This window comes from Acanthopagrus latus, chromosome 1, assembly GCF_904848185.1.
Source record: "Acanthopagrus latus isolate v.2019 chromosome 1, fAcaLat1.1, whole genome shotgun sequence".
NCBI classification, from domain to species: domain Eukaryota; kingdom Metazoa; phylum Chordata; class Actinopteri; order Spariformes; family Sparidae; genus Acanthopagrus; species Acanthopagrus latus.
Window position 1 is genome coordinate 1,198,506 of NC_051039.1, and position 277,526 is coordinate 1,476,031.

General features: G+C 43.8%; 25 protein-coding genes, 2 long non-coding RNA genes and 7 other non-coding genes across 59 annotated transcripts in view; 18 read left to right on the plus strand and 16 right to left on the minus strand.

The window, feature by feature from the left end:
* Positions 1-314: 314 nt before the first annotated feature.
* map1lc3c (microtubule-associated protein 1 light chain 3 gamma) lies at positions 315-3,667 on the minus strand. Its single transcript, XM_037106777.1, has 4 exons — positions 3,511-3,667; positions 3,370-3,425; positions 3,174-3,280; positions 315-614 (listed from the first exon to the last, which is right to left on the minus strand). Exons 1-4 carry the CDS (start codon positions 3,566-3,568, stop codon positions 452-454), a joined length of 384 nt encoding a protein of 127 aa, XP_036962672.1. The 5' UTR covers positions 3,569-3,667; the 3' UTR covers positions 315-451.
* Positions 3,668-4,138: 471 nt separating this feature from the next.
* On the plus strand, positions 4,139-37,799 carry strn (striatin, calmodulin binding protein). 3 transcript variants are annotated; one of them, XM_037105794.1, is made up of 19 exons: positions 4,139-4,260; positions 4,933-5,389; positions 22,946-23,049; positions 24,917-24,990; positions 25,399-25,483; positions 27,090-27,260; positions 27,553-27,688; positions 27,842-28,007; positions 30,804-30,917; positions 33,210-33,353; positions 33,482-33,618; positions 33,735-33,910; positions 34,011-34,058; positions 34,152-34,273; positions 34,364-34,531; positions 34,636-34,776; positions 35,493-35,594; positions 36,233-36,319; positions 36,850-37,797. In XM_037105794.1, exons 2-19 carry the CDS (start codon positions 5,174-5,176, stop codon positions 37,017-37,019), a joined length of 2,361 nt encoding a protein of 786 aa, XP_036961689.1. In that variant the 5' UTR covers positions 4,139-4,260; positions 4,933-5,173; the 3' UTR covers positions 37,020-37,797. The 3 variants fall into 3 exon arrangements, with proteins under 3 accessions (XP_036961689.1, XP_036961696.1, XP_036961703.1); XM_037105801.1 differs by lacking the exon at positions 30,804-30,917 and having other exon boundaries at positions 36,850-37,798; XM_037105808.1 differs by lacking the exons at positions 4,139-4,260; positions 4,933-5,389 and adding an exon at positions 5,796-5,825 and having other exon boundaries at positions 36,850-37,799.
* A 4,969-nt stretch (positions 37,800-42,768) lies between these two features.
* Positions 42,769-48,574, plus strand: LOC119023932 (BTB/POZ domain-containing protein 3-like). 2 transcript variants are annotated; one of them, XM_037106242.1, is made up of 5 exons: positions 42,769-42,907; positions 43,260-43,501; positions 45,078-45,168; positions 45,643-45,761; positions 45,942-48,574. In XM_037106242.1, exons 2-5 carry the CDS (start codon positions 43,335-43,337, stop codon positions 46,972-46,974), a joined length of 1,410 nt encoding a protein of 469 aa, XP_036962137.1. In that variant the 5' UTR covers positions 42,769-42,907; positions 43,260-43,334; the 3' UTR covers positions 46,975-48,574. The 2 variants fall into 2 exon arrangements, with proteins under 2 accessions (XP_036962137.1, XP_036962147.1); XM_037106252.1 differs by having other exon boundaries at positions 42,776-42,907; positions 43,249-43,501.
* Positions 47,707-65,198, minus strand: LOC119023510 (NLR family CARD domain-containing protein 3-like). Of its 4 annotated transcripts, none has more exons than XR_005076284.1 (12): positions 64,951-65,198; positions 61,005-61,107; positions 60,737-60,892; positions 59,858-59,971; positions 57,352-57,418; positions 57,036-57,264; positions 55,161-56,958; positions 54,637-54,810; positions 52,875-53,048; positions 51,638-51,684; positions 49,624-51,403; positions 47,707-49,494 (listed from the first exon to the last, which is right to left on the minus strand). XR_005076284.1 is itself a non-coding variant. In XM_037105523.1 (12 exons), exons 3-12 carry the CDS (start codon positions 61,091-61,093, stop codon positions 50,862-50,864), a joined length of 3,390 nt encoding a protein of 1,129 aa, XP_036961418.1. In that variant the 5' UTR covers positions 61,094-61,107; positions 62,857-62,903; positions 64,951-65,197; the 3' UTR covers positions 47,707-50,861. The 4 variants fall into 4 exon arrangements, 3 of the variants coding, with proteins under 3 accessions (XP_036961418.1, XP_036961426.1, XP_036961404.1); XM_037105523.1 differs by adding an exon at positions 62,857-62,903 and having other exon boundaries at positions 47,707-51,403; positions 64,951-65,197; XM_037105531.1 differs by having other exon boundaries at positions 47,707-51,403; positions 54,637-54,738.
* A 3,148-nt stretch (positions 65,199-68,346) lies between these two features.
* LOC119023494 (NACHT, LRR and PYD domains-containing protein 3-like) lies at positions 68,347-84,441 on the minus strand. Its single transcript, XM_037105478.1, has 11 exons — positions 84,331-84,441; positions 83,146-83,431; positions 82,686-82,754; positions 78,643-80,497; positions 76,806-76,979; positions 76,463-76,636; positions 76,105-76,278; positions 75,034-75,207; positions 73,181-73,354; positions 69,150-69,196; positions 68,347-68,915 (listed from the first exon to the last, which is right to left on the minus strand). The coding sequence occupies exons 2-11, from the start codon at positions 83,417-83,419 to the stop codon at positions 68,374-68,376; spliced, it is 3,657 nt and encodes a 1,218-aa protein (XP_036961373.1). The 5' UTR covers positions 83,420-83,431; positions 84,331-84,441; the 3' UTR covers positions 68,347-68,373.
* A 988-nt stretch (positions 84,442-85,429) lies between these two features.
* LOC119024907 (BTB/POZ domain-containing protein 3-like) lies at positions 85,430-88,531 on the plus strand. Its single transcript, XM_037108165.1, has 3 exons — positions 85,430-85,543; positions 86,488-86,620; positions 86,680-88,531. The coding sequence occupies exons 1-3, from the start codon at positions 85,430-85,432 to the stop codon at positions 86,967-86,969; spliced, it is 537 nt and encodes a 178-aa protein (XP_036964060.1). The 3' UTR covers positions 86,970-88,531.
* Positions 88,532-89,279: 748 nt separating this feature from the next.
* LOC119024978 (NLR family CARD domain-containing protein 3-like) lies at positions 89,280-105,290 on the minus strand. The gene is made up of 12 exons (XM_037108272.1): positions 103,648-105,290; positions 103,202-103,270; positions 102,180-102,236; positions 101,996-102,049; positions 100,594-100,716; positions 100,405-100,458; positions 96,137-97,889; positions 95,858-96,031; positions 95,728-95,731; positions 93,412-93,536; positions 90,990-91,039; positions 89,280-90,755 (listed from the first exon to the last, which is right to left on the minus strand). Exons 1-12 carry the CDS (start codon positions 103,919-103,921, stop codon positions 90,196-90,198), a joined length of 3,297 nt encoding a protein of 1,098 aa, XP_036964167.1. The 5' UTR covers positions 103,922-105,290; the 3' UTR covers positions 89,280-90,195.
* A 4,221-nt stretch (positions 105,291-109,511) lies between these two features.
* trnap-ugg lies at positions 109,512-109,583 on the plus strand. The gene has a single exon. It is a non-coding gene; the product is annotated as a tRNA-Pro (tRNA).
* Positions 109,584-109,889: 306 nt separating this feature from the next.
* Positions 109,890-109,961, plus strand: trnap-cgg. The gene has a single exon. It is a non-coding gene; the product is annotated as a tRNA-Pro (tRNA).
* Positions 109,962-110,125: 164 nt separating this feature from the next.
* trnap-ugg lies at positions 110,126-110,197 on the plus strand. Its single transcript has one exon. It is a non-coding gene; the product is annotated as a tRNA-Pro (tRNA).
* A 170-nt stretch (positions 110,198-110,367) lies between these two features.
* trnap-agg lies at positions 110,368-110,439 on the plus strand. Its single transcript has one exon. It is a non-coding gene; the product is annotated as a tRNA-Pro (tRNA).
* A 959-nt stretch (positions 110,440-111,398) lies between these two features.
* trnap-agg lies at positions 111,399-111,470 on the minus strand. The gene has a single exon. It is a non-coding gene; the product is annotated as a tRNA-Pro (tRNA).
* Positions 111,471-112,075: 605 nt separating this feature from the next.
* trnap-agg lies at positions 112,076-112,147 on the minus strand. The gene has a single exon. It is a non-coding gene; the product is annotated as a tRNA-Pro (tRNA).
* Positions 112,148-112,638: 491 nt separating this feature from the next.
* trnap-cgg lies at positions 112,639-112,710 on the minus strand. Its single transcript has one exon. It is a non-coding gene; the product is annotated as a tRNA-Pro (tRNA).
* A 911-nt stretch (positions 112,711-113,621) lies between these two features.
* Positions 113,622-121,194, plus strand: acaa1 (acetyl-CoA acyltransferase 1). The gene is made up of 12 exons (XM_037106357.1): positions 113,622-113,909; positions 114,822-114,915; positions 115,449-115,506; positions 115,633-115,712; positions 115,793-115,835; positions 115,971-116,069; positions 117,084-117,164; positions 118,295-118,485; positions 118,558-118,737; positions 119,060-119,115; positions 119,664-119,809; positions 119,898-121,194. The coding sequence occupies exons 1-12, from the start codon at positions 113,745-113,747 to the stop codon at positions 119,971-119,973; spliced, it is 1,269 nt and encodes a 422-aa protein (XP_036962252.1). The 5' UTR covers positions 113,622-113,744; the 3' UTR covers positions 119,974-121,194.
* On the minus strand, positions 120,919-127,413 carry esf1 (ESF1, nucleolar pre-rRNA processing protein, homolog (S. cerevisiae)). 2 transcript variants are annotated; one of them, XM_037105761.1, is made up of 14 exons: positions 127,290-127,413; positions 125,838-126,256; positions 125,261-125,610; positions 125,064-125,177; positions 124,701-124,810; positions 124,343-124,495; positions 124,114-124,228; positions 123,544-123,733; positions 123,259-123,450; positions 122,773-122,900; positions 122,442-122,532; positions 122,112-122,203; positions 121,837-121,992; positions 120,919-121,695 (listed from the first exon to the last, which is right to left on the minus strand). In XM_037105761.1, the coding sequence occupies exons 2-14, from the start codon at positions 126,232-126,234 to the stop codon at positions 121,363-121,365; spliced, it is 2,421 nt and encodes an 806-aa protein (XP_036961656.1). In that variant the 5' UTR covers positions 126,235-126,256; positions 127,290-127,413; the 3' UTR covers positions 120,919-121,362. The 2 variants fall into 2 exon arrangements, with proteins under 2 accessions (XP_036961656.1, XP_036961664.1); XM_037105769.1 differs by lacking the exon at positions 127,290-127,413 and adding an exon at positions 126,412-126,517.
* A 368-nt stretch (positions 127,414-127,781) lies between these two features.
* On the plus strand, positions 127,782-132,121 carry ndufaf5 (NADH:ubiquinone oxidoreductase complex assembly factor 5). Its single transcript, XM_037106525.1, has 11 exons — positions 127,782-128,194; positions 128,615-128,655; positions 128,752-128,815; positions 128,919-128,966; positions 129,556-129,659; positions 129,957-129,996; positions 130,264-130,461; positions 130,748-130,808; positions 130,949-131,032; positions 131,587-131,669; positions 131,892-132,121. Exons 1-11 carry the CDS (start codon positions 127,934-127,936, stop codon positions 131,976-131,978), a joined length of 1,071 nt encoding a protein of 356 aa, XP_036962420.1. The 5' UTR covers positions 127,782-127,933; the 3' UTR covers positions 131,979-132,121.
* On the minus strand, positions 131,869-136,218 carry LOC119024264. Of its 2 annotated transcripts, none has more exons than XR_005076437.1 (2): positions 136,094-136,218; positions 131,869-132,928 (listed from the first exon to the last, which is right to left on the minus strand). It is a non-coding gene; the product is annotated as an uncharacterized LOC119024264 (long non-coding RNA). The 2 variants fall into 2 exon arrangements; XR_005076436.1 differs by lacking the exon at positions 136,094-136,218 and adding an exon at positions 135,671-135,721.
* Positions 132,808-134,750, plus strand: LOC119024130. The gene is made up of 2 exons (XM_037106620.1): positions 132,808-132,934; positions 133,665-134,750. The coding sequence occupies exons 1-2, from the start codon at positions 132,880-132,882 to the stop codon at positions 134,354-134,356; spliced, it is 747 nt and encodes a 248-aa protein (XP_036962515.1). The 5' UTR covers positions 132,808-132,879; the 3' UTR covers positions 134,357-134,750.
* On the plus strand, positions 134,924-139,706 carry LOC119023922 (dynein regulatory complex subunit 4-like). The gene is made up of 11 exons (XM_037106229.1): positions 134,924-135,078; positions 135,240-135,329; positions 136,132-136,329; positions 136,933-137,139; positions 137,236-137,290; positions 137,382-137,587; positions 138,293-138,460; positions 138,701-138,787; positions 138,864-139,073; positions 139,191-139,256; positions 139,329-139,706. Exons 1-11 carry the CDS (start codon positions 135,076-135,078, stop codon positions 139,473-139,475), a joined length of 1,437 nt encoding a protein of 478 aa, XP_036962124.1. The 5' UTR covers positions 134,924-135,075; the 3' UTR covers positions 139,476-139,706.
* A 663-nt stretch (positions 139,707-140,369) lies between these two features.
* Positions 140,370-159,807, minus strand: kif16ba (kinesin family member 16Ba). Of its 4 annotated transcripts, XM_037105216.1 has the most exons (27): positions 159,398-159,797; positions 156,919-156,988; positions 156,716-156,829; positions 155,555-155,671; positions 155,031-155,128; positions 154,831-154,940; positions 154,607-154,749; positions 154,353-154,521; positions 154,128-154,259; positions 153,868-154,043; positions 153,498-153,563; positions 153,313-153,372; positions 153,058-153,177; positions 152,685-152,736; positions 151,982-152,119; positions 151,772-151,854; positions 151,072-151,160; positions 150,294-150,347; positions 148,695-150,044; positions 148,456-148,605; positions 148,260-148,368; positions 147,650-147,697; positions 147,250-147,297; positions 142,824-142,946; positions 142,090-142,179; positions 141,811-141,894; positions 140,370-141,700 (listed from the first exon to the last, which is right to left on the minus strand). In XM_037105216.1, the coding sequence occupies exons 1-27, from the start codon at positions 159,442-159,444 to the stop codon at positions 141,539-141,541; spliced, it is 4,002 nt and encodes a 1,333-aa protein (XP_036961111.1). In that variant the 5' UTR covers positions 159,445-159,797; the 3' UTR covers positions 140,370-141,538. The 4 variants fall into 4 exon arrangements, with proteins under 4 accessions (XP_036961111.1, XP_036961120.1, XP_036961094.1 ...); XM_037105225.1 differs by lacking the exon at positions 147,650-147,697; XM_037105199.1 differs by lacking the exons at positions 140,370-141,700; positions 141,811-141,894; positions 142,090-142,179; positions 142,824-142,946 and adding an exon at positions 143,108-145,705 and having other exon boundaries at positions 159,398-159,807.
* Positions 159,808-161,161: 1,354 nt separating this feature from the next.
* Positions 161,162-164,254, plus strand: snrpb2 (small nuclear ribonucleoprotein polypeptide B2). Of its 2 annotated transcripts, none has more exons than XM_037106676.1 (7): positions 161,162-161,250; positions 161,695-161,765; positions 162,596-162,768; positions 162,850-162,984; positions 163,244-163,279; positions 163,709-163,797; positions 163,887-164,254. In XM_037106676.1, exons 2-7 carry the CDS (start codon positions 161,702-161,704, stop codon positions 164,044-164,046), a joined length of 657 nt encoding a protein of 218 aa, XP_036962571.1. In that variant the 5' UTR covers positions 161,162-161,250; positions 161,695-161,701; the 3' UTR covers positions 164,047-164,254. The 2 variants fall into 2 exon arrangements, with proteins under 2 accessions (XP_036962571.1, XP_036962580.1); XM_037106685.1 differs by lacking the exon at positions 161,162-161,250 and adding an exon at positions 161,292-161,363.
* Positions 164,255-164,387: 133 nt separating this feature from the next.
* Positions 164,388-175,770, plus strand: prokr1a (prokineticin receptor 1a). 6 transcript variants are annotated; one of them, XM_037106476.1, is made up of 3 exons: positions 164,388-165,105; positions 168,302-168,759; positions 170,666-171,786. In XM_037106476.1, exons 2-3 carry the CDS (start codon positions 168,332-168,334, stop codon positions 171,378-171,380), a joined length of 1,143 nt encoding a protein of 380 aa, XP_036962371.1. In that variant the 5' UTR covers positions 164,388-165,105; positions 168,302-168,331; the 3' UTR covers positions 171,381-171,786. The 6 variants fall into 6 exon arrangements, with proteins under 6 accessions (XP_036962371.1, XP_036962390.1, XP_036962398.1 ...); XM_037106495.1 differs by lacking the exon at positions 164,388-165,105 and adding an exon at positions 166,128-166,170; XM_037106503.1 differs by lacking the exon at positions 164,388-165,105 and adding an exon at positions 166,142-166,180.
* Positions 172,813-186,273, minus strand: aplf (aprataxin and PNKP like factor). Of its 3 annotated transcripts, none has more exons than XM_037106189.1 (12): positions 186,123-186,273; positions 185,764-185,898; positions 184,757-184,828; positions 181,281-181,444; positions 180,548-180,737; positions 179,365-179,500; positions 178,263-178,441; positions 177,626-177,775; positions 177,477-177,546; positions 176,495-176,620; positions 175,778-175,824; positions 172,813-174,187 (listed from the first exon to the last, which is right to left on the minus strand). In XM_037106189.1, the coding sequence occupies exons 2-12, from the start codon at positions 185,854-185,856 to the stop codon at positions 173,999-174,001; spliced, it is 1,416 nt and encodes a 471-aa protein (XP_036962084.1). In that variant the 5' UTR covers positions 185,857-185,898; positions 186,123-186,273; the 3' UTR covers positions 172,813-173,998. The 3 variants fall into 3 exon arrangements, with proteins under 3 accessions (XP_036962084.1, XP_036962074.1, XP_036962065.1); XM_037106179.1 differs by lacking the exon at positions 186,123-186,273 and adding exons at positions 185,003-185,083; positions 185,220-185,331 and having other exon boundaries at positions 177,477-177,775; positions 185,764-185,901; XM_037106170.1 differs by having other exon boundaries at positions 177,477-177,775; positions 186,123-186,272.
* Positions 186,274-186,407: 134 nt separating this feature from the next.
* On the plus strand, positions 186,408-189,322 carry LOC119024190 (F-box only protein 48). Of its 4 annotated transcripts, none has more exons than XM_037106736.1 (3): positions 186,408-186,560; positions 187,473-187,801; positions 188,879-189,322. In XM_037106736.1, exons 2-3 carry the CDS (start codon positions 187,502-187,504, stop codon positions 189,038-189,040), a joined length of 462 nt encoding a protein of 153 aa, XP_036962631.1. In that variant the 5' UTR covers positions 186,408-186,560; positions 187,473-187,501; the 3' UTR covers positions 189,041-189,322. The 4 variants fall into 4 exon arrangements, with proteins under 4 accessions (XP_036962631.1, XP_036962615.1, XP_036962618.1 ...); XM_037106720.1 differs by lacking the exon at positions 186,408-186,560 and adding an exon at positions 186,665-186,814; XM_037106723.1 differs by lacking the exon at positions 186,408-186,560 and adding an exon at positions 186,682-186,814 and having other exon boundaries at positions 187,476-187,801.
* Positions 189,323-190,146: 824 nt separating this feature from the next.
* cnrip1a (cannabinoid receptor interacting protein 1a) lies at positions 190,147-197,047 on the plus strand. The gene is made up of 3 exons (XM_037106707.1): positions 190,147-190,445; positions 193,614-193,758; positions 194,699-197,047. The coding sequence occupies exons 1-3, from the start codon at positions 190,267-190,269 to the stop codon at positions 194,861-194,863; spliced, it is 489 nt and encodes a 162-aa protein (XP_036962602.1). The 5' UTR covers positions 190,147-190,266; the 3' UTR covers positions 194,864-197,047.
* Positions 197,048-200,243: 3,196 nt separating this feature from the next.
* ppp3r1b (protein phosphatase 3 (formerly 2B), regulatory s1ubunit B, alpha isoform, b) lies at positions 200,244-230,021 on the plus strand. The gene is made up of 6 exons (XM_037106696.1): positions 200,244-200,540; positions 204,576-204,615; positions 224,942-225,118; positions 225,928-225,987; positions 226,220-226,404; positions 226,922-230,021. Exons 1-6 carry the CDS (start codon positions 200,538-200,540, stop codon positions 226,967-226,969), a joined length of 513 nt encoding a protein of 170 aa, XP_036962591.1. The 5' UTR covers positions 200,244-200,537; the 3' UTR covers positions 226,970-230,021.
* On the minus strand, positions 207,820-211,050 carry LOC119023862 (E3 ubiquitin-protein ligase TRIM39-like). The gene is made up of 2 exons (XM_037106111.1): positions 210,782-211,050; positions 207,820-210,161 (listed from the first exon to the last, which is right to left on the minus strand). Exon 2 carries the CDS (start codon positions 210,157-210,159, stop codon positions 208,519-208,521), a length of 1,641 nt encoding a protein of 546 aa, XP_036962006.1. The 5' UTR covers positions 210,160-210,161; positions 210,782-211,050; the 3' UTR covers positions 207,820-208,518.
* LOC119023857 (E3 ubiquitin-protein ligase TRIM39-like) lies at positions 213,146-217,023 on the minus strand. The gene is made up of 2 exons (XM_037106100.1): positions 216,578-217,023; positions 213,146-216,032 (listed from the first exon to the last, which is right to left on the minus strand). Exon 2 carries the CDS (start codon positions 216,028-216,030, stop codon positions 214,390-214,392), a length of 1,641 nt encoding a protein of 546 aa, XP_036961995.1. The 5' UTR covers positions 216,031-216,032; positions 216,578-217,023; the 3' UTR covers positions 213,146-214,389.
* LOC119023788 (E3 ubiquitin-protein ligase TRIM39-like) lies at positions 220,119-223,121 on the minus strand. The gene is made up of 2 exons (XM_037105946.1): positions 222,994-223,121; positions 220,119-222,349 (listed from the first exon to the last, which is right to left on the minus strand). The coding sequence occupies exon 2, from the start codon at positions 222,345-222,347 to the stop codon at positions 220,530-220,532; it is 1,818 nt and encodes a 605-aa protein (XP_036961841.1). The 5' UTR covers positions 222,348-222,349; positions 222,994-223,121; the 3' UTR covers positions 220,119-220,529.
* A 4,342-nt stretch (positions 230,022-234,363) lies between the features above and the next one.
* LOC119024270 lies at positions 234,364-236,475 on the plus strand. The gene is made up of 2 exons (XR_005076438.1): positions 234,364-234,603; positions 235,441-236,475. It is a non-coding gene; the product is annotated as an uncharacterized LOC119024270 (long non-coding RNA).
* On the minus strand, positions 235,574-242,214 carry etaa1 (ETAA1 activator of ATR kinase). Of its 2 annotated transcripts, none has more exons than XM_037105906.1 (6): positions 241,783-242,214; positions 240,964-241,095; positions 240,602-240,672; positions 240,351-240,463; positions 238,015-239,372; positions 235,574-236,853 (listed from the first exon to the last, which is right to left on the minus strand). In XM_037105906.1, the coding sequence occupies exons 1-6, from the start codon at positions 241,979-241,981 to the stop codon at positions 236,747-236,749; spliced, it is 1,980 nt and encodes a 659-aa protein (XP_036961801.1). In that variant the 5' UTR covers positions 241,982-242,214; the 3' UTR covers positions 235,574-236,746. The 2 variants fall into 2 exon arrangements, with proteins under 2 accessions (XP_036961801.1, XP_036961809.1); XM_037105914.1 differs by having other exon boundaries at positions 241,816-242,210.
* A 14,115-nt stretch (positions 242,215-256,329) lies between these two features.
* The window catches only part of meis1a (Meis homeobox 1 a), a 45,719-nt gene continuing 24,522 nt past the window's right edge, over positions 256,330-277,526 (minus strand). For all 3 annotated transcript variants that reach the window (XM_037106383.1, XM_037106401.1, XM_037106392.1), the window contains 5 exons: positions 275,535-275,611; positions 262,512-262,570; positions 259,954-260,043; positions 259,113-259,226; positions 256,330-257,107 (listed from right to left, as the gene is read on the minus strand). In XM_037106383.1, the coding sequence (XP_036962278.1) occupies positions 259,168-259,226; positions 259,954-260,043; positions 262,512-262,570; positions 275,535-275,611 (285 nt within the window). In that variant the 3' untranslated portion in view covers positions 256,330-257,107; positions 259,113-259,167. The remainder of the gene's footprint in view (positions 257,108-259,112; positions 259,227-259,953; positions 260,044-262,511; positions 262,571-275,534; positions 275,612-277,526) is intronic.
* LOC119023185 lies at positions 266,817-273,561 on the plus strand. Its single transcript, XM_037104927.1, has 2 exons — positions 266,817-268,629; positions 271,112-273,561. The coding sequence occupies exons 1-2, from the start codon at positions 266,959-266,961 to the stop codon at positions 272,876-272,878; spliced, it is 3,438 nt and encodes a 1,145-aa protein (XP_036960822.1). The 5' UTR covers positions 266,817-266,958; the 3' UTR covers positions 272,879-273,561.

Here is a 277,526-nt window from a genome sequence, read left to right on the forward strand (position 1 = left end):
TCTGCTGCCACCCAGTGTCCAGACTGAGGATCACATGAGTCCATCACACCAGAACCACAATGTGTCAGTGTCACAACACTAACATCACAGCTCCGAGCCGGGTCATTCTGGTGTCGTCACTCTTCAGAACCAGGTGAAGACGTCTGATCAGATTTTTGCTGTTGATGTTTTCAAATGTTTTTGGTGCTTCGAGCTCCACAAACCAAAGTTTCATCCAGTTATAAACAGACATGGAGAATATAAAGTGTTCATGTTTAAAATTACAGCTCCACCAGAACCGGACCGGACCCAGTCACCACTCAGTTCCACTGCAGATTTATTGGATCCACGTACTTTTATTAAAATCCTTCTGACACCAACGTTTACAACAAATATTACAATAAATACATGATATTTTCTATTTACAGCAGATTTGGAGGCCGGCAGTGAATAAAACTCTCGGCGCGTCGCGTCAGAGTCCGAACGTCTCCTGCGAGGCGTAGGTCATGTAGAGGAAGCCGTCCTCGTCCTGGTGGTCCTTGTACACCTGGGCCATGGTGAGAGACATGCTGGCCAGCCCGCTGTTGTTGATGAGCAGGTAGAAGGCCTGAGTGGGCAGCAGAGCCATCCTGTTCCTGAGGCGGGACAGAGACACGTTAACGATAACGAGGCGTCCTGCAACGTGACGAGAACAATGGTGGATCCTCGTGATCCGCACGCCGTCCGTTAGCCGCCTCAGACCTGCTGCAGTCATGAGGATCCACCATTGTTCTCTGCAGGAGGAGCTCCCCTCGCCTGCAGAGTCCACAGTCCAGTTATTATCACAAAACATGCTGAGAATGTGGTCGTCAGACTAGAGACCAACATGTGAAGATCAACACTGCATCAGTCTGATGGAAACTGTCCCACAGCGCAAGATGTGAAACAAAGAAGTCGACTGAAAGTGAAACAGCTTCTCCGCTCACTGAAACACTCAGAGTAAATAAAAGCATCTTTACATGTTCGTGTCCTGCTGAAGTCCTTCTCAGTGTTTGACCTGTGAACTCTGATAGAAACAAACTTTTCCTCCTCGAGCAGAAAACAAACTGCAGTGAATTCAAAGGCGAGCAGATCTGAGTGCAGACGGACTTTCAGTGCTTCATATTATTAATCTGGTGTCTTGTACAGTTTTCAGAGTCTTTTCACTCCAAAAAGAAAAGCTGCTTATAAATCATCTCTACAGTCCACATGGTGAACCGTCAGCGTGTGGCATTGATTTAGGACACAGCTCATGTCTCATTACATCATGTGGGTCTCTAACTGGACCAGGACCAGGACCTGATGTACTGCAGCCGTCTGACTCGGTCGGCCTGATGACGGAGGACTTCCTCGTTCCTCCTGAGCTGCTGTTAACGTTCTGCTGTGTCATCATGACTGAGACCAGCACGAGGAACCAAACCCAAAGATCAGCAAGACCTCAGTGTGACGAGATGGAAGAGAACCTCGGGCGGATCCAACCGGATCTTAAAGGATCAGTGCAGGTATTTAAAAAGTAGATTTCACACTGAAGAGTTAGTTCACTTCTGTTCAGGTGACAGTTTGTAATCCTATAATATATTAGTAATATTTATACAATAACCTCTGTCTTCAACTGCCTGACAAATCAAGACCGGTCCAGAGTCGGTACTGATCACCATCGGGCTGCTCCGACATCCCAGAACACAAACACACAGATATGAAGTCTTTATCCTCCAGGTGAAAACATCCCGACCGGAGACAGTCGTACACGTCACGGGCTGCAAACCAAAACACGTACCGACACCTCAACTAACAACCTGTCACATGACGTTTATGACCCGGCGACCAGGTGTTTGGACCAGAACATGATCTCTTCTGAACCCTAATCAAGCATTTTTTAATGCCTAAACCCAAACAGACCATACCAGTGTTGTCACAACAGAAGACCGAATCAAAGACAAAGTTGTACCATAAAAACGTACAGCGCCAACGTTTCTCTGGTGACTGGGTTGACAAAACGGGTCCCTGCCCTCCACTGACCCAGGGACAGGTTCTGGACACATGTTGCTGTTAAATCTTTATTTAAATGTCATTTCTTTAAGGCTAAAAAAAAGACTAAATTCAAGTCACGTCCACCGCCTGGACTCAAAGAAAGAAGACAGATGTCAAACCACATCTATCTGCAAAGCTCAGAGAGAAAGAGGCCCGACCCATTTCAGATCCGTGTGACATGTTCAGAGCCGGTCCAGAGCGGTCACAGATCATCTACTTCAAAAGGCTTCTGTATAAAATGTGTCTTTTAACGCAGATAACAAGGAGAAAATCTGAAGTGATGCATCTCATCAGCTGATCAGCAGCTTCACCACAGCCCGTTCATTAAGACCGACGGTCAGCGTCAGGACCCGAGACTGGAACCGTTCTGCTGGGTCATCAGGAACCAGAAGCATCTCAGGAATTTACGAAACAGTCGACTTTCAGGGTGCGGTCCAGACCCGCCTCCCAGCTGATGACCAACAGACTTCAGTCTCAACACCAGAACTTTCTGTCATGAAAGATTACAAAAAGACAAGAAATCTGACAAATATCCTGCTGATGATGTGGAGAGTCGTAGTCCACAGAACAGTTCTGGAGCCTCACGGTCAAACAGATACACACACAAAAACCCTCAAACTCCATTAAAATTTAGCAGAACTAGCTGTTAGCAGCGTACTTATGTTTGAACAGACAATCACTGGATCACTGCGGAACTGAAGAAAAGTTAAAAACGTGATATTTCTAAGGCAAGTTCTGCACATGACCGTCTGTTTCCTCAACAGTTCTGGAGCTTCACAGTAAAACAGAGTTGCAGCATTCTGCTTAAACAACTGAAGCAGCTGAGTCTTGATTTAAAAAACAGAAAAACAACCAAAAACAATAAATTCATGAAATCTCAGCCGAATCAGCTGTTAGCACTTCCTGTTAGCAGTGTACTTATGTTTGATCAGACAACCATAACTGGATCACTGCGGTACTGAAGAAAAGTTAAAAACGTGATATTTCTAAGGCAAGTTCTGAACATCAACGGGACCGTCTGTTTCCACAACACTTGTGGAGTTCATCTCACGTTGATATATTGGATATTTGGGGTTTGTGGTAGAAAATAACCGTTCAAACACTCAGAACTCTTCCTCAGGTGTGACGACTGAAGAGAACTCTACCTGATGATGGTGACGAACTGGGTCATGGTGAGCTCGTGCGGCACCAGGAACTTGGTTTTGTCCAGAGGAGGCAGGTACCTCTCCCGCTCGTAGCGCTCGATGATGACCTGAGACAAGTGAGGAAGAGGAGGCCAGGTGAGGAAGAGGAGGACAGGTGAGGACACCGACAGTCAGCACTCATTTCTCTAGGACTCACCGGGATCTTGTTGGAGAACTTGGTCCGGATCCCCGCCGCTTCTTGTTTCCTGGTCACTGCACGGAGAAAGAAAACAGGTGAGACTCTTCATGTGTGAACAGCTGATCTTCATCTTCATCATCATCGTGCCGCTGCTGTTACCGAAGCTCTTCCTCAGTTTGAACGGTTTGTTCGGCAGCTGCTTGTCAAACGGAGGCATGTTGTGTGTGTGAGAGTGTGTGTGTGTGTGTGTGTGATGGACCAGCGGTCTGAACCAGCAGCGTTAAATAGACGCGGCTGTGGCGCATCAGCTGATGAGCACATGGCTGCAGTCACAGCCAGTCAGCTGCGGGTTCAATCACGTTACACTGACTGAGCCGCGCACACAGACCCGCAGGGCCGGGCTGAGAGCTGCAGGGGCCCCAGACCTGAGAGCTGCAGGGGATGTCAGACCTGCAGGGGCCCCCTTGTGGTGAGCAGGGCCCAGACAAGTGCTCACAATGCCTGGCACTCCCCACCTGTCGCCCACCTAGCTGCACGGCTAACTGAGCTAACAGGCTAACAGTAGCTACAGTCATGGGTGTAGCCTCTGACCAGGACACAGTATCTTAAATTTACAAGTAAACATTAAAAGTGTTCTTTTCCCACCAACTCCTGAAATATTATATTAATCAGTAAAATGTCACGTTATTGTTGCTGTGATTCTTTTAAACTTATTTGTTTTGTTTTAAACAGTGACGATAAATGACAACTTTTAAAACTACATTTATTTATTTTTATTTATTTTATTATTTTGTGTATTTTTTTAACCAAACTTGAATTTTGTTTGTCATCAATTGGACCATTTTCTTGCCACTCACCTGAGCAGCACGGCGGTGGGCGGGGCAGAGAGGAGCTGATGTCACCGCACAGGTGAGTGAAGCTACTTCATGTGAGCCAACGTGATACAGGAAACGGAATGCTTCTGCCTTCAAATAAAAGTCTGATTAGACCGTCAGCGATATCAGATAAGATTAGACTGTACTTATTCCTCAATGGGGGAAACAAGATAGAGAAATAGAATAAAATGCAACTGTTAATAAGATAAATAAAGTCCACATACAGGGTCTTCACTTTGACCAAGGTGGACTGTTGCACATGATAACTGCACTTGTTATTGTAAATAAACACAAAGTCTGTAGAATATTACACCGAGTCAATACTGCAGACATCAGCTGAGACATGAGCTGCATCCAAATACCACTTTTTTTTTTTTTTTTTTTAAAGGATACTTAAACCGACATGTAAATATTCATGTTGACTCGTTGTAATACAGGAAAACACTCAAAATAAATTAGATTTAAATAGAATAATAATATAATAAGAACATATATAAATGAGATTTGGCTGTTGGCTAAAAAAATGAATAAATAAATAAAAATTCTACAGTATTCATATCACTATGAATGTTAATTATAAGTATTATTATATTTATTATTATTGTAAGTATCATCATCATCATCATCATTTTTTATCATAAATAGTATCATTATAAGAAATGTCTTATTCATTTTATTATAATATAATTATTATTATTATTTGAAGTGTTTTGCAGCGCATGAACGTCAACGTTTTATTGTGAAATTCCGGAGCGGAAGTGGTGTGCGTGGTTCCGTTCGGGGCTGGACGGTGTCTCCTCCGCTGACAGCTGGTTCAGACAGGAGCGCTGCTGCCCCGCAGAGAGGACCGTGGATGGACCGTGTTTCCCTCCGGAGGATTCCTCACTGACGCGGTTGAGAGAACCGGACGGAACCAGAAGCCCACATCGACCCGGTCCGGTCCGGCCATGGACGAGCAGGCGGGCCCCGGTGTGTTCTTCAACAACAGCTCGGGTTTACCCGGCGGAGGGAACATTAAAGCTCCGCAGCCTGGAGACTACGGCGGCGGAGAGGCGGCCAGAGCTCAGTACAACATCCCGGGGATTCTACACTTTCTCCAGCACGAGTGGGCCCGGTTCGAGGTGGAGCGGGCCCAGTGGGAGGTGGAGCGGGCCGAGCTGCAGGTGAGCGCAGGTCTCCGTCGTCTGACACTGACGTGTTTGCTAGCTTAAGCTCCGTCCTGATTGCTGAGAGCGATGCGCTGAACCGCGTAGGAAAATGTGCGAATTAGATGTTTTCTCACTCACCGCCGCGTACAAGTTACCACTGAGCTCATATTTATAACCAGGTCAGAGTGGAAATGATCTGCTTTTTCATTCGGCGCTGGTTTAATCCAGAAATAAAATCACTCTGTGGTCACATTTGTACTTTTATGGTCGCTGCCGCGCGCCTCGCTGCTGTGTGTTGGTGTGTCACGTTTACGTTACAGGCAGTGACGCACATTCTCTGTGAAATGTAAAGTTCTGCTGTTTAACGGGCCGCACTGCTGATCATCTGAGAGCCGAATTAAACGACAGGCCCGTGTGGGTCCAGAGGAGGTGCTGGATGTTGTGTAGTCAGGTTTGTGCGCTCATGTCAATGAAGAAGACGTACAATTGTGTGATATTCAGACGGGGGTTCGGCTCCATGCTGTCCTGACTGATCGTATATCCGCGCTTCTTGCTAACCAGGTTAGCTGTGTGTGTGTGTGTGTGTGTGTGTGTGTGTGTGTGTGTGTCACCATGACATCACCTGGGCCGACCTGCGTTGTTTATTTGTTGACGGCCATTTACCTGTGCGGCGCCGAAACCCCTGACCTCGACATCCATTATCGGACACTCTGCCGAACACGACCCGTTCTCTGGGTCCTTTAATCTCTCGTTCACCATCATCTGTTCACCTAAAACAAAACGAGTCAGAACCAGCCGGAGTTCTGATCGTGACCCGTGAGGTTTCGGCCCACCCGAACATGAGACTGCGTGTCCTGGTGGATCGTGTCCGATAATGGACGCATGGACGTCGCATTTCCGTGTGTGTGTGATTCAGTGGAGTCACGAAACGTTGCGTTGGTGTATCAGCTGCATGTTCATATGAGGAGCCTCTGCAGGACCCGTAGTCTGGTCCAGTTCTGCATGCTGGTCCGGTTCAGTACATGCAGCATGTCTGTTGAGTAATCTGACATAATATAGGTTCAGAAACTACAGACTGCTCCTTTAAACTCCTCCTGTGTTCCTGTGACATGATTTAAAACCAGCAGAGTTTGATTGTGCAGCTGCTTCACATCCTGAAACATCAGCCGACACAGAACCGGTCCATCACATCAGCCGACACAGAACCCGTCCATCGCTGCAGGACTGGGTCACTTCTGGTCGTGTTGATGAAGTCGCTGCACGTTTCCTCTGACGCGGCAGCAGAGTGTTCGCTCAGCGTCACGTCCTCCCACCTGAGCACCGTCCGCCACAGACCAGCTGATCTCAGGGCTGCTAGAGATTATTTTCATTGTCAGATTATTTTATTGTGAACTGATCTGAGTGGAACACGCGCATCCAAGATGGCGTCCTCGAGTGTCTTTGTTTGTGCACAACACAAAGACGTTCAGTTGACTGTGACAGACACAGAACGTGCTCACGTTCCAGAAGCTCAATCACAGAAATTCAACTTTTGTTCTTGAATTGATTGTGGATGAATTGATCAGTCGATGCTGCTCAGGCTGACACAGACCGACACCGGGCTCTGATTGGACCCGTGGTGCGAGCTCGGGGAGCACTTCCTGTCAGTTAATGGCGTCTTCATGTGACACTCTTTACCTCCCCTCCACCCTCCCAGCCAATCACACAGCAGTGTCCGCTCTGTGTCCTCGGGCTGTGTGATTGGCCGCGTGCTGAAGGGGACGGGACCACAGCGCCGTCTGATTTTTAATTTTCCTTCCCACTGAGCTGGGAGACGATCGGAGCGTGACGGGCCCGTCGGTCAGCCGGGGCCCGGAAACCAATTCCAGCCTGTTAATCCATTTGTTCTGCTGCCGTGTCGCTTTGAACGGACGGCGAGTCGTTTGTGTCTGAAGCTGAGGGCGTCTCTTCCTCTGAGGTCAACCCTCTGCAGGGAAGAGGAAGAGGAAGAGGAAGAGGAGGAAGCTGGCACACGAGATGGCAGAGATCACTGGGTTTAAAGAGAAGGTGTCGTGTGCAGGAAGTTTCTTTGAGAGAAGAATCTTTGTTTTTGTTAATAACATTTGATGGATCCTGTAAAGAACCGATCGTCCCTGTATTGATTACAGAACATCAGCACCTGTCGGCTCAGTGACACCAGGCAAACTGTGATGAGTCGGACTGAGATATTGTTCACTAGTTTTACCTGCAGGCTGACTGATGGAACCTTTTCAGAGGACAGTATAAGAACAATAGTTTGGAGCAGGAAGATTCTGATTAATGGGCCGATGTTAGAAACTCAGAATCAAACCAATAAATACAGAAATGAATACATAAATCTGCAGCTTAATATGAAAACGTCAGTGTGGGAGAGATTCTGTCAGCATCTCTGAGATCATCAACAAGGTGGAAACAAGTGAAAACTAAACCCAGAAGTTCTGATGTGAGCGTCAGGTCCTGGTTCTTGATGACAGTTGGTTCTGTCTTCCAATAGAAGCTCAGGATTATATTTTCTTTGTGCTTTAAAAAATGGCTCGCTGGCTTTACAGTGACATACAGAGCGGGCACTCCAAAAACAACAACAATAACATTCGCACAGATCAATACTGATTTGAGCGTTGGTTACTATGGCAACCGTCCAAGCCGCGATGCGGGTCGGCCTCAGAGTCCAGATCAATGGGCCTGATGGTGACGACAAACTAATGTGATTTGTGGGTCATTATTATGCCGTTAGTCACACTGGACCTTTAACTCTGAAGTGGAGTTCTAGTTTTACTCCAGCTGGTTCTGACTCCAGACTAACGGGCCGAGCTGCTCCGGGTTGAAGTTGTGTGTGTAACAGAGCTCGTTGGCTCGAGTGTCGGTGTGATGGTTCCTCTGACTCCTGCTGGGACGCCACATTCAGGTGAAGTCATGCGTGAAGCTCAGCGAGCGGGTTACACATTCAGCGCTCCGGCCCGGGAGGATGTTTGCCGCTTCGCTTCCTTCCTGTCCGACCGCGGCTAAAAATACACAGCAGAGAGGACACACACACACACACGCACACACACTTTCTCCTGGCATCTCTTTGCAGATTCGTTTTAAACAAGTTCAAATAATAATTCACCAAAACAAACAGCGAACTGGCTTCAGTGATCCAACAGGAACCAGAGAGACACTCAGAGTGAAACCTCTTCACAGACAAATCAATAACGGATCTCTGATAGAATTAAACCAGCATTTCTGACGGAGAAGAGTCAGGAAGTGACGCAGCAGGCTAATGCTAAGCTAGCTGGTTGGTTTTTGGATGTACTTTCTGTGCACAAGTTGGCGAATTAGATTTTTGTTTTTATCAGTAATTTTCACTGAAACCAAAGGTCAGAAACATGCAGCCCTGACCTTTGACCTCCTCACTGCAGCCTGACTGGTCCTCGATCATTCGGGCTATCAGGCAGTTAAAGATTCTGATGTTGATATGTCAGCTGACAGCGTCTCCTCCTCCTGATCCTCCGGTTCTGTTGGATCTGAAGCCTCCAGCCGTCGTTTGTCAGGACGTCCGTGTGGACGAGAGCGTCGGCTGACGTGATGGTGACGACACTCAGAGTGTTGGATGCTAACAGAGCGGAGCGAGGATCTCCTGCAGGCCAACACTTGATGAGAGAGCAGAAATAATTAAGAGCAGAAAAGTGTGAATTACATAAGATCACAGATGTCGTGGAGGATGAATTCTCGTGGCTGCGTGAACATGGCGAGCTGTCGAGGTGAAGGATGTGAAGTGCAGCGTCTCTGCTGGAGCGTCCACTGATTCTGTCTTATCTCTCCACTGATGTGATGCCTTCACTAATTAAATGATGTTTCACACACACACACACACACACACACACACACACACACTGACAGATGTGCTCTGCTGCTGTGTGTGTGTGTGTGTGTGTGTTACATCGTTCACATTCCTACACACCTTGTTTGTGCACGTCTGCAGCTCTGCACATGTTTCATACACATTATTCACACCGTGTGTTCTGAGGACGCTCAGCTGCAGTGTGTGTGTTCAGTCTGCTCCGGGTCGGCGTTTGTGTGTTGGTGTCAGGAACGTTTGTTACCGGAGCTCCACTCGTCCTGGAGCACCAGTTTAACTGTCCCTCCATAACAATGTGCTCTCTTCACCTTTTTGTCTAAAAGTTTGACCTCCACATTGTAAAGTGCTTCAGTAGAAAGACATCATGGGCTCGCTGACTCCTCCCATACTCCACCTCGCTGTCAGTGTGAAGGTATCAGAGGTGGGACGGCTCTGATCCGCCTCCGGAGGCAGAATCAGAACCGCAGAAGAAGCGAGATGACGTCTGTGTGAATGGACCACGCAGGAGCGTGACGGTCAAATAACCTTTAGATCACCTCGTCTGTTGTGTTGTAGTTTCTTCTCTGTGTCACTCGCAGGATGTTTGGTGGGTCAGGATCTCAATCACAACACGTTATAACAGCGTAATGTTGGCGCTGCTCGGTTCACTGTGAACAGACAGGCGGGTTAAAGGAGAGCCTTCATTGTGCCGATGGTGCAGAATCCCTCTGTTTATGAACAGCTAACAGCTAACGGCTAACAGCTAACAGCTCTCCTCCTGACGATGTCTCAGGAGGGTGCACCGTCGATGGCGACTCTTCTTGCATCCTTCCAGATGTGGAAGCGTCACTTTCTTCTTTGGCCTCGTGCCGACAGTATGTGACTGTATGTTACCGCAGTACCAACATGAGAGGACGCAGTCTGTCCAGGTAAAGACCCTGTTCATCCCAAACACACTTCCTGTGTAGTCTGGGTCCCGGTGTCTCAGTGATCACTGTCTCCATCAGCTGGTGCTGTGAGTGGTGTAGTCGTTATTTGAGGTGAAGTCTCGTTGTTACCTAATTATAACACAGAGGCTCTTTGTGTTTCAGCTTCCGACACTTGAAGTTTCCCCTGACGGAGCGCCGGTCCGTCTGTGTGTGGACTCTCATACCAGAGAGAGCTGACATGTCATTACGTACTCCGAGCCGCAGAAACCACCGCTCTGTATCTGAATAATGCAGCTGGAGGCTACAGGAGAAACTCAGAGTGTCTTATGTAAACCTGAACCACGTCAGACCTGCTTCCCTCTCTGCCTCTGCTCCAACACTCCTTCTTTCTTTCTTTCTTTATTTCCGTGTGTGTGTGTGTGTGTGTGTGCTGCCGTATAAGGAAAGGCATGCACACCTGCTTGTTTTTCAGATGGGCGTCTGCTGCCGGGGTGAATGCCACCCGAGCCACGCCTCAGCGCTGTAGCCAGGCTTTGTTTAACCAGGCCTGCAGCCAACAGCTCCTCTGACATGAACACACTCTCCCCTCAGCCCAACATGAACCGGGCCTGCACGCAGCCAGCACCGCTGCTCACAGACCTGTACAAACCTGCAGCCCGAAGCTGATGTTGACACAGAAAAAAGAAATCTGTGCTAGCAGGATGAAAACAAGGAAGTCTGCAGGAGGCTCTGTGTGTCGAAGATCTCTGAGAACATGGCGTCACCGGCAGGAGGTCGATCAAATAAAACTATGGACTGCAGACGTGTCGTTATCATGGTGAAGAACCTGAAGCCGTTCCTGATGCCTCTGTGGCCGTGAATCACTGCCTGTGTGTGTGTGTGTGTGTGTGTGTGTGTGTGTGTGTTGCGTGAGCTGTCGTACATCTCGCAGGACATCGTAAAAGCACAGCAGCCATGAGATGATGCTCTGATGGCTGACCGAGTCTGACTGGTGACCCGGTTCATGTTTGACCTCCTCTGACCAGAACAAACCCGACGCTGACCTGAACCGCAGCACTGATGCGGGTCAGTGTGGACGTGGAGGAAGAAGAGGGAGGAGGAGTCCTGAGGGCACGTCAAGGCGATTAATAGCGTGGAGTGTTTCTGTTGAACACATCCTGATGTGACAAGATAAGACGACACGAGACTAGAGGAGGAAGTGAGACTTGTAGCAGATATCAGCTGAATCCCAGCATCAGCCCGTCTGCACCGACCCGATTAGTAAACAGTGGACCGGCTTACATCTGTACCGTGTGTTTAGGTGATGTTGATCCACTGTCCACGGTCGTATGACGACCTTTGACCTCCCAGAGTTGACAGGAAGAAGATGAGAGTTCAGCTGATGTTGTGAGAGATGAAAACCTGATGTGTCACAGCTGTGATGGTGGACTGTGGTGCCGCCAGGTTCTGGTTCATGGGCTCATTATGTTCCACTCCGGAGCAGCTCAGTCTGGTACCACACCTGCTGGGGAAATCTGGTGCTACTGGACCGGTCCGATATTCAGCTTAGGATCAAACCGGTCTGAACATTTTCACATCAGCTAGTGTGCACACCTGACACAGTACACAGTACACCCACACAGAGACACACAAACACACACACACTTCACTCCACAGCAGTGAGTGAGGATTGGCAGGCTTTCTGTCACACACACACACACACACACACACACACACACACACACACACAGCATGGAGTTTATAAATGTCAGGTGTAGGTGGTATCTGGAGTGAGTGCAGAAACACAAACACACACAGTGAATTCTTCTGTACTGATAGAGTGTGTGTGTGTGTGTGTGTGTGTGTGTGTGTGTGTGTGTGTGTGTGTGTGTGTGTGTGTGTGTGTGTGAGCAGGGATCCCGGCCTGCCTCGGCCTCGGCGGATGATGTGCATACGCTGAAGTGCTTTAAATTAGATCCACTTAACGAGGGCGCTCATCAGCAGAGATGACGATGGATGATAACAGTCGCTGTTCTGCTCAAAGCCTCAAAGTCCAGGAGATAAATGTCAGAACCACTGAGACCGGATTGGTTCACATCAGCTGCCTGTTGCCGTGTCTGATGTTTTATAGACTGGATATTAATCACACAGTCATAAAAAGGTGTGTCATACCTTGTGACAACTGACGTGATGTCACTGGCCTGATTCTGGACCGAACCTCCACATTCATGTCACTGATATTATTGAAAAACTTCGGGATGATTGACTGAAATGAGCTTTCACTTTTAATTATTGAAATCAAAAGCAGGAAGGCTGCAGCTAGCTTAGCGTTAGCCTGCAGCGTCACTTCCAGATTCTTCTTCTGTGTGATGAAGACGACCTCGCTGACCGTCAGAGATCCTTCACTGATACGTTTGTGAGGAGGGATCACTCTGGACTCAGATTTGAGAGACTGAACGTTGTAACAAACTGAATTTCTCTCTTTGGCTGTTTGTTGTTGAGTCACTGAAGCTGCTGGTTGTTTATTTTTAGGTGAATATTATTTGAACCCTCACCTGCAAAGAGACTACAGGATACATCTATCTTGTAGAACGAGCCCAGCAGAAATATGTCGAGCAGTCGATATTATCAGCTGATTTCAGCCTGTCGCAGAGCTATCCTGTTGATGTGTTTGTGAGATTATGATGCAGAAAAGGATTTCACGTCATTGTTTCTTTCAGTCTTAAATATCAGGTATTAGATTGGGCTCTACCTTTTTAAAGAAGAGTTTTAAAACGATACTCTGACTGTTAACCAGCTGAACATCATCAAGCCGACAAACACTCTTGGAGCGAACATGATGATGGATGATGACGCTCTTCATCAGGCTTTACTGAACCTCTCGGACAAGCTTTTGTCTTTTGTGCCTCGCAGGACACGATGTCGAGTCGTCGGGCGCACGCTGACGAGTTCTCAGATCCTACGATGGGGTCATGAGCCAGTTGGGATTATTGTCGTTACTGTCTGGTTATGATAAAGGACGGTGGTGCTTCCTGTGCAGCTCCTGAAGATCTCTGCAGTAATTCTATGATGTGTTTGAGGCGAGACAGACCGGATGGCTGAAGAGTACTTTCTTTGTCCTCCTCCTCCTCCTCCTCCTCCTCCTGCCGCTCAGCTCTGCTCTTGAAGGCTTTATGTTGTTCTAATTAAAGTCTTGTCGGGTTTGGAGGAGCGCTCGTGTCGTTGGCACTCCCCAGGGCTATGAAGCGAGTGGGTAAGGGGCTTCGTCACGCCGTCACTCCTCCTCCTCCTCATCCCAAAGACTTCCCCTCCCCCTTCGCCTTAGTTTCTCCTGATCTCTGCTCCTCTGGGCATCATATCAGAAGACTTCCTCTCATCATCCTCGGCCTCATTTACGCCTCTCCTGCTTCTCTCCGTCTCTTCACCTCCATTGTCAAACCGGAGCTGCAGACTTTAGCGTGGTAGTGATGCCAGCAGCGCTCCGATGTGCCAAGACTCTTTTGCAAAATAGAATTAAAGAAGAAGGGAAGATTTGGGGGAATGTGAGCTCGTTACCGGAATGCGCTGAAGGCAGATTGTATTTAGGGAGATTTGTTTTCTGCCTGTCGACAATCCTGATTCTTTACGTCTCTGTTCCACCAACTATCTGAACCAACAAGATGGAGAATATCAATCAGTCATCCAGTCAGTTAACCACATGAGCAGAACCCACCGCTGCACTCACTTTGGAGTCCGTCAGCTTTAAAGCTTTCTCACTCCAGAACAGTTGATTCACCTTTGGGCTCGACTGAAGCCCACAGGCTGAAACGTCGATCTCAGGCTTCCCGTCATTGTTCCAGATGCCACCCAGCATCTGTGTAGACGAAGACGTTCTGTTGAACAGAACAAATTAACATGATGGTTTGGAGTCCGACCTTCACTCTCTCTTTTGGAAAGAAGAAGAGAAGGAAAGAAAATGATTTTTGCTTTTCCCTGCTGTCTGGAGACGGAGTTTATCAGCCCGACCTCCCCCCGACACCTCCACCTCCTCCACCCCCGCTCGCTCAGCAGCTTATCCTCCCGTCTCTTCACCTCCTCCTCTCCGGCTCCCTGGAAGAATAATCCCCTCACTGCTCCACATTTAAGCAGTGGGGAAATCCCTGTCTCCCACAGGGCTCTCCTTTGTGTCCCCAAATATTGCGGTTGTTTCTGGCGCAGCTTTAAAACGACTTCAGCGGCCCGTCATACGCAGTCATCAGGCGTGTTATGTCTGAATTATGAAGACGACTGTGTGACCTTGCTGCTTTATCTGTAGACTGAAGATTTAAAGTCCTCCTCAGTGTTTGTACAGGGTTTCAGCTCATTTACAGATTAATGTTGTTCTTTTCTTTCCATTCAGTTCAGAAACTTTCAGAGACTTTTTTTTGTTTGCATGTTAGATTTAGTTCAAACTGAAGACAGTAACACAAAGTCTGTGTTTGCTCTCTGGATCTTTGAGGTCGTGGTGCCGGTGTCGCTCCATCCAACAAGGTGTTTGTAGCCCCGCCCACACGCACGCAGGTTATCTTCAGAAACACTGTTTTCAACACAGCGTTTTTTTGGTTTGCCTGTCTCTTTTGTTTGGCAGATTATCTCTACGGTAGAGGTTATATCATCACCTGCTGCTTCAGCATGTGCTAGAGGAAACATATTTGCTGTATTTGTTTTGGAGGTTCTCCCCTGTTGACTGTGATTAAACTCTATCTGTGTTGACCTGAGACTGACTACAAACATTAGATCAGCTCAGTTATTTATTCTGATGCTCCTCACTTTGATTTGGCTCACTCGACGCTGCATCGAGGCCTCATGATGGGAGAGGAAACCCAGGAAAGGAACATCTATCGCCTCTTGAATTTTGTGGTTTGATTGCAGCTGACGGTCACATGAAGGGTTTTTGGTTGAATAAATGTCAAATATGTCCTGACAGACGTGACACTTGACCGAAACTTTAAGTATCTATGTTTTTAAACCAGTCACAACGTGCTCTCTTCAACTGAAACATCTTAAGATGGAGTCTTAAAATAAGGAGACTGAATCACATGCAGGAATTAAAACATCTGAACCAGAGACATGAATCCAGCGTTGGGTTTGTTTGCCATCACTCTGTGGTTTCAGAGTGTTTCTGGCTGTCATGGTATTAAAGTGTATTTTCATCTGAACCTCTCAGACGGGACGATTCAGCCCAGCAGTGAGCAGCGATGCCTCTACCTCCCTCACATCAGACCCATGTCACTACAGTCGTTCTGGAAGTGGTTCTGTTGGTGTGTTCTTGGTGAGGAGCTGCTCAGCTGTGTTTCCTCCCACGCTGCCGGTCCAGCACCGCGGAGCTGTTGCTTGTTTCTTGCAGTTCCTCTCCGAGGTGAAGATCCCAGCGGCAGCAGCAGCTCCTCGGAGGCTCGTGCTGCGTGGGAAGGCTCAGTAGTGGATATTGATTTTATACGGAAATTAAATCGGTTTCAGGAAAAACTGCTTACCACAAATATCTTGAAAAGTTGGAGTCTGTTTTTCTTACAACTCTCCCAGTCACCAGCTCGCAGAGTCAGTTTCTATTTCATCCAATAGGAGCGTCATAGATTCTTCTATCTCGAGGGTGAAAGTCACTGATCAGCACTGAGCGCGTGCAGCTCTCAGACGAGATGAGAGGCTGAGACAGCTCACCGCTCGCTGCAGGACGGATGATGAGTTTCATTATGTTTGACCTCAGGCCTGACGGTGTTTCACTTTCCCAGGGGAATCCTTATCATGAGCGCTGTGTGGTGGTCGAGGGGGCGGAGCTTGTCTGAGGTGTCAGCCCGACCCTGAAGTTTGTGTATACTCCGAAATAAATGTAGAACACAACTGTGCATGTTACATACTCACCTGTTGTTCATCTTCAAATGCTGATGAATGCAGACTGCAACATCTCAGTGTTTGGCGTGAGAGAGAGTGAACATGAGCTCAGAGTGGACGGTGAGATCTTTGTTGTAGTTCAGAGCTGATGTGTCGACTTCCTGTCTGGGTGGTGTTTCCTGTATTGAGGGCAGCCGAGAGCTGCCACAGTTTAATCTTCCTGTAATCCTGCTATCTTAAAGAAGACAAAGTAAGACTGTAGTCCAGCACATCGTCTGTGACAGCTGAGGATGAACCCCAGAGCCGCCAGGCGTGAAGCAGCAGATGATGAACCTTTGAGTTCAAGTTTCAACACTTTCCCTTTAGTATTATATAAACACAGTAAACATTTCAAACTGGCGGCATGAGAGGCGTGAGCACACGGGGGGTCGTTCTGTGGACCTGCAGAGGATTATCAGCTGGATCAGCAGCTCCTCCCGGCTTTACAGAGCTTTACAGCTCTCATGGTGTCGCAGCAGACAGGAGCTTCACACCTGCCTCATTGTGTTTATTAAATCGTTCCTCCTTCATTTTTGTGCTTCTGTTGTGGTTGAGTAGCCACGGAGTCACATCATTTCATTATTCGTCTATTTAAATTGTGTTTATTGTTAACACCTCCCACTTTGTTGTGCCGTAGAGCTCGAGATGGCACCAGGTGTCTTATTTTGAAAATCAGCCGGGTGTGCTATGCTGTTTTGCTGTCTGACCCGACAAAAATCGATGAATAATATCGAAAATATGGAATATTCATCAATACTGAATATTTCAGACTCTTTCAGTGCTTATTTTCCACAGTATGGATGCTGTTATCAGCTGTGACCACGTAGCTCTGCCTCCTGCCGCCACGTTAATGACCTTTTGACGAACAGTACATAAGATTGTTAAACTCCTCTTCGAGTACAAATTGAATATCAACATTTTTGAGGTATCTTGTTGAAGTTATCGTGACAACACCAATACTGAGAATTAAAAAATGTTGATACTGATTTTCAATAATAGGAGTTAAGGAGAACCAGTAAGCATGCAGTGTGATGAATGTGCCACGATCTATCAGTGCTGTTGATTGGCTTGTCGAGGCATGCAGGGACATAGCAGAGACCTAGATTGTTCAGGACCAGTTACCAAAGTCATGATACCGGTATCGGACATTCTTTTTAACGTTACGTAGCTCAGGTAAGAGACTAGCTGGGGAACATGGTCGAGCATTTAGCAGCTAAAGACACAGAGATTTCCCTCAGGAGGTGGTGGAGACCAAAAACAGAGCTAAAAAAGAGAGAATGGACTGAACAGCTGGAAGGAAACTGTTTTATCTCCTCTTTAAATCAGTAACACGACCACATGATGTCCTCACATTGGTGAAAGCCCAGAAGTATTGTTGAGTGATGTTTAGTCATCAGACATTAGCTCCGTGTGACGGTAACCACGTGTTTCTGCAGCTTCATACTCTGAAATAACAACCAGGACAAAGTGTGAAACAGAAGGAGATTTATTTCAGTTCTTAAAGTTATTAGAAGTTCTGCGGCCCGTTCTGGTCTGTCTGTGATCTGATGTGGGGCGCCGACTCATTTCTAAAAAAGACGTGAAGGCTGATGGGAATTTTTAACAAGTGGGTTACCCAGTTTGACTCCCGGTCAGGCAGCCATCTCAAAGTGCTTCGGTGAAGTTTGAGGATTTATTCTCGTATATTTTTAGTTTTGTCAGACGCACAGGATGTGATGGGATGTTTAGTTCTGGGTGGTTTTGAATGAATAGAAGAAGAACATATGATAAACTCCTGGTGTGGACCAAGATAAGAAGTCTCTCCGGCTCCTGGTAGTAGTTCTTCTTGTTGTTGTAACAGATTTGATTATTGGATGATCTGGTGTTTTACCTCAGAGATCTCTCTCTATCTCTCTCTCTGATGGGATTTCATATCCTGGGATTTAGATGTGAATACTCCGGGCAGAGAACATCAGGGAATTAGTTTACAGCAGAATGTGCTTTCCAACCTGTTTAACATATTCACTGCATCCGATGATGTTCAGCCTAGATGGAAACCAGAGTGGAAAACCAGCATGACTCAACCAGAGAAGAAGAGGTCATCGAAGTGCTTTTAATGGGAAATCGTTGGAAAAGACTCGTAATTGTCCCGAGTTTGTCACAGCGCGACCTCCAATATCAATTTGTTTTCACTGCTTTTACACTCGGCTCTGCTTGCCGTCGAGCACTTTCACTGGCTGCTGCTGAAACATGACATTCAGATGTGTCAGTGAAATCTATAATTATGAGCGAAGACGCCCCCGACGTGCAGCAGATGCCCTCCTACACAAAAGCCTCCTTAAACATCACCCAGCCCACGGAGTTCATCGTCATGCTTATGGCGCCATGGCAACAGACGCAGCAGTATCACGGGACGCAGGCGATGTAGTTGCCGCACGTCGAGCGATCTCAGCGAGTCTGAATGAACTCGATGAACTTGATTCAGTTAAAAGAAATTGTCTTGTTTCGAGACACATCATGAACCAGCATGATGTCGTCAGTAACACTCACTGCCGTCTGTAAAACTGTTTCAATTGGAAGTGATCAAATGGAACATAAATTCCATCTGTGGTCCATGAAAGATAAAGTTTGTACGATTTCTGCTTCAAAAAGGATTCAACCTTTGTTCTCCTTGTTGAGTTCTCTTCTCACGTTATCACAAATGTTTCCAACGATGTTCAAACCAGAGATGTTTCCTCGAGTCTGTCACTGTAACTTCAGTGAGGAAGAAAGTTGGAGAACGAGATGAAACATAATGTTCATGAAGTAAAGTCCATTTTCCCCCCAGGTCCAGTCAACAGAGCAGAACCTGGAGGTCCGCTCCGGATCACTGCTGCAATCAGGCTGATCAACAGGAGTGAAGACAATCTGAGTTCTGCTCCCATCGGATCAGAACAGAACCTGATGAGACTCCAAGTGTTTATTCCTCTAGGACTCTGATTCAGCTAACATGTTTTGATTGAGAGGCCACCATGACAGAGGAACTGAATGAAATAACAAACATGAAGAGGGAAGTGTTAATGTTCTTCGTCTACGAAGTTCTGTCACCTCGTCCTTTATTTATTTAAAACAGATCATCAACATGATGTCGATCATTTCTTGCGTTCAACAGTTTAACTCTTCACTCTCAGCAGCATTAATATTCCTACAGTCACGGAGACAAAACAGGAAAAGCTGTATGTCACAACATACAGTTTGTGTGTTTGTGTGTTGCTACAGTCAGAGCAGATCTTCTTCAGCTCTGTGTTCTCTGAGCGACTTGTAACTGTTTCCAAACAGTCTCAGTTTACTGTCATCATCTCAGAGACATGCAGATGCAGCCGCCTCCAGTGACGAGCGACCCACTTATAGAGTGTGTTCGACATGAATGAAGGGCCGAGTGTCCTACTTCCTCCAGTGTGTGTGTGTGTGTGTGTGTGTGTGTCTGTGTGTGTGTGTGTGTGTGTGTGTGTGTGTGTGTGTTTGTTTGTGTGTCTGTTTAGTTTGCAAACATGCCATCCGGTCAGTTTGTGTGTAAAATGTCCTGCAGCGCCAGTTCTGGTCCAATCAGAGCAATAAAAAATGTATTTATTCACAAACTGGTGCTTCAGTGTCTCAGACTTTTACCAGATCTAAAGGAGCGCTTCACCGTTCTGCCACGTTAAAAGTCCTCTCCACTAGTTTTCTTTGAGAGCTTCTAGGTCCAGAATCGGGTTTTTTAGGTCATGAGTTCTGATGTGTGACCCGTCAGATTGTGTTGTGGTGAAGACGGATGCTGTGTCAGAGCCAAAGTTCTGCATTCATCATTTGTTTTATCGGCAATCACACACAACAAACGAGCTGGATACAGATCATCAAAATGCTGAATATCGGTCCTGATCCAGTCCGTCAGTAGTTGCCTCAGCCGAGAAGGTTCTGTTGTCACTTGTGTTCCTCTGTTTATTCAGAGCATGGATGGAGGATGAGTTTCGACCTGGAACAGACCCCGTTAATGTTTCCAGATAAAGAGACAGATTGAAGAGTTTCTGTCTTTAACACTGAGATTGAGCATTTTCCAACATTTCCAATAATCTCTCACGGAATAACGGATCTTATTCTTATTCAGGTGCCTGGTATTGGTCCATAATGTATACACAGCACCTGTGGTCTCCTCTCCATCGTCAGTCATCAGACGACGTGTTTCCACAACAACTTGTTTTTCTTGTTAATGAAAAATGGAAATCAGACTGAAGTGCGAAACGACAAAGGAAGAACATTTTCAGATCTGTCAGGTGGGCAGTGCAGTAGTGGGACGTGTTCCTGGAATGAGTCTGAAGAGCAACACAAACTGCTGTGTTGTATTAACACGTGTTGAATGTGGCTGGACATGGTCGCATCTTGTCCTTAAAGGGCAGCACCACCATTTCCACCAGTGTGTTTGCATTTCTTTGGCAGTATGACTGTATATGTGGGGGAAAAAAGCAGTAAAAAGCTTTGTGTGTGGCTCCAGAGGAAGCTGCATGTTATCTGACTAACTGACCCCGGTGACGTCACTCAGTGGCTGTGTTGCATTGTGGGTAATGTAGGCACCAGGTTTTGAGAAGCAGTCCACTGGCACTGCATCTGCCTTATTTTAGGATTCTCTTTACTTTTTTAATGCTAAAAAAATGCTGTTTGAGTTCATTCACTGACGTTGCACATTTAAACATCTCCACATGTGACCATTGCGTACGTACACTCTGGCTCTGATGCATTGTGGGTAATGTATTGTGCAGTCCTGCTTTAGATTGAAGAGTCATGTGAGAAGATGGAACAACTGACCTGTTTTTTAAAGTGACACAAACACACAAATATCAGTGTGAGGAGGAAGAGGGAGGGTGAACCCAAAGGGAGCAGATGGGTGTGATGTCAGAGCTGATGTCATAGCTCCAGCTGGTTAACAGCTGCATACAGAACCTCTTGAACACACAATTAACTCAATGTCAAGGACAAGCGCTGTTATAGTTGCAATTATTATTTAGTGTTAAATCCTTTAACCAGGCAAGACGACAGCCCACCTCTCCTACAACCTCAGATACTTGTTTTAAAGTTTAGATACAGCTTCTTTACTCCTGTAAAAGTACTGATACAGCTTCTTTACTCCTGTAAAAGTTCATATACAGCTTCTTTACTCCTGTAAAAGTACTGATACAGCTTCTTTACTCCTGTAAAAGTTCATATACAGTTTCTTTACTCCTTTAAAAGTTCATATACAGCTTCTTTACTCCTGTAAAAGTACTGATACAGCTTCTTTACTCCTGTAAAAGTTCATATACAGCTTCTTTACTCCTGTAAAAGTAGAAGTACTGATCCAGCTTGTTTCCTCCAGTAAAGTGATAGAGTTCAGGCTCTGACATGGACTCAGAGTATCAGAGTAAAAAGTCTCCCTCTGAAGGACATTTGTGGTCCAAGCTAACTGAAGCTCACGTCATAGTAATAGAATTCAAAGACTATTAGTTAAAGGTAGAATCAGTAGGATTTGTCCCAGCTGTTCCTGAACGCACCACAAAGACAGTTGATTGTTGAGTCTCATTCCCAGAACGTCAAATAGACACATGTTGGGTTGGTAAAGCATCCCAAGCAGCAACAAAGAGAGAAAATCAGAAACTCTCTGCAGATACGAGACACTAACACGCCTTTTCTCCACATTCCAGTCTCGCTCTCTGTCTGCTTATGGCTTCTTACGTCTTTTACGTCTTTGTCTCGTCTCGCTGCGTCTGATTGGTCCACATCAGTCTGCTGATGTTGGGAAATAACAAGAATCCAGAATTCACCTCAGATACATCAAACTGAAGTAACGAGGCTGTTCTGAAGCTGAGAGGAGAAAGTTCAGATGTTTGTGTTCAGATGTAGAGAGGATCACAGATGTCACAGAGATACTCAGGTGACATCTAAATGCATCACACTGTCTGGTCATATGTTCAAAGTAAAGCGAGTATTTCATGGACGGCTCGGAGTTTCTGACCTCTGCTGGGTTCAGCTGACCTCGGCTCAGAGTTGGTCACATGTCGTCTGTTCCCGCGCCGCCTTGCGTCCGACCCGCTGCAGCTCTGAGTGCAGACGTTAAGACGGATCAGACGCAGATGTGTTAGATGGTCACAAGTTAGCGTTCCGTTCCTGTCACATTTCCCAGGAGGCTTTGTGAACCTCTTGAATACTGGTGGTCGAACGTAGGTTTTTCATGAAATGTGAAGATTTGCTGCTTTTTCACTGAAAGATTTAAATATGTTAGTTGAGAATCAGTGGATGAATGGAGGAAATAATCAACATAATATGCTAATGTCGCAGTACGTTCCTGTTCAGTTGCACTGGAGACTGTTGTTTGCTTTGCAATGGAGTTATTTTAGCCCTCACTCTCATCACAACACTTCCCCTCAGAGACATCACAAACGGTTTTCTAAAATCCACTAAAAGCAGCGCGCTGGCTGCTTCCCCGTTCAACCCTCGGCGGGGCAGCGGAGGAGCTGAGCACCACATAAGAGATTTAAACGAAAACAGAATTAGACTGAATGAAGGTTTAATGATCTCTGTGGGGGAATTAGATCGTCGGAGAAAATGAGTGCTCAGAGGATCGACGAGGTGAATAATTACAGCAACACAGATGAGAGCGGCTGAGAGGAAGAACGATCCTGTCAGATGGATCCAGACTCTGTTTCACTGTTTTGTTCATTCACCGAGTCTGTTTGAGTTTCTCATCGTATTTTAATGGAGATTAGATGTCTCATCGACCCCCTGAGGGTCTGCTTCATCTCGTCCACTGTCAGCACTCGCTTCTTCCATGTGTTGCTGTTTTTCAGCCTCGTGTGATCGACTGAACTTCGGTGTTTAATAGAAAACACAGCGGGGGTCGAATCATAACGACCGCATTCGTTAACAATTTGATAGGATAGAAGTGAAATGTGTTGTATTTCCTCTGTTGTCTTCCAGGCTCAGATCGCCTTCCTGCAGGGGGAGAGGCGAGGCCAGGAGAACCTGAAGAAAGACCTGGTGAGGCGGATCAAGATGCTGGAGTACGCCCTCAAACAGGAGAGGTGAGTTAAAGGAGCAGTCCGTCAGAGAAGGATACACTTTTGGTTTAAAACATTCAAAAACTGAAACATCATGATCAGAGGGTCAAGAAACATCAGTATTGACGTTCTGTCAGAGTTGTCTCAGTTCTGTGTTGCAGAGATGTCTGTTGGAGTTAGCATGCTAACAGCTAGCCTCCTCACAACCCTCTGTCTCTAAGGTGATAGTCTGACAGTCTGTAGTTTCAGCTGGAGATGTAAAAGCAGCCAGTTCACTTCTGAGTCTAATAAGTCAACAACATAAACTCATAAATGTGAAGAAAGGAAATATTTTGACTCCTATTTTCATTATAAACAGAAAAATCCAACCGTCCACTGTTTGAACTCAAGTTTCTGTCTCTGACTGACCTCAGACCAGTTTGATCTGCTCATTAACTCATCGTCAGACTCACTTCACTCAGACTGGAGTCAAACTGAGTCACCATAACAGTTCTGGTTTGTCTCCACAGTCTCCTCTGGTTCGGTCCAAATCAATCCTCAGTTCACAGTAACATGTGAAGATGTTCTGTCTCTCCATGCTGATGATGTCCGACTCTCTCTCTCTGTCCTCTCCTGATGTGTCTTCTCATCCTCGTAGTCACAGTCCTGGTCAGAGCTGCTGTAAATCACCTCTGTAGTGTAAATCACCTCTGTAGTGTAAATCACCTCTGTAGTTCAGTCCCAGTCTACAGTCCAGATGTCTTCACTGGCAGCTGATGAGCCGGTTGATCTGTGGTGACTCCTCCCATGATCCGATATCGCCGCCACAAAGCTAATTAGCTAACAGCAGCTTGTTGCAGCCAAAGATAGCTAGCAAAGAGCAGCTGTTGCTCTGGTGATCTGCTGCCCCCTGTAGGTTTGGAACCGCTTTCCAATTCTCTCTGTGGAAATCTCATATTCAAAGTCAAACCAACATGTTCGTCCGTCTCTCAAGACTTCCTGACATCCTGTCTGCGGCTCTCCGCTCTAAGCTGATTGGTTCCCACTGAAGACATAAATCTTCACAACACATCAGACATTTACATTTTATATTCTAACTTTAGACAAAGTTCCTCAAACTGCTGCTCACTGTAGTTTTTATCACATGAACAGGAGGATATGGTGCATTTGTGCAGGACTACTTTCAGCGGCGGATGAATCCACATTTGGTGCTCTGGTGCGTGTTTGTGGCAGCAGGTTGGTGTGTGTGTGTGTGTGTGTGTGTGTGTGTGTGTGTGTGTGTGTGTGTGTTCACTGATCTGAGGTCTGAACAGAGTCAAAGTGATGCTGATTGAAACTCGATCAGCCTGTCGGTGTGAAACTGATCCGTGCAGCTCACCGAGCAGCTGATCCTCTTATGGAGTTATTAGTAATAAATCACATAATCTGGCGGCGAGTTTCTCAGTTTGCTCGTCTGAGAGAGTTTTTGATCGGCAGGTCTGGATGCTTTTCACTGAAGCGGTCAGAAGAGGGGGGTTGTGGGAAAACTACAGCCGTTAAAATACTAAAATGCATCAATGTAACAGTCAGAGGACATTACATCACCAAAACAAGCTTTATTAAGGACATGACAGCAGCTCGATAAAGGATCAGACTGGTGTGTTTAATGCAGATAATTAATTAATTAGGAATCTTGAATCACTGCTGATCACTTTCTGAGTAATTTCATCTGTGTAAAGATTTATTTTCTTTCTCTCAGACGTTGGTTTGCTTCGTTTAAACCTTTAAACCTCATCCTGTGTGTCCCAGTCATGTTTTCCATCGTGTGACCTTCGACTGGAGCTCTTTCAACGATAAAACAAAGATTCAGACTTGATTTCTCGTGCAGATTTTCTTTACATTGTGTTTGTTGTGTGTGTTTGTTCGCCGTCAGGGCGAAGTACCACAAGCTGAAGTACGGGACAGAACTGAACCAGGGAGAGATTAAACCTCCGAACTACGACTCAGGTGAGACTGACGTGTCAATTCCTGTTTCTCAGCAGCTGTTACGCTCCATCAGCAGGAGCTTCTCTTCTTCATGCGACAGCAATGAACGTGAGGACGAGCCGGATGAGCAGGTTTGGTTCGGTTCTCTTCTCTCCTCACACCCCTCTGAGTGTGTGCTGAGGTGGTCCAGCCTCTGATCAGAACTGTCCAACTCTCTGTCGCCCCCCTGTGGTCGTTTTCCGGACCTGCAGGGGGGATTTCACATCCCATCTGGGGAGGAACGTCAGAATCCCCCTGAGGAGGATCAGCAGGATGTAACTGGGGAGGAGGATGTCTCTCACTGTGGGATTTAATGAATGAATGGATGAATAGAAACATGTTGACAATTCACTCTCTCCTCCTCCCCTCTCCTCCCTCTCTCTCTCTCAGATGAGGGGAATGACAGTGAGGCTCCCAGTCCTCCAAACAGCAGCCATCAGCTCAGCTGGAAACAAGGACGCCAGCTGCTCAGACAGTGAGTTTACACACACACACACACACACACACACACACACACACACTGCAGAAAGCAGCAGAGTCAGATCTTGTTAATGAGATTAACACTTAATGGGACTCCAGTTATTTTGGCTCCAAAAAGTGGAAAAAACTACAACAACCAGAATGCACTGCGCCCGATGACATCACATTAAAGCATGCTGGACTCTCTTCTTCTTCTTCACACTTAAAATCCAAATGTCTGCTGAACCCTGCGAGCGTCGTTGGACATCTTCTTCTTCTTCTTCTTCTTCTTCGTTGTGTCCGTTTCGCTAACGTGACCCTCGTACAAGTAGTGTGTGTGTGTGTGTGTGTATGTGCGTGTGTGTGTGTTGTGACAGTGAATGGAGGCTTGTGTGGAGGCGTCGATGCCTCCTGCGACTGGAGAGGCTGGTACAGCGAGAGAGAGAGAAAAGGGGAGGAGCCTCTCTCCCTCCCTCTGTGAACAAACACACTGGATGTTGTTCAGATTGAGCTCGCGGCTGGTTGAGTATTGAACCTCTGGTTAAACCTCTGGCTGCTCTCAGATCAGCAGCTGTTCTCTGCTGTCCCGGCTGAAGGTACAGTACACCGAGCTTCTTCTGATTGGCTTATTGGATATTGTGAGTTAAAGGATATTCTGCAAACTTAAAAACTTTAATGTCGTTGCCAAAGGACAGCAGAACACGCATCAGAGACGTCTGTTGGATTCAGTGGAGCATCGACTCCTCGGATGTGTCTCTTCTTACAGCAGTGTTCATTTCTAACAGATCTGAGACTAAAAGAATCAGTCTGAATACAAATGTTTATATATCTGTTCTCAGTTTTCTGTGAGTCCCGTCAAACACTGAGCGAACTGTTCAGACTCACAGTGGATCTGAACACCCCCCTGAACTTGGTGGCATTGCCCTTTAAGGATGCTGCTCCATTGATATAATTGTGGTGTTGTGCAGCTCAGCGGGTACAGCAAGGCACCGACAGCGAGGCGTTCAGGGCCGGCTGCTGTCGCTCAATAGACTGTATGTGTGACTGTTTACTGTCATGTAGACGAGTAAATGTACTCAATTACTGTACTTAACTTAATCTTTTCATGCCGCTTTTTACTTCTGCTCCTCTTCATTTATGTGACACCTTTAGTTACTAGTTACTTTACAGATATGCACACAAAACATACAAAGGTTCTGCAAAGTTATTCAGGGATCCAACCATTCACTACAGAAGAGAGAAATTCATCAGTTTCTCAGATCTGTCTGGAGTGAACCCTCTTCACGGACAAGTCAATAAAGGATCTCTGAAAAAGAAAGTAAACCAACATCAGATGCTGCACTCAGTTTCCAGTCGGCTGATCGTCTTCATCACACAGGAGAAGAGTCTGTAGGTGAAGCTGCAGGCTAATGCTAAGCTAGCCGCAGGCAAAGGCTAAGCTAGCTGTGTCATCCATGAGATGTTTTTCTTTTCTTTTGACAAGTGCATGTAGGAGCGGTGGAGAGAATAAAGTGCAGGAAGGATCTCCAGTTCTGCTTCGGATGTAAAGATCTAAATGATTTGTGGTTTCCTCTCCAGCCTCGTCTGACCTGCAGCCGGTCGTCTCTTGTCTCCACCCTCAGGTACCTGCAGGAGGTCGGATACACAGACACCATCCTGGATGTGAAGTCTCAGAGAGTCAGAGCGCTGCTCGGCCTGACCGGAGACTCAGGAGACAAACCGTCAGAGAAGAAAGCCGAACCGATGGTGAACGGCACCGAACCGTCGTCACTGAAGGACAGCGGCATGGTCAGGTACGACCTGAGACCCACCTGAGTTTGTCCTGTGTTTTTCCAGTTGCTTTCTCTTGGCAGTAAGCAGCTGGTTAAGGTTATTTGGACCTGAACTTAAATGTTGAAACACCAAAGTTGTACGATAACACAAACAGACTAACTGATCGAAGCAGCGACCAGCAACCCTGTGTCCTGCAAGCTAAAATGAGTGTTTTTGTCTATGGAGTCTGGTGGCTTTGATGACACCAAAATATGTGAAAACAGGGCTCACCTCTTCTCTTCTCTTCTCTTCTCTTCTCTTCTCTGTTTCCAGTAAACCCGACATGTCCGACTCGGCCACCGTGTTGGAGGCCTTCAAGTTCATCGAGAGCGCTGCAGCAGAGTTCAGTGACGAGGATGAAGAGGAGGACAGCGAAGGACGGGACAAGACCATCCTGGACCTGGCTGCAGTAAGACTCCAACACTCAACACATCCTCATCCTGCAATCGCTCGACACTCGGCGATCGTTGTTGCTTTTGGTATATGTGAGCACGTGTGATTTATATAAAGTCGGGAGCTGCAGTGTTTTTATGGCTCTTCCTGTCTTTGTGCCCTTTGACAGATGGTGAGGAAGAAGCAGTCGTCCACGCCGTCCTCCACGACCTCCGACCTCAGCGACGACCCCGACACAGAGGAGGCTCTGAAGGGTTTTGATTTCTTGGCGAGTCCGGACGAGCTGGATGGCTCGCCGCCTGAGTCCAGGAGTGGAGAGGACAGCGGAGAGTGGGGTGAGACTTTAGGATGAGGGGCTGATCAAACGTCTGCCAGTTTCAGTCAGTCAGAGGGAATTAAATCCAGAACTTGTGAAGAACTTGATCATTTGACTTTTCTTTTATGTTCGATACTCAGAAATGTTTTTCCTTCTCTGGTGATCAGGTGAGACTGCTGTATGTAGACTGAAGGCCTCAACGTACTGCAGGAGGATCGAGATAATCGTGATCGAAGGCTCGGCTTGCTCTTTGTTTCCCCTCGAAAACAAATTAGATCAGATGTGTTTAAAGACGACCGGCTGACGAGCTAACCACCAGCTACTCATCCTTTATCTGTGCAGGAGAATCCAAAATCCTGTTACTTTGGCTCGATGCAAGATGCAAGAGTGACTTATCAGAGTTACTGTTATTAAAATACATGCAGTGAAGGAACAAATAAAGTAGCTCAAAGTGTTTTTAAAGGTGCAGAATGTGAGAAATGTGTCTTCAGAGTCACCGCTAACTTCTGCTCACTGAAGCTGCGGTCTGATTGTTAGTTAGCTGTGCAGCTTCCCGTTCAGAACCAGGACCTCAGAGATGTTACATGTGACCCGAGTGGATATCTCAGCAACACAGTACAAAGACGTAAATGATGTAAAAACTGATGTTTCTTCTAATATCTGAAAGTTGTAAACTTAAACTCTTACATGTTGCACCTTTTAAACCATCGCTGGAATAATCGACCTCGTCCAGAAATAAAATTATTTCCTGTTTCATGATTTAATATTTGTGTTCTGTGTGAGAGTACTTGTCACAGGAACAATAATTCAAACGTCTTATTTTAAAGAGATTAAAGATGAATGTGGTTCTGATCGTCACAGCACACGGACACATTTCCTCTCCGTACGTATATAAACACTCTTGCTGCACAGTAAAGTTCTGGGCTGACCCGGCTGACCCGGCTGCCCCCGCACGTTACACAAACCTCTCTTTCCTTCTGTTACTTAGCAACGCATTCAGTGTCATTCGGCTGATGACAAAAAGCTTCCCCACGCAGTCTGTGACTCAACACTTCACAGTCCAGATAGTTGTAAAGGAGTGCTGACTCAGCGCCGCGCTGAGGCCTGAGAGCAAGAACAAAATAATCTGTTTTTCTCTTTTTAGATTTCTCTTTTGTTTCAAAGCTGCATCTTTTTATCTGGATCTGTGAAACAATCAGTCGGTGGAGAAAATAAACCGAGGACAGTTAAACTCGTCTGTTATGAAGCAGATTTGTCTCTTCTGAAGTCTTTTCAGAACCGATCCGATCCTCTGTGGGTCTCAGTTTGCAGCCAGTCCTGCAGACTCTCCTCAGAGTCTCTGCACGAGTCTCATCTTGTGGATCTGCTAGTGTTCACTTTGGTTTATTCACATCATCGCTTCAGCTGTCAGGAGCAGAATCTGGTTCCCTGATTTTAACATTCATGACACTTCAAGATAGGCGGGAACTTTTACTGCAGCTCAGTCCACGTCGGGTCAGCAGCTGCCCACCTGTGTCAGGTGGAACAGCAGCAGGTGGAACAGCAGCGCCCCCTGCAGGCCGTCAGTGGCACAGCAGCTGTTTTCTTTAGAATATTTGAGATTCACATTTAACCCTTTAACCCTCTGCAGGAGGCGACGTCTTTGTTCTTATATCATCAGGTGTGCACAGCTGCTGTTCCTCTCTTTACCTGTAGGGGGCCCCTGTTGGCCTGAAGCTGCAGGTGTGACTGTGTGTTACCACATCACGTCTCTTTGTAGGAAAGACATGTTGCTGCAGAGACTTCCTCCATCACTGTAGTGACGAGCTGTTCTGTGGCGTCGTCACATCAACATTTCACTCCCACGCCGGCAGAGAAACATCAGAGTGTGTTTGAATCTTCGTCTGGATTGCAGCCGCTTGGCTTCGATGTGTTTCCGCCTGCTCTGTGTTCATTTGTGTTTCCATATTCACCAGTTAAGTCACATGAACGTCATGTGACTTTGTTTTATGTGTTTCCTGTTTGTGTGTCCGGCTTCAGTGGTGTTGATGTTCCTCCTGTTTCTCTGTCGTCGTCCATGTTTCAGAAATGATTGATGAGCAGCTCAGTTGTTCATTAACATCAGCTCATTACGTGGCGTTCATTAACAGGAGCGCTGGTGTGATGTTATCAGTCCCACGGCACTTTATTTTGAAGGGCTGTGAGTTTGATGAGGGATTGTTTAATGTATGAGATCTTATTTTGTAGATCTGTTCTCAGGTTAAGCTGCAGGAGGATTGACAGTAAGGGGAAAAAAAGGTGATCGTTAAAGTGTTTCATGGAGGCCGCACCTAGTTAGCCTAGCTTAGCATGAATACAGGAAGCAGGAGGGAAACACAGCTGCTTCACTCCTCTTCCTGTCTGTGTGCTAAAGTTCAGACATATAGTGAATAAGCACGTTTAAGTTTTCATTAGTACTTAAATACACGCTTCATATTTCATGTGTTGTGACGCCTCGTGACTCATCTGTAAAGTCAAAGGAACAGTTCACCAGAGAGTGAAAGTTCTCCAGTCATCATCTCCTCCCTCCATGCTGGTGAAAGTCCAAGTTAAATACTGATTTATGGGTGAACTGTTCCTTTAAGTGGAGTCTCTGCAGCACCGACTGAAGGACCCGGTCGTTAGAGTAAACGTCCTCCTTCTCCTCCCGTCTGCCTCAGTAGGTTTGTCACAGTAAAGTTGGTGGATATGTGCTGTAGTGCATCCAGACACTTAACCCAGGTTTCTACCCCACCTTCCTCCTCCTCCTCCTCCTCCTCCTCCTCCTCCTCCTCCTCCTCCTCCTGCTGGCCTGTAGAGAAGGAAGAGCAGTCTCCTCTGGGTGAGCTGGCCTGGGACGTGGACCAGGGACTGATAGCGCAGCTCAAGGAGCAGTACAGGAAGGAACGCAAGGGCAAGAAGGGGGTAAAGAGTAAGTGGTGCTCCGGGCCTGCAGCTCATCCTCCCTCCTCTTTTGATTTTCATTCCTCCGACTCTCTCTTTGTTTTTGTGTTTCCTCTCCTCTCAGTCTGGTCAGGCTTCACTGGGTTACTAACATCAGCAAGTTCATCATGAACCCAGAGACCGTCACACAAATACCACTTGAAAAGTGTCTGATAACACCTCAGTTTGTTTGCCTACGTATGAAACTAAAGGCCATGTCCACACGTACCAAAATAGTCTTTTTTTCCCCCCGTTGGCATCCATTGTAAACCAATCAACATGCAGTAGTTCCAGGCCATGAAATTCACCAAAAACAGAGAAGTAGTGACACAGCATGCGCATAAATCAAACAGACAGAAACTGAACACAACAACAAGAAGATCAAATTGGCAAGTCGGTTGTCCATAATCCATTTTGCTCAGCGTCGTGGCAGAGCGGCAGAATATTTTGCCCTAGTAACCCTGATAGGCTCAATGTCTTCTGCAGCATGAACACAAGCATGTAGTCCATCACTGTTGTTGTTGTTATGAGAGGTCACGGGGCTCAGAGGTCGAGGGGCGGGGCCATGGCGTCATCGATGCCTGGATTCGCCACCCACATGAGAACAAGCAAGGGCAGCGTTTTAAAATGTTGGTTTCAAAAGAGTCTGTTTACAGGATCCATGTGGACGATCGGCCGAAACGATGCAAAACACCTGCGTTTACACACACAAGTGTTTCCATGTGGACGGCAGCGACAACATGTCGTCACGTAACGACTCATTTAGTCCGATCTGTGATGGCTGAAGCTACGAGTAGTTCAGGGATTTTGGGTGAATCAGTTTCCAGAGTCTCTCTGCACAGCAAACAGTCTCTACAGCAGTTGTTATGTAATCGCTCTGCACGCGTTTACTTTGGATTCCCTGGAAGGTTTTTAAGGGATTTTAATTAATGAGTACAAACGACTGATGTGGTCAGTTGTTGTGTAACATAACCAGCGAGTTATTGAATGGAGCTGGTTCCCACACGGTGATGATATAAACACATGATGTGCAGCTGATGCCTTCACTGTCCCTGTTTACAAGCTATGCATCAGTGTAAACACTGCAGGGCTGATATCATTAATACCACCGACCTGTCCACCTCCAGTCTGTATCTGTCTGTTGTCTTCATTAGCTAACGAGACAAACGTTAAAGCAGACACCTTCTGCTGCAGGTTCACGTGACTGGAGCCGCCCTCGTTAACGACGCCCTCGTTAACGACGCCCTCGTTGATTTTGCAGGTGTTTCTCCAAGACGCCAAACTACAGGAAGTCTGTTTTCATTCGCTGCATTTTGGTGCCAGTTTGACAAAGCTGAGCAGAGATGATGTAGATTCAGTGATTCTTCATCACACTGACTGCAGCTCGTGACATCAGCGTGTCAGGAAGCAGAGCAGCTCTTCAGTGTAGCTCACTAACGTCTTTACAGTCCGACCGGTCAGATTGTCGTGAACCTGTTGCGAGCGTCCACGTCTGAGAAGATATATCGATTTCTGTGCAGTTTAGTTTGGTGCGGTGTGAAATAAACCACCTCAGCGGTCGTTGACACGTTGTCCTGCTGCAGCAGAAGAAGTGAGTCGTGTTTCAGTTTCCTTCCTGTTGATCTCAGAGTCTCTTCCTGTCCTGAGGTTCAGTGTTGAAGCTGGTCGATGTGAGCTGATGTCGCTCTGCGGCTGCGTTTGTTTCATCTCTTCAGTTTCATCTTCATCATCTGTTCTCTCTCATCATCCACGTTATCTTTTCTTTATGTTTTAACGTCTGTAATCTCTTCACTAAAGCAATGCACTGACAGTAAACCGTCTGATCCTCCGCTCTCGTTTCATTCCATGTATCAGCTAAAGCCAACAGTAACCGACTGCAGGTTAATGGTGACGTTGCAGTCGTGCAGTTTTCTGATAGCGATGAATCTCGATAATATCCAGACTTGTTTCCATCCCGTTTGTTTCTTCACGTCTTCGTGTTGATGACTCGTGCAGCTCAAACAGCAGCTGCCACATTTTATCTGTTCTCTTCCATCTTGTTTCTGGTTGTTGTCACTTTGTGTCTCTGGTTTTATTTCCCTTCATGGTTTCTGTTCCATCTCCTGCAGAGCCGCCGCTGCTTCTTCTTCTTCAAACTCATTACATTCCCTTTTTTTCTCACTTCAGCTGTCTTCACTTTGCTAATGTCTGTTTTTTCATCTCCTTCTCCCAGAACTCTTTTCACATATAATCCCCCTCTGAGCTTCTTCTGACTCCATGTTTCTGCCTCCTCCTCCTCCAGGGCCGAACCGGTCTAAGCTCCAGGACATGCTGGCTAACCTGCGGGATGCTGAGGAGCTTCCCTCCATGCAGCCGCCCGTGACGCCCCCCTCCCGCCCTGCTGTACCCAGACTCAGTGAGCCTGAAGTGGGGCGGCCTGAAGACGGTAAGCTGCCCTCCGTCTCAGTTCATCAGTCTGTTCATCAACTTGTGTTTTCTGCACAAACAGAGCAAGATGTTCCTCATTTAAACACTTCAAACGCTGCATGAAGACACTTTCTTTTGTCTCCGTAGAGGCGATGACTTTCCTGCCGTCGTCTGGGAAGTCGTTCATCCTGGGCAGAGTGGACGAGGCAGTTTCTAACGAGCTCGGACTGGGAGAACTGGCCGGACTGACCGTGGCCAACGAGGCCGACAGCCTGGCGTACGACGTGAGTGAAACAGCCCGACAGTCTGACGGGTTACAGACGCACAGAACTCCAAACATCACATGAAAAGCTAAAAGAAGTGCCATCAGCATGTTAACTGAGAGCCCTCCCTCACTCAGATCACCAATAACAAAGACGCTCTGAGGAAGACCTGGAACCCCAAGTTCACCCTGCGGAGCCACTTTGACTCGGTCCGGAGTCTGGCCTTCCACCCGGTGGAGCCCGTCCTGGTCACGGCCTCCGAGGATCACACCCTCAAACTGTGGAACCTCCAGAAGACGGCGCCCGCCAAGAAGTGAGAGCTTAAAACTTCCCCGAGCTGCAGGCCGCTGTTAGAGACGGGCCTTTAGTTTTAGTTCTCTAACATGTCGTATTTTTCCTCTTCGATGTTCCAGATGTGCAGCTTTAGACGTGGAGCCCATCTACACCTTCAGAGCTCACAGGTGAGATGCTGTGAATTAAAAGTATAAAGACAGAAGTCTCACAGGTTCCGGGCCGTAGTGATACTGAGGTGGACTTGTCTTTTGGTTGTGTAGCGGAGCGGTTCTGTGCGTCACCATGAGCTCCAGCGGGGAGCAGTGCTTCAGCGGCGGGGTGGACGGAACCATCCAGAGCTGGAACACCCCCAACCCCAACGTGGACCCCTACGACTCATATGGTACGCTCCGGAGCTGACATAGTTTGATGGAGGTTTTGCAGGAGGTGTGTTTTTTGTTGTTCTCTGTGTTTCACCTCTCTTCTCTCTCAGAGCCGGTGGTCCTGCGGGGGGCACTGTGCGGCCACACGGACTCGGTGTGGGGTCTGGTCTACGGCCCCGCCCACCACCGCCTCCTCTCCTGCTCGGCTGACGGAACGGTCCGGCTGTGGAACGCCGCCGACACCTCGCCGTCTCTCGCTGTTTTCAACGAGAGAGGAGGTGAGTAAAGCCACGCTGGCTGACCGGCTCTGTGTGGGTTCTGGTTCCCTGGTTCACCTGTCGACAGCTTCTCACCTGATGGGTCTCTGCTGTCTGTGTGTCAGAGCTCGGCGTTCCCACCTCAGTGGACCTGGTGAGCAGCGAGCCGGCTCACATGGTGACGTCTTTCACCACCGGCCACATCGGACTCTTCAACATGGAGACGCAGCAGCTCGTCCTGAAGCTGGAGTCCGCCGGGCCGCCAGGTAAATCAACCGACCAATCACAGATCCACACAGAGGTGACATCACCACGAGTCACGGTAAAGATCTGTCGGATGAGTGGAGCTCCGTCTGAGGCTGAGACGACAAACCATCAGATCACACCGACAATATTCTCATTCCATCGTTGTTTTTGTCTTCAGATTGTTAGAAAATACATGAAGACGTTTGTTTCATTTAATACTGTCCAGACAAAACAAAAGGTCTCCATTTTCTCTCTAACACGACTGTAGAACCTCCTTAGAAGTCTGTGAAAATATTGAATTGATGCATTTTAATTGTTTTTTGTGGAAAATTCTTGATTTTTTTTGGAGTTACATTTTTGTCTTCAGTTCGTAAGATGAGATAAAATAAGATGAATATAAATAGAATCAAATGAAAAGTCATCGTCTTGACGAGGTCTCCTCTGGGCCTCCGTATTCGAACACAACAACACCTCCGTCCGTCTCTTATCACTGTCTGACTTCCTGTCAGCTCTTTGGTTCCTACTGAAGACGAGAATCTCACTGATGTGTTTTTAATAGTTCTTGTTCATCAGTGAAGCTCTGCAGCACCGAGCCAGACGATCAATCGGGCCGTGTGACACATAAAACATAAAGATCCTAAAACTCTCCTCGTCTGCTGCTGCTCTCAGTCCTGACAGACGGAGATTGTTGGTTTTAAATGTTAATGTCGTCCTTCTCACGTCCGCCTCCACACAGACGCTCCCTGCAAGATCAACAAAGTGCTGAGTCATCCCACGCTGCCAATCACCATCACAGCTCAGGAGGACCGACACATCCAGTTCTTCGACAACAACACAGGTAACAGAACCAGCAGCACCGCATGTGTTACAGGAACCTTCCTCCACATTTGGGTTTGCTGGTCAGAAATGTTCCCAGTCAGCCCGGGAAGAGTGTTGTGTAATCTCCTCTGAGGCTCACCAGGAGAGGAAACACCGGCGGTGATACCTGAGAGACGGAACACCTGAGGAGCAGGTGGAGGTGGGAGGTCAGGGAGGTGCTGCTCAGTTATCTTATGTTATCAAGTCTTTTTGTGCTTGACCTGCACTGGAAGTCCAAAATTTCTTGGACTCTGAAACTTATTAATGGAAGCAAAATACTGAACGACGGTGGCGTCTCTCTAACAGGTCGAGATGTTGACACAGTTAAAGGAAATAAGAGTTATTCAGCGCCAGATTCATCTGAACCTGAGCCAATCAGCGCTGTGCTGGATGGTGTTTCACTCCATCAGTGATCTAATGGAAACAGAATAACGACCCATTTCAAACCAACGCTGCTGTAAAATATGAAGTGTTTAACAGAAGTACCTCTGATTTGTACTTGAGTGAATGAACCTCACAGCACAGCGGACTGGATCAAGTGTCTCTGTGGTTTATTGTGTTAGATACTTTGAGTGAGACGAGATCAGAAGTAATCTGTTGTTCTGCTCTGAATCGAAGGTAAGCTGATCCACTCGATGGTCGCTCACCTGGACTCCGTCACGAGTCTCGCTGTGGATCCAAACGGACTGTACCTCATGTCTGGAAGTGAGTGTTCATACAGATAAACATTTAATAAACTTCACACGTTGGTTCTTTTCCTGTTCAGCTGGAAAAATAAAAGAAATGCAGAAGGTTTTTTTCATTTTATTTTTAAATATTCAAACACTTAATGGCGTCACATTTATGAAAATGTTTCCGCCTCCAAACTAACGTACGTAGATGAGATCAGAGACTGTTTCAAACCACATCTGTGAAGAGACGACTGTGATGTCACACAGCTCGCTAACACAATGTATACAAACCTTTCTGATGATATAAAGTCAGGTGAAGAGTCGTAGTCCACAGAACAGTTCTGGAGCTTCACAGTGAAACAGCGTTCTGCTGAACAGCTGCAGCAGCTGAGACTTGATTTAAAACATCAGATGTCTCCATCAGCTCGTCAAAACTGACTCTAAAAGTTGTTCTTTAAACTCTTTTTAAGCTGAAGTCTCTGTAGCTGCTCAGCTAACGGTGTTAGCATGTGTGCGTGCGCGACCTTCCTCCCTTCTCATTGGCTGTCTGTCTCTTCCCGCCAGGTCACGACTGCTCGATCCGTCTGTGGAACATGGAGAGCAAGACATGCATCCAGGAGTTCACCGCTCACCGTAAGAAGTTCGAGGAGTCGATACACGACGTGGCGTTCCACCCAACCAAGTGCTACATCGGCAGCGCCGGGGCCGACGCGCTCGCTAAGGTCTTCGTATGACCTGAAACCTCCTGCAGCCGCCCGGCGGGCTCAGAGGACGGGCGGAATCCGTCTCCGTCTCCGAGTCCGGATGAGGAAGCAGAAAACTGAACTGATCCTTAAAGATTTGTCGAATATTCGTCCCACTCCCCCCCCCGACCCCTCGGACTTAGGCTGGCCCGGGTCCCGAAACAAACACACCTCCGGATGAGACGATGACTGAAACAGGAAGTGGTGAAAAATAAAAGCAGGATCTCTCGGTACATTTAACTAAAGCTAGTACCGTTTTTCTTTGTGTCGCAGGTAAAACCGGAGCGTCGCTCTCACCACACTCTGCCGTGTTGTTCATGACGATGTGCCTTTTTTCTTCAGAACATTAATTCAACTAACAACCCAGTTTTTAAACGCAGATTCAGTCGGATCAGAATGTGTCTCGAGTCGTGACAACAGAGACCCAAACTCCACATCTCTGTGATCTCTGAATCTGCACAGGACTTTTAATTTGAAATCCATTTGGAGTGGTTTTATTATTTCCTGTTGTTGAAAGAAGATGTGATCAGAGTTTCATCAGAGTCCAGGAAGGAGGTGAGAGGTCGAAGGTTATGACCATGAGCCGCACTGGAATCGGTGCCTTGCTCATGGACAGTTGTTGTCGGGTGGACAGAGACTGTCAGCAGGTCGGAGGACATCTGAAGAGTTTCATTTCAAAAGAGACGGAGGAGGAGCAGGAGGAGGAGGAGCAGGAGGAGCAGCAGGAGCAGGAGGAGGAGCAGGAGGAGGAGCAGGAGGAGCAGGAGGAGGAGGAGGAGGAGGAGGAGGAGGAGCAGGAGGAGGAGGAGCAGGAGGAGGAGCAGCAGGAGGAGGAGGAGCAGGAGGAGGAGGAGCAGGAGGAGGAGCAGCAGGAGGAGGAGGAGCAGGAGGAGCAGCAGGAGGAGGAGGAGCAGGAGGAGCAGCAGGAGGAGGAGGAGTGACTGTGTGGTGATGAGGGATCAGTCAGAGACCGTTCCGTTTTTTATTAAGATCTTTTTTGTCTCGTTCTAGAAGTGTCACTCTGACGTCTCTGGAGAGGTGAGAGTTGATGCTTCGTCTCAGCTGTCAAAATAAGTTTGATATTCAGTCGCGACATGAATTAACTCCTCTCTGCAGCTCTGACTCACGTTTCCACCTGCGAGACAAAATCATCTCAGCTGAGTCAAAGGATCACGTTGTCGTCGTTGCAGTTGTGTCGCAGCTGTTTTTGAGTGTGAATCATTTACACACCAAACATCACAAATATAGAGCGCAGGCTTTAAAATACACTGTGAGTGTATGCTGGGGAAACAGAGTGGCACTCCCTCCCTCACAAGCAACCTTTGATTCAGAGAATTAACTGAGAGTTTCATTTTTTTTTAAATTTCTGCCCATTGAGCCGCAGTGACGACTGTACAACTGCACCGACTGTCCCGACTGTACCGACTGTACAACTGCACCGACTGTACCGACTGTACGTCTTCACTGACAGTACGACTGCACCGACTGTACCGACTGTACAACTGCACCGACTGTCCCGACTGTTCCGACTGTCCGACTGCACCGACTGTACCGACTGTCCGACTGTACCGACTGCACCAACTGTACGGACTGTCCCGACTGCACCGACTGTCCCGACTGTACCGACTGTCTGACTGTACGACTGCACCGACTGTACCGACTGCACCAACTGTACCGACTGTACCGACTGTACCGACTGTTCGACTGCACCGACTGCACCGACTGCACCAACTGTACCGACTGTACCGACTGTACCGACTGTTCGACTGCACCGACTGCACCGACTGTACCGACTGTACCGACTGTACCGACTGTTCGACTGCACCGACTGTACCGACTGCACCGACTGTTCCGACTGTAACTGGAAGAGGTAAATCTGTGGTGGCAGCAGCAGTGGAAACATCAATACATCAACTGTTGGAAACGTTTTTTAAATGTTCAGCTGTTTCAGAGCTGCAACATCAATGTTTTGGTTTGTGCGACACTGTTTCAGGTTCACTTGTGTTCTCCACGTTCACACCTGAGCAGCGACTCACCTGTTCTGGAGCGTACGATCCATCTTCTCCCTCCTACTGACAGATGCTCTCCTCATTCTGAAATGAAACCCTTCAGTGAGTCCGAACACGTTGTGAATGAATACTGTAATATACTGAACCGCCACCTGCACACACACCTGGTGTCATGTGACACTTTGATAGTCGTCGACCAGACGAAGTGAAATCTCACCTGAGGATCGAATCTCTCGTGATTCTGTAGTTTTGATCGACGTTGTGATGACAAGGCTGCTTGTTGTTGTGTATTTATATGCAGACAGCGAGAACAAACCTGCAGTGAAGCTTTTTCTCATTCGTTTGTTTTACTTTGATCATATTAATTATTTATTACGACTTTAAAAAAAAAAAAAAAAAAACGCCAAATTTAAAGCCAAAACATTTACCCGAGACGTCGAGATGCTTCCTACTGAATCCTGCTTTTGCTAATGCTAATTAGCTCGTTTTGTTGTAAAATTACACTTTAACCTGTTTCGCTCCCAAAACTGCACACGAGCTCCAGATTTGTACATGCTTTATATGCTGACTGCCTGAAAATACTGTATTTTGTGTAATTATAATTATTATTTGGAGCGATTACTAGTTTTTTAAACGACTCTTTGTGTTTGGTGACAGACTTGTAAGATACAGGTAGATATTTTTTGTAAACTTATTCTCTGTTTTACTTGAAAAGTGAAGTTGTTTTTCTTTGCGTTGGGGTTCTGCTGGTGTTATAAGACGTACGTATACATGACTTTACCTCTCAGCACTACATAACACTTTGTTTCTGCTTCTTACCAAACTCTCGTCTCCAACACGCAGCCGAGTCCCTCTGACGAGGAACTGTGGCTGGTTTTTAAAGTGAAACGGTGTAAAAGGGGGTGAACAGAGATCTGTACAGTTTTTAAGTATTAAAGCAGATCTATTTATAAACCTGGTGTTATTAAGGTAAATCGTGACCACAAAGTCTACGAGTCACTCAGCAGCTCGTAGGTGAGCTGGAATATTCAGTATCATCAGTCAGCAGCTGCAGTTTGAATTCAGCTTCCCTTTAAATTGATGTAGAAAATAAATGGAGTCTGGTTGTTGTGGTGCACAGAAATGTTTATTTTTGGGTGAACTGTTCCTTTAAAATGCCCGTTTCAATGTGACCACAAGATCGAAGTTTCTCATTAGCTGAACTGACATTTGTACAAACACCCGGCTAGATTTAAAGCCTTTGGTTCAGAGTCGGTCCAGGCTCGTCTGGTACGTCGGGTTCTGATGTCGTCCACACTGAGCCAGCTGATGAGTCCACAGATGTGATCGACCCGTGTTCGGTAACTTCGCTGCCTCGTGTTCCCCGGATCAGAAAGTTCCATTTTATCTTCGCTCTGCTGAGGCGACTCGACGTTCTCACAGAACCGTCAGACTAGTTCAAACATGTTTAGACGGATCGAGCTGGCAGAACCTTTCAACAGCAGCACCAGATTCTGCTCCGGTCCGTAAGCGCTGGACTGTTGTCTGTGTTTTAATGTTCTGCTTTTATTATTTGTTTGTTTGAACTCGACAGATTCTCTGATCTTCGCTTTTATGATGAAGTTTTATCTCTTCGGGCATCAAGAAACTATTGAACTATGTAACGAGATCAGTAGAGTGCATACCTCCGCCAAGGCCCAACAGTCCTCTTTAATCCAATCAAGCCTCATCGCATATCAGATTGGCCCGTAAAGAAAGTTATGTGGATCAGCACCAAACGTTAGTGGGTCTGTTCTTGGTGCTGGTGAAATCTGTTCAGCAGTTTCTGTGTAATTCTGCTGACAAACAAACGGACACCGGTGAGAACAGAACCTTGTCAGAGTAGGTTCTGAAACAGCTTGATAAAGATTGTGACTGTTTGGGTCGAACATCTGAACCTGCATCGAGTCACTTTAAAGTTCTGAATGATGACCAGCAACAGAAAACATTAAAGGGAAGCGGGAAACGGTCAGAACCACATCGGAGCGGTGCGTTCAGGATCTGTGAGGACTCTGATGGAGTCTGGTGTCACGCTGAGCTCAGTGAACTGAACCAGAATCGGTGAAGTGGACTAAACACCAGAATCCATTCACATCCGTCTACTTTGTGTCAGAGCAATACACTCCATACGTGTGCCAATGATTCCAGATGATTCAACACCTTGATTTTAAACCATCAGCACTGATTATAGTCGCTCACATCAGCAGGAACACTAGTCAGTGGTGACGCTGCACCGCCAGTCAAACTCTTCTCAGACTCATGTTTTGTCGTCCTCGGTGGCCAAAAGCAGAGCAGAACCTTTGAACTGAGACCCGAATGGAAAGTGTGGTCGGGTCCGGTTCGACTGTAGATTATTGTCGTCCTTTAATGTGTACAGTGAAACTATTACAGAGAGATTATAGACGCTAACCTGCCGTACGTGACGTACACACAGGTGTCATTGTTTTCAACATGAGAGATTTATCAGTAACAACAATAAAGGAATATGTTGTATATCAACACGTGTCTTTATTTAAACACGGACGCTCATCAGACACACAGCAACACACTCACTGCATCACCGTACAAACACAAGGTATTAATAAAGACATACAACTCAGCAATCAATCTGTGATGAAAAAACATCATGAAAGACAGAAATAATAAACACAAGAAAAAAAACATCTACTGACAAAAGGCACAAGATGAGAAGTTCATGTTTTAGGCTGAAAATCAGCTGTCAGTATGATTCAATCAACATCAGCAAATATAATCATTATTTCACTTTTTCTGAGGACATATTGTAGTTTTTATTCTGTGTTGTTCAGCAGCAGAGGCTAATGTGACGAGTCTGTGGGCTCATAACGTTTTAGTTAAGATGACATCAGTGTATTTATGTTTTAATCAGTAACACATTGGAACAACACACACAAACCATCCTTATTCAATATGTTCAGAGTTAATGAGTGTGAAGAATTTGTTACAATGGTAACAAAGTGTAATTATGATTACACTGTGAACATTAATACACTTTGGATAAAAGGAAAAGTTCACGAAACAATGTAACCTCAGTCCTCGTCTGCTGTGATCTCAGTCTGCAGAAGCCCAGAGATCACAAACTGATTTTGGGGGGAGATGATGACTTAATAAATCCACTCAGAAAGCAGAACCTGCCTTAGAAACATCATGTTTTTAAGTTTTCTTCAGTATCAAAGTGACCCAGTGACAGCTGTCTTTACATCCACAGGGACACTGCAAACAGGAAGTGCCAAACACTAATTTGGCTGTATTTTAATGGAGTTTTGGTTGTTTTTCTCCAGATACTTCAGTTGTTTACGAGAATGTTTCACTGTATTTTCCATCAGCATGTAGCGAGGAGATGATGACTGGATTTTACTTTTTTTTTTTTTACTTTTTAATTTATCTTTCAAATATGGATTCTTAACTGCATGTCACTCCGTCTGGTCACTTTCATCAGAGATTACTGTGGTTTAAAACAGTTAATACAAGTAATGATTAATTGTTTTATTTTTGCACCTGTGTTTTTTTTTTTTTTTTAAAAACATATCAAAATACAAAATAACAAAGCAGAATAAAGCCTTAAGAGTGAAATATGATTATTAAAAGACAGAAGTATTCAGGTAACATTAAATAAAATAAAGACAGATCATTATTGTGATGGAGGTGTAGTTACACTCTCCGGCCTGCGGGCGGCAGCAGCGCGCCTGCAGTGAGCTGAATCTGCCGCACTCGTTAGCAGAAGAAGCTAGCTAGCTACTGTAAACAAAGCTGAGCCGTCAGTGTGTTAAACTACTGAACAACTGTTCAATGTGGGCGAAGATATGATCAGAAACTCTTCTTCATAGCGGCAAAGTGAGTAGAAACGAGGCTACTCGCTAAATATCTCGACGCTGAACGAGAAGTTAACTCGCAAAAACGACCTTTTTGGTTAGTTTGTTAGCTAACCAACCAGCTAGCGTGAAGATGCTAAAGTGAAGAGCAGAGAGAGCGGCAGCTCCGGGGTTTGGACTCCCACCGGTCAGCTGCTGGTTCGAGACTTGTGTGTTCTGACTGTATATTAGCTCGGACTGTTCATGTGTTGTCATGGTTGACTGGTGTAAAGGACAATGGACTCTGCGTGGCTAGCTTGGCTAACGCGAAGCTAGCTTAAAACATGGTTTGGTTGTGTGTCGTCGGTGTGTGAATGTGAGCTGTGTTTCTCCAGACTCCGGGAGCTGCAGTTCGGTTCAGTCCGGCCCCGGATCTGCCATGACCCGGCCTGCTGTCTGACGAGAAGATAATGGCTGCAGAGCTGTTTCCCACCAAGAAGCTGGTCCCGTCCGCCTCAGCGAGCAGCAGCAGCACGTCCATCCAGCAGTACCAGCAGCAGAACCTGACCAACAACAACACCAGCACCGCGCAGGGCTGCTGCAACTGGCAGGGCCTGTTCCCGACCATCCGAGAGAGGTCAGTCCGAACCCCTGGCGGTCCAAATACTGATGGCACTCAGATACAGTCAGCTGTAATAAGGTCCAGTCATTCTGGTCCGGGCCTGTACAGACACTGGTTCTGTTCAGGTTGCCTTGAGTTTCTGTCTTGAACTCTCCACATTCTGTTAGGTTTCATTCAGTACAGAACTTTTCTGTGTTTGAAGTGTCCTTGTTAAAGTCTGAAGAACAGATCAGAGGAAACACACAATTCTTACACCTGAATCCTCCTGATGGATGGAGACAGAAAGACACTCGACTGTCAGACCGGGAAACTGAAACTCTCTCAAAATGCATCCAAGGCTTTTTTTATGAATGTATACGAGTCAAACCTTCGTGTAAAAGCATAATTACGATGAAAGAGGCACTTTTAAGACTTACTGTATTTTTGTTTTTGGGTCAAACTCATTTTCAATGGGAGTGCTACGGGCACTTTTACAATAGCATCAAAATCTCTATTTTTAAAACAGTAAGAAGTGTCGACACAACATGAAACTTTGCTGGTAGCATCACCAGGGTCTCTACACATGAACACCAGCATTGAGTCACTAAAAAGAAAGTTTTTGAATAACAACAATCTCAGAATGTGACGTAACCTGGAGGACAGTTAAGGTGGAACTGCTGTCTTCCAGCAACAACTATCCATGCGAGATCTCGTTTGACTTTTCTGACTTTTTATTTTAGTATTGTTTCTTATATGAGGCTCCTTTTCCAACTTCAAGGCCAACATTGTTTTTCACTAACAACAAAGCAACAAATTATCCACATTTATATGGAACTAAGCTTTAGTGCAGAAACACAACGAGATAAACAAAATATTAAACACAAGGGTACGTAAAATGTATCTTAACTTTACAGTGGCAGAGGACAGTGTACATTTGCAGGTTTCCCACGTGTTCTGGAAAATCTTTTGTTGTCCTGAAACATTATTTAAACTCCCCAAACCTCCATAACAGTGTGCACAGTACACATTAGTATCAAACTGTAAAGTATTACGAAACTGTGATGTGTTTTTTTGTTGTTGTTTTTTTTTTTTGTAAAATGAAACCGAGTCGTTCGTTTCAAGACACTTGTCTCATTTCTTCCTCTGTATAATTACTGTTGCTCTTCACGAAAGCAAAACTTCCAGCGAAAGTTCTCATGAAGTCCAATTTTCACTGAAATTAAAGAAAAATCAGTAATGAACTGGACTTTGTTAACAGCAGATCATCATAAGCATCACTGGAATTCATTCACAGCAGCAGAGAAGTAATATGATGATGATAATAATAATAATAATATAATGAATCAGGTCATTTTTATTCATAAATCCTAATATCAAGTTTGTCTCAGAGGACTTTCTTAACCTCATTAAAGCTTTTCAGACACATACATGTTAAAAAACTTGATTTAGTGCCGACAAAATTTTAAAAAAAGATTGTCACCATGATTTCAGCAGAAAAGTTAATTAATTTATTTATTTAAATTTCATTAATCATACAACCGTGAACCAAATATTTGTTGTTTTTCTAAATATATTCTCAGATAAAGTGTTAAAGACTCTTGTGCCTTTTTAGGAATTCAGTCATGTTCAACAATGAGATGATGGCAGATGTTCACTTCGTGGTCGGGCCGCCTGGCGGGACGCAGCGAGTGCCAGGACACAAGGTAAACATCTGATATGTGCAGATCTGGGATCAGAGTGGAAATGATGTTTGGTTTCCTGCAGAGAGTAACTCAGGTGCATTTGAAAGACACAGTGCTGTGTGGAGCCTTCAGGTTCGTTAGTTAGAGACGTCTGCTTGATTTTCCAACACTCGAGGCAACAAATCAGAGAATGATTTTACTTGTTCAGTTATTTTTCTTTTGATTCAAATATATTAAATAGGCTGAAATCTGGACACAGGAACAAAGCAAAAGTTGCAGGTGATCAACATCAGCAATAATTGTTGCTGAAAAAACAAAGTTGTAACAACAGATTGTTTGAAATAATAGTTAATTCACAGAAATTAGGCCAAGGACCAAAAATTGGAGTGAACTTTTAAAACGGTTATTGAGTGTGAGTCAGATGTTGCATTTGCATCTGTTATAATTGGAGGTTGTGTCTCTTACGGCATCCATGTTGTTGCTCTGCTCTGTCAGTACGTCCTGGCTGTTGGCAGCTCGGTGTTCCACGCCATGTTTTATGGAGAACTAGCTGAGGATCAGGACGAGATCAGGATCCCTGATGTGGAGCCTCCTTCGTTTCTGGCTATGTTGAAGTAAGTCAGCATAGCCTGATTCATTCTGTTTTATTGGACTGTGATTGGACCGTTCACATTTAGCTTTGTCTCTGTCTGCAAACATCAGACATACAACGAAAATGCTCAGCATGCTTATTGATATAAAAAAATACCAAAAACAACTGCTTAGTCCATGAAATGGCCCTCTGCTGTACCCAGGTATATCTACTGTGATGAGATCGACCTGTGTGCCGACACAGTGCTCGCCACGCTCTACGCTGCCAAAAAGTACATCGTGCCTCACTTGGCCCGGGCCTGCGTCAACTTCCTGGAGACCAGCCTGAGTGCCAAGAACGCCTGCGTGCTGCTGTCTCAGAGCTGCCTGTTCGAGGAGCCCGACCTGACGCAGCGCTGCTGGGAGGTGATCGATGCTCAGGCCGAGCTCGCTCTGCGCTCTGAAGGCTTCTGCGACATCGACACCCAGACGCTGGAGAGCATCCTGCGGCGGGAGACGCTCAACGCCAAAGAGATGGTGGTGTTCGAGGCGGCGCTGAACTGGGCTGAGGCTGAGTGTCAACGACAAGACCTGACGCCGACCATCGAAAACAAGCGTCTGATGCTGGGAAAGGCCATCTACCTGATCCGCATCCCCACCATGGCACTAGAGGACTTTGCCAACGGGGCGGCGCAGTCTGGTGTGCTCACACTGAACGAGACTAATGACATCTTCCTGTGGTACACCGCCGCCAACAAGCCTGAGCTCTTGTTCTGTACCAAACCTCGTAAAGGCCTGTCGCCGCAGCGCTGCCACCGCTTCCAGTCCTGCGCTTACAGGAGCAACCAGTGGCGGTACCGAGGTCGCTGTGACAGCATTCAGTTTGCTGTGGACAGACGAGTCTTCATCGCTGGCTTCGGCCTGTACGGCTCCAGCTGCGGTTCGGCAGAGTACAGCGCCAAGATCGAGCTGAAGCGCCAGGGTGTGCCAATGGCTCAGAGGATCATCAAGTACTTCTCAGATGGCTCCAGCAGCACCTTCCCCGTGTGGTTCGACTACCCCGTGCAGATCGAGCCAGACACCTTCTACACCGCCAGCGTGGTGCTGGATGGCAACGAGCTCAGCTACTTTGGCCAGGAGGGCATGACAGAGGTGCAGTGTGGGAAAGTGACCTTCCAGTTCCAGTGCTCCTCGGACAGCACCAACGGCACCGGAGTGCAGGGGGGCCAGATCCCTGAACTGATCTTTTACGCCTGAGCCAGACCGGAGGGAGGATGCCACAGAGATTCCCGCTTCACTGCCATGTAGACTTTTACTCTGAAAGTGTGGAGACGAGTTCTCAGGAAGCTGTTTTAGGAGGGAGGGACTCCTGGACGTGCTGTTGAGCCTTTGAGAGACAGATGAAGTGACAACTGAAGAAGACTGAATCCTTACATTCCTTCACACCTCTGTTGTTGTTTGGTTTCACAGCAGCTGTTGTTGAGTTTCAGGTTCTGTGTGTTGATGGTAGATCAAGAGTTAAATTCCTTTCAAAATAAACCTTTAACATCTCTGTGGAGACGAGCATATTGGAACATTAGGTGATACTGTAATATAGAATAGAAGTATCTGATATTAAGTTATATGTATATCATCTATGCATATATTCCAGTTCAGCCACAGTGCAGCCCTGAGCCTTGACTTACAACATTGTCCATAAAGTCTTAACGCACCCACAGATGTTAAAGGGAGTGTTGCCATGTAACAACAGTGTAGTCAGATCTCAGACAGTGAACCACACAGAGAGCAGCCATGACATGTCTCTGAATAATTACAAACACATTTTTATAATCACTTTTATTCTAATATTAATCTCTTTTATTGTTTTTTTTTACCATTAAGAGTTGAGAAGCCAACAGCCAGCAGTCCAAAACCTAAACATTCAAATTACTGACTTCAGTGTTTAATTAACTGATCATGTGAGCAACAAAGATAAAGTGGACGAGGCAGTTTCAGAGCACATTTTATTACAACTAAACTCACCAACAGTACCAAAATACACAGTAGTTAATTGATTAATGGCATTACTTAATCAAATTAATTAAATTCAACACACAATTAACACCTGACTGTTTCCATGTTCTGCCATTGACTTCAGGAGACACTCGGATGTTTCACGCTGCACAATGTGATGCTGACTCAGCTGAATTCGCCACTTTGTCACGTTCACACTTTGGTTTAATTTCGAAGATTTTAAAACATTCCTGCATTTAGTGAAGGATTTAATGAAGCACTACTTTCATTCTGTAACATGTGCAGGTGTTTTATATTTGTAACTTGACAAATCACACTCCTGTCTCTTATCGCATTTTTTATACACTATTTCAGACATACTGTAACCTTCCGAAGGTGCTATGTGCTGTTTCTGCCTCCTGGAGTTCTCTGTTGAAATGTGGCAATTTAAAGCAGCTTTTTGACCAGAAACCACCTGAAGTTCTACCTGTCCAATCTGCAGTGTAACAGATTAGCTGAAAGAGTTGTAACTGCAGATGTAGACCTGTGTGTGTTGTATTTACAGGACAGTGTTCCTCCAACATCACTCTAACAGATAAAAGTCTCGACATCATGTTTGTACCAAATCCTGATTTATTGTTCCGTTGATGTTGCAGTGGGTAAATATATCAGTAATTGTGTCCTGACGCACTTATTCATCTACTCTTTGTAAATGGAGGTAAAATGGTTTTATATGAATCCCTATTGAAGAAACATATTTTTGGATGTCTTTGTTTCCAGTTATGTGATTCCAACCACAGTGAGTTGGTGGCCTTATGAATGTGTTGCTGTGACTAATTTGGAAATTAAAGGTTTGGTCAGTTTGTCCAAGTTCTCTGTTAATCCAGTGCAACAATTCAACACTTGAATTTCCTCCGGGATCAATAAAGTATCTATCTATCTATCTATCTATCTATCTATCTAACAACAGCAGATACAGAATAACAAACATCATTTTTCCGATGTACCATTATGGCGAAAATGTTGGTTGTACAAGACAATAGCCAAGGAATAATGACACAGTGTATGTGGAGATATCTACTGTGCAAGGAAAACACAAGACGTTCATTTTGGCTGTTGATCTTCGGGTCTGATTCTCCCTCAGGATGCAAAAGGTCCTGAGTTCAAAACCTCAAGGAGTCTTGATTGGACAGATTAATGAACTACCAAGTTTCCTGCCCCATAGACTGGAAGCAGGGCAAAATGCTACCATTCATCCAAAAAGGAATGTATAGCGTGCCTTAACACCATCATAGTGTATTTCATTGGTTGTATTATTGATTTATATTTGAGTTTTTGGTTCTCACATGGTGTGCGAGAGGTCCTCAGTTCAAATCCACGAACCCTCTACACTTCATACCTATCTACCTTTCACAGATGTTCCATGAGTCTATATTAATGACATAACTAAGTCAGAAAACTACAGAACCTCCTCCTTGCCCAAAATAACCCTGTCTTGAAATCGCTCAACAGACTAGTTGCCTTGTTCTGCACTGGCCAATTGTTTCTGAACATTAGAGGTCAGCTGTTCTGATGTCTCTGTAGCTCCATTCACTCTGCCGTTTGGATGTGGGGATCCTGCTGCCATTCTCGGCCTCCCTCTCACTGTGACTTTCTCGGAGATGGTGAGGGGTTAAACTTGCTGCAGTATTGGTGAACTGAACCAGTGTGAATGGATAAGCCAGCTGCACGTATCAAGGCCGTGTCGACCTGACAGTGTGATAACTGCACAGGTCCTTCACTCAACTAAAAACAGAGAAATGTCCCACAAAGCAACATTACATGACCAAACAAAAGTAACGTAACTGTTACTGTCTTTGGCAACTTATATGAGGGAAAAGCACTGAGACAGCCCTGGTGAAAATCATAAATGACCTTTTGATGGCATCTGACTCTGGTTTACTCTCCATCCCGGTTCTCTCTCAGCACAGTCTTCAACACTGTCATCATGACATCCTCCCGGACAGGCTGGCCTCCACTGGAATCACTGACGTCCCTCTGGCTTGGCTGGAATCATATCTCACTGGTCGCACACAATTTGTTCAACTCGAGAACCTAAGATCCTGCTCCTCTCCAGTCTCCAGCGGTGTTCCCCAGGGCTCTGTCCTCTTGTTCACTATTTACCTTCTGCCCCTTGGACACATTCTCAGGAAATTCCATATTCAATTCCACAAGAGTAAAAAAACATAACTAATAAACATGTTCATATCTGTAGCTAGGCATTATATAACAGAGGAGCACATCTACAATAATACATGATCATACAAGTCAAATCATTAGTAAATCATACTGGTTACTATCAAATACACTCATGTTATACTGACATTATATCATTGTGTTAAAAGTTACTACCAAACTCATCAGAGTGGAATCCTGTAAATCATGATTACATGATCTGAAACACAAGATAAATATATTTATACATCAGTAGATAGAAAGAGACATTTCAGACTCTTGTGGTGAGGAAAGGAGAGGAGCAGGATGAAACACACTCCAACAGGAATGTTGCTCACCACACAGTTTACAGCCCTGGAGAGGTTAAATGGTTCATCTGTGTGGATGTAGTCTGTTTCTAAAGAGTGAACAAATCTGCTTCCATCCCCTAAACCTGAGATCCCAAATTGATTATGTCAATCAGGAGAGACACGTGAATGAGAAAGTCAAATGTTTATCCTGACAGATGATGTGAGATGATGAAGTGTTGACAGAAAGTCTTTGGCTCTTGGACTCTACAGGGAGATTTTGTAATGGAGGTCCGTCTGCACGTAGCAGCAGCTCTATCCACTCATAGAGACATATTTACAGATAATAACTCAAATAAGACAAATGACAAACTTTATAAATCATCATAATGATTATCTATATGCATGTGTGTGTGCAACCTGATTTCATTGTATATACAGACTGATTGTTGTGAGAAAACCTTCAGATCACAAAGTTCAGAAAACTGAAATCGGAACGTTCAAAACATATTTAAAGCGATTTAAAACCAACTGCGACAAAACAACTGGACCATTTCTGTTACTGTCATTTACAGAGAGTGTGTGTGTGTGTGTGTGTGTGTGTGTGTGTGTGTGTGTGTGTGTGTGTGTGTCTGAGTGTGTGTGTGTTTCCTACAGAGACACTGAGGAATCACGTCTGAACCTGAACCCAGGATAAAGAGGTTCAGTGAATGTGGTGTTGAAGGTGTGGAGGTGGATCAGTGAGTCAGAGACTCTGTAGAAGGACAGAGTGCCAGCAGGACAGTCCACATACACTGCTACTCTGTGAGAGACAGAGGAGGAGGAGGAGGAGGAGGAGGAGGAGGAGAGGACTGTTCTTATGTTATTGTGACAGGCAGAGTAACAACCTTCATAATCAGAGCACTCCAGAATCCAGGACTGATTATTCCGTCCAAACAAACAGTCATCAGTGTTTCCTCTCCTGCTGATTCCTCTGTAACTCACTGATATATTAACCTCTCCTCTCCACTCGACCTCCCAGTAACAGCGACCAGTCAGACCATTTCTACACAGCAGCTGAGTCCAGTACTCAAACCTCTCTGGATGATAAGGATATGGCTGCTGCTTTAACACCCATGTCACCTTCCTGTTGTTGTCAGACAGTTTGAGCTCTCTGTGTGTTGTGTTCGTGTCCACTGTGAGTTCACAGACATCTGATGGAGAGAACAAGACACAATACAGCAGCAGTTTATCATCCAACACAGCTGATGGTTTATTTCTTGCTTTATTAACAGACTGACTGTTAATTAGATCAAAACTTCACAATGACTCATCTTTCTGGATCTTCTTTCAAACTGACAGTTGAATGCAGATATACAAGCTTTAGATTTAAACTACTTTAACATGTTGCTGCCTTGTTTTCATTAATCAAGTGAACACACACTTACACTTCCTCACACCAGGTTTCATCCTCTGCTCTCCACAATGTTCCACCCTGGAGGAAGAAACAGAGTCAGAATGTTCCTTCAAAAGCTTCCTCATCAATGATCTTCATAAAGCTTCACTCAGATCACCATTAAGACAAAACAGCTGCATTTATAAAACACACTTCAAACACACACTCAAACTTTACATCAAACATTCACAAACGGCAAGTAAATAATTAAAGGTCAGACAAAAAGAAAATATCCCAACAATCAAGACAATAAAATAGTAATCAAATCATCAGATGACTCTCTTAATATTCAGACCCTCGGTTCTTTAATGAGAAGAAAAGGTAGAAACATCAGCATTGGCAACATCATTACGACTGTCAATGGACAAAACCGTCACACATGAAGTTCATTTTGATCTTTGATTGATCAGAATTGACATCATCTCATAATTTAAGACCATTCACAATTTTGTTAGGATCCATGGACAGACTGAAGATGTCAGAAATCTCCAGAACAACTTCTGTTTCCATGATGAAGAATCAACTTTAACACCTTTGCTTTCTGGTTAGTAAATAATGTGTTATGGTGTCATTAAATTACTGAAGTCCTTTACAAGAAGGGACAGAGCTGCCTCTATTTTCTGAGGAGGCTCCGCTCCTTTCACATCTGCCAGACTATGCTGAGGATGTTTTATGAGTCTGTGGTGGCCAGTGCTATTCTGTTCGCTGTTGTGTGCTGGATCAGTAGACTGAGAGTACCAGATGCCAACAGACTCAACAAGCTGATCAGAAAGGCCAGTGACATTGTGGGGGTGGAGCTGGACACTTTGACTTGGACTCATATAGCTATTTATAAAAACAAAACAAACTTAACTATAATCACTCATTCTCATTTCATTTATAACACTAACTATTAACTAACTATAACTATTTCACTGTATATTGTATATATTTATAGATTGTCTACTTTATTATTGTATTATTGTATTTTATTGTATTTCATTTTATTTTATTGTCTATTTTACTGTTTTATTTATATCTTTATCTTTAGCCCTTGTTTCCATTCATGCTGTATTTCTATTCTACCTTGCACGGAGCAATTCTTATGATTCTGATTCTGATTATATGACCAACAGCAGATGGTGCTGTGATGTGAGTCAGCAGGTCATTCTCAGTGTGGACAGGAACTCTCAGCACTCTCATCAGTTACAATCAGAAACAGTGTGTGAGCTCTTGTTGTCTGTTCATACTTTAGAGTGTCCAGTCTCCAGTCTGGATTCTCGAGTCCAACCGACAGCAGCTTCACTCCTGAGTCTCCTGGATGATTGTAACTCAGGTCCAGCTCTTTCAGATGGGAGGGGTTGGATCTTAGAGATGAGGCCAGAGAAGTACAGCCTTCCTCTGTGACCAGACAGCCTGACAGCCTGGACACACACACACAAAGGTGTTGATGACAGCAGAGAGACTAAATCAAAACAGTAAAGTTATGGGTCGTAAAAATCAATCAATCCAAAACCAAAATAATATATCACTATGTAATTCCAATCTCAATCATCTAAGTTGCTTATTCAGTGCTATGCCTTGTAGACTACAGCCAGATTTGAAATAGGTTATGAATTTATTTAACACCATCAAAACACAATATTTCATTAAAGATAATTCTTGTTTGGCACAATCTCTTCATCAATTATGGTGCTCATCTTAAACCTACATTACATTATTAAAAATACATCATCCAAAGAAGAGCCACAAGAAGGAACTTAGCCCCAGACTGCAACCATCACTAGAGACAGTAGCCCCATTCACACTGCCGTTTGCATGCGGGTATCCTGCACCAATTATCCGCAGCCACCTCTGTGTGAAAGTTTCAAATGCGGCGAGAGTTGAAATTTCGCTCTGGTGCTGATCTGCCTGTATAGGTAGTATCAGGGCTGCATTACTGGAGAACCGAACCAGTGTGAATGGCGGCACAGAGTGAGGGCGTGTCGCTCTGACTAGTCTAATAACTGCAGGTCTCTCACTCACTCACTCACTCAACTAAGTAAAGAGAAATGTCCCACAAAGCAATGTCATAACGTATTAACTGTAACTGTCTTTGGCAAATTATATGAGGAAAAAAATACCACAGCTGTACGTGGAGAAGCATCCGTCCTCCTATCTTTTATTCTGCCTGTCCTAACGACTCTTTGTCTCATTTCTGCCTGAAAAACAGCATCTGTCACCAGCAAAAAACTTTAACTCTCCGAGTGTTTGTGATGAAAATAAATCACTGCGACTGCCAGCCCTCCAGACTGAGACTTCAGGGAACTTTCCCGCAGCCTCTGTCCCCACGAGTGAGTCAGACAGCTTCCACTTTACTGATGGCGATTATGTAATTATGTCATTTATAGTGAAAAACGTAACTTGGTCACTTTCCAGTATGTTTGGTGGGTAAGGATCTCAATCACTACACATTATAACAGCATCCATATGATTATAAACTGTCCACGGGTTTAGATTGACACCTGGGAAACACCTTGAAAACATATTGACGTTATCATCATGACATGGACCGTGACACCTCTTTAGGAGCTCCAGCGCCAGCTTTCTGTGTGAATTACATGGCGGTATGGTGGAGATGCTTTGCTCTGTGTGAAACACCATTGGCGGCGAATTGGTGAACCACAGCTCCAGAGATGATGCAGAGACGCTGTGTCAAAAGGGCTAGTGCAACTAAACTAACTAAAAAACAAAACAAAAATTATAACTGTTAGACATCTACTGCATGTCTGTCCATCCTAGGAGAGTGATCCCTCCTCTGTGGCTGTTCCTGAGGTTTCTGTCATGTTTTCTACCCAATTAAAAGTTTTTTCTCTCAATATGGTGAGTTTTTCCTCAGTCAATCAAGTTTCACTGTACATATTGTGACACCCACTGAGAGAATATGATTGTGATCTGGGGATATATAAATACAATTTATTTGATTTCATATAACATTTAAAGTTCTCTCTTAAACAGAAACAGAAACCTCACCTGAGATTCTCCAGTTTGCAGTGTGGACTCTTAAGTCCAACAGACAGCAGCTTCACTCCTGAATCCTGCAGGTCATTGTTACTCAGGTCCAGCTCTCTCAGACTAGAGGAGGGGGAGTTGAGAACTGAGGACAGAGCTTCACAGCTTCTCTCTGACAGATTACAGCCACTCAGCCTGAAGAAAAGTTAGTGACAGAAACAAATACTGATACTGTTTCTGTCTTGTACAGTATAAAGCACATGTTTCTCAAGTATATTACTAGGATCTGAGAACAATTAATAAAATGTCCTAAGTAACATTTGTATCTCTGGGATTAGCCTGACAAACTTCAAAGTGACAGTTTTCTTCTATTTCATGGATGAATTCATCTGTGGAGGTACAGTAAGACTAAAGGAACAATATGCATGTTTTCAGTCATCAATCTGATGACTAAATCTTATGACGAATTTGATTGATATTTGATATTAGGAGATTCATTAGTGGAGAGAAACCCTACATGTATGCTACAGTATCTGTTAACTTACAGAGCTTTGTTGGAGGCTTTGACCACTGGCAGCAGCCTCAGAAGAACCTCCTCTGAAGCAGAGTATTTCTTCAGGTCAAACACATCCAGATCTTCTTCTGATGACAGTAAGATAAAGCCCAGAGCTGACCATTGAGCAGGAGACAGTTTATCTGTGGAGAGACTTCCTGATGTCAGGTACTGTTGGATCTCCTCCACTAGAGAACCATCATTCAGTTCATTCAGACAGTGGAACAGATTGATGCTTCTCTCTGGAGACAGATTCTCACTGATCTTCTTCTTGATGTACTCAACTGTTTCCTGATTGGTCTGTGAGATACTTGCCGTGTGTGTCATCAGACCTTGTAGGAGAGTCTGATTGGTCTGCAGTGAAAGACCCAGGAGGAAGCGGAGGAACAAATCAAGGTTTCCATTTGGACTCTGTAAGGCCTCATCAACAGCACTCTGGTAGAGATGTGTTGGTTCAGGTTGGTCTCTGAATAGTTTATACCACCGGGAGGTTTTTTTTCCTACTGCCAGCAGATTGACTCCAGAGTTCATGAATCTCACATGTACATGAAGAGCAGCCAGGAACTCCTGAACACTCAGATGGATGAAGCAGAACACCTTGTCCTGGTACAGTCCCCTCTCCTCTTTAAAGAGCTGTGTGAACACTCCTGAGTACACTGAGGCTGCTCTGATATTGATGCTACACTCTGTCAGGTCTGATTCATAGAAGATCAGGTTTCCTTTCTGCAGCTGATCAAAAGCCAGTTTTCCCAGAGACTCAATCATCTTCCTGCTCTCTGGAGTCCAGTGTGGATCTGTCTCAGCTCCTCCATCATACTTGACCTTCTTCACTTTGGACTGAACCACCAGGAAGTGGATGTACATCTCAGTGAGGGTCTTGGGCAGCTCTCCTCCCTCTCTGGTCTTCAACACATCCTCCAGAACTGTAGCAGTGATCCAGCAGAAGACTGGGATGTGGCACATGATGTGGAGGCTTCGTGATGTCTTGATGTGGGAGATGATTCTGCTGGCCTGCTCCTCATCTCTGAATCTCTTCCTGAAGTACTCCTCCTTCTGTGGGTCAGTGAACCCTCTGACCTCTGTCACCATGTCAACACACTCAGGAGGGATCTGATTGGCTGCTGCAGGTCGTGTGGTTATCCAGAGGCGAGCAGAGGGAAGCAGTTTCCCCCTGATGAGGTTTGTCAGCAGCACATCCACTGAGGTGGACTCTCTAACATCAGTCAGGATCTCAGTGTTGTGGAAGTCCAGAGGAAGTCGACACTCATCCAGACCGTCAAAGATGAACACAACCTGAAACTCTTCAAAGCTGCAGATTTCTTTGGTTTCAGTGAAGAAGTGATGAACAAGTTCCACCAAGCTGAACTTTTTCTCTTTCAGCATATTCAGCTCTCTGAAAGTGAATGGAAATGTGAACTGTATGTCCTGGTTGGCTTTGTCTTCAGCCCAGTCCAGAGTGAACTTCTGTGTTAAGACTGTTTTCCCGATGCCAGCCACTCCCTTTGTCATCACTCTTTTGATTGGTTCGTCTCTTCCAGGTGAGGCTTTAAAGATGTCTTCTTGTCTGATTCTTGTTTCTGGTCTGTGTGGTTTCCTGGATGCTGTTTCAATCTGTCTGACCTCATGTTCATCATTGACCTCTGCAGTCCCTCCCTCTGTGATGTAGAGCTCTGTGTAGATCTGATTCAGAGGGGTTGGGTTTCCCGCTTTAGCGATCCCCTCAAACACACACTGGAACCTCTTCTTAAGGTTAGATTTGAGTTGACGTCGACAAACTGCAGCAACAGTTCCTGAATGAAACACAACACATCAGTGAGTGGATGTTAGTGTGAAGAAGAAAAGAGTTTATTGAGGAAAATCCTCTTACTGCTCTGCAGACGGTCAGCCAGCTCCTCCTGCTTCATCCTCCTCAGGAAGTTCAGTGTGATCTTCAGAATTGCCTCTCTGCTGCTCCTCCTCTGCTCCTCCTCCTCACCGTGCAACACCTCCTCATCCTCACTCTGCCTCTCTAAGCATTCTGGGTAATCTGGACTCAGAATCTTCTGGAACTTTTTCAACTCGTTCTTCACAAAGGTGACAACGTTCTCCTTAAGATGCTGCAAAACAGTAAAACTTCAAATGTAAAGTGAGACATTTAATTTCATTTGCAGCTGAAGTAAAGCTGTTGTTGGACATTTACACACCTTAAATATGGAGTCCAGGTCTGTTGGCTGCTGCTGGAGAGACTGACCACTAAGAACCTGCTGAACTCTGCAGAGAACATAAAGTATGATGATTTCAGCTATCAGCACCTTCACATTTTTACATCATCTGTCTGCTTCTTGGGTCATTTGACAGATTAGGTGAAACTGTTTTCTGGTTTTAATGATGACGCCTTTATTTGAGTTCTAGTTGTCCGACCTAAAACATAGTGTAATATAGTAATAAAGAATGAAGGCTTCTACTGTGAACACAAATGAATTGTTTCTCGCTTTCTGAGAACAGGTGAGTCAAAAATTGTGTTAGTGAGCACTCCTCCTTTGCCAATGTATTCACCTGACAGCTATGGTTTGTCAGATGCTGATTAGAATAGTTTAGGTTAGATGGGCTTGATTTATCCCAAAATGGGGAAATCCACTTATAACAGCAGCTCAAGATGCAACAATTACAGGAAAAGGAATCAGGCAAATAAAATAAATGAAAAATGAATAGTAAAGTAGAAGTGAGTGGATAGTGATTGTTCAGGTAGTGCTTGAGTTAAACAGTCTAATGGCTGTGGTGATGAATGGTCTGCAGTAGCACTCCTTCTTGCACCGTGGGTGTCAGAGTCTGCTGCTAAAAGAGCTGCTCAAGGCTTCCACAGTCCGATGCAGGGGGTGAGAGGTGTTGTCCCTGATTGACGTCAGTTCAACATCTGCCTCTCACCCACCACCTCTATGAGGTCCAGTGGACAGTCCAGGACAGAGCTGGCCCTCCTAACCAGTTTGTTCAGTCTCTTCCTGTCCCTGCACAAGCTGCTACCTCCCCAGCAGACCACTGCATAAAGGAGTTGATGCCACCACAGTGTCATAAAATGTTAATGTATGTAATGTATGTAATATTCTCTGCACCCCAAAGGATCTCAGTCTCCTCAGCAGATGGAGGCAACTTTGGCACTTCTTGTACAGGGCATTCGTGTTGTCAGTCCAGTCCAGTTCATGGTGAACACACAGGTATTTATATTTTGCCACCATCTCTATGTAAAAACCCTGGATGTTCACTGGTGTGATCTCTGGTGTCTTCCTCTGGAAATTGATCACCATCTTCTTTGTTTTACTGGTGTTTACTGTAGCTTTTGGAGGTGAAAATTCATGGTGTTATGTGTGTAGAGGGTGAAAAGGAAGGGAGAGCGCACCGTACCCTGAGGAGCCCCCATACTGCATAATACCACATCTGAGACACAGACTCATTATGGCAAAAAATGTAATTAAGAGTCTTTGCCCAGTCTTGGGCTCCACTTGCTTGCTATCTCTCTCCACCTTTTCCATGACCAGATATTTTCTTCAGACATCACTGGTGTTGTTCTGCTCCAGCTGCTGCTCCAGTTTCCTTTTGTATGTATTCTGTGATGCAGTCTGTCAGGCTGCTGATGTCTTCCCCATGTGGACTGCAGAGTGCTTCCCAGTCTGTGGTAGCGAAGCAGTCCCTTACCCTGTGTTCCTCAAGGAATGTATTTTACTATTTTACTATTATTTTACTATTATCCCAAACCCAACTCTAATTATTGTGTATATATGTTTACTCACTTGGTGGATAGCTCACTTGACTGGAAAAAATGCTCACAAACCCTTTCAATCCTGTGAACAACTATGTTACACCCCTGCTTAAGTGGCCCTTTGGTATATTCTATTTCAAGCATAATGTCATCAACATCCTAAATATCAGAAGTTTAGCGTCTGTTGTTAACTCCACCACTTTTGTCTGCTCTGCGTAGTTCAATTTATTCTTTTACTCTTTTTATTGAAATCATCTCTTATATGTATTTTCTGAATTGCAGTGATATAGCAGCTCAATTCTAATTCTTAAGGTTAAAATGTGCTCCGTCCTTTAAAAAGCTATAACATGCATTTGTATCAGGATAAAAACAGGCTGCTTTATGAACTCATGCAAAACAACTATGTCTTAAAAGCATTTGACTGTCTTACTCTTATTCAGTGTGGGCATAGCTTTTGCTAATAATACTTTTATACTTTTTTTTACACATACATTATTAATGCTTAAGTTGCAGAGCTTTTGCTTATCATTTAGCAGTTTAAAAATCTGTTTTTAAAACATGTTTAACCACAGCATAGAAGGTTGCTACAAATTAAAACTACTATGTAGCCTTTCATCACACCTTTAACCTAAATATCTAAAATGCTATGATGCAGCCTAAAATGGACACTTGCTTCTCATCCAACACTTCTCAGCCTTGACCATTTGCTATTTTATCAGAATAAGGTGCTGTGGCTGCCAGATTTTGGGAAGTATGCAATACCAATTAATATTGATACTAATCAATTGCATTGCTCATCATTCTCATGTAATCAGAGTTCTCAACGGGCATGAAAATTACAACCCGACCCGGCCCTCAGGTTTTTAAGCCTGAACCCGATGCAGCCCGACACACCAGCATGAACTGTCTAGAAGGAAAGCTGCAGAACAACAAACTCTTCTGGTTTACATTCTTACCTTTCTTCAGCAGAGTGGTCTCCATCCTTGAAGTAAATCGGCCAACTCATGGACCGGTCACTCTTCATGGACACTCCGCTGGGTGCAGGAGAGTCTGATCTCTGCTGCTGAACTCTGATAGAAATAGACAGACAAATCAATGCACCTGTCAAACCTTCAACCAAAAATGCATATTCACATGTATCAAAATCTGAAGTTGATTTAAAGAGAAGAAGTCCAGAAAAACCATCAGTGTTGGATCATCCAGTTTGGGACAATAACCAGAATCAGAATCAGAAATCCTTTAATGTCTCGCAGGCGGGGAAATTTGTTTGTCACAGCAGCAGAATATTACAAGAACAAGAGCAATAGCAAAATAGACAATATATAATAGACAATATAATTAAAAAGGAAAAAAAAATAGAATTGAATTGACGTATATATATATATATATATATATATATATATATATATATATATATATATATATATATATATATATATATATATATATATATATGGTATAATGCAAGAATGGAAAGTATTTTTTATACACAGATTTGAATATTTATTTTGAATATGTATAATAAATATGGGTGATGAAATGAGTTTGTACAGAGTTCATATTATTAGTCAGATGAACTGGTTTAGTAATCGTGTCATGTTGCTGATTATTCCTTCAGTTTGAAGCTACAACCCTTTTTAAAATGTGACATGATGAGATAAGAGGAGGTGGACAACGTCACAAGAGACTTCTTTGAAAAGATAAACAGTAAAGTAAAACACTGTCTGAATGTTATAAATGAAACATTCCTCCAACAACAACATTGTTAGAACATGTAGAGAACATGACGAAATGTTACAGGAACGTTCCTGTTGGTTGGGACTATGTTGACTTACTGAGTCTGTGATGGAAGATTTACTTTAAATGCTATTGGGTGACTCATGGACCTGTCACTCTTGATGGACACACAGCTGGGTCCAGGTCCAGGTCCAGGTCCAGGTCCAGTTCCAGGTCCAGATCCAGGTCCAGGTCCTGGTCTCTGCTGCTCTGGGCTTCAACACAACACACACAGAGATTTGAGTGTGAATCCTGATGGTGCAGTGATTTGGGTGCTGAGCTGTGACATGGAGAAGAGTCATGGACAGTTAGAGATCCTCATCTCACCTCTGAGCTTTGGTCTGGCTGTCATGTTCCCCACACAGAGTGGTTTTAGAGGGAGGGACTCCCTCCTCTGTCTCCTCACACTGATTCATAGCAGAGCCCACACCTTCACACAAACACAACAACATGCTGTAACACAGGATTTATCAGCATTCCTCTCAGTCACATGACAAACATACAGAGTCTGACTGGCGGAAACTACTGAAGCTTTCTCACACCAAATGATAAAAACACAAATCTGACACTTTAGAATAAAGTTTAAAGTAAAGGCAGCTCAACTTTTAGTTCCTGAATGAAACTAAGTTGATAATGAAGATTATGGTCAGCAGAATCCTGAACTGAGAGAGAAGAAGCTTCTTATTGATCCATCAGGAAGAATCGGTTGAGTGGAACCTGCAGCCAGGAAGCCAATCACAGAGCAGCTGGTGTAGTTCTGCTGTCAGTCCACTAGATGTCCTCAGTCATCTGCAGTCAACTACAGAGCTGCTCAGTAAACAGATTCATGTAGGCAGGAGGAGAAACTCTGATCTCTGTAAAATCCACTGACAGAATGAGAGTGAAGATCTGGAGCTGAACTCACAGAGGTTTCTCATGTCACCGATCAGAGTGCTTCTTCACATTTATTCAGAAAGCTGCTGAGATACTTTGACTTAAGAAGTGAGGACAGAAGGGGCGGAGCCTGCTGTCATGGAAGACTGTGTATCTCTACTGTGATTGGATGACAGTCTGTGTCAGTGAATGTCCAGTAAAACATTAATCAACATGATAAACAGATGGAGAATTATATTTCATGACACGTGTGACGTGTGGAACAGATTTCATACAGAGAAATAAAATATTATTGACAAAATAAATCTTCATCCTCTGACCAGGTGATTCTATAAATCATCAAACTGGAGTCTGAGGAGCACATTGTTGGTTTGGCTGCAGCTTCATGTCTCAAACAGATCGATACTAAACAACTGATTATTTATTATCTATTATTATCTATTATCTACTGACAAATGAGCATCAATACTGCACAGTGTTCAAACTGATCATCAGTTTACATTCAATATGTGATCAATAGTCATCATGCTTCCATCTCGCATTAATGCAGAGCTGGAACTAAACAATGAGAGCTTGATGAATGTTGTCTTGTTTTAAAATGATGTGCGAGTTTATGTGCAGCTGTTGTCCATCGGCGATCATCAAACGTAGGCCTCATGAATACTATTCAGTGTTTCACTCTCACTGTCGTCAGGCACAAAGTCACAAAACAGCCATGGAAGCAGCTCACAGCGACACACGGGCAGATTATAGAGAGATGCACTGCAGGCGAGCACAGCAGCTAAACGTCAGGCTGCTGATGTCACCGTACTGACACTTTGAACTTGAAGACATACCTTGAAAAACACTGATGTTCAATACCACGGAGAAAAACTGACACAACTGTGAGGACGCAAAACTTTAGATTGCTATTGAAAAATAAACACAGTGAGGCTTGTGTGTGTGTGTCTACGTGCTGGTCGTTAGCAACATATTTATATCTATCAGATTAAAATGATATCGTCCCGAGCTCTGTGGGCCCACTGGGAAAATGGGCAGCGTGCCAGATGATCAGTCTGGCCCTGCCCTCATCACACTGTGTTCATTCAAATCAAACATTTATCTGAACTCAAACATGATCTGAAATAGAATTTTTACACTCATCAGCTTTTCTCTTCCTGCTCACAAAGACGTCTCTGACCTTCAGAGGAGGAAGTTTCCTCATTAAACTTGGGTTTGAACTGATTTTCAAACTCTCTGACACAGTCTGTCAAACCTCAAATAAATGATGATGTCACACAGGAACAGAAACTAGAGTTTCACTCACTTGACTTATTTCCACGAGTGTCCGTCAGTCCAGCAGCTCATTGTGTCCTGATCAGGTGTGTGTAGAAAGAAGATTAGACTGATCTCAGTGTGACCAGCGCCTTCAATACAAACCCCTCCCAGCAGCATTAAAACTCTACAAACCAGTGTGAAGCTGCTGTACAGGATAAAGTTCAGCTTTAACTCTTTTATTATCAGGAGATCAAATGATACCGTTAATGCCTGACGTCTCTTTATACCATCACAGTTCAGCTCTCTACTAAAGTCTTTGTGTCTCAGAGGGTTTCTTCACTGAATACACACAACTAAACTCTGCACACAAAGTGTGAAAACTCAAACCTGGTTGATCAAAATCAAACTGCAGACTGAACTCTGAACTCAATTCTACTGTTTTCACTCAATGAGGCAGACGAGGAGGAGGAAGATGATCAGCTGGTTATATTCCGTATTACTGTGTATTTTCATGTACAACTCATCATTCTTATGATTAATCACAAGTTCCTCTAAACTTTTAATTTAATTACCGAAGCCTTGTTAATTCCATCAATTACTTATGTTGTCTTTAGATTTGAATTCATGTTTGGCTTCTTTCACATCAGCCACACAAAACCTGATCTGCTGAAAAGATTGGCTGAATACAATTAGGACCCACCCCCATAGCATCACTACAAGTCCATGGCCAGACCAACCTGAACACTTTGAAAGCAACTTTACCTTATTTTTACCTTTCTTCAGCAGAGTGTTTAGCTCTGAAGTCTAAAGGTAAAATCAAAGACCGGTCACTCTTCATGGACACAGAGTCTGACTGGACACCAGATTCGCACAAACACTAATTACATCCAGATCTGACTTCAGTCTACATGACAGACATGTTGACAGTTTCAGCTGCAGTATGTAATATTTTCCTTTCAGACTCTGTTAAGATTTGAGTGGAATGGTGCCAGTAAAAAGCCGTCAGAATAACCAAGTTTAAACAACAAAAAATAATTTGGGATGACCTGAAACAGAGAAAATGTTCAGTTTGTTTTCATTTGTATCAAAATAAAAGTGTTTTTTCTCTTTAAAAAGAACTGTGAGGACTGAACTAGTTTACAGTAAAAACACCAAAACAAGAACCAGCCATGACCACAGTCATCTAGGGACTCCAACAAAGCTCAGATTATAACTCGACCCCTGGGTCCTCTGACTGAACTATCCATGACAGGCAATGGATCACTCATAAAAAGGTATGTATAACGTTAAGTACATTGTAATATCCCTTAACAAATACTTATTGAAGTATTTGCAAAAATTTCCTTTTATAACCTCTGCCCTGCTCATGAGCAGGGGAAGTCATGTGACGGAGGAGGACAGCACCACAGTTTAACACCAGAGGCAGCTGCTCACTTCCTGCTTCCTGCCAACAATTATATACATATAAAACATGACATATAAACATGACCATGTCCCTCACTAACCTCACTGTAACCATGACGATAAAGCTCTTCTGAATTTAACTCAGTCATGTGACCCTGAAACCCAGAATGTTCTCTGAGCTCTACGTGGTCTCTGATGTCGTCTTCCTGAGCTTGTTTGTACACTTTGCAACACATTGTAAAGCTGAAATATAAGTCACATTTATCTTATTCTTATTATTAAAGAAAGAATCAGAGTATCTGGATTGGAAGTTGATTTCTTTGTCACATTAAAGCTGAGCAGACTGTTAAAATACTTGTGACTGCAAAAAGAAATCCACCTGGAGTACAGCTTATTATTACAACCAGCTGTACTGAGATCAGTCTGTAAAATACTGACAAGAAATGATTATATACACAGATTGTTGGATCAACCGGCTCCTTTGAGCAGATTTTACCAATCAAAAGAAAGAGAAACAGAAAAGAGACAGAAACAAGCTGCTGACACACAGCTGGAGGATCTAAATCTCTTCTGATTTAACTTCAGTGGAACTCAGAAGCTCCAGCAGGTCATACTGAGAGGAAGCTGCAGCAGTGATTGAGTCAGACTAATGAAGACACAAACAGTCTGATAACATGAGTATTTACAGGAGAAAAGACACAAATCACATGAAAAAGTGACAATAAAAACACACATTTACCTTTTTGTCTGTAGGCAGAAATCATGTGAGTCTCACCATGACAGGAAGTGAAAGTTAAAGACGGACAGAGAAGCTGGTTTACTGTCAGGACTGTTTACAGGAAGCACAAGTTCTGTCTTGATAATCTGTTTAAGTTACTTAATTGTTTTGTTTCAGCTGTAAAAACATTCAGGAGAAATAACATGTTTTTCATTTGTAAATAATTGTTTTTTTCCACAAGATGTTTTTGTTGTGGATATAAAACTTGGTTTCACACACACACACACACACACACACACACACACACACACACACACACAAAAAAAAACCCAGATCAGAAAGATAATGGATCATCGTAAATTAAAAACATCTTCACTGACCCTCAGGGCTTCCGTACCTCGTTAGCTGTAGAGGAATTACCTGTGGAGCCCCTGCAGGTTTGAGGGGGAAACCCCTAAATCTGATGATCATATGATCAGCTGACACACGTCTCCTCCTGTTTATTGTAATGTGCTCAACTGGACACATGATGGAGACACACAACCACACATGGTTCCAACACAGGGTTGGATAATGACTGTCTGTAAACTCCTTCATGCTACACTGATGACACAACTTATATACAGTTATTAATGTAGAAATATACATAAACATGAAGAGCATCTTTTGAATCTGTCAGATATCAGATATATCAGAGTTAGCCCACTACAGTATGATCATGTATGTGTCTCACTGTGACCTGATACTTAATAAACATCATCTGTAGCTTCATGGACCCAAAGACTCAGACACAACAAGGTGGAGGAAGGTGGAGGGTTATTAATAGAAATCTGACGCAGACATCAGATGTGAGGCAGAAAAAGTATAAATCATTCTCATGTTATATTGATATTGATGCACTGTAGAAATTGTGTCCCACTGTTTGACAGCAGGAGCAGACTGAGTCATCTTGGGTCCAAATGCAAACAGACGTATCTCCACTTCCTGTTCCACCTTTTTAAATCCAGATGAACACCCACCTGTGACGTCGTCTCTTCCAGCTGCCGTCATGTCCGCACATCTGGAACTGGACCTCTGAAACAAACCCAACAGAACATCTGCATTTTAACAAAGACAACCACTGGAACATGTTGTGTTCAGAAACAATACGATGTGTGTCACAGGTTGTCATCACTTGATGTTCCAGCAGGTTCTCTGATAGAACACTGAGGATGGTTAAATACAGAGAACTCATGTCACTGTATCAGGTGAACTTGTATCACTGTATATGTGATCAATACGTTCATTTACCTTCACACAACTTCTCCAAACACACATTCATTTCCATCTGATGCAGCTGTACATTCCTCCTCCACCACACTGATCTGACAGCTTTAGTCACTGCTCTCACTCTGTTGGTTCATATCCTTCCTGTCCAGTGGAAACCTTGTATCTTCAAATGATGACGTTTGAATATGAATGTTTGTGATAAACTGAAGGATGATGAAGAAAATTCTCCTTCTTCGGCTAAATAAACCCTTTAAAAACCCTCTTGGATTAAAATGCATCATCACGCAGCTGAAAACATACGTGGTTCTCACAGGACAGCCAGGCTACAAACATATGATGATCTTATAGAATCTGAAGCTCTGCTGGAGATTCAACCAGCCAGCAGGATATAAAGGAGTTACAATGAGCTCCACCTGAAACATCTGCAGCAGTAAACTGACGCATACACATTAATGCAGGATATTAATCCACAAACATCAGATCGTAGCGTCCTCAACACATATATGACATATTACTAAGCACTCGTTAGAAGGAGAACCACCTCCAGTGATTTATGAAGAGGAAAATGAATCCAATCAAATGAATCAGTTTTACTTTTAAAAGCTGTGAATTCTGATTACATTGACCTCCATCTCTGTCGTAAAGGAAAACACAAATACAAATGACTTAATTCAAGATATTTATTGAACTCTTCAGGGACATGGAAGATGGATGAGCACCAATATATATATTCATATGTACATATATACAGTTAGAGTAGATACATGATAAGACAAGAATTAATTGTAAATTCAGTCATTAAACTGTTGTAGACAGGATGAATTAAATGATAATATCAGAAATTATTAAAAACTGAAAAAGGGGGAACACTTCACCACGATCAGTAAAAGCAACAATCATTTAAGAATGAGCTCCTCATCAACTCTCCAACAGAACACATGAAGATGGTTATTTCCTACTTTGGTGGTGGATGAGCTGATGATGAGGTGAACTTCTGGGAAAGTGCTGAGCCTGACAGGATCAGGCTAAGATCAGGTCTGTCTGAGGCCACGGAGGAGACACAGCATGTGTTCTTCTGTCTGCTTGTGTTCAGTGACAGGCTGCACAGTTGTCAAGGAATTTATCAAATAACACAGAGTAACAAAACATAACTAATAAACATGTTCATATCTGTAGCTAAGGATTATATAACAGAGGAGCACATCTTCAATAATACAAGATAACAGAAGTCAAATCATTAGTAAATCATACTGGTGACTATCAGATACACTCATGTCACACTGACATGATATCATTGTGTTATCACTGTGCTACTACCAAAACTCATCAGAGTGGAATCCTGTAAATCATGATTGCATGATCTGAAACACAAGATAAATATATTTATACATCAGTAGATAGAAAGAGACATTTCAGACTCTTGTGGTGAAGAAAGGAGAGGAGCAGGACGAAACACACTCCAACAGGAATGTTGCTCACCACACAGTTTACAGCCCTGGAGAGATTAAATGGTTCATCTGTGCGGATGTAGTCTGTTTCTAAAGAGTGAATCAAATCTGCTTCCATCCTCTAAACCTGAGATCCCAAACTGATTTGAAAATATGTTATTTCAATCAGAAGAGACATGTGAATGAGAATGTCAAATGTTTATTCTGACAGATGATGTGAGATGATGAAGTGTTGACAGAAAGTCTTTGGCTCTTGGACTCTACAGGGAGATTTTGTAATGGAGGTCCGTCTGCACGTAGCAGCAGCTCTATCCACTCATAGAGACATATTTACAGATAATAACTCAAATAAGACAAATGACAAACTTTATAAATCATCATAATGATTATCTATATGCATGTGTGTGTGCAGCCTGGTTTTATTGTATATACAGACTGATTGTTGTGAGAAAACCTTCAGATGACAAAGTTCAGAAAACTGAAATCCGAACGTTCAAAACATATTTAAAGAGATTTACAACCAACTGAACCAACTGCGACAAAACAACTGAACCATTTCTGTTACTGTCATTTACAATGTGTGTGTGTGTGTGTGTGTGTGTGTGTGTGTGTGTGTGTGTGAGAGTGTGTGTGTGTGTGTGTGTGTGTGTGTGTGTGTGTGTGTGTGTGTGTGTGTGTGTGAGTGTGTGTGTGTGTGTGTGTGTGTGTGTGTGTGTGAGTGTGTGTCCTACAGAGACACTGAGGAACGTAATGACCAGACCCCAAATCCAGGATAAAGAGGTTGAGTGAATGTGGTGTTGAAGGTGTGGAGGTGGATCAGAGAGTCAGAGACTCTGTAGAAGGACAGAGTGCCAGCAGGACAGTCCACATACACTGCTACTCTGTTAGAGACAGAGGAGGAGGAGGAGGAGGAGGAGGAGGAGGAGTGGAGGACTGTTCCTCCCTTATTGTGCCAGACAGAGTAACTGCCACCACCAGAGCAGCTCAGACTCCAGGACTGATTATTCCGTCCAAACAAACAGTCATCTCTGTTTCCTCTCCTGCTGATTCCTCTGTAACTCACTGATATATTAACCCCTCCTCTCCACTCGACCTCCCAGTAACAGCGACCAGTCAGACCAGTTCCACACAGCAGCTGAGGCCAGTCAAACCTCTCTGGATGATCAGGATATGGCTGCTCCTCTTCCACTACTGTCACCTTCCTGTTGTTGTCAGACAGTTTGAGGTTTCTGTTTACTGTGTTTGTGTCCACTGTGAGTTCACAGACATCTGATGGAGAGAACAAGACACAATACAGCAGCAGTTTATCATCTAACACAGCTGATGGTTTATTTCTTGCTTTATTAACAGACTGACTGTTAATTAGATCAAAACTTCACAATGACTCATCTTTCTGGATCTTCTTTCAAACTGACAGTTGAATGCAGATACACAAGCTTTAGATTTAAACCACTTTAACATGTGCTGCCTTGTTTTCATCAATCAAAGTGAACACACACTTACACTTCATCAGACCAGGTTTCAGCCACTGCTCTCCACCATGTTCCACCCTGGAGGAAGAAACAGAGTCAGAATGATCCTTCAGAAGCTTCCTCATCAACGATCTTCATAAAGCTTCACTCAGATCACCATGAAGACAAAACAGCTGCATTCATAACTCTTAAAACATAACAAACGAGACATCCTTGAAGTGTTCAGAAAAAAATCACAACAACTGGACAAACTCTGGATGAACAACTGGATGAATATCAGGTCAAATCAGGTATCTTAACACTTTCTGACATCAAACGTAATGCTTTCCAACATCTTTAAAGAACATCAAACAACATTAAATAACCTTTAAGAACTAATGAATCCATGTTGGAGCTGGTGGATATAAAACAATCTCGAAACGCTGTTGCAACAGCCCTCCACAGTGCTCTGAGCCACCTAGAGCAGCAGGGGAGCTATGCAAGACTGCTCTTTGTTTATTTCAGCTCTGCATTCAACACCATCCTCCCCCACAGACTGGTGCCCAAACTGACGGGGCTGAGACTGTCCTCCTCCATCTGCTACTGGATCCTGGACTACCTGACAAATCGCTCTCAGAGGGTGAAAGTAGGCTCCCACCTCTCAGCATCCATCAGCATCAGCATCAGCATCGGCTTCCCACAGGCCTGTGTGCTGAGCTCCCTACTCTACACCCTCTACACTCATGACTGTAGCCCTGCCCACTCCACGACACCACAGTAGTGGGACTCATTTCTGAGGGGGATGAGTCTGCCTATAGGACTGGAGTGGAGCAGTTGACTGGGTGGTGCAGGGAAAATAACCTGGTCCTTAACCCCACCAAGATGAAGGAGCTGATCGTGGACTTCTGGAGGAAGAAAACAGAAAGTATCCAACCACTGTTCATCAGCGGGGACTATGTGGAGAGGGTCTCTGCCTTCAGGTTCCTGGGCATCCAGATCAAGGAGGACCTGTCATGGAGTATTTTCTGAGACTCCTCAGAAAGAACCATCTGTCACAAAAACAGCTTGTGTCATGCTATCGCTGCTATAAAGAGAGTATGTTGACATACTGCGTGTGTGTGGTATGTCAGCTGTACAGCAGAAGAGAGGAAAGCATTCCAGAGGGTCATAAACACCGCCAAGAAGATCACTGGCTGCTATCTATCTATCTATCTATCTATCTATCTATCTATCTATCTATCTATCTATCTATCTATCTATCTATCTATCTATCTATCTATCTCATGTTAGCCTAAATGAACTGTGTTCTCCTGTTGTGTCAATCATGAAACAGAAACTAAATGTTGTAGCTTTCATTCACAGCTGGCTTCAAATAATTAACAGAAATGTGTAAATAATAACTCTACATGAAGAACAATATCACTTCAGAGCACTACAAGACGTTAAAGGTCCCATATCATAAAAAACACATTTCTCTGGTCTCTACATATATAAGCTGTTCCTGCCTGAGCCTGCAGCCCACCACTGGTACCACGGAGCTCCTACAGGCTGGTCAGATTCTGCTCCTGTCGTTATGTAACGAAAGGAGTCATTATCATAGTCCGACCTCCTCTGAGCGGAGACAGCAGATATCTGAGAGGAGGCGTTCATCCCCGAGGTGAAGTTCGGTGTGTCCAGCAGTGAGACAGCAGAGTTTCACAATGTCGTCACATCAGTGTCTATATTCTGTCCCAGCTACAGAACAACAGAAGAGACAGTGGTTGTGTTTCATATTTTAAGACAAGGTGCCAGCTGCAGTTCGTGTTAGCTTGTGTGTGTTTGCTAATCGCTTCAGATCAGACTGCTTCAGTAACGAGGGTCAGTACAAAGCTGGCTTTGCCTCGACACTGACCCTCGTAAAAGGATCAGTCCAAACCCTACAGGACCCAGCAAACTGCACCCGAGCCACCGAGAAGTGTCGCCACGGTTTGATAGTATTTATAGTTGCCTACGAGTCTGGTGAAGTCAGCTGGAAATTGGCTAACTAGTTAGCTTCGATTCGGTCCGCTATGCAATGGTGTTTGAAGCGAGTTTAAAGTTAATAATATTACGATGGAGCTTTGTTGTCACAGTAAAAAGTCTGGAAACATGCAGACTGGAGACAGAGACGATGTGAACAAGTGTCCAAGAGTTTGGGGACTGTTGGAGACAAATACAGCTTTCGCTATCCGTTAGCCATTAGCTTCATGGTAGCAAATGTAACAACACATTAGAGATAGACCAATATGTTTTTTCAGGGCTGATACTGATTATTAGTAGTCAAGGAGGCCGATAACCGATATTTGGCGCCGATATTCTCTTGCAGTAAAAGGGAAAATATTGGCGTCAACATTTTGAAGAATACAAACTCCAAGACTTAACTTTGAGTGTTTTTACACATAGACTTAAGTCTATCCATCTGCAATAAGGGTTTGAAAAAAAAGAGAGAGACTTAAAAGTGGGGCCACATGCTGACATATGTTCAACTCATCATTCTTCATTTACTGCAGCATTTTGGAAGCCTGTAGTTGATTTTATTATGTAAATGTTTTATTTTACCAACATATGATAGCAGGGACACTGTCATTCAAAACTAGGCTGCTACATTACTAACGATGAATGTAACTATAACTGAAAAAATAGTACAATAATGATAGAGACTATTCATCCCTGAACACCATGCAGTTCATGGAGGCTTTATGATGCAGCTGCATGATGTCTAAAGTCTTGAACAGCAATATTCTGCTCGTCTCTACAAGAAACTGTCAAAGACAGCTTCAGGACACATAACATGACAATATGTCATTTTCTGCTGCATGGAATCTCTCAGTCAACACAGAAAAAGATCAAGTAAAATAACTTGGTAGTTAAACAGCCATTATTGCCCTACAGTTTTCTCTCAGACGGTGTTTTGCTGTCAGTTTCTGCAGCTTCTCATGTGGATCACACACACACACACACACACACACACACACACACACTTCTTACTTTTATCACACTTTCCCTATCAATATGATCTGCAACCTTGTTTCAAGTGATTAAACTGTTAAAAACAGTAAATAGCCTACAGCATCTTCACTTTAATAATCTGTGTTTATCACAGGAACAGACAGCTGCCGCTGACGTATTGGGCCTCACAGTAACGTTAGTAGTCGTGAGTTGCACAGTTTCTACAGTCTGCTGAGCGTCTACAGCCAGAGAAGGAGAAAGAGGACCGGTGGGCTAACGTTACGCTAAAAGCTAATCAGCCTTCACCTCAACGTGCTTCCCTGCAATAAAACTGGACTGAATTGAGTTTATTAGGTTTTTACTCTCTCACTCACACACACAGACTATTTCCATGTTGATATTAGCGAGTGATTAACAGGCTCGTCTGGAGGGACTGCGAGTGAGCAGAGCTGCCGCTTATGTTTATATAACGTTAACGGGCTCACAGTAATGTTACTATACTAGTAGTTGTGAGTTGTAGAGGACTGGGATGTTTATTACAATTTCGGTAAAGTCTGCTGCCTTAGCTTAGCTCAGTCTCATTTCTACACTGAACTTTATAATCCTATTATCTCACAGTTAAATATGATAAAAGCTTCAAATCACTAATGACAAGATGCTGGTTTTAAACATCCAGGGTTCAGATATCATTACAAGTGGAGTCTTTGCTCTCTGTCCTATAGGAGGCAGTGCTTTTTATAATGTAGCTCTACGTTCAAACAAACTCTAGTAATTGTTTACCGTGTGCTACATGTTGGTATGTTCGTTGAGTTGAGCTGTTTTTCAACTTCTGTTTCCACAATCAAGAATCAAATTTAAACCTCTCGATGAGTTTTTATTCTGGTTAATTGACACAGGACTATATTTAACAGAGTTTGTGTTTAAGTGTCATTAAATGATCAACAGCAGATGGTGCTGTTTGTCAGGAAGTCAGTCTCAGTGTGGACAGGGACTCTCAGCACATCACTTACTGTCTTCAGTGTTATCAGCAATGCTGCTGGTTCAGACTGTGAACCAACAGTCCTCAGCTTGTCAATATGACAGAGAAACAGTGTGTGGGCCCTTGTCTGTTCATACCTGAGAGTGTTCAGTCTCCAGTTTGGATCCTTGAGTCCAGCCGACAGCAGCTTTACTCCTGAATCCCCTGCATGATTGTAGCTCAGGTCCAGCTCCCTCAGATGGGAGGGCTTGGATCTCAGAGCTGAGGCCAGAAAGATACAACCTTCCACTGTGATCAGACAGCCTGATAGTCTGGAGACACAGACAGACAGACACACACACACACACACACACACACACACACACACACACACACACACACACAGGAAAATGTATATTTATCAATGTGTAGAGACAGACATTCTGTGAACTGTGATTTTGTCATTGTGTACAAACAACATCTGCTTCTTATCTGTTGGTCCTGGGAAAAGGAACCTCCTCTTCCTGATGTTTTTCCCTGTTAAAGGTTTTTTTTCAATATGGGAAGTTTGCCTCATGGTCAAAAGACACAGGTTGTGCTCATGGTACAGACTGTAAAGCCCACTGAGGGCATATGAAAATTAATTAGGTCTTTATAAATAAAATTGACATCCAGAAAATCCAGTCAACTGCACTTGAAAAGCCCTGTAAAGTTGTGGAAAGTTAAAAAAACAAACAAAAAAAAAGGTCAGTTAGATGCAGGTCTGTTAGATGCAGTGATGCCGTTATTCTAATCTGTTTACTTTTTTCAGTAACGAGCCCATTATGTAATACTTCCAAACCAGTAATCAGATTAGAGTTACTTATTCAAGTCACTGTACCTTACTATTATTTTTGTCATTTTCCTCAGTAAAAATATATATTTTTGCTTACTTATTGCGTCTCAGGGAGTGATGACACGTACGCGACAAGTCATGTTTTTAGCACGAGGTCAAGTCACGTGTTACACCACGCAGCAACACAAACAATAATGGAGGGAGGAGAGAGATGCGCATTTTCTACCTGGAAATACAGTCATTATTTTGAGTTTGTGTCAGTTAAATATGAGAAAATGAAGGCTCATTGTAAATTCTGTGCTGGCGACAAAGAACTATCAAGCTTCAAAAACACAACGTTAAATTTGGAGTTGCAGCACAGTTAAGTTTACTGATCGAGTCCCACCAGGTGGTGTTAAGCAGAGAGCTGCGAGCAAAGTCACGGCCTCGACTTCTGCAGGAGGTCCCCCACCACCTAAACAACAAAAGCTGGACTTCGGTGCAAAACAAGTAAGTGGGGGAGAGTTGAAGAAGTTGGTCACGCAGTATGTTGTAGAGGAAATGCTGCACTTAAACACGGGTGATTTGCGTGCATTTTGTAAAATTAATAAACAAGATCCCTACAACTATCAATGCCATGCTGCTTCACAGAACATCTTCCTACCTGGAGAAGGAGTATACAGAGATGAAGAGAAATCTTAAGGCCGCAGGGGGGGTTATATCATTAGTTACATTCAGCCCCTACTGAATGTAACTAACTATGTAACTTGTAATCTAACTTAGTTACTTTTAAAAACAAGTAATTAGTAAAGTAACTAAGTTACTTTTTAAAGGAGTAATCAGTAATTGGATTACTTTTTCAAAGTAACTGTGGCAACACTGGTTAGATGCAACAAATCATAAAGCTGAGGGGCGAGTCATTTGATAAAACTGTCCTTGACACCTGTTGTATTAAACATTTCATGCACAATTGATGAAAAAAATAATAGGGATTAGAGCTGACACAGTGATTGATGAATATGGCTTTACTGTACATTAAAATAAATGTTGTATTCGCCAAAGGATATTGTATACCTTTTAAGAATAATACACAATGTCCAAAACTCACACAAATATTTCATATACAGTATCTTAAGATATTTTAACCAGATGCCCAGCAACATTTGAGTGGTCATTTAACAGAAACTTAAGTCAAACCTGAGAGTCTCCAGTTTACAGTGTGGACTCTTGAGTCCAACAGACAGCGACTTCACTCCTGAATCCTGCAGGTTGTTGTTACTCTGGTCCAGCTCTCTCAGACTAGAGGACTGGGAGCTGAGAACTAAGGACAGAGCTTGACAGCTTGTCTTTGACAGATTACTGCCACTCAGCCTGAAAAAAAGAAAAATGACTGACAGATGTGAAGACTTTTCTCTCTGTTTGATTTAACTTAGAATTGTTGTTTGATACACTCAGTAAGCAGTGTCTGAAAAGACAAATGATAAAATGACAAGAGAATAATGACAACATAAAGGAACAGTTATTGTTCACTCTGTATGTCTTTTTTAATTCTGACCTGAGAGTCTCCATTTTACAGTGTTGACTCTTCAGTCCAACAGACAGTGACTTCACTCCTGAATCCTGCAGGTTGTTGTTACTCAGGTCCAGCTCTCTCAGACTAGAGGACTGGGAACTGAGAACTAAGGACAGAGCTTCACAGCTTGTCTTTGACAGATTACTGCCACTCAACCTGAAAAAAAGAAAAATGACTGACAGATGTGAAGACTTTTCTCTCTGTTTGATTTAACTTAGAATTGTTGTTTGATACACTCAGTAAGCAGTGTCTGAAAAGACAAATGATAAAATGACAAGAGAATAATGACAACATAAAGGAACAGTTATTGTTCACTCTGTATGTCTTTTTAATTCTGACCTGAGAATCTCCATTTTACAGTGTTGACTCTTCAGTCCAACAGACAGTGACTTCACTCCTGAATCCTGCAGGTTGTTGTTACTCAGGTCCAGCTCTCTCAGACTAGAGGACTGGGAACTGAGAACTAAGGACAGAGCTTCACAGCTTTTCTCTGACAGATTACTGCCACTCAACCTGAAAAAAAAATAGAGTACAAATGTGAATACTTTTCTCTCTGTTTGATTTAACATCCAACTGTATTTTGATACAGTTTCAGAGCAGTTTCTGAAAGGAGAAGTGGTAAAATGACAGGATAACAATGACAACATAAAGGAACAGTTATTGTTCACTCTGTACACGTCTTTTTTAATCCTGACCTGAGAGTCTCCAGTTTGCAGTGTGGACTCTTCAGTCCAACAGACAATGACTTCACTCCTGAATCCTGCAGGTTGTTGTTACTCAGGTCCAGCTCTCTCAGACTAGAGGACTGGGAACTGAGAACTAAGGACAGAGCTTCACAGCTTGTCTCTGACAGATTACTGCCACTCAACCTGAAAAAAAGAAAAATGACTGACAGATGTGAAGACTTTTCTCTCTGTTTGATTTAACTTAGAATTGTTGTTTGATACACTCAGTAAGCAGTGTCTGAAAAGACAAATGATAAAATGACAAGAGAATAATGACAACATAAAGGAGCAGTTATTGTTCACTCTGTATGTCTTTTTTAATTCTGACCTGAGAGTCTCCATTTTACAGTGTTGACTCTTCAGTCCAACAGACAGTGACTTCACTCCTGAATCCTGCAGGTTGTTGTTACTCAGGTCCAGCTCTCTCAGACTAGAGGACTGGGAACTGAGAACTAAGGACAGAGCTTCACAGCTTGTCTCTGACAGATTACTGCCACTCAACCTGAAAAAAAAATTAGAGTACAAATGTGAATACTTTTCTCTTTGTTTGATTTAACATCCAACTGTATTTTGATACAGTTTCAGAGCAGTTTCTGAAAGGAAAAGTGGTAAAATGACAACATAAAGGAACAGTTATTGTTCACTCTGTACACGTCTTTTTTAATCCTGACCTGAGAGTCTCCAGTTTGCAGTGTGGACTCTTCAGTCCAACAGACAATGATTTCACTCCTGAATCCTGCAGGTTGTTGTTACTCAGGTTCAGCTCTCTCAGACTAGAGGACTGGGAACTGAGAACTGAGGACAGAGCTTCACAGCTTCTCTCTGACAGATTACAGCCACTCAGTCTGAAAAAAGATTAGAATACACATGTGAAGACTTTTCTCTCAGTTTGAGTTAACCTATAGTTGTATTTTGATACACTCAGTTTTAGAGCCATGTCTGAAAAAAGAACTGGTGAAATGACAGGAGAACAATGACAACATAAAGGAACAGTTATTGTTTACTCTGTACATGTCTTTTTTAATCCTGACCTGAGAGTCTTCAGTTTACAGTGTGGACTTATCAGTCCAACAGACAGCCAATCCACTCCTAAGTCCTGCATGTCATTGTTACTCAGGTCCAGCTCTCTCAGACTAGAGGACTGGGAGCTGAGAACTGAGGACAGAGCTCCGCAGCTTCTCTCTGACAGATTACAGCCACTCAGCCTGAAAGAGAGTTAGTGATAATGTTTCTGTCATCCACAATACAAAATATATCACATTTCTACAGAAACTGTTGTTGTGCTGATGAGTCGAACAATTGAGAGTCTCGGGTGATCAGTAGATGTTTAGACAATTAGTGTTTTTCATAGTAGCATTTCACATTTGTGAGAAGTTCAACTTTTCTATTTCTGTCGATTTCAGTGATTATATCCTCACATTCAACTTGCTGTCCATGTCATGTTTGTGTTTTGTGTGTCAGGCAGCATAAATAACTTGTCTATAGACAATCATCTTAGTTTGCCAAGATATTAAAAGTATGTACTGGAGAAAATGAGACATATGTATCTACAACTGAAAAGCTGACAGCAAATTCTCATACTGAAATCAGCAGTAACAACACATAACACTCTCTCAACTGCCTCCTGTAGGTAAAACTGCCAAAATGTCAAAGATAGGAAACTAACCCAAGGGTGCAATGATCAGGATTTTTGGGGCAGATCATCGATGACTAGAAGCAGTATTGACCGATACAGATCACTGATCAAAAGGTTTCTTTACCTGACTGTCGTCTATAGTTGTTAGTTATTAGTGGAATAAGAAAACCGCCATTAAAATTCTGACTAAATAATTAAATTTGTCTGACATTGACTTAAAGACAGAAATAGATTTAATACAAAATGAGCAGTTATCTAAACACTGTAGAAAAGAGAATTAAGACGAAGTAACACTGGACACAGAGTTTAGTGACAAAGAGAGAATTTAAGAGATCATCATCATCTTTGAGGTCTTTGTGTTCTGATGCTACTGCTCCACCTGGTCACTGCTGGTGTGGGGTTACTTTAATCTCTGTCAGAAGATTGATAAAATGTCCACTGATGTAAACTGTCTGTAACTCCAAACTCAAAGTACTTTTACCTCCAAACAGTACTCTGGTAAAATACTTAAGCACATTCATTTGTCTAAACATGTCGTCAAATTAAACTGCAGTTCAGTGTTGACCACTTAATGTTCCTCTGAACTCTCAGTACCACTATGTGTGTTCAGCTCCACTGTGAACTTTTAGCTCTGTCAACTGTTACCTCTGTTAGCTCTCGTGCTGTAGGGCTCGAAAAAAAAAACGGTGTGGCATTGTCCCCCCACTGGGGCTGACAGAAAATGACTTACACTACTTTGCAAGCTAGCTCAGTTGTTAGTAGCATTGCCTTGGCATTGTGCATCAGGAAATTTGTTTGCCTCTTTGTTCAATTATCAAGACACACACACATGATGTACAATAGTTCATATCTGCAGTTATCTGGTCACTTACAGAGCTTTGTTGGAGGCTTTGACCACTGGCAGCAGCCTCAGAAGAATCTCCTCTGAAGCAGAGTATTTCTTCAGGTCAAACACGTCCAGATCTTCTTCTGATGACAGTAAGATGAAGCCCAGAGCTGACCACTGAGCAGGAGACAGTTTATCTGTGGAGAGACTTCCTGATCTCAGGTACCGTTTGATCTCCTCCACTAGAGAACCATCATTCAGTTCATTCAGACAGTGGAACAGATTGATGCTTCTCTCTGGAGACAGATTCTCACTGATCTTCTTCTTGATGTACTCAACTGTTTCCTGATTGGTCTGTGAGCTTCTCTTCTTTTCCAGGAGGCCTTGAGGGAGGGTCTGATTGGTCTGCAGTGAAAGACCAAGGAGGAAGCGGAGGAACAAGTCCAGGTGTCCATTTGGACTCTGTAAGGCCTTGTCAATAGCAAATCTGTGGACCTTTGTCACAGACGTTTTGCTGAAAAACATTCTCACATGTTCACCAATAGTTTGAGCTAGCTTTGACATCACATTCTTGTTTTCGTTAATGAGTGACATCTCTACATACAAAGCTGCCAAAAACTCCTGAACACTGAGATGGACGAAGCTAAACATCTTGACTTCAGCATTCTTCCTCCGACGTTCTTCTTTAAAGATCTCTGTGAACACTCCTGAGAACATTGAGGCTCCTCTGACATCAATGCCACACTCTTCTAGATCTCTTTCATAGAAGATCAGGTTGCCCTTTTCCAGCTGCTGGAAAGCCAGTTTTGCTAATGTCTTAATGTACAGAATGCACATGCTTTGGTCAAACTTCTCATTTGTCTGATGATTCTGAAACTTCAGGAACTCTACATACATCTCGGTCAGGGTCGTGGGCAGCTCTCCTCCCTCTCTGGTCTTCAACACATCCTCCAGAACTGTAGCAGTGATCCAGCAGAAGACTGGGATGTGGCACATGATGTGGAGGCTTCGTGATGTCTTGATGTGGGAGATGATTCTGCTGGCCTGCTCCTCATCTCTGAATCTCTCCCTGAAGTACTCCTCCTTCTGTGGGTCAGTGAACCCTCTGACCTCTGTCACCACGTCAACAAAATCAGAATGAATCTGACTGGCTGCTGCAGGTCGTGTGGTTATCCAGAGGCGAGCAGAGGGAAGCAGATTTCTCTCGATGAGGTTTGACAGCAGCACATCCACTGAGGTGGACTGTGTCACATCAAAATCTCTTCCTTTGTTATTATTGGTCGAACAGTTCAGTTGAAGGCGGCTCTCATCCAGTCCATCCAAAACAAACACTAGTTTAAATTTACTTTTGTCATAGTTGGTGTTTCCTGATGACTGCAGAGTTGTAAAGATGTGATTAAGAGCTTCTTCATGAATGTCTTTGGTCTCTCTGATAGATTTATGGATCAGCTCGGTCAGACTTAACTTTTCATCCTTCCATAAGTTCAGCTGGCGGAAGGTAAAGGGGAATATGAGATGCACATCTTGATTGTGTTCTTTGTTAGTCCAGTCCAACAGAAACTTCTGGACAAGAAATGTTTTGCCAATTCCTGCGATTCCATTGGTCAGCACTGTTCTTATAGATCTTCCTTTACCAGAGGGGGGTTTGAACATGTCGCAGGGTTGAATTGATTCCTCTGTTGTTGGCTTCACCTCCATCTGAATGACCTCATGCTGTCTGTTGAGGTTAACGTCACCCCCAGCTGTGACGTACAGCTCTGTGTAGATATCAACCAGAGGTTGCTCATCCTTCCTCTGTGCCCACCCCTCTTGTGCACAATTAAACCGATCCTCAAGGTTTGACTGAAGCATTTTCTGGTAATATGAGATGGGTTGTGGCTTTGGTACTGGAACAATCTCATCTGAGTGACAAATAGAAACAAAAACAACTGAAATTCAGGATTTTAAGTGTACAGTTGGAGAAGATGTCTATGGAAACTATTGTAACAATATGATATCTGCAGTTGTGTTACAGTAAGCTATCTTAACATTAATATTTGATCACACGTTTCTCTCATGTACTCCAACAACATATAAACCTATCCGACAGGGAGCTGGTCAGTACAACCACAGCTCTGGACTGGTGACCACTGAGCAGCTGTTGGTGTTGCTGCCATCTTCTGGTCGAAATGTCACAAAGACGAATCCTGTAGCATCAGTTTTAAAATGAAACTCGCCAAAATGCAACTTAGGCTTTTTTTGTGAATGTATATGAGTCAAGACGCACTTTTTTTTTAAGAGGTTGCATTTTGGCGAGAGTTTCACTTTAATATTCTCCTTCTGTCTGTAGAGATATTTAGACTCAAGCTCTCTTGAAGGCCCAGAGCTGTGCATTCTTAACTTCTCTCACTCTGTCTTGTTTTAGTATCAGCTGATGATGTTTAAACACCATACTATCATTTAAACTACTTCCAATAAAGAAAAAACTAAACTGAGGATTGAACTGTGGATTCAAGCCTCATCTGAACCACAGGTGAGCTCAGCTAGCTTTCCACTGTCAGTCCACTCAGTCCTCACAGTTATCAACCACTTTGACTGCAGGGTCAGGTCGACTCCAGATCTCAATTGAAAACCATGAACAGATCTGAAATCAATTGTAGTTCATTCAGTTTGACAAATAGACACAAGGTGACAAAATTTCTTCAGAAATAATGTTTTCTTGGTCTCTGATCTCTTCTTCCTCTTCACTTGACTCCATCTCTGCTGTCTGACCTCTGGCCTGCTCGTACTACATAAGACCCACCCTCTCCAGAATAGAAGCCAATCAAAAATTACAATCAAAAAAAACACCTTCCAACTGTATGTGACGTAACTGGACTGTGAAGTGTGACTGCTGGGTTCAGACCTGCAGAGGAGCTACAGTTACATGAATAACATGTTTCTCATCCTCATACTTGACAACAACTCTGTTTCACTGTATATGAGCAAACTGAGTGATGTTTGACAGGAGGAGGAGCACTGCAGTGCGTCTCTTTGTGTGTATGTGGTGCACAGATCTCAGTCCTTGACCTAAGTACTATAATTTTGATGAATAGGGCTGTAAAAGTTAAATTTCAGCCAAAATACTCATATTAACATAATACCACGCTGCCATTGCTGATCACATTGTGGTCAAACTGGATATGCAGTCAAATCCTGTCATTAGGATTCACAAACTCTGCTGCCATCTAGCGGCTACAGTTATCTAGTGGAGCTCCCCACCCTACCGCTGCAGCTTCACAGAGGTGACCCATCATACCACAGCGGGTTAGGGTTACCAGCCTATTGTCCATGTGATTCTTTTGGTTTCTGAATAGATCTATTCTGAATTCGGAATAGATCTATTCAGAAACCAAACGCATCACATGAAGTACAAAATGATTTGATTTGAAAATCGTAAATAAATAGCTATGCTAGTAGCTTGGTTGCACTCCAACACTGACTGTAATTCATTTTTAGAAAAACTATAAAAACACCTTCCAATATGATACAATCAAATACTAAAATATAACAATGATGAGGAAATTCTGCATGACTAAAAACAACCTGAACACTTCAGCCTCAAAAAATTAGAGGAAGTTTGGACTGTATGTGACGTAACTGGACTGTGATCTGCGGTGATTTGCCCTGTACTGGCTGCAGCCAGAAGAGAAGCTGCTGTTCACGGGGTGTCTTCCATTTTCAAAGAGACAACTTATGCCACATGTTAAACTTTTGACATGAAAGCTTATCATTTAAAGGAGAGCTGACCAGGAAGTTAGAGTACGACTACCTGGACCTGATCTGAGAACTGAGGGAGAAGTTTTTATATGTTACATTATTTGCTTGTATTTTTGCATTCATTATTTTTTTTCACAAGCTCACATTCGGTGATACAGACACACAAACTGCATAATCATTTCTGAGCTTCTTTCCACAAACCGTTTGTTTTAGAGCTTTTTTTGTGACACTTTAATCAGAGCGACTCTTGTTAGACAGACAGACACAAGTTAGTCTGTCAGTCGATTCCACCAAAAACTAAACTTTGTCTTTCAGGGCTTCTGTACATACCAGAGAATACAGCAGCTTTACCTTCACTCTGAGAGGAAGAAGGTCCTCTGTTCTCTGGAGTCTCTCCAACATCACCGACACTCACTGACACTGAGAGAGGTGAAGACAGAGATTATGGCTGGGTGGCACCAACAAGGATTCATTTAATCTAAAATGTAATCTGAGTTTAGTAAAACTAGTTTAAAATGAGTTAATCTAGATATTAATTCAGGCAGAGCTCTGCTGCACCATTAAAATGAATCTCTGCTCAGTTAAACAAAGTTTATGTCTGTGAACCAGAGCACCATCAAACCTCCATCCTCTCCAGTAACAATTATTGATGCTTCAACCTTTTCTCCTCATTATGAAATCAGGCCTCTTTGTTTCTCTTTGCTGAAAACAATGAGCCTCTGAACTGAGAGATCTGTTCCTTTACAGGTATTGTGTGGTCGACTCACTCTCTTCTTCTGAAAATGATATTAAAATAAAGAATGTGACTGACCTTCTGGTCCTGAGCTGCTGGCTGACAGACTCTGCACCAGGTCATTCCTCTTGATCTTCTCTAAAATCTTCTTGGTCACCTTCAGAGCTCCATCAAGTGTAAAGGTGTTCACCATCAGATCCACTGTGTCCCGTCTTTCTGCTGTCTCCAGCCTGGACTGTTTGATGGGTTGGTAGCCTTCCAGGATGTCAGGCAGCTTCAGATACCATTTGAAATACTTGAATTCATCAACTTTTAGATCCTCCAGAGTGTTGAAAATGTCCTCTGGTGTCATCGTGGCTCCCTGCTAAAAACAGGCAGTGTTATCACCTGACGGAAAACCAGCCAGACTTCCATCAGCTGGGAAACATCAGGGAAGACCAGTCTGAACTGTTGAGAAGCTGCTGCACTGATGATCCGACACACTGCGACCTGTACTGACAACATACACAAACTGCTAACCTTTTTATTCTCTGCTCTGCTGGCAGAGATGATTCAAACACAGAAACATGACCCTGGTTGTACAGACTGACCAATCAGTGGTCAGCACTGTTTTAACTCCAACTGTTTTCAGACAATTCTTCAGAAATGTCACTGAGCTATTTTCATAACATAAGAGAAAGTTTCTAAACCAGACACCATGTTGGTCCAGTTTTAAATATACTCAGCTCACAAGTGGCATTCGTCCAATCAGGTGCAGCCAGTGAGTGTTTGCGTGGTTGTCAGATGGTGATTTGGTTGAGTGTTCAAAGATGGGAAGAGTCCTGTGCTCTTGTGTCAAATGAACCAAGACTGAACACAGTCTTTCAGTTTGCAGCCTGAACACATTTATAATCTACTAAAGTTTATTTCCAGGCTCAGTTGGACAATAAAATTGTACAGCAATGTTACAACATCGCTCTCTTATTGTGAGCTAACATTACTTTGACATGTTGGGACATGATGTGGTGATAAGAGTGATACAAACACACAGCAGGACCTGACACTCCCTCATCTCTCAGCAGTAAAGTCAGCTCAGATTAAAATCACTAAATTAAACAAAACATGAAAAGACTCATTTTGTTGAGAAAGTCACATTTCATAGAATAACTAGTGAGTTAATTCATGAACATTCAGAACCTTAAATCATCTTCATTCACTTCATCACTGCTCTCATCCACAAGTTGATGTTGTAGTTTGTTCATCAAAGGTGTGTCATGTTCTCACCTGTTAAAGTCCAGATGAGGTCAAAGAGTGGTTCTTCCTTCATCTACAGACTCTGACAGACGCTGCTGGTGTCTGTGTTCATCTGGCCGACAGCCGTCACATCCTCATACCTTCAAATACAAATCCCGACACGTCAATGACGTGAGAGCAGAAACCCAGTGTGAGCTGTAGTGCTGCCAGTCCTCATTCTGATCAAAATAATTTCTGGAGCTCAGAGTCGGACGAAAAACATGCTGATTGGAGGAAACTAACAGCTCTTTCAAACTGACCAAAAATTACAACTAAGATCAGTCAGCACTGAGTTTGAAAGAGCGACTGAAGTTAAAGAAAGTAACTGTTGTTTGTGTCTTCTGGGCCTGTCAGCTGCCTGAGGGGTAAAACTCATCTGCAACTCTCAACAGAGATCATAAAGGAACAAGATCTCTCACTCCTTAGTAACTTCTGTTATCAGCTCAGGGAAAGAACAACAACATGTGTAATTCAGAATGTTATTAAAACCTTTTAAAACAAGTTAAACATCTTATAGTCTGATGAAGTTTACGATCTTGTACTTTCTACTTTTTCCGGCGTGTTCATGATGAAAACAGTGAAAGTTGAACTCTGTCTTACTATTAACAACTACTTATTCAATGTTTGCTGTCACCTCAGGAGGCCATCAGTGAAAGCACTGACTATTTCTATACAGTAGTATTTAATCCCTGCCACTGGGTCAGATTCCTGCAAAAAAGATGAAGTCACTCAGGAATGTTTTTATCTTTAGCTTGTTATATTTACTATTGCTAAGCAACTGGATATGCTAGCTGTAGGCTAACATTTAAACTAGACAAAAAAACACATGTTACTTCATCACTATGCATCCTCTCAACAACAATAAAAGTTCTTCCTGCTGCTTTAGGTTTCAAGGAGAAGAAAACTGCTGTCTTCCTGTGAAGGAGGCTTAGTCGTCTATTATATCAAAGGTCACATCTCATCTTAAATGAAACAAAATCAAAGATTAAACTGATTCTTCTATCTATGGCGCGCACAGAGCACAAAGTCAGCCAGAGGCAGGAGAGATAAAAAAAGAGAAGAGTAATCCAACACCGCATGCATTGCCTCAATGATTGATAGCACGCAGCATCTGACCAATCAGCAGTCAGATGCGCTGACAGGCAGTTGGATGCAGGTGGAGCGATTTCCTCAAAACAAGAGGAGGCTCATGCTTCACCTGAAGGTGGGTATGTTCAGTGGTGTGCATGGGGGGGTTGCCCTATTGATTGGAAAAACACACTAAAGTGCCCCCTTGGCTGGTTAAAACATGATAAACTGCCCTCTTGGGAGCCAAAACGTGAGCTAAAGTGCCCGTCTGCCCTTCAAAAAGTCTGTGCATGCCACTTCCCTGGACCTCTCTTCAGAAGCACGGACCGGACCGGCTTGCCTTCTACGCTTCTACACCCCAACTACTCAATGCAGTACAGTTAAAATGTTTTTGCATTTGTTGTGTTTATGTTGAGTATCTTGCCTTCTGTGTTCATCACTGGTTAGTTTCACTTAACTGGTTTGTTGTAAATCAGAGAAAGAAGTGGGATTTTGCTGCATGCTTTTCCAAAATTTTGTATTTTGAGATGTGGAATATTTTTTTATCTCTTATACTCTGTCAACTGATATGTACGTCGGTGTGCTGAGTGTGTTTTCTTAACCTGTGTGTTCCGGCTAACTTTCCATTAAGTGATGTATCACAAAATGCTAGGTGTAGTTTGGTTTGTACAGCTGTGTCCTGAGTGTTACGGCTAACTTTTATGGAGTGGAATTTATGGAATGTATTACGAAATGATAAGTGAAGCTTGGGTACTTGTCATGCTCTGTATGGCTGAGGTCAGCCTGACGTTCACCAGGGGGATATATGTAACAGTCGGAGTTATTGAATGTAGTGCCACTAGGTGGTACCTCCTTCTGTTAAGTAAATAAATTAACCTGTACCTAGAAGATGAGTAGATGTACTTCCGCTCCACCATGCTAAGCAATGTGTGTCAGGGCATGTATGCGTGTGATAACTAGTGCCGTAAGAACCTGGCTTGGTATGGTCTGTAAATTAACAGTGGAATAAAAGTATGAGCGGAAATCCCACATGTTGCCTGCCGTGTCTTTTGAGCTAACCGGACCTACCACCACTGAAAGCGGACCATAACCTTCCCCCTCACCGACCACAGGAGCAACCAGTGGCGGTACCGAGGTCGCTGTGACAGCATCCAGTTTGCTGTGGACAGACGAGTCTTCATCGCTGGCTTCGGCCTGTACGGCTCCAGCTGCGGTTCGGCAGAGTACAGTGCCAAGATTGAGCTGAAGTGCCAGGGTGTGCCAATGGCTCAGATGGCTCCAGCAGCACCTTCCCTGTGTGGTTCGACTACCCCGTGCAGATCGAGCCAGACACCTTCTACACCGCCAGCGTGGTGCTGGATGGCAACGAGCTCAGCTACTTTGGCCAGGAGGGCATGACAGAGGTGCAGTGTGGGAAAGTGACCTTCCAGTTCCAGTGCTCCTCGGACAGCACCAACGGCACCGGAGTGCAGGGGGGAGATTTAGACTTTTACTCTGAAAGTGTGGAGACGAGTTCTCAGGAAGCTGTTTTAGGAGGGAGGGACTCCTGGACGTGCTGTTGAGCCTTTGAGAGACAGATGAAGTGACAACTGAAGAAGACTGAATCCTTACATTCCTTCACACCTCTGTTGTTGTTTGGTTTCACAGCAGCTGTTGTTGAGTTTCAGGTTCTGTGTGTTGATGGTAGATCAAGAGTTAAATTCCTTTCAAAATAAACCTTTAACATCTCTGTGGAGACAAGCATATTGGATCATTAGGAGTGGGTGATACTGTAATATTACACATAACTATAAATTATAATGCATAGAATACTTAGACAGAACAAAGTGCTGCACTGAAGTACAATAGAAGTATCTGATATTAAGTTATATGTACATCATCTATGCATATATTCCAGTTCAGCCACAGTGCAGCCCTGAGCCTCGACTTACAACATTGTCCATAAAGTCTTAACGCACCCACAGATGTTAAAGAGAGTGTTGCCATGTAACAACAGTGTAGTCAGATCTCAGACAGTGAACCACACAGAGAGCAGCCATGACATGTCTCTGAATAATTACAAACACATTTTTATGATCACTTTTATTCTATATTAATCTCTTTTGTTGTTTTTTTTTTGTTTTGTTTATCATTAAGAGTTGAGAAGCCAACAGCCAGCAGTCCAAAACCTAAACATTCAAATTACTGACTTCAGTGGTTAATTAACTGATCATGTGAGCAACAAAGATAAAGTGGACGAGGCAGTTTCAGAGCACATTTTATTACAGCTAAACTCACCAACAGTACCAAAATACACAATAGTTAATTGGTTGATGGAATTAATTAAATCAATGAAATTAATTAAATTCAACACACAATTAACACTTGACTGTTTCCATGTTCTGCCATTGACTTCAGGAGACACTCGGATGTTTCACGCTGCACAATGTGATGCTGACTCAGCTGAATTCGCCACTTTGTCACGTTCACACTTTGGTTTAATTTTGAAGATTTTAAAACATTCCTGCATTTAGTGAAGGATTTAATGAAGCACTACTTTCATTCTGTAACATGTGCAGGTGTTTTATATTTGTAACTTGACAAATCACACTCCTGTCTCTTATCGCATTTTTTATACACTATTTCAGACATACTGTAACCTTCCGAAGGTGCTATGTGCTGTTTCTGCCTCCTGGAGTTCTCTGTTGAAATGTGGCAATTTAAAGCAGCTTTTTGACCAGAAACCATCTGAAGTTCTACCTGTCCAATCTGCAGTGTAACAGATTAGCTGAAAGAGTTGTAACTGCAGATGTAGACCTGTGTGTGTTGTATTTACAGGACAGTGTTCCTCCAACATCAGTCTAACAGATAAAAGTCTCGACATCATGTTTGTACCAAATCCTGATTTATTGTTACGTTGATGTTGCAGTGGGTAAATATATCAGTAATTGTGTCCTGACGCACTTATTCACCTACTCTTTGTAAATGGAGGTAAAATGGTTTTATATGAATCCCTATTGAAGAAACATATTTTTGGATGTCTTTGTTTCCAGTTATGTGATTCCAACCAGAATGTACAGTGAGTTGGTGGCCTTATGAATGTGTTGCTGTGACTAATTTGGAAATTAAAGGTTTGGTCAGTTTGTCCAAGTTCTCTGTTAATCCAGTGCAACAACAGCAGATACAGAATAACAAACATCATTTTTCTGATGTACCATTATGGCGAAAATGTTGGTTGGGTTAGGGTTAGCTAACCTTATCTACTGTGCAAGGAAAACACAAGACGTTCATTTTGGCTGTTGATCTTCGGGTCTGATTCTCCCTCAGGATGCAAAAGGTCCTGGGTTCAAAACCACCAAGGAGTCTTGATTGGACAGATTAATGAACTACCAAGTTTCCTGCCCCATGAAGACTGGAAGCAGAGCAAAATGCTACCATTCATCCAAAAAGGAATGTATAGCATGCCTTAACACCATCATAGTGTATTTCATTGGTTGTATTATTGATTTATATTTGAGTTTTTGGTTCTCACATGGTGTGCGAGAGGTCCTCAGTTCAAATCCACGAACCCTCTACACTTCATACCTATCTACCTTTCACAGATGTTCCATGAGTCTATATTAATGACATAACTAAGTCAGAAAACTACAGAACCTCCTCCTTGCCCAAAATAACCCTGTCTTGAAATCGCTCAACAGACTAGTTGCCTTGTTCTGCACTGGCCAATTGTTTTTGAACATCAGCGGTCAGCTGTTCTGATGTCTCTGTAGCTCCATTCACTCTGCCGTTTGGATGTGGGGATCCTGCTGCCATTCTCGGCCTCCCTCTCACTGTGACTTTCTCAGAGACGGCGAGGGGTTAAACTTCGCTCCGGCGCTGATCCATCTCTGGAGGTAGTATCAGAGGTGCAGTATTGGTGAACTGAACCAGTGTGAATGGATAAGCCAGCTGCACGTATCAAGGCCGTGTCGACCTGACAGTGTGATAACTGCACAGGTCCTTCACTCAACTAAAAACAGAGAAATGTCCCACAAAGCAACATTACATGACCAAACAAAAGTAACGTAACTGTTACTGTCTTTGGCAACTTATATGAGGGAAAAGCACTGAGACAGCCCTGGTGAAAATCATAAATGACCTTTTGATGGCATCTGACTCTGGTTTACTCTCCATCCCGGTTCTCTCTCAGCACAGTCTTCAACACTGTCATCATGACATCCTCCCGGACAGGCTGGCCTCCACTGGAATCACTGACGTCCCTCTGGCTTGGCTGGAATCATATCTCACTGGTCGCACACAATTTGTTCAACTCGAGAACCTAAGATCCTGCTCCTCTCCAGTCTCCAGCGGTGTTCCCCAGGGCTCTGTCCTCTTGTTCACTATTTACCTTCTGCCCCTTGGACACATTCTCAGGAAATTCCATATTCAATTCCACAAGAGTAAAAAAACATAACTAATAAACATGTTCATATCTGTAGCTAGGCATTATATAACAGAGGAGCACATCTACAATAATACAAGATAAGAGAAGTCAAATCATTAGCAAATCATACTGGTTACTATCAGATACACTCATGTTATACTGACATTATATCATTGTGTTAAAAGTTACTACCAAACTCATCAGAGTGGAATCCTGTAAATCAGCAAGATTTAAGGTAGAGGTTCAAAACACATTTAAAGAGATTTAAAACCACTGATGTGCAGCACATTGACCGAGAAGAAACACAACAACTGTTTGTGTGTGTGTGTGTGTGTGTGTGTGTGTGTGTGTGTGTGTGTGTGTGTGTGTGGGTGTGTGGGTGTGTCCTACAGAGACACTGAGGAACCCAATGACCAGAACCAAAACCCAAATCCAGGATAAAGAGGTTGAGTGAATGTGGTGTTGAAGGTGTGGAGGTGGATCAGAGAGTCAGAGACTCTGTAGAAGGACAGAGAGCCAGCAGGACAGTCCATATACACTGCTACTCTGTTAGAGACAGAGGAGGAGGAGAAGAAGGAGGAGGAGGAGGAGGAGGAGGAGGGGAGGTCTGTTCTTTTGTTATTGTGCCAGACACAGTAACTGCCACCATCAGAGCACTCCAGACTCCAGGACTGATTATTCCCTCCAAACAAACAGTCATCTCTGTTTCCTTTCCTGCTGATTCCCCTGTAACTCACTGATATATCAACCCCTCCTCTCCACTCGACCTCCCAGTAACAGCGACCAGTCAGACCATTTCTGCACAGCAGCTGACAACAGTCCTCAAACCTCTCTGGATGATCAGGATATGGCTGCTCCTCTGACACATGTGTCACCTTCCTGTTGTTGTCAGACAGTTTGAGGTTTGTGTTTACTGTGTTTGTGTCCACTGTGAGTTCACAGACATCTGATGGAGAGAACAAGACACAATACAGCAGCAGTTTATCATCTAACACAGCTGATGGTTTATTTCTTGCTTTATTAACAGACTGACTGTTAATTAGATCAAAACTTCACAATGACTCATCTTTCTGGATCTTCTTTCAAACTGACAGTTGAATGCAGATACACAAGCTTTAGATTTAAACCACTTTAACATGTGCTGCCTTGTTTTCATCAATCAAAGTGAACACACACTTACACTTCATCAGACCACCAGGTTTCAGCCACTGCTCTCCACCATGTTCCACCCTGGAGGAAGAAACAGAGTCAGAATGATCCTTCCCGGTCTTTTCGAATAAGGACATTATCTCTTTGATTCCATGTTTCACAGTTGTCAGTTCAGCAACATTATCCAGCTCTCTTCCCTGATAAATGGTCAATTTAAAAGTATTCCTCATCATTACTATTGTCTGCACTGTCTGTTCTTTCACTGTCGAGCAGTTTGGTGAAAGTTTAAGTCATGTCATGTCCAATCTGCAGTGTAACAGATTAGCTGAAAGAGTTGTCACTGCAGATGTAGACCTGTGTGTGTTGTATTTACAGGACAGTGTTCCTCCAACATCAGTCTAACAGATAAAAGTCTCGACATCATGTCGACATCTTCCCATTACCTCATGGACATTGTAGATCAGAAGGTTGGAAAGTTAATTTCTCAATATTAAAGCTAGGGTCTGTAATGTTGTTCAGAAACACATTTTGTTATACTGGGTGAAATGGTCCTGCTATCCTGAGAGTAGTCAATACGTTATGTATTCAGATAAAGGAATGAAAATAAGACCTCTGTGGCAGCTGCAGGACTGAAAAAAAGCTGATCAATCTTAGCTATTCGGCCTGAATAGCACGGATTGGTCAGATGCCTTCATGTGTCGTTCTGCCTGCGCCCCCTCTGTCCCTCCCTCCTCCGCTCGTGCACACGTTACGTTTCACTGATACCAGAAATATTCAGCACACTCCTCTGCAGAAATACAGAGTTGCAGGAGAAGACGTTCATTTGGTTACAATGGCAGAGAAAATGCAGCTAGCGTTACTTGTAACAGCTCAACCCACTAATAAGGCAAGGAAAAGAAAGCCTGAGGCAGAAATGGCTGGGAAAAAAAAGGCTCTGGATAAAGAAAGAAGTCAGACCCAAGTCAACATTGGTGCAGCGTTTGAGTGGTGGAGACAACTGGGGCATGTGAAGGGCCTGAAAAGTGATGCAGAGGTTGCTCTCTTTCTGTTGGACAGGTAATGATTTGTTTTGTTTTAGGGGGATTTGTTATTTTCATGAAATACATAAGGTTTGCCGTCTTGGCTATGTTTGTAGCTCGTATTAGCACAATGCTAACGTTAGCTTCTTTGTGCGTTGTTTTTAGCCATGAGAATGGCTAATGAGTCGGCCCAATTTCCACTTGATACGGGTCCGCTGCGTTGCGGCTCTGATCCGGTTTTGCTCTGCCTTCTGGCACTCCCCACCGGTTGCGTTTTGAGTCCGCCATGGTGCAGTATGGTAGACAGCTGGCCTCGAGGCCGAGGAGTTCCCACGATAATCACATAGTAACTCGCCACTGCGGGGGGATGGAACTTAGACGAGGTGCCACTTTCAAATCTTGCTAGCTCTCCAGGATTGTAGACCCTAGCTTTAAGTTATTATACATAAGAAAGAGCAGCTCCTGAAGTGAATGTGTTCACCTGCTGTATGACTGATAATGACTTCTTATCCTATGATCAGAAAAACTCACTTTTCAGCCAAGAAGTGAGACCAATTTAAAGAAAACTCTTCAGATTTGTGTTAGTCCAGAGAACATTTCCAAAGGAAATTAAACATTTCAGTAGCACAAATGGGTTCAGTCTCAGAAAAATAATGGTCTTAAGAAAAAAACAAAAAAACAAGATTTGGAATAGACGGTGATGAACAGGATGAACACAGAGTCAGCAGGTGAACTTCTCTCAGCTCCTTTAAATACAGCAGACAGCGTCAACAAACCAGAGGAGAAGACACAAATACAACTGAACCAAAGAAATCTCCTTCTTACAGCTTCATTCATGTTTCAGGAAACTGTGACGCTTCATTTTTGTCTGCTGACATATTTAGTTATTGTTGACGTCAGTGGTTACAGATGTTCTGTTCGATTCAACTGATGGACTCTGTACAGATGAAACTGTTTTCAACTGGAGACAGATCTTTTTTTCTTTCCCTCATTCAGTTTCTGTCAAACACATCAGTTATTAACTGCAGGCAGCTTGTTTTGATAATATTGAGCAAAGAGAGGGAGAGAAAGAAAAAAGTGCACATGTAAACAACTGCCCATCGCGTGTTGTGTGTATTCTCTTCATATCTGTGACATATTCCACAGATAAAGACATTAAAACTGTAGTGAAACGATGATGACCATATGATTGTATACAGGTCGTTTTTAGGTCAATTTTTGTCCAAAATGGTGCATGTTGTGGTAAAATTAGGCGAGACTCAGAATCTCTACATGACGCACTGCTGCAGCCTCGCTTGACAAGTAAATGAGAAGTTCGGTCTGGTACTGTCTAATGTTATCAGCAGTGCTGCTGGTTCAGATTGTGAACCAACAGTTCTCAGCTTGTCAGTGTGACAGAGGAACAGTGTGTGAGCTCTTGTTGTCTGTTCATACCCGAGAGTGTTCAGTCTCCAATCTGGATCCTCGAGTCCCTCCAACAGCAGCTTCACTCCTGAGTATCCTGGATGATTGTAGCTCAGATCCAGCTCTCTCAGATGGGAGGGGTTGGATCTCAGAGCTGAGGCCAGAGAAGTACAGCCTTCTTCTGTGATCAGACAGCCTGACAGCCTGGACACACACACACACACATACACAGAATGATTGTTTTGATCTTCTTGTCATTGTCTGTGTGAATTTTGAGTTAAATCTGCAGTTATCTATTCTTGACCACTCAGGAGCAGCATGACAAGATGTAAAACATAACATTGACATATCAACACAACTGACTTTAAAGATAAGATCTACAAACCCAAATCTATCAGTATAACCCAAGTATTCACAAAGACTTTTATCTTAATGTTAGCAGTACTCCTAAATCGGACTAAAGTTTCTTTTGCAGGAGTCGTTTCTTAAAAGTAATTCACAGAGCCACTGAGACCTACTTTTAGTTATGAAAACATTGAACTCCTAAACTAGAAGTAACTCTCTGTTGCTATGGATGACCTCATTTTATAAGGAAGCACTTAGAAGTGGTGACAATGGTGATTGGTTGTTCAGTGACAGGGCAGCCCATTGAGAAGTCATTTAGGCTACGCAATGCATGAAGTAACAATAAGTAAGTTGCCTACAAGCCCATGACAAAGCCTATGAAAAGATATTGCATTAAGAATTAGATTTATGAGGAGAATTAAGCACACCCCCCAACAAAAACGCTTTGGACAAAAATTATATATTAAATGATTGCAATGAAAAACGTCAATTGCCAATAAAAGCAGCATTTGCTCAAAAAGCTGCCATTTCGCAACAATAGCCAGTAAATTGTAACATGGGTCCAAGACAATTTGTGTATTGATGGAATGCAACTTTTTTCTGATTGACAAAAGCCCTGTTCGCACGGGACTAGTATAACCTGGGGACCTCCAGTAATTTGTAATAATTGTGGAGGTCGTCTGTGATCTTAATCCCTTGCGAATCTGTAATGTTTGTAATTTGTAAAGTAAAAATTCCACCGCAAATGACCTACCATATTTCGCCAAACACAGAGGTCATGTGATAATATTAGTCCTGTGAATAGCCATCTCTCCGATTTGGGGTCGTTTTTTGTTTTTCTTAAGGTTTTTTGTGTTTTCCACACCTTTTTTCTGCCTTTTTCCTGGTGGAGAATTATGGAGGCTACGTTGGGAATTGTAAATGAAAGTTTTGACAGCGTGTTGGGGTCAGGAGGCTCATTAGAGGAATGAAATCTTGAAAGATGATTAGATGGATTACACATCTTTCCATCTTTCAACAGGCTCACCAGTTATTATATTAAAAATATCCATATCTAACAGTTGTGCTGCTCCAGCAAGGGCTCCAGTGCGATCGACCCGGGGGATAATGTCAGTAAATTTGAGTTAAAACACAGACTTCACTTAACCTGTGCGAATGTGCCGCACAAAACACAGACGTGGTGGGATAATTTCTAAATCACTTGAGGCCCCCAGGTAATACTAGTCCCATACGAAGAGCTGCATTTTCCCTGTAGCCAAATACCTGAGTGTTGCCAGACATTTTAACTCCGGCATTATTGGATTGTTTCGGTTGGTTGGGGACATTATTGCGTCCATCACCAACTCAACCACAACTTCAATCCCTTCGCGGTCCATCCGACATTGTTTTAATAATTCCCTGTCATTTAGCGTCTCCAATACATTCGGCTGTGACCAGGTCTTAGTGAGTTAGGAGTCCTCTGGACTACTTCTAAGGTCTCCCAGACTTAGGTGCTACTTTTAGGCCTAAAATGTTTTGTGAATAACTCTTATTTTCAAAAATTAGGAGTCCTAAAGTTACAACTGACACGCCCATTATTTTTAGGAGTTGCTGCTAAATTCACCTGTTATGAGCTACTTTTAGCATTAAGATTATTTGTGAATATGGTCCCAGACTGCTAATTCAATCCAGTTTACAGTTTCTAAGCTCACTACATGTGAATGTATTGTATTGCTTGTAATGACATGGTCAACGTCAGGCAGAATATAATAATAACATTAAAAAAACAAGCTCTTGAAGCTTTTTATAAGCATTCTGGCACAGTTTTTACATTCAAAGTACGTCTTAATCATTTTGGATATATTTTTGTTAATCTGTCTCTGTCCTCCATCAGCCCACAGACTGTGGTTCACCTGCTCACCTTATTGACCATCAGCTAGCCTTGTTGAGTGCATTCAAGTTAAGAACAGTTTTCACTATTGATGTGAGCTGAGTATAGGTGAGCAGGTGAACCACAGTCACATGGCTGATGGATGACAAAGGTAGATGTAAATTTGGCCAATGATATTATTACTATATTTATTTTTGATTCACTCTGAAGTGTCAAGTAACATTTAAATGCTCATCTGTTAAACAGAAGCAAAATCCTCACCTGAGAGTCTCCAGTTTACAGTGTGGATTCTTCAGTCCAACAGACAGCTTCTTCACTCCTGAATCCTGCAGGTCATTGTTACTCAGGTCAAGCTCTATCAAACTAGATGACTGGGAGCTGAGAGCTGATGAAATATGCTTACAACATCTGTCCGTGAGGTTACAGTTACTTAACCTATAGAGAAAAACAAAATGACAACATTTCCATACATTCTCTCCTATATTTAAACACAACCATGGAGTTTTAGAGCAGTTGGGTATCTTGAGGTTGAACACTTACAAAGCTGTCTTTGATACTTTGAGCACAGGCAGCAGCCTCTCCAGAACTTCATCTGATCTGGAGTATTTTTTCAGGTCAAAGACATCCAGGTCTTCATTGGAACTGAGCAGCAGAAATGCCATAGCTGACCAATGTGCAGGTGAGATTTCACCAACGTCTCCTGAGTTATGGTACTGTTGGACTTGCTCTACCAGAGACTGGTCACCCAACTCATTTAAACAGTGGAACAGATTGATGACCTTGTTATCACGGGACAGATTCTTGATTTCCCCGTGAATGTAGCTAATTGTCTTCTGGTCATTCCCTGGACATCTTGTAAATTTAAATTCTCTCTGAAGAAGCTCCTGATTCTTTTCCTGTGAAAGACCCAGCAGGAAGCGCAGGAACAAGTCCCATCGTCCATGTTCGTCGACCAAAGCCATATCCACTGCCTTCTTATGGAGGAAGGCAAGTTGACTCTCTGATGACCTACGCCACCAACTTGTCTTGCTGGAAAGCAGATTCTTTCTGCTATCTGTGAAGGTTTCTAACACATACAGAGCTGCAAGAAACTCCTGAACAGTTAAATGTATGAAAGAGTACATCACTTGTTTGTGAAGACCATATTCTGTTCTTGTGAGCTGTGTACAAACTCCTGAATAAACAGCAGCTTCTGTCAGGTCAATCTGACTTTTCAAGTCATCTTCATAGAGTACTACGTTGCCCCTCTGCAGCTGTTCAAATGCCAGCTTACCTAATTTCATGATCATATCTTTGTCTGTTTCATCGTTCTGATAATCCTTCTTATTTTTACGTTTGGTCTGGATGATCAGGAAGTGTGTGTACAGTTCAGTCACAGTCTTTGGCAACTCACTTTCAGGAGTTTCTGTGAGGAGACTCAGGAGCACAGTGGCTGAAATCCAACAGAAGATTGGGATGTGGCACATGATGTAAAGACTTCTTAACGCTTTTGACTGAAGATGATTGAGGATCTTCTGAGCCATACCCTTGTCATGGACTTTCTTCTGAAAGTAATCCTCCTTTTGCTCATCATTAAAGCCTTGAACCTCAGTCACCCTGTGGATGAACTCGGAGGGAATCTTAGTGGCTGCTGCTGGTCTACTTGTGATCCAGACTGAGGCGTTGTGGAGCAGTTTCCCTTTGATTAAGTTGGTGAGTAGGCAGTCTAATGTTGTAGTGTCTGTAATACTCCGGCACATCTCATTTTTAACAAAGTCCAGAGGCAATTTGCTTTCATCCAGACCATCAAGGATGAACAGAATATTTGAATTGTTGTAGTCTGAGGTTTCTAAATCCCTCACTTCCTCAAAATAGCAACATATTAACTCTTTAAGACTCATCTTATCTTTTATTAAATTTAACTCTCTGAACGTGAATGGAAATATGAAGTCAGTAGTCTGGTTGACTTTTCCAGTCGCCCAGTCATGAGTGAATTTCTGCACGGCAACAGTTTTTCCAATCCCAGCATTTCCCTTGGTCAGAACTCTCTTGGGAGGTTTTTCTTCGTTTGATAACGGTTTAAAAATGTCATTGAGGTCAATTTTCTTCTGCTCACTTGAACTCCTTTTACATTCAAATTCAACAACTTCGTGTTCACTATTAACCTCCCCACTGTCTCCCTCTGTGATGTAAAGCTCTGTATAGATCTTGTCTAAAGGAGTTGATGATCCATCTTCCTGTGTTCCTTGAAACAGATCCGGAGTTTGAGATTTAAGATAAGATTTTAGATCAGCTTGGCACTTTTGTATGTTTCCTGAAAGATAAATGAGATCATAGTTACATGAATAACATTTATTTCTCGTACTCTTCCAAGTTAGCAAGTACTATAGATGTTTCTCATTTCAGAGGACACCATTGCCATTGCTTTGAAGGTGAGTGCAGCACATTGAGGGGATGGCTAGAGAACAGCGTGTGTGTGTGTGTGTGTGTGTGTGTGTGTGTGTGTGTGTAAGCCACATGAGAAGCTGCAGAAACTGACAGCAAAGCACCGTATGAGAGAAAACTGTAGGGCAATAATGGCTGTTTAACTACCAAGTTATTTTACTTCATCTTTTTCTGTGTTGACTGAGGGAAGCTGTCTTTGACAGTTTCTTGTAGAGACAAGCAGAATATTGCTGTTCAAGACTTTAGACATCATGCAGCTGCATCATAAAGCCTCCATGAACTGCATGGTGTTCAGGGATGAATAGTCTCTACCGTTATTGTGCTTTTTTTTCAGTTATAGTTACATTCATCGTTAGTAATGTAGCAGCCTAGTTTTGAATGACAGTGTCCCTGCTATCACATGTTGGTAAAATAAAACATTTACATAATAAAACCAACTACAGGCTTCCCAAATGCTGTAGTAAATGAAGAATGATGAGTTGAACATATGTCAGCATGTGGCCTCACTTTTACGTCTCTCTTTTTTTCAAACCCTTATTGCAGATGGATAGACTTAAGTCTATGTGTAAAAACACTCAAAGTTAAGTCTTGGAGTTTGTATTCTTCAAACTATTGACGCCAATATTTTCCCTTTTCCTGCAAATGAATATCGGCTCCAAATATCGGTTATCGGCCTCCTTGATTACTAATAATCGGTATCAGCCCTGAAAAAACCATATCGGTTTATCTCTAGCACAGATATGTGCTAAACTTTCGGACAAACTCAAAGACATTCAACTTAATACTTAAAAGGGACAGTTAACCCCTAATTAAAAATAACATTTATTCCTCTGACCTGTCATATTTGTTATACGTCTAGATTGTTCTAGTTTGTCTTGCTGAGATACTGGCCTTAGAGATGTCTGTTGTCTTTCCGGAAATCATGGCCCACCTACTCAAAATAATCCACAGACCTTGTTGTGAGCAGTTTCATGAAAGAACTATTTTCTGCACACTATGACAGCACAGAAGGAAGTGTGCATCTAGTCAGGGTTTTAGATAAGTATGCGAAATTAGCTAGTTATCATTAAATCTAAGCATGGTCGATGCCATTTTTGTTTACATTCTGTGATGTCACGAATATGAACCTTTTGTCCAAGAACAGAGACAAGCTTTTGCGTGATGATTTGGTTGGCAGATGTACTTTGCTTGGCGCTTTGAGTGCAGTGAGCCATGATACAGCTTAGTTCACATACATTCCAGAGGAAAAACATCCCCATACCTTGATATATAACACTATAGGTAGGAGCAAAACATAATGGCAGACTAGCAAAACTCAGTTTAGCATCTATTCAGAAACCAAAAGAATCATACAATGTACAAAAGGGCAGATGACAGGGAAGAAAAGCTGTTGGCCAATAACTTTGCAGCATGGTAAAGTCGCATTTCCGTCATTGTGTCATCTCCATAATATACTAGGGCTGCACAATTAATCAAATTTTAATCACGATCACGATTTTGGCTGCCATGATTAAATTGAGATGATCATCACGATATTAACATTTAAAAAGTCGGTTATTTGTATTGTTACAATAGCTCCCCCTGCTCAAATCCACACTTTCCCCAATCCAAACAGGGAATAAAATAGCCATTGACAAGGGGCTCGTGTTCCTTGGGGAAACAAAATGATGTGGAACCAGGAAGTGAAAGTGAAAGTTATGACTGTCATTGGTGTTTGCGTGCACGATATATGGACAAACAGGATGGAATGAGTTAAGGAGCCAAATCGCCAGGTAACGCATCATTCGCTATGATGTTGGCAGAAGTTTGGTGAGTAACTGAAAGATGTGTAAAACAGAGATATGAATGAATTACACCGCAGTTACCGGCATAGCGTGTAATTACAAACATCCGAGGCTCCGTATGCGTGTAAGTGTGTGTGTTAAATAGAGTGTAGTCCATTTAAAGGCTGCAGGGAATGTCAGGCGAGTTGGGGGAAAAGAGGGCTAACTTTTCACGCTGTAGTATGTTCCTGTTTCTTGTAGTATGTGTCTTTTCTGCATAGGCTTCATTTTTTTCATTTGTTTGCACTTTGTGATTGCACTCTGCAATGGCATATTTACATTTTGCCCTTTGTCTTGGGTACATTTTATTTCATTATTCATAATTTATTATTATTTGAAGATTCAATTTGAAGCTTTGCTCACATACAGTTTGTTTAAAAAAGAAAGTGCAATAAAAAGATATGTTTTACCTAACATAATGAATAATTGTGATTAATAATCATGATTTCAGTATTGATCAAAAGAAGTAGTATGGTTAATGTTTATATCATTTGACTGTGAAAAGACTTGTTTAATATACAGGTATGTTGTTTGTTTTTGTGTGTTTAAACAGTTGAATACCTTTGGTTTTAGTAGAAACATCAGTGGTCTCATCTGTTCTGTTTGGAGGTCGGTCTGAAACAGAAACATACAACATCTTTTGAAAAATGCTAAATATTTAAAGGTATTTTAGTGGCTACATTTCAAGCAGGCACAAAATCAACTATAAAAGTTGTTAATTTAATGTATTAATTCAGGGGGAACATTTACCTGTGTTGTTAGTGGTGGTATTGGTGATAATGTCTCCTCCAGTGTTGACACCAGTCATATGAGGGTTGTAGATGACACTTCCAGTCTGTGCTGTGACTGTTGTGCTTCCCACTTGAGTTTCAGCTGTTACAAAATAGACAGAATAGTTACAACTCACCACTCAACCATAACTCACTTTCCTCTTGTTAATGTCTGAACTATGTTAAGGGGGTTCACAGATTCTATTTTGTTAGCGCAGACTGACCTGAAACATTAAGAACAAATAAAGTCTATTGACGCCTCTTGGTGAGGCCAGTTGTTGAATCTCAGACTCACATGGAATAATGCAGATTCTACTCTGGTCATGTCACAATGGACATTATATGGTACATGAATCTGAGTTTGTGTTGAAGCAACAGACATTTTATAGATTTTAGGAGAGGATAATACAGTCCTGTAGATTTGGTCCTGCTTCATGCTGTTTTAGAGGAAAGAAAGAAGGCTAATGGAAACACTTCATGATTTTGAAAATCTTAAATAAATTGCTATGCTAGTAGTTTGGTTGCTCCCCAACACTGACTGTAATTCATCTTAAGATGATGATGAAAAACGACAAAAACACCTTCCAACTGTATGTGACGTAACTGGACTGTGAAGTGTGACTGCTGGGTTCAGACCTGCAGAGGAGCTACAGTTACATGAATAACATGTTTCTCATCCTCATACTTGACAACAACTCTGTTTCACTGTATATGAGCAAACTGAGTGATGTTTGACAGGAGGAGGAGCACTGCACTGCGTCTCTTTGTGTGTATGTGGTGCACAGATCTCAGTCCTTGACCTAAGTACTATAATTTTGATGAATAGGGCTGTAAAAGTTAAATTTCAGCCAAAATACTCATATTAACATAATACCACGCTGCCATTGCTGATCACATTGTGGTCAAACTGGATATAAAGTCAAATCCTGTCATTAGGATTCACAAACTCTGCTGCCATCTAGCGGCTACAGTTATCTAGTGGAGCTCCCCACCCTACCACTGCAGCTTCACAGAGGTGACCCATCGTACCACAGCGGGTTAGGGTTACCAGCCTATTGTCCATGTGATTCTTTTGGTTTCTGAATAGATCTATTCTGAATTCGGAATAGATCTATTCAGAAACCAAACGCATCACATGAAGTACAAAATGGGCAGATGACAGAGTAGAAAAGCTGATGGCCAATAACTTCACAAGATGGTAAAGTAACTTTTGCGGCTTTAAGTGTGTCATCTCCGTAACACAACTGTGTGTTCATAATATTTGAATCTAGTCATGTTTCAATAGTAGAAGTATGGTGAACTTTTGTGTTGTCTGGCTGTGAAAAACCTTGTTTGATATACATGTATGTTGTAAGTTTTCATGTGTTTAAACAGCTGAATACCTTTGGTTTTAGTAGAAACATCAGTGGTCTCATCTGTTCTGTTTGGAGGTCGGTCTGAAACAGAAACATACAACATCTTTTGAAAAATGTTGAATATTTAAAGGCATTTTGGTGGTTACATTTCAAGCAAGCAGAAAGTATAAAAGTTGTTAATTTAATGTATTAATTCAGGGGAAACATTTACCTGTGATATTATTGGTGATATCTGTGTTGACGGCATTGTCCCTGCTCGGACTGTAACCTGTTTCACAAACAATAAAACTTGAATCACTACGGACATTAAGGCCATCCTAAATGAGAAGACGAGGGCGTCCAGGCGTTCTATAACCGTTCTATAACGGACAATTATTTTTTTGTTCTCACTTTTTGTACATTATTTAAACTGTACATTTGATCATAGATAGATAGATAGATAGATAGATAGATAGATAGATAGATAGATAGATAGATAGATAGATCCTTTTGATCCTGCTTCATGTTATTAAGAGGAAAGAAAGAAGACTAATGGAAACACTTCATGATTTGAAAATCATAAATAAATAGCTATGCTAGTAGCTTGGTTGGACTCCAACACTGACTGTAATTCATTTTTAGAAAAACTATAAAAACACCTTCCAATATGATACAATCAAATACTAAAATATAACAATGATGAGGAAATTCTGCATGACTAAAAACAACCTGAACACTTCAGCCTCAAAAAATTAGAGGAAGTTTGGACTGTATGTGACGTAACTGGACTGTGATCTGCGGTGATTTGCCCTGTACTGGCTGCAGCCAGAAGAGAAGCTGCTGTTCACGGGGTGTCTTCCATTTTCAAAGAGACAACTTATGCCACATGTTAAACTTTTGACATGAAAGCTTATCATTTAAAGGAGAGCTGACCATGAAGTTAGAGTACGACTACCTGGACCTGATCTGAGAACTGAGGGAGAAGTTTTTATATGTTACATTATTTACTTGTATTTCTGCATTCATTATTTTTTTTCACAAGCTCACATTCGGTGATACAGACACACAAACTGCATCATCATTTCTGAGCTTCTTTCCACAAACCGTTTGTTTTAGAGCTTTTTTTGTGACACTTTAATCAGAGCGACTCTTGTTAGACAGACAGACACAAGTTAGTCTGTCAGTCGATTCCACCAAAAACTAAACTTTGTCTTTCAGGGCTTCTGTACATACCAGAGAATACAGCAGCTTTACCTTCACTCTGAGAGGAAGAAGGTCCTCTGTTCTCTGGAGTCTCTCCAACATCACCGACACTCACTGACACTGAGAGAGGTGAAGACAGAGATTATGGCTGGGTGGCACCAACAAGGATTCATTTAATCTAAAATCAGATGTAATCTGAGTTTAGTAAAACTAGTTTAAAATGAGTTAGTCCAGATTTTAAATCAGGTAGAGCTCTGCTGCACCATTAAAATGAATCTCTGCTCAGTTAAACAAAGTTTATTCTGTGAACCAGAGCACCATCAAACCTCCATCCTCTCCAGTAACAATTATTGATGCTTCAACCTTTTCTCCTCATTATGAAATCAGGCCTCTTTGTTTGAGCCTCTGAACTGAGAGATCTGTTCCTTTACAGGTATTGTGTGGTCGACTCACTCTCTTCTTCTGAAAATGATATTAAAATAAAGAATGTGACTGACCTTCTGGTCCTGAGCTGTTGGCTGACAGACTCTGCACCAGGTCATTCCTCTTGATCTTCTCTAAAATCTTCTTGGTCACCATCAGAGCTCCATCAAGTGTAAAGGTGTTCACCATCAGGTCCACTGTGTCCCGTCTTTCTGCTGTCTCCAGCCTGGACTGTTTGATGGGTTGGTAGCCTTCCAGGATGTCAGGCAGCTTCAGATACCATTTGAAATCCTTGAATTCATCAACTTTTAGATCCTCCAGAGTGTTGAAAATGTCCTCTGGTGTCATCGTGGCTCCCTGCTAAAGACAGGCAGTGTTATCACCTGACGGAAAACCAGCCAGACTTCCATCAGCTGGGAAACATCAGGGAAGACCAGTCTGAACTGTTGAGAAGCTGCTGCACTGATGATCCGACACACTGCGACCTGTACTGACAACATACACAAACTGCTAACCTTTTTATTCTCTGCTCTGCTGGCAGAGATGATTCAAACACAGAAACATGACCCTGGTTGTACAGACTGACCAATCAGTGGTCAGCACTGTTTTAACTCCAACTGTTTTCAGACAATTCTTCAGAAATTTCACTGAGCTATTTTCATAACATAAGAGAAAGTTTTTAAACCAGACACCATGCTACTTGTGTGTAGAAAAAGGTGTCCCTCTGGTGCTCTTCCGTTTGGGGATCCAGTCAACTTCAGAAGAGCTCCAACCCTAAATGACAAACTTGTTAAAAGCCATCATCCCCCTAAGCAACAAAAAACCTGGCTCTCCACCAGAAAAGGCAACTACAAGTGTGGACATTGTAATCACTGCAATAATATGATAAACACCAACTACTTTACTGACATTACATCTGGTCGTAAGTTTGACATAAATTCATTTATCAATTGCAGTACCTCATATGTTGTTTATAGACTTGAATGTCCATGTGGTCATTTTTATATTGGGAGAACAAAGTGTAAATTGAAGGCAAGATTGGCTGAGCATAAGTATGCAATAAGTGGTGTGACCACAACAATCTCTCCCTGAACGTGGAGAAGACAAAGGAGATTGTTGTGGACTTCAGGAGGACACGCCCCCAGCATGCACCCCTGACCATCAACGGTGCTACGGTGGAGAGGGTGAGCAGCACCAAGTTCCTGGGTGTGCACGTCACTGAGGACCTCTCCTGGACCACCAACACCACATCACTGGCCAAGAAGGCAAACCAGCGCCTCTACTTCCTCCGGAAACTGAGGAAAGCGAGAGCCCCGGCCCCCATCCTGCGCACCTTCTACAGGGGAACAATCGAGAGTGTGCTGACCAGCGGCATCACCGTGTGGTAGGGCGCCTGCTCCGCCTCCTGTAGAAGGACCCTCCAGCGCACCGTGAAAGCAGCAGAGAGGATCATCGGTGCCTCTCTCCCCTCCATCCAAGACCTCTACACCTCTCGCCTCACCCGCAAAGCTCTCTGCATTGCGAGAGACCCCACCCACCCGTCACACAGTCTCTTCACCCTGCTGCCATCAGGGAGGAGGCTGCGGAGCCTGCAGGCCAGGACCAGCAGACTGAGGGACAGCTTTATCCACCAGGCTGTCAGGATGCTGAACTCTCTCCCTGCTCTGCCCCCCTTCCACACACACACCCTCCCTGGACTCTGACTCTCCACCTGCTGCCCCCCCTCCCCCCAATCCACACACACATATACACACACACACGGACTCTGAATGCCCCCCCTGCTGTGCACACACACACACACACCCCGCCCCTGGAAAACAACAATCAGACCTTCAGACACTTTTTTATCATCACCAGATAAATAAGCTCTCTTTATATATATATATAAAAATATATATATATATATATATACCGCGACCCTGCAGAGGATTAAGCGGCGTACATATAATGTGTACAGATGATGGATGGATGGATGGATATATATATATATATATATATATATATATATATATATATATATATATATATATATATATATATAAACCTATTCTCTCTTTTTGCACTACTGTTTACATTCACGTTTACACTTGCACTACTGTTACTTGCCTTGTCTATTTATGTCATTTATAATGTCAAACAGTTGTCTATTTATTTTTCTATTTTTCTATATATTTATACATGTTTATTCTTTTCTATATGTTAAGTCACTAAAGTTTGAGAGTAACGAAATTTCGATTCTCTGCTTGTCCTGTACATGCTGCAGAATTGACAATAAAGTTGACTTTGACTTTGACTTTGAGAACTCTCAGTCTTCTACCCAGCTCAATATGTATTACATGAATGTATATGATATGTATGTTTTTTGATTATTAGTTGAATCAATGATGTTTAATTGTGTGGTGCAGATTTCCTTTTGGTTGTACAGAGTCTGCAATATCCTTGTTTTTTTTCTGTCATTAGCAGGTTATCCTGATCATGTGACCACCTCTCTGCTCACACTGAGCAGCTGTTTCTGATCACCTATTTAGCAATGAGCAGAGCTGACTGACAAACACTGACGCCCTGACGAAGGCCTCTTAGGTTGAAACGTGTTGGCATGTTTTTATTAGACTAGCCATGTACCAATAAAGGCTTTTTATCATTACCTTCCTGCCTCAGATTTTTTTCTTCAAAGTTCTACCCTGTTGGTCCAGTTTTGAATATACACGGATCACGGGTGGCATTCGTCCAATCAGGTGCAGCCAGTGAATGTTTGCGTGGTTGTCGGACAGTGTCGCCTGTGTTGGTTGAGTGTTCAAAGCTGGGAAGCGTCATGTGCTCTTGTGTCAAATGAACCAAGACTGAACACAGTCGTTCAGTTTGCAGCCTGAACACATTTATAGTTCACTAATGTTTATTTCCAGGCTCAGTTGGGGGATAAATTTGTACAGCAACATTACAACATCACTCTCTTATTGTGAGCTAACATTACTTTGACATGTTGGGACATGATGTGGTGATAAGAGTGATTTCTTTGCTTGTGTTTTTTGATGTGTTTGTTGTTGTCTGTTTCAATGATGCCAGACATTTCTGTGAAAAGACTCTTTTAAAATGCGTCATGTCTGTATGTATGTAAGAAGCAGGCGGCTGACCGTGAGGAGATGAGTGTGATTAGAGATGACTGGATTTATAACCACTGAAAAGAAAAGGTTGTAAAAACAGAATAATGAAATGTGTGAAATGTAAATATATGTTTTAACAGCTGAATAAACATGAGGTTGAAAAAAAGAAAATGTGAAAAGAATGAAGAGTCATGTTGTTCTTCCTGATTTGCAGCATTTCAAACTGTCTAAACCACAAGATCCTGTCGACCAACAAGCTCGACAGCTCTCACACATTTCAACAGTTTCTACTGCGATGATTGAGTCAAACTAATGAAGACACAAACAGTCTGATAACACGAGTCTTTACAGGAGAAAAGACACAAATCACACATGAAAAAGTGACATTAAAAAGACAGGAAGTGAAGTTAGAGGCGGAGAGAGAAGCTGGTTTACTGTCAGGACGTTTACAGGAAGCACAAGTTCTGTATTCATAATCTTTTAACATTCCCAAAAAATGTTTATTATCTGTAAAAACATTCAGCAGGAAAAAAAAGTTTTCTCCTAGAATTTTTTTTACTATTTCACACATGATTTTTTTTCCTCCTGGAGATCTTTGTAAAGTTTTTACAGATGAAAAAAAGACTTTTACAGATTATCCTGTAACCCTTTTTTTTTTACCACCAGTTGTCAACTTATAATTTAGATCAGACAGAAAATGAATAATTAGAAATAAAAAAAATTGTCTTCACTGACCCCTCAGGGCTTCCGTACCTCTCAGCGTCTTCCAAACTCTCTATTCTCTCAGAGTGACAGAAACCATGTCAGTCTCTCTGAGCCGTCACACCTTTTCATCATCGTGTGTGTGTGTGTGTGTGTGTGTGTGTGTGTGTGTGTGTGTGTGTGTGTGTGTGTGTGTGTGTGTGTGTGTGTGTGTGTGTGATGGTCACGGATGTGGGTTAAGTACTGAAATGAGGTCACTAGTAACAGTTGTATCTCAGACTCCATTAACAAACTGCATGAGTTTACCAGTTGTTACCTCACGAGGAGAAACTTAATAAAGTTTGTGAAACAGCTGCAGCACATTTTAAATCTCTGGTGTCTTCTTATGAATTCAGCTTTAAATAAAATACATTAAGATGTTTCTGTACCTGTGAAACGTGTCATGACTGTAAGAGCCTGTCTGTTGTTCATGTTTAAAGAGCATCTGACCTCCCAGCAGCTGTTGAACTGATTTCATCTGTTACATGTGTTAAATGTAATGTAATGTACAGTAACTAATACAGGCTGCTGCTCTGGAGGGAGGAGAACGTGGAGAAAGTCACCAGACTCCCTTAAAAAAACACTCAGTTCTGAGCCTGGTTGTGTCAGGAGAAACTGCGTGAACTGTGTGAAACGCTCTACAACACATTCTGAACTATTTGGGCCGACTCATTCAGACGTTACACATGAAGATCTGTCTTTGTGTAATGAATACATTTCTTCAGTGATGTCTGTATATTTGGATATAGAACAGGAAGTGAGATCAGATCTCAGGTGGTCACAAGATGAAGGTCAAGACATGTTTAAGGTCGTGTGTGTGAAATGACGGGCTTGAAGCTGTTCACCGCTGATTGGATCACTGAGGACGGAGGGTAAAACCAACCAGTCTGTCCCTCAGGATGCACCTGCATCCTAACGCTGGTGAGGGTTAGTTCATCTAGAGACCCCAACAAAGCTCAGATTATAACTCCACCCCTGAGTCTGCGGACTGAACTATCCATGAGAGGCAATGGATTACTCATAAAGAGGTGCATTTTACCTTACATACGTTGCAATATTCCTTTAACAAATACTTATCGAAGTATTTTCAAAAAAATACTCTTTTAAAAACTCTGGCCTCTTTAAACTTCCCCTGCCCTGCTCATGAGCACAGGAAGTCATGTGACAAAAGAGGACAGCTGGAACCACCATTTTCACACCAGAGGCAGCTGCTCACTTCCTGCTTCCTGCCAACAGTTATATACATATAAAACATGACATATAAACATGACCACATCCCTCACTAACCTCACTGTAACCATGACGATAAAGCTTTTCTGAACTTTACTCAGTCATGTGACCTTGAAACCCCGAATGTTCTCTGAGCTCGACCAGACAACAAACCAATGATTCTCAATGGCATCTTTGAGCTAACACACGCTGAGTGTGAGTCAGTCAGATACTGAGCCATGCATGTGTTTAATGTTTGTTTCGATTCCCCAATGCACAAGACTTTGCATTGCTGTCTGCATACATTTTAATGGCTCGCTGGTCTAGGGGTATGCTTCTTGCTTTAGGTGTGAGAGGTCTGGGGTTCAAATCCCGGACGAGCCCTTTTTATAACAGCTGAGGGCACCCAGTGGTTGTTATTTGCCCCTTAACACAAAGGCTGGAAGTGGGGCTGCACCAATGTGTCTGATGTCTCTGTAATTCACTAGAGTCTTTCCCTCTGCGAGGGATCAAAAAAGGGTTCAAATCCCAAACAGGGTTCAAATCCCAACAGCTTGTAAGTAAGCTCTTTCTTTCACAAGATACATCTGCCAGAGTGCTGCAATGCCTGTTCCTTCCCAAAAGTCTTTGACCCTGAACAAGACACATTCTAACTCCTGAAGTTTCAAAGTTAGCGCACGGTTGTTATATGTTGATCTACGGTGATGATGGCGTGGTCATCAATTTCGGTGATGCGACGTTGTTTGTTCCTTTGTAAAGCAGCCATTGTGGTCGTCTGAAGCCAAGTGTAAATGATGGTGCTTAGAGTCGTAGAGTCGGTGCTTTTCTCTGTCTGATGGCTCTGTAATTCACTGGAGTCTTTCCCTCTACCAGAGTACGCTCGTCGTGGCTCGTTGGTCTAGGGGTATGATTCTCGCTTTGGGTGCGAGAGGTCCCGGGTTCAAATCCCGGACGAGCCCCTGTTAAGCGGCTGAGAGCATCCGAAGGTCTCTATTTACAGCTTTGCACCAAGCTTGGAAGCGGGGCAGTACAGCCCCACCAATGTGCCAAAAGGAGGACCGTCCACTTTTCTGTCTGATGTCCCTGTGAATCACTGGACTCTTTCTCTCTACCGACTCTAAACGACTCCCATCCAGAATATACTCATCGATGTCTGACGTAAGGCGTAAGCCCCCCTGGGTTGAGCCATGCGTGTGTTTAACGTTTGTTTCAATCCCCCAGTGCTTCTGTTTGCGACAGCAGCCTGCGTGGTGCTGGTTTTCAGTGGCTCGTTGGTCTAGGGGTATGATTCTCGCTTCGGGTGCGAGAGGTCCCGGGTTCAAATCCCGGACGAGCCCTGTTTAAACAGCTGAGAGCACCGGCTTATTGCTATCTGCTGCTTAGCACAAAGACTGGAACCGAGGCTGCACCAATGTGACGAAAGGAGGACCCTCCACTTTTCTCTGTCTGATGGCTCTGTAATTCACTGGAGTTTTTCCCTCTACCAGAGAGCGCTCGTCGTGGCTCGTTGGTCTAGGGGTATGATTCTCGCTTTGGGTGCGAGAGGTCCCGGGTTCAAATCCCGGACGAGCCCTGGTTAAGTGGCTAAGAGCACCCGAAGGTCTCTATTTGCAGCTTTGCACCAAGCTTGGAAGCGGGGCAGCACAGCCCCACCAATGTGCCAAAAGGAGGACCATCCACTTTTCTGTCTGATGTCCCTGTGAATCACTGGACTCTTTCTCTCTACCATGAAGCCCTCACTGTGGCTCGTTGGTCTAGGGGTATGATTCTCGCTTAGGGTGCGAGAGGTCCCGGGTTCAAATCCCGGACGAGCCCTCAGCCTCGTCACAATAGGTCTGTAAGGAAGCTCTTTCCTTCACAAGACACATGTGCCAAAGCCCTGCAATACCTGTTGCCTCCCAGAAGTGTTTGGGTCCGAACATGTTCTCAACAAGACACCTTCCAACTGCAGAAGATCGGCTTCAAAGTTAGCGCATGACCTTCCAACTTTTCTCTCGCCATGGCTCGTTGGTCAAGGGGTATGATTCTCGCTTCGGGAGCCCTCAACTTCAACAGCTCTGTAAGTAAGCTCTTTCTTTCACAAGACACATCTGCCAGAGCACTCCAATGCCTGTTCCAAAAGTCTTCTCACACCCGAAGCGAGAATCATACCCCTAGACCAACGAGCCACTGAAAACCAGCACCACGCAGGCTGCTGTCACAAACAGAAGCACTGGGGGATTGAAACAAACGTTAAACACACGCATGGCTCAACCCAGGGGGGCTTACGCCTTAGGTCAGACATCGATCAGTATATTCTGGATGGGAGTAGTTTACACATTCAAATGTGGCCTCACCGACAACTCTAACGACAATCGTTTACACCTGGCTTCAGGCCGCTTCAACGGCTGCCTAACAACATCCAGCAGCACAAACGAACAAGGTGGAATCAATGATTGATAACGACCCCCTTGTACTCCCTGCCAGTCATTTAGAACTCCCACTTGGATGAGACGTTAAATGTGTTCAAGTGTCTATAAGCAAGGACACTTGCCTGAGGCGTGACCATTCATGACCTGGATGACTAATAAACTTCACAAACATTCTACACCTGACGATGGCATACCAAGTATCCAGTATTGGTGTGTTTTGGATGGCAATTTTCAAAAACAACTGGCCAGTGCAGAACAAGTTAAAGTGCCTGCTGAGCAACCTCAAGACACAGGGGAGAGCCTGCAGTCACAGCAGGTATGGCAAAGACATGCCTGAGGAACTCGTGCGAAAGGTAAAGTGGAGGGCTCGTCCGGGATTTGAACCCGGGACCTCTCGCACCCTAAGCGAGAATCATACCCCTAGACCAACGAGCCCTGTAGGCGAAGGCGCCATAGCTTACATTGACTTACAGAAACAGGACAGTCTTTCAAGAATAACAATCTGTGTTTTCAGCATTGCAGTCGTTTACGCTCTGCAATTTTGCCTTGTCTACGACCCTAAGCACCATCATTTACACTTGGCTTCAGGCGACCACAATGGCTGCTTTACAAAGGAACAAACAATGTCACATCATTGAAATTGATGACCACGCCATCATCATCGTAGATCGACATATAGCAATCGTGCTCTAACTTTGAAGCTTCGGGAGTTAGAAGGTGTCTTGTTCAGGGCCAAAGACTTTTGGAACAGGCATTGGAGTGCTCTGGCAGATGTGTCTTGTGAAAGAAAGAGCTTACTTACAGAGCTGTAGAGTTGAGGGCTCCCGGAGCGAGAATCATACCCCTTGACCAACGAGCCATGGCGAGAGAAAAGTTGGAAGGTCATGCGCTAACTTTGAAGCTGATCTTCTGCAGTTGGAAGGTGTCTTGTTAAGAACATGTTTGGACCCAAACACTCCTGGGAGGCAACAGGTATTGCAGGGCTCTGGCACATGTGTCTAGGAAAGAGCTTCCTTACAGACCTATTGTGACGAGGCTGAGGGCTCGTCCGGGATTTGAACCCGGGACATCTCGCACCCTAAGCAAGAATCATACCCCTAGACCAACGAGCCACGGCGAGTGCTTCCCGGTAGAGAGAAAGAGTCCAGTGATTCACAGGGACATCAGACAGAAAAGTGGAAGGTCCTCCTTTTGGCACATTGGTGGGGCTGTGCTGCCCCGCTTCCAAGCTTGGTGCAAAGCTGCAAATAGAGACCTTCAGGTGCTCTCAGCCGCTTAACCGGGGCTCGTCCGGGATTTGAACCCGGGACGTCTCGCACCCAAAGCGAGAATCATACCCCTAGACCATCAGACCGAGAAAAGCACCCACTCTACGACTCCAGCTCTAAGCACCATCATTTACACTTGGCTTCAAAGGAACAAACAATGTCGCCTCACCGAAATTGATGACCACGCCATCATCACCGTAGATCAACATATAGCAATCGTGCTCTAACTTTGAAGCTTCGGGAGTTAGAAGGTGACTTTTGGAACAGGCATTGGAGTGCTCTGGCAGATGTGTTTTGTGAAAGAAAGAGCTTACTTACAGAGCTGTTGAAGCTGAGGGCTCGTCCGGCAGTTGAACCCGGGACCTCTCGCACCCGAAGCGAGAATCATACCCCTAGACCAACGAGCCACAGCAGTGATTCACAGTCAAGTGATTCACAGAGGGTTAGGGTCACAGAGACATCAGACAGAAAAGTGGACGGTCCTCCTTTTGGCACATTGGTGGGGCTGTGCTGCCCCACTTCCAAGTTTGGTGCAAAGCTGCAAATAGAGACCTTCGGGTGCTCTCAGCCGCTTAACCGGGGCTCATCCGGGATTTGAACCCGGGACCTCTCACACGGCCCTGTTATCCACATTGAGTAATGGAACTATCAGCATAACCATCATTGCTTCCTTCCGATTATGATTATGCATAATTTGTACATTTGAATAACTTTTCACCTTCCCCACCAAGACAAATTCTTCCTTGGTGTAAAATCCTTCTTGGCAATGAATCTGTTTCTGAGCCTGATTCTGATAAACCCTGCTTTCACTATACAGTTTTGTAGGTAATTCATCTCTTTATTATAGACTAAATGATTGAATAACCTCACATTTCTTTCTTTCTTATATGCAACTCTGAGAAAAATGGGAAATGATCCGGTTGTCTTTGCAACAGCAGTGCCAACAATAACACCACCTGGAAACGCTGGAGGGCGGTGTCGTGATTATTTCACTTTAATTGTCTGTTTTTAAATGAAGAACGCAAATTAAATAAAGCTATAAAATAAATCGAGATAAGCAGGGCATAAGCGAACTAAGTGGCTGCCAATCAAAAAAACGTTTTTTATTCTCTTTTTTTTTAAATATTCAATAAATTAAACAAGTGACATGAATGAATGAATGAATCAATGAATGAATGAAGAGAAGATGATTCTGATTTCATTATCAATATTCCTGCTGCGGGGCCCCCTAAAGACTCAGACCGGCACTGAGCAGTGTTTCTGTTGGTGAGGACAGAACAGCGCGGAGAGTCGCTCGGACTCTGTGTAGTTTGTCCCTCCGCGCTTTCCGTCCTGACGGAAACAACACGGAAGTGAACACATCGCTGTCAGTCCAGAGTTCGAGTTCGTACCTGACGGGCTGAATCCGGACGTGTAAACCTCGCAGAGTTTTATCGACACAATGCACAGATTACAAGTCATCTCGGGACACTTGTCTCCGGCCTACAGGCGGGACCTGGGACGGGCCGAGTGCGGAGCGGCGGCCCGGAGCAGCAGCCCGGAGGACGTGGTGGTGGTCCATGGACGGAGGACCGCGATCGGGAAAGCCAAGAGGGGAGCGTTTAAGGTGAGACACCTGAGCTGAGACACCTGGGCTGAAACACCTGGGCTGAGACACCTGGGCTGAAACACCTGAGCTGACAGAGTTCTCTATTTACATTAATGTCGTTGTATTCTTTCATACAATCCGTCACCTCTAACCTGTTAACATCAGAATACCACAGTACTGAAAAATGGAACCAAAGTGTACTGAAAGTACCCAAAGTTAAAGGATTCATCGTCACAATCAGATGTTAACTATATTAATATATAATATTTGATGTGTTCATCAGCAGCTCTTCTTTCTTTTTTAAACTTTAAATATAGTATTTTACTATATTACTATGCTGACTTTTGTATATTTAATATACAAATGTCAGTCATGCATGAGCTCCTCAGTATTATATGTAAGAACAGGACATTTCTAAATTTCCCCTCAGAACTGACATCTAACATCTTAACGGTATTTATCAGAAGCTTTTGTGCCACAAACACCTGATAAATAACAGGATTAATAAAGTGTTTGTCGGTCTGTATTTAGTGTCTTTTACACCGCTGCTTTCTTTTTAAATACAAAAAAACACATTATCATATGAAAAGACACTGTTAACTAAAACATGGAGGGTTCCCAACCTTTCCACTGGTGATAACATCAGTGTGAAGTGTTTCAGATGTCCAGACTTTACACCTGGTTTCATTTGAATAATCGTTGTTCAGAAGATTATCAAATATTTTACACACATATCAAAGACTCGTCAGGTGTTTGTGTCAGCGTCTTGTTTTTTCCTCCTGTTGACCCGTCAGAGTTCAGGATGATGCAACAGTACGAACAGTCTCAGTGTTTAACTTTAACCTGACTGCAGCGCTGGAGTGTGTGTTGGTGTTTTTAGTGACTGTGTGATGTTGTGTTGGTGTGATTTAACCCTCCACCTGCCTGCAGGACACCACACCTGACGAGCTGCTGAGCGCCGTGATGACAGCTGTGCTCACAGATGTTGGACTGCCAGCCGACAAGCTGGGAGACGTCTGTATGGGTGAGACCAGACTTTCATTTCTTCTCCCACGGCATCACATTAATGCAGTGACAAACACATTAAAGGAGCAGTCTGGTTTTGTCTGTCTAAACAAACTGAGACAACAAACTCTTTGTTTTCATGACTGAACAAACAAACTGACCTTTAAGGACGACACCATTCATACTGTTTTACTGTGTTTATATGTGGCGGACCCTGCCACCTTTCTAGCTTCAAACAGAGTTCTGAGACCCAATTTTCCTCTGAGAACAGCTGGTCTGTTCACTAATGGAGAAATATTTGTATTTGTACCTTGTTAACATTGTAAATGTTAGAATTCTCAGTTTCTTATCCACACTGACACACTGCTCCTTTAAGATAAATTCTATTAGCAGCCATATTTTATTATTTCTTACTTAAAAAGCAGAAACAAGTGTGACAACGGGACACAGAACTCCTCACGTTCTCTAAATATCTCTGAGTATGTAGTTTTATATTTGGATACGTCAGCACAGATGTTCTGTGTGTACTGAGCCACGTGTTGCTGCCTGCAGGTAACGTGCTGCAGCCTGGTGCCGGAGCTCTGTTGGCCCGGGTGGCCCACTTCCTCAGGTCAGACCGATCAGACGGATCACTCACTCTGTCATCCTCCATCATTCACTCATGTCTCACTTCATGTCTCACTTCATGTCTCACTTCATGTCTCACTTCATGTCTCACTGTCTGTCTTCCTCTCAGTGGGTTTCCAGAGACGGTCCCCGTCTACACGGTGAACAGACAGTGCTCCTCTGGACTGCAGGCGCTGTTCAACATCGCAGGTACAATCTGGACTTATCTCTTTATAACCTGAAGAAGTTAAAGACCCACGCTGACCCTGTTTTTAACCCCGACTGTGCAGGAGCCATCCGGAGCAGATCCATCGACCTGGGCCTCGCATGTGGGTGAGTGTACGAGTCTGTAACTGTGAATGAAGACAGGTAAAATTACATCTTGTTATTAAGTAGAGAATAAAACAAAGTGTGCGTGTGTGTGTGTGTGTGTGTGTGTGTGCGTGAGTGTGCGTGCGTGTGTGTCAGTGTGGAGAGCATGTCTCTGCGTTCAGTAGGTAATCCAGGAGATTTGAGCTCCAGGCTGATGGACAACGACAAGGCCAGAGACTGCATCATCCCGATGGGGTGAGACCACAGGGTCCAGTTTGTTCTGTAGCCCGGTCAGTCTGGACTGAAGGTTCTGATCCCACGTTTAAGACAGTACCAACAAAAAGTTATTCATCAACATCCCAAAATGTGTTACCTAATTTCTTTCATCTCAGAATTTTTTGCTGTAATTGCTGTAATCTCAAAATAGTTTCATCTGATCCCTAAATACATTATGGAGCTCCTGGTTTCTGGTTGTTATAATCACAATTAGATCCCAGTTCATATGTTGGTTGGCTGATGTTGGTCGATCACAGATGTGTCAGTGTCGGCGTCTTATTAGGAACGTTGGTTTTATATTCAACTGTAAAATATCTTGCTTGCACTCTTTATCGTTGTGTCTGAGGGATCAATGCAAAAATATGTGTGTATCAGCTGACAAATCCATATCTGAAGTTTTTAATAACCTCCCAGGATCGGCACCGATCCTCCAAATGACGATTATCTCACATTTTCTAATCTGGCTCGAAAAAGTATTCATACAAACCAAAAACATCCAAGTTAATCCTCCAAAGATCTGTGGGCACGCCCCCAACATCTGCTGAAACCAGGAAATGATTTTATTTCAGAAGTGGAAGATTAAATAGCTGTAAAGTTACAAATCATTTGTTGTAATCATGATTATTTTAAAGTCCCTAACATCTTCCCGTCCATCTTCATGCTCATGTCCGGGTCGGATGGTGGTGACAGCAGGTCAGAAATTTGAATTTCTGAAAATAGAAACTTGTTAAAATCCCATAATTATGTCACTATATTGTTTTAATAAAAACCCTCAAACTGTCTTGAATATTATCATAAGACCACATTTTTGTTAAAACTCCTCCTAAAAAAAACTTTCAGAATCCCAAAACATCTGCTGTTAACGTCTGTGATTATTCCAAAACTTGTGTGTTGTTTTCTTCCGACCCAGTCAGACAATCAGAATCAGAATCAGAACCGCTTGACTGGTCCTTCTTGCAGCAGTGAGATCAGTACATGTGTGTGTTTGTGCAGCATCACCTCGGAGAACGTCGCCGAGAGATTCGGAGTCTCCAGAGAGAAACAGGACGCCTTCGCTCTCAGTTCTCAGCTGAAGTGAGTCCAGTTCTGATCGAAAGAATCCTGAATGTTTATTACACTCCAGAACGTTCTGTTGCATATGTTTTCATTATTTAATAGGAGGAAAAATACACATTTTCTTAAAACTCCTTAATGATGTCAGATGTTTTCAGTAACGTCTGTGCTGACATTCAAACATTTACTAAATAATCCTTCAGTTATCTTCAATAATGATCCTGCTGACAGACGCAGAACTTATTATGTAAAAGGTTGTGATTCTATAGAGTAACAGTTTTCCTTCCTGTGATTAGAACTGGTGGAAAAAAAGTTTGGCACAATCATTCAAATTTGTTTCGTGAAACTTCTTCTTCTTAGTCATGTGTGAGAAAAAGAGAGTGAGTAAAAATCAGTTCAGGAGAAAAAGTTTGAGTGTGAAACGGAGTGAAAATGTTTGTAGTGGATTTATTTTTTCCAGGAGAAAAATAGTTTTTCATGCGTGAAACAAAGATTTTGTTTAGTTTTTCATGTGTGAAAGTTAAATAATGATAAAAGCTCTTAAAAATAATTCTTCCCCCTTAATTTCTTTTCTTCACTCGGTCTCACACATAAATAAACAAAACATATCGAAGCCTCTGTAAGAAAAGAAATCCACTCCAAATATTTTCCATCCGTTCAAACAAGTTTTATCCCAGCCGAAGCTTTATTTTCTTGGTCTCACACTTTTAGGGGAAAAAAATTCCTTTTGAGCAAAATACAATAAAAAATCAAGATAAAATTTGTACCTCTTGAAAAAGATTTTTTTCCCATCAGTGAAAAGAAAATATTTTTTTTACTTATGAAAATTCTATTTTTACATTTGGGAAAAACATTTCTTCCGAAATAAAAAGAAAAAAATCACATTATTTTCTGTGAAACACATGGAATTTTTTTTTTTTTTTCTCCTGGAATTTTTGTGCTTTTTATAAAATGGATTTCACACGTGGGAATTTTGTTTTAACTCTCCTGAAAAAGTCTTTTTCAGGAGGAACAATGAAAGTGATGTTTTTTATAGAATACGTCATTTCTGTCGAGCTCACTGCGATGAATCAGAATCACTTCACTGTAAACCATCTGCTCTCAGACTGAGAACAGTCTTTGTGTGTTGAGTCCTGCTTCTGTTCCCACAGAGCCGCCCGGGCGCAGATCTCGGGTCTGTTCCAGCAGGAGATTGTTCCCGTCAACACAAAGATCGTAGACGACGATGGAAAGGAGCGGCAGGTGACGGTCGTGAAGGACGACGGGATCAGAGCGGGAACAACTCTGGCGGGACTCGCTAAACTGCGGCCGGCCTTCAAACCTGACGGCAGCACCACAGCAGGTGAGTCGTCAGCTGCGCCCGGCCAGCGACCTGATCAGTCTCAGCAGGCACTAACCGGTCCTTCCCTCTCAGGTAACTCCAGCCAGGTGAGCGACGGAGCGGCGGCCGTGCTGATTGGTCGCAGGGCTGCGGTGGAGGCTCTGGGGCTGCCGGTCCTGGGGGTCCTGAGGGCCAGTGCGGTGGTGGGGGTCCCTCCTGATGTCATGGGCATTGGACCAGCGTACGCCATCCCTGCAGCTCTGGAGCAGGCTGGTACGATGTTACAGACGGTAGTCGTGGTTTTAAAGCAGTCTGTAGATCTGGTGAAGAGAAAGATCCTCACTGGCACAACAAGCAGCTCGTTTATTCACTGATGGAGAAAAGTTTCTAATATTACCTCATTAATATTGTAAATGTTAATCATCACAGTTTGAGTTTTGTTTGAATATTGTTATATGAAAATCAAACCAGCAGGTCAGCTGTACACAGGGTTACATGTTAGCATGTTAGCATGCTAACTGTGTGTCGAGTGCCTGAGGTCTGTCAGTCGTGTTGTCGTATTAATAGTTGATTATAAACCTGTTTCCTCTCTCAGGACTGACTGTGGATGATATCGACGTGTTTGAGATCAACGAGGCCTTTGCCAGTCAGGTGAGTTCAGACCGAGGGTATTATTATTATTATTATTAATATTATTATTTACTATTATTATCATCATTATGTTATCATCATCGTCAGATGAAGCCACTGGTCCCACAGTGTGAGAGATGTTTTACTGGTATGAAGCATTTTCAGATCGTGTTAAAATAAAGCCAGTTTTGAAACATGCCAGCTCGGCTCTGAGAAAACACTGATTGCTAACTCGTCATAATTAAAAGCCTGTGAACACTGAATAATCTGAATCTGCAGAGTAACTCGTAACTAAAAGTAGTGCTGAGAGTATAAAGTGGCAGAAAATGGAAATACTCAAGTAATAAAAACTACTTTGTACTGATGTTTATCAAGCTGCTCTCCTCTCTGAGACTATTATTACAGAGACAGAGAACCATAGGAAGGTTCTGTTCGGTACCGCACCGGTTCAAATGTCAGTGACAAACCTGAGAACAGGCAGACTTTCTGAAAGTTGCTGTATGCTTCATACAGAAATGTGTTTTTCCTCCTGCTCTGTGTGACTGGTTGCACTGCCTGCTGCTGCTCAGGCGGTGTACTGTGTGGAGAAGCTGGGCATCCCGCTGGAGAAGGTGAATCCTAACGGAGGAGCCATCGCTCTGGGTCACCCTCTGGGCTGCACCGGAGCTCGACAGGTGGTGACGCTGCTCAACGAGCTCAGACGCAGAGGGAAGAGGTTCGTCTCGGCTGCTGCACACACACACTCATGGTTTGTTGGCGACGACGCGACTCACTGTTCCTCTCTCGTGTTTTCCTGGCTGCAGGGCGTACGGCGTCGTGTCCATGTGCATTGGGACGGGGATGGGAGCCGCTGCTGTGTTTGAATACCCCGGACCGTAGCAGCAGATCAGGACCCCGTCATGGTGATTAAAGCCCCTTTCAGACAAGACGGATAATCTGCCCTCTTGAAACCTTGTTACACTTAATAAACCTCTGGGGGGGATTTGTGATTTTGCCAGTAATCACACAGACAAGATGTTTATGCAGCGCAGCGACCAGTAACAGAACAGAGCTGACACTCTGGATGCCCTCGCAGGCGGCCAGAGCTCTGCCCGCTGCACAAAACATGGGTGGAATTTGTTCTGCACCTTCCACTGAACATCCAAACTAAGGCTGTGTGACACGAGCAGCGTTACAGGCTCCAGAGAGATTTAATCAACCTTTACATTAAACTCCCACTCAACTAACGCTGCTGCTCTTTAGAAGATATTGATCAGGTTATCAAGTGCCTTTAATTAATCCTGCTTTAATCGTCCTGAGCCTCGCTGTTACCCTCACTGACCGTCCCAAACTAGCTGAAGTCTACATGACAGGAGGCTGTATTCTGTGCAGGGTGGAGAATACGGACCTGAGACTGTGTTCTCTAACAGTTGTCATCAAGGTAAAAACAACAACTTGACAGTCGTGCTGTATCACAGAAGGCTGGTGTGAACGGTACCGAGTCTCTTCACTGTGATTCTTTTGCTGCATTAATCAGGAGTTCATGTGTAAAGATCCTGGAAGTGTTTGTGAATGCTGTTCCGTCCTGTCAAGTCATTCTGCCTGCACATTTAGAGAATACAGTGCCAACACTGAACATTTCTGCCACATTACACTGCCGTCAGACGCACTGAAGTCTGTCAACAACGTCCATATTCCTCCACAGAAAAGCAGCTGAGACTGCAGCGCCTCGTTTCACGCCACTGATCAGTTGTTTGGGTCGGACCTTCAGAGTCCGTCTGACGGCAATCTAAAGTACCAAACATCTTCAAAATATAGCAGAACACAGTAGTGGGACTGTCTGGATGTTTTTAGTCCTCAATCTGAGTCCTTTAATTTTGCATATCTGTTATTAAATATCTTCACCTTACTTCTTTTTACAAGTCATTTGATCCAAAAATTCAGTGTCAAAAATGTGAAGCGCACAGAAGATCATAGTCGCTCGTTTGTACCACAGAAGAAGAACTCTGTTCTTGAATGAGGTCCAATCAAACTCCAATGACTGTAGCATCTTGTCAACTGAGCTGTGAGTGAATGTCTGTACTGATTTTCTCTGTGTAGAAATAAAACATTTCAACATGATCTGTGGCAGCAGGATTCAGTTTTTACAACAAATGTTCTTCACTCCTCGTCCGTCTGGACTTTTTCACGTACAAACGCATCAAACAGAACCCAGCGGTCCAGAACCTGCGTCACCAGGACCAACCCGGCAGACGAAGAGTCTCAGTCCATCAGTTTCTGTCTTCACACCTACTTGAGCTTCTGTTTCTTCCGAGCCTGAAACTGCTCCGTTTTGCTTTTTATCGACTTGATGAGCAGCGACAGATTCGGGTCCATCGATTTCTTCGAGGCGGCTTCGACCGTCGGAGCGTCTGAGTCATTTTCACGTTTCGTTCCCGCAGCTTCCTGTTTACCAGCAGCCGTGACCTCCGCCCGCCGCTGCTCCTCCTCCTCTCGGCGGCGCTGCTTCTCCGTCAGGATGCTCTGCGTGGCTTTCGTCTTCTTGTAGCTGGGGTGCGACGGGTCCAGGTTGAACAGGTGGGAGGTGAACATGGCCTGGAAACGAGGGTCTTTGACGTCGACCTGGACACACAGACAGCAAACACAGAAATCATTGAGGAGATGTCAGCTCAGCAGGATTTATTTCACTCAGTGTTGGTTTGTAAATTAAGTCTGAACTGGTTCACGTTTGGAGAAATGGTTTCCATCATCACTCAAACTGACCTGGAAGTCGTCGCCCTCCAGCGGCTCCTCGCCCTTCTTCAGCAGCTGCTTCTTCTTCTTCTTGCTCAGGTTCTGCTGCTCCACGATTTTGTCATAGTTGAAGTGTTTCTGTTTGGCGTCTTCTCCGTCGTCCTCCATCAGCAGCGCCATCTCCGCCTGTGAACACACACACACACACACACATTGAGCATGAGGCTGCTCTCTGATCTGATCTGATCTGATCTGATCTGATCCACGTGTTTGGTCGTTTATACGCGTCGGGATTCGACTCCGACCTTTTGTTTCTCCAGCTCCTCTTCCTCCTCAGCCGTCCGCTCCTCCTCCTCCTGCGTCTTCTTCTTCTTCCCCTTCTGTTTCTTCTTCATGTCTGCAGACACATCAGAGAACATTCATTACTGAACTGCCAATACACACACCATTTGCTTTAAACTATAATCATGAAGTCAACTCTGTTTCTGCTTCAAGTAAGATGTGTTGTTTCCAGTGAAGGTGACTGTTTTCAGTGCACTTTATCTCATACTCAGACTGTTCTCCTGTGTTAAATATGTCTGATCTGTGATGACATCACGCAGCTGACTGATTGATGATCTGACAGTATTGATCACCTGTAGCAGCGAGCTCCTCAGCGAAGAAAGGGTCACTGAGATCGACGTCTGAAGGAATATCTTCTTCACTGAGCTCCTCTTCTTCTTCTCCCTGATACGAGACAACAAATAAAACGGGTTAATGAAACCTCACAGCTTGAGGAAACTTAATGAGCTCAGTAAATGTGTCTAATGAGTCGTGTGACTGATGAGTTCTGCTGTTTGTGCTGAATGATGCAGGACTCAGATCAGATGGAGAGATTAAGATGTTCTGAGACTGAGTAGCGTCTCGATGAAGAACATCGTTCTGTATTCACCTGTGTGTACCTCCTGACTATGTCACTCTTCTCACCTGATTTCTTTGAGACTTCTTCTGCTTCTTTCGCTCTTTCTTCTTCTCCAGGAAGTCCTCCCAGGGCGTCAGCTGATCCTTCCCCTCCAACTTCTTCTTCACCAGCTGCTCCGTCGTCTCCTTCAGCCCTGCACACACATCAGAAATACATTTATTAAGCACTTGTCCAAATGTTTTCTAATATCAAGTTTTTTCTTTCTACATGTTGGTATTTGTATCTGGGAAACGATGATGTCATCACTGTCCAGAGTGAACCATCTTCACCAAAAAACTCAATAAAAGGATCTTTGATGAGGAAAATAAACCAACATCAGCTGCTCAGACTGTTTGTGATGGAAATGATGTCACTTGTGTTAAAATCAGAAAGGTGTGAAGCACAAAAATGTCAAGCACACCTGAGTGAGACCAGCTCTCCTAACTTCATCATGCCTTTGATAGAAAACGCCTCCCACTCAGACACCTGGAAGTGAAAAGGTGTGGTCGTACCTGGCACCCAGGAGATCTCCATCTCCATGGCTTTGTCCTCCTGCAGCTTCTTCTCTTTGTCCTGGATCCCTTTCAGCAGCTCTCTGTATTTGGAGATCTGCTCCTCACTTTTGTTCTTCTTCTGCTTCTTCTTGTCTTCCTCCCTCTGAGGTTTCTTCTGCAGCACCATGACGGGTTCTTCTGTCTGCGAAGCTACAACATCAACAAGACGTCACAACTCCTGAGTGCTGCTTCATCCCACTGCAGAATAAAAACAGTGATGCTGTGTCGACGATTCTGTCTCACCTCCGGCTGTGACGCCATCATCATCAGTCTCCTCTCCAAACTCAAACCCTCCTTCTTCTTCTTCGTCCTCTTCTTCGCTGGAGGAGGCCAGATAGGCGTTGAAGTCCATGTGCAGCAGCTCATCCTTGTTGAAATTCCTGTTCAGGGCGGTCACGCGCTCGTGGTCCGTCTCGTCCCACGTCAGCTGCACCTGATTGGTTGAAGACAGACTGACACACATCAGTCCTGCTGCTAGTTCTTACAAACAACATCATCTTGAAGTTGTGTCTTGCTGTCACATTTAAACCACAACTTTACACCCGAGTCTGTCACAGCTGTCATTAACTGTCTCATTCCAGTTGCCGTCACTGAAACTCAACACTTCCTGCAGCTGTTTTCAAACTAAATGTAACTTAAAATCTGCGGTGGAAGAAGTAAATTTACTTATAATCAGTCAGAAGCAGAAATGCCACAGTGCAGAGATACGGGAACACAAGTCCTGCGTTCAAAATTCAACTGCAGTAAAACTACACCATGACCTCCTCAGTGGACATAATGAAGGATTTGTGTGGACGGCGTCAGTATCTGCACCTTTGAGGTTGTTGTGGCAGACGAGGTGAACAGTTTGGGTGTGTAGGCTGAGAGGTTTACATCCGTCGCCACGTCTTTGGGCTCCTCATCAAACTTCTCATCATCAGGAATAAACCTGTTAAACAGAGACATGAAGCAAAAAGGAGAATCAGCAGCAGTTTAAATGAGATCAGTTTCATTTCAGAAGTTAAACTTGTATTCTCCGGTGCGCTCGTGTTTGAAATCGTACCGCAGGTCCAGGACGGAGCAGCTGCTCTCGTACTCGTAGCCGTCACACTCCTCGTAGATTTTGGCAGCAGTGTTGACTGAGTCACACTCCACCACGGCGTAGAAATACTTCAGACGCTTGAACTGGTAGTCGCGCATCTTCTCTCTGTAAACCCTGAGAACACACACACACACACACACACACACACACACACACACACACACACACACACACACGTCAGATCCAGAGGAAGAACACAATGAAGCTGTTTAAAATATATTTCAGGTGTTTATACTCGGTTAGGTTAAAGTTACAGTGAAACAAGTGTGTGTGTGTGTGTGTGTGTGTGTGTGTGTGTGTGTGTGTGTGTGTGTCTTACTTCTCCTCCTCGGTGTCGTCCTCCGAGTCGTCGGGCAGAGCTCTCAGCTCCAGCGGTCCCTGCGTCTGCTCTGCCGCCAACCTCTCCTTCCCAAACTCTGATGGATAGATCTGGACAATACCCAGCATGCACTGCTGTTAATCTCACTTACACACAACATTCTCTTGTCCCCCACTGGTGTAATATAATGTGATGTGATGTAACAACATGATTTTTACACAAGTACAACTGAAATGATGCGAATCAATTAATTGTATAAATAAAGCAACATTTATGTGGAAACTTCTGATGGTTCCAGATTTGTTGCTTTTCTTTTCAAACATCATGAATCATTCAAATGTCTGTAAAAAATTAGAGCTTTACTTTAACAGACAGCACAGCTCCTCCATTAGGTGTGAATGAGTTCAGCAGAGCCAGCAGGTCTTTGGCTTTCATCCGGTCCCAGTCCATGTTGCAGACGGCCAGTCGGGCAGAAACCTGACAAACATCCAGAAACCACAAACTCAGTAAGAGTTCAAATGTTTCCTGGTCAGGTGAACAGAGACCAGACGTCGCCTCACCTCCTCGCTGCGGGGAGCGTCTTTGCACAGCTCTCCCCAGTCGTGTTCAATCTCCTCTTCCTCCTTCCTGAGGATGGCATCCACGTCGTCTTCATCGTCTTCATCAGAGCTGGTCTCGATGTTTCCCTTCCCTCTGGCCAGATCCGGCCCGCTGTCGCTGTCCTCCTCAGAATCCAGACCAGACTCCTCTTCATCTGATCCGCTCGCCTCGTCACTCTCCTCTTCTTTTCCATCATCATCCTCCTCCTCATCATCCTCTTCATCCTCCTCACTGCCATCGGTGACACTGTCTCCCAGATCAACATCATCTTCCTCTGCAGAATGCTGCTCCTCCTCATCATCGTCCTCATCTGAGAACAATCATAAAACAGGTTACAGTCGCATGTTTCTGCAGTGACAGAAATCACAGAAACAAAAACCTGATTCACTACATTCAAGTTCAAAATGAAACAATGCTGCCCATCAGATTCGACTTGCAGAGACTCTGCAACAGCACAAATTCAACTGGTGGAGTCGAGGACGATCAGGATCCGGTGAAACACAAACAGAAACATGAGAATCAGAAAGACGGACTCACCCTCTTCAACCACTCGGACCCCTTGCTCAGGCTGCTCTGCTTTAGCATTAGCATCTCTGCTCTGCATTGGATTTTCCTTCTTCACCAGCTTCTCCTTCACTTTCTTCTTCTTCTTGCTTTCTGCCACCTTCTTGCTCTTGACGTCATCCTCATCCTCGTCGTCCTCAGAGTCAGAGATGTTGTAGAAGCGCTTCAGGTCCTCTGTGGACGTGTGGTTGATGGGACGTCCTCGCTTGTCCACCGTGTACTTCACCTTGAAGCGTTTGTCGTGAAACATGGACTTGAATCTCTTGTCAATCTTGACTTTGCGCTCTCTCTCGGGCATTTCCCAGAACCTGGGGTCCTTCTGCACCCGGAGGAAGCGCTCATCGCCGTCCTTGTTCTTCTTGGACGACATGTTGGCAAACTTCACGTGTCACCTGACAGAGAAAGCAGGAAACAGTATTAGCAACATGGACAGTGACCACAAAGCATCTTTCTCATATCATGAATGTGCAACTTTCTTTAAAGGTCACGAGACAATGTTTACTCAGCAACACATTATCTTTTCTCATACTATCAAATGCTGCAGCACCTCTATTCACCCTCTGGTTTAGTGCTTCTCTTTAAGGGCCCAGTCTGCTCTGATTGGTCAGCTCTCACAGGACTGAGCAGGCATGTTTTGAAGCAGCTCAGCTCTCCTATGGTCCTGTTGGGGTTGTGATTACGCTGTGACTGTTATTTGTGACATCACAGACTTAAGGAAGTCCTAACAGCTAGTTTAGAGGCAAAATTACAAACACGTATCAAACTTTCATAGTATTTATAGTAGAGCATAGTATTTATAACCCACCTAGTGCTGGTTTAGAACCACAGAAGACATGCAAGTGTCACTTTCCCTCATGTGGGACCTTTAAATGATCTGATCCTAGACTGTTTCCAGCCTCTGGTGGACTTTCTAACATACTTTACTTATACTGATGTTTGGTTAAATCTGCAGCAATCAGTGTTTATGTATTAACAGTGGATAAACTGACTGTACTTTGTAATGTGTGATACTACTAACTGCTCTTATATTTACACTTTGAAACCCGAATAATCACTTGACGAAGACGCAGGTCGGTGAACAACACCGGGTGTAGTTTACTACAGTTAGCTGCTCAGCTACTGAAACTCACTAGCATAGCATTTAATGACCGACAGACGTGCGGGTTTAACTCTGGGACATGTCTCAGCTCAGGTGTCTGGACTGCTGTCTTGTTGAACTCGTGTTGTGTCAGTGGTTCGTTAAAGTTCGGTTCAGCTCAGCAGCGCCGCGCTGTAAACAAAATGTCCGGACAGAGGAGACGGACTGTAACGGCGGGAAAACCCGGAACAACGAACAACAAGACAAACCTGAACAAAAACCTGTGAGAAGACATAAAGACTAGTTTAAAGGACTGTTTAACGGTGATAATAATCGTCAATCTTTACCTGAACCGCTCGGATCTTCAGCCACACGTGTTTTCCCAGCATGCAACTCTCCCGTGACCCCGCGCTCCTCCCGCCCCTTTTCTCAGTACGGCAGGCGAAGTGGGACAAACGGAGCGAAACGCGCATCGAGGCCGCAGGAAACTTCCAAAACACTTTCTAACTGACATAACTTCCAAAATATGACTTTAATATCCAAACTATTATCGAACATGTCACATTTAGTTCACAGTTACTCAAAACTATATTTTTGATGCATTTTAGGTCTTCCTTCTCTTTTTTTGTCATTTGATTGATAAATGATCAATAACAGATACACCAAAACGTCTGATCTTACAAACTGCTGTACCTACCCACTTTGAGCGCAACTGCTTTAAAATCAAATTAAATTAAAAGACAGTGGTTCGAGTAAATATAACAAGAGTTGGTGGGGAAATAGGTTTAATGTTTTTATTCCGGTTCCAGGTTGAAGTCCAGTTCCATAGTTTCCATTGAGCCGAGTAGAATCCAGTTCCGTGTTTTCTCCCCTGCTGTCCTCGGAGGTCATCGCTGTGGAGGACAGGAAGCATGTCAGGTTCTGTTGTCATGTGTGAAGAGGTTCTGCTTTAATTCACAGCTGATTCGTTGACTTTGGACACAGCAGCACCATGAGCACCGGAGTGAGCCGGACCGTCCTGCACAGGCTGCGGGCCGCCGGTTCTGCTCCGGCCGCCTCGTCAGGCAGCTGGAGCCGGCTCCCGTCCTCCTGCTGCAGACTCCCGGCCGGGCCGAGGTGTGAGGCCCGCAGAGCGCTGTCGGTACCGGGCCGGGGCACCATGAACGTGTTCAACAGGGAGATGAAGAAGAGGCAGAAGAACTGGGCCGCTTCACTGCAGGACGGACACCAGTACGACTACCTGAGGGACGAGGTACGAGCCCACAGACATAGTGACGTCACCAAGTACAAGTGCACACCTGAGGTACCGGTCCTGAGGTACTGGTACTGGACTGGCGTGTTTTCATGCTGTCTTCTCACAGAGCACATCTCAGAGGGAGATAAAGTACTTTTAACTTCTCCACATTTATCACAGACCGATCGATATATTGATTGATTGATGTTATTGGTTGATACTGGCAAATCATAGATACATGTAGTATCGGCCCATATGTTTTATATTTATAGACACAGAACACAGTCCAGATCAGCTCAGAAGTGACAGGATTAAGAGATGAGAGTAACACACGGTAAAATAAAATGTTAAAATGTGAGAGTGTAACATTGATCCTTAGAAGAGGAAGTGATCATGTCCGCAGACACAGTGCAGTAAGATCAGCTTGTTGTGCTGCAGGTGGGCAGTCGGGTGGCAGATCGGGTCTATGACATCACGAGGTGAGTTTATGACGTCACAGCTGGGTTCTTATTTCATGTTTGTTGTTGTTGTTGTCTTCTCTTTCTTATCGTCATTCCCTCTTCTCGTCCTCTCAGGACGTTTCCTCTCGCTCTGGACATCGGTGCTGGAAAAAGTCACATCGCAGAGCATTTAAGCAAGGTACAGTGAACACCTGGATCTGTCTGATGACATCACTGATCCAGGTAAACACCGCAGTACTGACACTGACTTTGTCCCGTCTGTGTGTCTGTCGGTGTTTCAGGATGTGGTGGAGCGTTTGTTCCTCACAGACGTCTCAGAGAAAACTCTGGTGAGTGTCCTCACATTAATATGTGCTCGTTATCTTTTAATACAGTCAGACTCATTGATTGTTGTTACAGTCACTCCTTTGGGACTGATGATGCAATATGAATTAAAGGAACAGTTCACCCAAAAAATGTACATCCAGTCCTCCTCTCCTCCTCCTGATGATATAAAGCCAAGTCAGGAGGGAGGAGAGGATGACTATGAACTCACTTAGAAATCCTAAATAAAAACACTCTCCTCACATGAGCAGAACCTGCCTCAGAAACATCACGTTTCTCAGTTCTCTTCAGTACCACGGTGATCCAGTGACAGCTGTCTGAACACCCACAGGTTCACTGCAAACAGGAAGTTCTGACAGATAATTCAGCAAAGATTTAATCAAGTTTGGGAGTTAATTTCTTCATTTTTTTTGGTTCTTTCTCCATTTTAAATCAAGTCTCCAGCTACTTCAGTAGTTTTACTGTGAAGCTGGCGTTCTGTCAGCATGGAGGGAGGAGAGGAGGGCTGGATCTTCATCTTTAGGTGAACTGTTCCTTTACTGAATGTTGGCACATGATGCTGATTAACATTCGTTTCACGGCTCTCGTCTCCAGAAACAGAGCCGGCAGAGTGAGATCCCGACTCATTGTGTTCTAGCTGACGAGGAGTTTCTGCCGTTTAAAGAAAACACCTTCGACCTGGTGGTGAGCAGCCTGAGGTGAAACAGTCTTTAAATATAATATTTTCTTTGTGCTGGTTCAGGTTTTCTCCACGTTAGGAGGATCTGATGGAGAATTTAACTGTAAACTCTAAATCTACGAGAACACAGACGTTGGTGTTTGTCTCACTTTCCTTTTTGTATTCTGTCACCATGTTTTCACATTATTTAGTGTATAAAACACCAGAACTGCTGCATCCATCGACTCTCACATGAGGAAACCGAGGAGGAGCAGCTGTGATGTTCACATGTTTGATGTTTGTATGTTCACTCTCACTTCCTGTTCTCCTCCTTCAGTCTGCACTGGATCAACGATCTGCCCGGAGCTCTCAGACAGGTGAGCATCGACTTCATGTTGCTCAACATCAGCTGCCTCGTGAAGATCTCCCAGCAGAGGTCGCAGTTCAGTCAGGAAACATTTTCCACTGTTTAGTTTTCTACTTGTGGTGAGAGAAAGTCCACATGAGCCTCTTCTTCATGTGTTGCAGAGTGTCTGTTCACTTCGAGCCCTTTTTAAATGTTTCAGTGGAGGTTTGGACCCGACTGATGTCTTGGTTGGTTGATATTATCAGCTGATATTAACCTGTCGTCCTCCTCCGCTCAGATCCACCAGGTGCTGAAGCCGGACGGGGTGTTCATCGGGGCGATGGTGGGCGGAGAGACGCTGTACGAGCTGCGCTGTTCCCTCCAGCTGGCCGAGACGGAGAGGGAGGGAGGATTTTCCCCCCACGTCTCCCCCTACACGGCCGTCACCGACCTGGGCAACCTGCTGGGCCAGGCCGGCTTCAGCATGCTCACTGTGGTGAGGAACAGAACCACCATCAGAACCAGACAGAGTCCAGGATCCATCAGAACTCCCTCTCAATACCAACACATCACTGAGCAGAGGGCAGATCTCCGCCTGAGTTATAGATACAAGAGAAAACTGTGAAATTATGAAAATAATATAAACATGTGACAATTATATATTCATACCAGATAAAATGAGCAATAATGAATGTATGTAACTTTACACATCTACAGTTAAACATTCAGGAGAATAAGAAGAAATGTGAACTCAGACTGAACCGTCTCTGTGTCTCTGTCAGGACATCGATGACGTTCAGGTTCACTATCCAGGAATCACTGAAGTCATGACGGACTTACAAGGTATCGACTATAATTCATCTCCAACATCAAACCGGCCTTAAAATAGAAGAATCTGAGATGTGCAGCTGCTGAACCTTTACACTTCTACAGGTATCTGACTTGTGTTGTCGTAGTTTTGATCTGACGATCATGTGTTTCAGGTATGGGTGAGAGTAACTGTGCCTGGAACAGAAGGTCGCTGCTGCACAGAGACACCATATTAGCAGCAGCAGCTATCTATAAAGGTGAGCGAGCCACCAGAACACCTGAGAAACACTCAGATAACTGAGCTCAGATCTGCCAACACACAGTTTCCTCCTCATGTCGGTGCAGCAGGTTTTCTTCCTGACACTTCTGCTTTCTCTGTTTTTCCACTGTTTCCTTTATTTAACCTGACCTGGTGCCTTTTACTCACCATGATCCACACTGACACACCACACCAGCTTAATATAGACACGCTTCTGTCGGCGTTGGCACTCTGTACATGCTCTAACTTCCTCTCTCTGAGGCTGCAGTGGTGAACACGCAGGTACAGGTCAGAGGGAGGTGACAGTGAGGGTGGTTTTCTTGAAAGTGACCACAAACTGGTGGAGGAACGTTGTGTTCTGTTTGTTTGATCAGCTGGTGAAGAAGCTTGATCTGCAGGATCACATGATGTCAGTTTTAATGATGGTCATTTGTACTCGTTAGCTCTCCGTCGCTGAAGATAAAAACCTGAAGGAAAGTTTAAACTTCTCCTGAACTCTTCCTTTAACTGCAGTGTAACGGTTTCACCTCACCATGTGTGTTTGTGTCTCAGAGATGTACGGTAACGAGGACGGGTCCGTCCCTGCCACCTTCGAGATCCTCTACATGATTGGCTGGAAGCCTCATGAGTCACAGGTGAGATGACACCTGGGGTCAGGTACAACTGTGAGTCTGCACAGAGGCAGATATAAGAGAACACCTCTTTGCCTCAGATAGATTCACCTGTACGTACGACTGAATCTGTTTCATCTCAGCCGCCAAGTTTATCCATCAGTGGACGTGATCGTTACATTGTGATGTCATAACGTGTTGTCTCATTTTTTGTTTTCAAATGTTTCTGTTTTTTGTCCCCATCAGGCCAAACCAGCGAAGCGAGGCTCAGGTACAGTGTCGTTCGGGGATTTATCAAAGATCGGCCAGCCAACCAACAATAAGACGACATAGAAGCATCTGAGCCCACAAACAGCTGACGTGCTGCAGATTGTAAATAAGATATTTTATTTAAAGTGCTGTGTTTTGTAGCCGGGTTAAAAGAAGAAGATGTGTCATCATGATGTTCTCTGGAATAAAGTTGAGCAATGATAAAAGTCATCGTGTTGTTTCCTCTCACAGGAAGTTTGACACAAACCGCCATCCAGAATTAAAAATAACAGTTGAGTCACAGTCCAGCTGAGAGACTTACTGCAGGGCGGCATCAGAACCAGCTGGACTCAACTACAGACACTCCACATATATTAACCATCTGAACGCCTCCAGTAGTCTCGTGTTTGACACCAACTACCGTCACACTGATTTGACAGCTCCAATAAATAAATAAACTTACAGTGAATTTACCAACAGTCCCAGTTTCAGGCACAGTGAGTGAATCTGACCTGCACAGTGTGAAGCAGCCTGATCTCTTCATCTACAGCCACAGAGCTGCGAGAGCACCGAGGAAACCGAGGACAGGAACAGTTCAACCAAAAAATATGATCATAAAGTCAGGTGGAGTGTGGAGGTCCACAGAACAGTTCTGGAGCTTCACAGTGAAACAGCTGCAGCATTCTGCTGAACAAGTGAAGCAGCTGAGATTTGATTTAAAACATCAGATGTCTCTGTGCAGCTGAAGAGACGTCACTTACACCCAGTTTAAAGCACAAAATCTTCACTGCAGCTGCTGAGCTGAAACATTAACGAGCTCAACTGCACAGCGAGGGTGAAAATTAAATAATCATGATCAAAACTATCAAAGTGAATCAGTTCTGAAGTGTACTGAGTTCCTGGTTTCTGGTTTCACAGCCTCGTTAGTCACGACTTCCCGTTAGATGGAGACAGTTTCAGTCAGCAGAGTCCAGCGGCTGCAGAGATGCTGCTTCTCCTCTCCGTCCTCCTCGCTGGACGCTTCTGTCTCAGCTCTGCTGGTAAGAACACATTCATTTATTCATCCATAAAGTAAAAAGGCACAAATCTCATCAAGCTTTCTGATTATTTCCTATTATTGGAGATGTGATCAAAAGACTTAAGTAAAAGTGAATGATCATCAACTACAAACACTTAAATATTAAAAAAAACAGTAAGACTGTGGAGGACAGATGTGATCTGGTGTCTTTGTCATTGATCATTAAATGAAGCCGTGTTAATCTAACTGCTGTGTGTACAAAGGACGGATTCTGGTTTTAGATGAAATATATTAGAAATTTTAAAACAGTCAAAGGTGAAATAAAATTAACAACCGAATGTGAAGAAATAAGACCTGCACAGCTCCGAGCTCCCAGTCCAGAGTATCATTAGCTCAAGTTCTTACAACCTGCATCAGCTCCTGGATGTAAATACAAATATTACAAATAAAAACTGTATTAAATGTTACAGTTGTTACAGGTCTTGAGGAGGATGACTGTGTATGTGAAAAAAGTAGCACGACAGAGGAAGCTGCATGAAATCTGATAAACTGCCTCCAGTGGCTGAGTTGCATTGTGGGAAATGTAGGCAGCATGTTTACTTACATTTCAACTAAGTCACATGTACAACTGAACTCCCAAAGGCCTGTGAACACAGTTAACATGAAGCGTCTGAATACTCGGTCCAGCAGCTGTGACCTCTGACACACACGTTTACCTGTAACACATTAATATCTGCCTTCTTACTTCACAGGTGTTCCTGAACGTGTGGCGCAGCAGAACACGCAGGTGACGCTGCCCTGTCCTCACAAGGTGGGAAATGTTCAGTGGAGCCGCTTCATAAATGGTGCAAAGGTCGTTATTGTCAGGATTGAAGACGGGATGGAGAAAATCCCTGACAAGCACTACGGCTCCCTGGCAGATAATTCACTGGTCATAAGAGATGTGAGACTGTCTGATTCCACTATGTATTTTTGTAATGACAGCAGAATATATCTGCAAGTGACAACAGATCCCAACGTGGTCACACAAAGAAACAATGGACTAAATGAGGGAACTGCAGCCGAGGACCCACAGAACCATCGGTCCTCCGGGTCCTGGAAACTAGCAGCCGGTGCCGTCGTGGGTGCTGCTCTGGTGACTCTGGTCGTCTTCCTGCTGAGGTTCTGCCCCAAAAACAGAGAAGAGACGAACAGCAACGTGAACGAGACCGTCACCGATGTGATTTACGAGGAGATTGAAGCTGGCGAGGAGCAGCTGAGCAGGGACTCTGATGTGGAGAGTCCGTACTACTGGACCAGCATCAGTGAGACGCTGAGCACCTCCACGCCACCCAATCACAATCTGTACAGCAGCGTGAACAAGCTGAAGACTGGAGGACACAGCGAGGAGGCCGTTTACTACCTCGCCCAGAACCCAGAACAGACAGGAAGTGTCAGCCTTTAACCTGTCACCTCTGACAGAACCTGGTCATACTGAAGACATGAGATGGAAGAATTCTGCAGTACATGATCTAAAAGCACCGTGTTGTAAAGTGTGAGGATGGAAACAGTCGCCTGACAGCTGTTCATGTTGTCACAGAGACCAAATTCATATTCATTCATCTGATCTTTTTTCTCTGTCTGAAAATGTACTAAAGAAAGTGTAAATGATGCTCTTGTAATAGCAGATTAAGGGGCACAACACGTTCTTACCTTTTAATTATATTGTCTATTTGTTGCTATTTTGTGTAATATTCTGTCCTTTTGCTGCTGTGGAAAACACATTCCCCTGTTTGTGAGGCAGTAAAGGAATATTGATTCTGATTCACTTCAGTGTCATTTTGAAATTAAAATAATAAATACCAAAAAAAATACATTTTATTCATGGATCTGTTTTTATTGACTTTGTTAAAATGTATGTTTTAAATATGTTATATCGCAAAGTCTCATATTTATTTATTGTCTTATTTTCTTTCTTTCTTTGTGTTTCCGTTTCCGGTCTCTGTCTGTCTGTTACACACAGTTTGTTCAATAAAGATTTATGTGAATGAAAAAATCCGCTGGTCGTTGCCATGGCAGCGCGTCGTGGTGACGCTAGCGGAGCTCCACAGCGCTTCTAGCTCTGCTAGCTAACAGTTTAACATTAAACCGACATTTTATCGCCACCGCGGACTTTATTTCACGATGGTGAGTAAACTCCTGTTGAACAGCTAACTGAAGTATTCACAGTGTTGTTGTTAGCATGTGTTGTTAGCATCAGCTAGTTAGAAAAGCAGCTTCGCGTGCAGACAGCTAGCTGGGTCAGCTAATGAGGAGCGAGTTTAATCATGGTGTGTTTTTATCTCCAGCCGCCCAAAGGTAAGAACAAGAAGGCCGGGAAGGGGAAGGCCTCGGCGGTGGTGGACGGTCTGCCCACCGAGGAGATGTCCAAGGACCAGGTCAGAGCTGCTGGGAGATGCTAACACGGCTAACATTAGCCTCCATACTATCAAACTGTGCTCAGCTGAAGGCTGAGTGACATTTAGTTTGTCCTCCCTGTGACTGCAGCACGGTGTGTTTGAAAGGAAACACTGACTGATCAGACCTTCAGCTTTAAATTGAGGATAATTATATAGAAAAAAAACCTTTTAAACTTAATAAAAGTACTCGAGTAAGTGCTAGCTACTTTCTACTTCATCCAGGACTTTAATTAAGTTCAGCTTTCATTAACATTGCTTCACCAAATCTGCAAACTAAATAATCAAACTCTTTGTCTTCATGACTGAATAAACAAACTGACCTTAAAGGGCAACACGATGTGTGGCGGACCCTGCCACCCTTCTAGCTTCAGCCAGTGTCCTGGAGCTTGTTTGTTCACTGAGATAGGAACGTTTGCATTATTACCTCATTGATCATTTAAATATCAGATTTAGTTTGAATTTCTTCTCTTTTTCTTTGTTCTTTAATATCCGCTTGTCTAAAACTAAAAACCCTGAGCGACCACCAGCTGCAGGATGTGATCCCATGTGGCCTCGCGGGAGGTAAAGCCTCCACACCACCATTCTCCACAAGAATGATACAAAACATTACGGAGAAACAGTGAAAGAAAATGTGTTGCAGGACACATTCTTACTCCATTAAACATTATTAGGCTGCAGATTTAATGGTTAGTTAAGTGTTTGCACGGTGCAGACATGATATGAGGACATGATGATCGGAGGACCTGATCTCCAGCTGACCCGACTGTGTGTGAACTTCCAGCTGGAGGATCACATCATCCGCCTCCGAGAGGAGCTGGACAGAGAGCGGGAGGAGAGGAGCTACTTCCAGCTGGAGAGGGACAGGATCCAGGCATTCTGGGAAATCTCCAAGAGGATCCTGGAGGAGGCGAAGGCCGAGCTGAGGAACAGGCAGAGGGAGAGGGAGGAGGCGGAGGAGCGCCACCGAGTGGAGATCACTGTGAGCTGCACACACACACAGTTCAGAGGGTTACTGTTATATTTAATCATTTAATGTTCAGCCAGTTATTCACAGACGTGTTTAATATTTCTCTGCCAGCGTTTAGATTTTAGACCATATGATTAGATAATGGCAGGAGACAGAGAGATTTAGAGAACCAAACAAAACAGAAGAAACATGTAAAGACTAAAAATCCTGAAAAACAATTTAATTTACAAACAGCACAACTTCATACTTCCTGTTTACTGCCTCTCACCTCTGTGCAGCCTGATGTGTCTGCTACAATCAAAAGGTTATATATTGTTTTGTATTTACATCCACTCTATTTGCTTCAACATCAAAGATATTGTCTGAATTCTTCTTTGCTGGAACTTCCTGTTCGGCTGAAGTATTGGAGCAAGATACATGATCGGATGAAGAGATGATGAACACGAAGGACGAAGACATAAAAACACAATGTTGCTGTATTCAGAGTAACTTTAGTCCAGAACATCTTCAGGTTCTTCACACACCTCGTTATGATTGAACACACTGAATGTCACCAACATGTTTCTGATGACGCTTCATTTCTCTTCTAAACGTCACCTGCTGGTCGGTGTTCAGGTGTACAAGCAGAAGCTGAAGCACGTCCTGTCCGAGCACCACAACGTGTCCTCTGAGATGAAGATGGACGGCGTGGCCTCGACCACGCTGATCCAGAACCAGCACACGGTGTCCGAGCTCGGGCTGCAGAGGGAGACCCGCGGGCTGCAGGCCGACCTCCAAGAGAAGAAGCTCCACAGCGAAACCTACATCAAGGAGCTGAAGCTGGTGAGGCTGGTTTTATTCTGACACCTGAGGTTTTGTTTCCTGCTTTATTTGGACATGCGAGCAGCTCTGCAGATCTGTCCTCCTGACTGTCAACAGAAACATCAGGTGGAGTTAATGGAAATGGCAAACAGCTACGACCAGAGAATCAGAGGTGAATAAGCCCGACCTCCACTTCTGAGTTCATTTAAAACTGCTGTAATAAACTCTGTCTGAACACTTTCCCCCGGCTGCTTTTTAAACAGAGATGGAGCTGAACTATCACGACAACATGCAGACGATGAGCGAAGCGGAGAGGAAAAGGTGGAACGCTGAGATCAACGAGCTGGAGGACAGAATGAAAAGTCGCGTTGTGAGTCTGGTGGAGGATAATGACCGAGCTCTCAGACATGCTGAGGAGCACTACGCTTCTATCCAACGTGAACTCTTATCAGATCGAAACCATCTGAAGGTGAGACCAGAAAACACCAACAGAACAGAAGAGACAGCAACACTGTTTCCACACAACAACCTGCCCGAATGATGTTGTTAGACTGTCACACCTGAATCAGTAAAGATCAGTTTTCAGATGTCCTTTACATCATTAAACTTAAAAAGATGGAGGTAATTTACAACAACAGCTCGACTCTGTCCTGTTGTCTCTGTGACGAGTTCAATAATAAAGAACTCAGCCTTCACTACTCCAACAACAAACTACAAGAGAGAAATTCAGTTTGTTACAACATTCAGTTTATCATATTTGTGCAGAGTGAACCCTCCTCACAGACAAATAATTAAAGGATCTCTGAAAAAGACAATAAACTAACACATTGATGCTGTCAGAGTTTCTTCCAGTCAGGGCTGAATGCTAAGCTAACTGTCGTCTCTGAAGTGTTTTTCTGTGGACGTGCCTGATATAGATGTTGTGGAGGGAACAGAAAGTACCCGGAGAATCTGATCCTGCTTGATTTAGAAACAAGATGGTGACTCATCCACTACATACAGACAATACATGTAGAACTGAGAAGCTGCATCTTACTGGAGGAAAGAAATACTCACAAGTATTTTGAATTTTGTTCACAAAGAACCTGAACATGTGTTGAAGATGTTTGGAGTGCAGAGTCACTCTTCAGGTGTTTTTGCTTCAATGAGCCGTGTTGTGTTCGTTGATTCCTAGTCAGAACTCGAGGAGGTGATGAAGCAGTATTCCAGAGTGGACAAAGAGCTGTCAGCAGCTCAGCAGGAGAACAAACAGATGAGTGAATCTCTGCAGGAGGCCCAACAAAAGCTGCCACAGCTGCAGAAACAGCTGGAGGAGTTCGAGCAGGCCAAGGCCATGATGGCGGTGCGTTCACTGCACACAAAGCACCACCACACTCTGCATTACAGTAACACGGATAATTAAGTGTTCGTTCCATGAAGGAAAATTAGATTTATTAAGTTGAGTCTATTTTTTTTATAGATTTGTCTGTTGTTCAGTTTCCAACACATGAAGATACAGTGACACTATTAGACATCAGAATGAAGCATCACCAGCACATTGACATGGATTATTAAAGTATTATCAATGCGATGTGTCCGACAGACGTGTCGAGCTGAGATGAAGCTGGTTGAGAAGGAGCTGAGAGACCTGATGGTGGAGAACGAGCTGCTGCGGCAGGCCTTTGGGAAGGTGAGCTGCTCACATCGCAGGTTTGACCTCCGCTCGGCCCGGCCGGCGCTCTCATGAATGTTTGGGTGTCCGGCAGGTTCAGCAGGAGCGCGACGAGCTGCTGAAGAAGCAGATGGAGCTCCTCCTGGACCTCCAGCAGAAGAGTGGGCTGAAGGAGCTGCTGCTGGAGAGGAAGCTGTCGGCGCTGACAGAAACTCTGGAGCAGAAGGAGGCTCAGCTCTGCGCCGCGCTCTCCGCCTCCAGCGTCGACCAGACTGCAGCCGGCAGCGCTGCAAACAAACTGGAGGTGCGATGTTGTGTCCACATGAGGGGACGCCACCAGGTTCTGAACCCTGGATCATTATGATATAATGTAATTTACACGTGTGTGAGCTTCTGTCTGAGAGTGTTTCCCTGCCTGTAGGAGATACTGGACTCCAAACGGGTCACCATCGATGCCTTACAGTGCGACTTGGCCCAAGATTCTGAGGTCAGTTAACGTCTCAGTGAACAGATGTTCTGTCAGATAACGTGCTGGTTAAAACATCCGTGTGACCTGCAGGTGTATGACACCATGCTGCACACCTGTAAGGAGAAGCTGAGGGCTCTGGGCGTCCCTCTGTACGACTTCCCCTTCAGGCCCTCGGAGCAGATCCTGGGCCGACTGACTCCGGGTCAGAACTCTCCTGGACCTGCGTCCAAACACTGAAGTCCTCCAGGTGTCAGGATGACTCACCTGCTCCACCTGGATGATACTTACCTTCTCTACCTCTGCCTCAGTCACATGCAGTGTACAGCTTTAGCGTTTTTACACAAATATAAGTGGGCTTTGTTCTGAGCGGGACCGGTCCGTCACCCTGGTGCTGCTGGTGACGACACGTTCACCAGGTAAACTGAATCACAAAGGTCACAACAATAAACATGTTTTCATTCTTCTTCAGTTCTTCTGTCGAGACATTTATCTTCACGCTTGATTTTCTCAGTGTGTGTTTTCATTTTTCTTTCACTGTGTTTGAACGTGTAATTTGTAAAATGAGGCCAGAGGAGACTGTGCAGACAAACCAGAACTGTTCTGGTGATTCTGACTCAGTTTGAGTCCAGTGTGAATGAAGTGAGTCTGACGATGAGATAACGAGGAAATTAAAACTGAGATGATCTGAGATCAGTCACAGACAGAAACGGTTGGATTTTTATGTTTATTATGTAATAATAATAAAATAATATTTCCTTTCTTAACATTAATGAGTTCATGTTGCTGATTATTAGACTCAGTAGTGAACTGAAGCTGCAGGCTGTCAGACTGAGAGACAGAGGGCTGTTAGCAGCTAGCTGTTAGCATGCTAACTCAACACTGTTCATGTTAGCTCAGCTTTAAATGTTTCAAAGTAAAACACATGACAGATGTTTCCTCTCATGTCTTTGCTGAATTAGAGTTCTTCCAGTTCTCAGAGTTAAATACGACGTTGTTGTTTTGTGTCATTTAGTGTTGATCCAGGTGCACAGAGCCAGGTGAGCTGTGTGCAGTCTTCATGCTAAGCTAAGCTAAACGTCTGCTGGCTGCAGCTTCTGATGTCGATTCACTCACAAAGAAAAACACAAGCAGTCTGAATGTTGTGGCACATTCCCTTTACTGACATTCAATGTCAATAGATTACATGGCATACAAGCATATCGTATAGAAAAACTATGCACATCCATATTTACAGTCTATATATACACAGTATGGCTTATGGAGCGAGCAGTCGGCGGTTTGCAGGCTAATTGAAATGAAAGTGTTTCCTGTGAGGCTGAGGAAGACTTCAGGATCGGATCCCGGCGGCTCGATGATGGAGGCTGATGTCACGACAGATTTAAAATTAGCTCTGGAAGATAAATTCAAGTGTGGAGCTGCCGAAGGAGCAAAATGTTCCCTCTGAATGAATTCATCGATTATTCTTCAGGTGTGTTTCTGCTGAATCGCTGTGAGGCTGCAGCTCTGAGCTCTCCTCGATTATTTTACAGGCCTGAAGAGGTTTTTTTACTCGTCACTAACAAAGTTCAAACTCATCTCGTGTGATTTAACTGATCATGCTGTTGTTTAAAAGAAAACATCCCTGTAATCAATTTGTGAGATCAATAATCAGCAGAGAGGAGCTGTGAAACGCTGCAGCCTCAAACTCCAAAATGTCTCAAGTCACATCGTATTTTTGGGAGTCGGTCATTTAAACTTGACGAGTTGAAACGTCTCAGATGTTTGTTTTTTGTTTTTTTTTTATACATTTTCTGAACATGTTAAGCGAAGCTCGTGGCGACAGCTGGTTTGCGCCTCCTGCGTTAATGTTTTGTTCTACTTCAGACTTGTGATAAATATCGTAGCTGTGAATATATTAGATATAAAGCTGTTTATTGCTAGAATGAGTCAAATAAAGTCTTTGCGTCCATCAACGATGTAAAAAACTCGGCACATGTTCGTACAAAGTCGGATCTTTATAGACGATGAAATTATATTTTTCTCTGGATATATAATGTAGAAATTAAACTCTTTAAACAGAGCGCTGATTTTCCTACTTGACCGTTGGAGATACAGTTTCCACAGGGAGCTGAGCAGCAGCAGGCTGGTTTGAGATGTTGACGTGAGGCTGGAGAGGAAACTGACCTGCAAGTTTCTCCTTCTTTGAGGCGGTTCTCCGAGCCGAGGCCCGGGGGAAAAGGCACCGAGCAGTTTTCTTTTTCTTTTGGTTTGGAGGAACCTTCAGCCCAACACGACGGCGGCTCAGGCGCTCGGCGGTGGAGTCAGCCGGTGCCGTGGCTGCTGTACTCGAAGACGCCCTTCTTGAAGAACGGCGAGAAATCACAGATGGCGTGTTTGGTGAGATGGAAGCCGCCGTCTGCGTCGGCTCGGAGAGGAGAGCTGGAGGACGACAGCATCACCCGGAACAAGTTCCTCAGATAACGCTGCAGAGAAACACGACGGCAACATGAAGTCAACTCAAACATTTCTACGACCACAGAGAGACGAGAGAATCGACTCTTTGTCTTTGAAGCCTTAGATGAAACCGTCTTACCTCCAAGTGATTCCGGCGCTCAGCGACCATCCGCTCGTCTCTGTTTCCAAACAGCTTCTTAGGAGGGAACTCGAGAGCTGCCAGCTGAAACAGGAAGACAGCAGACTTCATCAAACACACGATACAACAACCTGAAACTGACCAGTCACGGTGGGAAAAACACGTCTTCAACGACGTGAACCTGCAGATTTTAACCTCAACATGTTTTGCTTAAACTACCCGATGCACAGAAAACTGACCTGGAGACAGAAAACAACACGTGACGTCACACCGTCTCACCTCTGGGTATTTCAGCTTGAGGCTCTTGTGCATTTCCCGGAAGCGACTGTAGCGTCTGAACACCGTCCACGTCTCGTCCAGCACGGCGATCTGACGAAAGAGGGAGAAACGACGGACGTGGAGATAAAACATTTACAGTCGCGCTCACAGCGAACGGACTCAGACCCGATACAGAGTCACTGCCTGGTTCTGATGATTAACACAAGGCGTGATGACAAAACACATGAACCTCTGAGATCTGAGTCAAGGACTGAAAACATTTCACTTAAATCCAGAGTTCTGAAATGTTGTTGTTTGTTTTTTGAATTAAACTGCTGTTCTGCACTTCAAACACTAAAAATCTTACAAAGTATATTTGTTACATTTCCAGTCAAATGATCTCATTACACTTAATTTAAGACAAAATCACCCCGAGCATCATTTTCACATTTCATAGGCAGATTTTTTTTAAATGATATAAAACAAGAAACACCTTGTACTCTGTGTTTTATCTTATTTTGTCCTTATTTTTATTTGATACACTTCTAATTACTTTGCTTAACTTATCTGTACTTATTTCTGTACCGCTTCTGTAGAAACTGTATTTCTATAATTATTTAATTGCATCTCAGAAGAAGATGAATAAAAAAACAACCGGCCGGAGAGAGAGAGGGATGATGAAGGAGACGACACATGAGAAGATGAAGCAGTAAGAACACATGATGAAAAAGATGAACCCGGCTGAGGAAACTCACCTTCACCTCGAACTCAAAGTGCTCGTCCTTCCCCTGCCCGCGGAGGACGTGGCGAGGAATGCTAATTTTAACAGGCTCCTGAAGGACATCAGCGCTCGTCCCGAGAGGCCGACAGACCAGGTGCTGCACAGGAAGTCAGCGGGGGGGAGAAAGGAGAGAAGACGGGAGGAGAGAAGAAGAAGACGACAGGACGAGAGTGAAGTGTCGACTCAGCGATCAGATCAATTCATGAACACGACTGAGAATCATTTCTGATGATTAACAAATAAAAATCAGACGGTGAGAATCGTGCAAACTTCAAACTTTATTATTATTTATTATTCTAAACGTTCTCACTGCGTATCATCACACAAGAGACATTAAACATCAGTCCTCAAAATACACAATAATCATCTGTAGTCTGGTCACATGTTGACAAATCAAGTCATCAGATCTAAATCAATCTTTGCAAAGTGCAGAACGAACTTCAAGATTCTCCCTTTAAACCACATCAGACCAACAATCAAACAAGAAGCTGATTATCTTCATCGTTCATCTAAACTACAGATCACAGTTCATACAGGTCGACACGGTTCATCATCTCTAAACACAAAAACAGACAAAAATCACACATTCAATTATCAGACATTTTTAAAATGTTTAAAAATATCTTAAAATACTTTCAGATGCGTCGTTACTTCACACACGATGCCTCTGAACTCTTTCCCCAGTGAATGAAGTTTCTTAGTCCACAAAACATTTCTTCATCTACACACTTCACCCCAGGAGAGGATGACCGAGGTTACATTTGTGGGTGAACTTTCCCTTTAATAATCCTTAAATACACATAGAAAGTATCTGGCAGTCAACTTTTAATTTCACTTGAACACGTTGAGGTGAAACAGCCTGAATCAGTGAATCAGTCGTGTGTCTCAGGCACTCAGGTGGTTGATCAGGATCATGGCCTCTGCAGTGCATCCAAAAGATAAATTCCAGGAGTGGCACTGACTCCTGCGATGAGAGACGGACGGCACCTCCGCCGAGCCTCGTCTGGACTCCACCTTCCTCTCCGGCTTGTTGGTTGTAAACGTGATTTCTACCACCAGCCAGTCGTCACTCCGCCTCACGAGCAGACATCTGATCTCTGAACGCTTCCGGAGTTCCAGCCCTCGAAACTGGGGCTGTGACGGGACCAGACTGGTGCCCCGGGGCACCGGGTGAAACACGCCGTCCTCACGGAGAAGAGCTACGTGAGTGTCCGTCAGGAGGAACTGGACGATGGCGCTCTGATGCAGACGGGTCGAGTTCATGAGCTTGACGCTCGTGTAGAGCAGAGGACAGATGTTGGCCAGAGAGGGTTTCCCAGGACCGTCCATGTTCCCGTGGACGATGTAGAGGAGGTCTGCCAGGACCCGCTTAAATCTGGAGGTGATGTGAAGGCCGCTGTCCAGGACGATGTCGGGAACACTCGACGACCAATCCAGAGAGAGCGCCATGAGGTCACCGGAGAGCAGCGGGTGATCTTCAGCCCCTGCAGGGAGCTCTTCAGCAGTCAGGACCTTCAGTAAGGCCCTGCAGAACTCCTGGGTCAGATCTCTGCTGTGGGTAAAGACGGACAAGACCGCGTCCTCGGTGCCGCCGATGAGGCGGACGTGCTGCCCTGCCAAGCTGATCTGGACCTTCTTAATCTCCATGAGATTAAAATGGTGGAAGACAGCCAAGGTGTCGCCTGAACTGAATTTACTCGACAGCACCGTTATGTCCTGTTCTGATAAGAGCAAGCAGCCCGGCTGTGGGATCGGCTGCTCGCGGTTGGCGGTTTGGATCCAGAAGATACTCAGGAGGTTGTTGAGTTTGATTTGAGGAGCGAGAGATTCTAACTTTTCTAGAATTGTCTGGGATGAAAGTGACCGTAGCTGAGACAAGGCTGGTGGCATCTGGACCAGGTTCTGATGAAACACCTCGGGACAAGTGTTTCTGAGGGACGACACGGAGCCTTCGGGCCACCCGGAGACGCCCGGGATCACAGGCGTGCTGCAGGTCTGAGGAAGACTCAGGCTGCGATCCATCGACACATCGACTGAACTGACTTTGTTTTCTGGAAGGACACAAGGTTCTGGTTCCGGTTTCAGCTGCATTCGATGGATCAGCGGCAGCTCTTTGGACATCTTGGTCACATACTGTGAGAGAACAACCTTCATGTCACCAGCTCGAACATTCAGGATGACGTCCCGCGTACCCTGCAGCCTTCTTCCTGCGTCCTTGTACGCGTCGGACAGCCTCCCAGTAAAATATCCCAAATCGTAGCTCCAGTTGGCTGCGACTCTCTCAGCTCCTGCGTCTGTCACTTGTTTTATCTGCTCACGAATGGATTCCTTTAACTTCTGCGTGGACGGGATGTAGCCAAAGACCGAGTTCAGCAAATTTGAGGGTCTGTCATTGGAAGGTTCTTCATCTTTTACTGTTACTGTCCCTGCTGCTGTTCGGTGTTTGTCTTTTCCCTCTGAGTCAGAAGAAGAGCGATCATCCACCAGCAGCTCCTTCACTCCACCGTCAAGCTTTTTATCATCATCATCATCATCATCAGGAACACAGGAGGCAGAACTGCTCCGTTTCTTATCAGTGATATTCTCATTTTCATCAAATCTGTTGGTGGTTTTATCTGCTGAGTCGTCAGAACGATCTAGTTCAGATTCCGTCACTCTCCCTTCCCAACATTTGTTTTCGTCTCCGTCCCTGTAAGGCACTTCCTGTTTCTCCATCAGGGCTTCAGCTGTGGATTTGTCTCCTCTGTGAAGCTTCGAGAGGCTCGGCTCTCGTTCGTCCAGCATGTTTTCCTGGATGTGAAGGAGGGAGTTTTCCTCGAGCTCCGGTGGGAAGCTAGACCACAACCCGCCGACTCTCTGTGTGCACAAGGTGGAGGGAGAGTCCATGACTACATCGTCAAGAAGGACGTGAAGGTTCTTTGAATCATACTGAAGTCCTTAATCCACCCAGAATTACAGTTCCTCCATCACCAGGTGCACAGGTGAGTCGTAAGTGATTCAGAATTAACAGTGTTAGGAGAGACGGCATGCAAATTATTATGACAAGCGTAAAAACACTTTGAAACTCCAATCAAACAGGAAAAGCAGCGTTTGCAAATACTTCTTGGTTCTAATTATTTCCTTCTTGGTGACGAGATGGATTTTCTTAACAAATTTCTTCTGAAAACACTATTTCACCCACGTTTAAATCCAGGTTGTTTGAAAGTTAAATCTATGTTTTGTCTGTGTGTTCATCCTCAGGGCCCGGTCACACCGACCCGCAGGGAAGAACTCGACTGCTGCACGACCGCGTGACGCCTGCGTTTCAGCCAAATGTTGCACTTAAACACACCAACAAGAATAAAGCCGACAGCTACGAGCTTGTAGCTTCTGGCTTAGTACCAGGCGGATCTGATCTACATTCCTCCCTCAAAATAGGGAAACTGGAAGTTTAACGACTGGAGAGCCGCGGTCGGGCCCGTTCTGGTGAAACTTTATAGATAAAATATCGATCCAGGTTGAACCGGGCCATGAATCTCACACCTGATGTTTGTCAGTTTGTTGCAGTTTTGTGTTAAACCTCAGTGAACTACAACGTCTCATCAACACAGCACCAGAACCAGCAAGGAGGCAAGTGGGTCAGAAAAGGTTCTGAACGAGGCGAACGTCACAATAAATCTGCTCATACTGACGACTGCAGTTCTGTGAGAGGAGAGCTGGTTCTGGTTCTGTGAGCTGCTGATTTACAGGAGCAGCTCTACAGTGTTTAAGTTAGACCGTGTCACTAACGACGGTGTTTGTTCAAATAAGGTCCATGATGGGAACAGGAAGGGGCGGAGCCTCAACTCTCCCTCTCTTGTACTGGCGGAGGCGGAGAAAACACCCTAGTGGTGGAATCATTGATACTACAGCAACGTAGGTCCAGTTTTCACTTTGTCCTGGCCGTGTTAAACAGCCAATCAGAGCCCTTTCTGTCAGGGATGGACTCCGCCATCAGTCGGCTGTAAAGCCACCGACAACGGCCAGCGAGCAGGAAACACCATCAATACTTGGACCACAGACACTGACGGCGGACCGTCAGCCCGGCACGTCGGCACCCTGAGGGGGGGAAGCAGCTTCCTGGACCAACTGAAACACGAAGGGCCCGGGTCCACATGGCGGCGTTCTCTGAACACAAGGCTCTGGTGACGTCACCGTGATGCTTTTTATTATTGTTTGTGTCTCCTATGGATGATGTCATCACCCACATTTCAACCCTGAAGACTTCAAACTAAAATCAATCACATTTTCCTTTTTCTTTAATTCTATGGAGATTTAAGATGTTCAGATTTTAAGTTATGTCATTTTGTAATTTTGATTCTCAGTGATCGATTATTCAGTTGCCATAATCCCAAAACCCAGAATCAGATCCTGGTTCTTACCTCATATTTCAGCCTCCTTGGATTAATGTTCTGCTGCTTTTCATCATCCTGAAAAGATGAAACTGAACATCAACTCTCAGCATCACAAAATGTTAAATATCCACTGAAATATTCTTCATTTGGAAAAACAGCAGGCAAGATTTTAATTAATACTCTTTAAAGAAAAGTGTAATAAATTATTTCAAATGTCAAATCATACGTCACGATTCCAGGAAAAAAAAAAAGGGTCAAATCAAACAGAACCAGGAGAAATAAAAACCAGGCGGAGAAGAACCCAATTAAAAGAACTGCAAACCAAACTGACTGGAGTTGATCAATAACCGTATCGGGGAGATTCATGCAGATCACAGAGCAGGAGAGTCTCATCAGGACATTCAGAGCAGACGGATCCTGGTCTTACCTCGTCTGTTAATCTAACAGAGCTACTGTCGCTAACTTCCTCCTCCTCCTGCAGGGTTAAAGAGCTGAACATCAGTTCTACACAGGAACAGAAGCTTCCACCCGCAAACACTCAAAGTAAAACGTCTGTCCCGACTTTTATTACAGAATCTGAAGTCCGTTTTTGTCCGTAATTAAAAGTTGAATGTTCTCAGCTGTTCAGGATGTTGGCAAACCTCCAACTGAAGGATGTTTTCAACTAATGATAACTGTCAGTGATTCATCTGCCACATAATAAATTCATGTCACGATCTATTCAACATGTATAAAACTGAGTCAGTTTCTGTCCTGCTTTCAAGGAAAATGTACCGTTGCCTCGTTAACAGCCCTGATTAATCTGATGCACATGACACAAACTGGAAGTGAAAGTAAGTAAGTAAACAGTGAGTTCAGTAACACTGTCAGTATGGACGGAGGTTATTTCTGAACGCTCGTCTGGTTGTTTTTAAACTCTGTTCTCTAAATATACGAGTGACCACGTGGACGAGGACACCGTGTGACGGTCTGAGGTGTATAAAGTGAAGCAGCACCTTAATAAACTCTGCAGGTGAAGCGTGTGGATCAGTTCTCACCTTGAGGGATTCGCAGGACAGAGACAGATCCATGTTGCTGCTGCTGCCGTTCAGGAGGTTCATCTTGCGTAACCGTCGCTGGACTTCCTCTTCGATGTACGCGTTGATCCTGAGAATAATAACGAGGATGACAAACCAACGTGAGCGACAGCACGAACGTGTTTCTGGGACTGAAAGTGCAGAGCAGACGGCGTACCTGTCGTCTGACAGCGGCAGCAGCGTGTTGAGACTCTGGATGTGGCTGACGGGGGAGCTCGTCTTCTCCTCGCTGCTGATGGAGTGAGTCCTGTTGTTCTCCTCCCCTTCACTGATCCGCTGCCTCAGCTTCTGGATCTCCCGCTCCACTCTGCAGAGAAAACGACAGCGTGAGTTCTGGTTTCGCGGCCTGACTGAGGAGCTGGTGTGATCATGGACCGACTAACATCATGTTCTCACCTCTGCTGGTCCAGGTCGGCGCCCGTCCTCTGGTTCCGGGTGACCGAGCTCTTGTGTCTCTGCTCCTCGGCGTCGGGCTCCATGGAGACGCTGCGTCTCAGGGCCGAGTGCCTCCTCTCCAGCCGGGCCACCGCCTGCTCCATCGCCTCCCTCTGCTGCTTCTCCTTCGACTCCAGGATCTCCTTCTCCTTCCTCCTCACCTTCTCCTCCTGCCGCGCCACGTTGGCCGTGAACTCGTAGGTCTCCTGCAGCTGCTGGAGCTGCTGAGCGCTGTTCCAGTGGAGGTTCAGTTTCTCCTCCTTGTCCTCCAGCTCCTTCTCCACCTGGTACAGCGTGTTGTCGAGGCCCGGCGGACTGTCGCAGTTCCCGTTGCTCCCGCCGCCACTGCGCTCCAGCATCTCCACGGCTCTCTGCTTCTCCTCGGCCAGAGCCGGCAGGAGGCCGTCGGCCACCCGGGCCAGCTGACGCTCCTTGAACTGCAGCCTGTGCTCCGCCTGTTTGACCAGGTGCTCCTCCTGGCAGACGGCTGTCGCCTCCAGCGCTCCCTTCTCCTGCTCCTCTTTCAGCTGCTGCTGTCGTTCTTTGAGGCTGCGGGCGAGGAGCAGCAGTGTATTCTGCTCAGCAGCGACCTCCTTCTCCAGGCGCTCCCTCTGCTGCAGGAGTCCCTCCTCCAGCTGGCCCAGCTCCCTCACCTGCGCCTCCTTGAAGTCGGTGTATCGTGCCTTCGCAGATCTCGCCTCCTCGCTGGCATCCTCCACATCTGGCCGCTCTCCGGTTTCTTTAGCACGGAGGAGAGCTTCTCTGATCTCAGCCAGCGCTCGACGCTCCTCCTCCAGACGGCGGGCGTCCTCCCGGGTCAGCAGGGTGGTGGCCGCCTCGTGTTTCTCCCTCAGCTGCTCCTCCAGCCTCCCCACCAGGCTCAGCTGCTCCCGCTCCTGCTCCTCCAGCCGCCGCCGCTCAGTCTCCAGACGAACCTTCTGCTCTTCGCGCTCCCTCTTCAGCCTCTCCAGCTCGCGGTAGATCTCAGTCTGCTCTGCGGCCTCCTGAAGCCGCCGCTGCTCCTCGTCCTGCTCCTCCTCTGCATCACCCTCCTCCTGGTGGTGCCTCGGCTGGAGGCCCGCCCCCTGGATATCTAAGCGTCTCTCCTCCTCGAAGCGCTCCTTCTCGGCCAGGAAGTCTTTCAGGCGGCTCTCGATGTCCTGGCTGCGGCGGCGGAGGCTTTCCTCCTGACGGAGGATCCGCTGCTGCACCTCCTCAGACTCCTTACGCTGGCTCTCCACCTCCTGCTGCAGCCGCTCCAGCTCCGCCTTCTCACTCTGGTGCTTCGCCTCCATCTCCTTGATCAGCCTCCTGCAGCAACCACAGAAACAAGAGAGAGGCTGTTCAGATCTGACTCAGTGACGGTCTGTGATGTCACTTCCTGCTCTACATGTAAACAAACCCACTGAGACAAACAGACAAACAAGTTCATGTAGAACATTTGCAGAATTCACCAGAAGGTCCAAATACTGTAGAATTAGTCAGAGACAGAGTTTCACAGAGTTTATAAACGTCTTCTTCCATCACAGTTTCACATCAGTCGAGTCTCGACTCTTGTACCTTTTCAGCTCCAGCTTCTCCAGCTCTTCCCTCTGCTGCCTCTCAAACTCCAACCTGCCCACACAAAAACCTCCATCAGATTCTTTTACTCCCGTCAAAATAAAGAAGAGCGCACACACACACACACACACACACACACACACACACTCAACTCTACAGCTGGTGAAGTGCACTAAGTGAAAACAGCAGTCGACACTAAAAAATGAGGCTTCAAACTAAATGCCAGGCGATGCGTGAAAAGTAACGATGCATTCTCTACGGTCACACGTCAAGATGGAGACAGGAAGCAGCGGGGTGACAAGCAAAATAATAAATATACAAAAAAAAAAACCAGACAATGAGGGTTCAGATTCAGAGACTGGACGAGTCAACACATGTCTGTGTGTCAAAAACGGGACAAGTTAGACAGGAAGTGGACGACTGAGTCTACCTGAGGAAGACGGGGCCCTTCTCAGTGAAGAGACTGTCAACAAGACGGGTCAGACAGTTAATTCATCCGGCTTCAACCATCAAGTGTGTACAGACGAAACGTTGGATGTGAATACTTCAGGACTCTAAAGGTTGTTTCAAGTTTGAGATGTGAAATTTGTAATGAAGGCGTGAGCTCAGTGTTTCGGGTTTCATGGGACCAGAATCTGACAGCCTGTGTGTCTGTGTGGAGCAGATAAAGGAGCCTGAATGTGTCCTGAGGGGTTTGATGCAGAGGGCTGATGCACTGCAGGGAGTCTGAGCGGATCATCACATGCAGCTGCTGGTGTCGGTGTGTCGCTGCACTCACCCGGGGTTGTAGAGCATCACGGTGGACAAGTTCTCACAGGACTTGGACAGATCCGTCATAGAGAGGCTGAACGTGGACAGCAGGCCGCTCTGAGGAGGAGAAGTGGGTCAGAAACATCAACCACACTGAGCTGGTTCAGTCCAGAGACTCAGGACACCAACACACTTCTGGTTTAGTACCATTTGAACCCAAACAACAGGGGAGACTCTCTGAGTCTTACTGCACAATTACTATCCAGGTTTTCTATAAACTGATCAATGTCCAAGTTGTAAAGTCAGAGTTAGAACAGTGTGGAACTAAAGTGGCCTGTAAAGACGGACTAGTGAGTAGATGAGTCTCCGTGTTGCTGTGAGGACGTTTAATGTCCCCGACAACCTCTGTAGTCTCATTCAGACACTTGTTAGCAACCGCTAACTGTTGTTAGCACATGAAGAGCTTCAGGATTAAACTGTGGGACATTAATGATGAGTTATGTTCAAGAACAAAACACATTCAACAAACTCAGACTGTGAGACGAATTTCTGGGTTTTAGTACAACAACATTTGATAAACACACAGGACGATACCGAGCGGCTCATTTAGTCTCATCTAGAACTTTTGATAGTGGAAATACAGAAATAACAGTTTACTGCTTGGTGGAAACATGGTTTCAGATTCAGCTCTCAGCAGATAAAGTCTCCACACTTAAAGACTGTCTCACCTTTCGTTTCTCCCTCAGCTTGGCCGCCTCCTTCGGATGATTGAACCGGAACATGTTGGTCCTGCCGAGCAGAATCACAGCACCTGGACCGCAACACAACCGACAGAGACTGAAAACACTGCACACGACTCTGAAGACAACGATTATCACAGATGTTTTCACAGTGACGCAGCTGAAGAGAAGCGACTGATGAGGTTTGTGGCGTCTCACCCTGGTTGAGCTGCGACGGCTGCGTCACCTGGACTCCGTTCACTGAACACTGAGCGCCGCCGAGCGGCACCAGAGTCACTTTGCCGTTCTGGTTCTCAAACATGCAGTGTTCGCTCTCCAGGTCCAGACCGTGCAGGACTGCAGGAGGGAAGACGACACGGGAGACACATGGAGACTGTGAGCAGTCACACAAAACAAACTTCTGCACGACGACAACGATCTTTTACAGATCTTCTGTGTGAGACGGTCGAGTGAAAAAAGGTCATAAAGAGATAAAGACAGCTCCGATTTTAGGTGTTTAAAGTTTTCAGTTATGAATCATTTGAGGTAAAGATGAAAACACTGTTGAATCTGAACATGAAACTGATAACTGAGGTTTGTGTGATGCAACGATCAATCGATCAGATCAAGAAAGAAAAATCAAAATTCTGACTCTAGTTTCCTGAAATTAATACTTCTTGTTTGTTTCCTCCTGTGATGAAACAAGATATTTGATCATCTTGGACCTTAAGAAACACAGATCCACACGTTTCACCCCTTTCTGACATCAACAGCGAAATTATAAACATGTAATTTGTGTATTTATTCTATTTCCTTGTCTGTCTGAAGCTCTTCTGTGTTTCCCGCCTGTTTAAAGTCTGTCTCTGTTGTTTCTTTTCCCCTGGAGCTCATTACAGCAAACAGCTTCATGTAACAAACTCACTGATGTCCTGCTCGGTGGACGCGTCCTCTCTGCCCACGTACGTCCGTCCCTCCTGAGGAGAAAGCAGAAGAACAAAGACAGTCACTTCACAGAACAGGACACTTGACTCTGCTCAGGATTATTAAATGTTAGCTGGATGTCCTCCCCCCTCGTTCTCCTCTCTGCTGTGTAAAGAAGACGTTTTAATGTGTTTGTTTAATGAGGCTGCGACTGTTCCTGAAACTTCTTGAAGTTTAAATATCTCCTCAGTTCATCCAGATATTTGAGGGCTCCTGATGTTCACCAGCTCATCAGCAGTTACAGATACAAATCCAGCTTTAAAGATGAAGTCAGTCAGTCGATGGCGTCTCTGTGTTTCAGGTGTTTCTCTCACCTTTAAGTGATACAGGATGATGCCGGTGCTCAGCAGGTCGTCGTCGATGCCGATGAGGTGAGGCAGCTCCGAGTCCAGCACCACCCCGATGCCCTCCTTCCTCAGAGCCAGAGTCTCCTCCTGCAGACGCGTCCACACAGATCACATTTTAAAACCTGAGCAGTAATTTCACAAAACCCTGACGCTAGTTGACCGATGAATGTGAAACTGTAGAGCCGTCCGTCTTCTTCCACCGAAGCAAACACACATTCTTACCTTGAGGATGTTCTGAGTCTCGTTCCATTTGTTGGTCCACTCCTTCGTCAGCTCCAGAACCTGCAAACACCACAGAAACCTCCAAGTTACCACAAACCTCTGCAGCAGATCATCGCAGCTCACCTGCAGGTGTAAACACCTGGTCTGCAGCTGCAGTCAGCACAAACATCTGACTTCAGACTCACTCTGGCTTCGTTCTGGTGCAGCTTCTCCTCCATACTGAGCGCTGTGGGCGAATCCAGGAGGGCGATCTGACAACACCAACACCAACAGACAGAAACAGAGCGGGACATCAGTGACGTTCACACTGTAAATGTGTTGTTATCATTATAATAATCACTAAGATCAAGTTAGAGAAGGAACAATGCAAAAGCTCAATTATTCAAAATAAGATAATTTCATTGTCTTTCCCTAAACGTGCTCTTAAAGAAACAGTTCACCCAAAAAATGTAAACCCAGTCATCCTCTCCTCCTCCTGATGATGTAAAGTCAGGTGAAGTGTTAGGTCAGATTTCTGCATGAACTGTTCCTTTAGCTCCGCCCTCCTCTGGTCACCTGGTTGCCCTGAACCAGCAGCGCCTTCAGTCGGGCGATTTCGGCGCGCAGCTCTCTGATCAGCCGCACGTTGCCGTCCTCGTTGATGGTGGGCTTGTTGATGATGTTCTTGGCTCGGTTGGCGTATCGCAGTGTGCTGAGCGTCTCGCCGTAGTTCACGTCGGCGGGGGAGATCGCTGCGATGAGAATTCAAACATCAAACATTTCTGTTTTACAGGAGAGTTTAAATGTCGGCGTGTGGTTCGGTGTTTGCTGCTCACTGGCGATCATGATGGTCTTGGAGTTTCCACCCAGACTGTCTTTCAGCAGCCACGTCAGCACCGAGTCTCTGTAGGGGACGAACACCGACTTCTTCTTCAGGTTGGTGTTCACGCCGTCCTGCGACATGTCAGCTGGACACACACACAGGAAACGCATCAGTCAACACACACACACACACACATCCATGAGTGTTCCAAAGCTGACTGTCGTCCTGCGTCTCTCACCCAGAGACGAGATGACGTTGCCGAGGGTAACCAGCGACTTGTTGATGTTTCCTCCTTCTTTCAGTCGGACGCCGGTCGCTCCGGTGGCGTCGGCTCGCTCGCTGCCGGCCAGATCGACCAGGTGGATCTTACTGACCGTCTCACTGGGCATCTCTGCATCGAACTTAGCCTGACGGAGACGGAGACGTCACAGTGTGAATATTTAAGATGTGACACAAGGTTTCTCTCTCTGACATCGGCGAAGCGTTCCCAACCTGCGTGAAGTTGATGGTGAAGATGGCGTGCGAGCGGCTGCTGACGTCGTTCATGCCGGTGCTGGCGGTGGTGCGGTTGATGTTTCCAGCCTCCATCAGCTCCTCCACGTCGCTGTAGTTCTGCACCAGGTGTTTGGACAGATCTGGGATCAGGGAGGCAGGTTAGAGGAAGTCGACTCGTGAACAAAACACTGACAGGAAGTCTGATGCTTGGTGACACGTACCTTCTACGTACGGTCCGTCTTTCGGGTGCTCTCGGACTCTCAGGTTGTAGGTCTGAGTGGATTTCCTCCTCAGCAGGTCTCTCACACGCTCGTTGTAGATTTCCAAGTAGCTGAAGGCAAAAAAAATCAGTGGACAACATGTTTAAAATCCCGTCTGCGTCTCATCTCTGTGTGCAGCACAGCGTGAAGTCCGGTCTCACCTGACTTCTGTACGAAACGAGGCTTCGTCCCATCGGGTCGCGTCAGAGATTCTGCTGAACAAACTTTCACAGAACCTCGGGATCAGACCCGGATCTCCCTGAAACAACAAGAACAGACTCGGACCGTCAGCATGTCAGATCCTCACTGAGCGATTACTGTGTTCAATTCACGATAACAAATATTATAATACGCATCTTTTTCTTTGTTTACAGTGCATTTTGTCTCCAACAAATTAATAAGTTACACTCAAAATAGAAATATTGGGAGATGTAGAGAGTCTGTGATTATATCTGTATAAACAAAAGTTACTATCTGAATCTTTACTGGACTTCTGTCAGGACAAAACGAGCAGACGGAGGACAGAAACAATAATCAACAGATAAACCGACGCCCGGAGACGAGGAGGTCTTCAGTGATGACGTCACCCAGCAGACGGATCAATGATTCAATCTGTGAGTTTGAACTTTTTATCATTCTGGATAACAAAGTCTGGACTGTGACTGTTAAAAAAAAAAAGTCTCACTGGATTTCCCATCATGGTGTACGACTTCCCCGAGCCGGTCTGCCCGTAGGCGAAGACGCAGGCGTTGTAGCCCTCGAACGCAGCCTTCAGCACGTCGGAGCCCAAATCTTTAAAAACCTGCAGATCAAACAAACACACACAGAAAAAAAAGAGCTTTTATTTCTGCTCAGACGACTTTAAGGCCTCGGCTGATGTGACGTGTCGACCGGAGCTGCAGACTGCACAACAGATTTAAGCCTCACGTGACTCGCAGCCTCAGAGCTGTAACGTGATCCGTCAAACACGAGTCGGGTCAGAACAAACACAGCGCGCATCTGACGGCGGTTCTGTTAGAACCAATAACCCAAAACAACAGCAGGAGGTTTGAAAAGAAACTAGTGGAAGACTAGAAGCCAGAATAATCTGGGTTCGCTCACAGCTTCACTGCAGCCGGGAATCCGGATCAGAACTTCATTTAACAGTTCTGGAGCCAAATACTGAAGTTCTGACTCTAATACTTTACTGCAGCAGAGACAAAGTAACACATTGATAAAAAAAATTATAATTCAGATATTCAGGAAAATGCTGAATGTGGGATCATCACATTTTAATGTACACATAATTTACCTGTTTGTGTATTTTGGACTCTTATGTAGATTTAATATCAGATACTTGTAATACAGGCGGCTGTTCTGTGACTCTGGATTCATTCAGAGTTTCACTGTCGGCATTATTTCACCCTGACAGTCCAGGTGAGCCAGGTAAGGCGTGTTGATAACGTGTAAATCCTTCATCACATGTTGCTGCAGGTTTGATCAGCTGTGACATAAACTCAGACGTATGCAGGAACGGAGAAAAGATGACGTTCAAACTCAACGTTCTGCAAAACATCGGCCCAGAATATTTCCCTGCTCGGTCCCGGTCGGTTGACGCTGCAGCTTCATTTCTACCGTCGAGTGTTGCAGCTTCTTCTCTTCTCTGCGTGACTGGATGTTATTTTACACTCTTTTGTTGATACTGTGGATTCATCCAGATGAGTGTAGCACCGATACAAGAACAGACGACTTGATCCTGATCTGATTCTGGACTGAACACAGCTTCCAGACGCAACAAGACAAACAGAACCGGCAGTCTGACAGGACGGCATGGTCTTTACAAAGACTGGACCCGACGGACACTCACCTTCTCCTGGGAGACGAACGTGGAGCTCTTACTGTCCATGGAGTCGTAGGAGAAGTCGTACGTGAAGGTTTTGGTTCGATCCCTCGTCGACTCCCCTGCGATGCCTTCAGGGAGCTTTTAGGAAATCAGAGAACAAAATAATTAAAGAGGACACACGTTCAGCCTGAGTTACAGTCTGAGTGACGCGTGGAGGAGAGAAGTACCTTCAGGTTGGTGATGGAGGTTTTGTTCCCTTCCATCCTGATGATGCACTTTGCGGTCAAGTCCTTCTCCCTGTGAGAGATCAATAACCACGTACTGATTATGTTTTCTCCTAACATGGTGAACACCAGCATTAAAAACCTCTTCCAGGATTTGATCAGGCGAGTTTGATGGCTTCTGTCTGAACTTTAAAGGGAAACAATCCAACTTCTTCTTAATGTGAATTTGTTCTTCCCTTGTTTATGACAGAAAACTGAACATCTTTGGGGACAAAAAGAGACATTTGGGGACGTTTAATAGACGACTGATCAGCTGATTTAAAGAGCTGACAACAGAGACCGAAGACTGGAGCTTTACAAACTCCAGCACACTGTGTCTCTGGTGACAGATCACAGACGAACCTGCCTCTCGTCAATAAAACCACATGACTGCAGTTTAATTAGATCAGCAGGGCGACGGCGTGTTTGCTCAGTCACGTATGATCTTCTGCCTCCACCCCAGTTTGTTCTCAGCTCGTATTAACCTCCTTTATTACCCTACAAAGCTTTTAAAAACAGGTGCAGCCGGTTTGAGCTCCAACCAGGAAGAATCATCGCAGAGAGAATTCAAACAGAAACACTTGATTTCTGTGTCTGAACGCTTCGACTCTCAGACTTCCTGTCGGTTTGTAGGTCAACATCAGCTTCACGTCACGGGACATGAAGGTGTCCGTTATCTCAGCGACTGAACAACACGTTACGTAACACCGAGCGCTCTCGTTATGAGCTCATCACATAACGAAGGTTAACTCAGACACACGAGAGCGTTTAGACAAAGTGCTAAAGTTCGTCTGGAGTTTAGCTGACGGCTGCAGATCTCCAGGACGTTCGTTATTAATGTCACAACATATTTATTTCTTCAAGCTCGAGCTGATTTATTCAGTTTGTTTTGTACAACCAACAGTCCAGAGAGCTAGTACAGAAACAAGTAAATATTCACATTTAACAAACTCTCAACTGATTTTTCTGTTTTTTAACTTTCTGATTTGTTTCTGCTTTAATTCAGTTTGTGAACCACTAAAAGATAAACGACAAACATCAGTCAAGTTCAATGTTTCTGAGCTCTGACGACATTTTGAATAATAAAATATCCGGCCTCTGTTCTTTATCTTTGTGTTTCACAACAAGATTTAAAGAATCACAGAGAAAAATTAGGTAATAAACTCTTGTGATATTCACCAATATCGACCGCAGCAACAAAAATTAAATATCAGTCGAGCTCATGAAAGTTACAGGAGTCAAACAGGATAATAACTAAGAAATGCAACAACTGATCAATGCTTAAAATCATTGATCTTCCAGCTGTGAATAACTTTTGGGTCACTGTTTCTTTGCATATTCAACTTTAACACTGTTTAAACACAAACATCTGAAGTTGGTGTGAAACAGAACAAGTTGATTTATTTCAGTGTAAAGTTCTTCAACAGTCGTTTGGGTTCAGAAACTTTTTTAATTCGTCTTCACGCTGAGAAAAACTTCATTTAAACTCAATAACAATTAACTTGAATATAATCTTTAAATATTTATTTTGTCCCTTTTTTAAGTTACACTGTGCTTAATTATTGATGCTGCACTGCTTTAATGTATTTCACATATTATTTTACATGTTTGTTCTTAGAGAATATTATCTAATAACTGTTGTTTTCATGGTTTTAATCATCCACTGTTATAAACTTTGATTCCAGCCTGTTTATTCATGTGTTACTTCACGATTCTGCTGGATTAGATCAGTTTTATACATATTAACTAATCATAGACATAAAAAGTTACATGATAAGTTATTTAAAATAGAATCACGTGATTAACAGACATATTACTGAAGTTATAAAGGAGGAAAAACAGAAGGAAATAAATATGAGCCACAAAACATGTAGATGAAAATGTCTTAGTTTGGTTCTGGATCTGATTACAGGCTGGTTCTGTTGGTTCTGGATCTGATTACAGGCTGGTTCTGTTGGTTCTGGATCTGATTACAGGCTGGTTCTGTTGGTTCTGGATCTGATTACAGGCTGGTTCTGTTGGTTCTGGATCTGATTACAGGCTGGTTCTGTTGGGTACTGTCTGCTGGTACAACAGGAGTGAAACTGACTGAATATGAACCTGAATCACTCAGAACAGTCCGTGTTTCTGTAATAACCTGTGCAGGTGTTCAGCCTCTCAGGGACACACAGGTGAGGTCACACACCTGCACAAACCACCGAACCACCTGACTGGAGCTGAGCTGCAGCTCCAGAGGCTGCTAACACTCACTTTACCTCATCTTAACTCACCAGTACACGAACCTTAATGACGCCTGAATCTGTGACAGCAACATTTCTGAGCGGACTCGTGATTTGTACGCGGCTACATCTGGATGACCAGTTAGCTTAAAACACAAACTGCTGTTCTGATTTAAACATGTTAGTTTAGCATCAAACATAAGTGATAAGTGTCATTAACTCACCGCCTGTTCATGGGCCGGACCCGCACAGCCACCCGGACCGATGCCATCGCACATCCCGCTGCGGTCCGGTCCGGTCAGTTAGCTTCCACAGTGACCCGGCGCTGCTTTATAACAGCCAACTAGCTAACCGGCTAACGAGCTAGCATGAGACTCAGCGGGCAACTCTCCCCCACTGCGGGATAAGGAGGGCAAAAGTCGCACAGATAACCGACTGACTGCGCACAAAACGTCCACACCGGACTGATAGGGCCGGGGAGAGACGGTCGCCGCCGCCGACAGATGTTATCGCTGTCCGGTGACACCGCGTCGCCGTCCCGGCGCGAACCGGCTCACATCCATGGTCACTGTGGGGTAGCAGTTAGCCTGTTAGCCTGTTAGCCTGTTAGCTAGCTATCATCTGAGAAAAAGAAGCAGAGAAACATCAGCTGATGACAACACGGCGGAGTATGGAAGCCTGGAGAGGTCAAAACTAAATAAAATAAAATACAATAAAATAAAATGAATATATAATAACGGGAAAATGTCCCAAAATATATATTTCAACACAACAACAAAAATTAACATGTATATAAAAAATATTTATATAGCAGAGAAACATCAGCTGATGACAACACTGCTTAGTATGGAAGCCTGGGGAGGTCAATAAATAAATACATAAATAAAAATAATTTCGAAAATACATATATATTATAATAGACTGTCTGTGAGACAACAGGCAAGAAAAGAAAATAGTCCTGATGAATAAACTGTTCATTTATTATTGAGAGGTGTAAAATGTTTTCTAAGGAGGAGCAGAAGACCAAACATGAGTTTAAATACTGCTTTATGTTTGACCCACAGCAGAAACTGACACACTTGATGTCTGTGCAGATGTTCTGGAGTTTTAATAAAAGGGTTGAATAATTAATAACTATTAAAAACAAATGCATATATAGGCCTTGCTTTTGCACTTTCACAATGTAGGCCAGAATTACTACTTTTTCTTGCTTGTACTAAAGTAAATACTCGTTTCACCACAAGTAGAGAGATCTGAAAGGCCAACCACTGTAATGACTTAATTAATCATACATATTTGGAGAGAGCATAGACTGCTTAAAGGAGTAGTGTGTAGGTTTGAAGAAGAAATCCAAACTCCAAATTTAAATATTCACAATATTAATACAAACTCAGAAATATGTATTTCTCAGATTGTTTATTCAGTCATGAAAACAAAGAGAGTTGAAGATCTTTCTCTGCTCATTAAAATCTTCAAACATGTCAGCTGACAATATTTCTTCCATCCAACTAAAATGATTCTGACTGATTCCAAACTTAACTGATGTGTTTTATTGACATGTGCACAGGTGTCACACCTGCTGTGAAGCATCTAATAAATAGATGGATAACTTTATTAAGGGGAAGCTGAGTCATCATAGCAGATTCAGTGCAGATACAATAAAAACATCAGGGCAAATAAAGAGGCAATAAGAAACAATAAAGTACTCTATTCAATATGCAACAACAACAATAGAATAGAACATCCCTAACAACAGATGTAGAGCGATGTAGAATAAAATGCTTAGTAGTTATGAAATAAAATACACAAATAAAAATATTGAGGTAAACAATTTGAGGAAATTTGAGGAAATTTGATAATATGCTGTGAATAAGACAGGAAGTTTTTTCCCCTGACTTAAAAAAAATCATTAAATCATAACATTTCTTCTCAATTAAACAACATAATGCAGTTCTCCCCCCGGCCTGCAGTTCTCCTCCCGGCCTGCGGGGGGCGGTAGAGCATAAAGCCGCCGCCGGTGTTCTCGGCGCCAGCAGCGAGTGTTTCCTGTCGTACATGAGCGGTGCGAGTTGAGGAGGTGAGCTCCATATTTTATACTTTTCATACGGTTGTGTCCGTTTTCCTCACCTGTCTGTAGTTTTTCCGCCTCGCTTACACCTGTGTATGAATATATATTAACACCAGACGGCGGTGTGTTCCACCACACATACACACACACACACAACAAACAGTTAGCCGCACAGCTAACTGCTGCTAAGCTAACGTTATGAATGAATGTAGCCGACGTACAGACAACGCACGCTGCTAGCAGCTATAAACTGCGCAGCTAACGTGGGAAAACAGGATAAAAACACCTGAGCTGGGACATTAATGGATGAAATGTTTAGTTCTGATCGATATCTGCAGCAGCTAGCATCTTCTCATGACATCTTCATGTCTCTCAGCGGATATTAGCAGCTAGCCTGACACACAGATCTCCGCAGGTGAAGCGAGTTAAACTGCCTCTCTGTTGTTTGTGCAGACACATCATGGATATCCGACCAAACCACACAATCTACATCAACAACATCAATGACAAAGTCAAGAAGGAAGGTGAGTGTGTGTTTTATTCTCTCTGTGCGGCTTCATAACAAGCAGTCAACAGTGATGAGGATCATTTAATCAGACTATCTTTTTACAATCTCTTCTTCTGGTTTTACTTTCAATAGTTTTGTATTATTGGGAATTGATTAGCTGTGTTTACACTGTAGGCCTCACCTTGGATTGAATAGATAATTGTCACTATTTACTTGATTTTGAAATACTCACCAATTATCTAAGAAGTAACTGAGAGGGATGAAACACTATTAGTAATTTCTTTAATCAATTGTTGGCTGCCTTAACAATCAATATATATCATAATATATATCAAAATATATGTATTAAGCTAGATGTTTTCCCATCAGAGAACTGTTTATAGGCTGTGATTTTAAAGAACAGATAGCGTAAGTAAAGTTATTTGAATGATTCTAATGTAATGTCACAGTTCTCAACATTTATAGTTCAACGTCACTTTTTATTTTTTGGTCAAGGTTTTTGATGTAACCTTTTTTTTCCAGCACTGACGACGACACCATCGTTATATTATCAGGTCTCCATCTGTGAGGCAGGAGTCCAGACTGACTGAAAACACAACATTTAGAAGAGCCACTAATACTGACACACAATGCTTTACATTCATGATGCTGCTTTTTATTTAAATCATTGAAACTGAACGCTCACTTAGATGAACTTTAGATGAAGAACTGAAATCCTGACTACTCTGACATCTGTGCTGACGTCATGTGTTGGTCGTCTCAGCGGTGCAGAGTTGTGTAGGTGCAGTCGGACGTGACGTCTCAGACTTTGTGTTGATCTGTCTTCTTCTCTTCTTCCTCCTGCAGAGCTGAAGCGTTCGCTCTACGCGCTCTTCTCTCAGTTCGGTCAGATCGTCGACATCGTGGCCATGAAGACCATGAAGATGAGGGGACAGGCCTTCGTCGTCTTCAAAGAGCTCGCTGCCGCCACCAACGCGCTGAGGCAACTGCAGGGCTTCCCCTTCTACAACAAGCCCATGGTAGGCACAGAGTCATGATGTTCTGGTTGACTGCTTTCACCTCTGAACAGGACCGGGTTTTAACTGACTCGTGTGTTCCAGAGGATACAGTATGCAAAGACGGACTCCGAGGTCATCGCCAAGGTGAAGGGCACGTACGGCGACAAGGAGAAGAAGAAAGACAAGAAGAAGAAGGCTCAGGAGCTGCCGTCGAGCCTGACGAAGAAACCAGCAGTGGTGAGTGGAAAAGAGAAAGGAGGAGCGAAGGTGTGGTGACGTAGAGAGGAGGGAGGAGAAACGGACAGGAAGTTAGCTCAAACAACGATAACGCTAACAGCAGCTTTGAATATCTAACAACATGCAGAACAACTAAAATTCTCTTAATAAGGTCGATCACATGTTCTGTTGTAACTGTTAGAAATCAGCTGTCTGACTGCTTTAACTTTGACACGTCACTGTTGTTTTGTTCATCATCGTGTGTGTTTGTTGTTTGCAGGGATCAGCAGCACCTGTTCACTCCCCTGCAGTACAGGTGAGTTAACACCTCAGTTTAAACAGTTCTAAAAAAACAGGTAGATGATTTAAAGGGTCATTCTGTAGTTTTTGGAGAAGAAAGTCAGAATTTTATGTTTATAATATTAATGAGGTTGTTAACAAACCAGCTGCTCTCAGAGGAAAATCAGAGATAGAGAGGTGGCAGGGTCCGCCATATGTAGACAAAGTATAAATTGTGCTGTCCTTTAAGGTCAGTTTGTTCGTTTAGTTTATTCAGTCATGAAGACAAAGTATTGGTTTATTCGGTTTGTTTATCAGCCAATGAGGATCTTTCTCTGCTCATTAACATTTCTCCAACAAATCTACAGACTGAACCTTTAATCTACAGACTGAACCTTTAATCTACAGACTGAACCTTGTTGGGTGAACTGTTCCTTTAAGAGATTAACAGGTGTTTCCCTCTCAGGTGCCCGACAACCCGCCCAACTACATCCTGTTCCTGAACAACCTGCCTGAAGAGACCAATGAGATGATGCTGTCCATGCTGTTCAACCAGTGAGTTCAGGGTCCAGACTGTGTTCAGGTCCAGGTCTTCACAGGAACCAGATCGTGTGTGTTGACGACAGTGTTTGTGTCCTCGGCAGGTTTCCTGGGTTCAAAGAGGTCCGGCTCGTCCCGGGGAAACACGACATCGCCTTCGTGGAATTTGAGAGCGACACGCAGGCGGGCGTGGCCAAAGACGCGCTGCAGGGCTTCAGGATCACGGCGACCTGCGCCATGAAGATCACGTACGCCAAGAAGTAGTCTGATCCAGACACACAGAGACTGAGTGACTGACAGGGACCAGCCCTGGTCCAGATCCTTTCTGATTTTTGTAAATCCTACAGAGCTTTCTGAAGTTTTCCTTTTTCTTTTTGTTGAACTCGTCGGTGAACTCTGTGACGCTCTCGAGGTCGAGGAGGAAAACCTCTGACCTGCCTTTTGTTTTGTAAAATAAAAGACTTTTCCATAATTGTTGTCTTTAAAAAATGAATTCTTCAAATTCTGCAAATCAAAAACCTCCTCAGCGTCTAATTGTCTGCTGACCAGAGCTGCAGTGATCAATCGAATGAATCCACAGCTGTTCTGATAACTGATCGATCTGATCCAGTCATTTTTTTAACATCAGATTTCTGATTCCAGCTTCTTAAATGTGAATATATCCTGTTTCTTTCCTCCTGAACATCTGAGCTGTGGATGAAAGACAGTTTGAGGATGTCGACACCGATCAACTGATTTAATAGATCAAACAATGTATTGATTAATGGAGGCAATCGTCAACAAACTGAATTCTCAGTCATGTTTCTTCCTCCAGCGCTCGTTAATCTGAGTCGTTCCAGCACTTGGACTGCTCTCGCTCAGCTGAAGCGCAGTTCATCTTGTCACTGAGGATTGTTGTCATCTTGTGAGCACGACCGCAGGACAGTTATTGATCAGCAGGCAGCTGAACGAGGTCAGACAGACGCTTCATCACTGTGAGCTGTGATCAGATGACGGCGGGGGTTTACAGGCTGAGGAGTGATTGCAGAAGTGTTTCGTTCAGCCTGAAGTGATTGTAAAGAGAGCTGGTGACGGCTGAGCGTCTGATGAGGCCACACAGGTGAACGATCTGATCTCTGATCAGCTCACAATCATCGAGTTATCATCGCCTGGTTCTGTCTGAGAGCAGCACAGAAACACTCACACATGCTGCAGCTCAGTTCTCAGTAGATTCAGACTCACTAACAGGATTCATGTCTCCGGTCTGAGGTCCATCAGAGCAGAGACCCGGAGAACCCAACATGTCTCCTGTCCTGAAACCACAACACACTGATGACTCATCAGGTGATTTATATCAGGACACGTCTCCCTCCTGTATAAATACTAACTGATATAAGGATATAAATAAATTGCTATTCCACGACAGGTCACCACTTCAGACTGACCACCGACACGATCATCAGCACAACACAAAGAAAAAGAAGACGTAATCATAATTATAACTCCTGTTAACTAACTGTCCACCTGCCTGTAGCTTCAATGTGATTATGGTTATTACATTGTGTTAAATATGTGAGTTAATTTATGTTGAATAGTTTGTTGACTTCAGAAGTTCATCATCACATTGATCCGATTCATCAGTAAAGTCAGCAGACGTCAAGGCAAAAGAGTAAAAACACCACAAACTTTAATCAGCTTGAAACAAACTTAAGTTAATTATAAAAGATGAGTTAATGTGACTCATTTTAACTGTTGCACATTATTAATAACTCACCTGCCTCACACACCATCACACAAGAACATAAAAACTCAATAAATCCAGTGACATAATGAATGACACGAAATGAGTCTGGATAATAATAATAATAATAATAATAATAAACATAAACATTATTATTGTTATTAGTGATAATATGTATAATAATAATAATAACATTATTATATAATATATATATGATATGCATTATTATTATTATTATTATTATTAGTATTATTATTATTATTATTATTATTATTATAAGGTTATTAGTTATAATAATATTATTAGTTATAATAATATTAAATTATTATTATTAATAATAATAATAATCATAATCATAATAATAAGAATATTATTAATGATAATAATATTTTATAATTAATAACAATATTAATGATAATAATAATAACAGTATAATTATAATGATTATTATTATTATTGTTATTATTATTATTATTATTAGTAGTAGTAGTAGTAATAATAATAATAATAATAATAATAATAATAATAATAATAATAATAATAATAAAGCCATCGGAACCAGCTCCTCCTGCTCACTGGACCTTTACAGCTGCAGCAGCTGTCACGTGGACGCGCCTCGCGGTCTCGCGGTCAGTTGAGCGGAGCGCGCGGACAGACAGCAGCTTCAGGTCTGTGACGGTAAATATGATTATTAATTATCGATCTGAGCTCTGTGTTGTTTTATCTGATACAGTTAATAAGCGCACGTGCTGATTACTGAGGAGAGACTGTCGGTTATTGATCGACTGATTGGCTGATTGACTCTTCTTCTTCTTCTTCTTCTTCTCTGATCATCTCACTGTTTCTCTCTCACACTTCATGTCTTCATCACTGAGGTGTCCTCTCTTCTTCTTCTTCTTCTTCTCCTTCTTCTTCTTCTTCGCTTGTTTCTTTGATCTTAATGATCCCGGTGTTTGTCAATGTTCTGTCCGCGGACCGAACCGGTCCAGAAGTTCAGGATCAGTTCACGTTACATATGACTAGTTACTTTAATCTTAAAGTGATATATTATCTTTAAATATGACTGTCTGCATAATCTATTATTTATAAAACTACTTTTTAGTTACTTTCAAATGCAGTTGTTACATATTACTTTAATCTTAAAGTAATTTATTATGTTGAAACATTACTGTCTGCACAGTGTAATAGATTACTCATCACACTATGTTTAGTTACTTTAATTTCAAAGTAATGTATTATGAATACATGTTGAAATATTACTGTCTGTGTAGAGTGATAGAGTACTTATAAAACTGCTTTTTTGTTAATTTCAAAATGTTATTTTTCCATTACATATTACTAGTTACTGTAGGGTTTAAAGTAATCTGTTACCTTACAATATTACTGTCTGCATGGATTAATAGATTAATCAAAACAAATGTTTTGTTTCTTTAATTTTAAAGTAATGTGTTTAAATATTACTGTCTGTGTAATGTATTACTTATGAAACTACTTTTGTTACTTTCAAAATGCAATCATTACATATTACTAGTTACTTTAATCCAAAAGTAATCTATTACTTTACAATATTACTGTCTGTGCAGAGTAATAGATTACTCATCACACTCAAACATCAGAGAATACGTCTTCATAACGTCGTCTCCTGACTTGGACACTTTACATCAGCAGCTCACAGAACTGAACCAGAACCAGAACCATAGTCGTTAGTGTGAGCAGATTTATTGTGACGTTCATCTTGTTCAGAACCTTCTCTGACCCAGTTGGGTCCATATTGGTTCTGGTGCCGTGTTGATGATGATGAGGTTTGACTTAAATCACAACAAACTGACACTCTTTTGTTTTGTGGACTGTGAAACCTTCTGATGACTGGACCTACATCTGGTGGACTGCTCCTTTAATGAACAGAACCGTTAGCTGAGTGATGATTAACTGACCCGGCTCGTTATCTCAGACCCTCCTGCTGCTCGTGTCTTCAGTCCTGAGAGCAGACTGAGTGCGGCTCACTGCAGTTTGGCTCGGAGCTCCTCTGTCGGAGCAGCAGAACAGTTCTTCAGACGGCGGCGGCGCTCAGATGAGACATTCCCCAACATGTGGACGAATCTAACGGGTCGCCCTCGTCAACACTGTAACCTAGCAACCACGTCAGCAAATCTGTGCAGACGCAGTGTTTGAAAACTCAGATCCAACATTTCTGTAGGTCCACGAGCAGCCGGAGAGCTGACGAACCGTCAGCAGACAGTAAATCTAGAGTCCATATGTGTGTTTGTGTGAGAGGCCCGGAGACGGACCGCTGACCTGCTCACAGTGTCTCACACAATGCATGCTGGGATACATCAGCGCTCCTGGAACAGCACGGTGAAGCACAAACGGGGCAGTGTTGTTCTTTTTATGAAGTAATTCACTGAGAAGACCAAAACAACAACAGGAGAAGCTCTGAGTGGTTCTGGTTCTGGTTCTGGTTCTCTGTCTCCTAAAGTCCACTTCCCCTCCAGTTCCAGTCAGCAGAACAGAACCTGGAGGTCAGCTCCGGGTCACTGCTGCTGTCAGGCTGATCAACAGGAGTGAAGACCTATCACTTCTTTAATCCAGAAAGTTACAAATTAATCTGTGTTAACGGCTCCGGATCAGAACCTGATGAGACTCCAGGTGTTTACTCCTCCAGGAGAACTGGATCAGCACCGGCTCTGTTCACACTGAGCCCTGCAGTGGCAGAGGACACATATTCTTTATTCAACCAGAACAGTGTAGAAACTTCATGAAGTGTGTAACCGTGTTGTTTCCTGTTCTTCTCCCTCACAGACGCTTCTAAGCATGTTGACTTGATCCAAAATGGACGCCCCGCTGAACAGAACCGTGAGCCTGGCGGACTACTTCCTGGCGAGTGACGGCCTGGACTACGAGATTCCCCTGGACGAGATCCCGGACACCACGCAGGGCCGGGCCTTCTTCGTGGCCACCATCGTGATCGCGGTGGTCCTGGCGGGCATCATGTTGGTGTGCGGCGTGGGGAACTGCCTCTTCATCGCCAGCCTCGCTCGCTACAAGCAGCTCCGCAACCTCACCAACCTGCTGATCGCCAACCTGGCCGTGTCGGACGTGCTGGTGGCGGCGGTGTGCTGCCCCTTCCTGCTGGACTACTACGTGGTGAAGCAGCTGTCGTGGGATCACGGCCTGTTGCTCTGCGCCTCCACCAACTACCTGCGCACCGTCTCGCTCTACGTCTCCACCAACGCGCTGCTGGCCATCGCCGTGGACAGGTGGGTCGCCGAGGAGTCTGGGACCGATTAAGACCAATGTGTTGGCGAACAAGTTGCCACAGTGTGATCTAACTCCTGAGCAGCGAGTCGTCCAGACAAAGATATTCAGATATTAGAGCTTCATGTGATCACTGGCTGTCAGGGAGTGTTGTGGGCGGGGCTTACGTTGTATCAATGGCCATAACTGTTGAACACGTCGTACAACTGCGAACAGGTTCAGAACCACAGCTGGACCTGCTGACTGCAACACAATCGTTTAAATACAAAACTGTAACAGTAAACGAGTTTATTTAAGTGATTATAAAGCAACATTTCTATCTGCTTCCTCGCCTGTTTTGGAGACTAAATAAATGAATAATGTCGTCTTTGCAGCAGCAGCGTCACAACATCACCACAAGGAAACACAAGTCACAGACGTCACTCGGTGACAAATTATCCAGAAAGTAATAACCCTGAAAATAAACCTGTAAAATCACATATATTACATTATAGAGGCTGTGCAAAAGTCAAAACAAACCACAGACCATATTAATGCGGCAGCCATTTTTTTTCTGATGTCATGCTCAGATGCTGACGCTGCTGCATTCAGGTGCTCCTCGGATTTTCAGATTTCGGTGTTCGTTGCGTTCATGAGCGGCAAAAAGTTGTTACAAACGATAAAAGCGTTTGCTTTCATCCACCATCTTTCATTATAACAACACGTTCTCAGACTCTTGAGGAAAACATGATAGTTTGGACGCACGGTGATCTGAGGGGAAATCAGGAGGCAGGTCGAGGATCCGGGTCCTGACGCTCGCTCCTCATCCGACAGAGACCAGAACAGACCTCCGGACTCTGAGGAGGAGCCGACACATGAGTCACATTCTGCTGCGATAACAGCAGCTTCTGGGCTCCTGAAGCGAATCCATCATCAGCTGTAGCTGCTGGCACTCTGGGACCAGCAGCCCCCGAGTTTCATTTATCACGGCTGACATCCCTCTCGTGTATAATCTGCAGAGAGGGAAGATGGATCAGCTCCACAGATCCCAGAACGTCTGCGTGCTTCCAGTTTCCCTGTAAGTCCTCAGCCAAACATCTGGCGGTGTGCCTGGTCGAGTCCTGCTCTCCTCGGGATCAACGACACCACACTTCATCAACAGTCCGATTCAACGCGGGACTCGTTGCTGCTTCTCTGGTTGGCAGCAGTTTGTAACTCTCACGTCGAACAGCTTCCAGTCCTGATCATTCAAACAGCCACAGATCAGCTGAAACAGCTGAAACACCTGAAACACGCTGATCATCCTCAGAGACAGACCAGCCACAACACCAACCACAACACCACAAACACCACAAACACTACAAACACCAACCACAACACCACAAACACCACAAACACCAACCACAACACCACAAACACCACAAACACCACAAACACCACAAACACTACAAACACTACAAACACTACAAACACCAACCACAACACCACAAACACCACAAACACTACAAACACCAACCACAACACCACAAACACCACAAACACTACAAACACCAGCCACAAACACCACAAACACCACAAACACCACAAACACCAGCCACAAACACCACAAACACCACAAACACCAGCCACAAACACCACAAACACCACAAACACCAGCCACAAACACCACAAACACCACAAACACCAACCACTTAACTTTACGTGAAGTTAAATAAAGTGAAGTCGTGTTTTTAATCAGAATCTGACTTCATTGACGCCTGCAGTGAATCTGCTGGAAATAAGACCGAAAAGACCATCCATCCATCCAAAGATCCACCGAAGACGTTTTTTGAATATGTGAATTTTATCTTCTTCTTCTACTTCTCACAGAAACCCCACAGAGGTGTTTTGTCCCTAACGAGTCGGGCCTGTGGTTCTGTGTGTCTGCAGGTACATGGCCATCCTGCACCCTCTGCGGCCCCGGATGAAGCGGCAGACGGCGTACTGTGTGATCCTGACGGTTTGGATCGTCCCCATCTTCATCTCCATCCCCTCGGCCTACATGGCCTCCGAGACGACGTACCCGCATGTGGAAGGCGGCACCTACAAGACCTTCTGCGCTCAGATCTGGCCCGTGGACCAGCAGGTTTACTACCGGTCCTACTTCCTGCTCATCTTCGCTCTGGAGTTCATCGTCCCGGTGACCGTCATGGCCGTGTGCTACATCCAGATCTCCAGGGAGCTGTGGTTCAAGGACGTTCCTGGTTTCCAGACGGAGCAGATCCGGAAGAGGCTCCACAGGCGTCGGAGGACGGTGGTGGTGCTGATTCTGGTGCTGGTCGCCTACATCCTGTGCTGGGCGCCGTACTACGGCTTCGCCCTGCTGCGGGACTTCTACCCCACCCTCATCTCCAGGGACAGGAACTCCCTGGTGGCCTTCTACATCATCGAGTGCATCGCCATGAGCAACGGGGTCATCAACACGCTGTGCTTCATGAGCGTACGCAACAACAACAAGCGCCTGAAGAAGGACGCCAAGTTCCCGCTGAAGCTGGTGACGTTTGGCGAGGCCCGGACCTCCTCGCTCCGAGTGACGGAGGACGTGGACGGAGCTCGGAGGTCAAACCTCTGGCGGGCCGAGGACACTGGACGAACCTGGACTTAAACTTTGTTTTCTGAAGATCTCAGACCATCAGCTGGAGAACAGGTAAACATAATTTTACTCCAACAGTACGGAGCGAGAATACACTCTCAGCCAATCACATCACTGGACACGCTGCTCTAAAACAGCTGAGCCAATCATGAGGACGATAGGGCTCTGCAGTGAAGTGCAGCATCTCTGATTGGTGGAGCTCGTTACTGACTGAATCGACACCACCTGTTTCATTTATACGGTTTAGTGACCATTGACTCGTTGCTGTTGTGTCGTGTTAGTCGTGTTGCGTCACTCGTCAGTTTGTCTTTGTGTGTCTTTGTGTGTCTGCATGTAAACACGACTCGCTGCCGTTGAGTTGATGTTTGTGTGAGTCGAGAGCAGGAAGCTGAATAAACCTTCACATGATCAACAAACATTCTGACTGGACTGGCTGCATGTAATCTAAAGTTGCATTGTGGGTAATGCAGACATCTGAAGCTGTTTCATGCTGCATGAGTGGAGGATTTCCCTTCTCAGTGTGATCGTGTGTTAAACATGCGATTCACTGTTGAAATTCATGAGGCTGAGCGGCTGGTCGTCAGCATCAATGAACACTAAGTGTCGTCTGTGTGAGTCACAACACGCTACAGAACAAACCAGACTCTGGATCAGCTGTGTGTGGCGGCCTGCAGGTGGACAGGAGCGACTGCGTACAGTTTGAATCAAGCGCCAACATTAACCGCGAGGAGGACGATTATTCTGCACGATCTGAAAACACTGAGGTGAGAAAAATGTGATAACCGACTCTCAACTTCACCCTCCGTCATCTGGGATTGAACAAGCAACCCTTCGTTTACAGTCAGAGAGGATTTAGGTATTCAAAAAAACAAAAACAAAGGTCAAGTAGCTGTTAGCTAGCTCAAGTGAAGGTAGCATCAGTAGCTTCTGGTCAAAGTTGGCCGAGACAGAGAGCGAGAGAAGAAATGAGGAGTCGGAGCGAACGTTAGCGAGAACAAACAGTCAGAGAAATGCGTTACTTTCTGACTGTTTCACATCGGTTATAAAATAAAACCTTCCTACCGCCTGTCATTTACATCTCTGCTGTGTGTGTGTGCAGCTCAGCACCGCCCTCAGTCAGAACCAGAACCTCATGTTGTTATTGACCAGAAACATCCTGAACACAACAAAATACTGAGTAGATAATTAAATCAGGCAGAAAACAGGATCTGTGTCGATGCAGACGTCTCCACAGACTCGTGGTGCGAACATACGATATCTGACTCTGGAGTAAAAGTATCAGGCGACCTCAAGATTTTAGTGAAGTAAGAATCCTCCCACCACGATCTGCAGCTCACGTGACTCTTGCTGTGTGATGTTAGTGCTCAGCTGGTTTCACAAACAGCTGATTGTCCATCACTGTGTGTTTCATGCACATGTCTTGAAATAAGAGTTAAAACGCTGCTTTCTTTATTGCATTTTATTTGTTGACCTGTTCAGAATCTTCAACTTTTCAAAGTCAGAAAACCAGGAAAGAATTAATTACATGGAGATAAAATGTATTAAAAACATAATCTAACAGCTGATGAATGAAGAGATTAACCTGATATTCTGTGTGATATTGTGTTTTGGTGGACATAAAATCAAGACAAGGAGCTCCGTTTTCATTAGAAAGATATTATTTAAACAGCGTAAGAAAAAACTCCAACAAACAGAGTGAAGATTAACAGAGACTCACATATTTACACAGACGCGACTTCATCTGGCATAAAATCTAAACAAAAAAAAAAAAAATACAAGAAGAATGAAGATCAGTTTTCATTTCCTGCTACACTCTGGACACTGATCCAACACACATGTAGTGATTTACAAAAACACACGATTACTTGTTTTTATCCCAAAACGACAAACTCTCTTCTTCCATCTCCTGTAATCAGCCCGAGCCGCTGACAGCGCAGCGTTAATTAACTTCATTCAGAGGCACCTGCGTCCAATCAGCCTGAACTGTAACGCAGTGCTGTTCTTGGGTTCGACGTTGCCATGACGACACCTGCTAAGACACCTGACAGCTTTTTCCACGCACGTGCACACACGCGCGCACACACACACACACACAGAAATCTTTAAAACAGGTCGTGAGTAAACAGACGCGGCGATGACACTGAGGTGCCAAGAGCTCAGAGTGCTGCTGGTGTTTTACTTTGAAGTGTCCGATCATCACTTCCTGTTTGGAGATCTGACTAAACCAAAAAAAAAAATTAAAAAAAATCAGAGGCCTTTTCTGGCTCCCAGGTTCTGATTCTGGCCCTGAGAGCTCTGATTGGTTCTGCTTCACCTGAGATCTGTGACATGCAGCATCCTCTGGACAGAAGGAGGCTGTTTGTTGCTTCTCTCCATCGCAGCGCTGACTTTTCTTTGACTTAGATTACAAAGACTTCAAAACTTTAAGAACAGATTTTAACTGACACAACCTGTGGTGAACATTTCTGCTTGAATCTGGAACAGATCATCTATCTGAAGGATGGTTCTGAGCTCAGTTTGAAGAAGTTAATCCGTCCTGGAAGATTTCAGTGATTTAGTCTGTTAAACTGACGTGTGCACATAAAAACAGCCGCCTGACCGCGACAGACGCCGTGTCTACTTCCTCTTCTTCAGAAAGGCCTTCGTCTCCTTCTGCAGTCTTTTGACGTCCTCCTTCCCGCTGTCCTCTGAGTCAGGAGGGGCGTAGTCTGAGTCATCGCCTGCGTCCTCGCTGTCGTCATCGATGAAGCTGTCCTCGTATTCATCTTCATCTTCATCGTTAGCGGGGGTCTTTTTCTGGGTGGTACGTCTGGTGGAGGCTGCCGACAACAAACAGTGTTAACAGGTTTACATGACGAGACGCTTCCAACATCACCAGCTCTGCAGGAAGTGATTCACCAACTCCGTTTCACCTGCAGACACTGAGCTGATGTTTATAGGACTTTAGTCTTATGAAAGAAAACATTCATGTAGGTGTTTATTCAAGATCTGGACATTTATGCAAATGAGTGTAATATTAATCATGAGACTCATCTACATATATACATGTAAAAATAAGAGAATAACATTTAAAGACTCTTTTATGCATCATTTTTTCACAGCTTGAACGTTCAGAATAAAAAAATCTTTTTCCCTGGAAAACGTAATTATAATCATGAATTCATGATCATTAAAGGCGTCGGCGTCATAACATCAGTAATCCAGATGTTTGAGCTTCTTGTGCATCTTGTTCTCGTGTTCATCTGGACCTTTTCAACTGAGGGCAGCTGTTTCTTCTCTGAGTCTGAGAAGATTTATTTGCCAGAGGAGACAAAACAACACAGTAAACAAAGTTAAAGACAGATTTGATCGCTAGCATCGCTCGGCCACGACGATCATTTAGTTTGAATCTGTGAACAACATAATCTGGTTAATATAATAATCATATTTCTTTTCGTTGGTCATTTGTGTTTTCAGAGAATCAGTGTGGAATTAAATGAACATGATGTCTTCTTCATCTGTGTCGAGGCCGTTTGGTTTATAAAGTGACACGCACGGCGTCGTCTTCCCGTCAGTATGAGCGCCGCTCGAGTTGAGACGAGCAGAAAGTCTCAACTAAACGTCAGCCGAGGCGTCGAATCGCAAGTGTTGCAGGTGCGTCATAAAATGGTGCCGACGTCCCCGAGGGGCCCCGAGATCACGTTACACAAGCTGCTGATGAAGAAATCAATAGTCCTGTTTATAGATGGAGGCAAGTGTGTGTGTGTGTGTGTGTGTGTGTGTGTGTGTGTGTGTGTGTGTGTGTGCTCTCCTCAGGTGGATGAAGGTTTGTTGACTTTTAGAGATGGAATTTATTTTTATTTTTGCTTATCAATCATGATCAATAACATCATCCTGTAAGAACAATCAGGACAGACTGATGAAACCTGAAGCAGCAGTTTCTCACACGGAACCATCCAGAAACTGTTCAGACATTTTCAAAACAAACAAACCTGGCAGCTGATTGGACGATCCATCCGTCCATCACAAGCTAACTTTAACCAATCAGATCATCAGCAGGAGAGAACTTGTCTTGTTTACAGCTCTGACAGAACCGATGTTACAGCAGTTTCGCTAACTTGACGTCCAGCAGCTTGATGAAATTTCAGGTACGATTTGAGTCACAGTGTTATTTTCACATGTGCATCATGTTCAGTAATAAAAACCCTTTAAAGGTTGTGTTAAATGTGTGTAATGGACATGAGGGTTTGAGCTTTTCATGCATCTTAAAGAAGTTTCGGTCTCCTGAGATCAAGACCACATATTTATATTTGAACAGCATGATGTTTGTGGAGAGTAAACATGTTTCATTGGTTCACAAACAGCTTTAAAGTAACAAGCATAATAATTATGATAATGTTTCAACATCAAGACAAATAAAAACGTCCCACCTGGTTTCTCTGTGTGTTTGAATTCTTTCCTGTGAAGAGGATTTTTCCTGTGAGGGGAGAAAAAGACGAGTTTAGTCACAAAATTCAAAACAAAATTGAAGAACAAGTTTGATAAACAGTCATGCAGGAAACTATTATCAGTATTGTAACACCCCACAGAATCAGTCTGACACAGGACAGACAACACAAGTGGAGCTACAATACAGCGTCTGTTCTGAAGGAACAGCAGCAGCAGAGGGAATCTGAAAGGTTCATCCTCTGAGGAGCAGGAACATGATCAGGAACCTTCAGAAAATCTGCCTGTGGATCAGGAGAGATCTCAAATGCAAGCTTGAGGATTTTGGTCCCTAAGATGATCAGAGTTCATCATCATGAATATCCACAACGAACCATAGTGACGGCATGAACGCTCTCAGTAAACGTTTCACTAATCTGCTCATCAGACGGGAGACGATGGTCCCGATGTTGGCTATGAAGATCTGTGATGGTTAAATAAAGGACCATGAATATCCAGATAAAAAAACTCCAGGAACATCCCACTGATCACGGACTGAGTTAAAGTCTCCTGTGACGTGTGTTCACCCTGAAAACTCGCTTCACTACCAGAATAAATATTAATGTTCCGCTTCAGGTCATCAGTTGTTCGTAATCATTAGGATTCCCATCATGCCTTTCTCACTCTCTGGTGCTGATAATGGCGGTGCTGTGATGTCTGACCTGTAGCAGTCGGTGCCGTAGGGGCACTCGGGTCGGTCTGCCTCCTCTTCCTCCTCCTCCTCCTCCTCCTCCTCGTAGTCGGTGTCACCGGGGTGACAGCACTCCTGGAAATGGATCGGGTTCTTCCTGGAAACAACAAACATGGAGGTGATGAGAGCTCGTCAACATGTCAGAGCCTCAGAATGTTTCCCTGCTGCTGCTCCATCACAACGTTCCCTTCATCTAAAGGTCCAAACCACAAAACCACAGGAGCCAACTGTTCTTATAATAATCATAATAATAATAATAATAATATATAATAATATCTTCTAATACTTAAATAAAGGGTGCTGATATCAGCAACAGAATGGCAACATTTTGTGAGGAAGTCAAACAGGTGGAAGATAAAAATGATAAAACGTTTCACAGATCTGGATGTTAAAAAGAAATTCTGGTAGAAACACTTTTAGCGGCCGCAGCTTTGATTGGTGGGTTCTGTTTCCCAGAGACTTCTGTTGCAGCTGACGGGATCTACTGGACCGGAACCAGGACTTAAGTATGAATCATTTACACACCAGATCCTGTAAATACAGGACCAGGTTTAAACACACCTGAACCGCTGTGGTGAAATAAAACTGACCATGACAAACAAAGACAGATTTACATTCACATGTTCTAATCTAAGTTTAAACTGCTCAGTATTTTAACATGTTGTGTCAGTTTGGGGGATTCAGAGTTGAAGAACTGCGTTGTGATGAACTTCTTCTCTCCAGAGAGAAAAACTTGTTTAACTTGAACTTCCCTGAAATGATCCTCGTCTTTAATTAGAGCGGTGAAGTCTCTGACTGCAGGCAGCCCGATTCAAGCTCACTTCATCTCATCTTTGTTGGAAAATGAGCCACATCAAAGGAGAAACCCTCCAGCAGGACTTCACAGAACCTCCTTCATCATCCTCCAGCTTTTCTTATTTAACTCTGAAGGACTCAGTCTGAGGTGAACGTACCTGTAGCAGTCCTTCCCGTACGGACACGGCGTTCTGAGTCGAGGTTTGGACAGAGCGGGTCCAGACGAGGAGCCACCGTTCGACCCGACAGACTCCACTTGTCCGGTGGTTTGTCGTCCGTTTTTCACCTTCTTGTCGTGATTCTCAGGTTGACAGGCTTCATGCGTCCGTGTCGAGGCGTTGACGGCAGCTGTAGATGACTCTCCACCGCTTCTCTCCTCGCCCACCTCCATCGTCTCAGACTCGTCGCTCACATCACACCTGCTGGATTTACTCTGCAGCCGGACTGAAGGAACATCCTGGAAGTTAAATCAACAGACACACAAAGGTCCACTTCAGTTTGATGAAGACACTCAGCAGATGATACAGGTGGTTCTGACTTGTTCTGCTTGAAAAAGTCACTAAACTGTAACTGTTTTCATGCTGGAGTGTCGGGGATGAATTAAGGAGTGAAGCTGCTGTCGTCTGATGAACCGTTATTATTCTTACAGCGATCTTCAAGAATCCAAACACACAAACAAACTACATCAAGTGCAACTCACATCAAAGCTAAAGCAGCAGATTAATGAATTAATTCATCTGATCAGCTAACAGAGAAAAGAAAAATGATGCTTCTGATCATCGAGAAAATGTTGAATATTGGATCTGATAATCTAGCAGGCGGGTAATCAATCGACTAATACATGTATTATAATATTGGTATCATTTACTTTTCCTTTCAAAGTGTATTTTAACATCTTTACTTTTACTCAAATATGACTTTAAGGTACTTTTTCCAACACGGACCGTTTTAGATGGAGCTGCATCTTCTTCATCACTGATCATCCTTCTCCTCTTCTTTGGCTTCTCCTCCTCCTCCTCCTCCTCCTCGTCAGGTGAGGAGGTCTTGGCCTGTTTGCCAGCCGCTCGCTTTGTGCTTGTCGGCGCCGCTGCCGGCCGTTTACTTCCCTTCACAGCAGACTGAACTGAAACAGGAAGAGAGAAGTATTTGATGTTTGAGTCTGATAACACTAAAATTAAAAAAAAAGGTTAATATTGATCGTTCACAGAAACACAAGCACGACAAGGATTCTTAAAAGTGTTTAAAGGACTCGTGTGTGGGAGTCTTTTATATCTTCAGGAGGAGAGTTTAGAGCACCAGCGCCAGTTGTTTTTCCAGTCTTCTGCTGTTCTTAAAGTCTGGACTGGTTCCTTCTCCTGACAGTGGCATCACAGAGATCACAGCCTCAGTTTCTCTTTAGGAAACTGGAACTTTTCCATCTGCCCACTCTGCCCAGTTTAACTGAGCTCTTATGTGAGAGCAGTGATACAGTCAGAACCAGCAGAACAGAGTCGTCTGCTTTCCTTCAGAGCAAATATTAGACAGCAGCAGCAGTCTGTGGATCAGCGGCTGTTTAAATCTGCAGTGACACACACACACATCATCTACTGTAATAATCAACGGACATCCTGACACACTGAGAAACACTGACAGCAAGGAATCTGTTCAATGCTTCTATTGAATACTGAAGCTCTCAGACCGGGTCAGTCGGGTTCAGCTGCTGTTTAAAGTCAACAAACGTCTGCAGTGTCACCTGAGAACAGACTCGTTCCTCCACCTGACTCTTGGTGGATTAGCACTGTGAGAACAACTGCTTTAAAAACAGTCTCATATCAGCACCACAGATAATTCTGTTTCTCTGTTACAAAGAGCCGTCTTGTAACACCGACTTGGCAACATCGTTAAATCTTAAATCATCTCTTAAATGGTTCTTTTACAGGAAGACGCCGATGACTTTGGTGTTATGATGTAAAGACAGATCAGGTTCAGGTTAATATGTGAACAGACTCATGAAGACACAGTAAATCCACGTACTGAAGTCCAGTTGGACAAACATGAACACGGTACCTTTCGGGCTAGAAGAGGAAGCGCTTGGAGCTGCGACAGCCGCCATCATCCAGGCTGGTAAAACTCTTCTCTTTGGTGCAGGCGGCGTGACGACACTCCGGTGATGCCCCGCCTCTTTTGGTTGTGCAGAGTTTCCCTACAGGAGACAGAGCAGCTTCCTCAGTGTCCCGTCAGTGGACATGATGTCAAGAGTTTTAAACTTCAACACAACATCGGTGTAAAAAACAAACATTTGGTAACTGTCCTATAAAAAGACAAATGTTTCCATCTTGTCATCAACAGCCTGCAGAAACATCACGAGGTCCTTTTGGTGGATTTTAACGTGGTATCAAAAAAACTGATACTGATTTCAATTGGACCTGAATGCTTCAAGGTTTTAAAGCTTCATCGCTGACATTTAAATTCTTGGGGGGGGGTTACCAGTGCAACAAGATGGTGGTAGCTACATTATTAGCACCACAGGAACATGCAACATTCCTGGAAATGTTAAGAAATTAAGCGGCTTCTGTCCACTGAGATGTTGGAGTGCTTTAAATTTAAATTTGATACTAAACGTTTGTATTAATAGCGTAATCATGAAAGTGTCATCTAGACCTGGATACAGCAGCTTCGCTCCGCCTTGTGACCAGTTTCCCCCCAGTGGCCACTCGCAGCACTGCAGTGAAAAATTCACCTGTGGCCTCCTGAATTACGACTCTTTCTTTTATGAACATTTGATCTGTGGAGGTTTTATATTTGTGAAACTTTCCTCAGGTCAGAAAAGGTGATGTTAAAAATCTTGGGGGCAGAGCCAGCAGGAGAATCTACTACATATTCAGCTGGAAACCTTTCAGGTATGTGCCAGGTGAGCAATTCTCACTGAACTGAATTGATGCCATCTTTAATTTCAGCATCAAGTTCTACTACAAATCTATAGTGTAAAGCAGCAACTTAAACAGGGAAAGCAAGAGTGTATCAGAATAAGAGTCTGTTCTAAAATATGAGTAATACAAGTAAATATTAGGTATATAAGGTATAACAGAGAAAAGGGATACTGAAGGGAAAGATATCGCATGAGGGATGATCCAAAATGTCTGACGGTCAACACAAGCTCCGCCTCTACCTCCAAAGACACTGTCACAATAGGACGTCCAGCTCACGGGTCAGATTGGTGCTGAAAAGATTCTGTTGTGAGTTTTTAAACCTTGTTTAAAGTTCTGTCAGGACTGTCGGCCTCCTCCTGCTTCGATACAGCGGCTAGTGTGGCCTCCTGATGAGGGGGAGTCAGTCCACGGTCCGGTCCAACAGGAGAGGGTGGCTCCACTTCTGGCTTGGGAGAAACAGGAAGCTCTTCTTCTTCTTCTTCCTCTTCTTCTTCAAACATCTGACTGTTTCTACAAGAGGTGGTATTTGACACAATAATATTGAGCCTCAATGATTAGTAGGGAATTTTCTTGGAAGACATGATTATGACAAAAGTGTCAGAGATCCAAACTTGTGAAAGCTTATCGCTGCTGCTTTGATGCAGGTTGGAGTTTTCAGTATGAATTTTACATGAGCGTCGGCTGGTTTGAACAGTGGCAGCATAACGCGAGAGCCCTCTCCTGTGTGTTTGATCTGAACTTCAAACACAGAGCTGGCATCAGAACAACAGCGGAGCGGAAACTCAGATAAAAGATGAGCAAACCCAGAGACCACGTGAAACAACCTTCTCCCCCATTTCTGTCTTTAATTGAGTTAACAGATAACACTCAACCCCACGCTGTCTGCTTTGTAGAGATAAAAGATAGAGTTTAATTAAACGGTGGAGAGCAGCCTCTTCTGTTTATCTAATTATTCAGAGACGTCTGGTGCTGGATGATGGATTCATAGATTCATGTCTTGCTCTTCACACATTATCAACATGAAAAGGAGCAATTTTCTTGCCGTCTAAGTACCTGGGAGTGCCGTCTTCTCCGCCCACGGCCACCACCTTGTAGACGTGCTGCCCCGGCAGCAGAGAGAACAAATCTCCATGACGAAGAGGGCACCAGGAATCTTTCTGCAGAGGTCGAGGGTCGTCGGTCGGCGACGACTGGAAAAAGCACGGGTTCAGGTGTGTCTGAGGAGAGAAATCCACAAAGAGGAAAAAACCGTAACAATGTTTTTAGTTCACTCTCACTGTGCTCCGAGTTTGCAGTCCATGCAGTTCACCGTCAGGTAATAAGACCAATTAGCTCCACAGCTAGCTGAGCTAACTTGGTAACAAGACTTTACTGAGGAGAAGTTAGCGTTTATGCTGCCTTCTATCATTTTGGAGCCACCTTCAAATTCTTTTTTTTTGGCCTTTTTCTGGCTTTATTGACAGGATAGCTAAAGAGTATGACAGGAAACAGGGTAAGAGAGGGTAGGTGACACACAGCAGGGGGACCCGGGCCAGGAGTCGAGCCCGGGTCCGCTGCAGAGCCTCGGCACGTGGGTCGCGTGCCACCAACCGAGCTAAGCGGCCCCCCACCTTCAAATTCTCAACATTTTTTGCTGCTTCTTCTGCTGCGCTTGTATGTTGTTGTTAGCAGAACACAACAGAACCTTTTTCAGGCCCATCCAAGATGTTTCCCTATCAGCTGATATGCTGCCTGATACGAAAACTATATTTTTTATGGAGATTTTAATTCAGATAGTTTATTGCAGCGATTTATAATCATTAAATTCCAGGTAGGTTTTACTGTTACAGCAAATTGATGAACTCTAATCCCACTGACAATAAGTTTATCCTGTGAAAGTCTTTCAAAACCACATTTGGGTCGGGTTCTAGTCAGCATCCTTAAGAGTACCAAGTTCAGTAATCAACGCTACTGGCAGCCATTTTGTTAAATATTTCTGGGAGCTCTTCTGTTTGGCTGCTTGTGGTTTGTTTTCTTAATTTCCATATATTTTTCCATTCATTGTTTATATCTTTACTCCACCAATGACTGCAGATGTATTTCATTGCATATCTTAACAAGAAAACCACTGTAAGGAAAAACAATATGAAACCTAGAAACACATGGAGCTTCTGTGGAGATATTCGGTGTCTTTATATTGCAGCACTGCTTCAGTCTGACAGACTTCAGGGAGGTTTGTCAGACTCCTCTCACAGCGTGAAACACACTGAGCCTGCAGGATCGCTGTAATCACACAGCGGGTCGGGCTCTTAAATCATTTCCTTCTGACCAGGTTCTCCTCCAAACCACCTCTGTTAAATGGGTCGGGGATGATTTAGATAATTTTTCATCAGGAGTAATCGTCCGAAGTCTGGTGTGATTTTCGATGCCGCTCGCAGCCCTGCGGCGAGAAGCTGACAGAAAACTGGGCAGCATTTGGATTTTCTCTGTTGTATGACGCAGGTACGAAGGTTAACACGTCGATGTTGGTTCAGAGCCTCGGGCGCTGTGGAGAAAATCTGTTTGAGGGTTGTTTCAGTGTGACACCACATCACCAGTAAATCAATGGATGAAACGTTCATTATTTTTCTGGTTTGAAACGCAATCATGCACAAACAGCCTTTCAAGTCAATTGAGCACAAATGGTAATTAAGTGAGGTCAGTGTGATTTATGTCTTTAACACTGTAATCTTTTCTCACAGACCTCCATCTGACCTCTGCTGCTGAATCTCCCCTCAGGACGAATAAAGATCTGCGTAATGACTGGACCTTCTGGAAAAGGTCACGACAGTTTGACAGCACAGAAACTAAATGAACACCTTTCACAGATCAATGACAGCCATTACTCCAGTTTCTCTTGATGTCAATAGAGTGATGTAGTCTGTAGCTGGAAATAAGTTAGCATGTTAGCGTGTTAGCATGTCCTGTCCCCTCATCTCACCATCTGTGAGTGTATTAACGTGTGTTCAGTTAAATTAATGAAATAAGGTGTGTGGTTACAGGCTGAACATATTAAAGACATCAACTCATCATTAATGTCCCACAGTTTAATCCTGAAGCTCTTCATGTGCTAACAACAGTTAGCGGTTGCTAACAAGTGTCTGAATGAGACTACAGAGGTTGTCGGGGACATTAAACGTCCTCACAGCAACACGGAGACTCATCTACTCACTAGTCCGTCTTTACAGGCCACTTTAGTTCCACACTGTTCTAACTCTGACTTTACAACTTGTGCACTGATCAGTTTATAGAAACCTGGATAGTAATTGTGCAGTAAGACTCTTAGTGGTGGAGACGTTTCAGTCATGTGACCGTGATGTCGTCTGTTTGTAGCCTAACATTAGCTTCTTACTGCTACACAGTTAATGTAGCTTCACACATCACAGAGTGGAGTTCATCTGTGGAGATTATCTGGATCAACAGAACCTGGACGGATCAGAACCTACAGATTATTTTCTGTAATAATCCAGAATCCAGTTCAATGATCCCAGAGAGGAACCAGAGAGATGCTGACTGCAGCTACAAAAACGCGTCATCCCTACATCACTCGATGCTGCAGCGATCTGTTTTAAAGACCAAAAGTTTCGACACTAAATGCAAATTTGGAAAAAAAAAAAAAAAAAGTTTGCATGACTCGTTTTAATTAAACATTGCAGATTTATTTAAACTGGTAATAGACATAAATATTGATGGCACAATGTAATATCTACAGAATAACTGCACCGTCTGTGTTTCAATTGGTTCCAGATAAACGTCACTTCCACGGTGCTGTTCTGTCCGTCACCGGCCTGTAAGCTCTGAGCAAATGATGGCTGACGTGTGATTCAGTCCAACTGGCATCATTTAATTCTGCTCCCACATCTCCATCAGAAAATCACTTAATCAGTCACTCAGGTTTTGTCTCTGTGCTGTTGCTGGCTGTCAAGTGTAAACCTGAGTTTTAATCAGCCTCTGCAGACTGTTTGTAGTTTGTCTCAGTGGAGATTCACAATCGGAAATTTGATCAGAAGAAAATTAATTGGAAGTTGGTTGAACAAAAGAGGCGATCTGAAGACGTCACTCTGAGCTCCAGGAGACGCTGATGAACATTTTTCACATTTGTCATTTGTTTGACATTTCCATCAGATCCATCAGATCCACACCTGCTAATCTACGCAGGCTGTCGAGGAATATCAAGCAGGCTGTCAGGAATATTAACTGCATAATATTTGATGCAAATCTGAGTCAAAGATGTTGTTAAAATCAGGTTTCTTCCAGCTCAAGAAAATCACAAAATGTCCGTCGTTTTTATGACTGGAGGATTTACACAAAGTCTAATATGCTTGAATCTATTCTCTGCTGGATTATTGTCACATATCGTACCTGAGGATCAGCCTCCCTCCAGCCTCTCCAAATTGTGCAGACTACAGATATTTTAACCCAGAAAAGTTGCAGATTTCAGATTTAAAAACTGATGATGAGTTTTGTAAACACAGCACATGACGGGTGTGGACATGTAACTCTGTCTGTACCGGTTTGAGACGCAGCCGTCCGTCCAGGTTCTCCAGCAGCCCGTGATGCCGGGACACTCTCTTATCACTGACCTGCAGCAAGACAAAACAGAAGAAGGGCCTCAGGACAAAATATACAAAGAGTTATCTTTTCTTTGTTGCTCAAATTCAGATCACTGTCTTGACACCCACAGATCAGAATCTTCTGAAGTTTGCTGTGGACATACAGACACATTTCCACTTGTGCCTGAGTTATTCCAACTTTACCAGCATTTTTTTTCTTTCACAGGATCACAGAAGGATCTGAAAAACTTGCTGTGGATATTCTCGGCCCCCCGAAAACAAATCCTGGGGATGACAAACTGCACAGATCACCTGGATTTTCTTATTGTTCATTTCCACCGATTTGTTTTGTGTCTGGTTTAAAACAGATAAATAAATGATTTATTTTGGCTGAACACAACAAACCCTGTTTACAACTGACCGGTCCAGCTGTCTGCATGTTCTCAGTGTGACAGCGTCCTCCAGTGGTTCAGAGGAGGAGCTGCAGTTAGTTAACACTCAGACGTTCCTCAGGTTTATCTGGAGGAGGTCGTCTTTAATGGATGTAACAAACATGATATATCAAAGAGATTATTCCTGATGTATCAGAGCAACAAATGACAGATTGATAATCACATATAATATCAAAACACTCTTATCATCTCACATTTCTTCTGCTGTTTCTGCACAGTGTGAATAGATAAACATCCAGAGACTTCTGACACCCACACAGATGTGAGAAGGTAAAAGGTCTCAACATAATATAAGGGCAAACAGTCGTGACAAAGAGATTTAACCGAGGCAGAATATTTTACACGGGGGCACTGCAGCAGGTCACTTCTTACAGATACAACGACAAGCATCTTTTTCTTTATTATAATCTGTGTTTTAGTTTTTAAACTCTGCTCTCTAGTGTAGTAAAATACTAAGAACTGATAATTAAGAGTACTGCTTGTATTAGACTAAACTGATGGAGCAGGACTCACTCCCAGCAGGGGGCCCCGGCCCAGCACCGTCTCCCCCGGCGGCAGGTGGATCGGATCCCCGCCGTCCACCGGGACGAGGTCGAACCCAGACATCTGGTCAGAAGGCGGGACTGGAGGGAGCCTCACACCGGGACTCTGGTAGACAACACATCACGACACATTCAGCTCAGTGAGGATTATTAGATATATTAAATGATGTCCGGACTGAAGTTATGTTGTGTTTCATTCAGTTGTGCGGGGGCAGCAGTTAGCTAGTCTGCTTTAAACAGAAACCAAAGTTCAGCTAAGACCTTAAATCATATAGTTTTATATCTATAGTCACAACGAGTCCCGAGGAAGTTAACTTTAACACTGCTCACCTGTTGTTGTGCTGAACTGGACCAGTATTTGTCTCCCAGCAGAGAAACTCTGACCGACAGGACGCAGAGCAACTCTGTCAGCTACACGATTCAAAACTTCCGGGTTGCAGGGGAGCATGCGCAGTATACATCTGGCGCTGCTTGATAGACTTCCGGCCACACATTCACCGAATTCCATCTTGAATTTTATCAATTTCAAATGTTCATGTTTATCGTGTTTATTTGTAGCTCTAAAAAAATCTCAAGATGGTTTTGTTAATAAGAAGACATCACCCTTTTATTCGGCACACTTGAAATACACAGTGCGCGACTCTAGTTGACCAAAATGTGAAATTTTTGATTTGGTTCACCGTTATCACCTCGCTTTTAGACTATTATTGTGTGGATATTCAAACCATTCGTCGAACTGAAAGGCACCGCAAATTATCCAGAAATACAGTGAGTCATATATTTCATACGGTTAGCACATTTATTTGTAACAGACTAGTGAGACGGGACGTTTTGGCGAAATGTCCGACGGAGAAACTGAAACGCTACAAATGGAATGTTTTGTTTTGACTGGGGAATGGGCGTGGGACCCTTGTACGCATGCGCACGTTCTCCAAACACGATGACGAGTGTCTGTGTGTAAACAGCCGTTGAGACATTTAAACAGTCAGCTGTCAGAAAGACATCAGGTCAGCACACTGCCGGTAAGAAGCACGCCATTTAAAACCACATAGCATCGTCTTTCTTCTTAGACATACCGGCAGACATTTTTCACCCGCTTCTTCCTCTATTAAAAAAAGGTATTTGGACTGAAAATTGCGAAATGGCCGCAGGGTGCTTCAGTCGATGTTAGCTAGCTAGCTAGCCGAGTAGCTGCTAGCCGGGGCGGAGGAGAGACTCGTGCAGCTGAACGTGACTGTAGAAATCTGTTGTTTTTACTGTCAGAGTCACAGTTTGGAGCATAAAGTGAAGCCTCTGTTCATCCACACACTCCACGGATAAATAGATAAATAGATTTTGACAGTTAAGGTGATTTTGTAACTGAGCAGAAGGTCAGATTAATTTAAGCAACCAAACTATCTCTGTGATGGCAAGAAAACATATCAGAAAGAAATATATTCTGCAAAAAAGCAGAAAAAATAAATCAAATCAAAATACTCTCATATTGGTGAAAATGTGCACTTGACTGCTCTGCAAAATACAAAATATGAGACTTTTGATTTAAAAATGTAAAAAAAAAAATCATTTACAGCATTTCTTATGGCCATTTCTTCTCATTCTTACCCAATATTAGCCATAACAAACTGAAACAATGATCTACAGTTTGTTTCACTTTCTCTTTGCTCTGAATCCTTCCGTTAGCAGGCTGTTTCGAACTGTCGGGAGTTATTATGCAGCATGACTTCACGAGGACCTCGCCCGTGTTTCTGCTCTGTGGAAGACGACCCTCCCTGATTTCCGGCCCAGACAGAACCCCTCAGAACTTTGCCGAAGCGCTGCCGCCAGAGATGAGTGTGAAGATCTTCAGCGAGCTGGATGCAGAGAGTCTGTGCTGCGCCTCGCGGACCTGCAAGCTGTGGCACCACATCATCGAAGAGAGCGAGCAGCTGTGGAGGAGGCAGTGTCTGCCCGTCAGAGCCGTCTGTCAGAGGGAGGTCGACAGCGACAGGAGAGACGGTCTGTCCTGGAAGGTGGGTCGACGCATCCGCAGGAAAACAGAGGAGAAGAGGGAAGCTGTTAGGGCAGGGCAGTCAATATTAGATATATCTTCATCGTGATATTAGACTATATGCTGTGTTAGATTCTTGATATCATGCTATGTCATAAATCTGGTCTTTTCCTGGTTTGAACACCTGCCTTACAGTAAAGAGATGTCATACTTGCCTTTACTCACTTGTCATTCTGTCCACAGTCATCTCAGCAGAATTGTAACAACATTGATATTGTCCACTGTGAACATGAATGAAGTGCCTCTGAGGAGATTTAAAAATATCAGCGTATCTATTGTACATCACCAAATAGCTTTAAAACACGGTGGTATTATTTTAAGGTCATATCATTCAGCCCCAGGAGCTGAACTATTACAAAAATCTCGTACAAACATACGGAAATACGGGAAAACAGTAAGAACATAAGATGAAAATATATACAATAAACACAGTATTATACAAATGTAGGACAGCCCTGTGAAACTGCTTCACCGTGATTTAAACTGACCAGATCTGCATCAGATTGTTTCCAGCCACATAAACACACCTGATTTGCCTGAGAAATGAATGAAAATGTCTCACAACCTTAAAGAAAGTGTCTGGACTGGATCCACACTAAATGTTAATGGGTTCTGTTCTGGGCTGAGACACTTCCACTGTCCATGTTTAGTAGAAACCTGTTCAGGGTCAGCAAACAGACTGGGGTGAAAACAGAACGTCCCTGGCAAAAGGAAAATATTAATCTAGCTTCCAATGACCCGTCACCAACGGCTGGACTGTGACAGAAATAATGTTTGACTGAAGCTGAAGGTACTTTGTCGTCATGGAGAGACAGAATACGCGATCGTGCTGTTTACAGGTGACGTCACACTGTCAGGTGTTCTGTTGAGGATGTTGACCTGCATGAACACACTGAAGCTTCAGATGAGCTCAGAGGCGATTAAGAGATTTCAGAGGTTAAAGGTCTGAGGTGTTAGACGGGACGCGTAGAGGCTGTTGGACTGGCTGAGAAGAGGGTTTAAGGTGCTTTAATGCCTCTGCTGTGTTTGCTGCGTGCAGGTCACCCTGGTGAGGAACTACATTCGCAGCCGGCTGAAGAGAGACTGGCTGAGAGGACGTTACAGCCACGTGAGGTCAGCGGACGAGCTGATCGGCAGGAAGATGACGCCGCTGGACGCCGAGACGTGGGGAGAGATCCTGCAGGCCGAGCTGGACAGATGACTGATGGCAACGTTTGCTGCCACATACAGGACTTTATTTAAAGAACCTCGATCACCTCAGAGTGTCTGATTTTTAACTCTAATATATCTTTTATAATTGTGTGTTTTATACCAATACACACAAACAATTGTACAGACATTTTTTTGTATTCCTTTTTTTAAGAAAAAAAGAACCATGGAGAACCAGAAATGAAACAAATGACGATAATGATTGATGGTTGAAATGAATCGTGATGTAAATATGGCTGAGATGCAATAAACCACGTTGTGTTGAAGAGTGTAAGATGGTCTCACAGGATTATGGATGATGGAGTATTCGATTACATTCAGGGCTGTAACAAATGTTCAGGAGTCATACCTGATAAAAGTGAACAGCTCCCATATGAATAGCAGTTGAGTAAAAGTCTTAAAGTATCTGATATTAAATGTTCTCAAGTCTCAGAAGTAATTTTGTAGCAATAAACATATTAAAGTGTTTACAGTTAAAGTAAATAATATATACATTGATATTTAAAACATTTGACCGATTATCAGATCTGATCTTTTACTGATGATCAGAATCAATAAGAAATAATAATAATAGCTTAAAGGAGCATTATCTATGCTTAGAGAAAAACTACAAACTCAGAATTTTAATATTGACAATATTAATGAGGTAATAATAGAAACTATTGACTGTGAATAAATGAGCTGTTCTCAGAGGAAAAAAGGGGTGGCAGGGTCCGCCTCATATAAACAAAGTATAACAGTCTGAGGTTGCGTTGTCCTTCAGGGTCAGTTTGTTTATTAAGCTTATTACAGAGTGCTCCTTCAAAAATGTTATTTTTATTTGATCTATAAAAAACAGTCTGAAACACACAAAAAATGTACTTGTCACAATGTGAAATGTGAATATCTGTTGCTTGTCTTTTGTCAAATAAAATGCAGAATTCATGTATTTGAGGCTGTGATTGGCTCCAGCAGCAACGACCCGCGACCCCATGGAAAGCGATAAGCGGTTACGGACAATGACATGACATGACATGAATATATTTGAGATTTGGACTCTTGGTTGAGCAAATTGAGACATTAAAATCAGGCCTTCTGTTATTAAATAGCTTTTATTTTGAAAGTCATCACCGGAAGCCCCGCACGGTGCAGCTTGGCTCTGGTCCCTCCTCAGCATCACCGCATCATCGTCTTCTCCCTCGGTGCGGGACCGATAATTGACCCAGATAAACCGGGACAATGGACGACGTTCCGCCGATCATCAACATCTCCATCTCCCTGCGGATCCAGCCCAACGAGGGGCCCGTGTTCTTCAAGGTGGACGGGACCCGGTTCGGCCAGAGCCGGACCATCAAACTGCTCACAGGCTCCAAATACAAGATCGAGGTGGTGGTGAAGCCTGGAAACGTCGAGGCCACGTAAGAAGAATCGGTGTTTGTGTGTGTGTGTGTGTGTGTGTGTGTGTGTGTGTGTGTGTGTGTGTGTGTGTGTGTGTGTGTGTGCAGCAGGAGGCCTCACACGTCATCTCGTTTACATCATCATCAGACAGCTGAGCGCACATCTGCACGCGCGTGATGCTCTGTGATCATACACACAGTTCGTACGTGGAGAAAGAAGCGGAGGTGAGCCTGTGTGTGTCCGTCTGCGGCCTCCTGCTGCCGGCTGCAGCAGCCTCGCAGGTCCGCCTGAATTAATGATGACGGATCGTGTGTGAGGTGTGTGTGCTGCTGTCAGGAGGCGTCGTGTGTGTGTGTTGATGGACAAACACACACGAACAGGTGAGCTCGGCTCTGTTGTTGGTGCTGGATTGGTTACAGTGTAGCAGGGCGCGGTTCTGTTGGACCCAGGGCCTCCCTGACAGCAGCATCTGTAACAGTAAACCCACAGGAAGGTGAAGGAGAGCTAGAAGTCAGAGAGGCGTGTGAGGCTGACACACACTGAATATCTACATCAAACAGAAGGATTTAAAGACACATCTGCAGAGTTTTCATGGTGGATCACATCAAACTATGTTTTTATTCAGCCTGAAAATATATATTCCGCTCACTAAACAACATATTATTATTTTCTCACTGCGTCTAAGTGTTGAAGTCAAACGTTCATCTTGTGATCGAACTGGAGAAGCAAATTCTGAGCAGTTTATTTTACTGATAGCTGCATCTTTAACAATCAGTTATTAGTTGATTGTTGATAATAAATGGCATGATCTATGTTGGATATCGGCACAAAATAATGTTGTCTGGTCCAACAGAATCCAGCCAACACTGAGGAGACCACCTGACAAACTGTAATCATATCTTATTATAATAATAATATCTTTATATAAAATGTTGTATTCTAATTGCATAGATTCTCTCATGACAGCATTTAGTATTTTTATTTGTAATTTGTCACAAGATACATTCAGATGTATTTGTGCTTTCATTGATTGTTGCTTTACACATTTCTATCAGTTAAATTCCTAACTGCTATTAATTATTAACCTCTCTAGATTGAACGCTTTGAATGCTGTCAAATACGTTAAAACACAATGTGTTGAATGAAGCGGTGGTTCTGGCATCAGGCCCGGTCAGCTGTCGCTCTACAACAACACAGGGCTGGAGAAAGAAATGTCAGTTCATGATACGCAAGCAAGCAAAGTTTATTTATACTGGACCTGTCACAGACACCAGGCACACAGCGCTTCACAGTCAGACAAAGTAAAAATAGAGTAAAAACAACAAATTCAAGATAAAATCGACATCAAAGGCTCAAATGCCCGTCTGAAACAGAGGGTTTTTAGCTGCTTTTTAAAAGAGTCCACAGAATCAAACATGCAGGGAGACTAATCCAAAGCTCGGTGGCTTCTGGTTGAGTCTTGACATGCGTCCGAGGAACCCTGGGTAGAGGACGTGAGGTGTAGAAGCTCACTCATAGTATAAGATATGCTCATAAATGAGCACCAAACCCTATATTGCGTGAGGAGCCTGGCAGCAGCATTTTGGACAGTTTGTAGACGTGTAATGAGGATTTGCTTCTGCAGGTGAGGAGAGAACAGCTGTAGTCTAAGCGGGAGGAGATGAATCCATGTATCAGCATCTCAGTTTCTTGTTTTGCAGGACAAAAAGCAGGATTGGGTCATCTTAACGTAGGCATCACAACTCATGGAGTGGTCAAAGATTATGCCATGATTATGCAGACTGGGTTGACAGGATGAAGACAGGGACACACGTTTTTGTCTGATATCTGAATGCAGGTTTTTCAGGGACAACAAGTTTTATCTGCTATTAGCTGCCGAAAGATATTCACCATCCAGCTCCCAGTGGGGTTTAAACAGTGTTCCTGAACAGACAGTTTATGGAGCTCATCGGCTTTAAATGAGAAAACAGTTGGTTGTCATCAGTGTATAAATGGTAAGAAATGTTGCTGAACAAAGCAGCAGAGAGAAGAACCACTCTAATGTTACACAAGGCAAATGATTTTTTTATTGTGGAGTGTTGAGGATGAGTTCAGCCTGAGGAGTGAAGCTGCTGTCTAATCTGATGGTACAGCAGCTTCACTCCTGTATTTGTTGTCAGAGGGCAGCAGACAGACTGTAGCTGGGTGGATGTCGTCTTTTAGTATCTTTGGGCTCTGATCAGACATTTCACTTCACTGATGTCTCTGGTGCTCTGTAGATGGTACCAGTGATGTTCTGGATGGTTTTAATCAGCCCGCTGTAGAGCCTTCCTGTCCTGGGCCGTGATGAACCATGATGGAGAGTTTGTGGTGTTTCTATTGCTCCTCTGTAAAAGATGACCAGGATCGTGATCTGGAATCAATCCATCCTGAGTTCTTTTAAAAGTAGAGCCGTTGTAATGTGTGATGATTTCCAGCAGCACAACACTCAACAATCAGCTCCGTGGTTCTGCTGTCATCGAGCGGTAGATTGTTCTCTGTGCACCACTCTGCAAGACTGTTGTCAACTATTTTGACAAACCCTGTCAAAACAAACCCTGCCGTAGCCTCCCAAATGTGCATGTGTTGCTTTAATTTGTCGTTTGAAATGCTAAAATTAATATATTTGAGATTTGGTCTATTGGTTTATCAAAAGAAGTGATTTGAAACAGTCTTTATCAGGTTAAAATGGGCATTCAATTTACGGCAATTGATCAAGACCATACAATAGATAGCTTCTCTACTAGATTGCTGATTTCCTTCCAGTATGAACTGTAATCTTGTTTAAAATGTGGCTGATGACATGCGTACTTCGCAGTAGAGTTCTCCTGATGTCTGGGAGTGCAGTCGTGGGTGTACAGTGTGAACAGGAGGTTCTGGTGTTAACGTAGAGGAGGTGTGACTGCCAGTTCAAACTCTCTTGTACTACAAGTGGCACAGTGGTCAGCAATGTTGCCTCACAGGAAGAGGGGGCCTTTCTTCTGGTTTCCCCCACATACTGTAAAAACAGAGCCCAGTTTGCTTAAATGCAGGTACCTAGTTTCACTTTGTTGTTGTATGTATTTATGATTGTATATGATGAACATGGATTCTTCTTCTTCTTCTTCTTCTTCTTCTTCTTCTTCTTCTTCTTCTTCATACTGCTTTTGTCCTCTTTCTCTTCCTCACAGCACCATGAACATCGGAGGCATCGTCTTCCCTCTGGAGCAGCAGTCTCGAGACGAGGAGTCGGTAGTTTATCACGCCCAGTACGACACTGAGGGCGTCCCACACACCAAGAGTGGAGACCGGCAACCAGTCCAAGTCAGTATGGAGGTAAGACAGCAGAGTTCTGTCAGAGGATGTTTGCAACTGGAATCAACTTGATCTCAGGTGATTCAACACAAGTGTAGACGACCACCAAGATGTTGATGGATGCAACCTGCTCATGTTAGCAGCACTGTCTGTTTCAACTGATCCATCCATTGAACCAGTTACCACAGCATCACCAGACTCCCTTAACAAATCATCTGATTTAAGAGTTGTTTCATGAGGAGAAACTTAACACACTTTCTCACTCTGTCTCTGACAGATTCTAACTCATTGTGTCCTTGTTGTAAATTCAGCATTATATGAGAAGCTGAAGTTGTTTGTCTCCTTGTAAAAAGTGTCAGTTTGTGGCAGCATGTCTGTACCAGCCTGTCTGCTTCTGTGTCTAAAGTGCTAAAGTCTTACCTGCCAACATTGATCAGCTGTTTGAACACACTGTTTACACTGATTTCACCATTTACACTCTATTTATGAAAGAAGAAACATGTTATTGATCTAAACATGTCACATGTTACAAAGACACTAAACAGGAACAATATAGGTGACTTCTTTGTCCCCGTGGAGAAAGTCCCCAGACTCCCTTAACAAATGTGTTAGTTTAGTGAGTTGATGAGTTGGAGACACTCTGTGAAACTCTGTCTCTGACTCATTCTGCATTATTTGGACCTTCTTGTTAATTCAGCAAATGTTCTACATGAACTTCTTTCTGTCTTTGAGTAGAAACATTGTGTCCTTTTGTACCAGTGATGTACATGTTAACTTGAGTGTAGAAATGAGATCTGATCACTACCAGGTATGAACATATTGACGGTGACCTCCGATATGTCATCAGATGACTGTGGTGAAGTGAAATGCAGAAATGTGACTCAGGGCATTCTTTATCTATAAATTCAACGAACTTAACCATCATTTTGATATTCAATCAGTAATTTCTGTTTCTGTTCAGTTTAACAAGGCAGGAACGTTCGAGACTGTCTGGCAGGCGAAATACTACAACTATTACAAGAGGGAGCACTGCCAGTTCGGCAACAAATTCAGCAGCATCGAGTACGAATGCAAGCCCAACGAGACGCGGACCCTCATGTGGATCAACAAGGAGGCGTTCAACTGAGTCAGCTCCTCCACACACCAGATACCAAGCAGAGGACATCACTGAACCAGGACTACCTTTGAAGCATCAGCACCACAATAAAAGGACAGCCTTGTGTTAAAGGCAGGGATCAAGTCAGCGAGGGTCTGGTATTTGTGTTGTTTTATCTAAAAGGGGAGAAAAATAAGCTGTTTGCTATGCTGGTCTTGAACTGGTTTTTATTTTAAAACTGCACTCGAAGGCTTCACATGACGGTGAATAGGGAATAGTTTGAAAAGCAGGAGCTAGTATTCAGAACACAGTGACGTACGTTAGCTACACACTCACTGGATTAATACATTTTATATCCAAGGGACAGAACAGAGAGAGGATCTGACTTTAAAGTGCAGTTTCCTCTCAAGGAACGCTCCTGTGTCTGTCTTTAGCTCTTCAGTTTTCAATCCATCACGTTCTTTGTGGGCAGATTTCCTTTCAGCAATCAAACATCAAGCGAATGTGAAGCGCTGCAGAGTGTAGGGTTAAAAGAACAGGCGGACATTTTGTGAATAAAGCTTGTTTGCGACCTTATTCACAGTCAGATGAGATAAAAACTCCTGTTCAGACTGACGGCAAAAATCCAATTTTTGTTTTGTTATATCAAGATATCTAGGCAGCAAAAAAAACAATGAAACGTGGTTTTTGGAAGATTGGATAAAACCACACTTGAAGTGACTCACAATGCAACACAAAATAACAACGTCAAATCCAGAGTCACAGCAGCTACGACACAGGGAACAACAGTCTGTGGATAATCTTGCTGAAAGAACCAGCTGACGAAGTTGGTGCTGTCAGGCCCGAAAAGTCTGATCTGATCTCAGTGTGGTCCATCTGTCTTAAAGATCTGATGGGTGAAAAATAATCTGATTGGCCTGCAGTCTGAACAAGGTTTAAAGATTCATATAAATTTCATCTCAGTTCAGTAGAGAGATGTGTCCAGGAGGTGTTAGCCTAGCTTAGCTCAAACTTAGCTTAGCTCAAACACTGAACACTGATATCTGTACCCCTGCTGGAAAAACCAGCATAGACCAGCACCAGAACACAACATATGCACAAGTTGTGTTTTGGTGCTGGTCTACGCTCTCAACAAATACAGTTGCTTCAATGCTAACAGTTGCTAAAACTATGCTAACAGCTGCTTAATATTATATCTGCTAATGAAGATAATACATCATATAAAGTTTGTAGTTTTGGGAAGGTGTATTTGTTCACCTTTGATGAAGCTAGGCTAGCAGTTTCCTCCTGCTTCCAGTCTTTGTACTAAGCTAAGCTTAGCTAAGCTAAATGCTGGACCTACAGTATCTCTAGATGTGAAATTCATATCAGTCTCCTCATCTCACTCTGGAGAAGAAAGTGTTATTCACAAAATGTTTCCACTGTTCCTTTTAGGTGGTTTGTGTTTTGATCAATACCCCTCGATAATTAGATATTTATCGCAGCACAAGGTGGGAGGTAGTTATCAGTTAGCATGATGCTAGCTGCTGGAGACCAGGATGGAAGACATCTGTGGGTGGAGGACATATTTTACCTTATTTATTAAATGTGTGTCTGAGAGAGAAGAGCTGATGTGTGAGAGTGTGAACGTCATTGTGATAGTTTTGACTTTACTTATGTGTCATGTGCCGTGTTACTTAAAGGACAGATCCACCTAAAACACACAAACACTGTTACTAGTTACATTTCCGTCTCTGTAAAATGGATCGAGCTCTTTCAGGTGAATTTCAGATGTTGTGACAGCAGATATTGGTCTGAAACTGATCTGAAAAGTGCTCTGGTGTCAGTCCATAGAAACCAGAGTTGGGTTAAGACCGGGAGGAACCAAACCTCACAGGAGGTGTGAGATGTAACAGTGTGAGTGAGCGGACGACGGTGGATTTTTAAAAGGTTTAGGTTGGTATTACTTTAAAATTCAACAAATCCCATGAAAAGACCAAAATGAAGAACGTCCTCAAACCTGAAATAAGTCGTATCTTTGCTTTTGTGGTTTCCTCGTCTCAAAGTTAAATGTCTCACATAAGATCTGTGGTCAACACAAGTGCAAAGATTTTGTTCTACAACATAAAATACACCAGTTATTACCCTGTTTTTATGTTAAAAACAGTTAGCGGTTGCTAACAAGTGTCTGAATGAGACTACAGAGGTTGTCTGGGACATTAAACGTCCTCACAGCAACACGGAGACTCATCTACTCACTAGTCCGTCTTTACAGGCCACTTTAGTTCCACACTGTTCTAACTCTGACTTTACAACTTGTACATTGATCAGTTTATAGAAAACCTGGATAGTAATTGTGCAGTAAGACTCTTAGTGGTGGAGACGTTTCAGTCATGTGACCGTGATGTCGTCTGTTTGTTTATTAGCCTTTTTAATTTAGCTTTGATATAATTTAGCTTCAAAGATCATAAAGTGGAATTGAGTATCACAATCTTGTGTTCACCACAGAGCTGAATTCAGTAGAAAAATCCCAGGAGCCAGCATGTTAAACAAAACCCACATCACAAATATGTAATTTCATTTATTTAAAAAGTTCAGTAAACTTCCTAAAACAGCAGCTTTTTATCAAACAAACAGGAGGAAGTAGTGCATCTGTTGGGGACTAGTTTCAGCAGCGGATGAATCCACATTTGGTGCTCTGGTATCTGTGGCAGCAGGATGGTGTGTGTGTGTGTGTGTGTGTGTGTGTGTGGCTCGTTCATGTGTTTTTAATGGAGGACGAGGACACATCCGATTGTGCTGTCTTTGGGTCTTTTAATGGGATTTATTTATTTATTTATTCTCAGCAATCAAAATGTAGATTATCACCAGACTCGTCTTTCAGCCGTCTGCTGAGCAGGAGGCGACTCCTCTCGTCTCATCAGACGCTGCGAGCGCTTCATTTTGTGTTACGTTTGTGCAGCAGCAGCTCTTTTTGCATGGCTGGATTCGTTTTTGCCAAATCTGACGTTTGTTTGTGTGTTTTTTGTTAAGTTATCTCGATGCCTGAACCTTGCAGTTTCGTTATGTATTGAACTGAGGAGTATAAAGTGTCTTTGTGAATAAAACAGTGTACCAGGCCGATATTATCTCACAGTGACAGTTGGAGTTATTATAAACTTGAATATTTCACTTTTGCAGTGGTGCCGGAGGAAGTCAGATCCAGGACTCAAGTCAAAGTAGCAATACACACAATAAAGATTCTTCACGACACGTGTCGGTCCTGCTTTGAACATGTTGCATGAATCTCACACATGATGTTTGTCAGTTTGTTGTAATTAAAGTCAAACCTCAGTGAACGACAACGTCTCATCAACACAGCACCAGAACCAACATGGAGCCAACTGACTGTACAGTGAAGAAGGAGACAGCTTGAGTCCAGCAGTCAAACCTGTGACATGAAAAATATTCACATATTTATCTATACTGGAAGTTTAAATGAAGGAGTAGGAGCAGGAGCCATTTTAAGGATCTCAATGTGGTAATTATACTTTTTTTCCCTGTAGAAACCCTGCTGACACACTTTGGAGAATATCTTGTAACACATGCGTGGAGGGAATCTTTAGAGGTGCATTATTTAAAGCAACATTATGTAACTTTTTATCCTCCTAAAATAAACAGCTTCATGTTGGTGGTACAGCGTGTTGTAACAGGCTGAATGGTGCCTTCACTGTGAGAGGGGAGGATCACAGCGGTGCTTCCTACACATAACATTATTATGATGTCATGAGTTTAGTTTGTAGTCAGCACCTACATTACATCTGACAAACTGTTACAGACCTGGGATCTGTTTACATCAGTGCTCAGAATCCCAATTTCTACATAATGTTCCTTTAAGAATTGGCCAAGTGGCAGCATTTAGCTCAAGTAACTGCTAACAGCTGCCAACAGTCGCTTCCTTTAGCTAGCTAGCTCAGTTAGCTGTGCAGCTAGCAGTCTGGACATGGAGCCTGAAGCACCAGGGAAGTGCTGCAACCACGGGAGCTTTGACCTGCAGAGGGCTAGCTAGCTAGCATGCTAAACATGCTTAGCAACACAAGGCATCATTGTCATAACACCACAACTGTTATTCCTTCACATTTAGTTGATATTACATATTGTTAAATATCAAAATTACTGTTACATATGATGTCATTAGATTACAATCCTGATGAACAATCTGTAAGCAGCATTTTACTGCTGTAGTTGGTTGAGATGGAGATAATTCTCAGTTACTGTCTGCACTGTTGGAAGGTTGTCTGTGTGGAACCTGAGTAAATATACTCAGTTACTCAGTCACATTCAACCACTGCAGCTGTGCGGCTTTAAAAGCCAACATGTCAGATGGACCTGATGCTCTCCTCTTTGAATCTGTGGCTGATTGATACCTCATATAATCATATAAACATTAATATTTCACATGAAGCACAGACACTATCATGCAGCAGAGATATTATTCTGTGCACACTGTTGCTGTGACTGAAATATAGAGCACTGTCATCAAGCTAGCAATAAAGAGGCTAGCTTAGCATCTTTTTAAAAGAGAAAACAGGATGCTGCTGTGGTGAAGACATGATGGTTGATGTTGGTTATTTATGATGTTTCCTCTCATCAGCCAGGAGCTTCAAGAGGAAGAGACAGACCCTGGATCTGCTGGAGGCCTACAGTTTTACACAAAGATCGTGTGTGATAAGGTGTAGAGTCACTCTGTGCCATAAAACAGGCATCATAAAGAGACTATCATGTGTTTCAGAGCTCAACACTGTTTATATCGCTCTGTAATTCGGTCGTAATGTACCCCAAATCAAATTTCATATTAATTCTAAATTATTTCTTGATTAATTAATTCTTGTTTTCTGCGTATCCAGACGCAGATTGCATCGTTGTGCACGGATGTAGATGGTGCTGAGGGGGAGGGTGCAGCAAACCCTTTAAAACGAGGCTGTAATATATGCCGAATTTACAAGAAGACCCAAATCATTAAGAACTGGTCAGAATCAACGCTTCTGAAAGTGGATGAAGTTCTTTGTGAGTCAAAAACTCACAAAATTAAACGATTTTATAATGGAGTCTGGCGAATGTATGTTCCTCTTGCTCTCCACGCCGTTGTTGCCTGCCGTCGATGTGGCTGCTTCTGACCTGAGATATGTTAGGGTGCAGAATGAACGTGAATTAGTGTTAATACCGTCAGATACACGTGATCCGAGCAATTTAAATTAATACATAAAAATAAAAACGAGCGTATTCTCATAATCTCACTCAGGAAAATGTAAGTCCTTCTTTGATTCCGTGTTATCATGAATCAGAGTGGAGCATCTTGCTGAAAGACGAGCTTTGCTTTGCACCTTCCACTCCTCCTCCTCCTCCTCCTCCCCCTCCTCCTCCCCCCTCCTCCCCCTCGCTCCCTCTTCACTCTCCTCACCGACTCAGCCTCTCTCTCCCCCTCTCGCTCTCTCTCTCTCTCTCTCCGCTCCACCAGTCTCTCTGTGCTCGCTCTCCCCCCTCTGCGTCTCTCTCTGCTGGCGCTGCGGTGAATCTCTCCCCCGCTGTCAGTAACCGAGAAGTCAGGCAGCCGGTGGTCGGTCTCTGTCTGACCGTCAAAAGTCACACGAACCCCGCTGAAAACATCGTCTCGCTCCGCCCGTATCGACCCGTTAGCGGTGCTTTGAATTACCCCCTCGGCAGCTGAAGACCCTCTGACGGCAAAATGGTGAGAAAAAGCCTGTTCCTTGTTTATTTTCTAATGTCAAACCTCATTTTGTAACAGCAGCTTCTCCTCCTTCGACTGTGCTGCTAGCTTCGTTACTAGCACTCCGAGGCTAAGCTGCCTGCTAGCTAGCGTTAGCACAGCGCAAGAGCGTAGCGACTGTGGCAGTTTGTTTATCGCGGTATCGGTTGATTGTTGTGTTATTTGTGCTTCTCAAGACAGACACGCTGTCACACTTCCACGTTTATAAGGGGATTTAAATGTAGTGCTTGGAGGAGTTTGACGATGAAGCTAGCTTGTGAGGAAATATTGAAAATACTGTTAATGCTTTGCTAGCAGGTTAGCTAGCTGGAGGTGCGTCAAGTGCGCAACCGAGTGACGACGGAAGTGTCGTAACGGTTCCATCAAAATAAAAGCGTTCAGTTTGTCAATCCTGGAAGACAAATATTCATCGCCTGTAGAAACACAGATTATTTAGTTATTTTGTCTATAGATTATTAACAAGTACTAGTCTCGGTGTTTTGTCCGACCTGAAATTTAAAGGTTTTTAAGCTGCAATGATATGATACATAGTAAAGCAGGAAACCCAGTTTAAGGAGTTGGAATAAGAGAATATTTCGCTTTTTTGTGATTAATGAGTCAAAATATTGATAATGTAGTTAAAGCTATGACTGATGATATTAATACACAGTTTATTCATCTTTTTGTCTATAGATTTCATTTCTTTTTTTTATTTCTAAGTTTTTTAAGTAAAAAATGCTCATCACAGTTTTCCTGGAGCCCAAAGTAACATTTTTCATATTGCTTCTTTTTTAACCGACCAAGAGTCCAAAACCCAAAACTTCATTAACTGACAAAGATGAGAAAGAAAAGCTTAAGTGCATCACAGGTGTTATATTAAGATACATTTTGATATATATGTTTTGATATATACACTTCAGTCAGTCAGCAGACACATGGTCGCTCCTGGTGTAGCTGTGTTATTTTAGATCACACTACCTTGCTCAGCATGACCCGCCCTACTCTGTCTCTGATTGGCTACATGTTGTCCGTTAAGTAATGCACATGTGTGACTCTGGCCACAGATTGAACAGAGGTGAGACGTCTCGCTCTGTAGCTAAAATGGAGCGTTCAAGACACAGTGTGAAAAGAGATGATGCAGAGATTCAGCATGTGAGACGAGTAATGTGTTTTTGGACAGTTAATGTGTGTAAACTTTACTAGCACCCCCAGATAAAAGTACCTGAAAATTAGCATGACATGACCTCTTTAAGGAGCCTGAATTAGAAAACATGTAGCATTTTTGTTGAATAAATGACCCAAACTATTGATCTTCTCTGAAATAAAGGTTACATGTGTCTTGAATACTCGCTAATTATCATTATCTCTCTCAGAAATCCGAGGAGGCGTCTATAAAATTTCCAAACAATTCCAATTCTACACATGTTCAGTTTGCTTTCACATTACATTAAGGCTACAACTAATGACTATTTTAATTATTGATTAATCTGCTGATTATTGTTTCCAGCAGTTAATCTTTTAGTCTATGAAATGTCACAATCTCCCAGAGTCCAAAATGAGATCTTCAAATTCTTTGGCCCGACCAACGGTCCAAAACTCAAACACTTTATTTACTTTCATGACTGACAAAGAAACGCAGACAATGCTCACATTAGAGAAGCTGGAGCCAGAACATGTTTGACTTTTTTGCTTTGCTTATTTCACTTGTTGGCAATTAATATTCCTGCAATCTCATCAAGTATTCGACTAATGATTGCAGCTTTACATGAGATGAAGAAAAGCAGCCAGTCAGCAGCCGAGCATGTTCTGATAAAAGACCTGAATAATCAGTTATTAATATAGATTAACTTCCTGTCCATAAACTGTTTGTCAGTACAAGTCTGTGATGTTTATGATATACAGACTTGATTATATTTCTGTATTTAATCTGAGTCTACACTGAACTTCTGCTCCAGCTCCTCCTCTCAGACATTACAAGTGTCTCTCTGCTCGTCTGTTGGAGCTCATTCTTTACAGAAGATGTGCACTTTGCCAGTTTTCCCTGTTTTATTTTGAAAATGCTGTGCGGAAGTGTTTACTGTCTCGTGTGAGAAATGGCAGATTCTCCGTCAGACATTTTTAGTTCAAATGAAGCCGTCAGCTGCGGTCAGCGAGATGTTTGTGGAGTGTTTTCAGGCTTTCCTCTTATTAACTCACGTCCTTTACAGCAATTTTAGTGAGATGTTAAATCTGAAAATGAAAAGCACACAGATAAATTGCTGACTGGTACCATGAGTGGAACAAGAACCAAAATATACAAAAGCTCAGATCATAGAACCAAGATTTTATTTATCCCATTTTAAAGCGTTTGACGTTCTGTGTGGAGATCTGCCCACTGAGCTTTGATCCAAAGGCCAACAATGCGCTCCACATGGCTGCATGACCTTTGCAACATTGCCGGTTCGATTCCAGCCAGTGATGTCAAATCTCTTTCTCCCTCGTTCCTGTTTTCTTGTTCGCTGCTGGATGGAATGAACCTGTCGAAGCTGTCGACCGGTTGTGATTTGTCAGAAGAAACAGAGTCGTATATGTGTCGGTGCTGCAACTTGAATTTATGATATGATAATTCATAGATATTCAGCTTTTTTTCAAATTATTAGTTATTATTATCTGTCAGATTGCAGGTAAAATCAACTGATTTAAAAATGTGTTACTTTGGCTCTGATGTCCCGCCCACAACACTCTCTGACTGGTGACATGAAACAATCAATAATCTGAATCTGCAAAGAAACTCGTAACTAAATGTATGAAACAAATGTAGTGGAGAGGAAATATAAAGGAGCAGAACGTGGAAATACTCCAGTAAAGTACCTGATTGTAGAATTTAGTCTTATTTCATCAGTTGCAAATTAATATCAGTCCCAAATATGTGTTTTCAGTCTCCCTGAACGTACAGACGGTGGAGAAGACAGGATGAGGCTGTAGAGGCGGTGACCATCACGGCTGCCTCCTCGTCCTCTGTAGACATGAGAAGTTTTTATTTTCCAAAGGAAAATCTTTGGAACTTCTGTCCTCAACCTTCAGCACCAAACCTCCATCTAAATGTTTCAAAATAGTCAGATATAAAACAACAATCTGCAAGTATCCTGGTAATTAATAGATTCTTTCTGTCAACTGTTGAGGCAAAAAAGTCTCCAGTTCCAACTTTGATACTGTCCTGTGTGATAATTTAATATCTAAAGATTTTGGTTGGGCAAACAAAGCATTTGTCATGGAAATAATCAGAGAATTAATCCACGATAAAATTTGTTGTAGGCCATCATGGGTACTACATTAGCTGTGACTGTTGTGACCTCAATCAGCCTCTTCCCCTGTTTAAAATAAAGACAGAAACATCAAAATTGTAGTTTAAAACTAAGATGAATTCAACAGAGACAGAAAGCCTAAAATCTCTGTGAAGAACCGACTGTTCATCTGTGTTAACCCCACAGGTGACATGATGTGCAATTTGTGTTGGGATGTAGGTAAAATCTCACACTCGACTCGATGAGCTCGAGCTAACGTGGCTCTCGTTAGCAGGAAGAAAAGCTGCAGCCTCGGCGGAGCAGCCTGGTTCAAGTCCTCGAGAGACGAGACGAAGCAAATCGAGGCGGCACGTTGGCCTCGTTTTCAGAGTCCAGATCATTCTGTTGCTCATGCATAATGAACGGCAACATTTACACAAGAAACACTGAACGCTTCACGTTATCCTTTTGTACACATTTGAATTTAGATTTTTGCAGATTTTCTTTGTATGTATGTATGTGCAGGATTTCTCCCAGAGTCCACAGAGAACTGTTCATCAGTGGGATTTAAAGAAATGTGCCAGTTGGCTTTTTTCACCTCTCCACAAGCCAAAAAGCAGCTCCGCAATTCAAACGGCCGACCGCAGCTCGGTTTCTTTTAGTATCAGCGACAGAGATTTTTCTTTTCTGTCTTTTAATCAGGTGCTTTAATGTGGAACACTTTGTTTCATTGTCAATCTTCTGTCACTTTCAGGGAAATGAAGCCAGTTACGCCCTGGACATGTGCTCGCACTGTAAGTATCACTCAACGTCTCTGCACCACGTTATCACATCAAACACTGTCGGCGCCTCAAGTTACAAACATCTGCTGCATCTGTTGATCTGTGTATCTGTATTCATCAGAACGTGGTTTAGGTTTTTGATAAACCATTTTGAGGGCAAGACGTTTCTTTTTCTCGTTTTATTGGAAGCATTTTCTGAGCTGAGCTGCAGGAAAGTTTTTACTCTTACAGTGATAAACACGACGACTTTCGGTTGTGCAGGACAACAATTAGTCTGCCGATAGTTCAGCTCATAAACTGGTTTACTCGTGTTAGTGCATCGTTGGAACTGACTTGAACCTGGATTTTAAAATCTGGATCCGATGTTTGGATCTGGATTTGTCTGATCAAAAGAAAAACAGAGACTCTACATGAACATCTTCTGCCAGTTTCAACCCTGCACAGGTTTTCAATAATTCTACACAAACAGATAACGTAACAGCCGGCTGCTCTGCTGGATGGTGATCATCAGGGAGAAGTCAGTCATGTTCACCCTGACTGACATGATGGTGGCCGGTGATTGATGTGAACATCACCACGTGCTGCACCTCGTTCTGCAGGCCTCAGCCGGCGCTCTGACCCAGACGCTGCGAGGCTAAAAATGCCTCATCGCTCTGTAAAGGTCAATGTCAGGGGTGCTGGGAAAACCTCGTTTATTTTTAGTCGCTGCAATATCCCAGTTTTAATTAGGTGGTTGCCTCGCTCTGAACCTCCGAGTCCAGAGAGGAAATCTTGCCGCTTTAATGAGAAAATAATGACTTTAATGCTTGACCTATTTTTTGAGGAGTGAGCTTTGTAAGCTGAACTCAGGCTCAGGATGACGTCGACCGTTGCTGTTGATGGGAGAGAGGTTTCAGAGCCTGATCTGTGTGTGAACTGTCTGTAAAACCTGCCTGTCAAGCTGCCTGTTGAGTCTCAGAAACAGCTTTTAGCCTTTTTTTGGGCTCAATCCCAAAACACCCTTTGCCCCTGACACCACTTAGTCCTACCTCTCTGTTTTGTGTGCTGGTGAGGGTGAAGTGAAGTGACGTCTCTCTAGTGTACTAGCTCGCTAGCTGATTGTTATTGCATTTAATTGTTGCTGATTTTTGCATGGTCGTCCTGCATTTTGCTGCATTTCAGCGATGCAGTAGTGACATTTTTGGGCATCCTATTCCATCAAAAGGGGAATGCATTCAGTGGTGACACAGTTTTCTTCTTGATTTGGTTGGATGCCATGAAGGTGTGAACACATTGCGGGTGAACATGCTTTTTTATCTCCATCACATAAATAATCACCACAGCTGAAGGAGGATAATGGGAATTTTGTGTCTGTTTACACCTTTTCACAGGAGGAGAAATCAACCTCAACCTCCTGTAATTCTGTCCTGAGGGGCGTGTGGGCACTTTTCAAAGGGTTGGGGTGAAAATGTGAAATGTTATTAAGCTTTAGACTTTGTTACTTTGAAAGCCGATATAAAACCTTTGGTCTGCTACTGTCCTCTGCTGTCTCACACACACAGCACAGGGACTTTATGGTGCATTCAGGTGCACCTGGTTAATGAGGAAATCTTAAAACAAAGAGGGAAATGAGGCTTGTTCCCTTTATTTTCCTCTGTTGAATTACACAGGTTGACATCTGTCAGTACTTTGTTTTTCTTTCACTTCATTTTCACTTCATTTCATTTTGAATAATTAGATGTTAAAATACATTTTTTTAAAAATCATATTAATTTCTCCACAGGCTATTTTAACCACAAATGTCTAAAACCAATTCCTTAAGTTATTCAAATAAACAGTGCAACCTGATAGATGCTTGATTGATGCTGATATTAGGTAGAAAGATTCAGATATCTGTGTAGTTTGTTTCAGTGATCGCTCAGATTTAGTAATCAAACACGTGTGAAGATATTTTACTGTAAACAATAAACTGAAAAGTCCAAAATGACACCAGTGCATGAAACAGTAAACTTCACTGTGAATTCCCAAGTATCTTTTTTCAGGATTATAACCTCTCAAAAGAAAGTTTTAATATTGTGGCTCCAAATTATCTGTGACAAGCTTTATATCGATTGATAATATCAGTTGGTTTCTGATAAATATTTTCAATAATAGGTCAGATTACAGAGTTCATTTTCTCAGAATGTCTTTCACGTCCAACCCAACTTTGGTATTGTTATAGAATAACCCTAAACCAGTCAGTTTTTAATTTAATAGGATCAAATTTAGAGATGAGGTCGAATCAGGACCCAGTGAATCAGAATCAAATTGAATCAGCAGATGCAGTGAAGAAGAAGTCCGCCAGTAAAACCTGGATGAAGACAATGCAGAAGTTAAAGCATTAAAAAAAAATTGTCTTTGCAACTTCTGAGAAATGGATTCTGCACCTTCGGCACACAGTGTGTTTCACCGAGTACCGCAGAATGTGAAAACAACCTGCTGCCGTTGTGTCCTGGTTGCCAGCGTTCAGTGGATGCATGAGCAGAACCTCTCGATCATGACTCCTCTCTGCTCTGCTATTTCGATGCCCTGTTCTATTTTTGCTGCAGCTGCTCTTCTGTTGTAGTTCTGACAGAACAGTTGCTCACCGAGTGAAGCTGCTGTATTAAACCAAACATGATGTTACCGCCACAAACCTCAGGTTCAACCAAATCAACTGTAGACGGGACTTGATAAAGTTTTATTAATGTAAAAAAATATTCTCCATTCTGCTAAACATTCGATTCCTTTATGGATTCCTGGTTAAATGTTCACTGTGAACAGAAAGTAGGCCTACGCAGGATTTCAAAGAAAAGAATCTGCTCGGCCTGCCTGCGTGGTTCTAATGTCATTATTACATAATATGGACTTCAGGTACCAGACATGCTGCTGGATTGGGAAGCAGAGTGTTGAATTCTCTGCATTTCTGCAAATTAAGTGCATGTTTCATGTAAATATGTTTCAGCATATTGCTGGTGTTTCCACCCTGACTTGGAATGATCAGTTACAAACATTACAACCAGCTCTGTCAGCATCTTTCTCTGTGATGCGAAGACACAGCGTGGACTGTTTGTTCCTCTCCTCTGTACATGAATTTGACATCCTTGATTTGCAGTGAAAAACCTGCCTGCATAGATGAAGGAATTTTTGAAATTCCCAACTGGAATTCTTTCTCGATTTCCGCCTTCTTTTCTAATAATAGGAATGACAGACACAAAATAACATTTACATCTTTATTCTGCCAACAATCTGACAGTGAACTGAGCAGAGGCAGACAGTATTAGGCACAGCTGATTCAGTGAAAGCAAGACAATAAACTATAAGTGCTGACACAGAAACCATTAAAGCACATATACAGTTTTTTTTTTTTAAAAACATATGGAAGTGGAAGTTTAGGCTCTTCAAACACACACACACTCACCCAGACAATGTTCTGTTCTCTCTAGTTTACTAAAAAGCAATCTGAGTACTCAGAATTACAACAGTGCTCACTTGTCTTTAAAGCATTTCACTAAGTTCATTTAGTTTTTTCCAACAAATTTTCTTTATTTTTATTTCAGCCATCTTGCATAATCTGTTATTCTCAAAACAAGACTGGCCAAACTAACAACTTATGAAATAAACAACTTCTCAGAAAACATATTAGTTTGTTTGCATCTATTCAGTGAATTTACTTTCTTCCTTAACTTTTTATGCAGTGTTTAACTATGACACACATGGAATAAAGAGATGAATGCATCAGAATAGTGTGTTGCTTTTGTAATGGCGTATTTTTAGACAAAAATAAGTACAATATAAAGTATTACAGTAAACAGATTTTTTAAAGATAAGAAGCAAACTGTACAGTATTGTCACTTAATGTGTACATTTGTTACCAAGACTGAAAGGTCAACAAACTGAATAAGACCAGTTGTCAGTCTAGTCAGTGTAACTGACAGGTGAGATGATCAGAGGTGCAGAGTTTTTACCGCCATCATTAAGACCAGGACATAACAATGGGAGGAGTTTCTCAGTGAAGCAGCAGCCAGTAAAGGAGAAGATCAGAGCTGCAGCATCTACATCATAAAAGGAGACCAGACCCTCCTCATAATCCACAAACACCCCCACCTTCTGAGGCCGAGAGACCAGAGACAGACTGACATCAGGGCCAGCAGCAGCATAGTACTGGTGTCCATTTCTCAAATGTATTGTCCAAAAACCATTCTGAGGACTCCGTGTGATTGCCCCCTTCCTGTTGATCGACTCTCTGGCCACTCCTAGATTCCAATCAGTCTTTCCTGTAACCTGAACCTCAAAGTAAAATCTGCCTGAAGAGAAACTCTGCTTTCCTAAAACCCAAACATGATAGGAGAACCTCTTTCGGTTGTTTGGTAGATTCTTGCAAACATCAGTGTATCGCACTTTTTTCCCATTATCAGTGAAGATGAGATAGGAACTCGCTGTTTCAGGATCAAGAGTCACATCCACTGCATACTGCTGGACCCTCCTCAGCTCAGCTTCAAGCAGCTTCTTCTTCTGTTTACTGAGTGTTTCCTCCAGCTGAGCCACAGCTCTCACCACAGTTCCTTCATGTGATGGACGGACTCTGACTCCTGTCCAGTCCTTGGTGGGTGGAGCAGGGCTCAGAGATGGAACGTTTTGGAGAAGATGGAGGTGGTCTTCAGACTGTGAGAGCTGCTCCACCTCAGTCCTTCTCTTCATCAGCTCAGAGATTTCTTGTTCCAGCTCTTTGATGAAGTCTTCAGCCTGTTTCTCTGTCTTCTTCTGGTTCTCTTCTATTGTTCTGATGAGCTCGGCCTGGCTTCTCTCAACAGTTACCATCAGAGAAGTGAAGACCTGAACACCTTCTGCTATCTCTCTGTCTGCATCGTTCTTACTGAGCTTCACTGAGTCCTTGATCTCCTGAATCTTCAATCGTTTCTTCTTGATCATCTGCTGAATTTCAGCCTCCATCTTCTTCAGTTCTGCCTTCTTTTCTTCATATTGTTCTTTCAGAGGAACAACATCATGTGTCTTGTGGTCTGAAACAGGACAGAGGACACAGACACACATCTGGTCGGTCCTACAGAACAGCTCCAGAAGTTTATCATGTTTCAGACACATCCTGTCCTCCAGGTTCTCCACAGGGTCGATCAGCTGATGTCTTTTCAGGCCCGACTTTATCAGATGAGGCTCCAGGTGAGTCTGACAGTAGGAGACCAGACACACCAGGCAGGACTTCAGGGCCTTCAGTCTGGTTCCAGTGCAGACGTCACAGGGAACTTCTCCTGGTTTGGACACTTGTTGCTCTGAGCTGCTGCTGCTGGCTTTCTGTTGAGCTGACTGTCTGAACTGAGAAACCATCTCAGAGAGCAAAGTGTTGACTCTCAGCTGAGGTCTCGTGTTAAAAACCTCTTTACACATGGGACACAGGTACTGGTCGTTATGATTCCAGTGTTCAGTGATGCAGGTTTTGCAGAAGTTGTGTCCACATGATGTGGTGACAGGATCAGTGAACACATCCAGACAGATGGAGCACAGAAACTGATCTTCAGATGGAAGGAAGTTTGCAGCAGCCATGTCTACACATGAAGTGAGGAAGCAAAGAAAAGTATATTCATAAAACAGTTATAGTTATTAGTTTATAAAGAAACAGGTGTTCTACTGTACGTATAAGATGTGATACATAGATGTGATACTATGTGATATTTGCACCACGCCCAGTGAGAAACTGCCATGATAACAGCAACAAGCTCAGACCTGCTAAAACAGCACCAAATATCTCTCTACCTGTTGTGTCGACACATTATTATAAAAGTGCAGCACAAGAAAACTGTGCTGACTGGATGATGAACAAATAACATCTCCTCTGGCTCCTTCACATTAAAAGCCTCCTGCTGGTATGTTGGTGGAAAGCTTTTAATGTGAAACAGTCAGAGGAAACAGAATGCATTCTACATGTAGGAAGCGAGTCGTGATGAACTAATCTTCAACCTACAGAGATTCAGTTATAAGTTATAAAGTCCTGAGAACTGACACAGAGACTGTTTGAAGCAGTTGAAGTGTGTTACTGTATATTGAGCCTGTGGACAAACAGCTGGAGTTAAATATAAGAGTCAGTATGAAGTTAACAGAGAGAAACTTTGTGAAGTTTTGTGTCAGTCCTGGTTGTTGAAAGTGTAAACTGATCATCTGTACTCACCAGTGTTTGTCAGAGACTCTGCTGTTGTTAAAGACCTGATGAAATCTGTTTGAATTGTCTTTGAGACACAAATAGAGACTCGTCTCGACTGCTGCGTGGCTGAAACTCTGACAAATGTTAAGTTTCGTTTCTGTTTCGAGACATTGGATCTCGTTTTTCCAGTGTTGCTCCTCCTCTTAATGCAGCCCTGTGGGTCAGGACTTGTTTCCTCCTTCTGGTTTACATGACCAACAGTTGGGTGGAGTAAGAGATGTCAAAGTGTTTTGTTCAGTAACCTTTGGCTCATCATTCCTTTGTGTTGTGATCCATCTAGTGGTGGTTCTGCGTCATAACGACAGTCAGTGCTCAACATGGAGGCCTGTTGTTGCCAGTTTAACTGCAAAAATGAGGTCTACTGACTCCCTCATTCCAGAGCTTTTGACTATATTATATGTTCTTCATCAGCAGATTGAATTTGCTCAGTTGTCAAAGAACTGTAGGTATTTGAACTTGTTTTTGTTGGACAACAAGTTGAATTCGATGCATAATTTGATATTTATTGCAAGGAATGCATTATGTGAAAGTATAGAAAACGGAAGGTTAAGCATTGGTTTAATATTATTTGTCAATAATTATATATTATTTTTTAAGAATTATTGTGTGCTCATGTTTTTAATGTGGACCCTTATAAGTTTGGCCAATGAGCTGGAAGAGATACAAATAAATCAAAAAAGGAAGCTGTCGGGAGGAGTAGTCCCATACCTTTCACTACAAACAAAAACAGTAGGTATAGATTGACCAACTGTGAACAATTCAAATGTAGGATATCATTTACATTTTTCTTTACATATCAACATGGTAAAAAACAGTTTAATGAAATAAATACTAGATACTTGAACTCCTCCACTTGATGTAAGAACTCTCCCCCAACCTGGAGGGATCAAGCCACCTTTTTCCAGTCGAGAACCATGGCCTCAGACTTGGAGGTGCTGATTCTCATCCCAGCTGCTTCGCACTCGGCTGCAAACCGCCCCAGAACATGCTGGAGGTCCCGGCTCGACGGAGCCAACAAGACAACATCGTCCGCAAAAAGCAGAGATGAAATCCAGTGGCTCCCGAACCAGACCCCCTACAGCCCCTGACTGCGCCTAGAAATTCTGTCCATAAAAATAATGAACAGAACCGGTGACAAAGGGCAGCCCTGCCAGAGTCCAACATGCACCGGGAACAGGTCTGACTTACTGCCAGCAATGCGAACCAGACTCCTGCTCCGGTCGTACAGGGACCGTACAGCCCTTAGCGACCCCGTACTCCCGGAGCACCTCCCACAGAATGCCGCGAGGAACACGGTCGAATGCTTTCTCCAAGTCCAAAAAACACATGTGGACTGGTTGGGCAAACTCCCATGAATCCTTGAGCACCCTGCGGAGGGTATAGAGCTGGTCCAGTGTTCCACGGCCAGGGTGAAAACCACATTGGTCCTCCTGAATCTGAGGTTCGACTATCGGCTGAATTTTCCTCTCCAGTACCCGGAGGTGGGAGTTGAAGACCTCCCTGACAGAGGGTTCTGCCAGACGTTCCCAGCAGACCCTCACGATATGTTTAGGTCTGCCAGGTCTGTCCAGCTTCCCCCCCCGCCAACAGATCCAACTCACCACCAGGTGGTGATCAGTTGACAGCTCAGCCCCTCTCTTCACCCGAGTGTCCAAGACATTCAGCCGGAGGTCAGATGACACGACCACAAAGTTGATCATTGACCTCCGGCCTAGGGTGTCCTGGTGCCACGTGCACTGATGGACACACTTATGCTTGAACATGGTGTTCGTTATGGACAAACTGTGACTACCACAGAAGTCCAGTAACAAAACACCACTCGGGTTCAGATCGAGGAGGCCGTTCCTCCCAATCACACCCCTCCAGGTAACACTGTCACTGCCTACGTGAGCGGTGAAGTCCCCCAGTAGAACGACGGAGTCCCCGGTTGGAGCACTCTCCAGTACCCCTCCCAGAGACTCCTAGAAGACCGGGTACTCTACACTGCTGCTCGGCCCGTAAGCCGAAACAACAGTGAGAGACCTACCCCTGGCCCAAAGGCGCAGAGAAACGATCCTCTCGTTCACCGGGGAAAACTCCAACACATGGCGGCTGAGCTGAGGAGCTATAAGCAAGCCCACACCAACTCGCCGCCTCTCACCGCAGGCAACTCCAGAGTGGAAGAGCGTCCAGCCTCTGTCAAGGAGGATTTCCATGAAATCCAATCTTACGTCTCATTTCATTAATTTTTGACATAAAAATCTATTCAATGCAGGTAAATGTAGTAATTTCTTCTCTTTGTGTAGTGGTTTCCTTTGGTGGCAGATTATAACTTGTGTAAACAAGAATTTCTTGATCGGTGTCTGGTGCTAAAGTCACTGCTTACAGGCCATGTGTTCAACAAGTACTTTATTTTATAGTTTCTATGTAACAATCACATATTTACAGAGATATACCATCTCACCAGTACTCACAAAATTATGACCAATGACAAAGTGAACAATATTGAAACAAAACACTTTTCACACAAAATACACAATTTCCTGTGTACACATCATGTCCATATGATAAGTGTTACTCTTCAATGAAGCTTCATGACACACTGAAATATTGGGTATGATTTCTGTGGCTACACACCTAAAGGAAAAAAAAGAGCTCTAGATATTTTTTTGCAAATATCCTTGAACCTCAGCTTAACATATTTGGTGCCTTTAGAAACAGTGATTTTCTCTGGATCCTAAAATAAATATCTGTGCAGTAGATCAATAGATATTCTCCACATAACCTGAGCATCAGTGTTTCCCCTGTATGCACCTAAAAATATCAACTTACAACATATCACATTTAAGATATGATACATTTTGTTTTCAGCAAGAAAAAAGTACTGCAAAAATAATAGATGGATAAAGATGGAAACATTCATCATAATTCCCAGTTTGTCTTCATAAAAATATCTAAACCTGTAGGAAGCATGTGTGCAGTATTTTATAGAAGAAGTAAAATACAGCTCAGTGTAAACGAGGCTTTTCTCTCAGCGTTTGGTGCTCAGTTGACTCTTTACTCAGGCTTTAAGTTCAACAACTAGTTTATTTGACAGGTTTTTATTAAAATAATCCATCTTTCCATTGGAACACTCAAAACAGATAAAAATTGACAAAAATTGACAAAGTGACAAATAATTAGCCAAACCACTTTTTATACACAATAGAAAATTCGGGTTGCATCTTTTCTATCAATTTAACATAACACTTCATTGCTGGTATAACATTAAACGCTGTATTCAGTTGAAATATATTAGACCTTATTCTTAAATAAAGCTTCATTACACAGTGACACATTTCATTTTCAGTGGCTGCACATCAAATACAAATACAAATACATCAGCTCAACATTTTTGGTGTCTTTTAGAAACTGATTTAGTTCTTGAGTGAAAATAAATGTCTGGAGTTTACAGAAGTTTAATTAGATATTCTCTAACATATCATGTAAGTTGAGAGAGTTGAACAGTTCAAAATAATGTAATGGAATCACATACGATTAAGATTGATTCTTTAGAGATCAAAATCTAAACATTTGTCACCTTGAGTCAATATAAACTATTCAGTCTGTCTGACAGGTGAGATGATCAGGGGAGCAGAGTTTTTACCACATTCATTAAGACCAGGACTGAAAATTGGGAGGAGTTTCTCAGTGAAGCAGCAGCCAGTAAAGGAGAATATCAGAGCTGCAGATACGTCATAAAAGGAGACCAGACCCTCCTCATAATCCACAAACACCCCCACCTTCTGAGGCCGAGAGGCCAGAGACAGACTGACATCAGGGCCAGCAGCAGCATAGTACTGGTGTCCATTTCTCAAATGTATTGTCCAAAAACCATTCTGAGGACTCCGTGTGATCGCCCCCTTCCTGTTGATCGACTCTCTGGCCACTCCTAGATGCCATTCAGTCTTTCCTGTAACCTGAATCTCAAAGTAAAATCTGCCTGAAGAGAAACTCTGCTTTCCTAAAACCCAAATGTGTTTGGAAAACCTCTCTGGGTTGTCTGGTAAATACTTGCAAACATCAGTAAAACTCACTTGTTTCCCATCATCAGACAGGATGAGATAGGAACTCGCTGTTTCAGGATCAAGAGTCACATCCACTGCATACTGCTGGACCCTCTTCAGCTCGGACTCAGTGAGCAGCTCCTTCATCTGTTTACTGAGTGTTTCCTCCAGCTGAGCCACAGCTCTCACCACAGTCTCCTCATGTGATGGACGGACTCTGACTCCTGTCCAGTCCTTGGTGGGTGGAGCAGGGCTCAGAGATGGAACGTTTTGGAGAAGATGGAGGTGGTCTTCAGACTGTGAGAGCTGCTCCACCTCAGTCCTTCTCTTCATCAGCTCAGAGATTTCTTGTTCCAGCTCTTTGATGAAGTCTTCAGCCTGTTTCTCTGTCTTCTTCTGGTTCTCTTCTAGTGTTCTGATGAGCTCGGCCTGGCTTCTCTCAACAGTTACCTTCAGAGAAGTGAAGACCTGAACACCTTCTGCTATCTCTCTGTCTGCATCGTTCTTACTGAGCTTCACTGAGTCCTTGATCTCCTGAATCTTCAATCGTTTCTTCTTGATCATCTGCTGAATTTCAGCCTCTGTCTTCTTCAGTTCTGCCTTCTTTTCTTCATATTCGTCTTTCAGAGGAACAACTTTATGTATCTTGTGGTCTAAAACAGGACAGAGGACACAGACACATGTCTGGTCGGTCCTACAGAACAGCTCCAGAAGTTTATCGTGCTTCAGACACATCCTGTCCTCCAGGTTCTCCACAGGGTCGATCAGCTGATGTCTTTTCAGACCTGAAGCTGTCAGGTGAGGCTCCAGGTGAGTCTGACAGTAGGAGACCAGACACACCAGGCAGGACTTCAGGGCCTTCAGTCTGGTTCCAGTGCAGACGTCACAGGGAACTTCTCCTGGTTTGGACACTTGTTGCTCTGAGCTGCTGCTGCTGGCTTTCTGTTGAGCTGACTGTCTGAACTGAGAAACCATCTCAGAGATGAACGTGTTGACCTGCAGCTGAGGTCTCGTGTTAAAAACCTCTTTACACATGGGACACAGGTACTGGTCGTTATGATTCCAGTGTTCAGTGATGCAGGTTTTGCAGAAGTTGTGTCCACATGATGTGGTGACAGGATCAGTGAACACATCCAGACAGATGGAGCACAGAAACCGATCTTCAGATGGAAGGAAGTTTGCAGCAGCCATGTCTACACATGAAGTGAGGAAGCAAAGAAAAGTATTTTTATGAAACAGATTTACTTATTAGTTTAAAAATATATATTTAATAGTGTGATTTTCAATAACATGTAATGAGTTTTCATTGCACCGCACCCAGTGAGTTCAACTGCTAAAACAGCACCAAATATCTCTCTACCTGTTGTGTTGATGCTGACTGGATGATGAACAAATAACATCTCCTCTGGCTCCTTCACATTAAAAGCCTCCTGCTGGCATGTTGGTGGAAAGCTTTTAATGTGAAACAGTCAGAGGAAACAGAATGCATTCTACATGTAGGAAGCGAGTCGTGATGAACTAATCTTCAACCTACAGAGATTCAGTTATAAGTTATAAAGTCCTGAGAACTGACACAGAGACTGTTTGAAGCAGTTGAAGTGTGTTACTGTATATTGAGCCTGTGGACAAACAGCTGGAGTTAAATATAAGAGTCAGTATGAAGTTAACAGAGAGAAACTTTGTGAAGTTTTGTGTCAGTCCTGGTTGTTGAAAGTGTAAACTGATCATCTGTACTCACCAGTGTTTGTCAGAGACTCTGCTGTTGTTAAAGACCTGATGAAATCTGTTTGAATTGTCTTTGAGACACAAATAGAGACTCGTCTCGACTGCTGCGTGGCTGAAACTCTGACAAATGTTAAGTTTCGTTTCTGTTGAGTGACGTTGAAGCTCTCGTCAGTGTTGCTCCTCCTCTTACTGCAGCTCTATGACAAATATGGAGCAAAGGTGGTTCTACACCTCACAGGTGGGAGCAGTAAGTTATGTGAAAAAGTGCTTGCTGAAGCTTTTGTGGCACCTTAGCTTTACTTTTTGTGCAGTGCTTTAATTTATTGAACTAAATAAACGTTACACATTTGCAGGAAGTCAAGGATAATGCTATAAAGTCTAAGAATCATTTCCTCTGTGCTCCTTTATATAAAATCATCACACTACCATCACATGCTTACAACAAAAACATTATGTATTACCAATAAGTAAACCACTCTAAATCAGAACAATAAGAAATATATATTCCTTTTAGTCAATATATTGAATTAATACCGTGCAAAGCTAAAAATATCATATTGGGAAAGGTGAAGAAGGATGATTCCTGTTTGCTCTCGTGCTGTTTGACTGGATATCTATTTATTCATCCACAACATTTGGCATGAATCAACATTGAAAATATAGAGAAGACTGTTTCCTCAGATTGTTGTTATTGTACACAATATACATATTTTTAAACCCTTTTTTCTCAATAGTCATTATATTTGTATATCATCAAAATAATTTAATATAAAACAGGAGGATTTCAAACGTGTCACTAGTTTTATAATACCTAACATTTGTCAGAGTTTCAGCCACGCAGCAGTCGAGACGAGTCTCTATTTGTGTCTCAAAGACAATTCAAACAGATTTCATCAGGTCTTTAACAACAGCAGAGTCTCTGACAAACACTGGTGAGTACAGATGATCAGTTTACACTTTCAACAACCAGGACTGACACAAAACTTCACAAAGTTTCTCTCTGTTCACTTCATACTGACTCTTATATTTAACTCCAGCTGTTTGTCCACAGGCTCAATATACAGTAACACACTTCAACTGCTTCAAACAGTCTCTGTGTCAGTTCTCAGGACTTTATAACTTATAACTGAATCTCTGTAGGTTGAAGATTAGTTCATCACGACTCGCTTCCTACATGTAGAATGCATTCTGTTTCCTCTGACTGTTTCATATTAAAAGCTTTCCACCAACATACCAGCAGGAGGCTTTTAATGTGAAGGAGCCAGAGGAGATGTTATTTGTTCATCATCCAGTCAGCATCAACACAACAGGTAGAGAGATATTTGGTGCTGTTTTAGCAGTTGAACTCTGGGTGCGGTGCAATGAAAAGTCATTACATGTTATTGAAAATCACACTATTAAATATATATTTTTAAACTAATAAGTAAATCTGTTTCATAAATATACTTTTCTTTGCTTCCTCACTTCATGTGTAGACATGGCTGCTGCAAACTTCCTTCCATCTGAAGATCAGTTTCTGTGCTCCATCTGTCTGGATGTGTTCACTGATCCTGTCACCACATCATGTGGACACAACTTCTGCAAAACCTGCATCACTGAACACTGGAATCATAACGACCAGTACCTGTGTCCCATGTGTAAAGAGGTTTTTACCACAAGACCTCAGCTGAGAGTCAACACTTTGCTCTCTGAGATGGTTTCTCAGTTCAGACAGTCAGCTCAACAGAAAGCCAGCAGCAGCAGCTCAGAGCAACAAGTGTCCAAACCAGGAGGTCAGCATGGTGGACAGGAGGTCGTGTGGCTCGGGCACCACTTGGTGATGCCTCGTCCTGCTCGGTTTTCTCCTGGATCCACTCACTTTACATAGAACTTGTATCAGACTTTCTGTTGATGTAACTCAGCCTGAACTTGGTAATTTCTTTGATGTGCTGATCGAAAGAGAGTGTAGAATCAAAGGTAACACCGAGACTCTTGACGGTTGAGCTTTGAGAAATAACGCAGTTGTCGAGAGTTACAGTCACCTGATCAACATGGTGATATCTGTCTGGCAGGCGCGATGACCAGCATCTCAGGTTTTTCTGAATTTAGGAGCAGGAAGTTTTCTGACATCCACTTCTTCACTGTATATAGGCAGGTCTCTAGTGTCGTGGTTTGAGATTTGTCATCAGCTTATAAGGGCCTGGGTCCACGTTCAAAATTTGCGATTCACACCAGTGGAAAAATGCCAAGATCGGCCTGATCCCGATCATCCATATCGAATCGGGACATCCCTAGTGTTTGTGACTCTCAGGTGCAGATATTTCAGTACAGACGTGATCGTCACTCCCAACCTAACTTGTCGCCTCCCGTAATTATGAGCTGTCAAGACTTTTGAATTCAGTTGACAGTTTATGTGGTTCAAGTAAATGTAAGTAAAGCAGTCTAATACAACAGTCCTGCAATAAATCCTCTCTTCATGAAGTCAAAACATTCAGTTTTTGTTGAAACTGCCTCAGAGAGGTGTTAATTCAGCTCAGTGATCATTGTGGAGGCTGCAGTTTGTGATGTTGTGGGTCAGTACGAGATTATTCTGACAGGAGTTTTGTTATTTAGCCTACAAATTATCTATACAACAAGTGTTACAACAAGAAGAAAATCAAGACAGTGAGAATTCTTATATCGTTGGTATAGACACTGGAGAAGATTGAGGAGATGGTGTCTCGTTCTGAAATGTGAAAACATATCTGAGGTTGTTGGCTGTATTTTTGAGGCCATGAGAAATTAGCTGATCCTGACTGACAGTGTGTTTCATGTCATGTATCAGGAGTGTTTGGTGGTTTGGGTTGTGATCCATCTAGTGGTGGTTCTGTGTCATAACGTCAGTCAGTGTTCAACATGGAGGCCTGTTGTTGTTGCTGCAGTGTAGCAGAGAGTCGTGTTGAGGTGGACAGATGTGAGGACGACTGTCAGGCCTCAACACATGTTCACTATTAATATTAACCAATTATTGTTGGATGAGTCTTTCAGAGAGACTTTGTTGTGTTGTGGTTTTGAAATTTGGCTTGAAAAAATGTCAACTTACAACACAAAATTTATGTTGTGATTGTCAGTTGTACAACTTGCAAGAAGAAGCGCTGCTGAAAACAATACGTGCATTTTAATTCTTGGTTTGTATTCATAGATTTACCATGAGCTTTTCTCTATCTGTGAAATGATAACAAATTTAAAATGACTGGATTCTTGTCCAGAACTTATCTGACACTGAAAACTTAACATTTGTTTCCAGGTAGATGTTGTTGTGTTCATACTGAATAGAGTCTGTTGATGAAGATGAAGGTGATCAGACTCTGTAGCTGAAGGCTGTTTCAACATCAACACCAGGCTGTGCAGTTTAACTGTGGGGATCAGCTTGAAAACAGCAGTTTGACAAACAGTCTCTACTTACGTTCCCTTTTAATTCCTAATTCCGGAGCTTTTTATCATTTCACACAGTCTTTATCATCAGTTTGATATGTTTGTTCATGAATATGCTGTTAAAGTAAAACAAATGGAAGATTCAGCATATGTTTATTTTTCTCATTCAGTGTTTGGTGCTCAGTTCACTTCTTCCTCAGACTGTGTGTTCAATAACTGATTTATTTCACAGTTTGTTATTTAACAATCACATATTTACAGATCTATTTGCCACCGTAAGCCACCTTTTCCAGTGTTCACTAAACAAAACACAGAAGTGGTGGAAATGACCAGTAAATACACAAAACACCATCTAAATGAAAGAGAAAATGCTATTAACATTTAGTCCATGAATTAACTTTAGCCATTACTTTTTCGTGCCCAGTATAACAATGACACACAATGTTTTCTGTAGAAACTATTGGGTCTTAATCTTAAATGAAACTTCCAGCACTATATTTTGTGAAGCTGCACATTACATAGAAAAATATAACCAAAGAGTTCAGCCTGACATATTAGGGTTTTTTATATTATTATGAAAATTCTGGCATCTTGAAATCGTAGGTTGGACTGGGACTAGAATCGTAATATCTGATGAACTCGGAAGGTTCGATCTCGGGCATCTCGAAGGAGGGCATAGATTCCAGGAAGGAAACAGGAAGTAATTGCAGAGGTTGGGCCATCATGGGCTGAGCGAGAAGGGCGGAGGCATCTCCAATAGAAGAGATGATCAGAGGTGCAGAGTTTTTATCAGCATCATTAAGACCAGGACAGAAGTATGGGAGGAGTTTCTCAGTGAAGCAGCAGCCAGTAAAGGAGAAGATCAGAGCTGCAGCATCTACATCATAAAAGGAGACCAGACCCTCCTCATAATCCACAAACACCCCCACCTTCTGAGGCCGAGAGACCAGAGACAGACGGACTAAAGGGTCAGCAGCAGCATAGAACTCATGTCCATTTCTCAAACACAGAGTCCAGTAACCCTCCTCAGGACTCAGTGTGATCAGTCCCTTCCTGTTGATCGACTCTCTGGCCACTCCGAAATCCCACTGAGTCTTTCCTTTTACTTCAACCTCAAAGTAAAGTTTTCCAGAAAAGAAACTCTGCTTTCCTAAAACACCAGGATTAAAATGGAATCTTTCTGGGATGTCTGGGAGATTCTTCTTTGTGCCACCAAGTTTTACTTGTTTCCCATCATCAGATAAGATGAGAGCAGGATGTGCTGTTTCAGGATCAAGAGTCACATCCACTGCATACTGCTGGACCCTCTTCAGCTCAGCTTCAAGCAGCTTCTTCTTCTGTTTACTGAGTGTTTCCTCCAGCTGAGCCACAGCTCTCATCACAGTTCCTTCATATGACGAAGGACGGGTGCTGACCTCTGTCCAGTCCTTGGTGGGTGGTGGTTGTTGGATGTTTAGGGAGTGGACACTCTGGAGAAGATGGAGGTGGTCTTCAGACTGTGAGAGCTGCTCCACCTCAGTCCTTCTCTTCATCAGCTCAGAGATTTCTTGTTCCAGCTCTTTGATGAAAATCTCGGCCTGTTTCTCTATTGTTTCCTGCTTGTCTTCTGTTGTTTTGATGAGCTCAATCAGACCTCTCTCAACAGATTCCCTCAGAGAAGTGAAGACCTGAACACCTTCTGCTATCTCTCTGTCTGCATCGTTCTTACTGAGCTTGACTGACTGTTGGATCTCCTGAATCTTCAGACGTCTCTTCTTGATCATCTGCTGAATTTCAGCCTCCGTCTTCTTCAGTTCTGCCTTCTTATCATCAGATTCCTCTTTCAGAGGAACAAACTCGTGCATCTTGTGGTCTAAAACAGGACAGAGGACACAGACACACATCTGGTCGGTCCTACAGAACAGCTCCAGAAGTTTATTGTGCTTCAGACACATCCTGTCCTCCAGGTTCTCCACAGGGTCGATCAGCTGATGTCTTTTCAGACCTGAAGCTGTCAGATGAGGCTCCAGGTGAGTCTGACAGTAGGAGACCAGACACACCAGGCAGGACTTCAGGGCCTTCAGTCTGGTTCCAGTGCAGACGTCACAGGGAACTTCTCCTGGTTTGGACACTTGTTGCTCTGAGCTGCTGCTGCTGGCTTTCTGTTGAGCTGACTGTCTGAACTGAGAAACCATCTCAGAGATGAACGTGTTGACCTGCAGCTGAGGTCTCGTGTCAAAAACCTCTTTACACACTGGACACAGGTACTGGTTGTTATGATTCCAGTGTTCAGTGATGCAGGTTTTGCAGAAGTTGTGTCCACATGATGTGGTGACAGGATCAGTGAACACATCCAGACAGATGGAGCACAGAAACTGATCTTCAGATGGAAGGAAGTTTGCAGCAGCCATGTCTACACATGAAGTGAGGAAGCAAAGAAAAGTATATTCATAAAACAGTTATAGTTATTAGTTTATAAAGAAACAGGTGTTCTACTGTACGTATAAGATGTGATTCTTGGTAGTGTAATTTTGAATAACATGAGTTTTCATTTGCACCACACCCACTGAGTAACTGCCATGATAACAGCAACAAGCTCAGACTTGTTCAGCTGCTAAAACAGCACCAAATATCTCTCTACCTGTTGTGTCGACACATTATTATAAAAGTGCAGCACTGCTAAGAAAACTGTGCTGACTGGATGATGAACAAATAACATCTCCTCTGGCTCCTTCACATTAAAAGCCTCCTGCTGGCATGTTGGTGGAAAGCTTTTAATGTGAAACAGTCAGAGGAAATAGAATGCATTCTACATGTAGGAAGTGAGTCGTGATGAACTAATCTTCAACCTACAGAGATTCAGTTATAAGTTATAAAGTCCTGAGAACTGACACAGAGACTGTTTGAAGCAGTTGAAGTGTGTTACTGTATATTGAGCCTGTGGACAAACAGCTGGAGTTAAATATAAGAGTCAGTATGAAGTGAACAGAGAGAAACTTTGTGAAGTTTTGTGTCAGTCCTGGTTGTTGAAAGTGTAAACTGATCATCTGTACTCACCAGTGTTTGTCAGAGACTCTGCTGTTGTTAAAGACCTGATGAAATCTGTTTGAATTGTCTTTGAGAGACAAATAGAGACTCGTCTCGACTGCTGCGTGGCTGAAACTCTGACAAATGTTAAGTTTCGTTTCTGTTGTGTGACGTTGAAGCTCTCGTCAGTGTTGCTCCTCCTCCTACTGCAGCTCTGTGGGTCAGGACTTGTTTCCTCCCTCTGGTCTGATTATCATGTGTAAGACATAAGAGTAAGACATGTAGAGGTGTCGCAGTTCTGTTTGTTAGGGCTTGTTTTCTCCTGTAAATGAATAGGAGCACTTTGTAATCCCCTTCTGAGGGTGAAAAACACCACAGTTTTATAGTGGCTGATGTAAATATGGAGGGAAAATGATACCACAGTCGAACCGCCGCAAGACTGTATCTGTAATGCTTCGAGGATTGATCTTCTAATGCAGGGGTCCTCAATCCTAAAGGGCCACAAAGATTTTTTTCAATGACTCAAAGGTCCATGTATTGAGGTCAGTCAGGCCACATGCAATAATACTGTAATATTCAAATCAAAACGTGCTTTTCATTCAAAACAACAAAAATACGAACTAAAATCAAAAGTAATTTCCATTTTGACATAAATTACAATACATAGTTAAATATTTCCTCTTTTTGTTTGCCTTCAAACTTTGTGTCCATCACTTCAGTCATGCGTTATTTTATTATTTCTGTATCTGAGTATGGCTTCTTGTACTTACCCAGAGTCCACACCACTCTAAGTGAGCTCTCTGCTGCTTTTTGTTGTTGTGTCATAGATGTGACAAGAATCCTGCTTGCAGCTTGATATGATGATTTCAGTGCATCTATTGTTGTTGTTCATACCTCTGAATTTTGAGGAAATGTCTCTTCAAAACTCCTATGCTTCATCTCATAATGCCGTACGGCTGCTTATTGAGGACCACTGATCTAATGGTTCCATAATCATGATCCAGTTTCTGTGAAGAAACGTTTAGTCTCGGCGTGATTTGATGCTGACAAAGACCCTCTTAGACTTCTGGCAGTGTCATTTACTGTCCGAGTCTTTTATCTCTCTGATTATTTCCAGGTTGATCGATTGTATACACGAGTCAGAACAACGGAGTGGTGCAGTCTGTAGTCCTAAAACCCAGAGATCAGTTTGCACTTTGTCACTTGTGTTCTCCTCGTCTGAAAGTCTGTGAGCTTTTCTAATTGGGTTTCAGTCAGATGTCTGAAATACGGTGTGTGTTACCTCAGGCTGAACATGTTTTACATGTTTTGTTCAACAACATGAAATATATGAAACATTTTTTAATGTACAACATTCAAAACTAAATACTTGTAATTTTCAGTCCTGTAAAACAACAGATTATTAAATCAAGGGGTCTTGTTGTAACTTTTTAAGTTTTTGTCATTTCCTCGACTTCCACTTTGCAGTATTTTCTGTCTTTATATCTTTGATAATTTAACGGGACAGGATAAAGTGTCTCCACCAGGTTACGAAAACAACACACCTCCACTGTGTCTCGCTGATTCATGGTTATCAGCAGAGTGATTAGTGTTGAAAGAGGTGTCACATGACCCGGTGTTAAGGCTTAGAGCGCGGCACCAGGAGGTCCGTCCAGTAGCACAAGGTTCAGCCCGACTGGTGCAGAGAGAGACCAGTCGCTCTGGACAACTATGGCCAGTAGGAGCAAGAAACCGGGTAGGTCTGGTCCAGTTTACAGGGGAGTGGTCCCTGCCGGCAGGAAGGCAGATTCAGGTGGTTTAACTGCTGCGTGTCATTAACTAATCAGGTGTGGCCTAAACTCTCTGTGGTCAGCAGACTCGGTCCAGAGACTCTCCTCCTCCTGTCAGGCAGAACTTTAGTCCGTGTGTTCTGTCTGTCTCTCTCTCAGTCTGTCTGTCTGTAAATAACTCGTCTCTCTCTCTCTGTCTTTCATTTCAGTTGATGCTGATGAGATTAAGAGGTTAGGAAAGAGATTTAAGAAACTCGACCTAGATAACTCCGGCTCGCTGAGCGTGGAGGAGTTCATGTCCCTACCAGAACTCCAACAGAACCCCCTGGTGCAGCGGGTCATCGACATATTCGACACCGATGGAAACGGAGAAGTCGACTTTAAAGGTAATTAATCATGACAGAGGCAGTTTGATGAAGCCTCGAGGAGCGAGTGAGAATCATCGAGTCCTCTCCTGTGCTTATGACGTGTACGGAAGCTCTGAGGGACAAATGAGACTTTGCTGATCCATTTTCTAAATTATCATGTGAAACTGAAATGTTTTTTGTTTTCAAGGTGTGCACAGTGTGTGTCTGACAGCACAGCCACATACTGTGTCACCTTTCAGTGACTACAAATAGGATCCTGTGGTCAAAATGATTATTACAAAAACGTACAAATGAGCCTGAAAAATCCTCAAGAAAGAAAAAATAGTGAAATTAAAAAATCTTGTGAAAAATTCATTTTCACTGTTTCATGCAAAAACTATACTTCTCCTGGAAAAATAAATTAATGTCTACATGTTTTCAGAAATGGAATATTTTTTTTTTAACTTTGAAGATTTTACTGGTAAAACTGTTTCCCCCCACCAGCTCGCGAGTCTTGGAGAAAAAAACAATCCTGTCTTGTCCCTCAGGGCTTCCGTACTGTCGACCACATCACGTTTTCAACCTCAAACTTTTTCTCCCTCTGACAGTTTTGATCATTAACACCAAGCAGATAAATGACCTGTTGGCTTTACAGATGGTCTGTTTGTCTGCTGGAACAGTTTTTAAATTACAGGCTAGATTTATTGAATGTGAACAGGAGCTTCATGTGTGAACGTGTAGTATTAACATAGTAATTGAAACACCTTGTCAGGACTACACTGCTGTAGAGGACACCTTCATTATGTAACCTGCAGTCTGAACTGATGACTGTTTTCTGTCTCCTGCAGAGTTCATCGAAGGAGTCTCTCAGTTCAGCGTCAAAGGAGACAAAGAGCAGAAGCTGCGCTGTAAGTGTCAGAGTTGTGCATGCAGACAGTTTAAATATAAACACTTCAGTCAGGCATCTTCATAACTGTTAGACATTGAGTGTCCACAAGGTGGCAGCACAGCGGCTTCCACCACTCAGACCTGTGGATTTATTTACCTTGATGTGTTTTAGTGGCTTCACATCATGTAGCTGTGAACATTTCAGCATCAGGATTTTGCAGTAATTCCTTTGTGTCTCCTGTTTGACCTCAGTTGCCTTCAGGATCTACGACATGGACAAAGACGGCTACATATCCAATGGCGAGCTCTTCCAGGTCCTCAAGATGATGGTGGGCAACAACCTGAAGGACACTCAGCTCCAACAGATCGTCGACAAGACCATCATCAACGCAGACAAAGACGGAGACGGCAGGATATCCTTCGAGGAGTTCTGTGCTGTGAGTGTTGATGTTTGAGCCTCAGACTGAAAGACACACTTGAGAGTTGAGTCGAGGTCAGAACTTAGTTTAAAGATCGACTTTATTCCTGCTCCTTTACTTCAAGCAAAATTCTAATATTTAAAAAACTGGACCCAATATTTACCAGATTACCATATATATATTATATTATTATGCTCCATTGTTGTTCATGACTTTTCGATTTAGTTCAATATTTTCAACTCTTGCAGAAATGCAAATTTGGTGTGTTTGTGTCGCCTCGAGTGAACAGACGTGAACCTGCGTCTGTTCGTGCATTTTGTGAATAATTTGCCTCGTGTTTGGTCCGAACGCACCGAAAGTGTCTGACAACATCACAGAAACAAATCCTACAGATTCATCATTTGTTGGAACCACAGTTCCACCTGTAGAGCTGAAACACTGATCACCACAGCTTTAGACTTGTTCTGATCCTCCTTAGTTATCCTGTCAGAGGCGGGTACTGATGTGTGACCTCACTTCCTGTCATCTCCTGCAGGTCGTCGGTGGATTAGACATTCACAAAAAGATGGTGGTGGACGTCTGACAACTTTGTTCTCTGTTCCTCCATTTACTGAAGATCTGCTTGAAGACGTCGTCCAGCGAATCGCTCTTATCTGTTTTCGACAGAAGTATTTTCTCCTCCCCCTCCTCACCCCACCTTCCCTCCCTCCCTCCCTCCCTCCCCCCCGAGCCTTCTGAAGCCAAACTCTCACCACCTATCATCATCGATCAGGAACTCTCAGTGACTCGACGTCGCACTTTAAAAGCTGACGGACGGCTTTTTAACGCAGAGCGACGGTTTCAGTTTGGTGGAGGAAAGCTGGAGAGAGTGTGTGTTAGTGTGTGTGTACTGTATGTTTTACTGGTTTTTCAAGGTATGTGGGTTTTTTATATTTATTTTGGTGTCATTGGTTTTTTTTTTGGTTTTTTTTAGTGTTGAGAATCAAAGAAAGTCTATCTTAAAGATCTTTAGTGGACACGTGCAGTTAGCGGTGATGTTACTTGATTTCAGAACAACACAAACAGCATGAAGTGCCAACCAGAATTTCTGACATGCAGGTGAATTACAGGTAAAATGTGTGTCTTTATTTTAGAGATGTTATTGTATTATTGAATGCATTTATCTTACAGGAGTATTGCATTATTTACACTTAAAGAACAGCTTCATTTCAGTCGTGTTTGGCTCAGTTTTCTCAGACATTAAGGAGCTCTGCATGTTTTTAAATGACGTTCTCTTGCTCACGAGCATCACGATCGCCGCTCCGCACCCAGTTACACCAACAGCATACATGTCGACGTTAACATCGTTTATAAGAAGGAGCCGGTACTGAACTCCCTGCTTTGAAATAAGACTAATTATCGATTAATCGCCTGTACGAATTTATCAGATAAAAAATGTGTTGGCTGACAATCAGAGAAGGGCACAAATGCATCAAAATTACAAATATCTGAAAATGAAATATAAGAATACAAAGTGCCATTACTACATTTTGGCCATTTAGTTGATCCAGGTGATAAATGGTGATGAACAGGAGCGTCACACTTAAAATGAGTCACTGTCATGTCATTTAACTGCTAATGTAGCCAAACATAAATCTTCTCAGTAGTTGAAACGGTTATCTGATGATTGATTGTAAAGCCGACAATCAATTCGAGAAAAAACTTAACCTGCGTCCTCAGTACCAACAGATTCACGTTAAATCTAAATTTAGACAAATAAATAAGAAGCTGAACACGTCTGGTCAAACTAAGAAAAAAGAAAAAAAACAAAACAAAAACATCTTATCGAGAGCAAAAGAGTTATTCTGATCTACGTCAGTCAGCCAATCAGGATGCAGCGTGCTTGTTGTGTTAACATCTAATAATGCTGCTGGTGATTGGCTGTCTAGAGGCACGCAGGACAATTAGACAGTTATTTATGTATTTCAAATAGTCGAACAGGCTGATAATGTGCTGATGTTCCTTCAGATTGTACATTTTAGTCCAGGTGTCCAAGTTGGAGTAAAGCAGCTGTCAGATCTTGAAGCAGCTTTACTCGGAAAAATTATGACTTTTAACAATTCAAAGAGAGTAAAGTCCTGGTACTGTATCGATTCCAACCCTATTTCTAATTCAGATATTGGAAATACCAACAACTCAGACGTGACGGTTGAGTTCCTGCTGTTGATGTTGGGTGTTAATCTGCTAATGAACTGCTTTACACACACGTTTGTAGATTTACTGCAGAAATATGAGAAAAGTTTGGAGCGAACAAACGCTGTTAAAGCTCTCGGCTCTGTGGACGAACATCAGCCATAAAACACTATATTTTCAGTACGTTTCTCATCAGGACTCACATTTGCTCGACTCTCCTTTGAAGCCGCTGCCGCTCGTTTGAACAACATGCAGGAATCCGACGATGTTGGAAAGACTTTTACATTTACATTTTTTAGGTTTTAATAGTTCTGGACGTGTTTTTACACCTGTTAGATTTAGGAAGATAAAAAAATAAGCTTCATCTGTAGAGGGTCCGGCAGGATGATTTTGTGGACAGACTGTGTGTGTTTGCAGCTCCTCTGTTTTGGACGGTCACATCTTTAATCTCTCTTTGAGAAGAAGAAACGAAGCCGAGGAGAAAACAAACTGCTGGAACTGCGCCGGACTGAACGGTTCATTTAGTGACGCGCTGCAAAAAGACTTTTCTACCTGAAACGGACGACTTGTGATGTGTTTGCATGACGTGTGAACTGATCTCTTCTTCTTCTGCCTGTTTTGCATGTAGATCAGGTTTTATTAAAGCTCTTTACAGCTTTATTAAAAGGTCTTTTTTCAAAGTTTACCAGACTGGTCTCAACATTTAATGAAATGAGTGAAATGTCTTGCAAATGCAAACGATCGACTCTGTGCATGCAAGAGTTTGTGACAGTACAGCTGGTTCAGTTCGACCACACGCACTGAAAAGACTTCATTTTCTGTGAGGTAGAATATTTATGAATTTTTATAATACCATGAAATAATAAATGGCTGGTTTTTGGTGCATGTTTAATAGTTAGAATATAGCTACTTTCAATAGAACTTTAACCCTTAATCGACATTGTTTATTTAACTGTAATAGGCTCATATTTTAAACGTGTTATTATCAGATCATGTGTTTCACGGTGAGGATATTTAATCTTAACATCATTTTTCTTGTATTTCAATAATTTTTGCATTTGAGAGTTTTGGCTCATTTCATAAAATTCAGTGAGACCGTGTTGTGTTTACATGTTAATAATGGTGATAAATAAATAAATAAAAACATTTCAAGCACGTAGATGTTGCCAATTAAAGGTTTTAAACATGGAAACGACTGTAATCATAAAAGTTTTTAAGTCGCCCGCCACTCGCTCTGTATTCGTTTCTTTTCCCCTTTTTTTTTCTTTGGGTCGATGATGTTTCGTTTTGAACAGTTGGTGTCGAAGCTTCCCGCTGCTTTAGCTGAAGTGTTTTAATGTTGGTTTAAAGGGACGTTTGTGATGGATTCAGTCTTAGATTTTTACTCCTGTTTTCATCTCTGCTGCATCACTGAAACTTCATACACGCAAAAACGAGAAATAAACTGTTTGAAGGTTGTTAGACGCTGTGAGCTTCTCATTTCTTCATATTTTACAATCTTTATTTACAGTGTTGTTGCACTGAGGGCGACATGACTCCTGTCTGGGTGTTGATAATTAAAGAAACACACAAGAAAAGTTCCTCTTTTAAAGTAACTGAAATAAAAGTGTTTAATGTTTTGAGTAGCATCCTGTCAGATTCTTACACAGTTCAGATATTTTATAACAATCTAGAAGAATCTGACAGTAAAAAAATTTGACAGATGTTTTTTTTTTTTTTTTTCGGTTATGAAAACACAAACATCCAAAAAGTACCCGGAAGTCAAACCTGAGTGAAACTAAAGATGTTCTGTTACATTACTTTGGTAAAAGTTAAAATCAACCATAAAAATAGAACTTGAGTAAAAGTATATCTGATATTAAATGTATCAAAAGTAAATAGTATTTACATGTTTGTTGATAAAATGAATTTACTCAATGTTACTTTGGCTCTGACGCAGCCTGTAATCTGTAAAGTAACTTAAGTTTTCAAATACATGCAGTAAGTCAAAAGAACAATATTTGCAGTAATGAAGTTGAAGTATGAAGTAGAGATACACGATGTTAATCTGACAGGTAAATAAATTCCAGCTGATAATATAAAGCCACACTGTACGTGGCGGGACACACCTTTACAGGTGTTTACTGAGCAGAAGAGCATGAAGCTGAACTGCTGCAGCTGTGTAGAACCACACAATGTAGACGAGAAACACATCCGAATACCAAATAAACCATCTTTGCTCACTTTTCTATTATTATATCATCAATATCAAGCGTCCCACCTATCCTCATAAGTTTGCGTAGCAGAGGAAATAATACTAGTACAAATACTTGGTTCTCGACAGTTTCAGAGTCAGAGTCAACCTGCTGAGGGATTTGAAGGTGCACTGCTCTGCTCCCACCAGCAGGAGTCGCTGTGAAGCCACATGACGACACAGCTGAGGTCAGGACGTCACACACACTTTGGTTACAGTCGACTTGAAGACTCGAGTCAGCAGAACATCATCCACCTCGTGTACGACACGTTCACAGATTATTTCAGTGATAATTCACGATATCACAACTTCAGCGAGTCGTAGGTTTGCGGACAGTAAGTCGACTCCACCTTTATTACCTGAGAGCCTTAAAGCTTCTGACTGACAGGGAACCTGTGGATGTGCTTTCAGGTCCGCCTTCAAACTCAGAGCCTGTTTTTATTTACGTCACGAGAAAACCAAAAGAAATCCACCACAGCTGTCTCTCTGCTCAGTGAGGACGAAGACACGGAGACAAAGATCTCACATTTACAGACTGAATCAAACTGTTGGGCCCTAAAGTGAAACTCTCACTAAAATGCAACCGCGGGTCTTTTTGTGAGTCAAACCTTTGTGTAAAAGCATAATTACGACAAAAGAGGCACTTTTTAGATTTACAGTATTTTCGTTTTCAGGTCAAACTCATTTTCAATGGGAGTGCTACGGGCACTTTTACAATAGCATCAAAATCTGTATTTTTAAAACAGTAAGAAGTCTGGACACAACATGAAACTTTGCTGGTAGCATCACCAGGGTCTCTACACATCAACACCAGCACTGACAACATTGTTTGTGTACACAGAGTTACTAAAAAGAAAGTTTTTGAACAGCTCATGTTAGCAGTAGCTTGTTCCACTCGCCGCCGTCCTGCCAGTGGAGAAGAGTCGACCTCAGAATGAGACGTAACCTGGAGGACAGTTAAGGTGGAACAATCCTAAAGCTTAGTTCCATATAAATGCAGGATAATTCCCTTTCTTTCCCCCATTCAACTGAGCAACTATTTTTTTCCAGGAGGAAAATTTTTTTCCTTTTTTTATGTGTAAAGATTAAAAAAAAAGGTTTGTTTTTTTGTACCCCTCCTGAAAAACTTTCATTTTTGTTGTATTAATAGAGTTCATTTAGTTCATTTTATTACAATGATTTTCCGTTTGAATCTTAAATCTGTGTCGTCCTATTTCTTTACAGTTCCTTGATAAAGTTTTATATCTCGTTGGGCTCACTGAGGTGAAGCCTCAGACCAGCTGATGTCACAGGTGTGATGTCACAGGTGAGATGCTCCTGATGGAGCTGCAGGTGGAGGCGGCCGCTCGTTGCCGTCGCTGCCAATTAAAAGTCTCGTTCGTTCTCCCTGGAACTCGCCGCCTCTCGAGGACTCGGCTCATCTGTTTGTGATTTGGACTCCAGATTTACTTTCACATGGCCGACATGAAAGCCAGCAGAGTCGGCCTCTTAAACGTCTCTCTGGCTCTCTGCGCCGTGATGGCTGAAACAACATTAACACGATTCCAAGAAATATGGATTTTCACACAGAGTCCTGAGTGAAAACGGAGAAACGTTGGCTTCGTTCTCTGGCTGAGAGCAGCTCGAGTGTCAGAGGAGACAAAGTTACTGACAGAAGACACAAATCCTGCTGTAAAAAACATCTTAACAGGAAATATTGAACTTTTAACGGCGCTGCCCTGAACGCTGCCCCTAACAAGTCTTTAATCATTTAAATAAATAATCTAAATACCATTTAAAGGTGCAATTTTTGTCAAACATTTTCAAAACTTCACTAATGACAGAACATAACAAACACTTCTGACATGCTGACACAATGAAGTTAGCATGCTAACCAGCTAGCTGCGACCCAGGCCTAGCTGCACGGCTAACAGTGCTAACTAGCTGAGCGATGAATCTTTTCACTAAGAAACTCGCTAACAGCAGCTGCAGTTAGCAGCAGTTAGCGAGTTAACCCTCCATAAGGTTTTATTGGCCTGCAAAATGTTTTGAGGAAAAAAACCCACTAAGTTTTGTTAAATTATAATTCAAATCATCCAAGTTTTTCTCAGGTTAGTTCCCCTTAAATATGAAGGATTAATAACTACTGATTACATTTGATAATCTGAGGACACTTTGAGCAGGAAATGTGGGATCTGAAAACACTTCAGATCAGATTAAATGAACAAAAAGCTGTACAATTTTTAATCTGTGTGACATTTTTTTACCCTACAGACTGTTTCTACTGTTGGACTTGCTGTTGTTCAGCCTCCTCTCCGTGTCCTCGGGCCTGTGGAGGTCTGTGATGACGCTGTACTAGTTTGTTGTTTGTTCAGTTTCCAGGCGACGTTAACGAATCCAGGACATCAGAAAACGTCTTTAAAGTGAAACCTGTCCGGCTGTTTATCAGTGTGGATGTCGTCTGTGAAAGCTGGACCGACACCAAGCTGTCACTATCCTCTGTGATTAACCTGGGAATAATTGATGGAGCAGAGTGAGGGGGAGGTGCAGGTGGAGGTGCAGGTGGAGGTGCAGGGGGTCATTCAGAGTTCAGCGTAACTCTCAGGTAACTTCATTTCACCTGCAGGTAAGTGTCGGCTGCAGCAGGTAACAGGAGCCACCGTAAACACTTTCAGCCATGTTGTTGGAGGCGCCGAGAGTGTGTGTGTGTGTGTGTGTGTGTGTGTGTGTGATGTAAACCAGCCAACCATGAGCTCCATCTTTGTGATTCAAATGTGGCTGTTTGGTTTCTGACAGCGCTACACCATCTTGTTTTCAGTCATCACAGGTAAAGTTTGACTGTCAGAGGCTCTGACACGATACAGATGATGATCCACAACTGAACTCTTTCTTTAAAGACCGTGGTCACGATTTATACTTTAACACAAAAAAAAACAACCAAAATTAACTTTAAATTTTGACTGAAATGAGTTTCTGTTGCTGCCGTTACTGTATCACAACAATAAAACACGTCTGAAAGTTAACTGTGATCTGTGGATCGTTACACATCAAGACAATGTATTTAAATCCAAACCTGTGTGAATCCATGTTTCCAGCTGGTTCTGGTCTCATCATCAGGACCATGTGCAGCATGTTTCTGATCATCAGTATCTGTGCTGATCAAACTAATTAATTAACAGATGCAACTCTGTCCACACAACATCACACAACACACAATCTGACTTCACAGGTCACAGATGAATAATCTCAACCTGCAAACTGACTGAGCCACCAGATACAGTCAGTGTGTAAAAACTGGAGTCATCGTCTTCTGGTTAATCTCGACTTCGACTGTAAATCTAAATCAGTTCCAGTTATCAGTTATCGATCTCGTGGATTGTTAATAATCTGTTTTGGTATCGGCTCAGATTAAACCCCTCAGCTGGATCCGTCTCTGGTCTGAACCTCTTGCTGTATTTGTGTATCAAACTGTTTGACTGTCTGTGCAGGTGAGTGGGCGTCTGTGGGCGGAGCCTAAAGTCCAGAGCTCTCAGCGCCAAAACGAGCTTCTTTATAATTAAAAAACTGGTTGGCAGAGAACAACCTGAGAGAAATTTCCTTTACAAACGAGAGTAAAGTGAATCCTGGAGTCTGTCTGATTAAAGCGAGGCAGATTACATCTGAGCACCTGTGATTTGCTGGACTACAGTTACACACCTGTCTGCTGATAACCAGGCTCGGTTTACCTGCCGGGACGATATCTGCCCCATCAGACAGCTGCCAGACTGCTAATGAAGAGACCTGACGAGGCCGAGCGGACCGGCCGGACCGCCCAGGTACAGCTGAGGCTGCAGGTGAGGCTACAGGTGAGGCTACAGCTGAGGCTGCAGGTGAGGCTACAGGTGAGGCTGCAGGTGAGGCTACAGGTGAGGCTGCAGGTGAGGCTGCAGGTGAGGCTGCAGGTGAGGCTACAGCTGAGGCTACAGGTGAGGCTACAGGTGAGGCCGCAGCTGAGGCTACAGGTGAGGCTACAGCTGAGGCTACAGGTGAGTCTACAGGTGAGGCCGCAGGTGAGGCTACAGGTGAGGCCGCAGGTGAGGCCGCAGGTGAGGCCGCGACGCTGATGTGAAGAAACGTTTATTTTACTGCTCTTCAGCAGCTACAGCGACCGCTTAAATTTTAAAGACTCTCCTGTTTGGATTCGGCTCCTCCTGCTCTGTCGGAGCGGTCGGCATCGAGTGTCGCTCCTGTGTGTCCCAGTTTGTTTCATCTGAGAATTTATAAGAACATGTACTTATATTCTAACTTCACCTTGTTATAGAAGAGTGATAGGAGCAGCAGTGAGGGACAAGAAAGGAGGAATAAAGCTGAAATGTCAAGAGTAAAGTTGAGATTTTGAGCAGAACGTCTGTGTGGACGAGCTGCTGAAACTGTTCAGAATCAGCTTCAGTAACAAACACATTGTTCCTGTTTCAGCTCATCAACAGTGTTGTTGTGAAGATTGTATTTCATCTGTATCTTGCAACATGAAAATAAAACCTCTCATTTCCTCATAAAATCAAATTTAAAAACTGTATTTATGAACTCACATGATCAGATTTTTATTACAGTTTATCGATATAAAGAGATAATCGGATGTTTTAGGCTTCCATCTGAAATGTTACAGATGGTTATTATAATCTCATCCTCAGTGTTTTTCAGCACAACACACATGAAATCTTATATTTCACTGCCTGGTCGTTGGTGTGAACCGCCTCAGAGGTCCGACTGGCTCCAGTGAGACCAGAACCAAGAACAACAAGAAGAGCTCGAGCTGCAACGATGTCGACAATAAAAGTTTTATTATCAAAACACTTTGAAATCAGTTAAAGTGCTTTAAAGAAAATAAAGTGATTAAAAGGAGAAAAGAGCAGAAAACAAACTGCTCGTGTTCATGATCGAAACAGAAACAAGAAATAAACCGGACAGAACATCTTAAAGGGACAGTACGTAATCCGAGACACTCCTACTGTGAGCCGAGCAGCGTGGAGTTAGCCTAGCTTAGCACGAACTCGGAGCTAAAGCCGACTTCAGTTTGTAGTTTGCTAAATGAGAAACATTAAACGAGTTCTGCATCTTTCAGAAGAATCTCGAATCTGACGAGAAGTTTTATCTGTTGTGATATAATCTGGAATTAAAGGACCAGTTCAACGTTTTGGGTAAAACATTTATTTTCTGTCCGTGAGTGAGATGAGAAGATGGTTTTGTGACATGACCTGGATTTAATTTACCTCCAGCAGAGTTCAGACAGAATCTTTGACCATCGTTCTTAAATCTGAGGATGAGTTTTTAAAATCTGTGCCAATAAATCTAAGTTTTAGTAAAATGTTTGTTTCTTTTTCTTCTGTGCTGACAGGAAATCACTCAGAGTGAATCACATCTGGAAGCTATTTGTATTTTAAAGTTTCCTGTTAATCAAATATCTTCAGAGTTGTTTCTCCTGCATTTCCAGTCTTTATGCTAAGCTAGGCTAATCACATCCTGACAGCTTCTGATCTCACTTTTGGAAAGAGAGAAAATAAACTTATTTCCCAAAATGCTGAACTTCTTCTTTAAAGCCTCGGAGCGACACAATCTAAAATTGAAAACAGAAACCGATCAAAGTGAATTTTTCATTCTGATCATAGAAATCAGGAGGATCGATGTGTGGAACAAGTTTCTGTTTTGACGCTGTAGATCTGGAGAATCACGACTCATATCAAAAAAACCCAGAACTGAACAGAAGCACGACATAAACATTTTACAGCACATGTACAATTTAATTTTACAAGATTGTCTCTGTACAAGAAATGTTGTTGGAGCTGGTCGACATGTTTTCTCTCACAGAGTCGTCAGAAGTTTGTTCTGCTGTAAAACCGAGCGGCTGTCAGCAGTTTGTCTGGTTTCACCTTCAGGCAGGTGAAGCGAGACGTCGCTCAGCTCTGCGGGTTCGTCGCCGTCGAGGAGCCGATTGGCCCGTCAGGTCGGAGCTCGAAGGTTCTGGGCGGCCTGAAGTCGGTGTCGCCGTCTCTCCATCGCCTGCTGCTTCTTCAGCTCGATCTCTGCTGCCGAACATTTCCCCACGACTGCAGAGAAAACAGACGACGCAGAGCGATGAGCGGCTCACGCTGCAGGTCTGACGCTCGATCAGAGGAAATAAAACCTGCAGATGTTCAACTAACCAGCTGCTTCTTTCAAAGCTCGTCATTCATCAGTGATTTCAAACTCAAATCAAGAAACAAATATTGATGTCTTGGTGTGAAGTCAGGAAGTGAACGTGAGCCCACACAGTTCAGACAGAAACACTGGAACTGACGGATGAAATTGACGGAAACAAAACGAGACAAACATCAAATGTCAAACTCAAACTGAGGAACAGAAAAGCTTCACCTGTCAATAAACTACTTCTCTGTTTCACCACATACATGTGGAGGAAACACTGAAACATGACACCACCCGTATGATCAGCGCCGCTTCCACTGTGACTCAGTCTGACACCAGGATGGATGAAAGTGGAAATAACAGCAGGAAGGAAGCCCGCACAACCCAAACAGGAAGAGGCATCGTTCTCCCCGGTCACCATCCCAGGTAACAGAGAAACACCTGGAACAACTGGAGACTCTCTGCTCCTGTAAACTTTTATACGACTGATAAAAAAAACCCACGATTCACAATAGAAAGAGTCACAATTTAGCTTGTTGGCATTTGGTGGTCGTGTCTCATTTATAATGTTGCTTTATGGGGATTTTTGTGATCATCAGGCAGAAAATGAAGCGAAGCTGAGCAGCAGCGTTAATTTCACTAATGAAAACTAAAAATAACCAAAAATATTTGTCGACAACCTTTTTTTCACACCGAAGACGAGACGCTGATGAGCTACAAACACATCTGTGATAATAAAAACTGAGATGAAATGTACGTTCATGTTCTCGTGACGAGTCATTGGACCTTCGGACAATTAAGGATTTTCTTCCAACAGCTGAGCCACAACAATCATCATCATCATCATCACCATCAACAACCACCAGGGAGACTGAGACGATCTGAAGCTGCAGACTGAGCCTGAAGAACAAAAACAACCCGAGGAGACACTTGAACTGGTTCCAGCTGCTGTTGCTGCCTCAGCAGGTCGGCTAACTTAACTGTCAGAACTGATTTCATCCAAACACACACATTTCTAAATACATACGTCTCCCAGCATTCAGTGAGCAGGAGGAGCTGCTTTGCTCTGTGGCGTCGCCTCTTACCTTTGCTGGTCGCTGTCTGAACCGGGTCGTTTGGCCTCTTGAAGGTGAACCGGTCTTTGTGGGCGTGTCCCGGCGGTGCTGACTGGACTCGGCTGCTCCCCGGCACACATCCTGAACCGGTTTTAGTTTGTGGGACTCTGAACGAATCCTTCGTCTGTGCACCTGCAGTGAAGTCAGAGACGAAACCAGCCGCCGGCGAGCTGCCAGCTGCTGCACCTGACGCCCAGGTGAGGGCGGTCGCTGCTTGTTTCTGGGGAAAGTGCTGCTGATTGGCTGGTTGCAGAGCAGCTCTCTGGTTCGACACGTGAACCACAGGAAGAGTCTGTTTGGCAGGAACGTTCTGGAGCTGGTTCTCCACGTCTTCACACATCTCACACAGCAGGTCGTCGTCAGCTGGGTCGTCCCAAACCGGGTCCTCCGAGAAGAATGCCAGCAGGTCGTCGTCCAGCAGGTCGGCGGCGGCGAGCTCCCCGCTGTGAGAGGAAACTGCTGCGGGTCTTTGTGGGAAGTTCTGACCTGTTTTTACATCCGACGTGTTCGATGCAGACGTGCTGTGTTTGGTACCTGATCCTGAAACAGACGGTCTTGGGTGAAACTGTGGTTTCTGTGGTTCTGACTTCACCGTGCTCGGTGTTTGCCAGGAGCGCTGAGATCCTGCGCTGACTGAAGCACTTTTACTCTGCTGAGAGTCTTTCTGATTTGTGTCTGAGCTGTAATCCACCTTCGACTTTGTCCACGTGTTCGTCTGGAGTCGTCTGACAGAGAAATTAGGATTAGACTCCAGTTTGAAGGTCGTTCTTTGTCTCACGTCGTCCTTCTCCACTTTGTGTGACTGGCCGAGTCCTCTGACAGGAGCATGAACCGGACCTTCTCTGGATGGTTTCTGGGTTGAACTGTGCTTCGGAGCAGCAAACATCTGTGGATTTTGTGTCATCTCCAACACCAACGAGTCGTCGAGCAGGTCGTCGTTTTCCCAGTCGTCCTCAAAGTGGTTTGCCACAGTGGCTTTAGTGTTCGTCTGAGCGGAACCGTGTGAGGAGGAAGCCGGTTTCACTTGTGACGCCACCTGACTTAAATTTCCGCTCACGTGTTGTGTCGGTCCGTCAAACAGAAAGTCCAAATCGTCCTCCATGTGTTGATCCGGTTGGACCTGAACGTTCGTCCCAGCTGCCGCCTTCACGGCTCGTTCACAGTTTCCAGGAAGTGAAGGCGAAAAGTTGTTCTCCAGATCCAAGATGTCCTCCGGCAGGAGCTCCAGGCTCTGCTGGTGCAGCTCCTCCACGTCTTCTTCATCCTGATGAAACATGTTGAAGTCGAACTGCTTGGCCAGTTTCAGCAGGTCGTCCACTCCGTTCGGCCTGCGACAGGAACAAACTGTCAGCTGACTGCCATGAAGGAGATACTCTGTTCATAGATCAAGTCGAAATGATAACAAATGATCTTTTTCTTTTTTTAATAAAGATGCTGCTTAATCTGCCAGATAACACTTATTTGTATTATTTTCTTTTTTCTTTACTTTTCTTTAATGTCTTTCTGTCTGTTGTTGCTCTCACATCACTCACTGATCTTTAATTCTCCTGTATTTCATTTTTATTTAATTTGTTATGTGAATCTGTTTTGTCCTTCACTCTCTTTGCATTGTCTTCCACATTTGTGACTTTGGAAAATTACAACTAAAATTAATAATTATAAAAAAACAAAACAATGAGCCATTTAAAAACAACAATTTACAGCAGAGAAAAAAAATGTTTAGTCTTTATAAGCTCACAGCAACCTGAGAGTAAAAGTCACGTTCACTGAATATTGTTATTCTTTGTTTTCATTATTTGTAATCTACGACATGAAGAAAACTACATTTTCAGTCGAACCATCACCGAGTTTATCAGCACAGAATTCAAGGACGGTTGCTGCTCGCTGATTTTACAGATGAAAATAATAAAACTTGTAACTTAAAGGTGTGTGTGTGTGTGAGATTTTGTGTGTGTGTGTGTGTGTGTGCTTGTGTACATTTAGCGTCACACAGATTCAGAGTGTTTATATGATGTCAGATTTCTGCAGTAAGCTCCGTCTCTGTCGTCTTGTACAGGACTTATTCTGATCCCACAGGTGTGTTTCTCCTGGAGAATAATGACGTCGTGTTTACATGTGCAGAACAATCAGGTGGCCGATGCAAATGGAAACACTCCCTGGAGTCACAGCGTCACAGTACAGAAACCAACAACAGCTCTGACCCTCAGCTGGACTACAGACTTCTAATGAGGATGAAGATAAAAACATAAACCCAAAAGCTCCAGACGACAGATCTGAGCAGTGTCGGTTGGATCTTCTGGACCTACCTCGGGGATTTCTTCTTGGGTTTGGGACCTTGAACATCAGGCGTGCAGGGAATCGTGGCGCTGTCTCCGATCCACTGCTGTAATGTCGGCTCTGCAACCTCCGGCCGGCCGTGCTTTAGAAACACAGCGCAGCAAGACTGTTAATAAACAGTTTACTGGATCTATAATCAGAACACAGTCATGAACAGCACAAACACAAATGTACAAAGTTGACCTGAAAGTTTTAGCGGAGCCAGTTTTGTGTTACGGACCTTTGGAGCGATCCGGCTGACGATCTCTGAGATGTCCACAACTCCAGGACGCTGCTTCTTTCCTCTTTTTCCTGAAGCAGAAAAACATCACGCAGGTCAAAACCAGCTTGATTTGTTCGACCAATAACCAGAGAATAAATGAAACTAGTCACATCAACACATCCAAACTGTTGTGGATTAACTCTCTGCTGACTGACTGATCGAAAAAATTAAATCATGAACTTTATTAAACATTCTGGAATAATGGGGTTGATTTTGTCGGGGAGAGTTTTTGATAAACTGATCAATATTGATTAAGGTTCATGTGATGTGACTATAGATCATCACAGTGTGGATGCTGAACGTAATATTCTGAGGTTTACCGCGTCTGCTGGGCGAAGGAGACGTGGCGTCCCAGATGATGTCCTGCTGAAAGTCCGAGTCGTTGTGAGGAGACTCTCCGCTGAACACGCCTCCTGATCTGGACCTCGGGATTCTGGTCGGGGTCTTAAAATCTGAAGGAGAACAAAACACAAACAACTGATTTAGAAACAGTTTCACAAACAGCATTTATTTCTCAATCAAACCTCCACAATCTTCTTCTCCATCTGTCTGCACTCTACATGGAGGTCAGAGGTCTGGAGCTGCTCAGGATTCACTGCCTTGCTCAAAGACACTTCAGTAGGGCAAATACTGTCAGCTGTTTGCTAAGACACAACCTCACCTGCAGACATTCAAGATGGAATATGAGTTATAGTGAGAATTGAGTGTTTTGGTTGTCTTGTTTTTGAGAGTAATATTTTGATGTTAACATGTAAAATGTACACACATTAGTCACACTGTGTCTGGACTGTTGGGTTCTGTAGATAAAGTCCACTCAGCTGTGTTTTACCGGCACCTCAGGCTTGTTTTGGTTGATGAAGCCAGAACAAAACTTGCACAAACATTTTGTTAGTTTAAGTTCTCCAGTCATGTCTGCACTGTGGCCATTTTGTTGTATGCCGAATTAAAGACTGAAACCTGTAGTATGTAAGAATACTTTCAGTCGTGTTTTCTGGTGAACGTTATGTCCTAGATGTGCGGGAAAATCTTAAATAGCGATGAATTGTAATGGAGTTCAGGATACAGTCGTGTACACGGAGCAGAGCGGGATGTTGTCCGGGTCACAGCGGACAGGAGGGGCAGAAAACACCTGTAAACACCTGAGATAGAGGCAGACAAACACGGTGGCTGACCCGGTTGGTGGCTCCTCGGAGAGTCCACCTCCGCCGCTGTTCGGGCCTGCTGACTCCGCCTGAAGCTCCGGCTCAGTCGGTTCGGTTTTGACGGGGTGACCTGAGTCTGCAGCGGGGATCCTGTCACACCGGGCGGGCGGTCGAACCTCCTGAAGCCGCCGTTCATCGTTACCTACCGGCGGTCACCTGAGGAGCGGCCCGCGGGGAGCCGGTCCACAGTCTGCGGGTTTAAACTGAACTCCGTTTTGTTACTTGAAGTTTATTTTGCGGTTCATTCCGCCAGTCGGCTGAACTTTCGAACGTCCCGCCATCTTTGTCGTTCCCACAATTCCGTTGGAGGGTGCGTTCAAGAGCAACAAAGCTGCGCTGACACTGCGCATGTCAAAGATGGCGGCCGGGCTGCGTGTGTCTGCTGACGACAGTAACCATAGTAACCGACTGTAACGTTCAGGGACTCTTTTAAACTTATCCATCCATTACATCCTGCTGAAACTGTGTCAGCAACAACAATAAACAATAAATATCGATGATTTCATCTTGTTTTGGAAGAATATGTCATGTGGTGTCCTGGAAAATAAAAACAACAAAACAACTTACACTACTCAGAATTAGTCCTGGATATTAAGTTACATAACATTCAAAATACTTTATTTGTCCCCAGTAAGATATTAACACTATGTACATGAGGAACAAAGAAGGTTTATAAATATATATATTATAATATGTTATGTCAGTTGTAATCATACAAAAGATAAACAACATGTATTTGTTAGTCGTAACTGCTGGTTCAATCATTTCTCCCAGTTCATCTTATATCATAATTTTTAGGTTTCTTTTTAATTTATTCACTTTTTTTTTTTTTTTTTTTTTTTTTACATTTACGCTAAACTCAGATCTTTATCCTCCACTATTGATAATTTCTTTGCTAACATGTGCTCGTAATATGTTTTAATTAAACTAGGCACACAGATTTGCATCGGGATGATTTTATTTGAGTATTTTACTTTTGAGAGTTGTAAAATATTCGGTCACAGTTTTATAAACTGGTGTGTGCAGTTATCTGCAGACATCCTGCCCTCTGCCTGTGTCTTCTTATTTGTACAGTATTTTGCTGTTTGGGACATTTTCTGAGTGTTTCTGACTGTGTTGTTTACCTCACAGCCAAAAACACCTGACGGACGCTTCTCTGTTTGACTGAGGGCGGGGCTGAGCTACACACAGAGCAGAGCTAACTGCTAACTGCTAACAGCTAACAGCTAACAGCTAACAGCTAAGTTTGGTTGGATTCACATTAAATCTGGAGCGTAGTTTGTAGGAGTTTGTCTTTATTTGTGCTTCAGAACGTTAAACAATCAAAACATTAGGTTTCATTTCTCTGCTTTGTTGCAGTAAATTAAGCCACCAGGCAGGAAATAAGATGTCTAAAATCAGCTCTCCCTCTGTGATTTCTGCGAGTAATGAGTTGTTTTATTCTTTGTACATTTAGCTGATAATATAATCTTCATCTGTGTGTGTTCAGCTGTGAGATATTCTTGAACAGGACTGAAGTGATGAGGACTGGGTTTGGAGGTTGCGGTCTAACGATCCGTTACAACAATTACAGTCATCGTGTCTGAACATCAGCAGTAAATCTCAGTTAATCTCAGAGACGTTTGACATCAAATAGACTCGTGTGTGTTCAGAGTGCAGCTGCAGGCCGAGTCCATCCAGCAGACGACAGCGCGGGTTGTTTGTGAAGCTGTCAGCAGCAGATCTCCACCTCCTCCACCTCCTCCACCGTTTCCCCCAGAGGAAGGATTAGCGCGTCGCGTCCCGCTGGGCCGACAGTAAATACAGGCTGAAAACAAGTTCACTTCAAAACCAGATGAAAACACACAGAGAGACGGAGAGCAACAAACTACAACACAAGACAGTTTGATGAAAAATGTTTTCTGACTTTCTTGTTATCGTCGCATTTAATTAGAATTGTCAGCGTATTAATAAAGAGTCACGACACTGAAATACCAGAGAGGGAGACGTGCTAGGGAAGGAAAAAATGCAATTTAATGGAGATTTTAAAACAGTTTGCTTGTGCTCATCCAACCACGTCTACAGTCACTGATTCATCAGAGTCAGAGAGTCGGTGCTGATCCGACAGACGCAGAGCTCAGATTATCTTCCCTCCTGTTGATCAGCCTGACTGCAGCAGTGATCCAGAACGGACCTCCAGGTTCTGTTCTGCTGACGGCTGACTGGAGCTGGAAGGGAAATGACCATGAACGATCATCTGGGTTTGAACATTGTTGGAAACATTTGACCCAACAAAATCATTACCAGAGGTTCTGTCATTTTTAAAGATTTTAATGCATGTTAAGTATTTTATCTTTAAAGTTTCAGTGTCATCGAGGAGGTTTGTCCCTCTGGGCTCCTGTAGAAACATGGCAGAGCTGGTGGAGTATCTGCTGCCTGTGTAGATGTAAAGACTCGAGGTTCAGGTGATTTCACACCAGTGAAAGTCCATAACTCCTGCAGACGCTGCACCTTTAACTGTCCCAACAGAGTGCAGCTCTGTTTGCAGTTCACTGTGGACTGAGGTGAAACCCGAGCGATTCATCACCGTCCCGTTGGGCCGACATGCCGACCCTCCGCTTGGCCCGCGGCCAAACAGATACGCACCATATTTCATGGCCTGTGAGTCCGAACAGAAAACCCTGCTGCTCCAAAGAAAACACTGAGCGACGGCGCTGGAGGAAGGAATCCGTGGCCGAGCTGTCAGGAAGGAAAGAGGCAGCTACCTGCTTTTTACATTACAGCCAGCTGAACGGCTCGGTTTCCCCCAGCAGACCCGGTCCGGCTTTGAAATGTGATCCGGGACGCTGGTTAGAAGAAAAGGGCCTGAGCACTTTCAGGCCGGCGGATCAGAGAGCAGTGTCAGATATGCAGCTCTGTAATCTCACCAATCCATCACTGTCTGCTTAGAAGTGCCACAGAGCCTCCGGGGTGCAAGCAGCACCAGCTCAGAACCGGGCCGAACCCAGAGTACCAGTGTGCAGCTGCAGGAGGCCCGGCACTGTGTGTTCTTCTTCACTCGACTCCATTTGTCTGACAGCAGCAGTTAGTTACTCATCTCATCATGACAGATCAGACAGTCGGTTCTGTCTGACCCGTCACCTCTGCTGTCAGCAGCTCCGACTGATGTTCTCACTGAACGAGGCGCAAAACAAGTCCAGTAACACATTATTTCACAAAAAGATGTCTGTTTACCTGGTGACCCTTCAGAGCTGCAGATAATAAACTGGTGGACATTAAAATCAGCTTCCTGTCTCGACCGTCACTTCAAAGTTTCTCTTTGTTTTCTGCTCTCCGTCCGTCTCTGAAGTTGGACTCGTGTCTTAAATGTTTGTGAGCGTCCAAACAAAACAGCTGTAGAGTCTGAAGTCCTTCATCCTCGCTCACCTTCAGCCAGAGACAACATGGACTTCTACTACATGACGCTGACGACACTTGTGTACTTACCTTGTTCAGCTGTAACATTCAACTGATTATGAATTATACTGGAAAAACCCTCAGATCCAAAAAAACAAGACGTTTGTCTCATTCAGTCGGCACAGGAGGACAATGAGATCAGTCACATGACCTGGACGCCATCAAAGGAAATCACTAATCTTTATTTAAGAATATCACTAAAGAATATGACAAGTTTCATTTTAACTTTTTTTTAAAAATGACACTAAAAATCCAATAAAACGAGGTTTGTTGGACATTTTGACACGTTTTAGAAAGAAAAAGAAAGAAAAAGTCAAAATACTGTTTCAAAAACTTAAAAAACACTAAAATCCAGTAAAAGTTGTGTCTCAGATCCACAGAGAACAAACCAACACTGACTTCTCACCGCGTGGTTAGAAATCACTGTGAAGTCGTTATAAACTGTCCCCAGATCTGCGTAACGTAACGTGACTGTACCTGGTAGAAATGACTCACCTCAGCTGAAGCGACCCAGAATGCTTCACTGTATGTAAGGTGAGCAGTAGAATCTGATCCTTGTTGTTTCTCTTTTCTAACATGCAGCAGATCTTCAGGTGCTTTTAAACACGGCTGCCTTCTTTTATTGGCCTGTTTCTGCTCTCACAGCGTCTGAGGACGAAACAAGTCGCCTGGAAGCTTCCAACACGTCTGATGTTACAGCTCGTCCTGAAGAAATGTTCCTGCTGCTGAGATAAGATTCACCTGTAACTCTCTGAGGGGAAATTCACCTGATATGAAGCTTGAGAGTCAAATGTCAAGAAAAGAGCGAGAAAGACAGATAAAATACAGATAAAATACAGATAAAATACAGATAAAATACTGATAAAATACAGATAAAATCCAAATAAAATACGAATAAAATACAGATAAAATACTGATAAAATACAGATAAAATACTGATAAAATGCAGATAAAATACTGATAAAATACAGATAAAATACTGATAAAATACGCATAAAAAACAATTAAAACCGATAAAATCCAAATAAAATACAGATAAAATGCAGAAAAAATCCAAATAAAATACAGAAGAAAAACAGATAAAATACAGATCAGATCAGGGATATTTCTGCCACCTCTCCAGCTTCAAACAGTGTTCTGGGACCTTATTTTCCTCTGAGAGCTGCTGGTTTATTCACAGATGGAGAAACACTTTTAAATTCAGGGTTTGAATTTCTACGTAGTGCTCCTTTAATGGGCCAGATGATGATGGTGGTTCAGCAGCAGGATTTCTTTACAGCACTAAGACGTTCAGCTTCCCTCAGCTCTGTTTACATGCGTGCAGACGTTCTTCCTAAGAAGCTTCATCTCGTTAACAACATCAAACTAATCACCTCCATTTAGCTGATTGACTCAGAGGAGCAGCTTCTGTTTATTTCTCTTCTCTTGGAGACGTTTGTTTCTTTAACTCCGAGACACCGTCGGCTCGTTAGTCTGCTCCTGACGGACGAGACGGAGAGAGTTGAGCTGAAATGATTCGAACGTCTCAGTTCAGAGGAAACATCAGTGTCTGCGCTTTATTTCCTTTTGACTCCACTGGAGTTTTACAGTGATGGAAAAATATCTGCTTCACAGCGTTTATTCAGAGTTGTTAAAAAAGACATCAGATACGGACGGATGTCTGATCCAGAGCAGAGCAGATGTGGCTCAGTTACAAGAAGACAAGCGTTGTAGACAGAACTGAGGGAAGTGGAACCGGACGGGTTCTGACTGGAGCGATGCAGACGTGACGTCACGTGTCCACAGCCGGTGGACAGACGGAGACGGGGAACGTTTTCCTCCATCAAAAGAATTCCCATCGACGTGCTGCTCTGCCGGCGTGCCAGAGCGGCGAGGAGTCCAGAGTCCACAGCTTACAGCTCGCCACACTTCAGGTCTAATGTTCCTCCAGCTCCCCTCAGATTTCCACTTCAACACCCACTTTAATGTGTGCAAACGACTCCAGTTACTGTTTCATTACCGGCCTATAAACTCCATGATAAGTGGCTCCGTCACATCCATCTGAGAGCCGTCCAAGACGTCGCCCGCAAAGTGGCCCGCTCCAGCGTCTGAGCCGGACTTAATGCTGCATTTACTGCCACTGCCGGGCCCGTTTGTAATCTGTGTCAGATGGTGTCTCGGCGCTTTGTTTGTCTGAGAAGCAGGAGGACTGAAGTTGTGCTCGGACTGTCTGAGGGGAGGGAAAGGTAAAGTTCAGGGTTTGTTCGTGGTTCCAGGTCACAGCGGAGAGTCTGGACCGTCAGACGAGACGTCAAGTCCTGCAGAAAACACAACACACAACAGGCTGTCAGTCCTCTCATGTTCGTCCTCTGTTGATAAAGTTACATTCAAATCCATTTTTCACAGATGGGCCGTCGACGTTCTGACATTTTGTGATGAACTCTGCTTATAGTTTTATAGTTTTTAAGCATCAATCCCACCTCAAGGTACATTTATAAAGCTTCTCCAGAGCTTTCGACTGAAACTCACAACATTTAAGGCCAGAAAAATAAAGTGTCACATGGTTTCTGTTGCAGAGGATCAATAACTCAAACCAGTTACTGAAAGAAATGTGGGTAGTTTCTTTAGGTTCACTTTTGAATTCGATGGCTGAGCTCGTGGTCCAGCCACCATGAACACGACTGGAAAATGTCTCAACGTCTCGTCTGAAAACACTCAGACATGTCGCGCTTACAAACGTTGGAACTCTGTCTGGAACAGTGGTCTCTGGCTTGGCAGCGGTCAGCTGTACCTCCACCTCCTGACAGGTCAGCTCATATATATATATATGTGATGTAAACGTGTCATGTATAGATTAAAATGCTCCGTTGGTTTGAAGAAATGTGAGCTGGTAACATTTTACTCTGCTGACCGAGCTGCTCTCTCTCTCTCTCTCTCTCTCTCGCTCCAGAACAACCTGAAGCTGTAACAAGCCTCGAAATTCTGCACAGCGGTAATATACTCATAGAGTGAATGCTAACATGCTGCTGTTGGGGAGGTTTAAACCAGGACGAGGCAGATCGTTACTGTGTTGTTCTCGTTAATGCTGCTGATCTGATTGGCCGCCTCACGCTGCGTCTCTCCAAGAGTCTGTTTAAACTTTCAGTTTCAGTTTACAGTCAGAAAAGTCACTGAAGTCATGACGTGTGTCCTCTGGGCACCATGACAATCCATCCCAACTCTGTGAAGACGTTTGGATCTGACCCGGTCCGCGCCGTCATCCTGCCAGCAGTGCGGCTAAAAGGGCCGTTTGGTTCCTCATCCACCCTCGTTAACACCGGTTAGAGATGTGATGCCGTCATGTCCCGCGGTGCCAGAGAGCTCTGGAGCCGGTCTGTGAATCTCCCCGAGGTCGCTGTTTGTGCCGCACAGTCACCTTGTTGTGGTGAGATATTGAGTTTCACAAGAACTGGTTCTGACGTCGCGGACACAGAGAAGCGGAGTGGTTCCCCTGATGGCTCCGAGATTAAACAGCACAAGACACATGTGATGAAACAAAGAGGAGGATTTCAGAGCCAAACGAAGGATCTGAGAGTGTTTTCAAGAGCTAATTTTGTCGGGTAATGCATTCAAACATTTATCACGCGGGTCTGTTTTCTTTCCAAATCTGAGACACCCGCAGGAATGCTTTCATTTGTAGACTGTAAGTGCTGCAGGCTCGGCTGTCAGCACGCAGCAGTCCAGAGAATCTGAGCCTGCAACAGAGCAATGAAACCACTCGGCCAGAACTTCATTCTTCCCACGATGACAATAGTATTTGGCCTGTGTCAGCTCGGTCCGCTTCCAGCCCGAGTGCTCTCCTCTGGCCCGATTCTCCCCTCGCTCCCTGGACGCTGCTCTCGGAGTCTGGAGAAATCCCCTCCGTCGTTCCAAACGCGAGGATTGTTTGGATTTATGGACGAGCTTTTACTGGACTGTTGGGATCCGGCCTGCAATCACTGCGCTGCAATGAAACCCTGACGTTATTCTGCAGCCCGACCGTAATCCACTTCACTCTGACCCGAGTCCAGACATTCAAGCCAGCGCAGTGAAACTTCTGTTGCATGTAATTCTTACCTCAGAAACTCTGCAGGATCATCCAGCTGCACTTTTTTTTTAATAGCCAAACTCAGTGCGAGGCTGCAGAGGGGGAGGGAGAATATGTGAGGCCACAGGGGGAAGTTAAAACTTAATGGAAATTAACTTCTTGGACTCTCAGGACAGATGAACGGCTGTTTATTGGAGGGCTGATCATCGGCGCCAACACAGCTTATCTACATCTGCAGTTTAATTAAAGGTAGCTGTGCCGTTCGTCGTTTAAAGGAGCAGTCTGATGTTTTGGGAAATGCTCATGTTTGTCATGTTAATATAAGTCCATCTACAGGTCCTCACAAAGCCTGAGGGCTTTTTAATTTAATCTTAAATTATTGCAGAAGATACGATTATGATACTCACGTGTGAAGCTACATTAACTGTGTAGCAGTAAGAAGCTAATGTTAGGCTACAAACAGACGACATCACGGTCACATGACTGAAAGGCCATTTAATGTCCCCGACAACCTCTGTAGTCTCATTCAGACACTTGTTAGCAACTGCTAACAGTTGTTAACACGTGAAGAGCTTCAGGATTAAACTGTGGGACATTTAATGAGGATTCAAATGTTCAACCTGTAACCACACGCCTTATTTTAATATTTTGAAATGCTTTTTTTTGTTGTTGTTCTCGTCCTCGTCCACAACATGACCGGTGATGTCATCAAGGACTGGTTCACCCTCCAACAACTGACGTAGCTGCAGACTTGTCTGATGGAGGTCTGACAGATCCCACACTGATTTTACGATGTAAAGTAACTGGTAACTAAAGCTGTCAGACAAATGTAGTGGAGGAAAAAGTTACATGAAATGAAAATACTCCAATACAAATACATCAAACTCGTACTCAAGTACTTGAGTAAATGTACGTAGCTACTCAAACTCACTTCGGCGTCTCGATGTCGTGTTTATTGACAAACAGCCTGTCTGAGGCCCCGCCCCCACTGCTAACGAGCTGAGCTAATTGAAGTGAATGTGGTGGTTAATGAGCGAGCTGCAGGCGACCGCTCTCACTCTCATTAACCTGATTAATACTCTGGTTCCCCACAGCTACAGATTACATGTCAGTGTGAGTCATTAGTTCTTCCTCCGAGCAGGAGAAATGAATCTGACCCGAGACCAGCAGCCAGGAAACACGACAGGAAGCGTTTGTGAGAGACTTTCAAACTGCGTCCGTCTGAACGACCTGCAGTCGTCTTCTAATTAAAGACAAACTGCCTCCAACAGGCCACGACTCACAGCTCAGGATCTAAATGTTCAGATCGTTCTCTCTGAAGTTTCAGTCTAAATCTGAACGGCTTCAACAGAACGACAACTGAACCAACTCTGGTGGAAGAACATGAGCTCCAGATCAGCTACTAACTAAATGCACGTAGTGGTGAGACTGTTCTGACCCGGTCTCTTTATATTTAATATATGTATGTCTGCATATATTTTTGTATCATTCATTGAATATACTTTCCTGTAAGCAACAACAACACTTTCCCCTCGAGGTTCATTCATTCATCATCCAGCAGCTTCCGATCGGATCACATGATCGTTTGTCAGCTGGTGAAACATTCTGAAACTGAAGGCCGAGACACAAAGTTCTGTCTGACTGTGTTTGTTTTTTAAATCGAGATAATGAGGAAACCTTTTAAAGAGAAGCTGGGTAAGAATCAAAAATCAGATTTGTAGATTTAAGGCGATAAAACCAACAGCTACTCAAACTGAAGACAACTGTTCGATAAAATGTCCAACTGAAGCTTCGTCAACAGATGAGCAGGATTTATTTATATGTTTATTATTTTCTGAGCTCTTCAAGGACTTTTTCTCCGTGTCGGCCTGAACGTCGGGGTGGAAGCTCATACGTGACCTTTGTAAACTAAATGAGGTGTATTCAGTAGCTCTGACGACCCTTTAAATTAAATTAAATGTCATATTTAAACAAGATTACTCATTAAATTGCATTGAATAATTTATGGTGATTAAACTTTTTTTGACTGGAAACTTTTTGAGCTGTGTGAAAATGTTTTGTTGATGATTAATATCATCATTATTACTGTTATCATAACAAATTATGTTGATTCTTTGTTTAGTTAGTTTGTTTTAAACTGTTTTTAAAATGTTGAATGAATGTTTTTCCGGTCATGTTATAAACAAACAGAACAGTGTCGTTATAATAACAACGAGCTGTGAACATCATCCTGATCACAGCTGACGGCTCCTCGGTCTCTCAGGTGGACAGATGACGACTGTCTCTCATAAACCAGGTGGACTTCCTGTCCACCAGGTCGACATGAGCCGCTGGAGTAAACTGACCCTCCCTCATTCCTCCCTCGTCTCCCCCACCTGACCTCCTCCACTTCCTCTCTCAAGGTAACCATGATCCTCTCCTCCCCGAGTTCCTGGATCCTCTGTCCGACACTGAACACCTTCCCCTTTTGCCCCGCACATGGGGAAACACATTTAATCCGTCCTGAAGCAAGCATTTAATTAAAGGCAATAAATTATCCAACTTTGTGTTCAGTTGCTCCCGGAGCCCACAGATGTAGACGGCGAGCAGCGAGGGTTTCAGGGGGAGGTGAGCGAGCTCATGGAGTATTGATGGACCAGCGGGTCACAGCCCAGACCTGGAGGAGGCAGATTAATGTCTCCCTGGAATCTGGGTCTGCTCAGGCTAACGCTCGTTACTGGAGTACAAATCAGTTGTCAGGTTGTTTAGATAAACCTCGTTACCTCTGCGGCTCGCGGCCTGCAGTCAGAGAGGGTCATCCTCTGGGCACCAGAGCCCACCGGGCCTGGACCTGCTCACCACCATCAGCACAGACCTGCCGCATTCTTCACTGCTGACAGAACACAGACGCTGAGACAGGACCGATACATAAAACTGAGAAACAACACCGACTCTAATGTGTGTGTCAGCAGCACTGGTGAACCCTGGAGGGTCTCAGGGGACACGATGTAGACCTGATGTCATGGACAGATCAACGAACACCTACCAGGTACATCCTGAGAGTCTCTGATCACAGGGACACCAAGTTAAACAACTGCAAAGAGACAAAACAAGACCTGACGACTACAAAGAGACAGAACAAGACCCGACGACTACAAAGAGACAAAACAAGACCCGACGACTACAAAGAGACAAAACAAGACCCGACGACTACAAAGAGACAAAACAAGACCCGACGACTACAAAGAGACAAAACAAGACCCGACGACTACAAAGAGACAAAACAAGACCCGACGACTACAAAGAGACAAAACAAGACCCGACGGCTACAAAGAGACAAAAAATGAGTATAAAGAGATGTCAAACAACTACCAAGATACGAAAAATGACTACAAATACACACATATATATATATAGTACAGTGCAGTATGTATATATATATATATATATATATATATATATATATATATATATATATATATATATATATATATATATATATATATATATATTTATATATATATATACTGTACATATATATAATATAAATATATTAATATTATAAATATACCACATATGTTATGAATACTTTATATTTCATTTTTCGTTTTTAATTGCACTGTTAAAATCAGGTATGGAGTCAGAACTGATCTGCTATATAAAGTGTTTTATCATGTACTCATACGTTCTCTAACATGTTGAACTGAACTTTATTCTCCACAGTCTGATTTTCTTCCGCTGCAGTTACATCTGAATATTTTTCTGGCTCCTGAAACAACCAGATTCAGTTGTAAATGAAATGTGTAAATTTTATTTCATGTAGCAGCCAGTTAGGATCAGCTGTTCTTTCAGGATCAGCTGTGCTCTCAGGATCAGCTGTGCTCTCAGGATCAGCCGGAGTGAAACAGGAAGTGAAGGTGATGCAGGTTGTTTTGACACCAGCATGACGAGGGCAGCAGGACGGACCTCAAACACACCGTTAATCTGGATCACTGATTATAAATGTATTACTGTTACCATGGCAACAGACGACCTTTGACCCTTTTTGCTATATTTATTCATAGTTACATTTTAGAAAATTAATTCATCATGCCAGCGATCGGATCAGACATTTAATATCAGATTATTTAAGACTTTTCAGAGGTGGAAGTAAATATACAACATATATTCACTTTACTGTTTCTACTTTTACAAGTATTTCTTCAAGTCTGTAATTTGACCGTATAATCTATGTGTGTGCTTTTAAATAATAACTATAAATAATAAACTCTGATATTTTTACTTCAGTATTATCTTAATGCCAGTAGTAACTGATTAATCTCTCAGTAATGTAACTGTACTTGTACTTTAGTACAGATCATCAGAACTCTGATTTCTTTAATACCAAAGTCATATTTAAACATGATATCTTACTTTTGACAACACTGTTCACTCAAGTCAACTATCAGGAACTATTGAAAATATTTAATACATTTATTTATTGTGATGCATCATGTAATCTGTAAAGTAACTAAAGCTATCAAATAATTAAAAAAAAAAGATTAAAGTAGCAGAAAATGAAAACATGTCAACATTTTATAATAACATCAGTAATAAATGTTAATTTAGAGTTAATTAAACTTGTGTTCTGTCACTGTTAATCCTCTCTGAAGCATTTATTAAAGGTTTAGAAACATCAGTGCAACTTTACAGCCAGATTAAATGTTTGTTAACACGTGCTGCGTTCACTGCCTGAGTGTTCTGTGGGAGATTACAGCTCAGAGCATTAACTCCTCTCAGCAGTGATCTTCTTGTTTGTTTTGCTGTCTTGTTGTTGTCGCAGCGGTCGCGTCTCCACAGACTCTCTGCACTCCAACACTTCTCATCATCTCTTCTGCATTTTTAAGCAGCAGCACGTTGGATTTCTTTGATGAGCGCTGTGACCAGCTAATCACACATTTAGCTTTTTCTAAAAACAGGAGATGAAGGCAGTTTCCACAATCCCCTAAAGAGGGCAGTCAAACATGGCAGTCCGAGCCGCCGCCTGTCAGTCAGCTCAGAGGGAAGCCGAGGGAGACGAAGCCTGTTTGCTTCAGCTCGCATGTTTTCTGCTTCAAAAACTAAAAAACCTCCAGTTGATTGAAAAAAATAGAAAGAAAAAGTCACCAGCACCATAAAACTCATCTGAACAAGTTCTGTTTCCTGCAGCCGCACAACAACAACAGAACCTCTGGAGTCACAAACCGAGCTGAATATCTGCAGTCGCCTCGGCTCCTTTCTCCAAATTAGTAATTGATTTGAAGAGGGAGATAAATGGAGGACTCTTTGTGGCCTCCAGCTTTGAAATGAGGTGTATCTAGGAAACTCCCAGCGGATTGGGAGAACACATCCATTGAGGGGGCCAACTGGAGCGTGAGGGGGAACTAATCTCTCCATTTAAGAGTTTGGAGCAGATTTACGTAAATCGCCTTTTTTTTTTTCTTCAGTCAAATTCCAGGAGAGGAGCTGCAGCCGAGGCCGACAGCAGCTGGATCTCTGAGAGCTTCTCCTCCTCCAACACACACACTCTCAAACAATCACACGTGAAATTAAAGTCGTAATTTTAGTTTCTGCTGAAGCATTTTTTTTTTTCTGCGCCTCCATCCACAACCCAGCAGCTCCTCCGGTGTGCTGGTTTAATGTGGGTTCAGCTGAGTTGGCATGTTGGCAGTCAGAAATGGAAAATGAATAAAACGTTGGCTGAAAAATATATTTCAAGAGAAACAAAACAAACAGCTGAATAATGTTGAAGTCAGTTTTCTAACAGCGTCTGACTGACAGAAAGTTTATCTGTGAACAGAAACGCTCAGTTAGAAATAAAAGTCAGAAGTAAATCCAGGTGTTCAGAGTGGAAGCACTGCTCAGCTTCACGGAGGTGAAAAGGTGCCTGTTGAGTCTGAGGACGCTGATCTGAGTGCACAGCGGACAGTAAACGCCTCGCAGGGATAAAGAGGCAAAAATGAACCGACAAAGTTTGTAACGTTCATCTTTAAGTACAAATGAAGCTTCAGGAGGATTTTACACAACACCAGGGACAATATTTAGAATTTAGTGTACAAATACTTTGTTATTTTATTTTGATGTACTTCAGTAGATTATTCAGTTTATTTTTCTGACAGCTTCTGTCTTCTCCTCTCTTCATCTGAACTTTCTCCTCCTCACATTTTCAGAGCGAGCTTGTTACTTCAGTTTGATGCATTTTTATGTCCCAACATCAGGAGACTGACGTGTTCTCTGCTGCAGACGAGCTGCACCGAGACGTCTGATGTTTTAAATCTTAAACTGTTTTTTTCAGGCTGGTTTCTCCTCTAACATGCGCCTGAATGTGACTTTGTACGCTGTGAAGTCTTTAGTCATTATTCTCTGTGTGCAGATTAAACATCGTCTCTGTTTCTCTGCGATCACTTCCAGGAAACATGAATTAATATCTACACACCTGCTTCTCTCATGTTAACTGCAACATGTTCATGTATTCACTAGAACAGTGAAGAACAAACACGAGACTGGATCTGTTTTATCAGCCGTCACATAAAATGTAGTTGAGATAAACGAAAACTTTGTCCCTGAAACTGTCGAAATGAAATATACATCTGTGGTGCGTTCAAGTGCACTTAAATTCTTGAATTAAGTAAAGTAAATTAATGTCCAGGCCAACAATCAGTCGTCCACGTCTAACTGTGGAGTTGGACCGCAGCAGGAGGAGTCAGAACCACCAGGAGTCAGAACCAGCAGGTGTCAGAACCACCAGGAGTCAGAACCAGCAGGAGTCAGAACCAGCAGGAGTCAGAACCAGCAGGTGTCAGAACCACCAAGTGTCAGAACCACCAGGAGTCAGAACCAACAGGAGTCAGAACCACCAGGAGTCAGAACCACCAGGTGTCAGAACCACCAGGAGTCAGAACCACCAGGAGTCAGAACCACCAGGAGTCAGAACCACCAGGAGTCAGAACCACCAGGAGTCAGAACCACCAGGAGTCAATAATAAAATCACAAAGCTGGAAACGAACTTGCTTCACTTTTTTCTTTTTATTTGAGAACTCAGAGGGTTTGTGGGTCTCGAGGGAAAAGACACGAGTCTATGAAAAAAGACAAACACACACAGTGTGAAAGTGAAACAGAAAAGTCTTTTAAAACAGGAAGTCCTGCAGACGGCGGCCTGTGACGACTCGTCTCTCGTCCTCGGAGAGTCCACGCTAACAGCGCTCGGTCACATGACCTCTGCCCGACATTTTTCAGAGCTTCAGTCTCTCGGAAAACAAAAACAATAAAAGGTTTGTGGACGCGTTCTGTTTCAAAAGAACTCGGGAAGATACAGACATCAGCTGCGTGTGTTCGTCGGAGGAGAGCAGGGAGGACGCTCTGCTGGTGTCAAAGTGTCCACTGAGGCTTCCGTAGTTGTAGTGCAGAGAGGATCAGGAGGTGAAATCTGCTGGACGACATTCTGGTCGGCTGACATCACAGGAAGCGATCAAATCCACAGACGCCACGTCGATGTTTGATCCAGAAGAACCCTCAGTGAGGACGCACAGCTGCTCCTGATTCCTTCCAGAACCTCCATCTGTCACCGCGCTCTCTGTTTGTGCTTCAGCTGCTGGATTTTAAGTCACGAGGCGTCTGCGGCGGCCGTGGAGGCGCGGCGGGGATCAGGTGTTTCCTGATCGGGGGCCAGGTGGATGCCCGGAGGGGAGGGGCCAAGGGGGAGGAGGAGGAGGAGGAGGAGGAGGAGGAGGCGTGAGGTCCTGCTTCACGCCCGCCAAGAAGGACTGCAGACCTGCTGAGAGAGTCCTGCAGAGGAGACAGAAGGCAGCCAGTCAACAGGAAGTCAAGACGCAAACACATCTCAGCTCCACATCTTATTTTGGCCTGTAGTGATAAAGAAAATAAAACTCTTCTTCCTTCTATCGGCTCTGATAATCTCTGAAGTTTACTCCTCGCTGTCATTCTGGTCTCAGACTGACAGAATGTATGAAGACTACAAGACAACACTGTCTACAAAGTATTTTTCTGTATAATTAAACTACGGCAGCGTCCTCAGGTTTGGACTCTCCGGCTCTCCGTCCTCTCAGAGAGCTTCATAAAGGAGCATTATCTGGAGAGCGAACCACACAGAGGGAGCTGGTGCTAACCAAACCTCTCCAGGCTGGCTGGCTCTGTGGCTCTGTGGCTCTTCTCGAGGTTTCTTTCTTTATATCCCAGTTAAAAGGTTTTTCATCAGTCGTCTCTGGAATTGAGGTTGTGTGATTGCGATGTGATTGTGATTTTAGGGTATGCAAATGAAACTAATTGGATTCGGACTCTTCACTCCACATGGCTGCTTGCATGTGTCCTCATGTGTAACTGACAGAGGAAACATTACACTTTAGCTTCTGATGATGAACCAGGGACGTTACGTTACATCTGGACACAGTGCTGCACTGATGTGTTGTGTGATGCACAGAGCGAGCGCACTACAGCCGGAAAACTTCCTGTTTAGCGCCCAGCTAACCTCAGTTGGGGTTTAAACAATTCAATCGTGCTGCTCATCTAGACTTTCCTGATGTTACTGGACCGAGAGCTCAAAGCTCAAACGAGTCATTTCTTTGTGGTTGAGACGCTCCAAAAATGTATCTGCTGTTTTATAGACGCTTCTTGGCCTCTGTGAAATCTGGCTTCAGAGAATCACGCTCTATGTGGAGGCTCTGATGAGCTAACACGCTAACATGCTAACTGAAATGACAGTCTGTCTTCAGTCTTTCAACCACGTCTCTGTTTATCCTCCAACAAAGGAGGACAGATACATATCGTCCTCCATTATCCACGAACATGCTAACCAGCCAGGAACACGCTCGCAGTAGCTGCAGCTCGCCATGATTGCTCGCTAACCAACTTAAAAAGCCAACTAGCGCAGCGGTCACAGATAATAAGCTACGACAGCTTCCTCCAGTGTGGACGCTGCAGCTCTCCGTCCTCTAGTTGGTTCTGATTCTCCAGAAGAAGGAAAATGGAATAAAAGGAGGCCAAATGGTCGCGGCGTGGTCGTGCCCTCATGTAGTGTGTGTGTGTGTGTGTGTGTGTGTGTGTGTGTGTGTGTGTGTGTGTGTGTGTGTGTGTGTGTGTGTGTGCATGCATGGCTGCCTCAGATCCCGGCTGACAGGTGTATTGTTTCCCGGGAGCCGTGAGTTCAGAGATGGCAGAGGGAAGAAAGACGAGCGTTTCTTCAGAGGACTCTTTAATTGTCTTGGGTCGGGGTGATGTTGCCGTCTGACTGACCAATCCCTCCTCACCCCGTCTCTACACTTCCTCTCTACACATTAACATCCTCCTAATCTCTCCTCCCCACGCTGCGTTCACTGACCCCACCCTACCCGCCTCCTCCTCCTCCAGCCTAATAATGAAAACTGCTTACGAGGTAATTGGACTCCGTGTAATCAAATAAAGAGATGAGAGCGTTCTGCGTCTCTCGCTAATGATCAGTTCGTTAGACAGAATGTGGAGAGGATCTCAGAGGATTAATTGACCTTTAAATCAGATGGAAATGGGTTTAATTAGCGAGGAGGAGCTGAGAGGAGTCGGTGAAGGGATGAGATGAGAGAGGTTTAGACGTCTTATCTTGAGCCTGCTGTTGTAGTACTTTGGGTCACCTGGTCTTTGTTGCTGTGCGGTACTGTACAAGTTTAATGAGTTTTTATAAAAAACAAGAAGAAAATCCTCAGGAAACAGACATTCACACACGATGAGTTGGTGCTCCAGGATAAAACAGACAGTTTGTGTGAAGTGTCCCTTTAAAAACAAGCTGACTCGTGTTACTCACGGTGGTTTCCTGGGTCGGGGGCGAGGCCTCTGGCTGCAGGGAGGTGGAGGTGGTGCTACATGTAGTGCCACTGTCCCTCCACACCCATCCCCATCCCAACACCACCCATCGGACCTGCAGGACAAACACACACACACTGAAACAGCTGAGCCTCCGTCACAAAGTACAAGTACTTCATTACTGTACTGCAGTACGTGTTTCATGTATCTGAACTTTACTCTGAGTATCTGTGTGACTTCTCCTCTCTACATCTGAACTTTCTCCTCCTCTCAGCTTCAGAACAGCCTCGTTACTTTAGTTTGATGCATCTGAGGTGAATTCTGGATTCTTGTTATTTCCCAACATCAGCAGACTGATGTGGACCAATCAGACGCAGCGAGACGAGACAAAGACGTAAAAGCCGTAAGAAGCCGTAAACAGACAGAGAGGGAGGCTGGAATGTGGAGAAAAGGCGTGTTAGTGTCTCGTATCTGCAGAGAGTTTCTGATTTTCTCTCTTTGTTGCTGCTCGGGACGCTTTACCAACCCAACATGTGTCTATTTGACGTCCTGGGAATGAGACTCAACAATCAACTGTCTTTGTGGTGCGTTCAGGAACAGCTGGGACAAATCCTACTGATTCTACCTTTAACTTTAATAGTCTTTGAATTCTATTAATATGACGTGAGCTTCAGTTAGCTTTGAGCACAAATGTCCTTCAGAGGGAGACTTTTTACTCTGATACTCTGAGTCCATGTCAGAGCCTGAACTCTGTTACTGTACTGGTGTGTGTGTGTGTGTGTGTGTGTGTGTGTGTGTGTGTGTGTGTGTGTGTGTGTGTGTGTGTGTGTGTGTGTGTTTACCAGGTGGTCTGATTCCCATGTGCGTCTGTCCGTCCATAACAAAGCCTCCCATTGGCTGACCATCTGGGCCGTACGGTCCTGCCTGGCTCACTGCGGACACGGGGGGAGAATTACGCTTTTTAATTATCTGGCTGCCTGCTGTCCCACAGTGATGACATCACTCTCACATTCACACTGCGAGGAGGAGGAGGAGGTTCGACAGCTGCCGTCCATCACACGACCATTTCCTTCATGAAGAGATCAGCCTCTCGTTAGCGTCCGTCTGTCCAGCGACAGTGAAAGATCTACACAACTTCTGATCGGATTCACTTTAACTTCACTGTGAATATTTCTGCTCCTCAGACAATCAATAACACGAGTTATTGATCCTCTGACTCCTCTTCTAGTTCCAACCTTTAGGAGAAACATTTCATTCACCGGCTGCTGGTAAATCATCCGTATGTCTGTTTCTTCCTTTACAGCGCTGTCGCAGGTCTCATGTACAACTTTTGTTCACCAACGTGGTTCTGGGTCCAGAACCGGTTCTATTTAAGGTTCCTGTAACCCTTGGTGATATCTCGAGAACCAGGAAGTAGAAGGGATTTGAGCTTCCAAATATGAGATCAGTCATACATCAGGATCCTGTCAGCAGAACGAACACGGCCTGAAAACAAACGCAGGCAGCAGATTGAATTGAATTGAATTTACTTTCCCAGAGAACGAAGGAGATCTGGTTAGTTAATGATGTCACTGAGTAAATGACACGTGAGCCGACTGTGCCTGTAGATCAGAGTGAATAAGAAAAGGACTTTACTGAAGTTGTAGCTTCAGTTTTTACTGTGAAAAAATAAGGCCCGATCTTAAAATGTCTGTTTTTAGAATGGAGTTTGGTTTAATGGTCTGTTCACCTGACACAGCTCCAGTTTTTATGTTAATAATATGACATTGTGTGTCATGTCCGTCCTCATCATATAAACGTTGCCTGGCTGACGATGGTATTTTGGATCCTAATGCCTAAAAAATACACAGGTTTCTTTTTTATTCTATACTGTAAATTCAGCAACTCTTAGAATTTTTATTGACTGCCATTCCAATGATGCAGCCACCAAAATGATTAGGTCTACACAGGTTTGTTTAAACACAGGTACACTCGCTAAAAACTGCCTGCTGACCCCAGTCATACTGCCCGAAGGTGAAGCAGCCCGTCTGTGATTTACATCTGAAGTGTTACGTCACAACTCCACCATCATCGGGACACGACAGTAAACACAGGCGAGCAGTGGACAGCATGGAGACTGCTGACGAGGTGACGTCGATCAGCGGTTTGTACATTTCACTTCATGAACCGGTCTCACATACACTTGGTTTGCCCTTCAGCTTGAGGACAAGCTGCTGGGTTTTGGTTCCAGCTTTAAACAAACCTTTTGGGTTCTGAACACGTTAATTTTTGGTTTTAGAAAATTAATAAACCTTTTTAAAAAATGAAATATACTTGTGTTTTGTTTCAGAGAGTACTGAGAGTTGGACGGACACGTTTTCGATCGTTGGTCATGTGATAATTAAATCAATAAATCAACGGATTTAAAAAAGCATCTCTACGTTTGTCCTGCAGCTTCACAAACATCTTTTATATTCATTTACTATATTTCTGCAAAACATCCAACAAGCAGCAGTAATGTTGCATTCAAGTGCACTCAGGTTTTCGCTCCACTTGTTTACGATGTCATTTATTTCCTTGTTTTCATCTGCAGTCTGATCTTCGGAGGGAGGAGACGAGGAGACGAGCAGGAGGGAGCTCATGAATCAATGATGAGGCGACTTTAAAATGAAATGCATTCGTCCTCGTGGGGAAATTATCTCGATAAAGTTTCATCTTGACGAGATGTGTCTCTGAAAATTCCCATGATTCAAGTCTTTAACAGTTTCTCATGGCTGGTCGCTGGGCGGTGTATCCATGCCTTTGTGTGGAAGTCAGCCCGGGGGTTAATGCTAACAAAGCTCACAGGCCAAAAGGCTAGCGGTACTTTGGCCCCGCTTTAGCCAAGCTCCCATTTGTTTTAATCCCAGGTTAAAATGTTCAATGGAGTGGTCAGTCAATGCGATTAGCGTCTTTGTCTGGAGCTAATCCTGCCGGGGTTTAGAGGCCATTCAATCCAGGAGTTTAAGCCTCTGTGTTCACTTTAACACACCGAGGAGCCGAGAGAGCAGAAGACCCGGTGAGCAGGAGGAAGTTCTGCATGCAAAGTGTTTACAGCCTGCAGCGACGGTCAGGGTTCAGAGTATAAACACATTATATCATACGAAAAGATTAAGTAGTGTCTGTCTTTAACAAGATGTTTCACACGGAGCTCCAACTCAACTACAACAGTGAAGTCCTGGTTTTACACTGATCAAGTCACACAATCACCTCATGACATCACTGTCAACAGTCACCTTTATAATATCAGAATCTCAGAGGTCAGGTTACTCTTCCTGGTACACACCGTGATACGATCGTGCATTAAATCTGACTATTTCTAACAATGTCCATCACAACTGCACCGAAGCGTCCTGATAAATATGAAGCCTTTAAAACTCGCCTGCTCTGTTGGACTGGTCGATCATCGGCTGAACGATCCGCCGCCTCGCGTTGATGAACCTGAGGACAGGAAGAGGAGAGACACGGTGACAGGTTATAAATGAGGCGGACCAGCAGTGTTTGTCTGTAACGCTGCAGAGAAACCTCGACCTCCTCTCTGCTAACAGACGCAGAGCTCTGACTCACTGTGGGTCATTAAACACATCACTGCACACAATGTCTCAAGTTTGTCTGTCTCTTTAATGTTTTCTATTTCTATGACTGGAAAAAAAAAAACAACATAACAAACACATGAAACTTGCTTAGTGTAACTTTTGACTTTTGGAAACCGAACAGTGACTAAATCTGACATCTGGCTAATAGAAACCAAACTGTTTTAGCTGTTAAACTGTTCCTACAACTGGTCCAGTTTATCAGCTAATGACGTTTGGTTTAGGTTAGCTCATTGATTCTGCTTCACTGAGCCAAATGTTCAGTTATTAGCTGACTGATTGGGTGTCAGTGACTCAGTTCAGCAGCGTCAGGTTCAGCAGCTAAAGCTACTAAGTCCAGGTTAACTGATGGAGGAGTTTAGCAGCTAATACAATTTGGTTCAGGTAAGCTAAACATCAGGTTTAGCAGTTAAAACTGCTTGGTGTTCATTAACACAAAGTCAGTTTAGCAGTTGAAACAATATGAGTTAGGCAGCTAAAGAAAATTAGGTTTTTGTTTGCTAAAAGTCAGTTTCAGCAACTTTTTATTACCCAAAGTCATCACAGCAGCTCAGACAATGAGTTTTTGAGGTTTGTTTCAGCTTTTGCAGCTCAAGTAATTTGTCACATCAAATGAAAATAAGCTTCTTGTTATGTTGCTGAACTTCCCTCCGCTCAGCTGACGGTTGACTAACTGAAAACTACTGTAAACGACGGGATAACAATGAACGCTGGCAGATTTCAGCATGTCTTTTTTGATGCCTTGACATTACTCGTCCACAGGTAACACAGGCTCACTGTTGACTCTCTGGGTTAACACAGTCAGGAAAGTGAAACCAGAGGCTGAAGTCAGGCTTCAGTGTGGCTGCAGCAGCCGTTCGTTCACACATGTCCCCTGCTAAGTATACTCTTGAAAGCCATCATCCTGGTATGCATGACCTCTGACCTGGCACCTTCTGTGACCCCCCCCCCCTTAACTCCTCATGTTCCCCCTACCACCTCCCCTCCACCAAGGAGCGTTCTGGTCTTCCTCAGCTTAAAGCCTTCTCAACCGCCCGTCGACCCCTCCTGACCCGCCCTGGAGTGAAAGCTCTGTGGTTTCCCACTTGATTTATGTCCCTTACAACCTCCTCCCCACCCTCACCCCACCTCCTCACCCCCGGGTGGGACGGCTGCATTTCAACTTCTTCGGAAAAGAGGGAGGAGAAGGGGTAAAAGAAGAAGAAAAAGTGGGGGGCGAGCCTGTTTCCTTTGCAGGAAAACAAAAGCCATAGCAGTCTATTCATGGAGTAAAAAGGCGGTAGGAGGAGGAGGAGGAGGAGGAGGTGCAGGAGTAAAGTAGAATCTCTTTCAGCTCCAACAGGACGCTGAAATGTGTTACAGACTGAGCTGGAGAGCTGCAGTAACTACTTCAAGTGAAATATCTGGTGCTGTCTGGTCCGATAACGAAGGAGTGTCCTCACTGAACATCTGAAAACACTTTATCTTCTCTGGACTCAGAGTCACATCAGCACTGCATGATTCTCCAAATTATTTTCTTTTTGAAGACATCTCTACTTTAAGAATAAAAAACTTAAGAAATAAGGAGAAAATAGTCTCAAAGGTAACAAAGGAGCACTCTGAAAAACGTCTGTGGTTACTGTAATGAGCCACAACATCATTAAGAAATGATGGATGATGGTTTGTCTGACTGATTCTATTTGTTTATTATTGAATACTATTGCAAACAGTGGCAGCAAACACATGCTGCACGCTCCAGCTGTGTCATTGTTTACGTGAAATGGATATTGATGACATGTTGTTTATGAATATTGCACAGAGAAACAAACAAACAATAAATAGATAAAGAGTTCATGTAGTTCGTCAGAGACGAGAGGAATAAGGAGAATCGAACTCTCTCAACAGGAGTTGTCTTCTTTTGAAGACACATTTCATTTGTTTGTTTTGACAAACAAATGTTGAAAAACTTGCCTAGTTTTTGGATCTAGCTCACTTGGTTTGTTTTTTGAATGCAGCTTTTGTTTTAATAAAGCTCACCTTTTGTTCACCCTGATCCTGCCTCCTGTCCAAATCTGCATTTGGGTCCATCCTCTAGTTTTCCCATTACCCCCCTCGTGACAGAATGACCGGACCTAACATGAACCCAGCAGATGCTAGAACTCAAGAAGGACTTGGTTAATTGGCCCATACTAAGAGAGGATCTGGACTTAATAAAACTCTTCTCAGAGGCTAACAGACTGAGGGAGTAGGTGGACAACATGCATGGCGTAGGATACTGGGTTGTTGGAAACTACTTGTCCTTTAGCCTCTCGCCTAACCTGGAGGTTGGTAATAGCCAAGCAGGCAGCATCCCCGAAGCTCCCGGGTCCGCCATGTCCCGAGGTTCGAAACCAAAAACGGAGGCCTCTTGGAAACATCCAACCGTTTCCAGTGACTCTCCGTCGGCTCCCAGGCCAACCGATTCTAGCAAACCTCCGCCGGCTCCCAGGCCGAAAGCTGCCAGCATCTCTCCGCCAGCTTCCAGGTTGCTGGCTCCCGTGAATCCTCCATTGGCTTCCCGGCCGACACCTCCCGGGGAATCTCCGTCGACTCCCAGGTCGACAACCTCCAGCGACTCTCCACCAGCTTCCGGGCCAACGGCTCCTGTGAGTCCTCCGTCGTCTTCCAGTCCAACACAACAGTGAACCTCTGTCGACTACCAGGTCGACAGCCTCCAGCGAATCTCGGCCGGTTCCCAGGCCGACAGCTGTCAGTGCCTCTCCGCTGGCTCCCAGGTCACCGGCTCTCAGGAATCCTCCGCTGGCTCCCTGGCTGACCGCTTCCAGCGAACCTCGGTCGGCTCCTGGGCCAACTGCCTCCAGCATCTCTCCGTCAGCTCCCAAGCCGCCGGCTCCCAGGAATCCTCTGCTGGCTCCTGGGCTGACCGCTTCCTGAGAACCTCCGTCGGCTCTCAGGCTGACAGCTATCATCAACTCTCCATAGGCTTTCTGGTTGCCGGCTTCCAGTGGTCCCATGTCGGCTTCCAGGCCGCTGGCTCCTGGTGATCTTCTGTCAGCTACCAGGCCGCTGCCTCCCAGTGAACCTCCACTGGTGGCCTTGCCAAGGTCCAGGGTCTTCCTGCCGCAATTTGACCTCTAGAGGATCCCAGTCTTCGACTTCACCGCCAGGCTCCAGAGGGCCTCCAACATCGTCACTTCTGCCGGCTTCACGTGGGTCCCAGACCTCCAGAGGGTTTCCGCTTTCACCGCCAACTTCCAGAGGGTCTTAAACTTCATCGTCACTGTCGGCTTCCAGTGGGTCCCAGCCCACGCCCCCAAGAGGCCTCCAGAGAGTGCCAGCCTGTGCATATGCCTTGTTTCCCTGTGGTATGTGTTTTTTGGATTTTGATTTCTTATCCCTGAGTTTGTTTTGTTACTTTGCCTTTTTACTAGTTTTTGGAACTAACTCCCTTGGTTTGTTTTTTTGTATGCAGCGTTTGTTTTAATAAAGCTTTTTCGTTTTTCTCCCTGATCCTGCCTCCTGTCTAAATCTGCATCTGAATCCATCCTTTAGTTTTCCTGTGTTACCCCCTCATGATAATTGTTTTATCAAGTGTTTAATGAGGTGGTGGCCTGTGAGCTCAGATAGATTCAGATTGGCTGTAAGTGTTTCATTTGTTCCACAACGACCTCTGAAAAAGGTGATCCCGAACATTTCTTTCAATACTGCCATTTGTCATTATTGTTGTGGTTTGGACTCCAGCCATCTGGTAGATTTAGAACATTTATTAAAATGATTTATTTTTACTGTTTCACTTGTAATATTTTAGTGCACTGGCCTTTTAACACCAAGTCTTAACCTTCAAACAGCTCAATCATGTTGTGACGACCAACCGACATGTTCTCATATGTCCTCAGTTACACAACGTCTTTCTGTACTCACATTATGGAGCAAGCACTACTTCATGCACACACAAACACACACACACACACACACACACACACACACACACACACACACACACACACACACACAGACCCTCCTCTTCCTGGAATGACTCACAGCTCGAGCCCCTCCCCCTCTTCCTCTCACACAGCAGCTCTCCTTTGTCAGTGTATTTCCTGGTTCCTCCCCTTCACATCTGCGGTCTGAAGGACAGTGTAACTGAGCTGACCGGCTTCATTTGTTGCGCAAACACACCCTGTCCAGATCAGAGCTCAGACTAGTTTCTGTTATCTTAAAGTTAAGCTCAGACGGTCATTGACACTGAGAGGTGAAATGGCACAAAAAGGAGTTCAGCTGGACCGAGAGACTTTCTCTTGTTCCGTCTGTTTGGATCTACTGAAGGATCCGGTGACTATTCCCTGTGGACACAGCTACTGCAAGAACTGTATTAATGATCACTGGGACACACAAGATGAGATGCGGATCTACAGCTGCCCTCAGTGCAGGAAGAGCTTCACACCGAGGCCTGAGCTGGTGAAAAACACCATGTTAGCAGCTTTAGTGGAGCAGCTGAAGAAGACTGGACTTCAAGCTGATCACTGCTATGCTGGAGCTGAAGATGTGGCCTGTGATGTCTGCACTGGGAGGAAACTGAGAGCTGTCAAGTCCTGTTTATCCTGTCTGATCTCTTTCTGTGAGAAACATCTTCAGCCTCACTTTGAATCTCCTGCCTTTGAGAAACACAAGCTGGTGGAGCCGTCAGAGAAGCTCCAGGAGAACATCTGCTCTCGTCACGATGAGGTGATGAAGATGTTCTGCCGTACTGATCAGCAATGTTTCTGTTATCTCTGCTCTGTGGACGAACATAAAGGCCACGACACAGTGTCAGCTGCAGCAGAGAGGACTGAGAGGCAGAGAGAGCTGGAGGGGAGTCGACACAACATCCAGCAGAGAATCCAGGACAGAGAGGAAGATGTGAAGCTGCTTCAACAGGAGGTGGAGGCCATCAATGACTCTGCTGATAAAGCAGTGGAGCACAGTGAGAAGATCTTCACCCAGCTGATCCGTCTCATGGAGGGAAGACGCTCTGATGTGAAGCAGCAGGTCAGATCCCAGCAGGAAACTGAAGTGAGTCGAGTCAAAGAGCTTCAGGAGAAGCTGGAGCAGGAGATCACTGAGCTGAAGAGGAAAGACGCTGAGCTGAAGAAGCTCTCACACACAGAGGATCACAACCAGTTTCTACACAACTACCCCTCACTGTCAGCACTCAGTGAGTCTACACACTCATCCAGCATCAACATCCGTCCTCTCAAGTACTTTGAGGATGTGACAGCAGCTGTGTCAGAGCTCAGAGACAAACTACAGGACGTCCTGAGAGACACATGGACCAACATCTCACTGACAGTGATGAAAGTGGATGTTTTACCATCACAACCAGAGAAGAAAACCAGAGCTGACTTCTTAAGATATTCACGTGAAATCAAACTGGATCCAAACACAGCATACAGAAATCTGTTCTTATCTGAGAGGAACAGAAAAGCAACATACATGAATCAACAACAGTCTTATTCTGATCATCCAGACAGATTCACTTTGTATTATCAGGTCCTGAGTAGAGAGAGTCTGACTGGACGTTGTTACTGGGAGGTGGAGTGGAGAGGAAGAGGAGGAGGAAGAGTTCGTGTTGCAGTCGCATACAAGAATATCAGGAGAGCTGGGAAGTCACATAATTGTGGATTTGGATTCAATGACAAATCTTGGGCATTAGGATATGACAACATCAGTTATGAGTTTTGGTACAACAACATCCAAACTCCCGTCTCAGGTCCTGAGTCCTCCAGAGTTGGAGTGTACCTGGATCACAGTGCAGGTATTCTGTCCTTCTACAGCGTCTCTGACACCATGACTCTCCTCCACAGAGTCCAGACCACATTCACTCAGCCGCTCTATGCTGGACTTTTTCTCTCAGGTAATGACTCCACTGCTGAGTTCATTCCAGTCAAATAGACAGAAGTCATGTCAGAGGAAACACTACAGCTGAACACTTCATGTTCTCAGGCTCTGGTCCAGTTTTAGACTTTGGTCCATTTTTCTTCTGTAACTGTATTTCAGAAAATTAAATGAATCTTAAATGCATGAAACATGAAACAAGAATTTTGAGCCTGATTTCATCCAATGTTCAGAGTTCAGTTCTGGACATTTCTGATGAAAGTACATTTCATTTGAATATTTAAATGTACATTAACGATATGTCAGTAATCATCAGGGGAAGTTTGATGTGATATCTGTTGGTTCACGTCACCTGTGGTGTCTCCAAGGGACAGTGTGTTACATTGTGTGTTTTTGTCTTCGTGTTTGTTGTTTGTTGTTTGTTGTAGCGTTTCGTCACCTGTCAATCAAACATTCTGGGCGGTATTTCGACATCGTGTCAGCTGTCGGCCTGTAAATGTTAAAGTTTGTGCGGCCAAACAAATGTGGTTGTTTTTGTTGACATGCACGTTGGAATGAGGAACTGTGAGGTTTTGTGTAATAATCACGATCATAACCAATAAGCAGAGCGTTGATTATCGCCTTGTGCATGTGTGAGATTCAAACAAACTGATTGTGTGGATGAAGTGAATCTGTTGCTGAAATCACTGAGTCCCTGAACAGACTTTACTGATGGACATGTGAACAAAGTGAAGCTTTAAATCATGAATAAACAAATGTAAACAAAGTTTTTTCCTGTCATCTTCATTCAGGGTCTCATACAGAGCTGACGGACAAAACATGAAACTAATATGAGAGTATGACTGAGGCAGTTTTCCTCCTGAAGCACCTCAAAGCTCACGGTTCATGTTGAGAGCAGCAGAGTCACTCAGTCTCTGTCCTTTACACTTCATGGATAAAACAGCTTTGTCACAGAGAAGTTTTCTTCTCTGAGTTTTCTCTCACTTGTCGCTTTTTACAGTCAGCATTTAGTTTGTGCTCTCAGTCAAAGATGACATGGACAAAAAGCAACCTGTCTCCTTGATGCCGCCCTGATCCATCACACTGTTTTCTCCTGTAAGCTGGCTGCAGCATGACTTAAACATGTATGTGTACAAACAGACACACACACAGAGGAGGGAGGACATTCTGGAGTTTGGCTCTAAAATGAGAGAACCTCCATTTACAAACAGGGACACCTTCACTTACGAAATGACTGATAATATAAAAATGAAACATTTCCTGTTTGTCTGACAACATCAGATCCAGACACAAATCATCTCTGCAACTACCGGCCATAAAATCAAAGGACATTACATTTCATGTAGATGTGTCTATCGTCTCTATCCTGGCTGATCAACTGAATTGTAAAAGGTAGATTCATGTGGTGAAAAGTCAATGGAGCATTTAGACAACAATGCAACGATAAAATAAGTCTTTAAAAGGTTTCGACTTACAGAGAGCTGTAAAAATGGAAGAAAATAATCAAAATAATTGAGTTCATGGTAAGTTGTGACTTCACTGTCTGAGCCGTCAGACATTATAGGAAGTCGGCAAAAGAAAATAAGTATATATTTGCGTGTCCATCCCCTACTTTCATGTTAATATTTAAGGTTGTTTCATTGTCAACGTCAGCAAAACCAAGGAGCTCATTGTTGATTTCAGAAAAAAGGAGGTTAAGACACCCACCCCGGTCTTCATCAGTGGAGCTGAGGTGGAGCAGGTTCTAGGTTTCTTGGAATTGGCAAGACTGACAATCTGTCTTGGTCATCACACATCACTAACCTTCGGAGAAAGGCTCTACCTTTTACAGGATCTAAGGAAGGACTATTCCAGAATAAGATCCTGGTTGACTTTTACAGAGGAACATCACAAACTGTCATTGGTCATCACGGCCCGGGACGGCTCTACAGCGGGCTGATGAAAACCGTCCAGAACATTGCTGGTACCATCTACAGGACATCAGTGACATCAGTGAAGTGAGACGTCTGCAAAGAGCCCAAAGACACTAAAAGATAACACCCACCAGGCTGTTCACCCTGCTGCCCTCTGACAACGGATGCAGGAGTGAAGCTGCTGTACCACCAGACTACACAGCAGCTCGTTTTTAGTTTGTGCTCTCAGATGACACGGACAAAAAGCAACCTGTGTCCTTGATGCTGCCCTGATCCATCACGCTGTTTTCTCCTGTAAACCGGCTGCAGCATGAATTAGACATATATATGTACACACACACACACACACACACGATCATGTGTTGCAGGTTTTATTGGAGGCTTGGTTGTAAATGAGAAAACAATTTCAGAGTCTCAGAGCTGCTCCTCTTCCTGGAATGACTCACAGCTCGATCAGCCCTCCCTCCTCCTCCTCCTCCTCCTCCTCCTCCTCCTCCTCCTCCTCCTCCTCCTCCTCTTCCTCCTCCTCCTCCTCCTCCTCCTCTCTGTCAGTGTATTTCCTGGTTCCTCCCCTTCAGATCAGCTGACAGACCTCATTCGCTGCACAAACACTCCCTGTTCAGATCAGAGCTCAGACTAGTTGCAGTTATCAGGAAGTGAAACTCAGACGGTCGTTGACACTGAGAGGTGAAATGGCGCAAAAAGCAGTTCAGCTGGACCGAGAGACTTTCTCTTGTTCCGTCTGTTTGGACCTACTGAAGGATCCGGTGACTATTCCCTGTGGACACAGCTACTGCAAGAACTGTATTCAGTCTTACTGGGATGAAGATGAGAAGAAAACCCACAGCTGCCCTCAGTGCAGGCAGAGCTTCACACCGAGGCCTGTCCTGGTGAAAAGCACCATGTTAGCAGCTTTAGTGGAGCAGCTGAAGAAGACTGGACTCCAAGCTGCTGCTGCTGATCTCTGCTATGCTGGAGCTGAAGATGTGGCCTGTGATGTCTGCACTGGGAGGAAACTGAGAGCAGTTAAGTCCTGTTTAGTCTGTCTTGCTTCTTACTGTGAGAAACATCTTCAGCCTCATTATGAATCAGCTACATTTAAAAAACACAAGCTGGTGGAGCCGTCAGAGAAGCTCCAGGAGAACATCTGCTCTCATCACGATGAGGTGATGAAGATGTTCTGCCGTACTGATCAGCAGTATATCTGTTATCTCTGCTCTGTGGACGAACATAAAGGCCACGACACAGTGTCAGCTGCAGCAGAGAGGACTGAGAGGCAGAGAGAGCTGGAGGGGAGTCGACACAACATCCAGCAGAGAATCCAGGACAGAGAGGAAGATGTGAAGCTGCTTCAACAGGAGGTGGAGGCCATCAATGGCTCTGCTGATAAAGCAGTGGAGCACAGTGAGAAGATCTTCACCCAGCTGATCCGTCTCATGGAGAAAAGACGCTCTGATGTGAAGCAGCAGGTCAGATCCCAGCAGGAAACTGAAGTGAGTCGAGTCAAAGAGCTTCAGGAGAAGCTGGAGCAGGAGATCACTGAGCTGAAGAGGAAAGACGCTGAGCTGAAGAAGCTCTCACACACAGAGGATCACAACCAGTTTCTACACAACTACCCCTCACTGTCAGCACTCAGTGAGTCTACACACTCATCCAGCATCAACATCCGTCCTCTCAACTACTTTGAGGATGTGACAGCAGCTGTGTCAGAGCTCAGAGACAAACTACAGGACGTCCTGAGAGACACATGGACCAACATCTCACTGACAGTGATGAAAGTGGATGTTTTACTGTCAAACCCACAACCAGAGCCGAAGACCAGAGCTGGATTCTTAAGATATTCACGTGAAATCACACTGGATCCAAACACAGCAAACAGACAGCTGTTGTTATCTGAGGGGAACAGAAAAGCAACACGCACGAGTCAACAACAGTCTTATTCTGATCATCCAGACAGATTCACTTGGTGGCGTCAGGTCCTGAGTAGAGAGAGTCTGACCGGACGTTGTTACTGGGAGGTGGAGTGGAGAGGAAGAGGAGTTGGTGCAGCAGTCGCATACAAGAATATCAGCAGAGCAGGGAGCTCAGATGAATGTATATTTGGATACAATGACAAATCTTGGGCATTAAAATGTGATAATATCAGTTATGAGTTTTGGTACAACAACATCCAAACTCCCATCTCAGGTCCTGAGTCCTCCAGAGTTGGAGTGTACCTGGATCACAGTGCAGGTATTCTGTCCTTCTACAGCGTCTCTGACACCATGACTCTCCTCCACAGAGTCCAGACCACATTCACTCAGCCGCTCTATGCTGGAGTTTGGCTTTTATATTGCGACTCCACTGCTGAGTTCATCAAATCAGTCAATCAGTCTGAGTCAATCAAATAGACAGAAGTCATGTCAGAGGAAACTCTACAGCTGATGTTTTATTTCAGACGACTGGACAGAAAATGTCTTAAATACAGTATATACATACATACATATAGTTCAAATTTATCTTCAGATATTCATTTAAGGTTAGACACATGGTCTATTCTTTGGACATGATTGTACTTAAAAGAAAGAGTGATGTTTATTTTTTATAAAGACATGATTATTTCCGTGTGTGTGTGTGTGTGTGTGTGTGTGTGTGTGTGTGTGTGTGTGTGTGTGTTGCCCACTGATGTGTGGACAGTAGAGACAACAGTATTGATGTGTTTAAAATAAGAAATGGACATCGGAACTGAAAAATGATTACACTGGGGAATGTTTTTGTTTTATACCATGATTTTGGAAATTTGTAATAAAGAGACTCGGGAGTGAAGATGTCGGTTCACTGTTTCATTCACTGATTTGGTGATTCTGTTTTCCAGGGTTTCATCCAGGAGAGTTGAGAGCAGTGAACCTCAACAAAAACCATTTGTTACTCCAGTTACACACTTTGAAACTCGTAACACTAACATGCTAACTGATTTCCAGGGACCACAGACGACACCCCTCTGCAGCCCAGCAGGACTTTTCCTCCACTCAGAGCTCAAATCACCTTTATAACTTACAACTTACAACTTTTTCTTACTCAAAAGTTTGGAAATGAAATCGTTATCGTGGAAATAATTTATCAGCTTCAGTGAAGGTTTAAACAGAGCAGCTACACACACACACACACACACACACACACAGCTTGTGAAACAGTCGGTAGCCCCGCCCACCCCGGGTGTCATTCTCAGGTCACCCTCCTCCTCCATGACGGGTGTGTTTAAATAAACCAGTCCAGCTGTTTGCCATGAAAATGCCATTTACACCAACTGCTGCACCACACACACACACACACACACACACACACACACACACACACACACACACACACACAAGCACACAAACACGCACACACACGCACACACGCACACACACACAAGCACACAAACACGCACACACACACACACACAAACACAAGTGTGACATGAAAAAAAGCTGTTGAAGTAAAACTACGATGAAATTAACGACTCAGTGTGATCAGATTAAAGGTGAGGAGGAGGAGGAGGAGGAGGAGGAGGTGAAGGATAACAGGAAAGAAGGAGAGATGAAGGTGGAGAGGAGGAGAAAATGAGAGGAGGAAGAGGAGATAACCAATGAGGGAAGAGATGAGATGAAAGAAAGAGGAACAAGGGAACAACTAGGAGTAGAGAGGAGGGAACAAGGATAAAATAGTAGGAAACTAGGAGAAGACGAGAGAGGAAGCAAGGAGAGGAGATGAAGAAACAAAAAGAAGGGACAAAAAGGAAAATGAGGACGCAAGGAGAAGAAATAAAAGGAAGCAAATGGAGGCGAATAAGAAGAAGATGAGAAAGGAAGCAGGAAAAGAAACAAGAAGATTACATAAAAATGAAGGAAACGAAGGAAACAAGGAGATGAAATAAAAAGAAGCAAAGGAAGGTAACAAGGAGAGGAGAGGAAACAGAAAAGGAGAGGAGGCAAGGAAAGGAAATAAAACTGAACAAAAGGAAGGAAGGAGAGGAGATAAGAAGAAACAAGGGGAGGGGATAAAAGGAAGCAATGAAAGGGAACAAGGAGACGACAGGAAGAGCGTGAGGAGAAATCACGTGAACACACACACACACACACACACACACACACTCGTCTCTGCTTGCTCGTTTACTCAGATTCTGCAGAATCGGCGCCCGCCGCTCCGGAGGTGTTACCACAGCGGGAGCAGCACCGACCGGCGGCGTCTCCTCTGAGACGTTCACATTAAAGACAGGAAGTTGAATTCTTGTGTTTCTTCTTCTCTGGAGAAGCGGAGCATCACGGCGCTGACAGAGGCAGCAGCGGAATGCAAATGATATAAAATCAGCTCCACGACATTAAAAACACGCTGCCGGTTTATTCTGCTCATTCAAAGTAAATGTAAATCTGCGTCAGGCGTCAGCTGACTGATCGGCGCCGCTCACGTCCTGGTCCATGTAAATCACTGGTTCTGTGTGACAGAACTTTATGGGAGAGTCATGCAAATGTTTCCTGACACGTCCACTGATATCACCGCACACACATCAAAACTACATTAATCATGCTGTTGCTGTACAATCTGATGGTGAACGTGTGTGACAGCCACCACATGATTGCCGGATCAGTTAGTATGAAATGTTGGTGTGGAAGTTTAAAGCTGAATAAAAGAGAAATACACCAGTAAACTATCCAGTGATGGAATGTAACTAATTACAAATCTGACATACAACAAATTGACATATTTAAGTATTTTCATTTCCTGCTCCTCAGATTAGCACAGGTCACCTTCACCACTGATGCTAACAACACGTTAGTGGTTCAATTCCCTGCAGTGAAACTTGCTGATGGTTCCTTTTCTGTATCGGTAAACAGGAAGTACCCGACAGGTCTCTACCTCCACCCTCCCAGCTCCAATTAACCGTCCAATTAACGACCTCCTCCCCTCTCTGCTGTAACTGGAGGATGTTTGGAGTGGAGTCAACCCCACAGGACTCCAATCATTAGCTTCAGGTTGCCTCGGGTTCACGAACACGGCGAGCGCGTGGCGTCGCCGCCGACTCACCAGTTGTTGACCTGCAGGATGGTGAGGCCGGTGTCCTGAGCCAGCTGCTTCTTCTGCTCCTCCGACGGGTACGGGTGCTGCACGGGGACAAAACACAAAACACGTTAACGTTAACGCGCTGGAGAACACGGAGAGACTGTTTCCTGTTGTTGTTGTTGTTGTTGTTGTTGTTGTTCAGGTCGTCAGTGTGAGTCTCAAAGCTGCTAATTAGCGTTAAAGGAGGGAGGCGGGGCCAGACTCATTAAGGGAGCATGAAATGGAGCATAATTAATGAGAAGAAATGGTGAGCCAATTAGAGAGGGAAGTCAAGTGAAGAGAGAAGCTCTGTTAATGAGCCCGTGTGTGTGTGTGTGTGTGTGTGTGTGTTGGGGGTCGTTAGAGGATGTCAACAGGCCCGAGGCTGCACAGCTCCATCCCTGAAGTGTGTGTGTGTTCATCTTTTAATGTTTTATGATCGTACATGTTCGCCTGTATTGATCTGTATGAGTGTGTGTGTTCCAGTCTTTCTGAGCTCTTTGAGATCAGAGTCATGATGTTGTCAGGTTTCATTTGAACTACAGCTGAAACTAAAGTTGCTGAGGCTCTCAGCAGATCACACTCAGCACCGTGAGGATGAAAACATCCGGCTGCAGGAGCAGCGACCTGAACAACAAACACCAGACGGAGATGAAGAATCTCCGCCTGAGCTCAGCGAGAGGCACCGAGCCGTCTCTGGTAACAGCTCTAAATAAACCGTACAGGAGTGGACAGGAGAGAGAAGTTCACGCGGAGCTCTGCCAAGATACGCAGCGCTGCGAACAATAAATAAGGTTTCACTGCAGCAGCTGACAGTCAGCCAGAGTTTCCCCATCTGCTGACTGAAACCAGCTGCTGCAGATCCTCCGCGGCCGGCACGTCGCTGCCCGTCCCTGACCCAGATACAGCCGCACTGTCGAGGGGTTTATTTTCACACTGATGTAACACGCGGCGCTGTGCTGACGCTCAGACTCATTAAAGTCTGCAGAGACACAGAGCGTCCAGAGAAACGCTGGACACACGCGTTAGAAATCCTTAAAAATAACTTCAGAACAGGAAGTGTAAGTGAAGCAAGGCCTGGTTCTGCATTTCCACCCACATTTCAGATGGAAATATTTGGCTTCATGCAGGAACAGCTCAGCATGGCCCAGTGATTAAACAGAACTACATTCTCCACGGTGGAGAAACACCAAGAGATGACACCGGCTGACAGAACACACTTACAGAAGTCAAACAGCAACATGTCTCTTCCCAGAAGTCATGACCTGATCACTCAAGATAATCAACCTCTTTTTGTGTGAGCATTTTAATGTAGAGATGATTTTCTTTCTCCATCACTGCAGGAAATCAAGCCAGCATCTTCTTCATAACAGTAGATGTAAACAATAAAAGGAACAGTTCACCCAAAACAATCTCAATATAACGTTTCAACTGAAGCAGCTGGAGACGTGATTCAAAACAGAGAAACAACCAAAAACAATAAAGAAATATTCTAGAACTCCATTAAATCCTTTTCGAATTATCTATTAGCTCTTCCTGTTAGCAGTGAACCTGTGGATGTTCAGACGACTGTCACTGGATCACTGTGGTACTGAAGAGAACTTAAAAACATGATGTTTCTAAGGCAGGTTCTGCTCATGTGAGATGCGCTTTTTCAGAGAATTTCTAAGCTGATGTGCGCAGTCATCATCTCCTCCTCCACGCTGATGAAAGTTAAAGTTAAAGCAATGTTACAGAATTATAACCCACAAATAAACTGTGATGTACTATTGCTGATTAAAGGAACAGTTCACCCCAAAATCACTGTTCTTCTGAACTAGCTTATTTAGCCTCTCGCCCATGACTTGATGCACGCTTCCATCCTGCACAGTGAAATGAAAAGAAAATAGTCTTCGAGTTTCCGAGACATGTGGTTTTGATTTTTGGGTGAATTGATAAACTGATGAATCATGTACTTGTTGTATCAAGTAAATAATG

Bases quoted from the DNA above. Each gene is read 5' to 3' on its own strand.
- LOC119024190 (XM_037106736.1), top strand. From the start codon at position 187,502: ATGCAGCATGACTTCACGAGGACCTCGCCCGTGTTTCTGCTCTGTGGA. The intron at 187,802-188,878 runs GTGGGTCGACGC...TGCTGCGTGCAG, and splicing joins GAGACGGTCTGTCCTGGAAG to GTCACCCTGGTGAGGAACTA.
- aplf (XM_037106170.1), bottom strand. From the start codon at position 185,856: ATGTCTGGGTTCGACCTCGTCCCGGTGGACGGCGGGGATCCGATCCAC. The intron at 178,442-179,364 runs GTACCGTGTTCA...TTCCTGTTTCAG, and splicing joins TTCCTCTTCTAGCCCGAAAG to TTCAGTCTGCTGTGAAGGGA. The intron at 175,825-176,494 runs GTCAGACATCAC...CTCCCCTCACAG, and splicing joins TACGGCACCGACTGCTACAG to GAAAAATCCTCTTCACAGGA.
- etaa1 (XM_037105906.1), bottom strand. From the start codon at position 241,981: ATGAACGGCGGCTTCAGGAGGTTCGACCGCCCGCCCGGTGTGACAGGA. The intron at 240,673-240,963 runs GTAAACCTCAGA...TTTCTGCTTCAG, and splicing joins TCCTTCGCCCAGCAGACGCG to GAAAAAGAGGAAAGAAGCAG. The intron at 236,854-238,014 runs GTAAGAGGCGAC...TTTTCTCTGCAG, and splicing joins TCAGACAGCGACCAGCAAAG to TCGTGGGGAAATGTTCGGCA.
- LOC119023932 (XM_037106242.1), top strand. From the start codon at position 43,335: ATGGCTGCAGAGCTGTTTCCCACCAAGAAGCTGGTCCCGTCCGCCTCA. The intron at 43,502-45,077 runs GTCAGTCCGAAC...GTGCCTTTTTAG, and splicing joins TTCCCGACCATCCGAGAGAG to GAATTCAGTCATGTTCAACA. The intron at 45,169-45,642 runs GTAAACATCTGA...CTGCTCTGTCAG, and splicing joins AGCGAGTGCCAGGACACAAG to TACGTCCTGGCTGTTGGCAG.
- LOC119023510 (XM_037105509.1), bottom strand. From the start codon at position 64,975: ATGATTTCTGCCTACAGACAAAAAG. The intron at 60,893-61,004 runs GTGAGATGAGGA...GTTGTGTTGAAG, and splicing joins AGCCAGACCAAAGCTCAGAG to CCCAGAGCAGCAGAGACCAG. The intron at 51,404-51,637 runs GTAAGTGTGTGT...TCTCTCCATCAG, and splicing joins GAAACCTGGTGTGAGGAAGT to ATGTCTGTGAACTCACAGTG.
- LOC119023788 (XM_037105946.1), bottom strand. From the start codon at position 222,347: ATGGCTGCTGCAAACTTCCTTCCATCTGAAGATCAGTTTCTGTGCTCC.
- LOC119023185 (XM_037104927.1), top strand. From the start codon at position 266,959: ATGGCACAAAAAGGAGTTCAGCTGGACCGAGAGACTTTCTCTTGTTCC. The intron at 268,630-271,111 runs TAGACAGAAGTC...CTCCCTGTTCAG, and splicing joins CTGAGTTCATTCCAGTCAAA to ATCAGAGCTCAGACTAGTTG.
- esf1 (XM_037105761.1), bottom strand. From the start codon at position 126,234: ATGTCGTCCAAGAAGAACAAGGACGGCGATGAGCGCTTCCTCCGGGTG. The intron at 125,178-125,260 runs GTGAGGCGACGT...GATGTTTGTCAG, and splicing joins ACGCTCCCCGCAGCGAGGAG to GTTTCTGCCCGACTGGCCGT. The intron at 124,229-124,342 runs GTACGATTTCAA...TCTGTTTAACAG, and splicing joins TGCTCCGTCCTGGACCTGCG to GTTTATTCCTGATGATGAGA.
- ppp3r1b (XM_037106696.1), top strand. The intron at 225,119-225,927 runs GTAATTAATCAT...TGTCTCCTGCAG, and splicing joins CGGAGAAGTCGACTTTAAAG to AGTTCATCGAAGGAGTCTCT. The intron at 226,405-226,921 runs GTGAGTGTTGAT...CATCTCCTGCAG, and splicing joins CCTTCGAGGAGTTCTGTGCT to GTCGTCGGTGGATTAGACAT.
- LOC119023862 (XM_037106111.1), bottom strand. From the start codon at position 210,159: ATGGCTGCTGCAAACTTCCTTCCATCTGAAGATCAGTTTCTGTGCTCC.
- LOC119024907 (XM_037108165.1), top strand. From the start codon at position 85,430: ATGATTGATAGCACGCAGCATCTGACCAATCAGCAGTCAGATGCGCTG. The intron at 85,544-86,487 runs GTGGGTATGTTC...CACCACTGAAAG, and splicing joins GGCTCATGCTTCACCTGAAG to CGGACCATAACCTTCCCCCT. The intron at 86,621-86,679 runs GTTCGGCAGAGT...CCAATGGCTCAG, and splicing joins CCTGTACGGCTCCAGCTGCG to ATGGCTCCAGCAGCACCTTC.
- LOC119024978 (XM_037108272.1), bottom strand. From the start codon at position 103,921: ATGACACCAGAGGACATTTTCAACACTCTGGAGGATCTAAAAGTTGAT. The intron at 100,459-100,593 runs GTAAATGTTCCC...TTTCTGTTTCAG, and splicing joins TACCACCACTAACAACACAG to ACCGACCTCCAAACAGAACA. The intron at 91,040-93,411 runs GTATGAACAGAC...TTCTTCCTCCAG, and splicing joins TGGAGACTGAACACTCTCGG to GGTGGAACATGGTGGAGAGC.
- LOC119023857 (XM_037106100.1), bottom strand. From the start codon at position 216,030: ATGGCTGCTGCAAACTTCCTTCCATCTGAAGATCGGTTTCTGTGCTCC.
- LOC119024130 (XM_037106620.1), top strand. From the start codon at position 132,880: ATGCTGCTTCTCCTCTCCGTCCTCCTCGCTGGACGCTTCTGTCTCAGC. The intron at 132,935-133,664 runs GTAAGAACACAT...CTTACTTCACAG, and splicing joins CTTCTGTCTCAGCTCTGCTG to GTGTTCCTGAACGTGTGGCG.
- kif16ba (XM_037105199.1), bottom strand. From the start codon at position 159,444: ATGGCATCGGTCCGGGTGGCTGTGCGGGTCCGGCCCATGAACAGGCG. The intron at 150,348-151,071 runs GTGAGTGCAGCG...TTGTGTGGGCAG, and splicing joins GTGATGCTCTACAACCCCGG to GTTGGAGTTTGAGAGGCAGC. The intron at 148,606-148,694 runs GTGAGAACATGA...TTTTCTCTGCAG, and splicing joins GCCGACCTGGACCAGCAGAG to AGTGGAGCGGGAGATCCAGA.
- LOC119023494 (XM_037105478.1), bottom strand. From the start codon at position 83,419: ATGACACCAGAGGACATTTTCAACACTCTGGAGGATCTAAAAGTTGAT. The intron at 76,637-76,805 runs GTCAGGATTAAA...TTTTTTTTTCAG, and splicing joins TGCAAACTGGAGACTCTCAG to GTTGAGTGGCAGTAATCTGT. The intron at 68,916-69,149 runs GTAAGTGTGTGT...TCTCTCCATCAG, and splicing joins GAAACCTGGTCTGATGAAGT to ATGTCTGTGAACTCACAGTG.
- map1lc3c (XM_037106777.1), bottom strand. From the start codon at position 3,568: ATGCCTCCGTTTGACAAGCAGCTGCCGAACAAACCGTTCAAACTGAGG. The intron at 3,281-3,369 runs GTGAGTCCTAGA...CACTTGTCTCAG, and splicing joins AGTTCTCCAACAAGATCCCG to GTCATCATCGAGCGCTACGA. The intron at 615-3,173 runs GTAGAGTTCTCT...GTCCCGCCTCAG, and splicing joins CAGTTCGTCACCATCATCAG to GAACAGGATGGCTCTGCTGC.
- prokr1a (XM_037106476.1), top strand. From the start codon at position 168,332: ATGGACGCCCCGCTGAACAGAACCGTGAGCCTGGCGGACTACTTCCTG. The intron at 168,760-170,665 runs GTGGGTCGCCGA...GTGTGTCTGCAG, and splicing joins CTGGCCATCGCCGTGGACAG to GTACATGGCCATCCTGCACC.
- snrpb2 (XM_037106676.1), top strand. From the start codon at position 161,702: ATGGATATCCGACCAAACCACACAATCTACATCAACAACATCAATGAC. The intron at 161,766-162,595 runs GTGAGTGTGTGT...TTCCTCCTGCAG, and splicing joins TGACAAAGTCAAGAAGGAAG to AGCTGAAGCGTTCGCTCTAC. The intron at 162,769-162,849 runs GTAGGCACAGAG...CGTGTGTTCCAG, and splicing joins CCTTCTACAACAAGCCCATG to AGGATACAGTATGCAAAGAC.
- acaa1 (XM_037106357.1), top strand. From the start codon at position 113,745: ATGCACAGATTACAAGTCATCTCGGGACACTTGTCTCCGGCCTACAGG. The intron at 116,070-117,083 runs GTGAGACCACAG...GTGTTTGTGCAG, and splicing joins GACTGCATCATCCCGATGGG to CATCACCTCGGAGAACGTCG. The intron at 118,738-119,059 runs GTACGATGTTAC...TTCCTCTCTCAG, and splicing joins TGCAGCTCTGGAGCAGGCTG to GACTGACTGTGGATGATATC.
- cnrip1a (XM_037106707.1), top strand. From the start codon at position 190,267: ATGGACGACGTTCCGCCGATCATCAACATCTCCATCTCCCTGCGGATC. The intron at 190,446-193,613 runs GTAAGAAGAATC...TCTTCCTCACAG, and splicing joins CCTGGAAACGTCGAGGCCAC to CACCATGAACATCGGAGGCA. The intron at 193,759-194,698 runs GTAAGACAGCAG...GTTTCTGTTCAG, and splicing joins CAGTCCAAGTCAGTATGGAG to TTTAACAAGGCAGGAACGTT.
- ndufaf5 (XM_037106525.1), top strand. From the start codon at position 127,934: ATGAGCACCGGAGTGAGCCGGACCGTCCTGCACAGGCTGCGGGCCGCC. The intron at 128,656-128,751 runs GTGAGTTTATGA...TCGTCCTCTCAG, and splicing joins CGGGTCTATGACATCACGAG to GACGTTTCCTCTCGCTCTGG. The intron at 129,997-130,263 runs GTGAGCATCGAC...TCCTCCGCTCAG, and splicing joins TGCCCGGAGCTCTCAGACAG to ATCCACCAGGTGCTGAAGCC.
- strn (XM_037105794.1), top strand. From the start codon at position 5,174: ATGGACGAGCAGGCGGGCCCCGGTGTGTTCTTCAACAACAGCTCGGGT. The intron at 23,050-24,916 runs GTGAGTTAAAGG...GTTCGCCGTCAG, and splicing joins TACGCCCTCAAACAGGAGAG to GGCGAAGTACCACAAGCTGA. The intron at 25,484-27,089 runs GTGAGTTTACAC...CTCCACCCTCAG, and splicing joins GGACGCCAGCTGCTCAGACA to GTACCTGCAGGAGGTCGGAT.
- LOC119023922 (XM_037106229.1), top strand. The intron at 135,330-136,131 runs GTCAGAGCTGCT...GTGAACTTCCAG, and splicing joins AGGAGATGTCCAAGGACCAG to CTGGAGGATCACATCATCCG. The intron at 137,140-137,235 runs GTGAGGCTGGTT...GACTGTCAACAG, and splicing joins ACATCAAGGAGCTGAAGCTG to AAACATCAGGTGGAGTTAAT.